This window comes from Bos mutus, chromosome 28, assembly GCF_027580195.1.
Source record: "Bos mutus isolate GX-2022 chromosome 28, NWIPB_WYAK_1.1, whole genome shotgun sequence".
Lineage (NCBI taxonomy): Eukaryota > Metazoa > Chordata > Mammalia > Artiodactyla > Bovidae > Bos > Bos mutus.
The window spans coordinates 20,849,243-21,126,728 of NC_091644.1; the positions used below are offsets into that span (position 1 = coordinate 20,849,243).

The 277,486-nt window shown below is 39.3% G+C and overlaps 6 protein-coding genes across 23 annotated transcripts; 4 read left to right on the plus strand and 2 right to left on the minus strand.

Moving 5' to 3' along the window:
• Nucleotides 1-267: 267 nt before the first annotated feature.
• On the plus strand, nt 268-38,787 carry DNA2 (DNA replication helicase/nuclease 2). Of its 3 annotated transcripts, XM_005907318.3 has the most exons (21): nt 268-420; nt 2,006-2,191; nt 2,923-3,106; nt 4,879-5,024; nt 9,968-10,099; nt 17,105-17,324; nt 20,404-20,521; nt 21,757-21,916; nt 23,320-23,514; nt 25,014-25,244; nt 28,568-28,684; nt 28,766-28,875; nt 29,166-29,275; nt 30,252-30,476; nt 31,643-31,836; nt 31,930-32,019; nt 32,102-32,306; nt 33,841-33,930; nt 34,557-34,739; nt 36,779-36,925; nt 37,532-38,785. In XM_005907318.3, exons 1-21 carry the CDS (start codon nt 347-349, stop codon nt 37,598-37,600), a joined length of 3,186 nt encoding a protein of 1,061 aa, XP_005907380.2. In that variant the 5' UTR covers nt 268-346; the 3' UTR covers nt 37,601-38,785. The 3 variants fall into 3 exon arrangements, with proteins under 3 accessions (XP_005907380.2, XP_070220771.1, XP_070220770.1); XM_070364670.1 differs by lacking the exon at nt 25,014-25,244 and having other exon boundaries at nt 37,532-38,787; XM_070364669.1 differs by lacking the exon at nt 2,006-2,191 and having other exon boundaries at nt 37,532-38,787.
• A 3,215-nt stretch (nt 38,788-42,002) lies between these two features.
• RUFY2 (RUN and FYVE domain containing 2) lies at nt 42,003-86,875 on the plus strand. Of its 6 annotated transcripts, none has more exons than XM_070364657.1 (18): nt 42,003-42,327; nt 44,204-44,377; nt 46,948-47,065; nt 53,904-54,005; nt 55,059-55,182; nt 55,358-55,419; nt 56,257-56,322; nt 56,803-56,872; nt 59,147-59,248; nt 59,523-59,639; nt 60,412-60,579; nt 61,971-62,068; nt 64,471-64,590; nt 72,478-72,607; nt 72,887-72,981; nt 79,727-79,775; nt 84,216-84,293; nt 84,385-86,875. In XM_070364657.1, the coding sequence occupies exons 1-18, from the start codon at nt 42,021-42,023 to the stop codon at nt 84,526-84,528; spliced, it is 2,124 nt and encodes a 707-aa protein (XP_070220758.1). In that variant the 5' UTR covers nt 42,003-42,020; the 3' UTR covers nt 84,529-86,875. The 6 variants fall into 6 exon arrangements, with proteins under 6 accessions (XP_070220758.1, XP_070220759.1, XP_070220762.1 ...); XM_070364658.1 differs by having other exon boundaries at nt 56,806-56,872; XM_070364659.1 differs by lacking the exon at nt 42,003-42,327 and adding an exon at nt 42,404-42,667.
• A 234-nt stretch (nt 86,876-87,109) lies between these two features.
• On the minus strand, nt 87,110-98,084 carry HNRNPH3 (heterogeneous nuclear ribonucleoprotein H3). Of its 6 annotated transcripts, none has more exons than XM_070364662.1 (11): nt 97,884-98,002; nt 97,612-97,735; nt 92,920-93,054; nt 92,255-92,393; nt 91,561-91,745; nt 91,013-91,099; nt 90,627-90,742; nt 89,751-89,886; nt 88,675-88,770; nt 88,500-88,592; nt 87,110-88,322 (listed from the first exon to the last, which is right to left on the minus strand). In XM_070364662.1, the coding sequence occupies exons 3-11, from the start codon at nt 93,029-93,031 to the stop codon at nt 88,246-88,248; spliced, it is 1,041 nt and encodes a 346-aa protein (XP_070220763.1). In that variant the 5' UTR covers nt 93,032-93,054; nt 97,612-97,735; nt 97,884-98,002; the 3' UTR covers nt 87,110-88,245. The 6 variants fall into 6 exon arrangements, with proteins under 6 accessions (XP_070220763.1, XP_070220764.1, XP_005907382.1 ...); XM_070364663.1 differs by having other exon boundaries at nt 97,903-97,920; XM_005907320.2 differs by lacking the exon at nt 97,612-97,735 and having other exon boundaries at nt 97,903-98,084.
• Nucleotides 98,085-98,184: 100 nt separating this feature from the next.
• Nucleotides 98,185-134,960, plus strand: PBLD (phenazine biosynthesis like protein domain containing). Of its 3 annotated transcripts, none has more exons than XM_070364667.1 (10): nt 98,185-98,231; nt 110,125-110,271; nt 120,348-120,447; nt 121,097-121,195; nt 126,231-126,340; nt 126,421-126,450; nt 128,775-128,863; nt 129,127-129,305; nt 130,970-131,032; nt 132,775-134,959. In XM_070364667.1, exons 2-10 carry the CDS (start codon nt 110,188-110,190, stop codon nt 132,885-132,887), a joined length of 867 nt encoding a protein of 288 aa, XP_070220768.1. In that variant the 5' UTR covers nt 98,185-98,231; nt 110,125-110,187; the 3' UTR covers nt 132,888-134,959. The 3 variants fall into 3 exon arrangements, with proteins under 3 accessions (XP_070220768.1, XP_005907384.2, XP_070220769.1); XM_005907322.2 differs by lacking the exon at nt 98,185-98,231 and adding an exon at nt 98,232-98,381; XM_070364668.1 differs by lacking the exons at nt 98,185-98,231; nt 121,097-121,195 and adding an exon at nt 98,232-98,381 and having other exon boundaries at nt 132,775-134,960.
• A 21,444-nt stretch (nt 134,961-156,404) lies between these two features.
• On the plus strand, nt 156,405-157,078 carry ATOH7 (atonal bHLH transcription factor 7). The gene has a single exon (XM_005907323.3). The coding sequence runs from the start codon at nt 156,620-156,622 to the stop codon at nt 157,076-157,078; it is 459 nt and encodes a 152-aa protein (XP_005907385.1). The 5' UTR covers nt 156,405-156,619.
• A 4,154-nt stretch (nt 157,079-161,232) lies between these two features.
• MYPN (myopalladin) lies at nt 161,233-275,955 on the minus strand. 4 transcript variants are annotated; one of them, XM_070364518.1, is made up of 20 exons: nt 259,122-259,182; nt 258,552-258,591; nt 227,051-227,226; nt 223,880-223,931; nt 220,052-220,166; nt 218,783-218,854; nt 210,430-210,571; nt 208,563-208,586; nt 205,580-205,696; nt 204,437-204,806; nt 193,805-194,398; nt 192,907-193,045; nt 183,168-183,389; nt 181,873-182,022; nt 180,779-180,861; nt 179,479-179,605; nt 178,093-178,300; nt 176,250-176,415; nt 172,714-172,847; nt 161,233-169,799 (listed from the first exon to the last, which is right to left on the minus strand). In XM_070364518.1, the coding sequence occupies exons 1-20, from the start codon at nt 259,165-259,167 to the stop codon at nt 169,630-169,632; spliced, it is 3,147 nt and encodes a 1,048-aa protein (XP_070220619.1). In that variant the 5' UTR covers nt 259,168-259,182; the 3' UTR covers nt 161,233-169,629. The 4 variants fall into 4 exon arrangements, with proteins under 4 accessions (XP_070220619.1, XP_005907386.2, XP_070220621.1 ...); XM_005907324.2 differs by lacking the exons at nt 258,552-258,591; nt 259,122-259,182 and adding exons at nt 246,340-247,242; nt 255,885-256,195; XM_070364520.1 differs by lacking the exons at nt 258,552-258,591; nt 259,122-259,182 and adding an exon at nt 275,835-275,955.
• Nucleotides 275,956-277,486: the final 1,531 nt, after the last annotated feature.

Sequence of the window (277,486 nt, forward strand, 5' to 3'; positions counted from 1 at the left end):
CAAATAGTTCATTCATTCTAAGTGCCTGTGTTGGACACACGGGTCTGCGAGTCTAGAGAAAGGGCGGAAGTATTTAGAATGGGCCAGATTACGAAGACTCCCAGTTTTCCAAACCCTAAGGCAAAGGAGCAAAGGCGCCTTCCAGTTCTTGGTTCCCCAGGTGCGACTCTCCACGAGAGGCTCACCTGGCACTGGAGGAGCTGCCTGCGCATGTCTCTTCGGACCGCTGCTGGTCAGCGCATGCGCACGGCACCTCGTGGACTCGCGCTCCTTTTCCCCGCCACTGTTGTTGCCCCGGGGTTCCCCTGATTTTACCCGGCGGTGGTTTGCGATCTCGGCGGCCAGAATGGAGCGAGTGGACGAACTGGAGCTGCTAATGGAGAAGAGTTTCTGGCAGGAGGCTGAGCCACCAGCGGAGCTGTGAGCGGAGCGGGGGGTGGGCCTGGGAGTATAGCGGGAGATTTGAAAAGAAAGGAGCGGAAGAGGCTGCATCCACGCCTCCGCGGACCCGGGCTCCGAGCACAGTGACCGAGCTCACGTCCCGGAGTTCCCGACGAACTTCCGGAGCTGGGGTCCGCTTCGCAGCTTCTCTCTGGGGCCAAGCCCGAGCCAGAGCTTGAATACTTTTCCTCCTCCAGAGGTTCATTCTTAACCTCTTTCCTGAATTTGGGGAGTCTCAGCCACCTTACATGTCTTCAGGAAAGGAAATTGCAACTGCTAGGTCCTTTTCTTGAAGTTTAGGTGAAGAAAGTTATCCAGGGAGAAGTCTGTACTCTCAAGTCGGCTTAAATGATTGGGGAAACTTGACCCGCAAGCGTAGTGTAGAATTTCTGTCAGTAGTAATGATCAGATCAGATCAGAAGCTCAGTCGTGTCCGACTCTTTGCGACCCCATGAATCGCAGCATGCCAGGCCTCCCTGTCCAATACCAACTCCCTGAGTTCACTGAGACTCACGTCCATCGTAGTAATGATAATGAGGCTAATTATTGTTGACGGATCTTTGCGCTTTGGGTTTTGATCAGCAATACCTTTTGGGAGATCCTTAAAGCGTCCCAGCTGATTTTGGGAAATTCATGGCCCGTGGGTACGTGGGGTAGGTGAATGAAGCGGTTACAAGATAATTGTGAAATTGACTTTCCCATTAGAAATAAGAAATTTCTGAGTTATTCTATGAAGAATGGTTAATGTGACAGGTATTAAGCTTGCTTTCTCTACAAAGCATGAGCTAGTTGATCCCCAATGGAATTTTATAGGATTTCCTGCATTAAATAGTAGGTTGGACTAAATGTCTAAGTACTCGCCTAATTGAAATGTTAATATAATAATGAAATTCACTGTAGGACTTGCAACAAACCGCCCATACTACATTTTCCCATAACAGACATCTTTTATGTTCAAAAGGATAGTGTCCTAGACATTTCCTTTTACTTGTACTTTGGGAAGGCTTGCACCAGTGGTAGGAATTTGTTGTTTAAAATTTTTCAATTTATCATTAGCCCTCATAATCATAGATGTCCCAAAGAACTCCTCATAGAGCTTATATTTTGAAAAACTCGTATCATGAACGTTTTAAATGGCATTCCTTCTGGGAAGTGGGGCTTCCCCGGTGGCTCAGAAGGTAAAGCATCTGCCTGTAATGCTGGAGACCTGGGTTCCATCCCTGGGTCGGGAAAATCCCCTGGAAAAGGAAATGGCAACCTACTGTAGTATTCTTGCCTGGAAGATCCCGTGGATGGAGGAGCCTGGTAGGCTACAGTCCATAGGGTCTCAGAGAGTCCGACACAACTGAGCGACTTCACTTTCTGGGAAGTTGTTTTTTTGTTTGTTTTTTTCTGTAATAGGAATTCTGCTATGCCCTTGCTCTCTTAATTTTTACCTCTTTTCGCCAGTGATCATTGTGATAAGCTTTCCAGAAGAAACCTAGAAGGTTTGTGGATAAAGGAGATTGGATGGCTTCTAATTTCATGCTTGTGCTACAGTGGTTCTGTATGTGTTATGCTTTAGATTTCAGAAGAAGAAGGTGGAAGCTTCCTTTTCTAAGATAGTTCTGAGCAGAGGAATGGATAACCGGTACCTGGTATTAGCAGTCGATATTGTACAGAGTGAAGAAGGAAACCATGAAAAGCACCTAATCATCACTGCTTCCCAGTCGCTAGAATATAAAGAACTGTGTATCCTTAGGAATGACTGGTAATTTTTGTGTGACTTTGAGCAATGATGTGGCAGAAGCTTAATGGTACTGTCTTAAAAACTAACATGTGGGCTTGTGTGGATGTTGCAATAATTTAATTGTTAATAAAGAGAATAGATATGAACTCAGATTAAATCTGCAAAAATTGTGCATCTCAGGTCCCTTATTCCAAAACTTGATTTTCATTGTCATTTGAAAATCAAGTACAAGGGGACTTATTACATTACTACTTCCTATTTCCCAGTACTTTCTGGGATTGCAGCTTAAAAACTCATTTAGTTCTCACTAAGGGCAAAATTAGTCATAAGAACATCCTTAGACTCTGAATTTCGCTACTCGAGCAATGTATGGTATGTGAGGGGTGAGGGGGAAATGCAGAGGTGAAGGTCTGACTTTGTCTAGGTTGCAACTTTGATGGTTTGAACTAGATAAATATGATTTTGTTCTTGGTATATTGGGTTTGGCATCATGCCTCAGAACTTACAGAAGCTGTAGACATAAGTTTTACAGAATGAGAGAATCATTAAGAATGAGAGAATTATTATTATAACAACCTCATCGATACTTGGAGCTATATGTTACACTATTAATGATTTGATAGTTTTTGCAGTAGGTGATGGAAGACCCCAAAATTTAGAAATTATTTCTTTACATAAAATACTCGTTTATTTTTAAAGCCCCTTAACATGTTTAAATGTAGGAATCTAAATTTTGTGTACCTTATTTTTAGGTGCTCTGTACCAGTAGAGCCAGGGGACATCATTCATTTGGAAGGAGACTGCATATCCAATACTTGGATAATAGATGAAGATTTTGGATATTTGATTCTATATCCCGACATGCTGATTTCTGGCACAAGCATAGCCAGTAGTATTCGATGCATGAGAAGAGCTGTTCTGAGTGAAACATTCAGGGTGAATAATATTAACAGCCAATGTTTCTACAGGGTCTTAAGAGTTTACAGAGCACTTTTACACTCTTACTTAATCCTCCTAAAATCTTGTGAGTAGATGGTATTAATCAGCTGCATTTTACATTTTACAGACAAGGAACATCAGGCTCAGAGAAGTTAAGTGACTTGTCCAGAGTTACTGTAGCTAGTAGATGGCGAGGCTAGGAGTCAAGGCCAGTACCCTAAGAATCCTTTGAATCTTATTTAACATTTAATAAAATAAGCAATTCTAATAGTAAGATAAATAATTTAAGTGATAAAATTTTTAATTTAATACATCTGGGTATTTCCAAACTTGGCTTCATGTGATTCTCAGTGAAAGTAAATATGACAGTCTCTTTTAAAGATATTATAATGGAAATTTTCAAACATACAAAAAGAGATGGTTATTATAAACTCCCATGTACCCATTTTGTTGTTCTTAAAGACTGTATTTTGCAACTTAAAACTACTTTGCAAATTAAAGCTGAGGATTTAAAAAACATATAAGTACAATATCTTTATCATACCTGATAAAATTACCAGTAATTCCTTAAGTTAATCTAATTCTCAGTTTATCTCTTAATGTCTTTTGTCAAAAATGTTTTTATTCAGTTTGTTAGCATCAGTATGCAAATGAGATCTTTGTATTGTATTTGGTTGATGTATCTCATAGTTTATTTAATCTGTATTCTGCTTTTCACCCACTCCCTTTCAATGCCATTATTTTTTGAAGAACTTGGGTTTTTAATTGTTAAGTTTTTTCTTTCTCTTAGGGTATTCTTTATACAGTTTGTATGTATATAGAAAATAAAATACAGCTAAACAAAAAGAGAAAAAGAAGGAACAATACCTAAGTAGATTTTCTAATAGTCTTAGTTATCACTTATTTGTAGTTTTTTTTTTTTTTTAATTGGTTGTTTTCTTCAGCTGTTGGGGGGGTGGTTACTATTAATTTCTGTTTTAACTGCATATTATAAAGCAGACCTGAATACCTTAATCTTTTAAAACTTTATTTTGAAATAATTTTAGACTCACATAGAACTTAAAAAATTAGGACAGGGAATTCCTCTGTAAGTTAATTTTAAAATTACTGATGGGTGTTTTGGTGAACTTAATCTTGTTTTTTGATAGTTTCAAGGGGAAGATCCAGGCTAATAAAAGAGTTCATTGAAAAATAGTTTTTGAGTGTCAAGAGCTTGTCAAAATCTCTGCTGTAGGGAATTCCCTGGTGGTCCAATGGTTAGGACTCTGCACTTTCACTGCTGGGGCCTGGGTTCAGCCCCGGATTGGGGAACTAGGATCCCACAGCTGGGCAGTGCCACCAAAAAAAAAATCTCTGCTCTGAGTTTATTTTGTGTTTGAGTATTTTACTCACATGAGTTTATAAGCTATGTCTTTATTAACTATTCTATGTGGGTTTATTATAAAGTGAAATTAGAGACAAATTATGTTAAATATTAATATTAGAATATATTGAACTTTTTCCATATAGGTTATTTTTAATTCTTTCAAAATGGAAATACAGTGATTTGAAAAATATCTTACTCATAAAATAATTCAGGTAATTCTAAATTGAAGAAAGTGAAAGCCACCTATAATTTCACTCACCAGAAAAGAATTATTTAATATTTTGGCATTTGTCTCACCAGTGCGCTTTGGCTATGCTAGTTCAATACGTTAGGTAATAAATATAGGATCATGTCCATTGATATGTTGTGAAATAAAATGTTTGTATGACTTTTTTTTTGATAGAGCTCTGATCCAGCCACACGCCAAATGCTGATTGGTACTGTTCTTCATGAAGTATTTCAAAAAGCAGTAAGTGATAGTTTTGCCCCAGAAAAGCTACAAGAACTTGCTTCTCAAACTATTCAAGAAATAAGGCATCTGAAGGAAATGTAAGTAGTTAGGAGAGGAACTCTAGATACAGTTTTGTTATATAACTTCTTCCCTGGCATCTGTAAGATATTTGGCTCTTAGACTATTACATATGTCAGTATAATACTAGAATGCAGATTTCAGGGTTGTCGTATCCCGCCACAATTCTGTGAAGAGCTTCTGAAATTGCAGAACAGGAATTCTTTGGCTAAAAATATCTAAATTTTCTCTGTATGCACAATAGGCCCCATAGCTGCACTCAGAGAATGGGAACTTTTTGTTTTACTTCTAGAAACATTGTGACAGCCTGAAAATTGTCTGGGGTTGAATATCAGATGGACCTCCTTTCAGATTCTAGCTTTGCCAGGTTTATGACTAAACAAGTTACTGAAAGATTCTGAAAAGGGTGATAATACCTGTTTTGCAGACTTTCTGTGACAGTGGAGATAATGTATGGAAACCCACAAATGGCTAATCATTGGCATCTTATGAGTGACTACCTGCAGAGGGACTGGCATATTCTGTCTTTGTTTTCTCCTTCACTTTTATTGCAGTTCATCTTTTTTTCACAGAAGTGTTTTTATTAGTGCTGATTTTGCTTTCCAGACTAGTTGACATAAACCTACTTCTCCTGATTGTAGTTCTATTTATTTCATTGTTTAAATAGGAAAAACGTGTTCCGTAATTCCATACCAATTTACTAATACGTACAACCTATTGTCTCTTTTAAAAAGATTTCTTTATATTTTGGCTGTGGTGGCGTGGCTCTTCGTTGCTGCACTTGGGCTTTCTCTAGTTGCAGTGACTGGGGGCTGCTCTTCATTGCGGTTCACAGGCTTCTCATCGCGGTGGCTTTTCTCTTGTGGAGCACAGGCTGTTGGCGTGCAGGCTTCAGTAGTTGCAGTGCTTGGGCTCAGTTGTTGCGGCTCATGGGCTCCGGAGCTTGCGCTCAGTAGTGGTGCACAGGCTTTGTCGCTCTGTAGCATGTGGGATCTTCCCCGACCAGGGGTCAAACCATTGCACTGCAAGGCAGATTCTCAGCCAGTGGGTCACCAGGGAAGCCCCAACCTATTGTCTTAAAAATGTTTTAAAGAGGACTTCCCTGATGGTCCAGTGGTTTAGAATTCACCTTCCGCTGCAGTGGATGTGGTGGGTTCAATCAATTTTGTCCAATAATGTTCTTTGAAGTGTTTTTTTCCTCTCTAGGACAGGATCCAGTCTGAGAACATTTTTTTTTTTTTTTGAGAACATTTTTTAAGAAAATATTTGTCTATTAATTTATTTGGCTGTGCCAGGTCTTAGTAGTATCATGCAGGATCTTTAACTGTGGCATGTGGGATCTAGTTCCCTCACCAGGGAACAAATCTGGACCCCTTACATGGGGTGTCTTAGCTGTTGGACCGCTAGGGAAGTCCCCTGGTCTGGGTACATTTAAAGTTTTTATATATACTGTCAGATTGGTCTACATAGACCTTGTCCTGTTTCTTTCTTTCATTTTTTCCTGTTTTATTGAGATGTCAGAAAGTGTGTGTTAGTTGCTCAGTCGGGTCTGACTCTTTGTGACCCCATGGACTGTAACCTGCCAGGCTCCTCTGTCCATGGAATTCTCCAGGCAAGAATACTGGAGTGGATTGCCATTTCTTTCTCCAGGGGATCTTTCCGGCTTCAGGGATTGAACCTGGGTCGCCTTCATTGCGGACAGATTCTTTACCATCTGAGCCACCAGGGAAGCCCATTGGGATGTCATTGACATATAATATTGTATTAATTTAAGGTATGAAACATAAAGGTTTAATATGTCTGTATATTTCAAAATTCATTTTGCATTTCTGTAGACAATCTATTGGTCCTTGTTTCCCCCACATCCTCACCTATATCATCTTTTATCCACTGGAAGGTGCCAGATTTTAAGCAGCCATTTTCAAACAAATAGCTTTTGCCTTGTGTGGGCTGATTGTGTTTCTCTAGGTCATTTGGGGCACTTTGCGGGCACCTTGGTGTTAGCAATTGCTCCCTGGTTTGAGATATTTCAGTTTTACCTTCAACCTGAAGTTGGTTTTGTGCTTAGGCCAACCTATCTTGGCAGAGCTAGGGTTGCTAATTCTGTCTTTCCTGCTGAACTGGCTCTCCTAGAGGGACTGATAGGGCTCTGCTCTGTTAGTTCTGGTAAGCCAGAGTTAGCAGAAACCTAGGAAAGAGGGAGCTTATTAAATTTGATAGCCCAAATGTTGCAGAGTTATATGGTAAATTTGCAGTGTTCTGGAGTCTCAGAGTTTGATGGATATGTTATGGTGCTTTCTTTAGAAGGTGAGAAAATGGTAAGGTTTGTCGTTTGAAAGGAATTTGCAGAGTATCGGTGGTTATGCTAGTACCCAGGTGAACTCAGGGCTGCAGGGAGAAAATAATGCCAATAAATTATTAAAACATAGTGTGAAAATGAAAGTCGCTCATTTGTGTCCGACTCTTTGGGACCCCATGGACTGTATGGTCCATGGAATTCTTCAGGCCAGAATACTGGAGTGGGTAGCCTTTCCCTTCTCCAGAGGATCTTCCCAACCCAGGGATCGAACCAGGTCTCCCGCATTGTGGGCAGATTCTTTACCAGCTGAGCTGCAAGGGAAGCCCAAGAATACTGGAGTGGGTAGCCTATCCCTTCTCCAGCGGGTCTTCCTGACCCAGGAATGGAACCGGGGTCTCCTGCACTGCAGGTGGATTCTTTACCAACTGAGCTATGAGGGAAGTCCCGAAACACAGCGTAGAGGGAGCATGAGGGTTAAGAACTTAAATTCCCAAGCTGGAGCTGTGTGTCCTTTGGAAGTAACTGCTGAGCTTCAGTTTCCTCAGTTCTAAAAAGGGATGACGATAGTAGTATCTCATAGAGAGAGAACGAGGGTTGAAAGTGTTCATGTAAAGCACCTAGAATAGTGCCTGGCCTAGAGTCAGTGCTGTATGAGTATTCACTGTTATCATTTTCATATCTTGTTGAATTCTTGTCATATGCCAAGTACTTTACATAGGCTGTTTTACTTGCTCCTCAAACCAATTTGTGTGGTAGTTATCATCTCACCTTATAGATGAAGAAACTGAGGCTTGGTTAACAATGAGTGGCTCAGGGCTTCCCTGGTGGCTCATTGGTAAAGAATCCACTTGCCAGCGCAGGAGACGCAGGTTTGATCCCTGGTCTGGGCAGACGTGCTGCAGTGCAGCTAAGCCTGTGTACCACAGCTATTGAGCTTGCACTCTAGAGTCTGGGATGCGCAACTCCTGAGCCCTTGTGCCGCAGCTGCTGAAGCCTGTGCGCCCTGGAGCCCGTGCTCTGCAGCATGAGAAGCCACCACAAAGAGAAGCCTGCACACTGCAGCTGGATAGCAGCCCCGCTTGCTGCAGCTAGAGAAAAGCTGGCACAGCAGCAGAGATCCAGCACAGCCAAAAATCAATAAATTATTTTAAAAAAGAGAGAAACAGTGACTGGCTCAAAGTTATACATTTAGTAAAGATGTGTAAATAAAGAATTAGGATTCAAACCTAAGTGTGATCTGACACAGAAACACGTGTGCTGTTGATATTCTAGAGTAGTTATTAAGGTTGTGATGCTTAAATATAAAGATGGAGCTGGGAGAACCATCACGGAAGGTGATAGCAATTCTCAGAACTTTTTGCTCTCAGGACCTTGTTAACACTAAAATATTATTGAGGACCCTAAGAGCTTTTGTTTACTAGGGTTATATCTGTAGATAATTACTGTATTAGAAATGAAAGCTGATGCAGTTTTTAAATATTTATTGATTAATTTAAAATAATAACAGCCCATTCCACATTAACATAAATAAGTTTAATGAAAAATAACTATTTTTGAAAAAAATGTAATGAGACAAGTGACATTGTTTTACATTTTGGCAAATGCTTTAATTTTATAACTTAATACTAGACACCTAGTTTCTTATATCTGTTTCTGCATTCTCTATATTGCTATATTGTGTGTGTGTATGTGGACTCAGAAATCTCCACTGTGTACTCAGGAGAGAACAAGAGCAAAAAGGCAAATAATGTTGTAGAATTATTATGACACAGTTTTGACCTTGCAGGCACCCTGAAAAACTGAGACTAGATTCTGTTAGTCTTTCCTGACTTTTGACCCAACAAGTTAATAGTCCTACAGATTGTCCTTTGACCTAGTAAGGCTGATGTTCCATTTCTGTTCCTATGGCCTTTTTTCCTCTTTTACATTTCTACTTTCCATTGCTGGGCTTTAGGACCAACAATTATGGTTTATTTTTTACCCTTGAAGTGTAACTGGGCCCTATTAGACCTGAGATGGTAGGAGTTGGAGCAAATATAAAACTCGATGTCATGTCACTGTTACTTGGATTCTTTTTGTGTATGTGGTAAAATACACGTAGCATTAAAAAATCATAATCTTTTATTTTTTACTTTTGGCCATGTGGCATGCAGGATCTTAGTTCCCCTGCAGTGGAAGCACAGAGTCTTACCGCTGGACCACCAGGGAAATCCCCCAAATCACAGTCTTAACCACTTTTAAGGGTAGAGTTCAGTGTCATTAGTACATTGACGTTGTGTAAACGTTACCATCATCCACATCCAGAACTTTTTTGTCTTTCCAAACTGAAACCTTATATCCATTGAACAACTCCTCACTTCCCCCAGTCCCTGGCAGTCACCATCCTTTCTGTCTCTATGAATTTGACTAGTACAGGTACCTCACGTTAAGTGGTCATACAGTATTTTTTGTTATTGGCTTATTCAGGATAATGGCAAGTTTCATATATGTTGTAACATGTATCAGAATTTCTTTCCTATCCAAGGCTAAATAGCATTCCATTGTATCACATTTAATTGACTTTTTGTCGTTGATGGGTGCTTGGGTTGCTTATATGAATGTTTTTGTCCTTGTTTACTTTTTTCATATTTAAACTTTCATATTTAATTTTTCTTATTTTGATAGGTATCGCCTAAAATTGAATCAAGATGAAATAAAACAAGAAGTAGAGGAGTATCTTCCTTCATTTTCTAAATGGGCTGGAGATTTCATGCATAAACATACTTCAACTGACTTCCCTCAGATGCAGCTCTCTCTGTAAGAAACCCATTTTTGTGTATATAGTGTTTATGTGTTTAGTCCAGGATTTTATTCAAAATGTTGAATTAAAGCTTTTTAGAGGTCAAGTTGAACTTACCAGGTGGCGCAGTGGTAAAGAATCTGCCTGCCAGTGCAGGAGACGCAAGAGATGTGGGTTTGATCCCTGGGTTTGATCCCTGGGTTGGGAAGATCCCCTGGAGTAGGAAATGGCAACCCACTCCAGTATTCTTGCCTGGAAAATTCCATGGACAGAGGAGTCTGGTGGGCTGTAGCCCATGGGGTTGCAAAGAGTCATACACCACTGAGCGCCTGAGCACACACACAGAGATCAAGTCCTGAAAACTAGCCTTTTTGTTTGCTTTTGTTATAAATTGCAGTCCTGAGTATCTTTCTCGGACCAAAAAAAATAATCTAACAAATAGAAAATTCTATTTTCATTTTAGTAAAATTTATAATTTTTGGATGTAGGTATGTTTTTTTTTAATAAAATTTTCAGTTTGTAAATATTTGGGGGTGTTTCTTAATATCACGTGTATTTCTCTGTGTTACTATCATGTATGGACTGTCTCATGTTGATTGCCATGGATTTGTACTTTATGTTTAAATACTGTGTTTAGCCATTCAATACTGTTTGGCTTTTGGTTGGTTTCTTTTTCTTCTTTTCCTGCTTAAAGTAGCATTGGTATAAATTTGTAGGTAGTCCTTTTTTCCTCCCACTGTTTGCCCGTTTGGCAAATATTTATTACAAGCCTAATGGGTGCCAAGTAGTGATCTAGGCACTGGGATCGCAGTAGTGGATAGAAAAAAAAGCTACTGACTTCATGGTGCTTCTGTATTGCTGAACAAGTGAACAGCAAGGTGCCAGATCATGATAAGTGTAATGTAGAATAATGGGGAGGGTAAGAAAAAGGAGTTGAAGGGACATATTTCCGTAGAATGATCATGAAAGGCCTCTAATAAGGTAATGTTGAGCAGGAACCTGAAGAAAATGAAGGAGGGAGCTGTGCAGCTATTTCTATGAAGAGCACTCCAGGCAAAAGCCCTGTGGCTAACGCACCCCTGCCCGTGTGGCTGGAACAGAGTGAGGTGGAAGAGGACAAGCAGCTGTCCGAGAGCCTCTGCAGCCTTGCAGGGCATTGGCTGCCATTCTGATTCCAGGGCCAGATGTGATTTGGCTCCCATGGGAAGCTGTTGCAGGGTTTGCACAGAGGGTTTTGATATCATTTCTTTCTTTCTTTTTTTTTTAATAGGCACTGTTTTATTTTTCTTTAAATAGTCATAACTTCCTTTTACATCAATATTCTTCATCTTTTCTCAATATTCTGGATATTTTATATCATGACATTTTGTGATCTGAACTCGTTTTAAGATTTTGAGTCAGAAATCTTGGGGACAGTGAGTTCTCTGGACCAACATGTTTTCTCAAGTTTTCTGTGGTTCAAAGGACAGACTGAGCCTGGTTGTGAATCCCAGTTTTGCCACAGTTTTGCTGTGTAACTTGAGGCAAGTTCCTTTACCTCGCTTTGCTAGTTTCTATATTGATCTGATTTACTTTTGAAAGGATCAGTCTGGTTGCTCTTTTAAGACTATGTTGTAGGATAGGGCAGAGGTTGTGAGACCAATTTGGAGGTTCTTGAAGGAATCCAAAATAGAGATGGTGGTGGTTTAGACCAGAGTGAGAGTTGTGGAAGTAATGAGTATCACTTGGAGTATAGTCAAGTTTTCAAGGTAGAGGTGATAGATTTTGGTGCAAGGTGATGGATTGGGTGCAGGGTATGAGGGGAACACAAGTCAATGGTGATTCTAGAGGAGAAAACATGATGAGAGTGGGGTCAAGAGAGAATGGTAGAAGAGAATTTGGAATCAGGGAGTGTAGATGACTGTATTGACAGGTTGTCGTATAAAAGGTACGTAGAAATGGAATGTTAGCCAGAGGCTTATGTGGGGTTAAGAGAGTTTTGTTTTTGTTTTAAAGATGGGAGATACAGCACATTATATGCCAATGAGAGGAATTCCATAGAGGGCAACATTATTCTTAGAGCTGTGTCATTGAGTAGAAGAGAGGGAATGAGAGTACACAAGTTGAGGCATGGACCTTATGGAGACAGTTATTTCTGTATATTAAAACCTCAGAACTGGACTGCTTTATCCAAGGTACTTGGAAAATGTACAACCTTTTACATATGGCTAGAATCCTTTGAGAATTTTTTAAGTCATTTTAGAAGGTTACCAGCAATGTTTCAATGTTCTGTGTCTGCTGGTAGGATTTTATTTATTTATATTTAATTATTATAATTATTTATAGTTGAGTGACTTTCAGTGTATTCATCGAGTTGTGCAACCATCACCACAATCAATTTGTCAATAGGAACTTTGATATGTGTTTAAAAAGTTGTGTTCATTTTGGCAGTACCATACAGGAAAATATGAATGATACAGAGAAGATTATCATGGCCCCTATACAAGGATGGGGCTTCCCTTGTGGCTCAGCTGGTAAAGAATCCACCAGCAATGTGGGAGACCTGGGTTTGATCCCTGGGTTGGGAAGATCCCCTGGAGAAGGGAAAGGCTACCAAATCCACTCTTCTGACCTGGAAAATTCCACGGACTGTATAGTCCATGGGGTCACAAAGAGTCAGACATGACTGAACGACTTTCACTTTACTTTACTTTATACAAGGATGACACATAAACCATTCCATATTTTTATAAAGAATGCATATCACTTTGTTTGTATATCTGAGACTAACACATTTTAAATCAACTATACGTCAATTAAACACTTAGTGGTTAAAAAAAAAAACTAAGGCTTATCTTGCTGAATTGGGTGTATTTATCACATTTTTTACTTTTATGTGGTCACAAATTTACAAACCAGGTACTTATCTGGAAAAAAAAGAAAAAACAGCTAGAGTAAATTGGTTAATGTTTCTTGTTTTTATTTTCTTAAAGCATTTATTTATTATTTAATTTTTGGCTGTGCTGGGTCTTTGTTGCTGCGGAGAGCATGTGCCACTCACTGGTTGTGGAGCGTGGGCTTTTAAATTATGATGGCTTCTCTTATGGCTGAGTACAACCACTGGAGCACAGGCTCAATAGTTGTGGTACATGGGCTTAGTTACTCTGGGGCATGTGGGATCTTGCTGGATCAGGGATCGAATCTGTGTCTCCTGCACTGCAAGGCAAATTGTTTACCACTGAACCACCAGGGATGCCCCTCTTGTAGTTCTTAAAAATGAATTGATAAATGCTTTGTTCTTTGTTTCTTTGGAGCAGATTGCTCCTGTCTTGCACAGGGGGTGACTCTTGGTGCATCAGTCTTCATTGTGATAATCTGCTAAGTGTTTATCAAACACGGAGAAGGCACTGGCACCCCACGCCAGTACTCTTGCCTGGAGAATCCCATGGATGGAGGAGCTTGGTAGGCTGCAGTCCATGCAGTTGCTAAGGGTCGGACACGACTGAGCGACTTCCCTTTCACTTTTCATTTTCATGCATTGGAGAAGGAAATGGCAACCCACTCCAGTGTTCTTGCCTGGAGAATCCCAGGGACGGGGGAGCCTGGTGGGCTGCCGTCTATGGGGTCGCACAGAGTCGGACACGACTGAAGTGACTTAGCAGCAGCAGCAGTTTATTAAACAGTCATTCTTTTCCTGGTTCCGTGGCTTTGTTTTGTAGTGTTTCTGTCATTTTGGCCTCTTGATTTTCTGTAATAATTACAAACTTAATTTTGCTTTCCATCGTTCCTCACTATTTCTTCCTAGTTGTTTTACCTTCCCTCCCTACCTTTCTTTCCTTCCATATTAGAGTCATTCCTTTGTTTTTGAGGCATTTGAATTTGCTTGAGATTTAGAATTGTGGTGGATATCCATTTTATGGTTGCTTTAGGTATTAGCTTTTCTGTCACTGTTATTTTAGCATTTTGTTCACACGTTTTTTCTTCTGGCTAATCATTTTTGCAGTGTCAATAAGCTGCCGTTTTCCTTATAGTCTTATTGACTTACTCATTCAGCAAACATGTATTACATGCTCTATCTGTGCCCCAGATCATTCTAGATGTTACAGGGAGACTAAAGCCCTCCAAGAACTCAGTGTATTGGTGGTAGTTGAAAACGTAGAAGTGGAGGGGGGTTTCTGAGAGAGAACAGCAATCTGCAGAAGGCAGCAGAAGAGGCATAGAACCGTGGGAGGTAACCATGTAAGAGGACACAGGGAGAGGACTTCCCCGGTGGTCCAGTGGCTAAGACTCTGAGCTCCTAATGCAGGGGGCCTGGGTTCGATCCCTCGTCAGGGAACTAGATCCCACGTGCTACGACTAAGACCCGGTGAAGCCAGATAAAAATAATAGTAATAAAAAAAAAGGACACAAGGAAAGAGTAGAATTCATCAAAGGAGGCTTAGGGTGGACCCTCGAGGGATTTGGTAGCTTAGAAACAGTGTGTCCTGGAAGTTTAGGAAAGTTTGGGATTCCAAATCATCTTTGATCTGAAAGGGATTTTGTGATTAAGCCTTAGATTTCCAGTAAGGAAACTGAGGTGGTGTGACATGGTTTTCTGTGAAAAAACAGTGGTAGAGCAAAGTCCAGAATAAGGAATTTCTTGATTCCCAGCTTGGTATTCTGATCTCTGTGTCTTGGTATGAGACTCTTTGTTTCAGTTATTTCTGATAGGGTTTCATGTGTCTGTCTATGAAGCAGGCACTTCTCTGTACTTTAATTTGCATCATTTCCCCAGCAGTTTATAGCTAGTCTTAAAAAAAAAAAAAATTCTTTAGGCTTTAGAGCAGAGAACGAGACCCTTAAAAGCTATTTAAAGAGATAACCTTTCTTCTTTATCTTCATGACATTATATTCTCTGCCAGGTGGTTCTCAAAGGAGTTTTACAACATTATGTTGATGAAAAGGAGAGTAGTTACATATAAAGTACTGTCATTTGTTCTACAGATCTAAGTCTAAAACCATATTGCTTCTTTTTCTAGAGGAGTGAATTTTAGTATAGCAACATTAAAAGTTTCATTATCTGTCTTCTATTAAATATATGGGCTTCTCAGGAGGCTGGGTGGTAAAGAAACCACCTGCCAGTGCAGGAGATGTGGGTGCAATCCCTGGGTGAGGAAGACCTCCTGGAGAAGAAAATGACAACCCACTCCAATATTCTTGCCTGGGAAATCCCATGGACAGAGGAACCTGGTGGGTTATAGTCCATAGGGTTGCATATGACATTTGATATTTAATAAAGTTTGTTTTATTTTAGAGACATATATTTAAGTGTGTCATGATCAGATAACTTCTAGTGAGAAAAAAACAGATTGATATTTAAGGAATTTCTGAAAAGTTGTGGCTTCCCCGAATTCTTTGATTGTCCTCTTCTGAGATTGCACAACTATACAAGTTTTCTTGGAGATTATATTTGAAGCATTCTGAAACAGTTTGTAAAAAATTATTGAAGATAGAACTCTTTTTCTTGGAATATTTTCTGATTTATTAAGAAATAGTTGCTTGGGACTTCCCTGGTGATTCAGTGGTTAAGAGTCTTTACTCCCACCGCAGGCAGCATGGGTTTGACCCCTGGCACGCAGAACTAAGATCCCACATGCAGCATGGGACGACCAAAAAGCAAGCAAATAAAAAAACACCTATGAAATTAGTAAAACAAGTCAACTAAATCATGTATTTTGAGAGCAGAATTCTTATACTTTTTAAATCTTGATTTTTATATGATATAAAATGTTTTATTACTAGAAACTTTATCCTTTTCATTTATCCATTTCATTTCCATTAGGTTTAGTATTCAGTTCAGTTCAATCGCTCAGTCGTGTCCGACTCTTTGTGACCCCGTGGACAGCAGCATGCCAGGCCTCCCTGTCCATCACCAATTCCCAGAGTTTATTCAAACTCATGTCCATTTTACTAAATCTAATTCCATTAGACTTAGTATTTTATACAGCTTTGAGTATAAAATAGGATTAATAAAAGATTGCTCTTATCTGGCTTTATTTCTGCAGAATCATTTCCTGCTCTGAAAATGAATAAATGTTAGATAAGAGTACAGGAGGCATTAAAAGTTATTTTCATCTCTTCTGATTCCTTTGACATTCATAAATTCATTTTTTCCCTCCTTCCTGTGCTCTTGCCTTATTTAACAGTTAAGATATTAAAATCAGAACCTCTTTTGTAATACTAAAAAAAATTGGATATTAGTTTTAAATATTGATAGTGGCAGAGGTGTATTCATTTAATGATTAAGTAAAGGATATAATGAGTATAGGAGCACCCAAGCTTCTCCAAGGATTGTCATGGGGATAGTGGGGTAGGGATGATGTGTTGGATGATCAAGCCCCAGATTGCATAGATAATAGGAAAAACAGCTCATCCTTATTCAGTTTAATAGAGTATTACATGAAGACATAGGTCTGTTGTTACCTAGGTACAACTGCATGCAAGCCATTATATATTAATCTGTGTAATAATTGTATATCAAAATATACAAATTGTCATAGTGGCTCCAGCAATCTAAGTAGTAAACTTTTTGCAATGATATTGACCTGAGGAAATAAAGCCCTGAATTAGGAAGATTGTCATAGGAATGAACTGAATGGACAGATGATAAATATTAAGAATATTTAAATTATATGAGTTAGACACTGTAGGATTCAAACTTGACTGTGCATCAGAATCACTTGGAGTTTGTTAAATTGCTGGGTCTCACCTATACAATTTCTGAACAAGTTGGTCTGGAATGGGGCCTGAAAATTTGCATTTATGACAGATTCCCTGGGTGATGCCGATGCTACTCATTCAGGAAGCATGCTTTGGGAATCACTGCCATAAAGCTCTATAGACTCGTTCCCATCCTCACATTCCCTGTGTGCAGTAGAGAGTCAATGCTAGCATAAAAGAAATGAGCAAAGTGTTCTAATTAAATTAAATAAAATATTTTATTATTATTTTTTAAATAAAATATTTTAATTAAATGTTTCTATTTAAATTTTTTTTTTTTTTAGGCCAAGTGATGGTAGTAACAGTAATTCAACATGTAATATTGAAGTTACAAACTCACTGGATATTGAAGAAAGCATTTGGTCCCCTAGGTTTGGATTGAAGGGCAAAATCGATGTTACAGTTGGTGTGAAAATACATCGAGGATGTAAAACGAAATATAAGATAATGCCATTGGAACTTAAAACTGGCAAAGAATCAAATTCTATTGAACACCGTAGTCAGGTATAATAAGAAAATTGTCTGAATGTGTAATATGTTTAAATTTTTTAAATGTTTAAAAAGTAGTCTGCTTTATATATTTTGATTTAGTTCAGGTAATTTTTAATTTAACCCAGTGTTTCCTAAATGTAATTTACCACAGAGTTATTATTTTCATGTAACATCTACATAGGATACTCTTTAGGAAACAGCAGTGTAAATTCATTCATTTTTGACTTTTAATCTGATTAAACTGATTTTTATTTAAATGAAATATAGAACTAACTGAATCTTACCATTATGTTAAATTCACGTTTTTTAAAAATCATCTTCTCTTTGGTAAATATAACAATCTTCTGTTGGCCTTCACAATTGCCTGAAATATTATATTAATTATAGTGAGTTAACAAATCAAAATAATTAACATAAAGTTATGTGTTTTTTTCTAATTATTTCTGATCCCTCTGCCAACCTCCACATTAGCAGTCTATGGTATGTCCTAGATGGCACCTGCCTTCAGTACTCTTGCCTAGAAAATCTCATGGACAGAAGAGCCTGGTAGCCTGCAGTCCATGGGGTTGCTAAGAGTTGGACACGACTGAGCGACTTCACTTTCACTTTTCACTTTCATGCATTGGAGAGGAAATGGCAACCCACTCCAGTGTTCTTGCCTGGAGAATCCCAGGGACGGGGGAGCCTGGTGGGCTGCTGTTTATGGGGTCGCACAGAGTCGAACACGACTGAAGCGACTTAGCAGCAGCAGCAGCAGACACTTTTAAATAAGCAGATAGAAGCTTCCCTGGTGATCCAGTGTTAAGACCCACACTTCAATGCTGGGGCCTTGAGTTCAATACATGGTTGGGGAACTAAGAGCCTACTGAATTGTATAATCAGGGATTAAAGAGATTTTTCTCTTATTAAGTCTTTCTTGTCATTCTTACTTATGTAACAAATACCAAAGGTAGAAAAATTAAATTTCCCCTATTAGAAGACTCAAATATTTCACTTTAGTAAAACAGATATAGCTGAAATTATGAACAAAGACTTGGTTAGATTAAAGCCCTCTTGAGAAAGGAAAATCATGTCACGATACAAGAAAAGTTGTTTTGGAAGTCAAAGGTTTGAAGAAATGTGTTCTATATATAATAGAGGCTGAAAGTTTTCACTTGTTTAAGGACATGTTTGATTGAACTCACTTTTGAATGCTAACAGAAGAGAAATATAAAGGCATTTCAGTGTCTAAAGTGGTCTAGATTCCAAGACCTTTTTTCTAAGGCCACTGCTCTAAATTAAAGTGCCTTCAAGACAAACAATATTATTGTATTTAATTCTGTTTAGTTGGAACTTTTATCTTTGCAAGATGAGAAGTTGCAGGAAGAACTTCTAAGAATATAGTTGTATTTGTTGTATTTTTAAAATGAGAAAATTGATTTGAACAAGGCTCAAACAAATATACTGGTGTGTATATTGCATATTCAGGGTGTAAGAAGCAAGCAGACAGAGAATTATTGTAAATCATTGATATATATATAGGTATTGTGGGTGAGGAAAGATAGATTTCTCATCTTATGGGGTTTGACTTTCTCCACTTTGGTAATGCAGAAAAAGCTTATGTTATAGACTAACTTCATTTAAGGAGGATTTTTATTTTTTAAGTGGGATTATATTCTAAAAATTCATTTCTAAGTTAGAAATTTGGCATTTGAAACGTATTTTCTAAAGGAAAAATATTATATGGAGCTGTGATGTCTAAACCAGCTCACAAAAACCTATTTAACTTGTGAAATAGTTGAATTAAACCTGTGATATAATTGAACTATAATAATGTTGTAAAATTTCATTCCTGCTTCCTTTTATCATTATATGAAGGGAATGTCATTCAGATATTTTTCCCTTTTAATAAATCCCAGAAGCAGAGTCCTCTTCCTTCTGCCTCAGTTCCTGTGTAGGGAAAAATTAACATGGAAGGACCATTAATTTGGATTGACTCTCTTGGTCCACAGCCCCAAGACTCATAAACCTTGTCATTTATGAGTTCATTTTAATTTTTAAAAATTTTATTTGGTTACCTATGCTGTATCTTTGGATACCTATACCATATTCTTGGGCTTCCCTAGTGACTCGGATGGTAAAGAATTCATCTACTGGAAACCTGGGTTCAATCCGTGGGTTGGGAGGATCCCCTGGAAGAGGGCATGGCAAGCCACTCCAGTATTCTTGCCTGGAGAATCCCCTGAAAAGAGGAGCCTGATGGGCTATAGTCCATGTGGTCACAAAGTCCATGGTGGGCTATAGTCCATGGGGATACAACTGAGCACCTAAGCACAGCACGTGCTGTAATAGGCAACACAAGCAGAGTGCCTGTAAGAAGGCCTCCCAAAGCATGTTACATAGGTTTAAATGTTACTGCTAATGTGTTTTCATGAACTAAAGAACTACATCTAACTTGTCTTAGATGGTTTCTCTGAAGAGTGCCACGTAAACCTAATGCACTTAATGCCACCTTCTGTTCTGGAAAAAGCAGTAAACTCTGTAGAGTTAGTCTCGTTTGGTTATCACAGTTACTATGACATAAATAATATGCATTTTATAGTGTTTAATTCATTTACTTATTTTAAACAGGGAAAATAGTGTCTAACGACTGTTAACTTCAAAATGTAAAACATCTCTTAATTTCTCTCTTACGTTTATTGGAAACCTAAACATTTACTATCTAAGAAAAATTCTAAATATTTATTTTTGTCTGTAAAGTGAGAAATATATACTACGTTTGTTTTGTGGAAATTAAATAGTTGGCATTGAATTTATTGTATTACCTGTACTGAATTCAGATCGTGTTATTTTCAAAATGGAAATAATTTAATTGACCTTTTGATTTTGAAATTATAATATGTATTCAGAATTCCCTGGTGGTCCAGTGGGTGGGACTCTGTGGTTTCACTGCCCAGGGCCTGAGTTTGATCCCTGATGGGGGAACTAGGATCCTACGGTCATGAGGTAGGGCCAAAAAAAAAAATTTTTAATATATATTGACTGTAAAACATATATGGAAATATAGAAAAAATTAAAGTTTTACTTGACAAAACGTACTTTGTTTTCACAGCTTGTTCTGTATACACTGCTAAGCCAAGAGAGGAGGGCTGACCCAGAGGCCGGCTTGCTCCTCTACCTAAAGACTGGCCAGATGTACCCTGTGCCTGCCAAACATCTTGATAAAAGAGGTTAAGCTGTTTTCTTTCAATTTTACTTCTCAGGGTTTTGTTTTTTCATTGTTTTTTCCCTTTAACTTTTGCTGACACTCATTTATACCTGACAATCAATCACTGTGCTTGCTAGGCCTAAAACATTTTGTAATTTATAAGTTGTGGTACTTTTCAAAAAAAAAAAGAATTTTGACAGTGTACTATATAATTGAAAACATTATTAACTTTTTTATTATATAAGTTTTTTTGTGTCATATTTTAGATTCCACATATAAGTGATATCATATGGTATTTGTCTTTCTTTCTGACTTACTTCACTTAGTATGATAATCTCTGGGTCCATGTTGCTGCAAATGGCATTATTTAATTCTTTTTTATGGCTGAGTAGTATTTTGTTGTTTATATGTACCACATCTTTATCCATTCCTCTGTCAATGGACATTTAGTTTGGGATTAGCAGATGCAAACTGTTATGTATACGATGGATAAACAATAAGGTCCTATTGAATAGCACAGGGAACTATATTCGATATCCTGTGATAAACCATAATGGAAAAGAGTATGAAAAAAAATATATATGTATAACTGAATCATTTTGCTGTACAGTGGAAATTAGCACAACATTATGAATCAATTATCCCAACAGTATGAATCAATTATCCCTTAATAAAATAAAATTTAAAAAATCTTCCTATACAAAACTTTATTTTAAACTTCCTATCTTATATTTGAGACACTCAGTTCAGTTCAGTCATTCAGTCGTGTCTCACTCTTTGCGACCCTGTGAACCGCAGCACACCAGGCCTCCCTGTCCATCACCAACTCCTCCTGGAGTCCACCCAAACCCATGTCCATTGAGTCGGTGATGCCATCCAACCATCTTATCCTCTGTCGTCCCCTTCTCCTGCCCTCAATCTTTCCCAGCATCAGGGTCTTTTCAAATGAGTCAGCTCTTCCCATTAGGTGGCCAAAGATACCTAATGCACCAAAGGCACCTAATGAGACACTCTAGATAGCTGTATTTTCCCTAGGTTGTTTAAAAACGTTAAAAACTTAATCAAGTGAACCAGAATTGAAAGAAATATACCAAAATGTTAACAGTGGTTATTATTCTGGTGTAGTGGGATACATGAATGTTGCTCCTTCCTTTTTATGTTTTTGAATCTGAAAGTTTTGCTTACATGTAATGGAAAAGATATATAATAAATTTTAATTAATTCTTAGAAAACACCCATCCGTTTTTTCCCCCACAGAATTATTAAGGCTAAGAAATCAGATGGCATTCTCCTTGTTTCACCGTATTAACAAATCTACTGGAGAGAAGACAGAGCTTGCTCCTTTGCCACAAATAATTGAGGAACAGCAAACCTGTAAATACTGTTCACAGATGGGCAACTGTGCTCTCTATAGCAGGTAAACACTGTCTTCTGAAAGTATTAATTCCAGTTAAGTAAGCACTCAACTCAGAATGATTTAACATTTTTGGCTGGTCTGGCATTGATGACTTCATTTTGGTTATTTAAAACGAAGGGAATAGGAAAGAGAAAAAAGCATAGTTAGTTCATATTACATAACAAGCCTATTTCTTTGGAGAAAAATAGAATGCTTTTAAAACTTTTTCCAAAAGTGGATATTTTAATCTTGCGGCATACAGTTTCTGAGGAAATGAAGTAATTGTAGAACTTATAGGATATAGTTAAAGATGTAGTATAGGCATTGTAACTTTTCTTAAATGTTATTTCAAGAAATCTTCCATTTTTTAGTTGATGTTTTAATTTCAAACCTTTTGTAGTTCAAAACTGGGAAATTGATTTTTTTAGACAATATAATCCAGTAGATCTGTCTTGATATAATCCAGTAGATTGTCTTGTTTATACTTGTATATTTTTCTACATATGGCAAGTTTATTAGCTGTCTCATGAGCAGTTATATGTATTTATACCTTCATTGAGCTTCCCTGGTGGCTCAGATGGTAAAGAATCTGTCTGCAGTGCAGGAGACCCAGGTTTGAACCCTGGGTCAGGAAGATCCCCTGGAGAAGGGAATGGCTACCCACTCCAGTGTTCTTACCTGGAGAATCCCAGAGACAGAGGAACCTGGCGGGCTGCAAGTCCATGAGGTCACAAACAGTTGGACACAATTAAGTGACTAACACACGTACATACTATCATAGGCCAGTGAGAGTCTTGGAGGACGCAAGAAAGTGGTTAGATGCAAATTCAGACTAGGAAACAAGATCAAATCAGAACCAAACTTCTAATTCAGCCTGAAAATTCATATAAAGGACTTTTAAAAGTACGGTTGACCCTTAAACAATGCTGGAGTTGGGGGCGCCAGTCCTCTCTGCAGTCGAAAATCTGAGTATATCTCATAGCTGGCTCTCCACATACAACTGCGTGGTGAGCCAGGATTGAATACAAGGTTTGTCCACATTCTTGTATTCAGCCAGTCTTGGATCGTGTAGTGCTATTTACTATTGAAAAAAATCCATGTGTAAGTGGATCCATAGAGTTCAATTCATGTTGTTCAAGAGTCAACTGTATTGGATCAAAAGATCTCTTAATGGCAAAAACCATGAACTTGGGAAATTTGGGACTATAATACAGGCACATTTTTTTGACACCTTGTTTTACTCTCCATGTTTTCTATGCTATCCTATAGCATATTTGCCCCTGAAATGACTTTTTTTAAAAAAGTGGGTGCTGTGGTTGTAAAGTATGATGATTGTCACATATGTGTACTTATTTTAGAAATATCTCATTTCATAGCCAGTGAAATGTTTTATATGCATCTCTGACTTGGAGCTTTATCTTTAGGGCGGTTGAACAACAGATGGAAGACAGTTCAGTCCCGACCAGCATGTGGCCCAAAATAAAAGAAGAAACCCAGCATCTCAAGCCTATACACTTAGAATATTTTAGCCTTTGGTGTCTAATGTTAACCCTGGAGTCTCAATCAAAGGATAATAAAAGAAATTACCAACATATATGGTTAATGCCTGCTTCAGAAATGTAAGTGGTCCATTTAATACAGTAAAACTTAAGTAATGTGGATTAGCCAGTGGGATGAGATTTGTGATTCATAACAAATACAGGTTAAGGACCATGTTAAAGGCATGAAGTTTCATATATTCATGCCAACTCCAGATGGCTGTCAATGAATTTTTTTCTAAGAAGAAAACCATTGTTATTTTTAGTAGATTAAATATACCTCAAGAAATCTTATTTTAAAAATTATTAGTAAAGTTACATCCTTTTTCATCAATGAAAAGAGTGAAAAACTTGAGTATATCATAAGGTGAATTTTAGCATATTGACACAGTAGAAATTAATGAAGTTTTACTGAATATTTTAAATACTACAGTATTTTAAAAGTTTTTTAGTAAGTTTTCATAGAGATTCAAATTCTCTAAAGCATGTCAATATTGTATTTTGTGAGGTCTTTTTTTTTTTTTTACAAGTTAGTTATAAAGTTATAATTTTGTGCATTTTGCATAGTATTTTTTTCAGTAATATTTAGTTGTTTTTGACCCATTCTTTTCTTTTCAGAGTGAATCTTGATAATAATGTGGCTTGAGACCTAAGAACGTTATTTCTTTAATACTAGACTTTAACACAATGTGCCATCACAAGTGAAGAAAGTTGAAGTCATTTTCAATAGACTACATAAGTATAGTAAATATGTCAAATGTGTGCGCCAGCAGACTTCTGCAGTGTAGTATTATAGCAGTGCCCGAGAGACTATAAATGCTTAATGCTGACTTCTGAGACACAGTGGAATTGTCAGTGTGCTTGCCATTGTTTTAGTAAGAATAATTATAAATTCTCTAGTAAATACTTGGTGATGGACAGGGAGGCCTGGCATGCTGCGATTCATGGGGTTGCAAAGAGTCAGACACGATTGAGCGACTGAACTGAACTGATGTTACTGCTTCCTTCACTTCAGGTTCAGAGTTAGATTATTATGATTTGTCTTCTGTAGTGTTAACATGTATCAGAACAGGAGGTGGGGGTGTCAGTCAAGAATCAAAGTGCTGATAAGCATGTTGTTCAGAAATCCTCCCTGTGGGTACAGTGAGGGGGATTCTTCCCCCCTCAAAAAAAGAGGGGAGCTCTCTAGCACCTGCTTAGAGATCTGGTGATGAGAGGTTTTTGTTTTGCTTTTTGCCTTGCCGCGTGGCTTGTGAGGTCTTAGTTCCCTAACCAAGGATCAAACCCATACTCACCACAGCGGGAGTGTGAGTATTAACCACTGGACCACCAGGGGAGTCCCGAGAGATTATTATTTTTTAAATAGTATTTATTTATTTATTTGGCAGCACATGAGACCTTCCGACTTCATTGTGGCATGAGGAATCTTTCGTTGCGGCATGTGGGGTCTAGTGCCCTGACCAGGGATCAAACCCAGGTCCCCTGCATTGGGAGCTTGAAGTCTTTGCCACTGCACCACCAGGGAAGTCCTCCGCGAGCGTATTTTAAAATTAATTTCTCTTTTTCTTTCTCTTTCATAGGGAAGAGAGTGGCAGCTGCATTGGGAGCCTGATTAGAATAGAACATGTAAAAACAGTTTGTGATGGACAGTATTTACATAATTTCCAGCGTAAAAATGGAGCCATACCTATCACAAATCTAATGGCAGGTGACAGAATTATTTTAAGTGGAGAAGAGAGAACATTGTTTGCCTTGTCTAGGGGATACGTGAAGGAGATTAACTCAACAACAGTAACCTGTTCATTAGACAGGTGATGAAATGTTCCCTTTTTGGGTGGGGAGGGTAAAGCTTTATTGATAAGTAAACATATACCATACAGTTCATACATTTAAAGTATACAGTTCAATGGTGCTTAGTATATTCACCCAGCTATGCAGTTAGCACCAAAATCCATTTTAGAGCATTTTCATTGCCCCTGGAAGACTCCCTGTACCCTGTAGTCACTCCCCCAACCCCTGGCAACTACCAGTTCCCTTTCTATATTTATAGATTTGCCTTTTCTGATTCATACACTTAAGTGGTCTTTTGTGACTGGCTTTTTTTACTTAACATACTGTTTCTGAGGTTCATCTTCATATAGTAGCTTGTACCAGTGCTTCATGCCTTTAAAAAAAAATTTAGATAAAATTCACATATCATAAAATTAACCATTAACCATTTTAAACATGCAGTTCAGTGTGTGCGTGCTTAGTCACTTCAGTCGTGTCCGACTCTTTGCAACCCTCTAGATGTAGCATGCCAGGGCCCTCTTAACCATGATGATTCTCCAAGCAAGAATACTCGGGTGGGTTGCCATGCCCTCCTCCAGGGGATCTTCCTAACCCATCGATTGAACCTGAGTCTCTTATGTCTCCTACTTTGGCAGGCAGGTTTTTTACCACTAGTGCCACCTGGGAAGCCTATATAGTTCATTGGCATTTAGCAGTTATCCAACTGCTGAAGTTTTGTTTAGTACATTATGTTCCCTAGTAGTAATGTGGACATGTGTGTGTGGGTGTGTGCTCAGTTGCTAAGTTGTGTCCGACTCTTTGTGACCCCAGGGACTATAGCCCACCAGGCTTCTCTGTCCATGGGATTTTCCATGTAAGAATTCTGAAGTAGGTTGCCATTTCCTTCTCCAGGGTAGCTTCTCAGCCCAGGGACTGAACTCACATCTCCTGCATCTCCTGCATTGGCAGGTGGATTCTTTACCACTGAGCCACCTGGGGAGCCCCATATGGGATGTAATCTTATCTAAATAATTCTCACAACCACATGTGTAGCAGGCGGGACAGATGTCCTGTGTTGGCTGTAACGCTTATTTCTCCTCCTTAGCCCTCTGGGCGCTCACCATTTTGTTCAAATTGCTTTTTTCCATTTATAGTTGTGATATAAAGTATAAATTAACACAAAGTAAATTAATTTAAAGAAAAGTATTAAGTAAATAGTAGAATAGTTGGTATGAAAATTTGTGATAGAAGCTAATATCTATGTTCGTTAATATCCATATTCTCCTCTTCCTGGACCCCCAGCCTTCCTTGCATTTAAGTGCAGGCATGCGTCACATTTCTCAGTGGATGGAGATCAGTAATTGGATCCAGAGAGTAACTGCAGTGGAAATATCCAGGCTTGCTCTCCAGTAATCAGTAATCCTGGTTAAGCAGTAACCAGCCCTAGCCCGGGTTTCATGATATTGGAGTATAAGCTGTGATATTTCTGCTGTTTCTTAGGAGTCCCTTCAGTCAGTCCTGTGAGGTATTTATTTAGTACCTAACATGTGTTAGATACTTTGCAAACTCTTGAAGAATTTGTAGTCTTGTGGGTAACAAATAAATATATATTTGAGTCTAATATGACAAGTGTTGGAATTAATGGGAAACAGGAGAGGCATTTAACCCAGTTTTAGGAGGCTCGGGGAAGGCGAGTGAAAAGGGGTTCTAGATCTTCATCCCGTGGGGGAATGTTAGCCCTGTGAAGCAGTGTGGGATGAGTATACCAGACACAGGGGACGGGGTGTGGGAAGGCCTGATGGTGTGAGGTGGGGGGGTCTGCAAAGTGTAGGTAGTAATTACTTTCTGAAATGTAAAAGATAAAGGAGTTATTGGAGAGGTCAGGTCATAGAAGGGTTTATATACCCTGTTAAGTGAACAAAAGAATGATAATCAGATTTGCATTTTCTCTGTGAATGCACTGTGGAGAATAGAGTTAATCAGAGGCGGCAACACTGAAAGCAGAGGAACCAGGTGCCTGCTATAGTGGCCGAGGCTTGAGGTGATTGAGGGCAAGGTAGTTTTGACAGAGAAGGTCGAATGCCTTTGAGAAGTATTTGGAAAGTAAAATTGTCTGACACTGAGATCCTGATTGGATCTGCAGGGTGGGAGAGGGAAGGATCAAGACAGTCATGTAGATGCAAGAGCCATTACCTAAGGTCAGGTCCACAAGAAGAGGATAAGGCTTCAGCAGGGATAAAGAGTTGTTCAGTTTTGCAAACTTTGACTGCCTGAGTTTTAGCTCAGTGGAAAAATCTTGCTGCTTGCTGGACATTCAAAGCTGAAGCTTGGATGAGAAATGGGGTAGGAGAGGAATGTTAGGTCAGGCCTGGTGATGTAGATTTGGGATTCAGATGGAGGCATGGGACCAGTGGGGAAATGACAAGAAAGAACGGTACAGAGGACCATGGAAGGGACCTCGGGAACATCACAGGTTAGCCTGACAGAGGAGTGGGAGAAGCCTATGGGAAAGAGACATGTACTCCAGGCCTGAGGAGGCAGGGGCCATATGCTCAGGATCCTGCTGGGGGTGGTGAGCCCAGGTTGAAGTTCAAGGAAGGCCAAGTGAGTTGTCAGCAGATGTTGCAGGTTTTGGATTATTAACTGCCTTTATTATTATTATTATTTAATTTATTTATTTGGCTGCTCCAGGTCTTAGATGCAGCAAGCGAGAGTTTTACTTGTGGCATATGAAGTCCTAGTTGTGGCATGTAGGATCTGGTTCTCCAACCAGGGATTGAACCTGAGCCCCCTACAGTGGGAGCTCAGAGTCCCAGCCACTGCCTTTTGCCTTCCCCTTTTCTGTTTGCTCACCAGTCCAGGGCCTTAGCCTGCCTTTGGTTGGCAAGTGTGTATTAGGGGCTGGTAGCCATTTTCATAGTTATTCTGGCCCATTTACTTTTTACTTCTTTTTATTTTTGGTTGCACCGGGGTCTTCATTGCTGTGCGTGGACTTTGTCTGGTTGCGGAGAGTGGGGCTACTCCCTAGTTGCACTGTGTGGGCTTCTCACTGTGGTGGCTTCTCTTGTTTCGGGGCACGGGTTCTAGGTGCAAAGGCTTCAGTAGTTGCGGCATTCGGGCTCAGTAGTGGGAGCTCCCGGGCTCTACAAGTGAACTCGAGAGCACAGTCTCAGTAGTTGTGGCGCATGGGCTTATTTGTTCTGCAATATGTGGAATCTTCCCAGACCAGGGATCAAACCCATGTCCCTTGCACTGGCAGGAAAATTCTTATCTTCTGTATCATCAGACAGCAACGCATTTCTTATACCAACCCCTGACTATGTTAAATGAAAAATATTCACATACATATGTTTTGCTGTTTCAGGAACTTGTCAGGACTCCCAGAATCAACTTTGTTCAGATTGGACCAGGAAGAAAAAAATTGTGATATAGATACCCCATTAGGAAATCTTTCTAAACTGATGGAAAATACTCGTGCCAGGTTTGTAACAATAAATGAATCTGAATATCACTCCATTTTCCTGAGGAATATTATAAAAAGCACTTTTTTTTTGCTTTTCAGCCAAAAACTTCGAGATTTAATTATTGACTTTCGTGAACCACAGTTTATATCCTACCTCAGTTCTGTTCTTCCACATGAGGCAAAGGACACAGTTGCCTGCATTCTGAAAGGTATGTTATAATCAACATGCCTGTGTCCATTAATTTTTCTTGGTTCTATTTATAATGTAATCTGTATGATAGTCCAGTATCTTAATAATTTATTAAGCTTCTAATTATGGTTTTTAGACAGCATCGCTTTAGAAGTAGTTTACATGTGACTTTTAATATCACCATGATATTTCCTTACTTTGAGAAGACTATTGAAGAACAGACTAGAACACAGGCTGCTTTTCTTATAGTTAAGTTGCTCATTGAAAATTCAACACTCTTATTCTTATTATTTTTAAATTTAAATGTAGGTTTGAATAAGCCTCAGAGGCAAGCCATGAAAAAGGTACTTCTTTCAAAAGACTACACCCTCATCGTGGGCATGCCGGGAACAGGAAAAACAACTACAATATGTACTCTTGTAAGAATTACTACTCTTTTGCTTAGAAACTGGGTATTTAAATCCATTTCTCTTCAGTTCAGAGAACGTAATACCGGATGTCAAAAGGGCTGAATTTCAAATCAAAATGTCTTTGTTTCAAACTAAGAATGACATGAGAAATAGAAAAACTAAACTATTATAACTATTACCATACATTACCATACCATTACAACCAGTAGTTGTAATCATCATGTATATACCTTGCATTTAAGATTGTCTAAAATCTCTGTGTTTTTCTTCACTTTAAAAAATGACAAGTTGTACGAGGAGGTTGAAATAGATTCTTTTTTAAAAAAAAATTATTTATATGTTTGGCTGCAACAGAGGTTAGTTGCAGCCTTCAGGATCATTAGTTGTGGCACGTGGGATCTGGTTCTCTGACCAGGGACCGAACTCGGGCCGCCTGCATTGGGAGCACAGAATCTTAGCCACTGGACCGCTAGGGAAGTCCCTGATACAGATTCTTATTGAATTTTTTTTTTCATGTCAGTAAATTTCTGAGCAGTCTTAGAATAATGATGATGATGGCACCACATATTTACTGATTGATACTTTGTGCCAGGCACTAGTTAAAGTTTATATGTACTCAATTTTGTCATGATATAATTAATATATTGGTAACATATCATTGATAACATGATAATAATGCCATGTTACTTTCATAAGACATTTTGGCTTTATAATTTTTTAAAAAGTTACTTTGGGGAATTCCTTGGCAGTCCATTGTTTAGGACTCTATGCTTTCACTGCCAAGGTCCCAGGTTCGATCCCTGGTGGGGGAACTAAGATTCCTCGAGCTGTGCAGTCAGAAAAAAAAAAAGGCAATGAAAAGTTACTTGGCTTGGCTCTTAGATATGCTTCCTGTTGTTTTCTAATTCTTTTTGAAAAATATAAATGTTAAAAATTATCAGGAGCTAAAAGTAATGATCTTTTCCATTCTTTTGTTTATTAATAGGTAAGAATTCTCTATGCCTGTGGTTTTAGTGTTTTGTTAACCAGCTATACACACTCTGCTGTTGACAATATTCTTTTGAAGTTAGCAAAGTTTAAAATTGGATTTTTGCGCTTGGGCCAGATTCAGAAGGTACATCCAGATATCCAAAAATTTACAGAGGAGGAAATTTGCAGATCAAAGTCCATTAAATCTTTAGCTCTTCTAGAAGAACTCTACAACAGTCAAGTAAGTACAATTATTGTATAATCATACTGACAGTAATTTTTGCTGTCAGAATGAGGGGAGAAATGGCACTTTGAGAAATCCAGTTGCATTGACTGAATTTGCAGATTCATTTATATAAACCATAAGACCAGTTTATGAGTTTATAGTTTGCTCTTTGATTCTGAACTGAAACAAGGTTTCTGGTCTATTTTTCAGGGCTCCCATCTTCTAGTTTAAAATATCCTGGTAAAGGAAAACTGTTTCTCTCTACTCACACTTCTGACACTAACTATGTAGAGTTAGTGGAGGCTCCACAAGTTAAGGGCAGTCCCACAAGACTGTCCCCTACTTCAGTTCTGAATTGCAAGTTCAGATCTCCTGTGCCCATTTTGGGAATTCCTATGTCTTCCTCCTTGGGTTCCATAATTTGCTTGAATGACTCACAGAATGCAAGAAAGTCACCTTATTAGCATGAACTCAGGCATGGTTAAAAGGGGCTTATCAGTCTGCCCTTTGGAACTCTGAGGAGATCTAGGAGGCTGAAGCTTTTATCCTACAAATAAGAAATGAGGGACCTAGAAAGGCTTTTTTGCCCAGGAGGGCCCCATAAAGTCCTGCTTGGTTTCATATATCGTATGTGATCTTTTGGGATTGGAATTTTTCACTTAGAATGTTCCAAATGTCTGAAATCTGGGATATGTGAGGCAAAAAGAAAACCCAGGGAACAAACTACTATGCTGTTCCTCATGTCCCAAGCTCTCCAGCTGATTTACCTTTTCTCTACCTTTCAGAGGCTTTATAGTTTTATATATAATGTCTGGGGTTTTTAGTTGTACTTTGTGGGAGGGAAAAGTACTCCATCTTCCCAGAAGTGAAGTCCTAGTTCACATTTAAAAAAAAAAAAAAAATCCTTAACTTACTGCCTCTTGAAATGTTCAGATTTCCATTTTGATAGATCTAAACTTGAGCATTGTTATTGTGTCTGGAAAATTAACTTGATTTTTAAAAATTTATAGAAAAAAAAAGTTTGCATGTTGTAAGTGTTTCTAAATTAAAAAACATTAGGGATTTCTGTTTGGGAGCACAAAGAGCTCTTTTTTGATCTTTTAATTTCAAACATGGGAAAAACAAGGTTTATTTCTTGGACATATTAAATACCTGATCTATTTTTTTTTCTTTGTGTTTAGCTTATAGTTGCAACAACATGTATGGGAATAAACCATCCCATATTTTCTCGTAAAACTTTTGATTTTTGTATAGTGGATGAAGCCTCTCAAATTAGCCAGCCTGTTTGCCTAGGGCCACTTTTTTTTTCACGGAGATTTGTGTTGGTGGGGGACCATCAGCAGCTTCCTCCCCTGGTGTTAAACCGTGAAGCAAGGTAAGTAGACATTAAGGTTTCAGTTTTAAACTAGATACTTGTTTAAGGGATGCTTTCAGTAGACTGATAATCCTGAATTTGATTCGTTGACAGAGCTCTTGGCATGAGTGAAAGCTTATTCAAGAGGCTGGAGCAGAATAAGAATGCAGTTGTACAGTTAACTGTGCAATACAGAATGAACAGGTATTTGTAACAGTGTCAGCTATGAGTGATTTTCATATTTGTTTTCATCACCAAACTAAAATTATTTTTGTAATTCCCTTAGTAAAATTATGTCCTTAAGTAATAAACTGACGTACGAAGGAAAGCTGGAGTGTGGATCAGATAAAGTGGCCAATGCAGTGATAAACCTGCCTAACTTTAAAGATGTAAAGCTGGAACTGGAGTTTTATGCTGATTATTCAGAAAATCCTTGGCTGATTGCAGCATTCGAGCCAAACAATCCTGTCTGTTTTCTTAATACACACAAGGTAAAACACACACACACAAACTAACATTTCCTGCGTTTTTCTCCGTTTGCCCTATCATTTAAATTCCTCCGTTTCAATAGCGATTGCTTCATTACAGCTTATGAGTTAAAGCTAGTCTGCTTCTTGTGCTTTCACACAAAAGAATCTTTTTTTCTACAGATTCACTATCTTTGGGAGGAGGTTTATTCTGGTGATTGATATAGATGTCAAATTGTTTTGAAGTAGGAAAGCTAGAAAGTGAACGCAAGTGTATAATTACATTTCCTAGAAAAGTAATTGGCATTGATACTGTCAAAAGTTTGGGTTTACAAATGGACAGAAGGTAAGATAAACTGATGTTCTTTTCAGGACCTTTAAAAAAAAAATAGACTTTATGTTCCAGAGCAGTTTTAGGCCCACAGCAAAACTGAGCTAAAAGTAACAGAGATTTCCCACGTGTCTCCAGATCCCACATATGCACCTAAAGACCTCTTTACGAATTTATCATTAAAAAATCTGCACAAGGACTTTAAATGACTTGGTTCTTATTTCTAGGAACTAAGAATAAAGTTTTGACTCTGTGTTCCTACAGTTTGTTTTCTATACTGCTTCTCATTATTGATTTGGAAATCTTTACATAAGTTCAACATAAGTTCAAAATATAGGCATCAATTTGATCTATGTATATCATTCTTAATATAATTATATATTTTGTTATTAAGATGGGTGGAGTCAACGGTTATTAAAAATAGGGCCTTACCATTGATGTACCATGCTGGAATTTTCATTGTCTTGGACGTTGCTCTAGTGTTTCAGAATGAAGAATCATTCTCATAAATGACTGCTTTTATATTTTTATGTAATTAAAATTTTTATTTTATTTTTTATTGAGGTATAGTTGATATGACTGCTTTTATAAACCACAACTCTAATCTGTTAGTTAGAAGTTATAATTATTAACCTCACCAGTGATTTTTAGATTCTTTATTTTTGCTACTCACATTTCCTGTCTCTTGGCATCAGGATTCCAAATAAGTTATATTAAAATTAATCAAGGTGATGTAGGGGTGACGTAGGAGCAAAATAATCCTTTAAAATTTTTACTAGGGGTGGTGGAACCTGGGGAACTTTATGGCTCTATTATTTGTATAAAAAGTAACAAGAAAATGGAAAGAACACAGATATTGGAGCCAGATCTAAGTTGAATCTTAGTGCCACGGTGTATTGTAAGGCTTGGGCAGGTTACTTATCTCTTCTGGCCTTTGATGCCTATAAAATGGGGGATAACACAGTAATGTATGTGAAGCTCAGTGTATGGTCGACTTTTGTAGAGATTTTAGTATGAACTTTATGTAGCATGTTTAAGATGGGTTTCCTTCTAAAAGTGACTAATATCATTCATTTTTGTCAATTCTTTTGCATTCAACTTTAAGAGGAAGATATTTTTCATCTGTGCCCATATCTGGTAGTACTGTCTCTGTGGCCACTTGTATACTGACAGTACTCTTTACTTCAGAAATTGTTTCACAAGCAGGATGCATATTTTTCTGTTTAGGTTCCAGCACCAGAACAAGTTGAAAAGGGAGGTGTCAGTAATATAATGGAAGCCAAACTCGTTGTTTTCCTGACGTCAGTTTTTATTAAGGTAACTTAAAATTGAATTTTGAGGGCAAATTAATATTAAGGTTCAGAGTAATAGAATGTTAGAATTCATGGAACTTTAGATCTAGCATTAACTTCTGTTGATTAAGATAAGAGGACTGAAGCCTGAATGTTTTTATTTTGACAACATTTATCTAAGACGGTAATTACTGTATCTAATACAGTAATGGCATTTTGGGTTTCCACTGAGGATAAGTTTCTGTAACATCAGATAATTCTGATTGTGTCAATTTAGTGCAGAAGTCAGTATGATTGGAGATTGGAAACTTCAGTGAAAAGGGAAAGCAGAAAGTAAAATTTATTTCTTTGTACTTTTTTGGTATGGCATCACTGCTCTGGTGGCATACAAACCATTTATATTGCCACGAACTTCTTAAAATTCAGGGAGCAGCGTTTGCAGAAATTATTTCCTCTCAGGAAATGTAGATGTAGCCTTAGAGTAATTCAATATTTATTTCCTCCTTGTAGGAACATGTGTTATACATAGGGACATGTATTATAAACATCAGTTGTCACATTATGTAAACATTTAATAAATTTAGTAAAGTTTAAATAGCAAAAGTCAGGATTTTTTTCATTTTAAATTGTGTTCTTTTCTGTTTAAAACAGGCTGGTTGTAAACCCTCTGATATTGGTATCATTGCACCATACAGGCAGCAGTTAAAGGTCATCAGTGACTTATTGGCACAGTCTTCTGTTGGGATGGTCGAAGTTAATACAGTTGACAGGTACCAAGGAAGAGACAAAAGTATCGTTGTAGTATCTTTTGTTAGAAGCAATGAAGATGGAACTGTGAGTTGATTGTATTTTCTGCTTTGCTTTCTGATTTTTATTTTCTATTTGTTTGGGACATTATTTACCTCTCTTCTTTAAAATTATGTTAAAAAAACCACATAGCATAAAATTTGCCATCATAACTGTCTTTAAGTGTACAATTCACAGGTATGAAGTATATTGACAGTGTGTGCAGCTGACCTCCAGAACCTTTTCATTTTGCAAAACAAATTCTATATCCATGAATAACCACTCCTTAATTCCCTCTCTGTTCATTTCCTGTCAACCACTTTCTATCTCTGTGAATTTGACAGAACTTTATGAATTCATGAATTTTCCACGTAAGTGGTATCATACAGTATTTGTCCTTTTGTAAGTGGCTTATTTCACTTGTCATAATGTCTCAAGGTTCATCCATATTGTAGCATGTAACAGAATTTTCTTTTAAAGTCTGATGGTTATTCCATTGCATGTATATACCACATTTTGTTTATCAGTTCATCCATTAGAGGACATTTGGGTTGCTTCCACCTTTTGGTTATTATGTTTGGCGCATTTTAAACATATAAACTTTCCTAGCTTACTTTCAAATTTGTAGATAATTCCAGGCTGGTTTTTTTTTTGTGCTTTTATCTCTCCTTGACTTATTTTTCTTGACTATGTGATACCTGCATATAGTTTTTAAAATACACAGAGTAAAAAGTCTCCCTTCTTCCCTGTTACTCTTCTACTCAGTTCTTACCCTCACATGTTTGGTTTTTTGGATTGTTTGTTTTTGCTAACCTTCTAGAATTTCTTTAAGCATATGTAAGCACATGAATCAGTATTCATGTTTCCCTCCTTTGGGCACAAAAGGTAATATATACACTATTCTGGACTTTGCCTTTTCCACTTAATAATAGAGCTTGGAGATCTTTACATGTCATTACACAGAAAGAGATTTCATTCTTCTCTTAAAGGTGCAAAGTTTTCCACTGTATATATGAATCGTGGTATATTTAACCACTCCTTTGAGTCCTCTATGAGGTTTTATTACATTTAAAAACAATGCTACAATAAGTGGAGACAACTTCAGTTCTTTATGATACGTATTTAATGTTTGAAAATTTTATTTGTTTTTATTTTTTTGCTGCACTGTAGGGCATGTGGCAGAGAAGGCAATGGCACCCCACTCCAGTACTTTTGCCTAGAAAATCCCATGGACGGAGGAGCCTGGTAGGCTGCAGTCCATGGGGTCGCTAGAGTCAGACACGACTGAGCGACTTCCCTTTCACTTTTCACTTTCATGCATTGGAGAAGGAAATGGCAACCCACTCCAGTGTTCTTGCCTGGAGAATCCCAGGGACGGGGGAGCCTGGTGGGCTGCCGTCTATGGGGTCGCACAGAGTCGGACATGACTGAAGTGACTTAGCAGCAGCAGCAGCAGCAGCAGCAGCAGCAGCAGGGCATGTGGGATCTTAGTTCCCTGACCAGGGATTGAACCTGCGCCCCCTGCATCGGAAGTGCAGAGTCTTAAACCACTGGATTGCCAAGGAAGTCCCTAAAATTTATTTTTTAATATATTTAAAATTTTAAAATACATTTTCATTATACATATTTAATCATTTAAAATTATGGCAAAGATATCATTGTTGTCGTTGCTTAGTCACTAAGTCATCTTTAACTCTTTTTCGACCCTCTGGACTGTAGCCCACCAGGCTCTTCTGTCCATGGGATTTCCCAGGCAAGAATACCGGAGTGGGTTGCCATTTCCTTCTCCAGGGTATCTTCCCAACCTAGGGATCAAACCCATATCTCCTGCACTGACAGGCAGATTCTTTACCATTGACCCACTAGGGAAGCCCCATGGATATCACACCCACAATAAAATACTTGAGGTTGGCATCATGGGCAAGTTTTTTTTTTTTTTTTCCGCAACTGTCTGCACTTTGAATGTGTTGATGAATCTTTTTTGGAATATGTTTTTGAAAGTAGGAAGATGGCTCAATAAAAACTGTTCTTTTTCAGAAAAACCTCAAATAAGAAAACTCAAAGAATGAAAATTATCTTTCTTTCAGCTTGGTGAATTGTTGAAAGATTGGCGACGTCTTAATGTCGCTATAACCAGAGCCAAACATAAGCTGATTCTCCTGGGATGTGTGCCCTCACTAAGCCGTTACCCTCCTTTGGGGAAGCTACTTAATCATCTCAACTCAGAAAAATTAATATCCTTTTCGTTTTATATACGGTCACATTTGATTGTGCTATGTGAGTACTTTATGTATTTGTAGCAATTAAAACTAAGTGTCTTGTGTTTTCCATGGGCATATTTCAAAAGACCTGATTCTACAAAGGAGAGAGAAAACAATTCACAGGAACTAGGTCAATGCAACAAGTGAAATAATGAAGGTGATGGAGAAGAATAGTTTGTGAAATGAGAAAGGGGAACAAAGGGACTTGATTTCTCGCCCCGGAAACAGAGTGCATGTTTCCTAGAACACATCTAGGAAAACTGGTATCCCTTCAGGTTCCTCTCACCTCGATAACCTTAAAAAATATACATCTGGGACAAAGTATTATATTTAAAAATGGAGATTATTTCTTGTCATGTCATAGATAATTTTAAAAATAGATCATCTCTTTAAAAAATTATATGAAGGTCTCACACTAAGACAGGTAAATCATATTGCTTAAGTACATTATTATCCATAGAGTGTCACAAAAATACAAGTTTTCTAGTAGCCTTGTTAAAATTACAGAATGTTAATAATGTCATATGTTTTAATGTAGTTCCACATTGTGTTAAATATATCTTCCTTAATTTATTTTATATCATTGATCTTCCATCAGGAGAACATGAAAGCCTTTGTCATCTATTGGGTGATTTCCAAAGAAAATAAAGCCCTGTTTTCCTTGCTTTTTTCATACCATGATGATCTCCTTTAACTATTGCTTATTATTTATAATTTGGATATGCTATAAAATCAGTGACTGGTTACACTGTGATGATAACTTTTATCCCAAGGGTAAGAAATGATGTAAATATATATACTCATTCAGAGTTCCAGTTTTTGGTTTTATTTATTTTTTTGGTATAACCTTGTTAAACATAACTCTACAACATTTAACATAGAATTTATTTTTTCAGTACAGGTGTACCCAAAACTAAAAAGTCTAAATTTATAGGCATTATACATGTGTCTCTGTAAGACGTAGAGTTTGATACACTTCTACCAGCTTTTAAAGATGGATTAACTTTTCAATCTGAGGTTTAAACTTTTAAGTTTAGATTTTTAAGATTAATTTGATCTTGTAGATTTTTATCCTGTTTTATTTGAAAAACTAGGTAAGAAAATGGATTTGTTTTTGTCATTTAAGCACAATCTTGTGATAATGAAAAGTATGATTCTCTTCTGTATTTTGAGGTCCCTGATCCAAAGGCCATTTTGGTGTTTTTTTCCTGACTTTTGCTTTCTGTTATCAGAGATGTTTTACAAAACTTTATACTTAGTGTTTTAAATTATTACTTATAAATTTATTATTTCCAACTAATTTCCCTTACTCTCCTAGTTATTTCCCCTTCCTCTCCCACTTTTTATTTTCAGTTTTTAGTGTTTTAGAGTAGATTTTGATATTAAAGAAAATAATAATTATTATTCTTTTGGGAAAAAATTTTGCTGAATTGATGACAAAAAAGGTGTATCCCTATTTTCATCTATTTATGTTCATATGCCCCTTTGTTTTGCGGCATTACTCAATTTTCCTTTTTTGTATGAAGATGTTTTATAAAACAGAATTATCTCAAGGTGCTTAGTTACTTATATGGTGACCAATTTTAGTGTATCCAACTTTGGGGGAGGATCTCTCATTCTCTCCAAGTTTGTTTTTTTTTTTTTTTAATGAGAAGTACATTAGAAATTGTTGCCTCTACCACACCTGTTTTTTAAAAAAATATAACTTGATGTTTTTATTAAATAAATTTTTTTTTACTCTAAGATCACACTGTGTCAATGATTAATACTAAATAATAATTAAGTTCAGGGTTGTCCACCATTTTTTCCAGTATTGAGAAGTGAAATATTGACAATGTTCTAAAGCTGAAACCAAGGCGTGCTGACATGCATAGGATGGAGCTGATCACGGAGAGACTATGGATTCGACAGGAAAAACAAGGAAGTTGCAGAGATAAGGCTTAAATTATTGGTTGGTTATCATTAATTTACATAACAGGAATGAATCTAAGATAATTTCAGTTCCTAGAATAAGAAAATTCTTTGGCTTCACTAATGGCTGCTTTACAGATTTGTATGGCCTGCACAGTAAAGCCCAGTGGAAGAAGAACCTAGGGAGGAGTTCCATGTTTATTGTCATTTGGGAATCTGTATTGATTACAAGATTCTAAGCACTTATTTCAAAGAAATAGGACTCATCTTTTATACATAAGATGCTGTGAGTTGGCGGGATTGAGTGAGCTGGAAGTTAAACCCAGACTGGGCCCTCAAATTGTTAATAATGCAGTTTATGCCATCCATGCCAAGGACTAAGGCGGCAATGGCTACCAGTCACTGATGTTATCGGACACTCAACTTTGTGCAGGTCCACGTCAAGAGCACCATTAGCCTAGACAAGGTCTTCCTTATGGTGGCAAGCCAGGTTGTGAGGAAAGGGTAGCCATTCCAGTGTCCCCATTCCTGAATCAGCTCAGAGTTCCTGTCTCCTGAGTTCTCTTGCTGCCTCTTCTGGTTCTCTTCTTTTCTTCTTCATCTCTCACTTTCTAAAGACTGGTCTTTCCCAGAGCTCTGTGTTTGGTCTGGTCCTGTTCTCCCTCCTTGGACAGTCATTGGCTTCAACCATCACCTTTGTGGCTGTTAACCAAATCTGTATACTCAGAACAGACTAATATTCTAGTTTAAAATTGTTCAGTGTAATAAGGTTTAAACATACACCCTAATTCCAAATTCTGTTCAATACAAGGTGACTAGAGTATCTGGCAAATGTGTATTTTGGAGCTTAACATCTCCCTCAAAGAGATATTTCTTAGCTTTAAATAAAGTGAGTCTATTACTGAACAAGATTTGTTTACTACTTGTTACAATGGGGGGAAAGCAATCTAGGAAATAAAACTTTTCCTTTGTTCTCATGGTTTTCTAAAATAAATATATAATCTTAATTTTACTTGCTTTTCTAAATGCACTTAGAATACAAATCCCTCCTTTTGTACTCATCATTTGGAGAGGAGAAAAATGAACATTCATTCATTTCAGTGTTTAACAGCAAGATAATGGAAGGGGTTAGACATGTGAGTTTTAGACTCCTTGAAGCACTGTAAAAATCACAGACAGGAACTTTTTTTGTCTAGCGGTTAAGACTCTATACTTCCAACGCAGGGCATGAGGGTTAAATCCCTGGTTGGGGCACTAAGATCCCACATCCCTCGGGATATGGCCAAAAAGTTAAAAAAAAAATACCCACAGATGTATTTTGAGATTATAAAAATAGAGGCTACTTTTTTATTAGTTCAGCTTATGGTTGTGTCAGTAGTACTGTGACTTTGGGCAAGTTATTTAATCTTTCTGAGGTTAGTTTTATCTGTAAAACAGAAGTAATTCCTTTCTCATGGGGTGGTTCTGAAAATCAAACGAGGCGTTGGCCTAGGAACTGACAGCCAAAGAAATGAAACTTGACATTATCTTTAATCACTTAAAATTCTGGGTGCAATAACAGGCCTAAATATGAAAGGCAAAACTATCATTCTTTTTTAAAATATTTATTTGTTTGCACGGGGTCTTAGTGGCAGCACCCTGGGATCTTTAGTTGTGGCATGCAGAATCTAGTTCCCTGACTGGGGATTGAACCCAGACCCTCTGCATTTGTGAGCTTGGAGTCTTAGTTGCTGGCCCACCAGGGAAGTTCTTGTAATTAGTAAAAGAAAAAAATCTTCATAACTTTGGAATAAGGAGGCTCCTTAAGATACTAAGGCATAAACTATAAATTTACTACAGGAAAATTAAGAATTTATATTTAGTCAAAAGTTGCCATAAGGAGAGAAAAAAAATTAGCCCAAAGTTATTGGCAACACACAACTGACATGAAATTAGTATGTAGAACATTAAGTAACTTGCACAAGTCAATAAAAAGGTAAGTCAATAGTAAAACAGGCACCATTTCTTTGTAAAAATGAAATTCCAAGTAGTAAACATAGAGTTCTCAATGTCATCAGTAATGAGAGAAATAAAAAATCTGCCATGCAATCTACCCACAAGACTGGCCAAAAAAATGAAGAAATCCTCACAATTCTAGGCATTACAATGGACACAGCAATAGAAAAACGACACTGCTGATAGTGTAAATTATGAGAAATTTTGAACACACTTTGGCATGAGTTGGTAAACTTAAAGAAAGGCATACTTGATTTTCAGTAAGTCTATTCTTTTTACATGGCCAAGAGACTCCTGCACGTAGGAACCAGGATGTACGTATAAACTGGAAACTCCTCATGGACATAGATGATGTTGAACACCAGAAACAAGTAATGTTCGTAATGGTATCCCAAAAAGTTTGTGAACAGGAAAAATAAACTACGTTGATTAGGGGCACATACTTATGTGGTGGTAGTAGCATGCAGAAAAGCAAGGAAACGACTCGGAATTCAGGATCACATTTACTTCTAGGGACATGGTGGCTAAAGGCTTCCCCCTACCCTCAAGATGACTCCTATGCTTGCTTGATCTGGTGCTCTTTATCCATCTGTTTATGATTCTTTAAACGTATAAGTATGCTTTATACATTTTTATCTATGTAGGGTTGTTTCACAATAAAAAATTAAAAACCAAAAGAAGTCAAGAAGCATGAGAACTGTACGCTGGCCAATGTGATGAGATAAACATCTCACCATTTCCACAAAACACCAGTCTGTTTCTAACTCGGCCACCATCTTAACAATTGCTGATCTAACTAGGTAACAGCTTACTTTCCGCAAATTGATACAACTTAAAACCTAGTGTCCATGAGGGATTTTTCCTCTCTGAAATGAGAAAACGCAGGTTTTATCTCTGCACCTTTGATTTCTGAGACTGTTCCTCCTTGCTTTTTATAAACCAGTGGACTTACTGGTTAAAATTTGGGCTAAATAGATTTCTGCCTACTGTTAATTGCTTCAGATTTTCTAAATTCTTTTGGTCCCCTACGAGTTACTGAAGCAGGGGCGCGGTCAGGTGTGTTAGATTAAACCCAGCTGGACCTTGCAGATGAAAACCTTTGCACGTGGCTTGCTCGCCTCCCCTTGGAAATGGAACCCTAGTGCTCCGGCGAAGCCCGCAAATGAGAGATCAGAGTCCGCCTTCTGGCGCCACAACCCGAGGTCTCCCTCACGCTCCTTCTTCCGGTCCGGCTGGACGCGGAGAGGCTCAGCGAGGGCGGATTTCTCCGAGGCCGGCTGCAGGCTCTAGAGTCCCCCGCCCGACGCGGGCGCCGCAGAACCACCTGGACGTCCTCCCGCCGCCGGGAGCGCTGTGGGCCGCAGCGGGCCTGGTTGCAGACGCCGTGGCGGCCGCCGCGCGCCCGAAGGGAGCTGCTGGCGGGGCCCAGGGAGTCCCCGCCCGAGACTGTATCGCCACCGCCGCCATGGGTAAGGGGAGCGGGCCGCGAGTGGACGCCCGGCCCTCCGTGCTGGCTGAGGCCGCGGCCAGGGGAGGCGGACTGGCGGTGTGGGCATCGAGGCCTGCGAGTCCAGACTGGGGTCCGAACCTGGGCTTGGGGCTGGGCGGGGGCAGCCGGGGACGCAGGGGCGCCCGGGGTCGCCATGGCAACGCGCGGCCGCCCCTCGTTCCCTCCAGCCTCCGCCCCAGTTCGGGGGCCTAATGGCCAAGGTTTCCCGGCTCGACGGCTTACAAGGAGCCAGCACAGGGCCAGCCGGGGTGCCGCTCCAGGGTCGGGGGAACAATCGGGGACGGGCGATGACTTTTCAGGTTTGGGGGAGGCGGAGGGAAGCGTCTCATGATTTGGCCTGGGTTCCGGACGCCGAGGGCGGGAGAGGGACAGCGATGCGGCGCAGGACCCCGGGTGAGCCCTCTGTGAGGGTGCTGGCGGTGTCCGGAGCCCTTGGGCAGTCTTGCTGTCTAGGAGGAAGGGAGGCAGGGAGGCAGGGAAGGGGTTCTAGGCCCAGGCAAGATGCTGGAACCCGGCATTGGCCGAGTGTGTGGGCCGCAACGCGGTCAGACGCATCCGCGAGCCCGGGCGGGGCGCGGCTCAGGTGTAAACGCTCTTAGGAAGCTGACGGCGCCCACCAGGACCTTCCTCCGAGCATTTAGTTATAAAGGAGCCGTTTGTCTTGATTGTCTCATTATACATTACATATTGTGATGGGCACTGTTAAGAAAAATGAGAATTGCTGCAGACTATGAAATATCGACTGGTTTCGTCTCCGAAAAAGGAGTCATATCACGATGCAGATTGGAAGAAATGATGTCTTGTGAGGAGATTCTCCAAAAGCTAGCTTGGCTATAGTATTTGTGACTGCATTTTTACGTTGCTTAGGATTCAGTGTCAGGCTTCACGCCTAGCTGTCTGTGATCAGAACTAGAATACTAGATCATTAGGAATCCTGGACTATTTATCCAGTGAAGAAAAAACTGACACTTGGTTTACTTGAACTAGGAAATTTGTCAAAAGACTGTGAGACGGTATACGAAAGTGCTTTATTTTTTGCACTTCATTTTGTCATCTGTGTTTGCTGAAAATATTTCTGCCAGCACAACAGTAATGAGAGTATGGGGAGCATCTGAATTTATAAGAAACTGAGGATAAAATTTGTATGGAAGAAAATCTTCTGTGAATTGAAAATATCAGTTAAAATCAATTTTTAAAAATGCATCCATTAACTTGGTATTTAACTGGATCAGCTGTATGGAAGGTCAGGGAACTTTCACGTGAAACTGGATCCTGCTTTTATTTCCTCTGGGGAAATGAGTCCCGGAATACAAAACTACAATTGCAATGAAAAAAGCAAGGTAGAGGGTTAAAATGAGTTAGAGTTGAATGGCTTTTCTTGTATCTCCCTGTTTTATTATTTACCTGTCATGTTTGTTGTGGGTGAAACTGGAATCTTAGAATTTTAACTACTTTTTATTTTATTGCCAGTTTATTCAGAGTACTTTTTTGCCTTTGAATTCATCCTTGACAGTTCCTGCTGTCCGCCTTTGTACCAGACCCTTAAACATTACTCCACACTTAAACTCCACAGAAAAATTGTAAAATGAATACTTGAGAATAGCCAATTAGCAGGATTTTGAGAATAATTCATAAACTTTAACTGGAGTGAGCATTGTCCTATGGTATGCATGAGACATAGAAAGAAAGTTAACTAGGGGTGTAGGTTAGTTAGGAAGACTTGTCCACCAAGGAGAAGCAGACCAGTCTTGGTTTTGTAGGGGAAGAAAATGGTTTGGATATTTTTTGATATCAGGTCTTGCAAGTGATGTTGGACTCCTTTCTTGTGCTTTCAGCTACAAAAGACCCCACAGCTGTAGAGAGAGCAAACTTGTTAAACATGGCTAAACTCAGTATCAAAGGACTCATTGAATCTGCTCTAAGTTTTGGCCGCACTTTGGATTCTGATTATCCCCCCTTGCAGCAGTTCTTCGTTGTTATGGAACATTGTCTGAAACATGGTCTTAAAGGTACTGGAAAATTTTTAAAAAATCAACTTTGGAGCGGCCCCCCTCCCATCTTAAACATCCTTAAAAATGTAATTTTTTTTTTTTGAGGCCATAATTACTGTCACTTTAAAAATGCTGGGTGGGTTGGTTTTTGGAGAAAATACCCTACTGCTTTATGTTTCCTCATGGGTGGTCTTCAGAAAATCCTTAGTGTTTTGTAAAACGTGTATTTGATTTAAATTATTTTCTCAGCATACTCTGAACTTTTTTCCATTTTATTTTTTTTTATTTTTTTCCATTTTAGAACAACTATAGAGTTATTTAGAAAAATTTAAGCTTGATAATGCTGGTATGAACTATTATTACTAGTTTGTGCTCTCTTCCGGAGAAGGCAATGGCACCCCACTCCAGTACTCTTGCCTGGAAAATCCCATGGACGGAGGAGCCTGGTAGGCTCCAGTCCATGGGATTGCTAAGAGTCAGGCACGAGTGAGTGACTTCACTTTCACTTTTCACTTTCATGCATTGGAGAAGGAAATGGCAACCCACTCCAGTATTCTTGCCTGGAGAATCCCAGGGACGGGGGAGCCTGGTGGGCTGCCGTCTATGGGGTCGCACAGAGTCCGACACGACTGAAGCAACTTAGCAGCAGCAGCAGCAGTGCTCTCTTCAACAAATACAATAAAACACTTGATTGTTGAAATATAAACCTCCTTAGTGCATCGGAGAAGGCAACGGCACCCCACTCCAGTACTCTTGCCTGGAGAATCCCATGGATGGAGGAGCCTGGTGGGCTACAGTCCATGGGGTTGCTAAGAGTCGGACACAACTGAGCGACTTCACTTTCACTTTACACTTTCATGCATTGGAGAAGGAAATGGCAACCCACTCCACTGTTCTTGCCTGGAGAATCCCAGGGACAGAGGAGCCTGTTGGGCTGCCGTCTATGCGGTCGCACAGAGTCGGAGACGACTGACGCGACTTAGCAGCAGCAGCAGCAGTGCGTGGAAAACATGTCTAGAAAAATTGTCCTCTGGATTGGGTTATTGTAGAAATGTGAGTACTCCCTGAAAATGATGATAATAGTCAATAATATTTCATAGTATATGTATAATATTTCATAGTATATGTATAATATTTCATAGTATATGTATAGTATTTCATAGTATATGTAGAATATTTCATGCTAATGCTAATGCTAAGTCATTTCAGTCGTGTCCAACTCTGTGTGACCCCATAGACGGCAGCCCACCAGGCTCCGCCATCCCTGGGATTCTCCAGGCAAGAATACTGGAGTGGGTTGCCATTTCCTTCTCCAATGCATGAAAGAGAAAAGTGAAAGTGAAGTCGCTCAATCATGTCCGACTCTTAGCGACCCCATGGACTGCAGCCTACCAGGCTCCCCTGTCCATGGATTTTCCAGGCAAGAGTACTGGAGTGGGGTGCCATTGCCTTCATAGCATATGTATAATATACATAATGTATAATATTTCATTATATATGCATACCATGACTTATTTTACTACTGTCCTCAATGTACACTTAGGTTACTTCCAGTTTTTATTATTAAAATTGTGCTGTAAGGACATCTTTGGATTTATACATTTGTACACGTGTACAAATGCTATGGTTTCATTAGGACTCCTTGGAGTCGAATATCTGGGTCAAAGGATAGAGGCAACTTCTGTCTATAAAGACTTCATTGATCAAACAACAGTGACTGTGTTTCTTTCCCCACATTTTTGCCAACTCTTCATAGTCCCACTCTCTGAGTACTTCTTTTAAAACATAAGGAAGTTGACAATCTTATCTTAGGCCTTGAGTTTAAATTTGTGTTTTGAAAAACTTCCTTTCTATTAAAAAAAAATAGTGACGTAGATCTTTATTTTCCTCCAACTGGCTAAAATTGAATTTGCCAAATGATGGCCCAAGTAGTTACATTTTAAACTCTTTTCTGAATTTATTTTCCTTTACTTCACAAAATATCATGAGGCATATTCTAATAGTCAAATGCGTATTTTTATGAATCATTGTAAAGCGACTTTGTGCTGATTGATTTTTCTTCCCAAAGAAAAATTACCTATCTTGTTGGGTGGTGCGTATCATAAGAGTACTGAATTTACAGGAGATTTGGTCAGTATTAAGAAAGAAACATAGTGATTTCATGGTTTTATATTACCCAAATCTTAGAAACAAATAAAAGGAAAAGTAAAGTTGCAATTTTTTTGTGTTTAAAAGTAAAATAACTATTTGTCTTTGGTTTATTTAATAAATTGGTAAAGATCAACCAACTAGGGCCACCAGTCTTATTTTGGTACTGGTAAAGAATGAGCCTCGTTGTTTTTTACTTTAATTGCCTACTTGCATATTTCTGATGTGGAAGAATGGCCAAGATGCATATTTCTGATAAGGAAAATATCAGAATCCTGAGAAACAGGCTTCTGTTCAGTCGGGCTATATAGTGACAAGAGAGGAAAGGCTGTCTGAAAAACTACGTTACGTTAGAAATGTTGAAACTAAATATTGAACAAGAAGTTACTACAGTTTTGCATGTTTAAGTTGTATGCATTTATTATATTTTCTTTTTAAAGTGAGAAAATCATTTCTAAGTTATAACAAAACTATCTGGGGCCCTTTGGAACTGGTGGAGAAGCTATACCCAGAAGCAGAGGAAATAGGAGCTAGTGTCCGGGATTTACCTGGTCTTAAGTAAGTAATCCTATTACTTGTTCATCCCTAACCGTAGACCTGTATTTACTGTTCCTTAAAAGTACCTCACACTCTAGTTTATTATATTCTCTCTGCCTTATGTAGCCTTCTTGCATTCTCTAATAAAATTCTGTTTACTATTAATCAGTTCAAATTTTATTTCCTTTATGAAATTTTTCTTAGCCCCTTCAATAAGAATTAAGTGCTCTTTCTTTTATATTCTTATCACTGTAATCACTCCTGTGTTGTACCACTTACTTAAATTCTGCATTGCATTGCAGGAAATAGGGAAGTTCTTTTAAGATAGGGTGTATCAATTACGCAGTTCTGTTTCCTGAGTCTAAAGCTAGTTTGCAGTAGTAGGCCATCAGTACTATTTAGGTTAAATCCAGGACAGAGGCTCAGGAGATTTGAATTCACCAATAAGCCATTTATATACCACAAGACTTGGGCAAATTACTTCTCTTGTTGTGAAAATTGGGATCTATAATATCACCTGCCTGATTGACCAGATGAAGGTAGAGTGGGCCCTTAATATCTGTAGGTTCTGCATCTGTGGATTTGACCAACTTTGGATCAAAACTGTTTGAAAAAGAGATTTTCTAGAAAGTTCCAAAAAGCAAAACTTGAATTTGTCACATGTGGGCAATTCTTTACATAGTATTTACATTGTATTAAGTATTATAAATAATCTAGAGATGATTTAGAATGTATGGGAGAATGTGCATAGGTAATACACAAATACTATGCTATTTTATAAGAGGGACTTGAGTATCCATGGATTTGGGTATCCGAGGGGGTCCCAATACTGAGGAGAAACTGTATATGAAATGTCTTAAAAGCTGAATGTTATAGCTAGTAACTCATGAATGTTGAAAAGTTTTTGCAGGTTTTTTGTTGTTAAGCCTGGGTTCTTATGTTCTTCAGGGTATGATTAAGATATAAGAGCTTCCTTTAATTATCTTAATTCTTGTGAAAGAGATAACTTTTTTAGAAAAAATGCTTACCATTTTTTGTCAGATTTATCAGTTTGCTTTCTCTTCAGTTCAGTTCAGTTCAGTCGCTCAGTCGTGTCTGACTCTTTGCAACCCCATGGACTGCAGCACACCAGGCCTCCCTGTCCATCACCAACTCCCGGAGCTTACTCAAACTCATGTCCATTGAGTCGGTGATGCCATCCAACCATCTCATCCTCTGTCGTCTCCTTCTCCTCCCGCCTTCCATCTTTCCCAGCATCAGGGTCTTTTCAAATGAGTCAGCTCTTTGCATCAGGTGGCCAAAGTATTGGAGTTTCAGCTTCAGCATCAGTCCTTCCAATGAATATTCAGGACTGATTTCCTTTAGGATGGACTGGTTGGATCTCCTTGCAGTCCAAGGGACTCTCAAGAATCTTCTCCAACACCACAGTTCAAAACCGTCAATTCTTCGGTGCTCAGCTTTCTTATAGTCCAACTCTCACGTCCATACATGACTACTGGAAAAACCATAGCCTTAATTAGACAGACCTTTGTTGTCAAAGTAATGTCTCTACTTTTTAATAGGTGGGCTTCTCTGGTGGCTCAGACGGTAAAGTGTCTGCCCGCAATGCGGGAGACCCAGGTTCGATTCCTGGGTTGGGAAGATCCCCTGGAGAAGGAAATGGCAGTCCACTCCAGCATTCTTGCCTGGAAAATCCCATGGACGGAGGAGCCTCATAGGCTACAGTCCATAGGGTCTCAGAGTCGGACACGACTGAGCGACTTCACTTTCAGTTTCACTTTCAGGTTGGTCATAACTTTTCTTCCAAGGAGCAAGCTTCTTTTAATTTCATGGCTGCAGTCAGCATCTGCAGTGGTTTTGGAGCCCCCAAAAATCAAGTCAGCCACTGTTTCCGCTGTTTCCCCATCTATTTCCCATGAAGTGATGGGACTGGATGCCATGATCTTAGTTTTCTGAATGTTGAGCTTTAAGCCAACTTTTTCACTCTGCTCTTTCACTTTCATCAAGAGGCTCTTTAGTTCTTCGCTTTCTGCCATAAGGGTGGTGTCATCTGCATATCTGAGGTTATTGTTATTTCTCCCAGCAGTCTTGATTCCACTTGTGCTTCCTCCAGCCCAGCGTTTCTCATGATGTACTCTGCATATAAATTAAATAACCAGGGTGACAGTATACAGCCTTGACGTACTCCTTTTCCTATTTGGAACCAGTTTGTTGTTTCATGTCCAGTTCTAACTGTTGCTTCCTGACCTGCATACAGATTTCTCAAGAGGCAGGTCAGGTGGTCTGGTATTCCCATCTTTTTAAGAATTTTCCACAGTTTGATGTGATCCACAGTCAAAGGCTTTGGCATAGTCAATAAAGCAGAAATAGATGTTTTTCTGGAACTCTCTTCCTTTTTCAATGATCCAGCGGATGTTGGCAATTTGATCTCTGGTTCCTCTGCCTTTTCTAAAACCAGATTGAACATCTGGGAGTTCATGGTTCACATATTGCTGAAGCCTGGCTTGGAGAATTTTGAGCATTACTTTACTAGCATGTGAGATGAGAGCAATTGTGCGGTAGTTTGAGCATTCTTTGGCATTGCCTTTCTTTAGGATTGGAATGAAAACTGACCTTTTCCAGTCCTGTGGCCACTGCTGAGTTTTCCAAATTTGCTGGCATGTTGAGTGCAGCACTTTCACAGCATCATCTTTCAGGATTTGAAATAGCTCCATTGGAATTCCATCACCTCCACTAGCTTTGTTTGTAGTGATGCTTCCTAAGGTCCACTTGACTTCTCATTCTAGGATGTCTGGTTCTAGGTGAGTGATCATACCATACTGATTATCTGGGTCGTGAAGATCTTTTTTGTATAGTTCTGTGTATTTTTGCACCTCTTCGTAATATCTTCTGCTTTTGTATATCCGTACCATTTCTGTCCGTTATTGTGCCATCTTTGCATGCAATGTTCCCTTGGTATTTCCAATTTTCTTGAAGAGATCTCTAGTCTTTCCCATTCTATTGTTTTCCTCCTATTTTCTTGCACTGATCACTGAGGAAGGCTTTCTTATCTCTCCTTGCTATTCTTTGGAACTCTGCATTCAAATGGGTATATCTTTCCTTTTCTCCTTTGCTTTTCACTTCTCTTCTTTTCACGGGTATTTGTAAGGTCCCCTCAGACAGCCATTTTGCTTTTTTGCATTTCTTTTTCTTGGGGATAGTCTTGATCCCTGTCTCCTATACAGTGTCACCAACCTCTGTCCATATTCTTCAGGCACTCTGTCTATCAGATCTAATTCTATGAATCTATTTGTCACTTCCACTGTATAATCGTAAGGGATTTGATTTAGGTCATATCTGAATGGTCTGAAGAGGAACTAAAAAGCCTCTTGATGTAAGTGATAGTGGAGAGTGAAAAAGTTGGCTTAAAGCTCAGCATTCAGAAAACGAAGATCATGGCATCTGGTCCTATCACTTCATGGGAAATAGATGGGGAAACAGTGGAAACAGTGTCAGACTTTATTTTTCTGGGCTCCAAAATCACTGCAGATGATGACTGCAGCCATGAAATTAAAAGACGCTTACTCCTTGGAAGGAAAGTTATGACCAACCTAGATTGCATATTCAAAAGCAGAGACATTACTTTGCCAACAAAGGTTCGTCTAGTCAAGGCTATGGTTTTTCCAGTGGTCATGTATGGATGTGAGAGTTGGACTGTGAAGAAGGCTGAGCACCAAAGAATTGATGCTTTTGAACTGTGGTGTTGGAGAAGACTCTTAAGAGTCCCTTGGACTGCAAGGAGATCCAACCAGTCCATTCTGAAGGAGATCAGCCCTGGGATTTCTTTGGAAGGAATGATGCTAAAGCTGAAACTCCAGTACTTTGGCCACCTCATGCGAAGAGTTGACTCATTGGAAAAGACTCTGATGCTGGGAGGGATTAGGGGCAGGAGGAGAAGGGGATGAAAGAGGATGAGGTGGTTGTATCGCATCACTGACTCGATGGACGTGATTCTGAGTGAACTCTGGGAGTTGGTGATGGACAGGGAGGCCTGCTGTGCTGCAATTCATGGGGTTGCAAAGAGTCGGACACGACTGAGCAACTGATCTGATCTGATCTGAATGGTCTAGTGGTTTTCCCTACTTTCTTTAAGTCTGCTTTCTCTTAGCTTTACGATTTAGGGTTTTGGGAATATGGTAATGTTTTCTGTTGTTACATCATCCAAATGTTTGCAAGTTATACTTGAGTGCTCAAAATAAATGGCAGTGTATCAGGGTAATACGATAACTTTTACATGAATTATCTCATTTAGTGCTTAAATCATTCTTAGAGTAGAGTTTATTAATAATTATATAGATGTGAAAAGTAAAGATCAAAGAAATTATAAGTGGCAGAGCCACAGATTTCCCTGTGGTGCAGTGGATAAGAATCTATCTGACAATACAGGGGACTCAGGTTCTTTCCCTAGTCTGGGAAGATTCCACATGCCATAGAACAGCTAAGCCTGAGTGCCACAACTACTGAGCCTGTGCTCTAGAACCCACTTCTAGAGCCCGGGAGCTGCAGCTACTGAAGTCCGAGTGCCTGGAGCCTGTGCTCCACAGTAAGAGAAGCCACCGCATGGAGAAGCCTGCATACCACAACCAAGAGTAGCCCCTGCTCACCAAAACGAGAGAAAACCCGCCCGAAGCAATGAAGACCCAGCACAGCCTAAGTCAATCAGTCAAGTTATTTTTTAAAAAATGGCAGAGCCAGGATTTAAACCCAGGTTTTAGAATTAAATAGCAAGTGATGTTCACACTTCATATTCCTCTCAGTGGTGTATAAGGTATCACAGTTTTTAACAGGGCTTCCCAGGTGGCCCAATGGTAAAAAAAAAAAAAAAAATGCCTGCCAGTGCAAGAGATGTGGGTTTGACTCCTGGTTTGGAAAGAGCCCACACTCTAGTATTCGTCTATGGAAAATTCCATGGACAGAGGAGCTTGGTGGGCTATAGTCCATGAGATCTCAGAGTCTGACACCCCTGAGTGATTGAGCACAGGCACAGTTTTTAAAGAGGAAAAGGGAATTTAAACTCCAGAAATGGAAGAATTGCTTTTTATTTTAATATGAAAATACATGTTCATGTTGTTTTTAAAAAGCCAGACTCTGCAAAAGTAAAAAGTATTTTCTGGAGAATAGTGTTCATTAAAATGCTAAGCAGAAGAAATATGTTAGCTGTTAGAAGTGACAATTAAGTTTTTTCCCACATTACCTGACAAAAAGTTTTCTGCATAAGAAAATATAAAAGTGTGAGTGATGTATTTCTCTTTAAAAAGTCATTCATACTCTGTAAGTCTTGGTTTTAATTTACTAAATGATAACTTGGATAAGAGAGATATGAGATTTATTTTTTTTTTAGCAGGAGAATACACCCACACTTTTATTTTCAATGAGTTTAAGTCCTTGAGAGGTATAACATCACATGAATTTTGTCTTCAATTGAAACCGTCTGGTGTCCTTTCACAGGCTCTGAAGAGCTCCAGTACCATAGTCCTTCATGTCTCAGCACAGAAAAGGAATTCAAGAGGCAGAGTGATTTATTAGAATAGGACACTTGTGAGTCTTACAAGTGAATGAGAAATACTGTGCCCGAGAACTTATTAGGTTACAGTTTTATAATCAAAGGAAAAGGGGGCAGGGGGGTGAAGACCTTTGTCTTTCTTCAGGAGACATCATGCTTCCATCATTAGTTCCTCCTCCAGGTTCAGCAGGGGAGTTTTCTTAAGTCTATGTCGTCAAGCTAGGTCCACAAATTACCTTTTTTTTTTTTTTTAATGTGTGCAGAGAGCATGTCCTGGGGATCATTAACATACTGAGCTCACCGGGCAGTATGTGAGTCTCACGCCACCGTTGTTTTATTGTTTAGGGGCACGTCTCTTGCTTCTGCTGCATAGTTTTGTGGTTAAGCAAACCTGCTTTCCTGAGTAATCATTAACTTACTGCGGTCTACCATATTTTTTCTATTTACAGTCCCCTAGTATTCTGTCCCTGTTACAGGACCTTAGCAGGACGGTGGCTTCAGAATTTGGCATAGGTCATGCCGCTGTTCCATGAGCATGGATTATCTTCTCCAGCTGGTTTTGTTCAGTTTGCCATGAGGAGATACTGTGGCTTGTGTTTTTTTTTGTTTGTTTGTTTTTTTACCTGGTACACATCAGTACATCTCTTGCCTAGATAGAATTAACTTTCATCTTGAGCACAAACACCTTCAGTTTTAAGAAGAGCTGTGCGCTCCCTCTGGTCTGAGACCCTGCTTATAGCCAGCAAAAATGGCCCTGGGCCACAACCTTTCAGACATATTTGTTGTATTAGTTTTGTTCCCAGCAGGCCTCCATGTTAGAGAGATTTAATGTTCTAAAGGACAACTGGGTTAAAGAAACATTTGAAAAACAGCAAGCAGCCTAATGATTCTAATTAGCAACTAGATACCTTCTTAGCATTGTTATGCTTTTTAAAATTCAGATACAAGGCTAGTTATTTTTTGAGGGCATCATACTGCCTTTACTGATGGATTTTGCATAATCATGTTTAGAGGGGTAAGCCTATTCTGACAAAATATATCTTGTAGAAATATCCTCCCTGTTTAGAGAGTCATTTCTTTAAAGGCATGAAGTGGTACCTAGATGTCCTGTAGGTTCAGGTTTACCTTAGAGACTTAAATAGCTCTTAGGGATTGGTTTGCATGATCAAAGAACTGACTTAAAGCTCTAGAAACAAAGGTAAAACCATGATTAATTGCCTTTTCTCATTATTAATGTGTGTCTCAACAAAGGTAGGAGATGTAGTCTATAATCTTTGGGCAGAGACTGTTTTCTGACCATTTGGTTTTGCTTTTCAGGACCCCCCTGGGTCGTGCAAGAGCGTGGCTTCGATTAGCCCTCATGCAGAAAAAAATGGCTGATTACCTGCGTTGCTTAATTATACAAAGGGATCTCTTGAGGTAATTACCATTAAATCATGTTCATTTTCATTTTTTATTTCATTTATATCCTGTCTTCCAAAAAGGATAGAAGATGTAGTATGAAAAGACACACAAAACACATCGTGATGGCATAAAATAAAAGGAGAAAAATGAGATAGAAAACCACGGTGGGGACATAACATAGATCAAGAACTAGCCTGAAAAATGAATACTGTAAGATTTTTATTGGCCAATAAGGTGGAAATTTGTCATATTTTTAATTTTTAATTTTTTAAGTTACAGTTAATTCTATGAATGGAAATTTGTATTGAAATTTGGGGCTTTAATTGAAGAGGTTTCTTTTTAGATCTTGAATATGCGAACCACTGCTTTGGCTGTATTGTGGGTATTTTTAAACTGTCTATTTAAATGGAAGGACAAATGTTTAAGACAGACTTTCAAAGCAAGGAGACTAGTTTTCAGAAGGAGTGGGCCTATGGCAGCCCCTCCATTCGGCCTTATTCTCTCAGAGTGCCTCTGTGATGTTCTGGAGAATCTGGTCATTTTTTATTTTACTCTTGACTCCAGGCCTCCCCGTCCATTACCAACTCCCAGAGTTCACTCAGACTCACGTCCATCGAGTCAGTGATGCCATCCAGCCATCTCATCCTTTGTCGTCCCCTTCTCCTCCTGCCCCTAATCCCTCCCAGCAACTCTTCGCATGAGGTGGCCAAAGTACTGGAGTTTCAGCTTTAGCATCATTCCTTCCAAAGAAATCCCAGGGCTGATCTCCTTCAGAACGGACTGGTTGGATCTCCTTGCAGTCCAAGGGACTCTCAAGAGTCTTCTCCAACACCACAGTTCAAAAGCATCAATTCTTCAGCGCTCAGCTTTCTTCACAGTCCAACTCTCACATCCATACATGACCACTGGAAAAACCATAGCCTTGACTAGACGGACCGTTTGTGTATAGAAAGGCTAATTTTAAGATACCTCACTTAATATTGGTTCCATGCTTGTTACAAGGTATTGAGATTTTACAAGTTAGTTTTTGAAATAAATTTACAATTTTTATTATTTTAATTTTCACAGTGAATTCTATGAGTATCATGCACTAATGATGGAAGAAGAAGGAGCAGTAATTGTTGGGCTGCTGGTTGGCCTGAATGTGATAGATGCTAATCTGTGTGTAAAGGGAGAGGATTTAGATTCACAAGTAAGTGAAAATGACTGGTGCCAAAGGCACAGTATTTTCATTTTGTACTCTTCCTCTTTGATCCAGGTGTAAACAGTGCTATTAAACACTAAAGAAAAATTAAGGGGGAAAATCAGTTGCATTTTGGAGGTACTTCTAGTATTTCTGCTCTAAGAAATAACTTTATTTATTTCAGGTTGGAGTGATTGATTTTTCAATGTATTTAAAGAATGAAGAAGATATTGGAAATAAAGAAAGGTATGATTTTCTTAAGTTATTTCACATACTGTATTTTAGTCTGAAGTATGACTTTTGGTCATACCATTAGTTCAGAGACTCATTTTATTTATTTATTTATTTTTTGGTTGTGCTTCAAGGCTTATGGGATTTTAGTTCCCCAACCAGGTATCAAACCCAGGCTCTTGGCAGTGGGAATGTAGAATCCTAACCACTGAACTGCCAGGGAATTCCCCAGAGACCCATTTTAATTGTCAGCTCTCATTTATGTGATAAAAGAGATATAAGTTTATTATTCATAAACTTACAAATACTAGTTTAAGACTTGTGTTTAAAATAAACTTATTTGGTCTACTAAAGAGAAAAGATAATTATGTAATATGAGAGGTGCTAATTATTGCTACAATGGCAGTCCATCACAGTATATAAATGTATTAGATTAACATGTTGTATACTTTAAATTTACACTTCATATGTCAAATATATTTCTTAAAAAATAAATGCAAAAAACTTAAAAATATACTAATGGTATTGTTTAATATTAGCATGTAATTTATTTAACAAAGGTTAATAGTTTTTTAGTTTATAGCTTACTGCTATTTGATTATAAAGATTGTTGAATTTTATTTGAAAGGCAAGATAATGTTGGACAGGGAAGCCTGGTATGCTGCAGTCCATGGGATCGCGAAGAATTGGACATAATTGAACAACTTAACTGAACTGAAATGTTTTCCGTTATGGTTTCACAACAGTTTTAGATGATTTAGACCTTTTGTGTATTTCTTGTTTGTTTGTTTTTTTGGCCACCCAGTAGATTCTTTTCCAATTAACTAAAAGCTGCTTTCCCCCCTCCTCTAGGAATGTTCAAATTGCTGCAATATTAGACCAGAAGAATTATGTTGAAGAATTAAATAGACAACTGAAGTAAGTATTATGGACACATAGATACTTAATACATTTTGGATATTGTCTTAAGTTTTTTTTTCCCCTTTTAGGTCATCTTAACCCTATTCCTTTTTTATAAGCATTTGAAAAGGGGTTGAGGGGATAGAGAGTGAATGGAAATTAAGAATACAGAAAATTATTTGAAATAATTGATTTTCAGCAGAAAATGAGAGTTATATTTTTAAATAGAATCTTCAGAGACATTTGAAAATAGAATTTCAGACTTATCACTCTACCTTCGAGCAAAAAGGCTAGGTAGGGTGAAAGTTTATGTCATTTTGGTGATTCAAAAATTAATTTTTCCTACTTTAGAGGACTTCATGTGTAAGTGTGGCAATAAAAAATTCAGACAAGGCAGTTGGTGCATGTCAGTCAACATGATGAGTCCAAGATAACAAATTTTTTCTTGCCTTTGTGAGTTTGTGTGATTCTGAATGAGTTTTTCTTTATCAATTTCAGCAGCACAGTCAGCAGTCTCCATTCAAGAGTTGACTCATTAGAAAAGTCAAATACTAAGCTGATTGAAGAGGTATTGTAACCCAGCCATGGATGATTGTCTTCCAAGGACCTAGTATTGGCGATCTTTTTCCATTTTAAGTATGAATGCGCTAAGCACGTGCACATGTGTGAGCACACACACAAACACATTTTCATCATTATGATGAAATACTTGTAATTGATCATCATAAGTTCTAGAGAAACCACATATTATTCTCGGGCAAGTCCTCAGGTGAATCTGTGAATTATTGAGATACCCAACTTCTAGAAATGAGCTCCCCAATGCAATGCATACAAACTCTTCTATAAATAAACTGTAAATCTCATTTCTCGACTTGGATGACCTATATTTAAATAGTGGAATCACCTATAGTTAGAAATTGCCATTAAAATGATCCTGTCCCCCTTGTTCCCATATTCAGATTACTTTTCCTTACAAGCATCACTCCATGATCATGTCCACCCTTTCTCTAGCCTCCCATGTGTGAAACTCATCTGATGTACTCTGGTTTTCTGCATTGTCAAAGTAGCTGTTTAACGGTCACAAGTCAGAAATGTATCTCAGCTTTTTTGTTTTAACTTTTAAAAAAATGTTCTGGTCATGCCATACATCTTGCAGGATCTCAGTTCCCCGACCAGGGTTCGAGCCAGTGCCACGCAGTGACAGTGCAGAGTCCTAACCACTAGGCAACCAAGGAACTCCCTCACATCTCTCTCTCTCTTTTTTTTAAAATTTATTTATCTTTTAATTGAAGGATATTTGCTTTACAGAATTTTGTTGTTTTCTGTCAAACCTCAACATGAATCAGTCATTGGTATACATATATCCCCTCCCTTAAGAACCTCCCTCCCCATCCCACCCCTCTAGGTTAATACAGAGTCCCTGTTTGAGTTTCCTGAGCCAAAGAGCAAATTCCCATTGGCTATCTATGGGCTTCGCAGGTAGCTCAATGCAGGAGATGCAAGACAGATGTGGGTTTGATTCCTGGGTCAGGAAGATCCCTTGAAGAAGGAAATGGCAACCCACTCCATTATTCTTGCCTGGGAAATCCCTTGGACAGAGGAGCCTGGTGGGCTGCAGTCCATGGGGTCGCAAAGAGTTGGATACAACTGAGCACACACACGCCACGTTGCTTTTGAGATTTAAAAAAAAACAACAAAAACGGCCTAGCCACAGAATTACCACAGGGGCTTCCCTAGTAGCTCAGACAGTAGAGAATCTGCCTGCAATATGGGAGACACAGGTTCGATCCCTTGGTTGGGATTCCCCTGGAGAAGGAAATGGCTACCTACTCTTGCCTGGAAAATTCTACAGACAGAGGAGCCTGGTGGGCTATGTCCATGGGGTCAAAAAGAGTCGGACATGACTGAGTGACTTTCACTTAACCATAGGATTGGTTTCCGTTGTCAGAGTTACTTAGGCTCCAGGAAGAAATATGTATTAGAACTATGAATTCTGTTTTCCATGTTAATTAGAATCCACATTCTTTTAGAACTGACCCACTTGTCCCAAACCAGGAAGCACGTGATTGTTTGCATGAGTTTTCATTGTGGTAGTTTAGGACCATTTGATAGTGTGATAGATTGGGACCATTGGAGAGAGCTGCTCACTAGTTTTGCCTCTTCTTGACCATAGGGGCACTGTGAAGTTCAAATTGCATTTCTGACAAAGTTTTTAGAAATTTATTTGCAAGCCAACATTGGGGATTGGTTTCTGTTTTCCTCTCCTAGAATCCCTTTTTTCCTTTTAGGCTTCAGAGCCAAGTCACTTACTTAGTCATTCGTATTTAATTTCATTCATATTTAACTCTGGTGGTGAGAGCTGTCTTATATTTGTGATGATCACTCAGTGTGCCCATATTTCACAAGGTTGCCCTGTTTGGTTATCATGAATGTCTGTATTACATTTTCAATTATAGCACAACTTTCCTTATAGATGTTGTTGTCTTTGCACAAGTCTTTACAGTCTTATTGTTTAACATATAAACAGTTGTCTTATTGTTTAGCCTATAATTCTTCATATGCTTACTCATGCGCTTTGTATTCAGGACATATTGTAAGTCATATAAACAATATGTTTCAGCTGACATACGATTTGGCTAACAAAAGGAAATAGAAATAGAGTTTCTTTAGTTGGTATCTTGGGATAATAGCATTTTTCTTATGAAAATTTCTGTAGATGTGAGAGACATTTTACAAGTTTTAGAATTTTATCTTCTGTTGTGAATAGCCATGAACATAAACTGTAAAGCGAGTATAAATAAAAATGTTTAAAATCCTTTTTTATTCCTCATTTTATTTTTAGTTAGCGATAGCAAAGAATAATATCATTAAACTCCAAGAAGAAAATCATCAATTACGAAGTGAAAATAAATTGATTTTAATGAAAACACAGCAGCACCTAGAGGTAAGTATAGACTGATTACAAACAGATTGACTTGCATCAGAAATAGCCACTTTGGGGGCTTTTGCATAGACTGGATATTTCTGTGCTGTATTAACTAATAGAAGTGATTATAGAATGGATTTATCAGATGGCACTAGTGGTAAAGAACCCACCTGCCAGTGAAGGAGTCATAAGATAAGAGACTTGGGTTCGATCCCTGGGTTGGGAAGATCCCCTGGGGAAGGCATGGCAACACACTCCATATAGAGTAAAACATTTTATGTTTTTGTCCTAGGTTACCAAAGTAGATGTGGAAACTGAGCTTCAAACATATAAGCATTCCAGGCAAGGGCTAGATGAAATGTATAATGAAGCCAGAAGGCAGCTTCGAGATGAATCTCAGTTAAGACAAGTAGGTTGCATTACAGTTACATTAGCAAAAATGATAATAATTTACCCATAAGCACTGGTTAAAATCTCTATCAGACCTTCCTTGGCGTGAGATAACAATCTCATTCCCTTAATTCCTTCTAACTTTTTAAACTCCCACTGTGTCTTTTATAAGCAGTGTTTTTAAACAGTGTTATAGTCAGTTTGTGAAATAGTGCATTGTGACCAGCATTACAGAAAATAGTGATGTATTCAGATATCAATATCAAAACAGTAAAATCTTATTTAAAGTTAACTTATTTTTTAACCTTTTAGGTTATGAAATATCAGCAGAAAAATACAGGTTTGTAGCTTGATGGATTATAAATACCTGTGTAACCAACCCCGGTCAAAAAGAGAGTCGAGAAACATTTGTCTTAAGATCCTCTGATATAAAATTCTTTAAGAAAAGAAATAAAACTTTGTGAAATGGTGTTTTTGACTTACCTCTGGCCTTATGTGGACTATGTCGTTTCTTTAGGGAAAATTAATACTGAGTTTATGAGGCTTAAAAGTCTATAATTCTTGAGCCAGTAGAATAGTGATAATTAATAGATTTGTAAAATGCTTTCATTTAACAAAATGTGCCTTTGAAAATATAGAACGTTGTTATAGGGCCTAGCTGATTTCGTTTAATGGGGCTTATAACTCAAAAGCAGTAGTCTGCATAGTGATTCTTGGTCTAATTAAACTGTTGTGTATCTGACTTTGACATCCTGAAACAGTGTGTGAGTTGAGGCTGTGTTGAATTGCAGGATGTGGAGAATGAGCTGGCAGTACAAGTTAGTATGAAACATGAGATTGAACTTGCCATGAAGTTGTTGGAGAAAGATATCCATGAGAAACAAGATACTCTGATAGGCCTTCGACAACAACTGGAGGAAGTTAAAGCAATTAACATAGAAACGTATCAGAAGTTGCAGGTAAGGAATATTCTTAAAATCTTGGAATTTCTTGTTATATGAATTAAGAACGAATATTTGTATGAAGGGTTTGATTTTGAAGAGATGAATTCATTGTAATTGTGCCATTTTATTAGTAAAAATCAGTGGCTTTTTTCCTAAATGGAAGCTGAAGAAATGTAATAATGCCAAAGAACAGACAAAAATCACCCGAATTTGTTTCTTGATGTAGACAGGTTAACAGATGAAGATTAAATCTTTTGGGAAAATTTAATCAAAATATGCAAGACATTTTTAAAAATTTCTTTGCACAATATAGTCCTGAGAGAGATTTAATTTTGATTGAAATGCTTCACTGTAATTGTTATGAGTTTTCTGATAAAGTGATGTTGCTGTTAAGTAGACATGTTGCCAAAAGCCTTTTACAATTTAATTTGAAAAAATCAGTGTATTTTCCAAGAGTTTATTCTGGCATCTCTGAAAACATTGAAGGTTGAGGGTTTTTATTCCCTTTATTATTAATGTATCTTTTTCTTGACTGCACTGCATGATTTATGGGATCTTAGTTCCCCAACCAGGAACTGAACCCATGTTCTCAGCAGTGAAAGCTCGGAGTCTTAACCGCTGGACTGCCAGGGAATTCCCCCTTTATTACACTTTAAATGAAGACTAATAGTAGTACTGCTTTAGATCTAGAAGTATTTTATTTTTAATTTATTGTTTTTTAACTGAAGTATAGTTGATCTACTATGTTGTGTTAATTTCTGCTCTATAGCAAAGTGACTCATTTACACATATACATTGTTGTTTATATTCTTTTCCATTATAATTTATCCCAGGATATTGAATATAGTCCCCTGTGCTATGCAGAGGGCTTTGTTGTTTATCCATTCGATGTGTAATAGTTTGCATTTACTAACCCCAGACACCCTGTCCATCTCCTCCACCCACACACATGGCAGTGAAAAGTATGTCCTCTATGTCTGTGAGTCTGTTCCATAGATATGTTCATTTGTGCCATATTTTATATTCTACATGTAAGAGAGAACATGGTATTTGTCTTTCTCTTTCTGACTGACTTCACTTAGTATGATAGTCTCTAGTTGTATCCACGTTGTTGCAAATGGCATTGTTTCATTCTTTTTTTGATGGCCAAGCCGTATTCCACTGTATAAATATACCACATCTTTATCCATTCATCTTTCAGTGGACATTTGGGTTATTTCTATGTTTTGGCTATTGTGAATAGTGCTACTGTGAACTTAGGGGTGCATCTAGGAATATTTTAATCTGTAAATAAAGGCTGGTCGTTTCAAAATAACAATCCCATTGCAAAATGGTATACAAAGCTTATACATATTTGGGTTTAAAAAATTCAAAGCCACTGTAGCTTTTAAGTTTTTTCTAAATAGGGTTCTGAAGATGGTTTGAAGGAAAAAAATGAAATAATTGCCCGACTGGAAGAAAAAACCAGTAAAATTACTGCAGCCATGAGGCAGCTGGAACAAAGGTACAGCATTTCCAATCTTAGTTTCTTTTTTACTTTCTCTGTCCCCCCTTTTCTTTATTCAACTCTGACACCTGCCACAAAGACCATTAGGAAAATTTAGATTAGGACTTTTTTTTTAAAGCCCAGCAGAATTTTGCCTTTTTTTGTTTTGGTTGTTGCATGGAATCAAGTTGCTTTATATTAGCCTGATTCATTTGTCTTTGCCATTTTGCAGACTTTTTAGAAAGGCCTAATATTGGCAATTTTATATGGTTTAATTGTATTACATAGGACAAATACACAAACAAAACCTCGAAAAAGTGAAAAACGAACAAAATCCATGATTGAATTATCCCTGATTGATTTCCATGCGTATAGATCGTCATATCCCTTGTCATTCACCATCTCTTATCTGAAAGCAAGCTTTCTGAGTTGGCAGTTTAGTTGTGTTTCTTTGAGCTAGGCCCCTCAACCCCACCCAAGAAATAATTTTGTTTAAATTGAATTGTTTTATATTGGCATTTTTCACTTTTATTGTTGGAAAATGTAATGTATTTCCATTGACCTGTCATGTTGGTGTCAACATATGTCTTATCATTGCTTTCTTTGAATCTACTTATGAAAAACATAACTATTAATGCTTTATTGACATGAATATTCTTTTATTGACATCCTCTTTCTTCTTTTTTCTTTTTTGTTTTCTTTATCCCCATTTTTACATTTTGGACATCTTTATTACCTTTTTCTGTCTTTGATTTCTGTCCATTCCATTATGAAGTGACAATGATTTGTTAACTCAAACTAGAACAATTGCAATGTCATTGGTGAAATGTGCCAGCAGTGACACTCAGGACCAGTATAAGCTGGTCAAAGATATATCTTTCTGAAAACCACTTGTATTTAAACAGACTGAAAGAGAATCAACATTTTTATAATATATTAAATCGAAAAATAATTTACGCTATTATGTATTCTGAAAGGAACCCTGTACACTTTTTGATCAGCTGCTGTGGTAGTACATTGCCATAAAGCAGAGTGGGTGCACTTGGATTTCCAAAAACACATTCCTCAAACCTTGTGCACAAGGGCTTATTTGAGTATTGACCCTTTGGAGGTCAGAATTTTCAAATGCAGTTTTATCTTTTTAGCTACTTTTTGATGAAAAATATAAAAATTGTTTAATAAGTTATCCTTTGGTTTCACAATGTGTTGGCACAGTTTTTTCCCCCATTGGCCCACTCTTTATTTACTAGCCCCTTTACTGATTTTTGAGTACGTTTTAAAGTAGTTTATAACTCAGATTGGCCGTCATCTTACGCTTTAGCTCCTTGACTTTCCAGTTCCTCTTAGCCCTCTTCTATAATAGCACAACTTCACGGCCTACCTCATTTTGACTTTTTTTTCATTTCTGTACCCTTTGAGAAAAGCTTGGGTATCCCGTCTCCCCGTTTTAATATTTTAGATTTAGAGATAACTTGAATGTTACCCTCTTTTCTTTGAAAGTGGCCTTTATATTTTTGGATTGTGTGAGGGTTGCCCCATGGGCATGGATTTTAAAGAAGAAAAGAGGTAACTTTTTTGGCTAGTTGAACAGAAATTTCTCTTAGATATTCCCTTCAAGGACTTAATGTCCCTTGAATTCTTGGGAGATGTTTTCTTATACAATTAGTGATGTTAAATCTAAGAAATCCTAGATGGCCGTAGGAGACAGGGAGTGGAGCTGAGCACAAGGAGAAGCAATGACATAAATAAAAGGAGAAAAAAAAAATCTACATTTTAAGCTAATTTTAAAAATTCAGTGATGAGGAGCAACAATGATCTCTAGCAAATGTTGCCAACTAGTACTAAATTCTTTTGCATCCTAAAACACATACATATACACACACATAGCATTGGCATACTCTAGGAAGTGCATAAAGATTCTATAGGGAGGACTTGGCTGTAATTTGAAGCAATCGCAGGTCTTTGCTCTTGGCCTTGTAGCACACTTGATTCCTGGCATACACATCCTAACATAATATATAACAATGTGGCTTCTTCACCTAGTGTAGACATAAGTACTGTACTTTTCATGGTTTTGTAAAAAGGCAGTAATGCACGTATTATACTTTGAAAATTAACTCCTTATGCTTTACATAAGTGGTAAAGGCTATATCGCTTTGCATTGTTAATTACGAACAAGAAATAAAGCAAATTTGAAGATAGTATTCTGGGCATATTATGTATTATATTGAAAAAAATCACAAAACAATTTCTAGACATTGTGTGGCTCTTTCACGTTTGAGTTTGTGAGTTTTTCCCCAAACTTTGTTTTCATTTAGAAATGTTTCTATTTCCCCGTTTTTCTTTTATTTGTCTTCTTCACCCTTTTACACCCTAGTTCTAGCCTCAGTTTTACCCAAAGTTGATTTGAATTACACCAGATTGCAGCAAGCAGAGAAGGCGCAAATGGAAATTGAAGATGAGGACAAGAAATATCTACAAGAGTATCAGAGTAAATTCGACAGTCTGCAGAAACAAATCTCCCAAAAGGAGAAACAGCTGTGAGTATTTTACTTGGAAATAAATACTCGTGTTAATATAATTTCCCCCTCTTTTCCTCCACCTTTTTTTGCATGCAATGGAAGAAAACCTGTGTTTTCATTTATTTAACGATGCTGGCTAGATTGTAGAGTTTTCCTTCAAAAAAAAAAAAAAAAACCAAAACAAAACTAGAAAGCACAGTTGTGATAAGACTTATGTTTTTGCTCCCTTTATTGTTTATAGAGTTACTTTCAACCGTCTTGCTATCTTCTTGCTCACGGAGAGTTTTATTCTTTATGGTTGTTCAGCATTAATCTGATGGCCATTATGTTTCTAAATACTGAGTATAATAGACCTTTGTAACTCCATGGAGTTTATATTATCAAAGAACATGATGTTTTCTGAGAATATTTTTATTAGTACTTCATATGATAGATCTACATATTACCAGCTAGGAAAGATGCCAAAAAAACAAGCTGTAGGTGAAGTTTTATCCCATTTTTTATAAAATTAAAACTGCATAGGTGTGTATTTACGTGAAGAAAAGTTTTAAGAATATAGATTCTGGGGACTTCCCTGGCGGTCCAATGATTAAGACTCCATGCTTCCACTGCAGTGAGCTTGGATTTTATCCCAGTCGAGGAACTATGCCACACAAAAAAAAAAAAAAAAAAAAAAAAAGAATACAGATGATGGAAAATGATTATCTCAAGGGAATAATGGCAAATTGACAGTAATGGCAAATTGAGTAAAAGTAAAATTACTTTTTACTTTTTTAGATCAGTACTTTTTTACCCCAAGAAATATGTATCACTTTTATTATTAAAACAGCAATAGAAAATTGTTATACATTATGTTTGAAAAAGTGCAGGTCGCTCAGTCGTGTCCAACTCTTTGTGACCCCATGGACTATGCAGTCCATGTGTAATATCATTAAGCAATATCACTTACCAGGTATGGTCTATTACTTGTTAAGCTACCTTTAAATCCATTGCTTAAAAAACAACTATATTCCAATAAAAATTAATTTAAAAAAATCCATTGGTTGAGGTGTTCTTTTCTATTCTTGATGATTCTGTCTAGTGGTTCTGTCAATTATCAAGAGAGGATTTGTTGAAATATCCCAACTATTATTGTGGATTTGTGTATCTCTACCTTCAGTTCTATCAATTTTGGCCTTTTGTATTCTAGAAATCTGTTTGGTGCCTACACATATAGCATTTCTTTGTCTTCTTGGTGAATTGACCTTTTTATCATTTTATAATGTTCCTTTTTTGTCTCTGGAAATTTTATTTGCTCTGAAATCTACTATATCTCATATTAACATAGCCACTCCTGCTTTCTTCTAACTAATGTTTTCATGTAGTAAACAAAAGATCAATGTTATGTACATCTTCTGTCTTTTTACTTTCAGCCTAATCTGTTTCATTATATTTGAAGTAAGTTTCCTACAGTGCATGTTTTTTATCCATTCTGCCAATCTCTCTCTTAATGATATATTTAGCCCATTTGCATTTAGTGTAATTGTTGATATATTAGAGCTTAAATCTACTGTTTTATTTTTTCCGTTTTCATTCCTGTATTTAATTTTTCCTGCCTTCTCATGGGTTACTTGAACATTATTTAGAATTCCTTTTTGATTTATCTGTAGTATTTTTAATTGTATCTCTTTGTATAGATTTTTAAAAGTGGTTATTCTGGACATTGTATTATGTATTTGCAACTTTTCACTACTGATATCAACATTTTACTACTTTGAGGGAAATGTGGAAGCCTTACTTCCACTTAGACCTTTTTGCACTCTCCTTTTTACAATATAATTTGCTTAAATATTTCCCCTATATAATATTGAGAATCACATCAGACAGTGATATAATTTGTGCTTCAACCATTAAACATAATTTAGAAAACTTTCTATTGTTCTTTCTTCCTTTATGATGCTCCAAGTTTTCCTTTGTGTCTGAAGAAGTTCATTTAGCCATTCTTCTAGGGTAGGTCTGTTGGCAGCAAACTTCCTTAGTTTTCTGTCATCTGAGGTCTTGATTTCAACTTTTTGATTTTGAAGGGTAGTTTCAGAATTCTGAGTTGACAGTTATTTTCTTTCAGGACTTGAAAATATTGTACTGCTTTCTTCTGGTCTTCATAATTTCTGATGAAAAGTAGAATGAATCATTGTTCTTCTAATTACTCTGAAGATTCTGTCTTTGGATTTATGCTATTTCACCTTTGGTCAGCTTCTTCAATTCTTAGGCTTATGTTTGTCAGATTTGGAAAAACTTCAGCCATTATTTCTTCACATATTTTTTTCAGTTCCATCTGCTTTCTCCTTTCCCTTCTGGGACTCTGTTATTGTAAATGTTAGATTTTTTGTTAATGGTCCTACAGGACCCTGACACTATTCTTTTTTTGTTGTTGTTTTTTTTTTTTTTTAGTCTGTTTTCTTTCTGTTGTTCAGATTGGGTAGTCTCTGTTGTTCTGTTTCTTTCTTTCTATTTTATTTTATTTATTTATTTATTTTTGGCTCTGCTGGGTCTTCGTTGCTGTGCAAGCTCCTCTCTCGTTGCCATGCTTGGGCTTCTCGTTGCCGTGGCTTCCCTTGTTGCAGGGCACAGGCCCTGGGGTGTGCAGGCTTCAGGAGCTGTGGCATATGGGCTCCACAGGTGCAGCTCCCGGGTTCTGGAGCACAGGCTCAGCAGCTGGTGGCGCACAAGGCGCAGTTACTTGTGGGATCTCCCCAGATCAGGGATCAAACCCCTGTCTCCTGCATTGGCAGGCACGTTCTTTTCCACTGGGCTACCAGGGAGCCCCTGTTGTTCTGTTGGGAAGTTCATTCTTTCCTCATCTTTTCCTGTCATTCACTGAGATTCATTGCATGTATGTATGTATGAATGAATCCCATTCATTGAGATTATTGTATTTTTCAGTTCTAAGATTTCTATTTGATTCTTTCTTTCTTCCAAAATTGCCTTCTTTCCTTCCAAAACTTCTTATTCATTAATTTGTTTCAAGCATATTCTTTTTTTCCCAGAAGAGAGAAAATATAAACTTTATTTTAAATGATAGTCAGAAGTCTAGGTCACAATCTGGGCAGGAGAGGAAATTTTCAAGTGGAGGAAATTACATTTTGGGAATTTTTTATTTGTTTTGTATTTTATCAAACTACAGTAGACTTAAAATGTGTTTTATGCGTAGAGCAAAGTGATTCAGATATTCATGTATATATATATTTTTGGGATTATTTTCCTTTACAGGTTATTACAAAATAATGAGTATAGTTCACTGTGCTGTACAGTGAGGCTTTGTCGGTTATCTGTTTTATATATAGTAGTGTGTATGTTAATCCCCAAATTTTAATTTACCACCCCCTTCCCATCTTTCCCCTTTAGTAATCATAAGCTTGTTCTCTGTGTCTGTGGGTCTGTTTGTTTTGTATGTAAGTTATTCCCCCCACCCCCCCCCCAAGATTCCACACGTAACTGATACCGTATGATATTTTGTCTTTGTCTGGCTTACCTCACTTAGTATGATAATCTCTAGGTCCATTCATATTGCTGCAAATGGCATTATTTCATTCTTTTTTATGGCTGAGTAATATTCCACTGTATAAATATACTACATTTTCTTTATCCATTTATCTGTGGATGGACATTTAGGTTTCTTTCATGTCTTGGCTATTGTTAAATAATGCTGCAGTGAACACTGGGGTGCATGTATCTTTTTGAATTATGATTTTCTCCAGATATATGCCTATGAGTGGAATTGCAGGATCAGGTGGGGTTTTTTCTAACCCTGTCTTTATTTTTTTTAAGGAATCTCCGTACTGCTCTCCATATTGGTGTCACCAATTTAGATTTCCTCCAACAGGGTAGGAGGGTTCCTTAAGCATATTTTTAATTGGTTATGGGAACATTTTTTATGATGGTTGCTTTAAAATTCTTGTCAGTTAATTCCAGCATCTGAAATTACCTGACATGTTGTCATCTGTTGATTGTTTTTTCTTATCCAGTTGAAATTTTTCCTGGGTCTTGGTCTAACAAGTGTTTTCCAGTTGCATTCTGCACATTTTGGGAGCTATGTTACGAGCCTGGATCTTCCTTAAATTTTATGTTTTAGCATCCTTCACTGAAACCACAGCAGCAGGGGAATGTAGACACTGACCACTGACCCTTCATCCCAAGCAGGGGTAGAAGCCCAGGACTGTTCCTGGATGGGATGGAGAAGGGTGCCTAACTAGTGGGCAGGGGTTGAAATCTGTGCTTTCCACACTTTGACACTGTGGAGCAAGAAAGTGGACCTTGTCACCATGAAGGGGAATGGAAATCCAGGCTGCCCTTTTGGTCTCTGTTGACACCATCCTGGAGGAGAGTGAAAAAGGTACCTCATTGACAGTAAGCACAGGTAGAAATCTGGGCCCTCCACTCGGCCTTTGCCAATTGTTTGTGTGGAGGGTAAGAGATGCCTTGTTACTGATGCATATAGAAGTCCAGGCTCTCCATATGGCTTCCGCTAGCGTCACAGAGGTGGATGCGGAGGGATAGCTCATTACTGTGGGTGGTGGTTAAAGTTCAGGCTCCCCACTTGGCTTTCTCTGATACTACCACAGGTGGATTGGAAGGGGTACCTCATTATTGGCAGGTGAGGGTAGAAATTATGCTCCCCACTTGGCTTTTGCTGACAGTGGTTGGGGTGAGCATGGTTTCTTCCTCTGGTGTTTTTTGGATTAGGGCGTTTATTGTTGAAATAAAGTTTCTATCATGCTAGGCTGCGTATTCCTGGCTGTTTGGCAGGAGAGAGTAGGCTTTCCTAGGGACTTTTTTATCTGTGCCCATTGCTATTTGTGCGTGTGGGATTTTTCAGCACCCAGTCTGGGGTTTTAAGGAAGCAAGAAGAAGCCTCAGGGCACTCATTACCAGTGTTATTACTTGAATCCTGGGGTTCCTAGCTGGTCTACATTCTTCTCTTCCCCCTTTCAGAATATTCTTATATTTGTTTATATATAATGTCTAGGGTTTTTAATTGTGCTTAGTTGGACAGATAGGTAGAAATGTGTTTACTCCACCTTGTCCAGAACCAAATTAAGTTTCTTTTAAATCTACCATGAAAATAACATTTTGAGAAGCTGGTATATAGAATAAGGCTTTAGGCCAGGGAATAAATATTACCTTGATTGGAAACTTGCACCATTTGTACATTGTGAAACTAAAACCTACCTGTTTTTCTACCTGCCTCCCCCCCCGACACAAAAAAAGAAACCACTTAGCAAACATTTTCTTTTAATCTTTAAAGTTTCACAAAAGCACTTTCAGGACTTTCTTGGCCACAGAAATCAAAAGGAACATTTAAGTTGTCAAGTTTATTAATGGTGCCAAGGGTTTTCTTGTTTAATTCCTTGTGCCCTGCCAAAATGGAAAAATGTGAAAATCAAGACTGGGATACTTCGCCAGTCAATAAAAGACAGTCTTGAAACTTTAGTAATCTGTGTTACTGAATTGGTTTTCTAGAGTTTGACAGAAGTATAGGTAAGACAAGTCTGATATTTATTCTTCAGTGCTGCCTTTATTTGATCACTGCCCAAAGGACGACCCAAATAATGCTCCAGGGACCTGGCCCTTCCCAATAGGACTAACCTACACAATAGGAAGCTGGAAATTTCTTGCCTGGAAACTCCCATGGATGGAAGAGCCTGGTAGGCTGCAGTCTGTGGGGTCGCTAAGAGTCGGACACAACTGAGCGACTTCCCTTCCACTTTCCACTTTCATGCATTGGAGAAGGAAAAGGCAACCCACTACAGTGTTCTTGCCTGGAGAATCCCAGGGACGGAGGAGCTTGGTGGGCTGCTGTCTATGGGGTTGCACAGAGTCGGACACGACTGAAGTGACTTAGCAGTAGGCAGCAGCAGAGCTGGGGATAGATATTTGTCCCTGCTGAGACCATGAAAGTAATTTTGTTTCTCATTTGGTGCCATTTTGGTAGAGCATAAACATGTTAACAATTTAGAGATTGTAGAATCCCTGATGGCTGAGAAAAATTGGAACTGTTTCTATAGAAATAGGCAATTGGGACTTTGTCCCAGAAAAACAAGTTCTTTTTTTTTTTTTTAAAAACATATTCCCTTTTTTCACCTAAAATGGAGAAAACTTTTGGTTTCTTAACTCCCCAACCAGGAATTGAACTCACCGCACCCCATGCAGTGGAGTGTTAACCACTAGACCTCCAGGGAATTCCCTGGACATACATTTCCTCTTTATAACATTTTGATGAACATTATTTTTTGGTATGCATAGATATTTTTGCTTTTTAGAAAGAGGAAACATGCTACATACTCTCTAGTATCTTGCTTATTATATCTATTATTGATACATCATGGACATTTTATCATATCAATTACTGTAGGTCTATACCATCGTATCTCAGTTAACCTCAAGGAATCATTTAGCCTGAAAAAAGTGTGCTTTATTGTTTAAATTTGCATATCTTTGATTACTCTTGAGAGCCTTTTGTATTTCTGTTGTGAACTGTCAGTTCCTATCCTCTATTTTTTTCCTCTGTGGTGTTCAGTTTTTTAATATTTATTTGTAAGAACTCTTTATGTATTTATTCTGGGGTCTTTCACATACAGTGAAAATGTTTTCTAAGTTATAGTTTATTTTTAAACTTTGTTCATAGTGTTTTTTATTCATTTAGGCATTTTACAGTAGATTTTTTATTACTTATTTTTTAGACATTGTATAGTTATATTTTCCCTTTTTTTCCTTTATGGTTTCTGCCTTTGGTGATCAACATGTGTTTTGACAATATATGTAAAATAACTTAAAATCAAAATTTTTCTTTTGCTTTCTCACTCAGTTTTTTCTGACTCTGGATGATGAGGCCACTCAATGCACTGTACTTTGCTTACTCAGTGTTAGCAATATATACCTGTCCCTCCATATTCCTTTTAAATCTGTGGTGAAACAGTATTTATCAACATTTTGTAAATTCCATTTTGAAGTATCCTGTCTCTTCAACTTGAATTATAGAATCTCAAATTTGCTTCCCTGAAAATAATTTGGCTATAGATGGAAATGCTAACCATATGAGGAAACAAAAGTAATTTTAACGCAAAAAATTAAAATAATGTAATACTGTGATATTCTCAATATATGATATAATATAATAATTAAAATGTAAAGTACTAGGAACTACAGCATTATTAGTGTACACCTTACCTGATAACAACTGCTTATGAGAAATAATTATTGAAATATTTTGGAGGCCTTCCTAAAACGTGAGAATTTGACTACTTTTGTTTTTCCAGCTAGCACCTGTTGTCTGATTGATGAAATGGTGCTTTCAGATGTGAACTGGCATTTTTCAGACAGTGTGGATTTTCCTCTGGTGTCTCCGTGGTCTTAGATCTGTTCTGTAATGGGTCAGCTTCTAACAGTAATCTTGTTACTGTAATCTTGTCAAGTAGCACTTGACACCAGGATTGAGTTCTCTGTTACTCATGTTAAATTGACTTAATGGTTGCTGTAATTCTTAAATCAGAGCAATACTTTTCATTAGTTTTTTGTAAAAATTTTCTCTTGGCACAGAACGTGGTTCCATTTCTAAGATACAACAAGCCTTAATAGTATGGTGTGCCTTTCCAGGCATTTTTCATGCTTGTCCAGTATTTACGTATGTAGAATTAGTAAATGACAGATCCCAAGAGGTTTTTGTGATTGACAAATTAACTGAGATTTGAGATCTGAAAACCTTGTGCTACTGAACTTGTTTTCTAAAAGGTATTTGTGAAAGAAAATCTTAAGAATTTAATTACAAAGGTGAAAGTAATCAACCAATAAGTTACTCTTAAAAAGAATACATACAACTGTCATGTGAGAAAGAGCACTAAGCTGTCTGCGTATAATTTGTCATTCAAGGGCGCAACTGGAAACCGATCTGAAGATTGAGAAGGAATGGAGACAGACTTTGCGGGAAGATCTTCAAAAGGAGAAAGACACCGTATCTCATCTCAGAAATGAGACCCAACAGATCATTACTCTTAAAAAAGTAAGTAATGGTGGTAAACTTCAAAAATCCTGTCGTGATGAAAGTTACTTGAAAAGACAATCAAGTCATAATTTGCATGTATACGGAGGAAACAAAGTATACTGGTCTTCTTTAAAAATATCATTAAGGGGATTAAATGAATAGAAAATAGTTGATAGGAAATAGACCAGCTATTTTTTATAAAAAGCTGAAGGATACACTCCTATCCTTTAAGGGTATGTATACGATGTGGAGTTTGTTTCTTTTAAATTGCATTTTCTGTCTTTTATTATTTTGAAGGAGTTCCTTAACCTCCAGGATGAAAATCAGCGGTTGAAAAAAATATATCACAAACAGGAGCAAGCTCTTCAAGAACTTGGCAACAAACTTAGCGAGTAATTTCTCTTTTTTCCTTTTACTAAGTAGTCATTGACTTTTATAAAGTTATGAGTGTGCCAAACCAAATAGGCATAAAAGTTTAATATAAAAAAGAAAGATATCAACTTGGAAACAAAGCCAAACAAAAACTTCAAAATTAACAGATAAGGGTGTGGACTGGGGAGAGATTGTGTTAAAAATTATGTTCTAAAATGAACATAGATCTTAGCTCTAGATATTTTCCAGTAGATGAACTCTAAGACTGTTGTTTAATGTCTCCAAATCATATTTTTCTCAGAAGTCAAATTTTCAGAATAGTTGGAGAGATCTTTTTCAGACTGTTCTGAGAAGGAGCCACCATTGTGAAAAGTTGATGTTGTTTGATGCTAGTTGGGGCTTAACTTCATACAGTATGGTTGGTTCTATCACATTCAAGTGTTACTGGGTTCCTATGAGGACAAGAAGGAGAAATGGATTTCTATCTTTCAGAAATGGATTTCTGAATTTTCCTCCTTGTTCCACATTGTCTTTGTTTGGGATTAGCTTCATCTTTGTGCCCTGATTGAACATATTGTTAAATTCCTAGGGTAAACGCTGGAAGGTTTGATTTAGTATTGAATTTAGTATTGAATGTATCACTGTCACATTAGAAAATGAGAAGTGTCATTTTTTTTATAATACAAAAAAGTTAAAGAAAGCTACAGTGACCCATAATTCTATCACCTAAATAAATCCCTTTGATGTTTTATATGGTTAGAAAATTCAAAGAGCATCAAAAGGGAACTTCCCTAGTCATCCAGTGGTCAAGACTCTGCATTTCCATATCAGAGGTGTGGTTTTGATCCCTGGTCAGGAAACTAAGATCCTGTAAGTGACGCAGCCAAAAAAAGAAAAAGGTAAAATGAGGTGAGGTTGGGAGGGGGAAGGTCATGCAGAATAATATGAGACATTTAATTTTGTTGAAAGGGAAATAGTTCAGAAATCGTATTTAAACTTACCATTCAGGATCTGCATTTTCAAGTTATGACTAAATTTTAAAATTAGCATTCATTAATGTCATTCATTGGAATGGGTGAATTTAACTCAGATGCTCATTATATGTCTTGAGAGTCCCTTGGACTGCAAGGAGATCCAACCAGTCCATCCTAAAGGAGATCAGTCCTCGGTGTTCATTGGAGAGACTGATGTTGAAGCTGAAACTCCAATACTTTGGCCACCTCATGCGGAGAGCTGACTCATTTGAAAAGACCCTGATGCTGGGAAAGATTTAGGGCAGGAGGAGAAGGGGATGACAGAGGATGAGATGGTTGGATGGCATCACCAATACAATGGACATGGGTTTGGGTGGACTCCAGGAGTTGGTGATGGACAGGGAGGCCTGGCGTGCTATGGTTCATGGGGTTGCAGAGAGTTGGACACGACTGAGCGACTGAACTGAACTGAACTGAATGTCATTCATTGGAATGGGTGAATTTAACTCAGATGACCATTATATCAACTACTGTGGACAAGAATACCTTTGAAGAAATGGAGTAGCCATCATAGTCAACAAGAGTCTGAAATGCACTACTTGGGTGCAGTCTCAAAAACGACAGAATGATCTCTGTTTGTTTCCAAGGCAAACCATTCAGTATCACACTAATCCAAGTCTATGCCCCGACCAGTAATGTTGAAGAAGCTGAAGTTGAACAGTTCTATGGAGACCTACAAGACCTTCTAGAACTAACACCCCAAAATGATGTCCTTTTCATCATAGGGGACTGGAATGCAAAAGTAGGAAGTCTAGATACCTGGAGTAACAGGCAAATTTGGCCTTGGAGTACAGAATGAAGCAGGGCAAGGGCTAACAGAGCTTTGCCAAGAGAATGCACAGGTCATAGCAAACACCCTCTTCCAACAACACAAGAGGATAGTCTACACATGGACATCACCAGATGGTCAATACCAAAATCAGATTGATTATATTCTTTACAGCCAAATCAGGTTGATTATATTCTTTGCAGCCAAAGATAGAGAAGCTCTATACAGTCAGCAAAAACAAGACCAGGAGCTGACTGTGGATCAGATCATTAACTCTTTATTGCCAAATTCAGACTTAAACTGAAGAAAGTAGGGAAAACCACTAGACCATTCAGGTATGACCTAAATCAAATCCCTTACGATTATACAGTGGAAGTGACAAATAGATTCAAGGGATTAGATCTAATAGACAAAGTGCCTGAACTATGTACAGAGGTTTGTGACATTGTACAGGAGGCAGTGATCAAGACCATCCCCAAGAAAAAGAAATGCAAAAAGGCAAAATGGTTGTCTGAGGAGGCCTTACAAATAACTGAGTAAAGAAGATAAGCAAAAGGCAAAGGAGAAAAGGAAAGATATACCCATTTGAATGCAGAGTTTCAAAGAATAGCAAGGAGAGATAAGAAAGCCATCCTCAGTAATCAAAGAAATAAAGGAAAACAATAGAATGGGAAAGACTAGAGATCTCTTCAAGAAAATTAGAGATACCAAGGGAACATTTCATGCAAATATGGGCACAATAAAGGACAGAAATGCTATGGACCTAACAGAAGCAGAAGATATTAAGAAGAGGTGGCAAGAATACACAGAACTATACAAAAAAGATCTTCATGACCCAGATAACCATGATGATGTGATCACTCACCTAGAGCCAGACAGCCTGGAATGCAAAGTCAAATGGGCCTTAGGAAGCAACACTACGAACAAAGCTAGTGGAGGTGATGGAATTCCAGTGGAGCTATTTCAAATCCTAAAAGATGATGCTGTGCAAGTGCTGCACTCAACATGCCAGCAAATTTGGAAAACTCAACAGTGGCCACAGGACTGGAAAAGGTCAGTTTTCATTCCAATTCCTAAGAAAGGCAATGCCAAAGAATTCTCAAACTACTATACAATTGCAATCATCTCACATGCCAGTAAAGTAATGCTCAAAATTCTCCAAGCCAGACTTCAATAGTACGTGAACCATGAACTTCTAGATATTCAAGCTGGATTTAGAAAAGGCAGAGGAACCAGAGATCAAATTGCCAACATCAGTTGGATCATTGAAAAAGCAAGAGGGTTCCAGAAAAACATCTACTTCTGCTTTGTTGACTATGCCAAAGCCTTTGACTGTGTGGATCACAACAAACTGGAAAATTCTTCAAGAGATAGGAATACCAGACCACCTTACCTGCCTCCTGAAAAATCTGTATTCAGATCAAGAAGCAACAGTTAGAACGGAACATGGAACAACAGACTGGTTCCAAATAGGAAAAGGAGTATGTCAAGGCTGTGTATTGTCACCCTGCTTATTTAACTTATATGCAGAGTACATCATGTGAAATGCTGGGCTGGATGAAGCACAAGCTGGAATCAAGATTGCTGGGAGAAATAATAACCTCAGATATGCAGATGACACCACCCGTATGGCAGAAAGCGAAGAACTAAAGAGCCCCTTGATGAAAGTGAAAGAGGAGAGTGAAGTTGGCTTAAAATTCAACATTCAGAAAACTAAGACCATGGCATCTGGTCCCCATCACTTCATGGCAAATAGATGGGGAAACAATGGAAACAGTGATAGACTTTATTTTTTGGGGGGGGGGCTTAAAAATCACTGCAGATGGTGACTGCAGCCATGAAATTAAAAGACACTCGCTCTTTGGAAGAAAAGCTATGACCAACCTAGACAGCCTATTAAAAAGCAGAGACATTACTTTGGCAACAAAGTCCATCTAGTCAAAGCTATGGTTTTTCCAGTAGTCATGTATGGATATGAGAGTAGGACTATAAAGAAAGCTGAGCACCGAAGAATTGATGCTTTTGAAGTGTGGTGTTGGAGAAGACTCTTGAGAGTCCCTTGGGCTGCAAGGAGATCCAACTATTCAATCCTAAAAGAAATCAGTCCTGAATATTCACTGGAAGGACTGATGCTGAAGCTGAAACTCCAATACTTTGTCCACCTGATGCAAAGAACTGACTCATTTGAAAAGACCCTGATGCTGGGAAAGATTGAAGGCAGGAGGAGAAGGGGACAACAGAGGATGAGATGGTTGGATGGCATCACCGACTCAATGGACATGAGTTTGAGTAAGCTCTGGGAGTTGGTGATGGACAGGGAGGCCTGGTGTGCTGCAGTCCATGGGGTCACAAAGAGTTGGACATGAGTGAGTGACTGAACTGAACTGAATGTCACTGACAGGAGTAAGTATCCCTTTTAGAGTTTACCAACCATGTGACTTAGGGCCATTTATTTAAGCTGTTTAAGCTCATTTTTCCATTTGTAAATTGTAGAGTTATAATATCCCTTTCTCCATTTGTAAATTGGAGAGTTATAAAATACCTCTAGGGTTCTTTTTCTGATTAAAAGAATAAGTATCTGAAAGCATCTAACACAGTACCTTTCCTCATCTCAAGCAGAATATTAGTTTTCTTGTCTGTAAGATGAACAGGATAGATCTGAAAGTTACTTGCCAGTGCTTACATTCTAAACCAGCAATCTAAAATATAAATGATTAATTTGAAAAGTACTTTTGATAATGGCATATTTACTCTTAATTGATTTCTTATTGAAGGATTCTTATAAAGAGAAATTTTGATAGATTTTGAAAAGCTTTAAATGTTAATTATTCAGGACTTCCCTGGCAGCCCAGTGGGTAAGACTTCTTACTTCTAATGCAAGTAGATTGGGTTTGATCCCTGCTTGGGGAACTAAGATCTTGCATGAGCATGGTGCAGGGGAAAAAAAAAAAGTTAATTATTCTGAATAAGTTATAATTGTAGATAAACTGTCTAGTATGAAGATTAAAGCAATAAACCTTAAATATTAATATTTGGAGAAAACTTGGAATGTGAAAATTTAGGATGAAATATTAGAAAAAGAAAAATCTAATCTGTTATGTCATAATTACTGTCAGTTTAAAATGACTGAAAGAGGAAAAAACCAGCTTCTCCCTTATCCTCAACTGAGGCTTAAATTCCAAGAAGAAAAACTTTTAGTTTAAAGAATTACCAGGACTCTTCCAATGTAGTATTCTGTAATGCTATTCTTTCCATATAAAGAAATTTACAGATTTTTTTTCCTTCATAGAGGGATTTCAGGATTGTCTGAGGCTTATGTAATTTATGGATGTTTTCCTATAGTGTCATAATTGATTGTATCACATTTATCACATTCTCATGTTTTATTTTGACCTTTTTCTATGCTTTTTTTCATGCTGTGGTCAAATATTTTCAGAAACTTAAATACATATTCCTAAATGGAATTTAATTAAAATGAATAATACAGACATGTGTTCCCTGCCTCGGACAAGGAAAAGGTGTTCTTTTACGGTGTGTTTATTGGAACTGTAACTGATACTCTCTTTCTTTAGGATAGTTCGGCAATTTGTATCAGGGTAGAAGGGGCAGTATGCTTTTTTAGGGTCCGTATTTGTGAATAAAGGCATTTTAACCAGAAATAAATCAACACCAGTAAGTTTTCATATAGAAAGTATTTCTGTAGTGAACACCATTAAGTAAGCTATTTTTATTCCATATTCAGTTTTTCTGTATATACTATTGTGGCCAAAATTCCCATCAGCGTCAGTTTTCCTTGGGTGCTTTTTGTAGATGTGAGTTCAGCTAAGAAAATTTGATTACTCTGTTAGTATTTTTACCCAGTGTAATTTTACATTTATTATTCCCACTGTAAGAGTTGTTATGAGCCAGATAAAAGACTAACACTGTTTTTAAGTTTTTGAACAAAGAACACTTGTAGGGCAAAGCAAGTTCCTAATGTTCTGCTTCAGACTGTAGTATTTTATGTATGTTTTAATCCAACTATTTCATTTTTAAGTTATCTTAAGAAAAATAATACAAATGTTTTGGTCATTTCAATTTTAATGAATAGTTTTATGGCAAAAAGATTTGAAACATGTTGAAAATTCATCAGTAGGTAATTATGTAAACTGCATACTTTACATTTTTTTTTGTGGTATACCATGTAACCATTTAATATAATGATGTGGCAGATAATAATAAGTTAGTAGCTCTAAGCCTTTCAGAATATATTGTTAAGTCATATGGGGAACTATGTAAATAATTTTTCCATTTGAAATACACATACTCATTGACATGTAGAGATGATCATGTCTGGGTATTGGGATCACAGATAAATATTGCATGTTAACTAACACGTATTTTTAAAAGGTTAAAAAAGTATTATATCTTCCTTAATATAGACACTGTTACTTACCACTCTGTAGCATCTGCTACAGAAAGAGTATTCATAATGGTTAACCTATCAGCTTTTGGGTCTCAGAGGTGAGGATTTAAATCCCGGCTTCCTCAGTTACCATCTTGTGACTTGTTACAAGTGACTAAACCTCTTAAGACCTCACTGTTTTCATCTGTATAAGTGTTTCTGAAGACTAAATGAGACTACACATGCAAAGTTCATAGCATAGTGTCTGGTACCTCAGCTGTTTATTGACAGCTACAATAAATGATATCTATCATTAATAGTCATAACCACATGAAAATTCCAATGTTCTTTCTTTAAAAAAAGCAAATTTTAAATCTCAAGACTATTTTTGCTTTAGGTCATTTAAGAAATACAGGAAACTGTTAAATATAATCCCACTAGCCAAAGAAGATCATTAGAATAATATAGTATATACAGTTTTATATCCTATGAAAATTCAGTACTCTTCTAAGGAATTATTAGATGTTCTGTATTTTAAAATGTGTAGTGAAATTTGAACCAATTTATAATCTTTTTAGATCAAAACTTAAAATTGAATACATGAAAGAAGCCAACAAAGCATTGCAGGTGAGTTTGAAGTATTTTCCTCAAGTAGGAAGGTATGGATATCTGTGAAAGTCTCCAGTAGAAGGTAAGGCTCTGTGTTCTGTTGTTGAATCTTAGGATATATAGAGGCAGAAGCACTGAATGGGGAGCTTGTAAGATGGGGTCCACCTCTTCACTATACCTCTGGAACACATTATTAAAATTCCTCATGTTGGAAATGACCTTGGAAATAGTTTTGTCTACTTTCCTGAAGTTGTGGCATGGTTAGAGTGAAACTGCCTTTGGATTTGATAATCCTTAAATTCCTGAGCCAGTCTGTTACTAGTTTTTGATCTTCAAGTCACATATCACCATGGAGTCTGTTTCCTCTTCTGATTTTGGCTTATGATTTTGCCTAAGGTTGCTTTGAATATTGAGTATGTTAATTGAGTGAAAGTGATTTGGTACAACTGAATACATGGTTCTTACAACAGAGGAGAAAATATAGTCTCTGTGTGAGTACTTCAGTGACAGATGGCTTCTTAACCGCACAAGCTCCCCATTTCCTTTACCAAAGTGTTACATGAAAGTCATTTAAAAAATCAAATTGTACTACATACTACGAAGACTTAAAAAAAAGAAAAAAAGGGAAGCAGTCTTTTGTTTTTCACCTTCTTGTCCCTTATCCATTCCAGCTTTTGCCACCATTAGGGAGCTACTTTTAATTCTTTTTAGTTGTTTCTTCTAGTATTTCCCTATTTCTTAAGTATTATGCAGACCTGTGTATTGCCTCATTAACATGATGGATGAGGAGTTTTGCTAACTCTCCCCCTGGTCTGTCTACTCTTCACTGTTCTTCTCCTGTAGTTAAGTAAAAGTTTTTGTGAAATATATTTACTATATATTCTTTATTATGAGTATTTAAATACTGTTCCTTGCTGGGGCAGGTAGTATTATATATTGCAGTTGTATTTTTTTTCTTGAACAACTTTTCATTTCCTCTAGAGCTAATATTTACCCCCCCTGCCTTTTTTAGTTGTATTTGAGAATCAGAGTTTTCTTATACCTTCAAACACTTCTGCTGCTGCTAAGTCGCTTCAGTCGTGTCCGACTCTGTGCGACCCCACAGACGGCAGCCCACCAGGCTCCCCCGTCCCTGGGATTCTCCAGGCAAGAACACTGGAATGGGTTGCCATTTCCTTCTCCAATGCATGAAAGTGAAAAGTGAAATTGAAGTCGCTCAGTCGTGTCCGACTCTTAGCGACCCCATGGACTGCAGCCCACCAGGGTCCTCCGTCCATGGGATTTTCCAGGCAAGAGTACTAGTGGAATGGGGTACCATTGCCTTCTCCACAAACACTTCTATTAAATGCTTTTTGATAGAAGTTTTTCACATGGTAAAAATGAATTAAGGAATCAGTTCTTTCTTTTTCCATCAGAGTCATACTTATTGAAGTTCTCTGCTTTATTGCTCCTGTCTGGTCTGGTCACTCTTGTCCTGGCATTTTCCTTTGTTGTCATTCATTCTTTCAATGCTTTTTTTTTCGCCCTGCCACACAGCTTGTGGGACTTTTTTATAAATAGTTAGCCAGCTAGGCATCAAACCTGGGTCTTTGGCAGTGAGAGCATGGAATCCTAACCACTTGATCAACATGGAATTCCTACTGGGCAATGCTTCCTTCAATAGCCTCCTAGAAAATGGTGAATGAATAAAAAAAGATTTTATGAATCTGTATGCCTTTATTCTGCTCTCACACTTTTTTAGGAGATACGTAGGGATGTTTGCCCAACTGTCATTTTTTAAGCTCTTTTGTAAAAATTTTTCACTGTGAAATATATATCATATATACAAGAGGACATGTACAGTACAAGTTAAAAATGCTAGCATACTGTTTTAGCTTGTGGTAGAACATGTGTGCTCCCTGATTGCATTCCCTTCCCTACAGTAACAGTCTACTGTTTTTGTTAATCATTATGTTTTTCTAACAGTTTTATTGTTCATATCTAGCCTACATTATCTAGATTTCCATTTTTATGTGTATGAAAATGGATTTATATGACTTTTTTTTTTTTTTTTGGTGCTTATTATTGTCCAGTTGATGGGTCTGTTGTCTTACAATGGGTCTATTTCTTACAATGGGTCTATTGTAAACCAGCTATTGCAGTTTCTTATGTTTTGGATTTTATCTGATTTCTTCTAAATAGTATTTTTTCCTCTATGCCCTTATTTAAGCCTATAAACTGGAAATTAAACCTAAAGTTTCCACCTTCTGTGAGACTTATTTCTGTTACTATATTTTTAATATTCAGCAGGCTCCTATTTGCTCATTTTTCCTTTTTAAAATAACATCTTGTTTTATCTCTGAGGATATTCCATTATAATTTCTTTAATGTTTTCTTTTATTGCTGCCATTCTGTTTCCTCTGAATATTTTCTTCTGTTTATTTGGCTGGAGTACTTCATGCCCAAATCATTCCTCAAATGTTAGAAAATCTCCCAGTTTTGATGAAAGGCACAAAAAATCTTGGAAGCCTGGTGTTTGTTGGTTAGGTGGGTGGGGATGTGTTGTAATAGACAGGGAGGCCTTGACCAAAGAGAAATCTGTCAACTTCCAGTCTGTTGGGTATCTTCTCCCAGTGTTGGTATCTACTTCTCTCTGGAGCAGTTGACTTTGTTCAGAGAAGGATCCTTAATACCGTTTGGAGGATTTAACCTGAGTAGCTGACATTCTGGAATGCCAAGGGCAGAGAAAAATAGCCATTTGTTTGCAGAGCAGTAGCTTGCCCCCTTTAGTTTTGGCTCTGCTTGTAAACAGCTTTGTTTTGTTGAGGAAGCAATTCAGCTCCCTGGATCTCAAGTTTTTTTAATCTGTAAAATGAAAGCTTGAGGGTGCTGTTCTGAGGTCCCTTCTAGCTAATGCACTAGGCTTACCCTACATTGTACAGCTTTTCTCCTTGAGAGGTGCAAGGTAAGTTCATAAGTCTGGAAATAAAGTTGGAAGCTCAACCCTGATGTCAGAACGTTACTTACTTTTGAACCAAATGATGGTGTTTGGAAATCTGCTTCATGTCAGGCTCTCGTCCTTACAAACATAGCTGGGCAGCAAAGTTGCTTGCACTATGTGACTTTGGGACATTTGGCAAATCACTTTGCTTTTTATGGTGTTCCAAGTTAGACTGAATTATCTTCAAGGCCTCATCTTGCTTTAAAAAAAATAATTCCATGATTCAAATCATGTGATTCTGCTGGTCAGTCTCTGTATCTGATGGGAGCTGTCTAGGGTTTTTTTTGTTTTTATATCTTCACTTCTTACAATCCTGTGTTCTAAGAAGCCTTAAGAGTGCCTGAAGTGCAGTAACCCAATACCATTTGTCTTACCTCTGCTATAAGACTGTGAAATTAACCTTGCAGTCTTGATCCCTGAATGCTTACTCTCTCTTCATCTTAGTTTCTTCCAAGAATTATGCTGTCAGGTAGAAGACGCTTTCAAGAAAACTCAGGCTTTTGAGAATGTCTGTGGGTTTTTCCGCTTGTAAGATTTTTCTCTCGTTAGCTGGTGTAGGTCCTATTATGCTCGCTCCCTCTTCCAAGTTAGAATCAGATATACTTAAGTTAAGAGTCAGATATACTTGGTTCTGTGGAAGCAGCAGCAGCAGTGTAGCTTAGTCTGGGCTGTTTCCAAAAGGGACATGTGATGAGATTAATCAGAAATACAGGACTTCTTTCAAACTTAGGTCTTCTCATTATAAAATGGGAACCACCTAACAAAGTTGCTTTCATAGGGGGAAAAATGCTTTTCCTAGCCAAGATCTTGGTTGGTTAAGAATGAGTCAAGTTAGTTAGAAATTTTAGGTATCGAGTTAATTTCTACCTGTTTAATTAAGACTACTTACATTTGCTATAAAAGTTTACAGAGTATCTGTTAAATTTGTGAGTTACAGAAGGGAAATTTATAGCACTGTAGAACTGAATTTAAGGTGAAGTCTTACCTAAAGAACTCAATCATTTGATTTACAAATTCTCTTCAAATTTTGTGGATTAGTTGTGTATCATACATACATAATGCCAAACTCATGTATTTCACAGTGAAAACTTATCTTTAAGTGTTTTTGGACTAGACATTAAGATTCTTTCGTTACTATCCATAGTGGATTTTTGTTAAAAACATTTGTCATGAAATGTTCTAGTATTCAGTTGTAAAGAGTAAAATGAACCATCATCCAGTTTCACTATTTATCAATACATGGTCAATCTTGCTTATTTATATAAGCATGTCCCTTTTTCCTCACCCAGATTATTTTGAAGGAAATTCCACATTTGTTTCATCTACAACTGTTTCAATAAATCTGTCAAAAAAAAAAGGAGGACTGATTTTTGGTTTATCTGTATGCATATTCCTATAAAATGCTCTTGGTCAGAAATGTTTTCATGTATCTTTTAGTACTAATTTGAGCATTAATAATTATATTTTTCCTCTATCAGGGACTGGTTTGGTTGAAAGACAAAGAAGCAACACATTGTAAACTTTGTGAAAAGGAATTCTCACTGTCTAAGAGAAAGGTAAGGGAGAACAGGAAGTGAGTCCAAAAGTTTTGGTGCAAATATGGCTAATTTTACTCATTTTTTTCCCTCTGATTTTTCCATTTAATAGCACCACTGTAGAAATTGTGGGGAAATTTTCTGTAATGCCTGTTCTGACAACGAACTGCCTTTGCCTTCTTCACCGAAGCCAGTACGGGTTTGTGATTCCTGTCACGCATTGCTAATTCAAAGATGCTCATCTAACTTGCCATAATATTCCAGAACTAATGTATGAAAAGTACCTACAATGAATGATGAATGTTACATATGAACGTGTGTACAATGTATTCAGACAGCCCTTAAGCAGCTTTCAGACAGCATCTGTACCAGTTTTACTTTCACATATTCAACTCACAGGAACTCTTAATGTATGAGATTTCCTTTGCCATTTTTATTCAAATAACAGGGCATGCTTTAAAGTAACTTTAGCCTAATTCCTGACTGTAGTTATCATGTAACTCTTTTCTTAATGCCATGGAGAGGCCAGAGAGCATAGCCTACATGTTTGCCTTATTTTGTAAACTGAAGTCGCTCAGTCGTGTCCGACGCTTTGCAACCCTCAGACACAACTGAGCGACTGCACTTTACAAAATAAGGCAAACATGTAGGCTATGCTCTCTGGCCTCTCCATGGCATTAAGAAAAGAGTTACATGATAACTACAGTCAGGAATTAGGCTAAGGTTACTTTAAAGCATGCCCTGTTATTTTTGAATAAAAATGGCAAAGGAAATCTCAAATTATACATTAAGAATTCCTGTGAGTTGAATATGTGAAAGTAAAACTGGTACAGATGCTGTCTGAGTAGTTATTATGTAACTCTTTTCTTAGTGCCATGGAGAGGCCAGAGAGCATAGCCTACATGTTTGCCTTATTTTGCAAAGGCCTTCTGAAAAATAGTTTCAGATTATTCTTCTCCAGATTGTCAAATTGATATTTGATGGTGCCTGTAATTTTTTCTTAATGCACTTTAAAGACTCACAGTTCCGAGAACGACTGGAAATGCACATTTTAGTATTACTATTTCAACAGGTTTTTCATTACCTTGGTAAAGTGTCAACCGTATTTATCTGCTTCCCCTCCTCTGCCCATTTTGCATTAGAAAATGCCTTCCTTCTCTATAGTCAATGTGGTATTTTGCTGAACTTTCAGATATAGTGGTTGAAAGAGGTATTACTTTGTCTCCAAATATTTTGAAAAGTTATATCCATTTCTTAGGGGGGACTCACACCTTTAACAGTCAAAACATAGGAACTGCTCTGGCAGTCTAGTAAAGACTTCACACTTGCACTGCAGGGGGGCACAGGATGGATCCCTGGATTAAGATCCTGCATACCACATGGGCATGGCCAAAAAAATGTCAAAACATAAATTTTCCTAGAAAAAAATGTAATAGCCAGGATTATAGGCTCCTGATTTTCCCTTAGCATTTAAGGAGAAATCTAAAATACAGTTAAACTTTGCCTTTGATTATGACAGGTTTGAGTAAAAAAAGTTCTGTATTACCTTTCCAGCCCAGTAACTTTTAGGAAGCATTACACTGTGGCAGTCTACTACAGTAGAGTAAAATACCATTTATTAGCACCTCCAAGCCAGGACCTAGAGCCCTGCCATTACATATATACTTGAACTATTTCAAGCATAAAGTCAGTAAACACTAATCCCTGTTAATAGTTTATAGCATACCAAGAATTTAATTAATCTTTAAAACTACCCTTGTATAATTAACCGTTTCCACAGCATCACCACTTGGGGTTCTCCTTTTTTAAGTCTTAAGTCATGCACTTTTGAGTTTGTACCTTTTAAACATGCCATTATTGGTATCCACATTACTCCTAAGAGCACTACTAAATAAAGCATGGCTACTCCCTCCCCACTAAGATAGCACTGCTTATTCTACAGGATCGTTATCCTGAGTACATACTTCTGTTGAGGTTTAAAATTAATTTTCTAAGTTGCCCAAGTATGAAACCACTGTTTTACTTTCAGATTTCTTTTCCATAATCCAGTTTTTAGTCTTCAATCAGAATGGACATACAGATTTATAGGTGGTCTTTAATGCTCTGATAGGAGTATTTGAAACATGAATTATATTCTTTGAACTGTTTTGTACTGATGGGATGGGTTAACATTTTTATGACGAGAATAAGCAAAAATGAAAAATTTCAAGTGCTGTTTTTTATTATTGTGCTTAAACTTTAAAATGTGATTCTCTTAAATACCAACCCTGGTTTCATTCAACAAATAAACCATGATTTTTAGTCCCAATTTAAATTCTTCACCATTCATGTTATTGCCATTGATTTGGGTCTTTTGCAGGCAGGCTTTTTCTAAGAAAATACTGAAACTTGCTCCATTTTGACTTGTATCTAAAAACCATAATCTAATTTTGGATTTCATGTAATAGAACTGTGTATTTTGTGCACTTTGTGTACTGTTACACCCTCATCTAGTAGTAACCTAATGCTATCATGGTGCCAAGGAATTGTGATTGTTAATTCTCATATTCACACTTCTCTAAAATGTGAATTTTATATGACAAATAAAACACCTGAAAAATTAAGCCTGTTTTAGAAAAGTGGTGTGAGCCTAGTAATTAAGGGAGTGAGTACAGGCAGTAAGATGAATCATTGCTCCAGTTGATAGGTTCCACTTATGCTACCAAGCTGCCTTCTTTAACAGCAGCAGCAATTATTCCTTTGTCACTTTGTCTAATATTCAATTAGGTATAGTACCTTCTACCAATTTGGTTTCTAATCATTAACTGACAACAAAGCATTCTAGGACAGACGCCATACTCATCTCCCATACTGATATTTATTACATTAATAACATTTCTAGCAAAAACAAGTAACAAGTTCAATAACTGAATTCACATTGACAGGTTTCATTTTGATCCATTAGCCAATTTGGAAGAAAAGCCATATTGATCAAAGGGATTAAAAATAAAGCACCTTTTTTCCTTGCTACATAAAATTATTAAATACAATGGCTCTAAAACTCGAAACAAATTAGATGCAGAATCCAATCTCAACACTCTCAAGACACAGACTTGTGTCTTACATTTTTAAAAAGTAGTTATCTATACAGTTATTTTAAAAGCCATATGCTTTAACTATTTGGCTGGAAACGGAATACACCTGTGAGAATTATACTCCACGGTAAATACCTTTGTACTTGTAGTGAATCTCTTGTCACCGAGAACCTTAACCTAATCTAAGACATTTTGAGAACTTACAACTATCACTTTTGGGAAACATTTTTTTGGTACTTCAGTCAAGTGCTGAGGGGATTTCTTCTAAAGTCTAGAGCTAGAATCTAAACTTCCAACACTTCCATCTGCAGGTAACACAATTATGAATATACATTAAGTCCAGATACCTCCTGGATTTTTAACATTTCAGAGCTATGCCAGATAAATGTCTGAAAATATAGAATTAGCCAATTTATACTCCTGAAGTTACCTAAACTCATCTTTAGGTTTTATATTTACAGTGTTGTCCAGGAGAAATTAAAGAGTAACACTAATTATTCTCCAAGCTCTATTCCAGATGTCTGCTTATTAAGACTTGTAGTTTATGCAGAGGTGAACCATTGTCCTCTTAAGATTAAACTCGCCGTGTAGAGCTAATAGTAAAATACATCAACCCAAATCTTATGAAAGCAGCACATCCTCAGGAGTAACTATATAAAAAGTATCAACATCAGTGGTTTGAATATAAAAATTTATTTTTTTAAGTCAAAGTATGCAACAAATAAAACCTACAGAAAACAGATTTTCCCATCACAATCTGTTGCTTTACCAAATAATATTTTGAAAACACATTCCTTCAGTCATTATAAAGTTCTTAAAATACAAAAGAAAGTAATTCTGTAAGAAAGTCTAGTAGACCAGATGCTGTTGTCAGGACTTTTGTATGTGTGGTTATGCTTTTAGTACATCCCACGCCATCCACCTCCACTCATGCCACCTTGCCCATAATAACCGCCACTGCCTCCACCACCACGGCCTTAGGAAAAAAGACATTAAGAACCGTTTAGTAGAGGATACAAATACATAAGTTATTAAAAAATATAAACAATACTGTAAATCAACTATACTTCAATTAAAAAAAAGGAACAATATATGAACTTTAAACTGCACCGCATATGGGGACTCAAACTGAACCAGAGTAAAAGACACTCACCGTAACCACCCAAGCCATCAGGAGTACCATATCCTCCACTGTAATTGTTCCCCATTCCCATTCTTCCAACAGATCCATAGCCTCCCTGATTATCTTTAAAAAAAAAAAAAAAAAAAGTTTGAGATTGACTTGCTAAGTGTCTAACTCGGCTTAATATTTAAAAAGCTTTACATACCCATTCCATCTCTGCCGTAGCCTCCCATTCCAGAACCTCCCATTCCAGAGCCGCCTCCAGGAGTTGAATTCAAGAAAAGTTCGATGTATCGATGTTCTTTTGAGTAACAGGTGAAAAAAGAATGTTGAATAAAATTTATAAATAAGTGCAGAAAGATTGACTAACATTAATGTGAAAAAGAATGCTTGCAAATTCCTAGTGGAGTGACGATACAACTAAAATCTAAGGTTCGTTTAAACTGTTCAAGCTTGAACTAGTTACAAGTGTTTTACGCTTCAGTTTCCTTATCTATAAAAGGGCTGACTCATTATTTTAGAACCTGCTGGTATACATCTTAAAAATAATTTCAGAACTTCCCTGGTGGTTCAGTGGTTAAGAATCTGCCTGCCAATGCAGGGGACACAGTTTCAATCCCTGGTTTGGGAAGATTCCACATGCTGCAGAACTAAGCCCATGTGCCGCAGCTACTAAGCCTGCACTCAAGAGCTACAACTACTGAGGCCCAAGCACCCGCGCGCCTGTGCTCTGCAACAAGAGAAGCCACCATAAGAAGCCCACACACTGCAACTAGAGAGTAGCCCCTGCTTGCCACAGCTAAGAGCCCTTGCACAGCAACAAAGACCCAGTGTGCCCATTAAAAAAAAAAAATTTCCCTTGATATATATGTATTCCAGGCCCATTCATAGAACTGAATTAGCACCTTGAGGGTAGCATACAGGGCAACTTATTTTTATTAAGTATCAAGTGATTGATGTGTGCTCAAATTTGGGAATCACTAGTGGAGATTAATGGCTTAAAAACAAATTTGATGACATGGAGAAATAACTCACCCAAGTTATCAATGTTTCCAAATGGCATAAAAACTTAAGTGCAACAAACATTTTCCCTGTTTAGTAACTTAAGCTCTAATAATCGGTGAAGTATAAAGAGCCTGAGTTAAACTCTTCAATAGAGAGCCCCATCAGAAAGCCAAGTCTGAGCTTATTAGCAGCCACATGGTTTCAGGTCCCAGACCACTAAGCTCCTAGAACCTCTTACATTTGAGGAATCACAAATGAGAGGGTTATACTACTTACGCATGTTATTTTTATCTTTAGACATGGCAGCTACTGCATCTTCATGTGTCACAAACTCTACATCTGCTTCTCCTGTTGCTCTGCCATCAGCTCCAATATCAATATGTACTCGGATTGGATTTAGTGGTGAGAAGAACTAAAGAAAACACTTATTTTACTTTTTAGATTACTGAAAGACAATTACCATGCACATTGGTTTTAAGTCTATTAAAACAAATGCAAAGTGATCTTTAAAAATAACCCAGGTGATATTAAAAAGTATTTTAAGCTAGAGAAGGGTTTACACTCTAAGGAAAGAAGTCTCATTTTCCTGACTACACTCAGAGAGAAAAGCAAGCTTCCTCGGCCCACTCCCAAGAAAGGTATTTCAAAATTGTTTGAATTAAGTGACCCGAGAGACTGACATGCAGAGAAATTGGGTATTATGAATCAGAACAGAGTCTGATAAACCTACCAACTGTATATGCATAGGTCCCAAAATATATCATTTAATTCTAACTGCAAGTTAATCAGATTTAAGTCACCCCCCAAAGCACCTGAAAATTAGTCCAGTTGGCTCCCAGTAAGATCAATGGCAAAATTTTTCTTTAAGGGCTAGATGATAAATACCCTCAGCTTTGTAGGCCATTGGGGTCTCAACAAATAATGAGTGATTGACTTGGCCCCAAGGGCTGAAATTTGCTTATTTTCTAACCAATTTGTAATGAAGCAGTTTCAAATCAGTAATAGCAGCCATCTACTACCATTATTTTTAGTTCCTCATTTCTAATCACAGTCTGGGAAAGCCAAACCAAACCACTAGAACTGACTTGTTACATAGAATACTCAAATTAGACACTATGATTATATATAAAACCACTTACTAAAATTACTCACATTAGCAATATCATTTTCAGTTGCACGAAAAGGCAGTCCTCTCATATGTACAAAATGACCACCATGAAAACCCGAACTTGCATCACCAGCTCCACCATAACCATGTCCTCCCATACCTAAAAAATAAAATTTCCAAAGATTATTTCTTTCCTATACACACCTTTCCCTGTTTACACACTTTTCACCGGCATCCCAAGTAATCCTAACACTTAAGTTTTTCTAAATATCATATGGAAATTTTTCTGTAAGTATATATCTATATAAAGCCCTATGTAGGAATACACTGAAATATGCCTGAGTTGATTTTTGTATACAAGTCACCTATACTAAGTGCATGTAAAGCAAATACTAAAATTCACCTAAAAATCACCATCTTTAATACTTACCTCTTCCATCTCTCATTCTGTCATCAAAGCCATCATTTCCATAGCCATAATTATTATAGCCACCATAGTCATCAAAACCTCCATAACCTGTGTAATTTAAGGAGAAATACACGAATAAGCTTTCAAGAGATAAACTTTTATTATCTAGTTTATAAAAATGTATCTTCTGACAAGCACTATGGTTAACTTATATTGTTACAAGTTTGCAACCCCTCCAACCAAGTTTGCAACACCCATTTTAGTGTATATTAAAAAAGCAGTTAACACTTGTATGAAAAGCACACATTTAGACATAAAAATTTTTATCCTGATGCCAAACAGAAAAGGTCAAAACATGGCAATCTCTTAAAAATTTTTGTGTAGGTAAACTAGGTGCCAATACACGCATCAATCAAGTCCCATAGCTGCCCATGGGAATCCACATTTGTATGAACAGATTTATTAAACCTAGTAGGTACTGAAATTACTGCCATTTCTGTATTTCTTGACAAAGTGTCAGGAACATTAAGAAAATGACAACAGAACCTTTGTTCATTAGATACACATACCACCATCATATCCATCACCTCCTCGTCGCATTCTGTCATACATACTTCCACGCCCAGCTCCATAATAACCCCCTCTTCCTCCTATTGGTCTATCATATGGTCCTGGTCGCTGGCCCAGCAATCTTCTTGGTGGATCATAAAATCCTTTGATTTCACTCCTGCTACTTCTGAAGATCTCAATATACCTATTTGAAAATGGTTTAAGGTACAGGTTTCAGCATAAATGTATTAGAGTAAATAAAATACTGGGCAAAATGCAGTAAGTTTTTCTACATCTAGATATAACCCAATTAAAATTGCCTAAATACACCAAAAGTTAACATTCTTTTATACCTACAAACTTAAATAATTAATATTTAAGTTTTAAAAAACAAATTAAGTCATTTGAAAACAATTCACAAAATACAAGTTCTTTTTGTTTAGTATATAATAGATGTTTAGAGAAAATAGTTGATTATACAAAAACATTTATCAACATCCTACAGAAAAATGGAAACAATCTAATTTTAATTTAAGCAAACTATTAGCATTAATTCCCCACCCAAATCTGTAGTTTCCAAGTTAAATTTAGATAATTATCAATTCTTTTAAACTACCCCAGAAAAATGTTACTGTTACCCCCCCATTAAAGCAATAGTGACCCACAACCCCCAAAAATAAAAATTTAACACCATCCCAAACTCTCCATCCCCACCTGTGCCCTATTCTTTCCTTGTGTTTCCCCAGAGCATTTTCTGCTATCTCCTTTGAAGCAAACTGCACGAAGGCCTCCCCTGTGCTTCTCCCCTGGTAGTCCATCGTCAATGTTATCCCATTTGGCACGATTTCCAACCCTTTAACCCAAGGACAAATAACCCCATCAAGGGGAACAGTGTTAAAGGCTGAAACATTCCCATCTGAATCAAATATTTAAAACAAGTCTAAACAAAACAAAACAAAAAAAAAGCTTAGTTTCCCCATCACCCCATAATACAAAGGAAGATCTTTTCAAATATTACTGGATCATATAATTTGTTTTTTTGCGACCAATGTCGTTTAAAATTACATACACACTCACAAAAGGCCACCTAATATTACATGGAAAAAAATAAAATTTAACTATGCTCCATATGCTAATTCATGATTCATTTCATCATACATAATTACTTTCAATTATGTTCATTGCACATTAGTTAGGTTTTACATATTTACACATTCTGTATTGAATATTAACTGGAGCACATTTCATAACTTAATACATTAACCCAGATACACTCAAATCAAAAAGTCCCCCAAACAAATGGGTTTTACAAATTAAAAACTGAGTAATAGAAATATAAAATTAAAATACTACTAAACTTTGACTAATACTAGAGGTACCTTGAAAGAACTGAACTATTTCCTCTTTGCTGCAACCAAATGGCAGTCCACGAAGTCGTACTGTCCCATCACTAGCGTCATTTGGACCATTATGTTTCATAACCCAATCCATCTCAATACCGTTTGATTTAAATGCTATAAAAAATAAACAAGCACACAAAGCAGTCAATCAAAATACACTCTTGCCAGAGGTACTGAAGAACCAACTCTCAGTGGTGCACAACAGCAAATGTAACATATGGTTATACAATGGTACAATACCTTTCTCTTACAGGGCAGACAAGACTGGGTAAAGGCAGTGAAACCTAACCCATCCCCCAATCCTGAATTTCTAAGTATTAAAATGTTGTAATTTTAAGAAAACTTCATAATTCTACCATCAGTGTTCAAACTCTACTTTTTTGACCCTGTCCATCTTAATGTCAACTCTAATCTTTTCATGTCTCAAATGTTCCTTAACATTTTCCAAGTTTTATTATTCACGTGAAATAGTTACACAAATTCTTCAAAAAACAAAAAAACACAAAACCTCCGAAGTTGTATATAGTACCACCATCCATTCACAGTAAGAGCCTAAGTCAGAAGTACAATGAATACTCCTATTGATGTTGGACAAATGGTACTAAAGTCTAACCTTAACAGATGCACTGTAATTCTGAACATACCAAATTGTTTTCGAAGGGGGAAAAAAGTCCTGTTAACTATAAAACTGATTTAAACACTCCCCAAAAGCAAGTTTTAAAATTACTGACTTAATTAGGCCGAGTTTTAAAACTAAGATAAAAGGGCACCCAAAAACAGCTTTTTAAAGCCATCTGTTTGGCAATTATTGAAGATAGTGTATTAAAAACCACTTCACTCACTACTTGAGTTTTTTGTGTTTTTTTTTTAATTAATGCAATCACATTCAAAAAGTTAGGGTACAAGCAGCCCTCCTTCCCCCCTCAAAAGAACTCATCCACCAAATTCCCATCCTGAGACAATCACCCTTTCTTTTTACAATTCCCAAACATTTTCAAGAGGTTAATGCAGAAGTCCTTCAGCTGCAGAAACTTACCAGATCTTATAAATTTCTCTATGCAGCTGTAGGAATCCTACTCACCTGAATATTTCAAACCTTTCCCTCACCACCTCCTCCCCTGTAAACAAAACAATTTGTTCACTTGATTCCTTTAAGCTTGAGGATATTTCATATAAGCAGTATTCATTAATACTTAATTTCACACGATCTAATTATTAACCCAACTGTTTGGGGTAGCATCTGCAAAGAGGAAAAATTTCCCCCTAGAACCCATGCATTTAAAATAAGCTAATGCAGAAATTATCCAAATGTGGCTATTCAGCAAATTCCTCTGTATATGAATCACCTTTGTACTTGTTTGCTTTGCACATGTGTGCTTAGTCCGACTCTGCCTTTTTTCGCTATCTTAAGTGACAGTCTAGACACAGATGTTCAAGATTTTATCTGACATTACAACTAACTCTTATGCACGAGAGTAACTGGGAAGAACTTTTAAGACAAAGGAAACTCTTGGCTTGAATCCCTAGTCTGTCACTCACTGCTACTTAATTTATTAATAAGCAAACTACTTAACCTCTGCATTCAACTGTAAAATGTAGCAGTCATACTTATACTTCACTGGACTCAGAAGAATCCATGCTTAGTCTGCAACACAGTAATCATTTAATGGTGGCAACTGTTACTGGATTCTAAGGGGCCTTGTAAAACTAATGAGATAAGCTACAAACAAAATAACTAAACCTTAAAGGATTGGAACCTATCCTGAATCCTGAAAGGAAATAAGGACTGTTACAAGTTTTTTTCAAAGTCAACAGAGGCTTAAATTTTCAAGCACCTTTAGGAATTGTCTAAAGCAGAGAGAGGGGGAAAAAAAGGAGGGTCTCTGGAAAGGTTTACTTGGATACATAAACAGCTAGACAATTTAATCAGCTAGTCCCCCTGAAAGTAGGCTTTGGGAAAAGGAGACATTTTGGAGATCTTGATAATTTTCTTAAGGGGAAAACAAAAACAAAAAAGAACGCAGCAACCCAAGACATAACCGTTTTCTATAAAGGGGAATTTAGCAACAGAAGTGGAAAAAATGCAAAGGATCTAACCCCCATTTGTTAACCTCCCAATGAAAAACTTAAGACCTTTGCAAAGTCAATCTAATTTGTTGTGAAAAGATCTTAGAAGTGGTGGCTTTATATCATTTAGAACATTTTTCCCCCCAGTGTAAAGGTACTGTTTCATGAACAAATTCCTTCCCTCCCAAAGAGGGAAACTGACTTATCTTTACTATAAATATTATTAGCACTTTGCAAGAAACACTAGCAAGGAAACTAGTTTTGATGTTTGGATCAGCCTGTACCAATGAGATCTATATAAAACAAATAGTCTATTAAAAAAAAAAAAACCAAACTGTTAATACAATTTAAATTGGGCTAAGTTAAACAGATTCGGAAGACGAACTATTTTATAAGCCAACTCTCCATCCCACGTGTGTGAAGAGTACCCAATAAAGCCTCACTATTATCTCCTCAAAAGTTTTGAACCTAGGATTCTATTTAGAAAACAAAACCAAGATGGATTCTTAACTCATTAAAATAGAGTATTTGTTCTTATACATTAATAAAGCTGTCTCAGAAACTACCTAAATAAGCATTTACTACTTATTCAGGATAATCCATCTCAACCTTTCTTTGCAACAGGGTCTAATGGCTAATGTCCAGGGGCTAATTTTTTTTAAAGAATTCCTAGTGTTAGAATACCAGCTGCTGGAATACTAGGATAATCTTGGTCAGTTCTATATGAGATTTAAAATATAATTTCCTAAACATTATGCTACATGAAGGATGCCAGTCACAAGACCACATATTGTATGATTTTAAGTGGGTGAAACTTATGGTATATGAACTGTATCCCAAAGCTGTTAAGAAAAGGCAACCAACAAAGGCAAGAGACAAAATTCCTTTGTAACACAGAGGCATATACCATCTTCATAAATATAATACACAAAATAAGGATTTGATGCATTAGTAACTTTCTAAACGGTAGCCCAACTGCTGCTAAATAATGACAAGGAACCTCAAAATTTGGTCAAGAAATGATAAAATACTTAACACGGAAATTTTTCATCATTCCGCTTTCATTGTGCTTGCTCCTTAATTTTAAAAACAAATAAGAGACACCACTACTACCTAAAGTGAAGCCTCTAAAATGATTGGGTTCTTTTCTAGAACAATTTACCAGCCACTGCAGTTCAGTCACTTGTTTACCAAAATAAGAACACCATAAGAACAGTTATTAAAAATATTAGGGCAATTAGGTGGATTTCCAAATTACCATGCAGATGAAAAAGAGGGCAAGAAAAAAAGTTTCTAGGGTAATTCAATCAGGGAAGCTGTTACATCACATACTATTGATAATTTATAGGAAACTGGGCTGTCTTTTCAAAGTCCACGAGAAGCACAGAAAATCTTCAGCAATACGAACTGTATTTTTCCAAAAGCTGTAAAAATAGCCATGCCTACACCTTTTGTACGGCTTCAATGAAAATTACAGACACAATTCTCCAATGTTCTAAGGACTAAAACCATCGCAACATCACATGACTGAACTTGCTGTTTGTCTTTCTGTTGAGCAGGCTTATTTTCTTGGTCAAAATGTTACTACAATGCTACATACCAAATAGAAAACAGGCTTAGCTACCAAAACAAAATATACCCTAACTGTGTTTTTAAGTGTTTTGTTTCCATGGCCTTACAATCTTTGCACAAAATACAATCCTTGGAGACTTAATTCCTATACACAGTTTTGCCATCACTGGTGGTGTTTTAACAACTGTTTCCCCCAAATAAAGCTCCTATTTAATTCTAACCCAGTATTTGCCAAACTACACAAAACCATTACCCCATCCCACCCCCGCTCAAAGGTTCAGAATGCCTATTTTCATAGTTCATCTATTTGAAATAAGCCCATTTCAAATTCCTGTTTGATAAATCACTCGCTTTTCTGCTTACAAAACAATTACCCACAGTCTTTCAATAAGTTTAAGATAAGCATGGGAAGGCGGGGAGGGGGGGAACCCTTTGGAAAATGAGTACGTACTCTTTTCGAAGTTCCAAATGTGGAATATAAGGGCCGGCTAAGCGTCCTTTATTCCGCCCCGGAGACTTTTCGTTTATCTAGCTGCTCTAGAGACCGGAGAGCTAGGGAGAGTACGCCACTTCCTAGCCTGGCAGCCAAGCTTGGCTTAAAAACCTTCGCCACCGGGCGGCGGAATTACAAAGGAGGCCGTCTGCCTCCTTTGTCCTGGATTTAGGAGTTGAGCGCCTTCGTCGCCATTGGCTTTCCTCCCCCAGCTCCAGCCTCTCTCATCTTGGGAATCTGCGTCAGAAGTCGCTCGCAGTCCCGCCGGCCCAGGTAGCCCAGCAGAGACTGCGGAGGAAGGGAGGCCTCGGTGGAAGGCCAGGCCCATCCGGCGCCATTTCCATCGGGAGCGCGCCCGACGGCCCAGATCCTCCCCACACCCAAGTGCCCAGCCTTTCCCTGCTCGCTTCCTTCCCACCCTCATCCCTTCCGCGAAGCTTTAACCACCCACCGGCCTCCTAAATCAGTGTTCTGAAACTGAGGTGCAAAAAGCAGAAAGAGGAGAAGGGCGGGAAGCCGAGGGCGCCGCGCTGCCGTACCCAAAATGGCGGAGGCCAAACCAGCAGGGAATGGAGGGGAAATGCTGGATGACCCCCACTTCGGGGCTCGGCTTCATCCACTGAATTCCACCTGAGTTAATCCTCCTTCCGACAGGCCGCCTTCCTGGAAGTGGGAGATCGCCTGGGAGGCGCAGCCTGGCTGCCTCCAAGTGGCGACCTCTACACTTCCCCCACTCCGCCGCCCCACCCCCTCCCAGTGGCTCTTCCGTCCTTCTCCCGACTCCGCTCTCGAAACTACCAGCCCAACCTACCCCCTTTTACTTCAGATACCCTGTCGGGCGACAGTAGCGCCGACTCCGGTGCTCGCGGGGTCTGGCTGTGAGGAAGTAGAAGTCGCCCGCCTCGGGTAGAGCTCCCACAACGGTTCTTCCAACCGTCTCCAGCGGTGGCAACCGCTAAGGGAGCTGCGCAGCAGACCTACTGGCTTGGGGGGATGGGAGAGAGCGAGCGAGGAGAAGTGGGTGGAGCGAGAGCTAGGGAGTCCGGCCGGCCCCGCTCTCGCGAGACAAAAGAGTTGTTCTCGCGAGACAGGAGAGTCGGTCTCTCCTTGGGGCCGACGGCAAGAAGTGCGCTTGCGCGTTGGTCGGATAAATAGTTGGGTGAGAGGCGGATAGAAGATGGGGTTAGTCAACTTAGAGAAAGAGGTCGCAAACTCCACCTTTCCTGCTTACTATATACCCATCAAGTTCTCGGAGCAAACCCTTCTGCTCTCTCGAGGAGGATGTGAAGTGGCAGTAATAGGCCTATCCGTGCGTATTGTAGGAACCCGTGGTGTCCGGATGTGGAAAAGTTCTCTGATGCTCCACCGCATCACGAACAAGTTCCTGATGCGGCAGAGCATTAGAGAACAAGTTCTGTAGAGGCTCCGCCCTTACCCAGCGTCACCTGGGTGGAAGGGGCCTCACGTGGTTCGGCTGCCAAAAGTGGGGAGGGCTTTTTTTGTCCACCATGTTTGCGTTATGCAGTAAAAAGAGTAGGGCTTCTCCGCTGGCAAAATACGAAAGTGACCACCCAGGCCCTGATTTGCGCTGGGCCTCTTCCCCTGGCCTTGGCGCTGACGGCGCAGCCACCCTAAAGAGTGCCTCTTTAGGGGCGGGGTGTGTTAGTTCCTGAAGTTTCCCTGCAAATCTCTCCTCGCTTCCTCTTATCCTTTGCATTTTCTCTTGGTTTTATTCTCTCCCACTTTGTAATTTCAGTTACCTATATACCGCTTGCGTCGCCCGACTTTGAGTTGTTTTCCAAATAGTGCTTTGCATTCTTCAAAAATGCCTGTACAAGTGACAGCTAATAATTTTTGGTTGTGCTGGGTCTCATACCACTAAGGTTCCTAGTGACAGCTTTTTTTTGGGAAAAAATAAAGCCGAATTTCTGTAAGAAGAGTGGAGGGCAGTTCTAGTACCGAGATCAGCGCAAGTTAAAGACCAAACGAAAGAACGAGATCAGTGAAAGTTAACTTGCAAACAAGGAACGTATATCAAATGCGGGGGAGAGACGGAAATGAGTGTGAGTAAAGCAGATGTTCCTGTAGGTTGGAAATGTGGACAAAACTAGGTTTTAGGCTTTAAATATTAAGTCAGAGACTTTGTACAGACACTGGGAAGCCCGTCGAGGGTGGGGTGATCGGGCGCAAAGAGTATTAGCAGTAGACAAGCTAGAATAATTTTTCCTCCCTGAGTATGCAGTCTGTAGTGTGGAGAAAGAAGGCCAGTTACCGTCATACAATGGAAACTTCCATTTCGTGGCTCCAATACATCCGCAAACCTGCTTAAGACAAGTGGGGGGGAAGTAAGAATTGGCTGGGTCATAATGTCCTACTGCCTTTTGTGAGACTCCGTCAAAATAACCCTCAGAGAAATGGAGAAGGGAAAATGTAGTCTTCATTACAAGAGAGAGAAAAGCAAAACGGATAGTGTAATAACGATAGCTCACGATTATTGAGAGCTTGCTTGAGCTAGGTGCTGTGCTCAATTCACTGACTCTTTATAACCCTAAAAATAATATCCCCATTTTACAGATGATACGCCTAAGTTCTAGAGAAATTTAAAAAGATACCCAAGATCACACGCCTAGTGACAGAAGCTAGGATTGAAACCCAAATGGTTTTACCCCAGGGACTAGGGTCTTAAAAGCACTATGGACCTACCTGGGGATGTATTAAGGGAACAAAATAGATTTAGGCAAATTGAGGTTAGTTCCCCTAAATAACTCTGCAGTTACCATCATCTCTGGAGACCTTCAGTTAACCGTTTATTGGCTGGAGACTTGAACTGGCCTGAAACTTGGTATCACTGGGGGTGGGGGAGGTTTCTTTTCTCTTTTGTCCTAATGATTGCTGTATTAGTAAAGACTCCAAGGTCCTACTTCAGATGGAATTCTTCTCTGGATTCAAATTACATCATTATCCTTTCTGACTTTCAACCTGATTTGGTAAATGGAATTCTGTAATCCCTTTTACCCCTTGCCTGAATTCAATTTGTTTACCGCCTGACTGAGTTTGGCATTTTCTCCACATATTTTTTATGGCTATGGGTCAAAATCCTAAAATCGTTCTAATGACTTTTCATCACCAAACTGCAGTGTTTTTTGGGGGGTTTTTTTTGGCTACAATTTGTTTGTATTGGGCACTCTCCTGTTTGCCAACGTGAATGCTTAGGAAGGACTTGAAATTAGCAGATACATTCCTTTGTGCCTTTTTATATTACAGCAAGTAGGATGTTTTGAGTTTTTTAAAAAATACATTATATAGGGATAAACAATTTTTATTTGGCTTCCTATTTTGTGCATACTCAGTTGCTCAGTCGTGTCCAACTCTTTGGGATTCCATGGACTGTAGCCTGCCAGGCTTCTCTGTCCATGGAATTTTCCAGGCAAGAAGACTGGAGTGGATTGCCATTTCCTACTCCAGAGGATTTTCCTGACCCAGAGATTGAACCTGAATTCTTACATCTCCTGTGTTGGCAGGTGGATTCTTTAAAACTCAATGCTTTTCGCAAAAGAAAAAGTGTCTATCAACTATTCCCATCTGCAAGTTGAGTCCTTTAAGGCTTGGTGAAATTGGCTCACCACTGCTTCAGTGGTCCCTACAGAATTGTTTCCAGAGCAGTCTCTGTGGAATTGTTTCCATAGAGATGGTTAGAACTAAGAACTCCCAGCTGCATTGGGGTGTGTTTGTTTTTTGTTTTTTTCCTCTTTGTCTTCCTTTCCATCATTTCAGTGCTTTCCTATTATCAGAGGGACCCTGGAGAGGATCTTGTTAGAGGCCAAAATGAGAGAAAAGATGAAAAAGGAGAAGGAAATAGAAGTACCCACAACTCCCAGAGGAAAACAAGACACAGACATGTGATCATGACTACACCACCAGGAAGAGAACAGGAAAATTCCATGCAGAGCTTGAAAAAAGAAAGAAATTGAAGAGATTGCACTCTTCTGGGGGAGGGAAGACACATTAACTAAAAATTGTCTAAAATAGTTGTTCACATACCCCTACCGTGTTGTGAAATAACATAAAAACAGGATTATAATCTTTGTCTATAGGAAAAGCAAATAAACTAAAAACAACAAACCCACAAATAAGTTTCTAGGAGTGTTTCTAAATGCTTTCTGAGCACTAAATCTGTTGTACTAAGGTTTTGTGAAATGCTTCTTCTTTGATTTATATCATATTAATATATCTACTGTCTTTAGAAAGCAGTGATCTTCTCCATAATAATTCAAAATTATTTCTCAAGACAAAGCTTAATTACACAGTTGACATTCTTGATATTTTGTTTGTTTGTTTCTTCAAATCACCTTAGTGTTTATTCTGGGATGAGGGAAACCAAGAGGTCTCACCCAATTTGAGTAATCATACACTAAGTAAACAAATTGGGAAAAGGCGTCTAGCACACTGTCTCTACTTTTTGAAAATGATTAAAAAAGGTTGAATATTATTTCTGTTCCAGTGGATTGCTGGGAAGAACAGGGAAAACAGCCACAAAAGATAGCTACTTAAGGAATTTAAATCAAATTGTTATACAGAGTCGGACACGACTGAAGTGACTTAGCAGCAGCATACTGCTTTTACTATTCCATAAGCACATTGATAACTTAGAGAACATAGTACAGATATCAGACCATTCCCTCCCTTTCCCCACACATGATTTTAAACTTCTGAGTAGTAGTTAAAAGTACATGTTTTCATTATATACATATCAATACATATGCCTCTTAGTGTACAAATAACTGGTTATATTGGGGGTGAAGGCACTTTAACTAATTTTCACCACAGTCTAGCAAAGTTATTCGGAGAAGGCAATGGCACCCCACCCCAGTACTTTTGCCTAGAAAATCCCATGGACGGAGGAGCCTGGTAGGCTGCAGTCCATGGGGTCCCTAGAGTCGGACACGACTGAGGGACTTCACTCACTTTTCACTTTCATGCATTGGAGGAGGAAGTGGCAACCCACTCCAGTGTTCTTGCCTGGAGAATCCCAGGGACAGGGGAGCCTGGTGGGCTGCTGTCTATGGGGTCGCACAGAGTTGGACACGACTGAAGCAACTTAGCAGCAGCAGCAAAGTTATTATTTGTTGAACCAATAAATAGAAGAATCAGAAGATAAAGTAATGCTCCAAACTTTACAAAGAAATTCAATGACAGAATTGTCTTCATGACCAGGGAGTCAGATAGGCCTAGGTTCTAACCCTAAGATTTCACACTTACGTACAGCTGTTTGATTCTGAGGCAATTAACTTTCCTGAAACTCAGTTTTTGTTGCTGTTTGTTTGTGGCCACATCAAGATATGACCTGCGGGATCGCAGTTTCTTGACCAGGGATTGAACCTATCCATGAAAAGGAAATGGCAACCCACTCCAGTATTCTTGCCTAGAGAATCCCATGAAGAGAGGAGCCTGGTGGGCTACCGTTCATGGAGTCACAAAGAGTCAGACACGACTGAGTGATTAAGCAAAAAAAAAAAAAAAATGCACCCTACATTGGGAGTTTTGAGTCTTAATCACTGGGCTGCCAAAGAAGTCCCCTGAATCTTAGTTTCTTAGTGTCTAAAATGAGTTGTTATATAGAGATTAGTAGGTGAGATAATTCCAGTTCTGTCCTGTTTCTTGTCTGTTATGTCATTAATGTGGTCCTACCTGTAAAACTTACTTCAATAGTGAATTTAGTAGAAAGATTTTGGAAAGTACAATGTCCTAAGCACTGTGTTGCATGGGAGGGAGGGGCAAAAATTATTCCAGGGCAATCTGTAAAATCAGATGAGTACCAAGAATCATCTGTAGACAGACTGAGTGATATTTCACATGTAAATGGGCTTCCCTGGTGGCTCAGCTGGTAAAGAATCCACCTGCAGTGTGGGAGACCTGGGTTCAATTCCTGGGTTGGGAAGATCCCCTGGAGAAGGGAAAAGCTACCCACTCCACTATTCTGGCCTAGAGAGGTCCATGGACTGTATAGTTCATGGTGTCACAAAGAGTCGGACATGACTGAGTGACTTTCACTCACTCACATGTAAATACTGCTGTTTTCCAACACAGGCAGATGTGATTGCTATTAACAAAGTAGAAATTGATTTGAGGGCATTAGTAAAATCTAGCATTTCAGCATATGTTTCAGTCTACAGAAAATGGCCGACTCTGCTCCTAATGCAGGGGGTCCAGGTTCAATCCCTTGTCAGGGTACTAGATCCTACATGCTGCAATAAGAGTTCACATGCTGTAACTAAAGATCCTGCATGCTGCAACTAAAAAGGAAAAAGGCCCTGCACGCCCAACTAAGCACAACCTAATTAATTTAAAGCAGATAGTATGGAGAGTTCCTGTGTATCCCTTGCTGAGTTGCCTCTATTATTAACATCTTGCATTTACTATGATGTGTTTGTTACAACTAATGAACCTAGCTTGGTTCATTATTATTAACTACACACTTTATATGGGATTTCTTTGGAAGGAATGATGCTGAAGCTGAAACTCCAGTACTTTGGCCACCTCATGCGAAGAGTTGACTCATTGGAAAAGACTGATGCTGGGAGGGATTGGGAGCAGGAGGAGAAGGGGATGACAGAGGATGAGATGGCTGGATGGCATCACTGACTCAATGGATGTGAGTCTGAGTGAACTCCGGGAGTTGGTGATGGACAGGGAGGCCTGGCATGCTGCGATTCATGCGGTCTCAAAGAGTCAGACATGACTGAATGACTGAACTGAACTGAACTGAACACACTTTATATGGGGTTCACTAGTTTTTCCCTAACATCCTTCTGTTCCAGGATCCCATCCTGGATACTACATTAATTAGTCATCATTCTCCTTAGCATTCTCTGTTCCTTTGAGGAATACTCTTCAATTGGGATATCTCTCATGTTTTTGCCATGATTAAATAGGAGTAATGGGTTCTCATGAGGAAGACCACCAAAGTAAAGTGCCATTTTCATCGCATTGTATCCAAGGTAGATGCTGTCAACCTGGCTTATCACTGATGGTGTTACCCTTAATCAAACCTGCCTGAGGCAGTACTTGCCAGATTTCTCCACTGTGAAGTTACTTTTTATCCTCTTATGCTCTACTCTTTGGAAAAGACTCTGATGCTGGGAGGGATTGGGGGCAGGAGGAGAAGGGGACAACAGAGGACGAGATGGCTGGATGGCATCACTGACTCAATGGACGTGAGTTTGAGTGAACTTCAGGAGTTGGTGATGGACAGGGAGGCCTGGCGCTGCCATTCATGGGGTCGCAAAGAGTCGGACACGACTGAGCGACTGAACTGGACTGAACTGATGCTCTACTCTTTTGGAAAAAAGTCACTGAGTACAGCTTACACTCAAGGGGTATTTAAGCTCCATCTCCTGGAAGGGAGAGTAGCTAGATAAATTATTTGAAATTATTCTAGGGACTTCCCTGGTGGCCCAGTGGTTAAAAATCCGCCTTGCAGTACAGGGGACATGGGTTCAATCCCTGGTCAGGGAACTAAGATCCCAAATGCCACAGGGCGACTAAGTCTGCGAGCTGCAACCACTGAATGTGCTGAATGTGCAGGCGTAACAGTCCACGCTCCAAGATGAGAGGCTGGCGTCATGAGAGGCCCACACACTGCAATGAAGAGGAGCCCCTACTTGTCACAACTAGACAAAGCCCAAGACCAACAACAAAGACCCATTGTAGCCAAAAATAAATAAGAACTTAAGTTAAAAATAATTCTATGAGCTTTTCCTTTCATTCATTCTTTCATCTTTATATATATGTCAGTATAGACCCACAGATACTAATTTTATACTTTTGGTTATAATCTACATAACTTATTTTGTTGTTCAAATTGTTCTTTCTTAGGCCACTGGGAGCACTTTCAGGTTGGCTTCTGTATCCCTTTGACATACCCCTAGTCTATTTATTTATTTGCTGACTTGTGGGATCCTAGTTCTTTGACCTGGGATCAAACCCATTCTCCCTGCAGTGAAAGTACAGTGTCCCAACCCCCATTGGACTGCCAGGGAAGCCCCCTTATTCTTTTTATTTTTTTGAGACTGTCTTACTTTCTTCTATTAAAAGATGCTGAAGGCTTATCTGGTATTTTCTTTACCTTTGCCCTAGAAGTGACCATTTCTCCAGGGAACCCAGTTCCTTTTATTATTGGGGAATGTTATTTAATTTCCACATTCCTCAAATTTCCATTTCCTCTTGTTATTCTAATCTTATTCCATTGTGATTGAAAGACACACTTTGTATGATTCCAAGCCTTTATATTTATTGAGACTTGTTTTATGGCCTAACATATGATCTATTCTGGAAAATGCTCCATGTGCACTTGAAAAGGACATGCTGTTTACTGCTATTGGACTCCTAGATCTAGAAAACAAATTAGAGGTGGTTACCAGTGGGTAAAGGAAGTGGGGAGGGCCAATAATTTGGTTGATAAATGGTAGGTCATGATGATAAGAACTGTAAGCTTCAACAGAAAAGTGAAGTTTCTGAAACTATGTTTGAACGTAAATGTAGTTGAGGAAATCAGAATTAGTCTAAAAATATTTTTAACAAAGGCAGTGTTGCAGAGCTTCTATTAAGTCCAGGAAACATGAGTAAAACTAAACACAAAGTAGTTGAGTGCCATGAAACTAATTTAAAAATAGAATTTCCTCCAAATTTTTATTTAAAACTTATTTTATAATTTGACTTCCTTTCTATAGTTATTTTCTTTTTTTCCAACAAGTAAGGTGCATAGTATTCATGTACACTTTGAATGCCAGTCAGTGTTCTGTTACAAAGTATTTACATTTTTAAAGAACTAAGTTGGCATTTATTAGTGAGTAGCATTGTTTTGTGGAGAAGGCAATGGCACCCCACTCCAGTACTCTTGCCTGGAAAATCCCATGGATGGAGGAGACTGGTAGGCTGCAGTCCATGGGATCGTGAAGAGTCAGACACGACTGAGCGACTTCACTTTCACTTTTTACGTTCATGCATTGGAGAAGGAAATGGCAACCCACTCCAGTGTTCTTGCCTGGAGAATCCCAGGGACGGGGGAGCCTGGTGGGCTGCTGTCTATGGGGTCGCACAGAGTTGGACACGACTGAAGCGACTTAGCAGCAGCAGTAGCATTGTTTTGAGGCAGCAGTCATAAGCAAAAGCCAAGTGGGTTTTTTTATATTAACAGCTACAGAATACAGAAGTCAACTTTATGTTGTCTGTAGCACAGGAGACTGTAAACAAGCTAAGACTATTATAGAGGGACAAATAAACATCAATGTTCCCAGGCACACCCATGGGCAGGTTTAATGACAAAACTATTTGAACAAGGGAGGTTTATGATTTCCCTACATTCACATGATAAATGGAACCAAGAATGGAACTTAGAATTCAGAAAGATGTCTACTGTGTCCTCAGAAACTAACTTGATGGAACTGCAGGGAATATAGTGAGACAGGGGATTGTCAAATGGGATTTTTTTTTCTGTATTGCTAAGTCACTTCAGTCTTGTCCGACTCTGTGCGACCCCACGGACGGCAGCCCACCAGGCTCCCCCATCCCTGGGATTCTCCAGGCAAGAACACTGGAGTGGGTTGCCATTTCCTTCTCCAATGCATGAAAGTGAAAAGTGAAAGTGAAGTCGCTCAGTCATGTCTGACTCTTAGCGACCGCATGGACTGCAGCCCACCAGGCTCCTCTGTCCATGGGATTTTCCAGGCAAGAGTACTGGAGTGGGGTGCCACTGTTGTTTATTAAAAGGTTCTATTCATACACTAAATTGATGATTAAAAACTAAAAAAGTTTTAAAACATATGTGAATAGTTTAGAAATCATATGAATTTAGATTTATGAGGTACCCTCTGGGAGTAATTGACTTCTATTTAAACAGCTTATTTGCTTGCCATTATTAAGGGGCATATAAAGCCATACTAGGGATCCTAATGGAATGTAAGTGAAATTAGAGAAGGATAAATTAAATTCTTTGGATCATTTGAAAAACACCCTGCTGGATAGTGCACAGAGCTCTGCCTGAAAGCTGCAGCTCAGGACCAGCCATTGGATTGACCAGGATGCCAAAATTTGTGCAAGCTCATTTACTGGGTAAAGAAAGGCAAGTTGCTTAAACTTTACCTGCCTCAAATTTTCTCTCAGCAATTCAGGAGGAAGTTAAGCCTGCCCTTTTCTTTTCTTCTTTTGGAAAGATATACCCATCTTCTTGGGGCTTCCCACATGGCACTAGTGGTAAAGAACCTGCCTGCCAATGCAGAAGACATGAGAGACTCAGGTTTGATCCCGAGTGGGAAATATCCCTTGGAGGAGGGCATGGCAATCCATTCCAGTATCCTTGCCTGGAGAAGCAGAGCCTGGTGGGCTACAGTCCATGGGATTGCAGAGTTGGGCATGACTGAAGCAGCTTAGCAGTCATATACTCATGTTCTTGGATTAAAAGAAGATCTTCAAAATGGTTTTACAACTCAAGGTAGTCCACAGATCCAACACAATTCCCATCAAATAAGTCTGCATTTTTCTTATAGAAATGAAACCGAAATTAATTTTAAGGAGAGAGAGAGAAAAAAGAGAGACATCTTCAAAAACAAACTAGATTAGACTCTCAGAGTAGAGGCATATGGCTCATTCATGAGACTCTCTCCTCTCCCTGGTACCTAGCTTTGGAGTTGGCCTGCCACATAGTAGCTGTTGAACTGAATTTTGAATTTCTTTCTTTCTTTTTTAACATTTAAAAAATTTTATATTGGAGCATAGTTGATTAACAATGTTGTGTTAGTTTCAAGTGTACGGCAAAGTGATTCAGTTATACATATACATATATTTATTCTTTTTCAGATTGTTTTCCCATTTAGGTTATTACAGAATACTTTTATCTATTTATTTATTTATGGCTGAGCTGAGTCTTCCTTGCTGTATAAGGGCTTTCTCTAGTTACGGAGAGTGGGGGCTACTCTCTAGCTGCAGTGTGATGGCTTCTCGTTGCGGTGGCTTCTCTTGTGGAGCCCAGGCTCTAGAGTGTGCAGGCTTCAGTAGCGGCAGTGTGTGTAGACTCAGTAGTTGTAGCCCATGAGCTTATTAGTTGCATCTTGGCGTGTGGGATCTTCCCAGACCAGGGATCAAATCGGCATCCTCTGCTTTGCAAGGCAGATTCCTAACCACTGGCCCACCAGGAAAGCCTGTATTATGGAATATTGAGCAGTGTTCTCTGTGCTGTACAGTAGGTCCTTGTAGGTTATCTATTTAAAAAAAATTTTTTTTAAGTTTAATTGGAGGATAACTGCTTTACAATCTTGTGTTGGTTTCTGCTGTACAACCATATTAATCAGCTATAAGTCTACATATATCTGCTCCTTCATGAACATTGACTCCAGCAGATCTCGATAGCCTCATCTCTGCAATCTCCTTTCCTCTTGCATATCTATTTCTATATCAAATTGCTTGGCCTGGGATTAATCTATGCACTCTACCCAAGATGCCTTTCCCACCTTACGGAACCGCTGGATATTTGTGTGTGTGTGTGTGTGTATTTTTGGACTCACTCAAATGTCATCTCTGGATGACAGCTCTGGGAGCTCATTTCTGGAGCTCCCTCTGTCTCCTGGGAAGAGTTATTGCTCTCTCCTTGTGTTCCTAAGCATTTTATATATATCTTTTCCTTTTGTATTTTATATTTTATAATTTCTACATTGGTCTCCTCACTGGCTAGAATTCCTTGCTAAAAATTATGATTAAAAACTGTATCTTAAATATTAATACTATTATTTCTAGGAGGTCAAAAAGTGCAGACTTACCCAAGTTTCTTGAAAGGGCTCCAAAGGCACAAACTTGTAGCTATAAAATAAATTAGTTCTTGGAATGTCATGTGCAGCATTGTGACCATAGTTAATAATAATGTACTGAATATTTGAAAGTTGCTAAGAGACTAGATCTTCAAACTTCCACCACATGGAGAAAAAAAAAAAAACCCTTTTTTTGTAACTATGTTTGGTGATAGATTAACTAGACTTTTTGTGGTAGGTCATTTCCTAATATATACGAATATTGGATCATTATATTGTAAACCTGAAAGTAATATATCAGTTATACCTAAAAAAAAGGCAGAAAAAAGTAGGCAATTTGGCAAGAAAGTTAAGCAAAACCCTTGTATAATAAACAAAAAGAAAAGAAAAAGAAAACAACTCTGTAGGTCTGGGAGCTGCCTAGCCATTGTTTATCTTCATCTCCTTGAGAACAAGAGATAGGTGTTAGGATGGGTTAATTTCTTTTATATTTAAGCAAAACACCCCATAGTTTGCTGAGTTTTTAAAAAATTCTATAACTTTGAGAGAGAGGAATTCTTCCCTACCTATGACAAAATCCATGCTTTCTAGTAAAAGCAAAGGAAATACCCAGAATGTGAACAGTTTATCTCCACAGCATGAAGATACAGAAGATTCTTCACACCCCCCACACCATTTTTCTGTATTTTATAGGTTTTCAGTAAAGAGAAAGTATTATTCTTATAATAAAAAGCTTAATTTTAACCTCTATATCATGAGCTCAAAAAGTCTCCAATTGCAGATTTATAAAATAACACAAAATTAAAACATGAGGTTCCTTTGACTATGTTAAGTCCAAAAAAAATTATTGCTGATTTGCATGGTTATGATTCATTTTTTGATTTTCCAAGTTTTTTATGATGGGCATTTTTTATATAGTTAGAAAAAATGCATCATTTTAAAAGGGCACTAATATTCATTGGTAAACTATCAGCAACATATATGCTCTTTGGAAGTTTTGCATACTTCACTAACAACATAGTTTATGCTAGTTTTGGCTACTCTAAGAATATAACTATGTTAAGTATATGTACACTATGAAAAGAAAATATTCTATTTATCCAGTATTTTAAAGCAAATTCAATCTAGAGGCTTAAAATAAATCAAAGGATTACTTATCTTTAAATGCAGGTGTATTAGAATTGACTTTGTACTTGGAAATGTTAGTTGTTTCTTTGCATCAAGTAAAACATTAACTTTTTGATTTTTTTGCAGCAATAAAAGGGAAAGCAGTCTACAAACAGTTTTGAGAGTTTGCAGAAACAGCTTACAAAGAAAATGAAGCTCCCTATTTTCATAGCAGATGCATTCACAACAAAAGCATTTCGTGGGAATCCGGCTGCTGTTTGCCTCCTAGAAAATGTAAGTAGTATTTTGCTTTGAAGTACAGTGCCTGAAATCCTAGATGCTTGTAGAACCAAGTTTTTCTTAAAAAAAAAAAAAGAAAAGAAAAAAATCAGACCCACTTGTTCGCTTACCTTCCTGGGTTGTGTTCTCTGTCAAATGGTATCAACAATGTTCATGTCTGCAAGTTGATTTTAACCAAATTATATGATAAGACTGCTTATATCTAGATGGATGGGCATGTCTAGAAAATTAAGATTTATGTAAAGAAGAACTAGAGCCAATTAAAAAAAAATACCAAAAACAGGAGTAGGTGGCACTTCCCTGGTGGTTTACTGGTTAAGACTTCCACCGCAGGGGGCACAGATTCTATCCCTAGACCAAAAAAAAAAAAGAAAGCTCATCCATTGTAGCCACTGGATTTTCATTTAGTTAGCACCAAATGTGGAAGACAATGAAATTAGATGAGTTTTATGTGACTGAATATGGCTGATACTACATTTAGCATAAAAGATTCTAGTTGTGTATTTTTAACCTTACCTATAGTTCAGACAATTAGAAATTCTTTTCTGGACCAAAAAGATGAGACATTTTGCAAGGAATTAAGTAATTTACTAGGAAGATAGAAAGGAATTAAGCTCTAACATAGTGAGAACTCAGTTTACTGAAAATCTCAATTTAAAAATGGCTCTTTGAGGACTTCCCTGGTGGTCCAGTGATTAAGACTCCAGCTTTCACTGTAGGGGACATGGGTTCAGTCACTAGTTGGGGCAGTTCCACATGCTACATGGTGCAATGAGGGGGGGGAAAAGGCTCTCTGGTTAGATAAGTATTAACAGAATAGTTAAATATTCCTTGACCTTAGCTGCTTTGTGTTGTTACCTGGGTAGTAGGAAACAAGTCAATGTACCCTTCCACTCAGAGCAGTTAGTATTAGAGCAGAGTGTCTGAGAATTATGTCAACTACGCAGTGAGCAGTTGATGATCTTGAGTAAGTCTTATTAAGTTGGGGCCTTCCAGGGCAGTAAACATCAAGCTGGTTGCAGATTAAAATCACCTGAGGTGGTTTAAAAATTCCTGTGCCTGACCAGTCACAACAGAATCTCTGGGGGGTGAGACCCAAGCAGCACTGGGTTTTAAAGCTTCCCAGGTGACTCTAGTGTAAATCAACATGGAGAATAGCTGCGGTTTTACTGAGACCGGTGAATGTTGTTAATAGAGTCCTGACATATTTTATTTTCTCCCTCAAATAAAGCAGCAATATGGTAATCAAAGTCCCCATCTTACCTTAACAATGCATTCATTATGCAGCCCTGTGGCTGGCATTTTCCAACCACACAGTGCAGAAAGTAATAACATTAATAGACTTTATCAAGTAACATAAGAACTTCGGAGTAATAGTGAGAGAATAGCTAACAGCCGGATTCTAAATCCTGAACTTCCTTTAGAAGCAATATGACACACACAGCTTCACATCAAGGGCTTGTGGAATTGACTAAATCTACTTGTCAAAAGTCTTAGTGTAAAAAAAAAAAAAAGCCTTAGTGTATTTATCCCATATTCCCATGTAATATTCTAGAAGAGTTTTGAAAAAAGTTTTAAGTGATTTATGCACTCAATTTTTACCAGGAATTAATATTATTCCTCAATGTATTCCTTCTCACCTCTAGTACATTCACTAAACTCCAGACTTAGGATTTCTCTCTCTCTTTCACTATTAAAATATATTTTGCATGTTATTTATTTATTTGGAAAAACTAGGAAATATAAATTTAAACAAAAAGCTTAGCATAGTTCAAAGCAATATGCTTCAGTATGAAAGGAAGAAAAGGAAGTCTGCGATCAGGGATGCTCTCTAGCGTCTCTCAGTTCATTTCTGTGCCTTAGACCTGTGAGATGAGGCTGGTTTAATACCTGGTCCAGGACAACTGAATAGGTATTTAAAGATTGGTTTGCTAGTTTTCTATTCTGTAGACTTGAGGATCTCCTTTCCTGAAGGTTAACTTAGCACTTTCTCCAGTGCATAATCAATAAACATTAAAATGAAATGAAAGGAGAAAGTGTTGTTCCGCCCTTTGAATTTTTTTACCCACAGCTAGAGACAGCGGGCACTTGAAGCACCTAGAAAGAACACAAGTGAACTCAGGAAATATCAGAGACAGATAAGGACTAAGCCTTATAATGCTGACCACAACTCAGTAGGCATGTAGCCTGTCATTATGTATTCTACAAATGTTTGTTGACACCTGCTGTGGGCCAGGCTCTAGGGTAGGGACGGGAGGTACCGAGACCAATAAGTTTGCCTGTCCTTGAGGTGCTCAGAGTCTAGCAGGGGAAATAGACGCATAAACCTGATCATTTTCCCATAGTCACCACAGAGGCCGAAAGACCAGGTACTAGGTTCCCTGGGGACCAGAGCATGGAGCAACTTGCATTTTTATGGGTGAGAAAATACTTCAGATTTTAAGTTCAGGGTTTCAAAGGAACATTCTTTTTCATTTTGTTTTGTTTAAAATTATTTAAAATTTGACTGAGATGATACTATGAAAAACTTGGTAGACAGACTAAAGACTAGATAATTGTACTTTGAACTTTTAAAATACTTGATAAGAGACTGCTGGAAGAAAAGGAAAACTTTCTGGGTAACAACATTCCCAGAACTTCTACAATATTCTCAAGTGTTTTGTCATGGCCCTTCTAGATAAGTCTATTTTTCAAATCTTCACTTGAGGAACACTGTGAAAGAGAAGTGAAAGTGTTAGTGGCTCAGTCATGTCTGACTCTTTGCGACCCCATGAACTATAGCCTTCCAGGCTCCTCTGTCCATGAAATTCTCCATGCAAGAATACTGAAGTGGGTAGTCATTCCCTTCTCCAGGGTATCTTCGAATCCAGGGATCAAACCCAGGTCTCCTGCATTGAAGGCAGATTCTTTACTGTCTGAGCCACCAGGGAAGCCCTAGACAAGTCAATTTTTTAAATCTTCACATGAGGAACACTGTGTATTAGGTGAAAGCAAAAACAGATTAAGGGCTAAATGTAAGTAATATGAAACAGATATTTGAAAAAAATATTTAAAACTTTAAAAGCTGATGGCTGTTCTCCGATGCCTGACAATTTTACAGTAACGACTATATGTGGTGGTTTAGTCGCTAAGCGTCTGACTCTTGCAACTCTGTAGCCTGCCAGGCTCCTTTGTCCATGGGATTCTACAGGCAAGAATACTGGAGTGAGTTTTCACTTAGACATAGAAAGTGTATAAAAACAATATTTTAAAAAATGAAATAGATACATTACAATGACAGCTGTGTTAAAAGCTATAGGAATTCCTGATCAGCTATTCGAATAGGTTATTGGGCTGTGGTAGTGATAAGAGGTGGTTTATTGTCCTGTAAACCTGCTTTACTAGTTAGTGAAAATAACATACCAACAAAAGTAAGGAGCCCATATTTATTCTCCCTCATATTCTAACAAAACCTTAAGATTGTGTGTGTGTGTGTGTGTGCTTTTAGGGCAGAGCTTCTCAAATGTGTAATTAACCTTTTGGACTGGGAAGTTCTTTATTGTGTGAGGTGTCATGCCTGTTATAAAATGTTTTTCAGGTCCTGGGCTTTGACCCACTAAATGACAGTAGTCTTCCCCTACTCCCTGAGCCATGACAATCAAAAATTGCCCCCAGTTGAGAACCATTGTTTCAAAAGATACCTTGTCTAAAGAGAGGTTTATTCTGGAGTTTTCCTGTTTAAATTATCCATAAAAACAACTTCAAGGCCCAGTGTATACATTTATTCCATTTCAGCTGGCATTTCCTGGCTATCTACCATGAGAGGGACACTGCTAGGATCAAATGGGATGCTCATAGATGTGCATTTTTATTCTTTTAAACACTAATAATCATTTCCAGTGACAGCAAGGAGGATTGGCTTCACACTTTTAAGTAGGAAAGCTTAGTTTTAGTTCCTAAATTACTTGCTTTTCTGGTTTTCCTGGGTAAAGTTAGGTATAACCAAAAGCCACTTTTATAGCTTGGTAGGTTATGTATTTAAATGAAAAAAGGTGTAAGCAATCCTGAGTTCAATCCATGCTTTAACTCACATGCAGTGGCCATTTCCACACTTGGCATCCTTTCTTAGAGAGGATTACTGACTCAGTGTGACCAGACTAGGTCAGAGACTCCTGGGGTTTCTAGAGAGTTGCAACCTTGTATCTCAGTTTTATGCTCAGAAGAAGGATGCAGAGTGCAGAGAAGATTCTTCCAGGACACTGAAGCATTTTTCTTTGCCAAATATTTGAAGGAAGAGAGCAATGCAAAGGAAGAGGAAATGCTAGTGTGGTAATCTCTGCTTCCCAAGTACCCTAACTGACTTTTGGAACAAAACTCTTAGCTGGGGGCAGTGATTTCAGGCACGTTCAGCCAGACACATACTGTGTTAATTGGTTTTCATATTGGTTTTCATATTTCATTTCACCCTCACAACCACTTTATGAGTAGGTTTTATTATTAATCCCCATTTTACAGAGGAGAAGACAGAGGCAGAGAAAGGTTAAGCAGTTTATCTAAGTGGCTGACTTCAGAATCCCACCCCACGTCTGCCTGACTGCAGGGTCCATGCCTTTAACCCACTATATTCACTACTGGTGCTTCCCAGGTGGCACAGTGGTAAAGAATCTGCCTGCCAATGCAGAAGACGCAAGAGACGCAGGTTTGATCCCTGGGTCAGGAAGATCTTCTGGAGGAGGAAATGGCAACCCACTCTAGTGTTCTCGCCTGGAAAATTCTATGGTCAGAAGAACCTGGCAGGCTACAGTCCATGGGGTCACAAAGAGTGAGACATGACTGAGCTTGCACACGCACTCACTACTGGAATATTCACTACTAGATACTCTCCCACAGTGCCCCTTCCCAGTTGGTAACATGCATCAGCCTTATAATTCACTCAACGCCTGTCTTCCTCACTTCCGGACATTCTATGAGATCTTAATCTATTCTGACTTGTTCCAACATCCAGGGCCTGGCACACGGGAGACACTAAATATCTGTTGAGTGAAAGTGGAGATAGTATAATCAATTGTATTATGCAGAATCTTCTTCTAGGGGTTCTAGTAGAAGAAGCCAACAGGTATTTATTTATTGATTTTCTTAGTTTATTTTATTATTTGTGTCTTTATTGCTGTAAGCAGACTTTCTCTAGTCGTAGCGAGCTGGGGCTGGCTACTCTCTAGTTATGGTACCTGGGCTTTTCATTGAGGTGGCTTCTCTTGTTGCAGAGCACAGGCTCTAGGTACAAGGGCTTCAGTTGTTGTCGTTTACTTGCTCTGTGGCGTGTAGAATCTTTCTGGACCAGAGATCGAACCTGTGTTCCGGGCATTGGCAGGTGAATTCTTATCCACTGTGCCACTGGGGAAGTCTTGGCCAACGATTATGGATCTTTTGTTTTCACTCATGGTGTGGAATGGGCAGGGCATGCAATGCAAGTATGTGCTTTAGGTTCTATGATGGAGCTGGAGAGACAAGGCATATAAGATCCATTGTTGTTCAGTCGCTAAGTTATATCTGACTCTGCATCCCCATGAACTGCAGCATGCCAGGCTTCTCTGTCCTTCAGTCTCTCCCAGAGCTTGCTCAAACTCATCTCCATTGAGTCGATGATGCTATCTAACCATCTCATCCTCTGTCATCTCCTTCTCCTCCTGCCCTCAGTCTTTCCCAGCGTCAGGGTCTTTTCCAACAAGTCAGCTCTTCACATCAGGTGACCAAAGTATTTAGGAACAACTGAAGATGACTGGCAGCTTGAGTGCTGCATTGTATGGATATAACTTTGCAATCAGAAACCCAGTGTCTCAGAAGGAATCTCCTGTTTCTTCCTGAATGATTTAGAACTTTCTACATCCAAGTGCTTTTCCTTTGCTAGAAAGAAAGCAGAGGGACAAATGAACAGACAGAGAGCGAGACTGTCCTGTTTAGGCTGTCATATTTCTAAACTGCCACAAGGTGGGAGTATTTTAAAACTTTACTGTGATTTTCTAATTATTAATCTTTTGCGAGCTGTATGGTTGATAGAACATCAGTGTCCCAACACAGTGCATTGCAACTCAGAAAAACAAACATGGCTCTCTTTTTACTGCTGGAAACTTGACTCTTGTGAGATTGGCAAAGAGAAATGGATATTAAAGCAAGAGAATTAACAGTTATTGGTTCAGCTTGTAACTATTGTGTGTTACATTTGAAAATAAGCTTATAGTGTAAAATGGAAACATTTTATATTTTTGGTTCCAATACAAAACTTCAGTATTGTTAATGAATGTAGTCTCATTCTTTTTTTTTCCCCTAAAGCTCTCTAAGTTGAAGCAATGTTAATCTTCTCATGATTCACCATTATTTTGCTCTTTGGTTCCAGTGTAGAAATTCAGCCACTTGGTGGTGCATACTGAGGGCTGCGACTATCACATTTTTTATTGTCTCTGGCACCTCCGGCAAATAGCAGATGTATTTTCAGTGTCCTGGGACAGAAATTCAAATTGTAGCTGGTGAAATATACCAAACCAGAGAGGATTAGAGAGCTGATGGTCAGTGGAGTGTGTGTTTTAACTGGTGTGCAAAAAAGCCCATTTGCAAAGGAATCTACTACCAAAAGATGGTAATCTTAGCTAAAATGTGAAACTCTTTAATACTTTTAGAAACTCTGGTCCTAAAGGTCGAGGGAAGCAATAGGCAAAGAAAGGAAGGACAAAGATAGGAAGTTTGGCCAAATCAGATAGAGGAAGGACTGGCAAGCACTCAGGTTCCTGCAGTCAAGGAGACAAATCCATGTTTTTCTTCATCAGCCCTTCAGTTACCTTTGAAACTGATGATTGCAGACTCAGCCCTAGGAAATTAAATGGCTCCCAGTTTCATTAAGGTGTTATATGCATGGGCAGGTAGGCCAGTTTCCATGGAGAACATTCTACAAACCATGGAAAAGCAACTTGAGCTCACTTCTGAACATTGTCTTGTTGGCCCCAGCAGCACTCAATCTCCTCTACTCAGGTAGGACTTCTCACTCCCTAGCCCCACAGGTGTCCACAGGTGTGACATGTGCTCATTCCACTTCATTCCTACCATCCTAATTCTCCTTACTTCAACTTGCAGAATCCTAGAGAATCAAAGATATAACGGGAGGAGAGCAAAGTGCAGTCAAGTGACTTGCCCAAGAAGCATCTCTAATTCAAAACTTTTGCCCAGTACCCCAATGTTTTTCCTGTCCAGCTCACCCAAATCTGACCTTTTGCTAGGTCCGGCTCAAGTCCTCACCTTTAAAGTCCTAGGGAACTTAATGTTAAAATCCATATATCTCAGTTACATACTCTTTGGTGTGGCCTACTGCTGCTTTCTGTATCTGTCTTGACTCCTCAGCTGACAGGCTAAGGCTCTTGAACCCAGGGCCAACTCTTATACATCAGGGCTCCCCAATCGTTAATGTGCACACAGATCATCTGGTTTCTGTTTAAGGTGAAGATTCTGATTCAGAAGGTCTGGGGTGGGGCTTGAGACTCTACATTTCTGACAAATTCCCTTGAAAGTGGTGCTGATGCTGCTGGCTCAGCGCAGCATGGGTAATTGATTGATGGCTCCTTTTCCTCAGAAATGTTGCAGGAGTCCATTTTATCTGATAGAAATTGGTTTTTCTGCCTGTAGCATGTTGAAGGGATAATAATGGTTTCTTTGTTATGGGGAGGTAGTACAGTATGTCAAGTTAAAGCACTGACTTTGAGCCACTCAAAGTAAAAAGGTAACATTTTTCAAGTACTTAATTATGTGTTGGGCACTCTGATGAGTGCTTTATACGCATTATTGGATTAAATCTTTTGAAAGAAAAATGGTAAGTAAAAAACAAACAAAAACTCATTGTGTTCTGTTTGGGTTTTCAGAAAATAAGTATCAATTTCTTAAGTGATTTCTCTTTCTGTAGGGCTACAGAGTTTCTACAGATTCTGAATACAGTGCTCTTTTAAGAAAAGCTTATGGAGAAGGAAATGGCAACCCACTCCAGTGTTCTTGCCTGGAGAATCCCATGGATGGAGAAGCCTGGTAGGCTTCCGTCTATGGGGTCGCACAGAGTCGGACACGACTGAAGCAACTTAGCAGCAGCAGCAGCAGCCCTGGAATAAAAGCTATGACCAACCTAGATAGCATATTAAAAAGCAGAGACATTACTTTGCCAACAAAGGTCCATCTAGTCAAAGCTATGGTTTTCCCAGTAGTCATGTATAGATGTGAAAGTTGGACTATAAAGAAAGATGATCGCCGAACAATTGATGTTTTGAGCTTTGGTGTTGGAAAAGACTCTTGAGAGTCCCTTGGACAACAAGAAGACCAACCAGTCAATCATAAAGGAAATCAGTCCTGAATATTCATTGCAAGGACCGATGTTGAAGCTGAAACTCCAATACTTTGGCCACCTGATGCAAAGAACTGACTCTTTGGAAAAGACCCTGCTTCTGGGAAAGATTGAAGGCAGGAGAAGAAGGGGAAGACAGAGGATGAGATGGTTGGAAGGCATCACTGACATAATGGACATGAGTTTCAGTATGCTCTGGGAGTTGGTGATGCACAGGGAAGCCTGTCGTGCTGCAGTCCATGGGGTTGCAAAGAGTCGGACACAAATGAGTGAATGAACTGAACTGACACTGTAGAGATGGAACATACTGTGTAAATATACAAAATAAAAGCAAAAGGCTGTATTATGATTAAAAAAAAAGAAAGAAAAGCTTAGTAAGTCTCCTGTGAGGATTTTTACATCAGCTGATAGTTAAGAAGTTATGACTAATTTTTCGTAACTGCTGTTTTGTGTCTTATATGCCTTTTCTCAATACACAAACTTCAATAGGTAAACATCTTTGTAATGTTGTATGAGTACACGGAAAAAGAGTTCGAGTCAACTAAAAGACAAGGATGTTTAACTTGACGTAACTCAGATAAGTAAATTCTGAACATATTAGAATAAAGTTTCAATTCTTATTTCTGGGTTTCAGAAGCTCAAGAACAATAAGTTTGGCAAAGGCAAAAATGCATTTATCTTATCTTGAGATTTCTCTTTTTATAATTAGTTTTTATTGGAATATAATTAATATCTTGAGATTTCTTTAGAATTCAGAATATAAGTAGTGAGCATCTTGTTGATTAAAAAAATTGATTTTCATTCTCAAAAAGAAAATATATGCTTCAACCCATTTTTTTCCTTGAGTTAAGAGGAATGTGTGTATGTGTATATGCATGTATATTTGTTAGGATATTACACAAACTTTTTGTGTTTAATTTTTTTTATCTGTAAGTGGATAAAAATATCTATGTTGAGTGTTTTAAAAATGCAAATTAAATGAATACTGAATTCTCTCAGCAAATGTTTATTGAGCTCCTACCATACCAGGATAAATACAAGCATTGCTCTAAACCAGGACAAAACAAAGTAGCACAGTGGTGCTCTCATAGAACTCTGAGTCAGAGGTTGGGGGTACAGCCAGTAAAGGGGCATAGTAGATAATTTCAGGTGGTGTAAGGACTGGGAAGGAGACAGCAGTCTGGAAGGCTTCCTGGAGGAGGTGATCTCTGACTTGAGCCTGACTCATTAAAGGGAGTGTAACATGCATAAATGAGGTCAGGGTGGTCCAGTCTGCTCAGAGTGGGCACCTAACATCTCTTCATCCAACAGAATGACAGACTGTGGAGTTTCTGTTTGTAACAATTGTTTTTAGAAGAGAGCACGATCTCTCTGATAGACTAGATAGTAATCTGACAAAGGATAGCCCAGGCCGGTAGGTTTTTCAGAATCTGCTCTAGCTTCCACAGCTCTTCACATGGTGCTACATGCATGGATTTCTGAAAAACAATCTTTATAAAAGTGCCTTAAATTTCTTCGTGATTATTTACTTTAAAAGTATATGACTTTTAAAAAAAAATAAAAGTATATGACTTTTTAAAATTCTTTTTACATTAAAAATTTTAAAGTATATAACTTTTAATATTAATAAACTTTTTTTCTTACTAGTGGTAGTTGCTGTTCAAGGAAGTCTGATTTGTGTTTCTGGAATCTCACTAACCTTTTGCTTCTAATTTAGAAACTGGATGAAGACTTGCATCAAAAAATTGCAAAGGAGATGAACCTCTCTGAAACAGCTTTTATCCGAAAGCTACACCCAAATGACAACTTTACACAAAGTAAATACACTTTTTTCTTTTCTTTTAAAACAATTCCTGAATGGTACCAGAAACTGTTTTTCCAGTGGGGGAATAATATTTAAGAAAAATGTCCATTTATTCTTTGCATGCAGATAAGGAAGGTGGGGGAGCTTCTAATTTGATTTTCAGTTCATCTAAGGGAGCAGATGCTGATGAATTTGAATGTTTCAGATCCAGATCTAGCATTGCAGAGCCCTAAAAGTCTTGCTTCGGAGAAGGCAATGGCACCCCACTCCAGTACTCTTGCCTGGAAAATCCCATGGATGGAGGAGCCTGGTGGGCTGCAGTCCATGTGGTCGCTAAGAGTCAGACATGACTGAGCGACTTCACTTTCACGCATTGGAGAAGGAAATGACAACCCACTCCAGTGTTCTTGCCTGGAGAATCCCAGGGACAGGGTAGCCTGGTGGGCTGCCGTCTATGGGGTCGCACAGAGTTGGACACGACTGAAGTGACTTAGCAGCAGCAGCAGCAGCAGCAGCAACAGAGGTCTTGCCTAGACTTTGCTCCTCCTTTTCACAACACGTTTCAGTGATTAATTACGCTAATGCAATGTTTAGAAAATGAAAACTTTCAACCCCTTTGTATGGAAATGATCTTGTCTCTCTTTGGTTTTTCCCCTCTGAAGGTTCCTGCTTTGGATTAAGATGGTTTACACCACAGAGTGAGGTTCCTCTCTGTGGCCACGCTACCCTGGCTTCTGCAGCTGTGCTGTTTCACAAAATAAGTAATATGATTTCTTTTATGAACTTATCAGTTAGTAAATAGAAATATTTTTAAAAACTCTCGTACATTTTTTCCTGTGAACCAAAGTGACTGGTATAAAGACTGCAAAGTTTATTTCACATGATTTATTATGTAGAAACAAAAACAGCAACCTTCAAGAACACTTTGATTTTTCAGGCATGTTGAATAGCCATAGTTGCTGTTCTCTGAAATGCCATTTTCTTTTGTTTATAGTTTATTTTATTGATTTACTTTTGGTTGCGCTGGGTCTCTGTTGCTGTGCACGGGCTTTCTCTAGTTGCGGCCCGCGGGGGCTACTCTGGTTGCGGTGCATGGGCTTCTCCTGGTGGCAGCTTCTCTTGTTTCGGAGCACAGGCTCCAGCAGTTGTGGGATGCGGTCTTAATTCCTCTATGGCATCCTCCCTCCCAGACCAAGGATTGGACGCATGTCCCCTGCATTGGCAAGTGGATTTTTATCCACTGTATCACTAGGGAAGTCCTACCATTTTCTTTTAAATAGGAGCTCTCTGGTCTCTGTGACCAACACAGGAGGACGGCTTGTAAGGCAGAATAGGTATTTAACATGACATAATACTGGGGAACTAAAAGACATACTTTTCCCCAAATGTGTCCCCATGCACACTGAAATTCATTTCACAATAGAAGCTTCTTTATCCTGAATTTTAAATATTCATGAGGTAAACTATATACATTTACCCTGTGAAGAAAGGATGCAGTACTTTAATCCTACCAGTTCCCATCTCATCTACACTTGGTGTAATAAAGATCAGGGCTTTGTGGGAACAGGGCAGAGGGGAGATGCCTGGAAGTGTCCTCAAAGTAGAGACAGAAGCAGCCATGAAAAAGTGTAGACAACAGAAAGTCAAACAAGGAAGTAACCAGGATGATATGACAGAGGGGTAACTGGGGGAGTGGGGGATTTGAAAAAGAAGTTCTTTTTGGAGTTACTTCAGTTCAGTTCAGTCGCTTAGTCATGTCCGACTATTTGTGACCCCATGGACTGCAGCACACCAGGCTTCCCTGTCCATCACCAACTCCTGGAGCATACTCAAACTCAAGTCCATTGAGTTGGTGATGCCATCCAACCATCTTATCCTCTGTCGTCCCCTTCTCCTCCCGCCTGCAATCTTTTCCAGCATCAGGGTCTTTTCCAGGGAGTCAGTTCTTTGCATCAGGTGGCCAAAGTAATGGAGCTTTGGCTTCAGCATCAGTCCTTCCAATGAATAATCAGGACTGACTTCCTTTAGGATGGACTGGTTGGATCTCCTTGCTGCCCAAGGGACTCTCAAGAGTCTTCCCCAACATCATAGTTCAAAAGCATCAATTCTTCCGTGCTCAGCTTTCTTTGTAGTCCTACTCTCACAGCCATACATGACTACTGGAAAAACCATAGCCTTGACCAGATGGACTTTGTCACCAAAGTAATCTCTCTGCTTTTCAATAGGCTGTCTAGGTTGGTCATAGCTTTTCTTCCAAGGAGCAAGTGTCTTTTAATTTCATAGCTGCAGTCACCATCTGCAGTGATTTGGGAGTCCAAAAAAAATAAAGTTTGTCACTGTTTCTACTGTTTCCCCATCTATTTGAAATGAAGTGATGGGACCGGATGCCATGATCTTCGTTTTCTGAATGTTGAGTTTTAAGCCAAATTTTTCACTCTCCTCTTTCACTTTCATCAAGAAGCTCTTTAGTCCTTCTTCGCTTTCTGCCATAAGAGTGGTGTCATATGTGTATCTGAGGTTATTGATATTTCTCCCAGCAATCTTGATTCCAGCTTGTGCTTCATCCAGCCTGGCATTTCTCCTGATATACTCTGCATATAAGTTCAATAAGCAGGGTGACAATATACAGCCTTGACTTCCCAATTTGGAACCAGTCTGTTGTTCCTTGTTTGGTTCTAACTGATGCTTCTTGACCTGCATACAGATTTCTCAGGAGGCAGGTCAGGTGGTCTGGTATTCCCATCTCTTAAATAATTTTCCACATTTTGTTGTGATCCACACAGTCAAAAGCTTTGGCATAGTCAATAAAGCAGAAGCACATGTTTTTCTGGAACTCTCTTGCTTTTTTGATGATCCAGTGGATGTTGGCAATTTGATCTCTGGTTCCTCTGACTTTTCTAAATCCAGCTTAAACATCTGGAAGTTCATGGTTCATGTACTGGTGAAGCCTGGCTTGAAGAAGTTTGAGCATTACTTTGCTAGCGTGTGAGATGTGTGCAGTTGTGTGGTCATTTGAACATTGTTTGGCATTGCCATCCTTTGGGATTGGAATGAAAACTGACCTTTTCCAGTCCTGTGGCTACCACTGAGTTTTCCAAATTTGTTGGCATATTGAGTGCAGCACTTCCACAGCATCATCTTTTAGGATTTGGAAGCCTTCCCTGGTGGCTCAGACGGTAAATTGTCTGCCTGCAATGCGGAGACCCGGGATTGATCCCCCAGTCAGGAAGATCCCCTGGAGAAGGAAATGGCAACCCACTCCAGCACCCTTGCTTGGAAAATCCCATGAACGGAGGAGCCTGATAGGCTACAGTCCATGGGGTCACAAAGAGCTGGACACGACTGAGCGACTTCTTTCTTTCATATGTAGAGTCTTCTCTTGTGTTGTTGAAGAGGTGCTTGCTATGACTAGTGTGTTCTTGGCAAAGCTCTGTTAGTCTTTGCCCTGTTTCATTTTGTACTCCAAAGCCAAATTTGCCTATTACTCCAGGTATCTCTTGACTTCCTACTTTTGCATTCCAGTTCCCTATGATGAAAAGGACATCTTTTTTGGGTGTTAGTTCTGGAGGTCTTGTTGGTCTTCATAGAACTGTTCAGCTTCAGCTTCTTTAGCATTACTGGTCGGAGCATAGACTGGGATTACTGTGATATTGAATGGTTTGCCTTGGAAATGAACAGAGATCATTCTGTCATTTTTGAGATTGCACCCAAGTACTGCATTTCAGACTCTTTTGTTGACTGTGAGGACTACTCCTTTTCTTCTAAGGGATTCTTGTCCACAGTAGTAGATATAATGGTCATCTGAATTAAATTCCCTCATCCAGTCCCTTTTAGTTCACTGATTCCTAAAATGTTGATGTTCACGCTTGCTGTCTCCTATTTGACCACTTCCAATTTACCTTGATTCATGGACCTAACATTCCAGGTTCCTATGCAATATTTGTTCTTTACAGCATTGGACTTTACTTCCATCACCAGTCACATCCACAACTGGTCATTGTTTTCACTTTGACTCTGTCTCTTCATTCTTTCTGGAGTTATTTCTCCACTCTTCTCCAGTAGCATATTGGGCACCTACCAACCTGGGGAGTTCATCTTTCAGTGTCCTATCTTTTTGCCTTTTCATACTGTTCATGGGGTTCTCAAGGCAAGAATACTGAAGTGGTTTGCCTTTGCCTTCTCTAGGACCATGTTTTGTCAGAACTCTCCACCGTGACCCATCTGTCTTGGGTGGTCCTACATGGTGTGGCTCATAGTTTCATTGAGTTAGACAGGGCTGTGGTCCATGTGATTAGTTTGATTAGTTTCCTGTAATTGGGAGTTACTTAGATGGGGGTAATAAGTGAAGGTCTTATAGGCCACGTTTGCCCTGGAAGCAGTCTCATTGGCATGCTGGGAGGACTAGGGGCAGTATTCTTAGGATTAGCATTGTTAGTGGAGTAAAGAAAGAAGAATTTTTTCTGCTCCCCAACCCACCATGTCCCTTGTACCAGAAAGCAGAATTTAAATTTTTTTTTTAAGTTTTTAATTTTTTAAATTAATTAATTAATTATTTTTTAGAATTAAAAAATTTTTTTGAATGACTTAGCTTATTTTTGACTGTGCTGGGTCTTCGTTGCTTTGTGTGGGCTTTCTCTAGTTGTGGTAAGCGGGAGCTCCTCTCTAGTTGCAGTGCACAGGCTTCTCATTTGGGGGCTTTTCTTGTTGTGGAGCACAGGCTCTAGAGCACATGGGCTTCAGTAGTTGCCGCTCTCAGGCTTAGGTGCCCTACAGTGACATGTGGGTTCTTCCTGGACCAGGGGTTGAACCCACGTCACCTGCACTGGCAGGCAGACTCTTAACCTCTGGACCACCAGGGAAGTCCAAGAAAGCAGAACTGAACACCATGTGAAGTTGAACCGCAGAGTAGTAGCAACAAAGAAAGTCCTGATAGTCTTGCACAGGGTAGGCCTGAGGTTAGATGAGAAAATGCTTTGTAAATAATGATGTCTTACACCAGTTGTAATGAGAAGACTAAAACTTTGAATTTCAGAATATAAATTTTATTCTGTGAAAGCTAATCAGCAATGTGACATTTCCTCACCTTTGAGATATGTTCACAGAAATAATAGGGAAAAGAGTTAAGTCATAAATCTTTGTTTTCACTAAAAATGTTATCCCCTCTGAGATAAGTGGCCCAAGTTGTATCAGTAATATGAAGGGATATTGTATCAGGGTTTGTGATCTAATCTTTAAATCAATATTTTATATATAGTTTGGCTTGTTTACAGTAAAATTGATTTGTTCATATCAGACTGTTGTATAAAACCTGTATGTTCTATTTGTCATCCTTTTGGCATAAGTTAAACTAGTAGTTTATAACTCTATAAACTCTATTGTAGGAGTATATAAAAATATAAAAATCTACATTAAAAAACATTATAGCAACCCTATAAGCTGTGTTTAATTATTTACCATTTTATTGGTAAAATGAAATTAGTATAAGTTTAATTACTACCCTGTTTTATTGATGAGGAAATTGAGGTTTAAGGAGATTAAATAATTTTTTCAAGAGCACAGCATGATGTCAAGACCAATCAGTTATGTTCTTGGTTCTCAAGTTAGAATCCAGTGAGAGTTTTCTCCACTAAGACCCCAGTAACCCAAACCTGGGACCGCTTTACTGGAATGAATGACACTGCCAGAGAATCTTTTAAAAGTGATCAAAAGAGACATGCAACCATATAACAAAGTTTATTTTTCTATTTCTTGATTCCTTTCAAACATTTAACAAAATAAAATTCTTTTTTTGGCCAGAAAATGTGAATAGCACTCTAACCTTTGTCACTATGAGTGGGGAACTGAAGGCCAGAAAAGAAGAGGATGGTATCGTCCTGGACCTGCCTCTTTATCCAGCCCATCCCCAGGTCAGCTTTTTAAAATTATTGCCACACACTGTATACAATGTGCCTGTTTTACAATGATTTTGTCTTTTTTCCTGATCTAGAAATTGCACGAAGTGGAGGACCTGATAAAGGTTCGTGAAAGAGTCAAACTTGAGCCGTGGGATTTGATCATCTGTAATTGTTTGAACAAAGATTTGTTGTATTTGATCTCAAATATAGACCTTCTACCAATGTAAGTGTTCTAGTTTAAGCTTGGGTGAATACTGCATGGTGCCTTTCAGGTTTGAATTTTAATATTGAATCTATTTGGTGAAAAGATTGACCAGTTTTCCCTAACTCTTCATTATCTGATTAGCCCCCATGGAAAGATGGGGGAGGGGAGAGTGCCATGTGGCAGGCTGAGAGTGAAAGAAAAGAATGGAAACAGCCTGGCAGCAGTCTGTGTCCTGATCTCTTCAGTGGAGAATAAGGCTGAGATGACGGGGCTGTGCTTTGATGCAAGAGAGCAGAAAAGCAAGGGTACTGCAATAGAGAAGACAAGATATATATAGCAGCCTCCTCAAAGGGTCTGTGTGGGGATGGGGCTTTATGATAAGGATGATGATGATGATAAAGAATATTTTTGAGAGTCTGTTCTGTGCAGTACCATGCATTTTAATGCATTATTTCATTTAATTCTCACTGTCACCCAGGGCAGTAGGCACTACAGTTGTCTTGTGGAGATTCTAGAAGGCCAGAGCAGCCCTGGATAGCCAGGTGCTTAGGTTTTAGAGCAGAAAGGGCCCAGGTCAGGACCAGGCCAAGGGTGCCATGAGAAAAAATTATTCTGGGAAATGGCCTGTTACAGGTAGTAATGGGTATTTCTTAGTGAATTTTCAAATACAGCATTTGTTATCTCTTTAGTGTTTTGCTTTAAGTTTTCAAAGAATATAAGCAAGTATCATGGATTCTACTTTTACACTCAGCTTCACCTATGGCTTCGGTTTTGGGAGACAAGCCAAATTCATAAATGAATTGCTTTAAGCATATTGGCAAAAAAACAGAAAATCTTTACAGTGGTAGACCTTGTTCATGATAGAAAGAACTTAACCTGCTCTCTCTAAGCCTCAGGGTCAGCATTTGTAAAATGGGAATGATGAAAAGTATTTATCGTGAGTATTGTCATTTTGGGCTTCCCAGGCGACTCAGTGGTAAAGAATCTGCCTGCCAATGCAGGAGACACAGAAGATAAGGGTTCGATTCCTGGGCTGGGAAGATCCCCCTGGAGTAGGAAATGGCAACCCACTCCAATATTCTTGACTGGGAAATCCCTGGACAGAGGAGCCTGACGGGCTGCATTCTTTGGGGTCGCAGAGTTGGATACAACTGAGCATGCATGCATTGTCATTTTTGTTCCTAGAAACTGTCAATAAGATTCTCAGTTGAGAATTAAACTTTCAAATTGACATAAGAATCCATGCAGAGAAGGGTTGGATGACCCTTCAGAGAGATTTGGAGGCCTGGAGAGCAGATGGGATTGGGCTGTAGGAGTCACCATATCTAGAGGGGGGACATTGGTCAGCAGTGGTCACAGAGGCAGACCTTCCAGGCACTACCCTCAGTAGTCTTGGCCATGGAACCTAGAGCTTCTAAGCCCCTAAAGAAGATTGCTGCTGCTGCTGCTGCTAAGTCACTTCAGTCATGTTCAACTCTGTGCGACCCCATAGACGGCAGCCCACCAGGCTCCCCTGTCCCTGGGATTCTCCAGGCAAGAACACTGGAGTGGGTTGCCATTTCCTTCTCCAATGCATGGAAATGAAAAGTGAAAGTGAGGTCGCTCAGTCGTGTCTGACTCTTAGCGACCGCATGGACTGTAGCCCACCAGGCTCCTCCATCCATGGGATTCTCCAGGCAAGAGTACTGGAGTGGGTTGCCATTTCCTTCTCCAAGGGATCTTCCCGACCCGGGGATCGAACCTGGGTCTCCCGCGTTACAGGCAGATGCTTTTACTGTCTGAGCCACCAGGGAATCCCATTCCTCTAAGAAGCAGGCATAAAGCCCCACCTCTACAGTTAGTAGACAGTAGTGATTCAGAGCTTTGACTCCAGGGCTCCTCAGTCCTGGGTCAAAGTGTGTGTATGTGAGAGAGAGATTCTGGGCCTCCCTGAATCTTTTTATCTGTGGGGAAAATACCCAATTGAAGGAGTTGTGTGTCGAGTCTCATAGTAACATATATGAACAAGGCCTGTCTTTGGCTCTCAGAGGCTAAACTTAACCCCTATTAAGGTCCAAGTGCTCCTGAACACCATGAAATTGGCCTTCTTTGAGAAATACCTTGAATCCTAAAACTGACCTGAAACTCTTGAGACTGGAGATGTTGGGTGTGCCTGGCACAAAGCAGATGTTTGTGAGAGATTGTTCTCCAAGGACTTGACCCAAGACACACTTCTGAGGAAGTTTTGGTCTGTCTCCATAGACTGCCATTGGTGACACGTTGGTTCAAGATGTTCGCTATTCCCCAGATACCAAAAAGCTCCTGGTCCGGCTCAGTGATACTTACAACAGGTAAATGAGGTTTTTGACTTTGTCAGTACTGTGGGGGAGGGCACCAGATTCATAGCTCTGGCTTGATCTGGCTGTGCCATGTTCAGTCGAACCATGATCTACACTGCCAGAGTGTTCTGTTCCTGGGCAGGAAGGTTGTAGTTGCTCTTCCTCGCTTACTGCTGAGCCACTGGACAAGCTGCAGCCTGGCCTGCTTTATGGAGTCTGGGGAATGGGTAGTCTGTGGAATGGGTTTGTCCTAATCCATCCTGTTTATGAACAAGGTCATTTCTGGAGAGCCTGACAGTGAATACAGAGAATTTGCTGCAAGTGGAAACCACAGGGAAGGTGAAAGGACTCATTCTCACCCTCAAGGGGGAGCCTGGTGGGCAGACTCAAGCATTTGACTTTTACTCCAGATATTTTGCTCCGTGGTACGGTGTGGCTGAAGACCCCGTAACAGGTACTTTTTGCCTTGAATCCTGAGGAAAGCTAAACAGTGGAGGAGGAGGAGAACCGCTGTTTAAGTGCCCTCCACAGTGAGCTTTCGGGTTGTTTGGGTTTTGAGCTGCCTTTGTTTCCCTATCTCCCCTCCCCATCCCTTCACTGAAGTCTCTTGTGAAAAACACAGTGTTAATGAGGCAATATATAGCAAGGTTAAATTTTAGCATCAGACAGGCTGGGTTTGCGTCCTAGCTTCCTAGCTGTTGACCTTGGGTAAATGATTTAACTTTTCACAGCTTTTGTTCCCTGTCTATGAAATATGGATAATACCTCATAGGTTGTGTAAACACAATGCATGTTAAACACAAAACATAATGAGCACAGTGCCTGGCACATGGTAAGTGGCCAATAGCTGTTAGGTATTTTAACAACTAACGATAAAACTGGCTCCTTGAGCCAACACTTCTAGAGCTACCTGTTGCAAAATCCAGTGGCCAATGTCCACTATATTCCCAAAGTCCTTTGTGCTTTTCAGTGGCCAGCCTGTGTGATCATTGACCAAGATTTGGTCTTTGAAGGACCAAGTCCTGGACTGCAGGTGGGAAACAGGGACAGGAATAGCGTTTTTCTTCCTCCCCTCCTCCTTTGCCGCACCTGCTCACTAAGTGAGTGGAATGGGTTCAGCAACATAGGAATTCAGGATCTTCCACAAGCCAGAAGCAGAGAGTTGAAATAAAAAGTTGGCAAGAATGTGATGCTTCCTACTTTCATCCTTCTTGATAAAAGTGGGCTGAGCAGCAAAAGGCGGGGAATGCTTTTTGGAGGAAGCTGATGGATAAGAAGTTATGAGTGGATTTACACATGCGTGGCTGCTTCCCAAAGATTTTAATTATCACAGAGGGAATGTTTTTCCCCCCTGGAATTATGCTTTTCTAGAGTGGGAAAGCTTTTTGGACAGTGATGGCCAACAGTCTTGGTTTGCTTGAGACTGAAGGACTTCTCAGAGTAGGGATCTTCAGTGATGAAACCAGGGCAGCCTCAGGCATCCTGGGATGCCTGGGCACCCTGTCCCATAGTATTTAGTACATTTTTCTGAAGGAGAAACCTTTTTCAAACCATCCTTTCCTCTCCCAAATACTTGCCTGTCAGTTATTACTTAGCAGTTTGTTCCTTCATTTTAGTATTTATTCTCTGATCTACACCTAGGGCACAATCCTGTGAAAAAATATCTCACTAAAACAAAGCTCTTTTGGCACCAAAAACTGGGAATGTTGTCTTCATGGAAATTTTGGTCTTTTGTCAGAGTTCCCACCCTTCTTTGCGTGTGCGTCTTAGGAGGAAGGATATGTTTTTCCTTGATAGATGTAGACAGATTTACGTGAAAGCCTTAATTCTCCTACCATGGACTGACAAGGAATTGATAGACAAGAATTAAAGCCTGCAGTTTAATTCAGCCTTCAGAAAGTGTAAGATGCAGCAGATATGTCTTTTGAAGGAGCTTATCCATAAATTCTATGTCTTCCTTTCTATTCCCATTCATAATTCCACTTTGCAGAAGTCATGGCCAACATAATGAGTAAGTTGTCTAAGGTTCAAACTGGATAGTTGATCCTTTATGAATGTAGCAGAGTTGCTCGTGTTTTCTTTGGGATTGTTGTAACATAACTTTTCACTTCTTTTAAGGGTCTGCACATACTGTTCTCAGTAGCTACTGGTCTGAGCAACTGGGGAAGAAAGACTTGCACGGTAGGACAGTTCTTTTTCAAATTTAAAAAAAAATTGCTAAACTTTAAGCTAGTATTCCTTTTCATATATGCTATCCACTTGAAGATGTAATAAAATGTTAACTATCAAACAAAAATGTTAACTATTACCCACATGAAAACTAAAGGTTTTGAATTCCTTCACCCTGAATCTTCTGCTCAACATCCGCCCCCCCAAACATTTTCCACCTCTGTTTCTCCCAAAGCACAGACACACTTCTAATACAGTTAAGTGCCAAGTAAGTATTTGCTGAATAAAGTTAACTAGGTGTGTAATTTTGGCCCAGAAAGGTTCTTTATAATGTGATGAGTTGAGATTGGATGATTACCAGGGTCCCATTATGGGATTAAATAAAACAAATTGCTTTGGAACCAAGTCTCCTAGTGATTAATACATTGCTCAGGACAGAGACAATAGATGGTAGCCAGTGGAGGTTACACAGCTAGTACCACATGCAGAACAGGCTACACAATCGAAGTAGAATTTTGACCTTAGTGGACAGAAGTTCTTACTTAGTGGGATGGTTAAGCATCTGTGACCCTGATTTGGGGATAGCAGGGTGGCTGTTCTCTTTCCATTGTGAGCCTAATTACTTCCCTAAGCTCAAGAAGCCTGAGGCTGTACCTCACGTTTGCTTGACAAGTGTGGTTGATTGCTATCCACAATGAGTAGGGAACTCCTTTTGTCCTTTTCAGACCTCGAGAAAGACGGGGCCTTCTCTAAAGGGCCCAAGAGCACCCCCTCTTTATCTTTTTAGCCTTTTAGTCCTAGGCTCTATCTTTTCACTTGTGCTTGCTTACTCCTAGACCTAGATGGAGCCAGGGAGGAAGCTACGGTTAGGGTGTGTCTGGGGCGTTACAGGAAGTAATAGAGGAAGTGGCTCAGGAAGGGAAGATGTAGAGCTGTGTGCTTTGTGTATCAAATTGCGTTTGTGGCCTCAGTCCTCAGGAGAACGGTGTGGGCTAGGCAATATTATGAACAGATGAAGGAACACATTGTTTAAAAAATTAGTTAATAGGTTTTTATTGACAGTGTTGATTTATTACATTAAATAAGTTTCTCATGTATATTGTATTTCTGCTTCTATACATCCTACAGTGTGCTCACTATCAAAAATTTATTTTCTATCCTTTACCACGGAGAAGGCAATGGCACCCCACTCCAGTACTCTTGCCTGGAAAATCCCATGGATGGAGGAGCCTGGTAGGCTTCAGTCCATGGGGTCACTAAGAGTCAGACACGACTGAGCGACTTCCCTTTGGGGTCACTAAGAGTCAGACACGACTGAGCGACTTCCCGTTCACTTTTCACTTTCATGCATTGGAGAAGGAAATGGCAACCCACTCCAGTGTTCTTGCCTGGAGAATCCCAGGGGCGGTGGAGCCTGGTGGGCTGCCGTCTATGGGGTCGCACAGAGTTGGACACTACTGAAGCGACTTAGCAGCAGCAGCAGCAGCATCCTTCATCATGCAATTGATCTCCTTTAGGCGTTTTGATCCCGCACATATCAGCCTGCCCCTCCCCTTCTGGTAACCACTCTCTGTTCTCTGTGTCTATGTGTTTGGTTTGTTCATTTATTTTGTTTTCATTTGTTTGAAAGAATGTATTCTTTAAACTGACCTGGGAGGATTCTAGAGCTTATAATAATCAGTCTTTCACTATGTCTTATTAATTAAAGGGGTGAAAATTATCTTGATTTGTGACTTGTTTTATGTTTTCTTCAGCCTTTCAGTGTTCCAACCGGGGAGGAGAACTGACAATTTCCCTGCGTTCTGATGGACGAGTTGACATCAAGGGAGGCGCGGCTCTTGTTTTAGAGGGCACACTGACAGCCTAGACTGCTTGCACTGCAGTGATGCAATCTTGAATTACTGAGTATTTTCTGCATAAAAAGAAATGTAAGAGACTGCTTTGAATAAGATTGCATTGTAGTCCACTTAATCCTCACCTGAGAAACAGAACAAGGAAGACAAATTAAGGGATTTAATAATGCTTCCTGATGAATTAACTAAAGGAGTTTTGGTTCTACCTGTGAACATATTCGAAGTAACCCATATCAAAGAATAATGTTGTCACCTTTAATTATGACCACCAATCACAGAATGAGGAACACATTTATGAAGAGTAAGATTAAATCATTTAAACTCAGATGTGAATACCTGATAGATTGTTTTGCAGCCATCGAAAAGACCCAATAGCTATGTGGAAATATAGAAAAATAGTTCATAGTATAATACTAAGAAAGAAAATTATAGTGGACTATTAAATGTTAGCAATGTTATGCTATGTCTGTGGAGAGTAGGAATTTATATGGACAAGAATGGATCATGAAGATAGAAAAGTAAAAACAGTTTATGTGTGAATGTTAAGGGTGGAGTAATTTTAATGTACCTAAAAAATTATTTCCTTTATTGGAACATGCTTACGTTTAATACCTAAAAATCAGGACGTGTAGCTAAATAACTAAAACGCCCAGAAATTTTTTAAATGAGTGATAATGAGTGATAGAGTGATAATAAAATTAAACATGGAAAGTAATGTGATATCCTGCCTCTTTCCAAGTTCTTTTCAGGGTGGGAATCCCCCTTACTGTCACTCCCATGTATTCTGCAAATTAGGTGCCCAGCTGGTATCTGAATTCTCACCCTGTGGGTCAGATTTGCTGCTTAGCAATCTGATGTGGTTGGTAAAAAACAATTTGCTGTCTCCTGTGTGTAAGACACTGGACTAGAAATTGGCAGGGTAGAGAGCTGGGGGACAGGATGCAAAGGAGATTAGATGGGGAGCTTGTAGGACTCTCAAGCGACTCTAACTGGGGAGACCAGGCTCATCCTTTCATGAAAAGATAATGAGCACTTGTACTGGTCTGTGATTAGGGTCTGCCATATGCAGACCCTGAGTGCTATGGCGTAGTCAGGGGAGTGTTAAAAAACAGGGTTTTGAAAGATGGGCATGAGCAAAGCTTCAGAGATGAATGAATGTACATGGCCTCTAGGTTTTGTCTAGAGTTTCTATATCTTGAAAGTAGTTACATTCTATAGGTGCGGAGATACAAAGGAAAGTAGTTATTAAACTAACAATCTAGTTGAAGAGACAAGACATAAGGACAGAGAAACACAAGGACAGATAAATAATATTGAAAACTATTCTTTTTCTTTTTTGAAAACTAGTCTTAATTTTTTTTTCTTTTTCTATAGAAAAGACAGGAATCACAGCAATTGTGAGTCATCCCCAGTGTATGAGAAAGGGAGAACTATGGTTCTTCAGGTATGGTTTCCCAGACAAGTAGCATTTGCATTACTTGGGAGCTTGTTAGAAAAGCAAATTCTCAGGCCCTATCTCAGACCCACTGAATCAGAAGCTCTGGAGATGGAGACCAGAAATCTATTTTTTAACAAGCTCTCCGGGCAATCCAGGTGTACATTTACATTTGAGAACCTCTAATATTCATGGTAATGAGTGATAGAGTGGTAATAAAATTAAACACAGAAAGTAAGGTAATATCCTGCCTCTTTCCAAGTTCTTTTTGGGGTGGGAATTCCCCTTGCTGTTGCTCCCATGTATTCTGCAATATCCTAGTATTCAGCCATTGTCTTCTTCCCTCTCAAGTGACAATTGCCTCTGTAGCTCAATAACTTTTATTCTCTATTGGTTTTTTTTTTTTTTTTTGGCTGCACCTAGTGGCTTACTGGGGTCTTAGCTCCCCAGCCAGGGATTTAACCCAGGCCTTTGGCAGTGAAAAGTGCAGAATCCTAACCACTGGGCTGCCAGAAAAGTCCCAATAACTTCTAAATGTGCATTATCTCAAAATCTCCCTGACCACACCAATATACTTGCTGCTTAATGTAGTTTTGGAGGGGCTGTTGTTGTTGTTGTTTTTTTCCCTCATAGCTTCCAGTTCTGTTCAGCTAGAAAAATTAGCTGTGCTCAGGTGGGAGCTGTTCAGTAATGTGTTGGTAATATAGAGATTAGTTAATCAGCCATGATTTATTAATGATGAATTAATTATACCTGATTATGCAGTTCTGCTAGCTAAATGGAGCTTTAAAGGAGTTATTTTATTAATCATCATGGTGCTAATTGCAGACACTTACAGAAGTATCACTAATTAAACATGCAACCATGTGCAGAACAAGTTGAGCTGCTGAGACCTGCAATAATAAGAAATCCTGACTTTTAGGGGAGCCAAAACAAATTTTATTTTATGCAATATTAGGGATTTGGCTTGGCAATGTTAATCATTCACTGCAAATTAATATTGTAATTTTTCTCAGCAGGAATTGATCCTTATATCAAAAAATATAAAGCACTCTGCATGCATGTGTGCTAAGTCACTTCAGTTGTGTCTGATCCTATGGACTATAGCCTGCTAGACTCCTCTGTCCATGGGATTCTCCAAGCAAGAATACTGGAATGGCTTGTCATGCCCTTCTCATATAGCACTCTAGTGAGATTCTAATAAAGGGAAAGGTTGTTCAATCCTATATTCTTTTTATTTATTTGTTTTATTTTTTGACTGTGGTGGATCTTTGTTGGCTTTCTCTAGTTGCGGTGAGTGGGGGCTACATTTCATTGCAGTGTGTGGGGTTCTTACTGTGGTGGCTTCTCTTGTGGAGCATAGGCTCTAGGCACACAGGTTCAGTAGTTGAAGTGCTTGGGCTTAGTTGCTCTGCAGCGTGTGAGATCTCCCTGGACCAGAGGTCGAACTGATGTCCCCTGCATTGCAGGGCATATTCTTAACCCCTGGGCCACCAGGGAAGCCCCTATATTCTGTTTTATACATATGCAGGATGGTCTTTGCTGAATAGAAACCTTTGATTGATGGGATGTGACTCACAGCAGAGAAAGTCAAAACCACAAACCAGCCCTTTGTATCAGAGAGCATCAGGTGAGTTCAAGACTGTGACCTCCTGGAGATCAAGAACACCTGTGTATTCAATCACAATAAGAGGATTCACAGCCTTGTACTATTGGAGCAGAGAAAGGAATGAGACTGTCCAGTTGAAAGGGCATGTGGTAAACTGAAAGTGAAAGTCCCTCAGTCCTGTTCGATTCTTTGTGACCCCGTGGACTATACAGTCCATGGAATTCTCTAGGCCAGAATACTGGAGTGGCTAGCCTTTCCCTTCTCCAGGGGATCTTCCCAACCCAGGGATCAAACCCAGGTCTCCCACATTGCAGGCGGATTCTTTACCAGCTGATCCACAAGGTAAACTGAAGGGTAGATGAATAATGGGAAAAGCATTTTCAATTTTTGGCTCAAGATGAATGAAAGCCACTTCCTGACTTTTTTTTATTATGATTAATTGGAGTTATGCAGCATCCAGGACTTCCCAGGTGGCACAGTTGGTAAAGGACCTGCCTGCCAGTGGAGGAGGACGCAAGAGATGTGGGTTCAATCACTAGGTCAGGAAGATCCACTGGAGTAGGAAATGGCAACCCCACTCTAGTATTCTTGCCTGGAGAATTTCATGGACAGAGGAGCCTGGCAGGCTACGTTCTATAGGGATGTAGAGAGTCAGACATGACTGAGCACACACTGCCAGCGCCATGCAGCATCCAAACACCAACCTTCAACGTTGTCTTAGCGCCATAGTTGGAAAATTCGCATTGTGAGTAGCCAAGGAGGTGGTGGCCAACTTCCTCCAAGGAAGCCAAAGAGGTCAGGTGTGACCTCTCCCTGTACACAGAGGGCAGGCATGCTACTGGGGCTCAGTCAAATCAGAAACTATCTCCTGGGAGTTTGGATCCTGAACAAGGGAAGCAGTACTGTAGAGGCAGTGGCTAGAGGCCTATACTATAAAGGTCCACACTATAGCTCATTCTCAAGCAAGTTCTTTCTTTTCTTTTCTTACCTTTTTTTTTTTTTTCAGTGGTGGGTCTTGGTTGTGGCCTGTGGATCTTAGTTCCCTGACCAGGGATTGAACCTGGGCCCCCTGCATTGGGAATGCAGAGTCTTAGCCACTGGACCCCAGGGAGCCCCTCTAGCTTATTCTTTCTAACATTATTCCAAAGTGTAGCTGTTTTACCGTTTACTCAGTCCCCTCAGTCTCCTGCTGAAGACCTTTATTTCCAGATTTTTTACCATTAGAAGCTGTCCTGCAGAGAGCAGCTTTATTTAATTTTCTGTGTCCTGGTACTTTTATTTCTTTACAATAGGTTTGAGAGAGAGGGATTTCTGATTTAAAAAATATGTGTATTTTTTATTTCAGTAGCTATTGTCAGATAGCTTTCCAAAAGAGTCTGTAGCTGTTCATGTTGCCAGGGCACTGTGTCCTTTTCACCGCAACCCACTAGCAGAATTTTGCTAACTGGGTAAGTGATAGCTTATTATTACTTAATTTGCATTTACTTTTTGACATTAACTTGCCATTTGTATTTTCTCTTCTCTGAATTCTCTATTCATATATTTTTCCCACTTTCAGTTGCATTTTGTTACCAGTTTGCAAAGATCTGTCACAGGTATGGAAATATTTTCCCTGATGTTTTGATATATATTAAGGCAGTCATTATTTTCCATATTTTGTAGATGAGAAAATAAATGCTCAGAAAAGAAACTGACTTGCTTAAGTGTACTCAGCTAGTATAATGATTAGATCTGGATTTAAAACCAGGATGTGATTACAAACCAAGTGCCCTCACTGTACTTCAAAGAATATCCTAGAGGGTTCCTCTGGTTACTATCCTGTAGAATAAGTTACCCCCAAATTTAGAGGTATGGAACAGTCACTGGTTATGCTTAGAGATTCTGTCAGGAATTTGCACAGGACATCATGAGGAAGCTTTGTTTCTACTCCACATGCTGTCAGAGTGGTTCAGAGGCAGGGCTGAGATCAGCGGAGGTTTGTTTACATACATTGGGAGCTTTAGTTGGGAACGCTAAAACAACTGAGAACTGGAACAGTTAGGCTTCCTTAAACACTTTTTTTTTTTTTGGCCACGCTGCTTCCAGGATTTCAATTCCATGACCAGAAACTGAACCTGGGCTCCTTGCAGTGTAAGCATGGAATTCTAATCACTGGACTGCCAGGGAAGTCCCTCAAAATTAACTACTTTTTTAAAATTTATTTTTTATTTTATTGGCCACATGGCACGTGGGATCCTAGTTCCCCAACAGCAGATTGAACCTGCACCTCCTGCATTGGAAGCGCAGAGTCTTAACCCCTGGACCACCAGGGAAGTCTTGAACACCTTAATCTATATATAGTCTCTCCACATGATGTTTCCGGCATGGCAAGTTTAGGGTAGCTGGACTTGCTCTGTATAGGCTTGGCTCCCAAGGCCCAGAGAGAGCCCGGGGAAGCTGTGTCACCTATTGTGACTCTACCAGGAAGTCACATGGATTTACTTTTGCCACGTTCTATTGGTTGAGGCATTTACAAAGGTCTGTCCAGGCTCACAGGGCAGGAACACAAATCCTATCTCTTGATGGAAGATTATTCATGCCACATTGAAATAAGAGCACATGAGAAGGGATATATTTGACTATAGTTGTCTTTAGAAAAATATCTATCACAAGAGTGTTTTGAGGAATTTCCCACATCCTTGGGAAACTGGGAACAAAAAGGGTTAGCAGGAATAAGAAGGCAATGGCACCCCACTCCAGTACTCTTGCCTGGAAAATCCCATGGATGGAGGAGCCTGGTGGGCTGTAGTCCATGGGGTCGCTAAGAGTCGGACACGACTGGGCGACTTCACTTTCACTTTTTACTTTCATGCATTGGAGAAGGAAATGGTAACCCACTTCAGTGTATTTGCTTGGAGAATCCTAGGGACAGGGAAGCCTGGTGGGCTGCCGTCTATGGGGTCGCACAGAGTCGAACACGACTGAAGCGACTTAGCAGCAGCAGCAGCAGGTGGCTTATAAACAACAAACATTTATTTCTTATAGTTCTGGAAGGTGGGAGTCCATGATCAAGATGCTGGCAGATTTGATGTCTGGTGAGAGCCTGCTTCCTGGTTCATAGATGGCATTCTTCTTCTTGTGTCCTCACATGGTGGAAGGGGCAAGGGATCTCTCTGGGGGTCTCTTAATAAGGACCCTAATCTGATTAGTGAGGGCTCCACCCTCACGACCTAAACACTGACTAAAGGCCCCACCTCTAAGTACCATCACACTGGGGACTCAGTTTCAACATATGAATTTTGGGACACACTTTCAGTCTGTGGCAGCCCTTTTGGGTCAAAGCCTTGTAGTTACTCTTCCCTGATGCTGCCCAATGCTTCTGGAAAGGCCAGAGTGGCTATTGTTAGGGATGAGTGGTTTATGACTTTGTGCAAGAGCCAGTCGAGGTGATCACAATGCCTTTGAGCCAGGTTATTTTAAGTTACAATAGACAGTATGTGAAGTTCATCAACCAACTGGAGGCTCTTCCTAGCTAAAACCACGATTTCAGCAAAAAAGAAAAGAAGAGGTAAGTTAAAAGTGAACACCTGTTCTTCTAAAATTGCTCTATTGCAGGTACTAGCCCTAGAGAGTTGGCAGATGGTTTTGTGTTTCTAAGCCTGACCTTAGCAGCCCTTCATCAATCTTGAGCTGATTGATTCTCAAGAAAGAGGAGACTCTGGTTTCCCAGGGTACCCAAGACACCTTTGCTGTAGTTACTACCTGAAGACCAATTAATTAGGCCACACTGGTTCTCTCTAGTTTTCCTAACAAAACTAGGAAATCCTGACACAGCCTGGCTGGGGAGGCTTTTTAATTGCTCATTAATTATTGTCACTCTAGACATGGATATTCCTAAAAGAAAAAAGCATCATTTTGCCCTGGGGAAGAAGACTGGTGATTTCCTAGGCCTGCAGCTATTAATATCTTGCATTGTGATTCCGGTTTCCAAGGGGCCCCCTTTTTTAAAAAACCTCCACGCATAGAAATGAAACTACAAACTGCTGCTCCCATCGAATTTTTTAAAAAAATATTTATTATTTATTTACGGCTGCACTGGGTCTTCGTTGCTGTGTGCAGGCTTTCTCTAATTGCGACAAGTGGGGGCTATTCTCTAGTTGCAGGGCATGGGCTTCTCACTGCAGTGGCTTCTCTTGTTGCAGAGCATGGGCTCTAGGGCACTTGGGCTTCAATATGGTGCACAAGCTTAGTTGCTCTGTGGTGGCATGTGGAATCTTCCTGGACCAAGTGTCGAACCCGTGTCCCCTGCATCAGTGGGTGAATTCTTAACCATAGGTCCATCCCATTGCTGACCCTGGGAGTTTGTCAAACATGAGAGAATTTGTCCCTTGACTATCAGGCACTTTTTATTTTTTAAATTTAAGAGTATTTACTTGAGTTATTTTAAAGTCAATGCGATTGTATTTTTTTTCTTTTATGAGGGTATAGTCAGGTCACCCAGACCACTTATGATGGCTTATCTCTTGCTCTCTGTACACCCCCTGCTCGACCAGTGCCCCCTTCACCTGCATCTGCTCTCATGATTGACCTTCCTACATACTTGACCCAGATCCCAGCTAGTGATTGTTCTAACCTTTAGATCAGAACTTTTCCACCTGCTAGCTTCTCAAGAGGGCCATGAGGGCTGTGCTCTTCTGCTAGTTTCCCCAGTAACCAATGAACCAACCTGACCTCAATTCCCTGGCCCTCTCCCCAGGAGCCAAGACTGCTGCCATCTTGTCCAACACCAGTCGCACAGAGTGGGGTTTCACTCCAGGACCTTAATTCAGACATGTAAGATCCCCCCATCCACCAAACCATTGATGTCTCTGCTGCTGACTCCAGGCTTTCTTGAAGCTGGGCCAGTACAGGGCTTGCAAGCCTGCAGGGTGCAGCCCAACAATGATGTAGAATTAATTCATAATCAACTCTCAGTTATCATCTAGATGGACATCTGGAGGTCTCACTCTTCTCACCCTCTCAGCCAGTTTCCCCTCTTCTGTCTCTCAATTGGATCTATTTCTCTCCTGGTCTCTTCTCAGTCCTTGTTCATCCTTCCATAACTTAGCTACATACGGAAACCAAAACCTAAGCCCGTGAATGCCTAACTGGGGAGGGTAAAAGTGGGTTGTGGCAATGTGTTTAATGTGAGAAGAAGTAATGTTAAGAGTCGTGTTAAAGGATTAGGTACTCTATGACTGTTCTCCTTTCAGAGAATAACCATAAGTTGACTTTTGCTACTAAGAACTTCCTCCTCATGATAGATGTTATTTCTTCGTAGCATTAAAAGATACACTGGGGCGTATCTTTAAAATTTAAGAGTTTATCTGAGCAAAGTGAAAGAAAGTGAAAGTATCAGTTACTCAGTTGTGTCCGACTCTTTCTGACTCCATGGACTATAACCCATCAGGCTCCTCTGTCCATGGCATTCCCCAGGCAAGAATACTAGAGTGGGTAGCCATTCCCTTCCCCAAGGAATTTTCTTGACCCAGGGCTCAAACCAGGGTCTCCTGCATTGCAGGCAGATTCTTTACTATCTGAACCACCAGGGAAGTCCCATTTGAGCAAAAATCTCTTCCAATCTGACAGTGCCAAATCAGAAGTGGTTAGGAGCATTTCCCTGACAGGGACTAGGGCCAAGGCTTTACTATCAAGAAGACGCTAAAGCAGAGCAAGGAAATTATTTAATTGGCTACAGCTCAGGCATTGTATGGGAAAGTCAAGTTGGCTGTTTGGGATTGGTTGTCCTTAGGTTTTGATTTCCTACCCTGGCAGCGTCCATGGACTTAGCTTTTGGTTTGCTTATGTAGCTAAGACATGAAAACCACCTGAGTCTAAGGGCCTCCTCCTTTAATTAATGTAACAGTAATATACACATTAATTTTTTTATTATTATAGACAATTTCAAGCATGCACAAAAGCGCAGACAATAGTTACTGCCTTGGCCTTCTTCCCTGCTGCTCCCCACCCTTTGCACCCACTATGCAGCTTCAACATTTATCACGACCAATTCTGTTTCATAAATGTTCCCCAAACCCAGGAGTTCTGTGCTCCATATTTGGGGTCACCTGAAACTGTGTTTCCTCAGCTGAACATGCCTAGGAGGCAACCCTGGATGTGGCAGACTCCTGCCAGTCTGCATCTTCCACTCTGTCCTGTGGACTGAGGCTTGAGAACATCTCAAGTGTCACATTCTATTATACATGATGGGGAAATTCGAGGCGTCCTGGTGGTGGGCTGGACAAAAGGACAGCTGTGCTGGGCTGCCCACAAATTAGGGCATCTTTGGAGGCTGTTCGCCAATTCCCAATTAATTTTTAGGAGAGCTTTAATTATGCCATCAACAGTCCTCACTTAAACAATCACAAGGCACTCAGGCTGGGGGAGAAATGAGTAACTGACTAGATTTGCATAACCATTTACCCTAATTAGAATGTCAAAAGTTGGTGGCAAAGAGGCCAAGTTGTGCTGTGACTTAGTATCATTTTAATTTAGTCCAATTTCCTATGATTACAACTGTCTTCCTCTTTGCATCTCAGGTCCTCTTTCCTTCTAAACGATTTTTGGCAAAAACAGAATGGAAAACAGAACAACTAATAATAACTTGCTTGAGGGCTGAACTCCTGAAAAACTCTAAATGGTTTCTTTCCTTAATCCAAACCATGATTTTAGTTTTCATCTAAACTTATAATTGCATAAACATTTAGATTTAGGTAATTTAGGCAGACCTTAGCTTCGAATCCAGAAGCCTCCTCTTTGTGTGTGTGTGTGTGTGTAAGGTGGTAGAATCTTCTTCAGGTTGTCCCATGAGAAAAAATATTATGTTTGAATAGTTACTTTTATTCCAATGTTTTAACACAAGGGTTGGTATATAATAATAATGATTGCAAGATGTGCTTATTAATAGGCAATATTATTTTAAATACTGTATAAAGCTTCTATGATACACCTTATGAGCTATAAAATTTGAAAACTACAAAGTCAGCGGAGACTACAGAATGCCAGGTCTCAGGCATAGAACCACCCTGACCCATTAGAGACTGCTTAGGCACGCATCAGTGGTTTCTAGGTCCTGGCTATTTTTCCGCCCTCATTCTCTTTTAGCAGCAGGAGGCCACCTATTTAATTAGTTGGGGGTGGGAGCGTCTGTAATCTCTTGGGGGCAGCTTTAGCCCCAGAGTTGGATAAGAGGGTGAATCCATCCCAGGGCGTGGCTGGCCTCTCCCCTGCAACATATGGGGAGCCCACCATGCCTTCAGCCCAAGTTCCAGCAGCAAGTAGGAGTAGGGGGGCCTTCCCTGCTGGGAACACACCCTGCAAAGCCAAGGGCAGGTGGCGTCACTAGTAGAGTTCAAGCAATTCTTAGACCAAACAGCATCTGGCAAACTGTGCCAATTGGAAATCAATGTCCCTCCCTGGGCGGGTTTAATTTTATGGCTGTTTGCACAAACTTACAGCTCCTAATAGGTAGGGCAGAGCTCAGAGCATCCTCCCAGGGTTGTTCCGATGGAGTCTGATGTCTTCACTGCCCATCGATAAGCTAAATTAAAGTCTGTTTACTAGAGGCTAGTTTGGAGCCTGGCTATCAGGCCACTATTTATTCCAAGGCCTGGAGGTTCCTGTGACAGGAAGGGGGATGGACCCCTTCAGGACTCAAGAGTGGGCTCTTGTCTAACACTCTGAAATGAATTGTCAGAGGAGATACATGTGCTGACAAAGCAAGAGACTTTATTGGAAAGGGCACTGGGCAGAGAGCAGCAGGTTAAGGGAATACAGGAGAACTAATTCAGTATGTGGCTCACAGTCTCAGGTTTTATGGGAATTCGATTCGCTTACAGGTTGTCTTTGGCCAATCCTCTTTCTTGGCCCGTAGTCTGACTCGGGATCCTTCCTTCTTGCACGTGCATCTCTCAGCCAAGATCGATTCCAGTGAGAAAGACTCCGGGAGGTTGATCGTCTCCTCTGTCTTTTCGTCCCTCCTAAATTCTCCTGGTTAGTTTGCTAAGCAGCACCACGTTCCTTATTGGGACCTCCTGTTAGGACACAACTCAGGCAAGTGGGCTGGGCCAAGGTGCTTGGTTTCGATGCAATTTGAGAAAGCCCATGTGCTCAATGAAGACCCAGCACAGCCAAAAATAAATAATTATTAAGGAAACAGATAGTATGTTAAAAGTTTTTAGTATAGTGTCTGGCACATGGATGTAATTTTACTCCATCTTGGGTATTAAAAATGACAATAAGGATAATAATGACAATTCTGGCCAGATATGAACAGCATGCCTGTGTGCATGCTAAGTCACTTCAGTAGTGTCTGACTCTTTATGACCCTGTGGGCTGTAGCTCACCAAGCTCCTCTGTCCGTGGGATTCTCCAGACAAGAATACTAGAGTGGGTTGCCATGTCCTCCTCGAGATCTTCCCAACTCAGGGATCAAACCCGAGTCTCCGGTGTTGCGCACAGATTCTTTACCACTAGTGCCACCCGGGAAGCCCATAAACAAGATAGACATGTTAAAATAGTCAGGAACAGAAGACTTGAGTGAGCAGTGCTGGTTTTAAAATCTTGAATTTTAACATTTTACCATTGAACTCCACCGTCTTAAAGTTATATGTAAATTCTTTAACTTGCTCATTTCTCTCTTGTTCTGACTCATTAGTCCTTATTTTTTCAAAAAGAGAGATAAAGATCCAAGCACAATGCTATATTTTGGTTCACCCTGAAATGTATGGGTTGTTGCTTTAGAAACATTTTATGCCAATCCTCACTCCTGCTAGAACCAGCACTCCAGGGAACCCAGCAACAGCCATGGCGACGACTTCTGTTGTGTTTCTCATGTGGATCATCCTCAGGAGAGATTTGGATAATCAAGATCAGATGCTGACTCATGTGGGAGAAAAACGTTTGTGTAGCTGAGGATGCAGTTACTTTCTTCAGGGCTGGACACTCTGATGGTGTAAGAGCCTGCCTGGCCATATGAACCCTAAGCTCTGCTCTCCTGCATCAGAGCCAGTTTTATTACAATAGACAAAAAGGGCACAGGGGCGAGAAGCCCTGCTTCTGAGTGAGGCTGGGTGAGGAGAACAGGGGAGGAAGGGCCAGTTCTCCCTGATGAATAGAGAGCAGTGGTTGGCAGAGAACCGTATAATGGCCAGAATCAAAATTTCCATGAGACGCCTGATTCCTTTTTTCCTTCATCTACAGTTTCCTCTGGATCTGCATTATTGGGGGCAGGATGAAAGGGTCACTCTTTATCTAACAGACACAAACTGCAGTGGCTTCTAGCTCACAACCAGTCTCCAAGGGACCATGTTCGTGTCCATCGAAGCAGGACTCGAACATGATGGTGAGGAGAGACAGGAACACACTGTCAAAACTCGTAGACATGCCCGACGAGTTGGTCAGTTCAATTCTCTCTCCCGGGTATTTGAAAACTTGACTGTAATAGACAAGTGAGTTGGAGCAGAGTCATCTCATGATAATGCTCCAGGGCCAAAAGCAGCGGCAGCTAAGGTCCCAGGTCACTTTCATTTGCATCCTGCCAGAGAAAGGGTTGTCTAAGCTTTCTTTGATTTAAGCAGGCTTTTTGTTTTGTTTTGGCTATACCTCGTGGGCATGTGGAATCTTAGGTCCCCAACCAGGGATCAAACCTGAGCTGGCAGTGGAAGCTCAGAATCTTAACCACTGGATGGCCAGAGAAGTCCTGCTTCGTTTGATTTAGTGAGCTGCTCCTCATATCAGCTCATACATCCTTTTTGCTTAAAGACTGGTTCCTTTTTTTTTTTTTTCTGCTGCAAGAACCTTAAGTGGTCTTTCCTACTGAAAACTTGAAAAAAAAAAGAAAAAGCAGAGAGGGATGAGTTTTGTACAGTAAGGCTGTGATGTTTTCAAATGGTTTAATCCAAAATCTTTGGGTTCTTCAACCTTGAGAATATCATCATAACATAAAATATCCCCCATGAAAGGCATTTTCAGCCACAAGAGCTATAAGGTTGCATGGAGATGTGCATGCCAGGTGGTCAGCCAGCTGGACCTACTCCTTGGCTAAGTGATTTACATCTACGTCTAGTAACTTGGGATTTAAATTTGTGCCTACACAAAATGACTAAGTGCACTTTCTTAAGAATAGGTGACACTGGAGTGTTAATTTTTCAAGTGCTAAAATGTCTCTGAAAAAAGGTCCCTGGCTCATCTAAGCTGCACAAACTTGTACATTTGTGCTAAGTACATTAAAAAAAAATGAATTATAACATTACCTTCAGTGATTAATTGAAATAACCTCAGCTGTGTGAATCATCTAGTGAAGCAAGCCATGGGTTTCTTACAGTTATTACTAGAAATGGCTTCTTCCATGGGTTGCATGCCTCTGATCCACATTTGGACACTAATTCAGGCTAGGAGGGGCTTTCCAGGTGGCACAGTTGGTAAAGAATAGGGCTGCCAATGCAGGAGACACAAGGGACATGCGTTCAATCCCTGTGTCAGGAAGATCCCCTGGAGTAGAAAATAGCAACCCACTCCAGTATTCTTGTGTGGAAAATCCCATAGACAGAGGAGCTTAGCAAGCTATAGTCCATGGGGTGGCAAAGAGTTGGACACAACTGAGCACACACACACACACACACACACACACTCAGACTAGGAAGGCTCTGGTCTCATCTTCTGAAAAAGGCTTCCTCTGAGGATCCACATGTCAGTTTGGGTCCATTTATCAGTGACAACTTTGAAGCTGGCCAAAATCCCTGAGCATGAGATCAGAGCCCCTTTTCTAGCCTCCTCAAATAGGGAGGTTTCCATAGGATGTCACCGAGGGGTGGGTAATTTTGTAACAGAGCTAAAGATATGAGACCTTGTTAGGACCAGTTCAATTTCTCTTCTTTTCTGGCCATAGAGTGCATGACCAGCCTCCTCCCAAAGAGCTTCTCTTGGCACAACCCATCCTCACTTCTGCAGGAGCCTCTCAGATCATCAGTGGTCTTACTTTAGCTTATTAGACGTCACATAATTTACCAAAACCTCCACCAACTTTTTGCAGTTTTCATGTTTCCATGTCATAAGTTAGCACTCACAGCCTTCTCTCATGGAGCTTCCTGGTTGAGGACTCCAATGCCTTGCATTTGTCTGTCTCCCACTCTTCCTCTCCTCCCCACACAGTAGATAAAGGGCCTGGGATCAGACCATGGGGAAGCAGCTAGGTCTGTCTCTAGGCAGGTCTTGGATAAAACCAGAAAAGGATGGAATTAGCTTATGGGAACTCAGCAGCAGACATGGTAGTTTGATTGAACTGGGTCACCTCCTTGACTCCAGAGCAGTGATGCTACCCACCATCATCTGAAGACACACACTGCTACTGTTATGAATTATGTCCCCACTTCTTTCTCTTTTTTCTTTTTATAAAAAGATAGCAATAAAACCAGTTTTAAATATTCATGAATGTAGAGATTTTTTTAATGTCGTCAGTTCTTTCTAGGGCCTACAACAGTACCTTGCACATAGTAAGTACAATAAATACATGTTGAATAAATGAATGAAAATTAGTTTGAAACGATGGAATAAGTTGGTATATGGTTGCCAGATGAATAGAAAAAAGTATGTATCATTATGGCTACCAATGTTGGACTCCACTTAAAGCCTAGGGATCTAGGGTACAGATGTCTGGTCAGCGAGGCATGATATCATTTTGCTCCCGACTTGGGATGTCAGAAGCAGGCAGGGAAGCAGGACTCGAACATGATGGTGAGGAGAGACAGGAACATACTGCCAAAATTCAAGGACCCAGGGGTCTGAACATTTAGAATAACTTGTGCAGCCAAGGTCCTGAAATTGCACAAGGAAACAAAAAATCGGCACCAACTGGAATCAACAGAAATTCGCTTCCCCCGGGGCAGGGAGCCAGCATTAGCGGCTGGTCTGGGCCAGAAGGGCTTCTGAGCTCTAACTCTGTGCTGACTCAGGTACTGCCTGAAAGCTGGGTTGCAGTGAGAGCCACCCTTTGGGGGAGTAAGCCACCTGCTCACTGTGAAACAGCAGATACCACGATTTCAGAGCAGAAACAAAAGCAGCAGGCCTGTGGTCCCTGCCTTTGGACGGCACTGCTGCTGCTGCTGCTAAGTCGCTTCAGTCGTGTCCGACTCTGTGCGACCCCATAGACAGCAGCCCACCAGGCTCCTCCGTCCATGGGATTTGGACGGCACAGTTTCCCCCAAAAGAGTCCTATTAGCAGGAGGAAAAAGGGCTGTGATGCGAGGGGGAAAGTGTCTATTCTCCCTTTGTGTGTGGGGTCCTTCCATACACCTTTTCCTCCTCCCTTTTTCTCCTTGTTTCCTTCAACCAGTATTTATTGAGCATCTATAATATGCTAGACACAATTCATTAAATACTGAGATACAACTAGGAACAGAAGAGAGGAAGCCCCTGAATTCCAGGAATTTCCAAACAAACAACTAAGGACATACAACATGGATAGAACAGGAGCTGGATGATCCAATGGAGCCAGCCAGGGAAGGTCTGGGACAGTGGCATTTGTGAATGCGGGAGCAACCCGTGAAGAAGCCCCAAGGTGTGGGTGAGTGGGCAGTGGAGGAGGAGCAGCCTTTTGAGGGGCAGCAGTAAGAAGTGATGTCAGAGAGGTGTGGCCACCAGCTGAAATCCTTATCTCCAGAGCACAGTGGCATCTCCCTGCTCTGAGCTCCTAATGGTACTAATTGTGTACTACCCCATGCCTAAAAGGATGAGCCCAATTTTCCCACTCACATGTTCCTATCAGTAAAAATAAAACCATTGGTGTGGTCTTTCCAAGTGACTCAGTGGTAAAGAATCCGTCTGCCAATGCAGGAGACAAAGGTTCAATTTCTGGGTCAGGAAGAGCCCCTGGAAATGGCAACCCACTCCAGTATTCTTGCCTGGAAAATTCCATGGACAGAGGAGCCTGGTGGGCTACAGTCCACGGGGTTGCAGAGTCAGACGTGACTGAGTGACTGAGCATGCACCTACACACGGGCTTCCCTGGTGGCTCAGTGGTAAAGAATCTGCCCGACAATGCAGGAGAGAAGGGTTTGATCCCTGATCTGGAAAGATCCTGCCTGCCTCTGAGCAACTAAGCCTGTGTCCCACAACTACTGAGCCTGTGCTCTAGAGCCCATGCTCTGCAACGTGAGAAGCCTGTGCACGGCGACTAGAGAGTGACCCCTGCCTGCCACAACTAGACAAGAGCCTGAGCAGCAGTGAAGACCCAGCACAGCTAAAAATAAATAAAGTAATTAATTAAAAAATCAGTACATACTCATGTATAAATATATGTATTTATATTTGTACTCTATAAAACATACCTGGAGATAGAAATGAAAAGAATGACATAAAATGAGGGTCAACAAAATTTCTAATCATTTCCTCTAACTCTAATGGACTATCCTGTGCCCTTCTTGGGGAGCAGGACTCTGGTTTACTACTCAGTGTAGTTTCATTTCTTTTTTTTTTTTAAAAGTATTTTTATTTATTTAGGTTGCACCACACAGCATGTGGGATCTTAGTTCCCAGACCAGGGATCAAACCTGTGCCCCCTGCAGTGGAAGCACAGGGTCTTAACCACTGAACCACCAGGGAAGTCCCTCTTTTCATTTCTTTTTAATATTTGTTTTTGTTTATTTGGCTGCAACAGGTCTTAGTTGTGCTGCACAGGTTCTTGCTTGTGGCGAGCAGGCTTCTCTCTAGTTATGGCTTGAAGGCTCTTGAGCCGCAGGCTTAACAGTTGCAGCTGGCAGGCTTAGCTGCCCCTTAGCATATGGGATCTTAATTCCCCGACCAGGGACGGAACTTGTGTCCCCTGCTCTGCAAGATGAATTCTTAACCACTTAACAGAGAAGTCCCTCAGGATAGTTTCTTGATGTGCATTGGATCTCCACAAGTAGATGTACATTCCTTTAGGCTGAACACTACCTTTTTCTTAATGTTGCGTGGTACAGGGCTGAACAGATGAAAATAGTAATTACTGTCCAAGAGTCAAAAGCTCTAATTCTGGTGGACACACAGTGGGGCACCGGCCTGGAGGGTCTCCAACGGGAAGGAGGGATAGGTCCCATGGCCTCTCTGTGGTCAGAGGAAAGATTTCTTGTATTAGTCAAGATTCACCTAGGAAAGTAGAGCCACTGTGTTAGGGAAGAAGAAATTTATTGTAAGGATGAGGCCTTACACAACTGGGGAAGGAGCTAGGGATGTAAAAGTCCAAAAAGGATTGTTGGAGGATGAGAGAACAGTCGTTAAGCAGCCTGGCTGGGCTGAATGAGTCAGAGCTTGCAAGGGAGTCTGGAAGCCAAGTGCCTCTAGCTGCTGGAGTAAGACCAGGTGGGAGCACTGATGCAGAAGTCAGTTCTCCGTGGCCACCGTCTCTGAGTTCACGTGAAGCATCTGATTGTAGGCCTGAGGCTGCTCTTGGTCAGCAGATCAGGAGATCTTGCTGGCGATCAGGAGGGAGCACTGGATACACAATGAGGAAGAGCAAAGACAAGAGCGAGGTGCTGGAATCTACCGGTACCTTTGTGTCTATCTCTCACAGCCTTTGACCTACAGTGATCTTCAGAGCATGGTGGCTTCACTTCTGCCTCCCAAAGCTCATACAGATTCACTTTTGCCTAACTCAAACCCAGAATCACACAGGGAAAGGCATTATGAGAAACATAGCTTCCTGGCCAAGTTTAACACAGAACAGTCCAGCACATCCCTGAAACTGATTCTCTGGGTTCTGCATCTGCATTCATGAAAAGAAGCATCATGATTATTGATTTGTCTTCTCAAATACCTCAGTGCGAGGAAGGGAAGGACCTGGGGAAGTGAATGCAAATATTTTGTGTTTGTCATATCAGTCGTATCCGACTCTTTGTGACCACATGGACTGTAGCCTGCCAGGTTCCTCCGTCCATGGAATTTCTCGGGCAAGAATACTGCGTTGCCATTTCCTTCTCCAGGGCATCTTCCCAACCCAGCAATGGAATCTGAATCTCCTGCATCTCCTACATTGGCAGGTGGTGGATTCTTTATCACTGTGCCGCCACCTGGGAAGGCTGAATGCAAATATTTCAGTCACTGGAAAGGTGGAGCATCTCCTGAAAGTTAACACTTTAAAATATGTGTCTGTCAGTGAGAGACTGAGCCTCAAACTACAATGAAACCACAAAATCTGCTACCTAGTAAGGCCTGGGGAGCATTTTTTTGGCTTCTGTCTGTGATATTCAAACTTAGCTGGCTCCAATGTGAAAGGCAGAAGGAACTCCTTTGAATTTACCTTCTTCTCCTTGTCCCTGATCACTCTGTGGGTCAAGCACTGAAGATCAGGGAAATAAAGCAAAGATGAGAGAAGGAGAGGTAGCTGGTCTGCATCCTGGATAACTGCAAGAAGTGATTTTATTTATCTAAACAAGCATCTATATCGCATTAAATTGTATGCCAGGCATAGGTCTAAGCACATTACAAAGGGTAACTAACTCAATTGTCATATCAATTCTGTAAGATCTTTCTATTATTAACCTTCCTTACAGACAAGGTTGTTGTTGAAGCCTGGTGGGCTACAATCCATGGGGCCACAAAAGAGTCAGACACAATTTAGTGACTAAACAACAGCAACAACACAGATAAGGTAAAAGGCTTAGAGAGGTTAGGTAAATTGTTCAAGATCACACAGTTGGAATTCACGTCATGCTTAATTGTAGCTTTATGTGTAAAGGGTTAAAAAATTATTCACTGAAATCAAAAGCTGTAGAAAGTGATTAGTTCATTTTTGTTATCACTTGTAAAAACTATCCAGAATATGTAGTATTAGCTGTCATTTAAAGAGTGACCTTTTTTAAAAAAAATATTTACTTATTGGAGCATAATTGCTTTACAGTGTTGTGTTAGTTTCTGCTGTACACAATGTGAATCAGCTATGTGTATACACATATCCTCTCCCTCTTGAGTCTCGCTCCCACTCTGCCTCCCAAAAGAGTGACTTTCTTAGGGACCAGGCAGAGTTCTTTATTTCATAAGACTTGATTTAATACTCACTGCTGCCCTGTAAGGTACGTATTATGATTCTACTTTGTACTTGGAGAAATCAGAGAAGTGATTTGTGTGAGAGCACATAGTTGAAAGGAGATCCAGGATTCTAAATTGACTTCAAAGAAGCTAAGAGGAGGCTAAGATCCATCATCCAGAGTCCAAACCCTATAAGTCATTCAGCTCCTGGCGACTAGAAACTAAGTCAGGGTCCCAAGCCAGAATTCTCAAACAGTGTGTAAAGTAACTGAGGGTTGGAGAATCAGCTGGTGATTTAGTGAACCTGTATTTTCTGAAGGTAAATGATCATTTCTGGAGTCTAGGACAGAGCATCCCATTTTTTTTTTTTTCAATCTCTCTTTTGGCCGCATGATTTGTCTCTGCCCCTTCTTAGTTTCTGCCCTCCATGAGAAACCTGGGTTTTCTCATCCCTGGATCTTTCAGAGACAAAGGACAGAGATGTAAATCGTTGCCTCTCCTTTCCTTTCTCTAAACATATAAATCCTTTTGCAGGCTTCCCCCACCCCGCCCTTGGTAATTACATAGCACTTTATAAAATAACAAGAATTTTGAAGACCTTGCACTTCTGATCTTTTTTTGAAATATAAGTGGACCTCAACTTCACCATCCGTTTAAGCCTTTGCTGGCTCATCTCTGAAGTTTTTCAGGGCCTCAAAGTCCCCCAGTTGCTACTCTCTCCAGAAGGAAGCCCTGTTCCTCATTTTCCTTATTTTGTTTGCAAATTCAGAATGAAAAAGTGTTCTTCTCTCTTCCTTTTAATTGCATGTCTCTTTGGAGAGTGTTTATTTAAAAAATTAACACATAATTTTGGGTAATAAAAGAATGTTTATCCTTTAACCTATTCTATCCATTTTATACAATAATTTCTAATCATTGATCTTTTACTTTTAAAACAATGTTTCTCCTAGCTTTCTACTCCTACTGGTATAAGCTCTTCCTATCATCCCCTCTGTCTCATCTCCATCTGCCAGTTTTGATTTCTGGCCAACTCTAGACATATAGTAACTGCCAATTCACTTGGTAAGATCATGCCCTCAGTATAGAAACACAATAGATATTAGTCTGACAGGCATGTTCTTTTGGCTTAAATGGCTAAGGATGTGTTTTTTGATAAGAAAGAATCAATTGTGGATTTAAAATGTGGATCTAGTGTGTGATCTTTACAAAGTAAGGAAATGTAAATTATTTGTCAGAGTCATTTTCACCAGGAATGCACTCATTCTGATTAGCATCTATCTAACTATCATTTAAGTAACTTTTGTTCAGCCATTCAGCCTGGGTTGCTTATTACTTGCTATTTTCTAGGCACTGTGCTAGATACCAGTGTTATGAAATAAATGACACCATCCTTTAAGCACAAAATTTCTAATTCTATTCCTGAAACTTTTACTAGTGACTGCTGACTTTGGGAAAGCATTAGTGGATTTCAACTGCCCCAATATAAGCTGAGGAGCTTGTACTAAGTGATTCTAGTTTTAAAACCTCTGAAATCAGTGGCTACAGGAGATGTGACTTCTTGTTTTAATTCAGTCGTTAAGTTGCTCAGCATCTTTGCACCTATTGTTTAGTGTCTGGATTTCAGTCCTCTATAAAATAAATGGAAGGTATTAGAGGAGGTTTGAAAACGTGTATTCTGAGGAACTTTGTTAACAGAACTTTGTAGAAAAAAGGGTTCTGTGTTCAAGAAGGTTTAGGAAACTCTGGAGTCAGAAAGTTTCTTTGCTCCAGCGCTGCTCAGAAATTTTAGTATAGCAATTTTGCTTTATGACTCTCTAAGTAGGTTATGGCAAATGTGTTTCCCAAATTTACTGACAGCAGAATTCTTTTTCCCCAGAAGCATCTTTGTAGTACTAATAAATTGTCCTTCAAAATACATTTGAGAAATAAATGACTGTATACTTTCTACTGCCCTTTGTTGCAGCAATGCTATTATTGGATCAATTTCACGTCACGTATCTGTTAGTTTATATTCCAGCATAGCTGAGCTGTGTGCATGCTGCCAGACTTCCTTTTTCTCTTCAAGTTGTGTTTACAATTCTCTTGGTGCACAGGCAATTATATCACCAACCCTGAATACATGGCCTGCAAAATCATACATCTCATTAACGTTTTGGTCAGTAGTGTCCAAAACAGTGTTTTTTAAGGGAAAAGTTCCTAAGAGTAGCATAGAGGAGGCTCCTTGGGGGAAGGATGAGATAAATGAACATGAGAAATAATAGCATTAGTCAGGCTGATTTCCATGAAAACTCTGAGAATTGTATTCGACATTTTGATGACTAAACACAGTCTTTCCTGTCATAGGAGTGCTATTCCTGACCAAGACTGTTAAGAATCAGAGTAATAGAGCTGAGTGGCTCCATGCAAAAGTCTGTGTTCAACATCTGTCATGTTGCAGATCATTAATGTTCAATTGAATTCTATTGTCTTCATGTTACTCAGCTTCATTTCATTGTCATTGCTTCAGCTGGGGATTAATCAACTATTTATGGGAAGACAGGACTTGGAGTCAGGGCAGTCACAAAGGGGTTTTAGTCTCAAGCAATGGTAAGAGAAGACACAGTTAAAAGACTCCTGATTTGTGGGAACTTGTTAATAATTTGATTAAACAAAAATAAATGAGAATAATGCCAACATAATCCATATCTCAAAAGGAGAAAGAACATACTTGGTCTTCCTAAAGAATTCAGAAATGATTCTGGCTTGAATCTATTTGAAACTGGTTTATTTGCCACTTGACTCTTCCTTAAGAGCTAGAAAGAAGCTGAGATAAGAGAATCAAGTTAGCAATTTCTCTACAAATCAGCTCCTCATTAGCAAGAGTGGAAATCATGTTTCATTATTGTTTCTGAGGACAATTGATACAACTGAAACAGGGAAGTAGTATGAGATACTTACAACTTTATGAGGTGGGGGAAAAAGTCTTCCATTAGGAATTATTTTTTAAAACTTCACAAATCAGATTCCCTGGTGTTCCAGTGGTTAAGACTCTGCGCTTCCACTGCAGAGGGCATGGGTTTGATCCCTGGTCCATCCCTGGTTGGGGAACTAAGATCCCACATGCCACACGGCATGGGCAAAAAAAAAAAAAAAAACACTTCACAAACTACTTAGATGTTTTCATTTTGCATATATATGTGCATCATGATTAGTTTTATTAGATTTAAAAGTCAAATGAAATAATTATCATCTCAATATACATCCCCCAAAAATTTATAAACCCGTGTTGGGGGAATGTGCTATAAATTCTGAATTTGCCTAAGTATCCAAACTCATGCAATCCAATTATATAGTAAAATAATATACATTTTTACATATATGTTAATCTGTTTTTTAAACCATTTTTGATTGAAGTATAGTTAATTTATAATGTGTTAATTTTACGTGTGCTGCAAAGTAATTCAGTTCATATATATTTGTATATATACATTCTTTTTCAGATTCTTTTCCACTTAGATTATTCTAAGTTCCCTGTGCTATACAGTAGGTCCTTGTTATTTGTCTGTTTTATATATAATAGTGTGTATATGTTAATTCCAAACTCCTAATTTATCACCCTCCACATCCCCTTTGGTAACCACAAGTTTGTTTTCTGTGTCTGTGAGCACACCAATATCTTTTGATATGCTATACTAAATTATTCTTCAGAAAACAGCCAAATTATTTGCACAGTAAAATTCCATGTCTGAAATAATGTTATGACCTGCTGTCTGTCCCAACTTAGTTAATAACTAAAATAAAATGAGAATATATTCAGTCAGCATTGTGAGAAATTGCCACACATCTTGACAAAGCAAAAATTTCTATCACTGAACGTCTATATATCTTACAAATCCAAGACCAACATATTCACACAAAACCAACCTAATCACCAAAGTGATTTCTAATCATTTAAAAACTATGGTTCAATTTTTTGATCTGTAAGCTGCACACTGATATGGAAAAAGATGAACCAAATTCTCCCCCACCCCCACCCTGTTATTCTTTTGGGCACAGACCGGCCACTCCAGATGGTGTGTTAGTTAATGCTGGACATAGCTTTGGAGAAACTTCCAACAGACGAAGCCGGTGATGTCAGGATTTTGCTGTGCGTCGTCCCCCTTCCCCCCTGCGGTTCCCAGGGTAGGAAGGTGCTGAGATGGAAGCCGAGGGACGCCCGCCCACCTGCCACCACCTGTTCCCTCCTTCAGCCTTCTGCTATAAATTCTCCTCCTTCAAAGATTGATCCAGCACTCTCCCACAGCTACTGCGGAAGAAGCGCTCCTTTCCTATCTGAGCTTCGGAAAAGATTTTGTCTTCCAGAAGTCTCCGGTTTTCCCAGAGACCTTTCTCGAACCAGCCACACCAATTCTGCTGCAGGAAAGTTCCCTTCTCTTTTGCAACTTAACACTGGGAAAATGACTTTCTCTTTTACCTCTCAATTTCCTCTAAATTTTGGCAAGTGAAGAGACATCTATCTGGTTATCCAATAGGACACAAGGCGGAACCCCGCACTCCCCACTGCAAACTTCCATTCCACGTAGTTGCTTTGTGTATGACTTATTTGCTAGGAAGAGCCAAATTGCAGAGCGGGTTCATACAGCAGCCACGCACAACTCTTGAAAGGACCCGAGAGCTCGGCGCCTCCCTCCTGCCGGCGGGGAATGAAGTCCTGCAAGCCCTGCAACACGGCGGCGGGAGCGCGTGCCGCGCCCCCTTGCGCGGGTGGAGCCGAGTGCGCGGGCACGTGCGCCGGGGCCGGGCGACTGGAGAGCGCGGCGCGCAGGCGCCTAGCGGCAAACGCGCGCGAGCGCCGCCGCATGCAGGGGCTCAACACGGCCTTCGACCGCTTGCGCAGGGTGGTGCCCCAGTGGGGCCAGGATAAAAAGTTGTCCAAGTACGAGACCCTGCAGATGGCGCTAAGCTACATCATGGCTCTGACCCGCATCCTGGCCGAGGCTGAACGATTCGGCTCGGAACGGGACTGGGTCAGTCTCCACTGTGAGCACTTCGGCCGAGACCACTACCTTCCGTTTGCGGGCGCGAAGCTGCCGGCAGAGACCGAGCCCTACGGCCAAAGGCTCTTCGGCTTCCAGCCTGAGCCCTTCCAGATGGCCAGTTAGGTCGCGCGGCCCGGTCGGAATGAGACGCCCAGTGATCTGCGCTGTGGAGCCGTAGCCTTCCCCACTCGGCGGCATAGGATGGACACATTCTTAGAATAAAATTAGGAAATTTCCAGGTTACTTTTCGCATCTCTAGTCCTAGGGACGCAATGCTTTTATTGCTTTACTTTTTTCCTCCCTATTATGTTGTAGATTTCATTAATGCATCTTGGAATAGTTTTGATTGATTCCCCCCTTTCTGGGCGACTTTGAGGGAAAACAATGTAAGAAAAAATAGAATTGGGTTATACTTTAGGTTTAGTCCTCACTTCCTTAACCTTAGTAAGTCTGTCCTGTTAGGATGAAGTTACAGTATCTCTTACCTGTGTATGCTTAATACAGAGCTGCCTTCCTGTCTTGTAAATGCGTTTATGCTTAGTGTACTGTGTGTGCATGCATGAAGTAGACTTTCTTTTTTTCTTTGGTAGAATACATGGGTGTGAGTGCTCTGTATTTTTAAAAATTGTGTATACATTATTGTAATATACATTTTGTAAAATAGAATTAAAAACTTGGGTTTGCTTTTCATGCGAGGTGCCCTGCTAGTTTTCTGATGGTGCTAAAGGCCTATTTGTTTGGGGGGTGGTGACATTGAGTGCTTATCTGAGTAAAGATGTATTTAAATCTAACCCCAGCAATTGGCAAAGTGCTGATTTGTAATCATCAAAAAAAAGACAAGCTGATGAGTGTGCAAGTAATTAATTTGAAAGTTTTCTCTATCAACTTGGAAATATATTTTTCATGGTTTTTAAAACGATTGAATTAATTGAAATAATATTCAACTTTTAAACAGCTAGATACACAGTTCCTTAATCTTTTATTTTCCTTATTAAGCCAGTTGCTAACTACTAATTCCTTACAAGTACTCAAATATATATATTTGCTCATATATGTATTGAATATATGTATATTTGGCTTTTGGAAGTGATTTGCTTTTAATCAGTACCAGTTGGGCAATAAGGGCTTCACTACCACCAAGGCTAATCAAAAAAGCAGTAATAATAATACAGTAATATAATAAAAAGCAGTGGTATTGGTTTGAATTACTTTTATAAGTTTGCTTAAGCATTGGATGAATAAGCCAAGCCTTTAATGTAAAGAATGACTTGGTCAACAGATCGCATGTTTTTCGGTGACTGTCTTACTAATAATTGGAAAAAGCAAGACTCTTAAGCCATCTGTGCCTTTGGAACTTGTCGCAAGTTAACAAAACAATGACATTTCCCAAACCCTTTTTATAATATTATGGATTCCAACACCTAATATCAGGCATAGCCACCATTTGCAATTTTTATAGAGTCTTCTTTAAAATTTTGTTAGTTATCCCTGATTATCAGATTCCTTTTGGTTTATAATGAGTGGCAGTATCTTTCCCAGGCCATCATCTAAAATTGACAAAATCACAAGTGTATTGCTAGAAATTCTGACAGTCTAATGCTGCATTTCCCTTTCCTTCTTATCTAATTTTTTTTTGGCTGTGTGCTTCCTTGTGGGACTTTAATCCCCTGAACAGGGATGGACCCTGTGCCCCCTGCAGTGGAAGCTGAGAGTCTAAGCCACTGGACACCAGAGAAGTTTTTCCCCTACCTTCTGATACCTGTAAACAAGAAACTAAGGTGTGCTCAGGATTTTGCTTCCTCAGTGCAAATTAGAGAATAAAATGTTTAACCTCTTGACTTCAACAGCTCTTAGAAGACACAGTAGTCCCAGAAGACAACAGATCTAGAAGGGATTATGTTCAGACCTCTTTCTGGTCATACTCCGCTCTGCAGTGAGTACTTGGGCTCTGGCAAGATTCAGAGCATCTCCCATCCTATTTGAGCACAGTAGTCTACTTATTTAGACTTACATTGCTTCATTAGGAGCCCCAGGGAGTTTATGGAGTTTGTAGAATGAATAAAATCAGCGCTAAAATAAAATAGGTTAATCAGAGAAAGTCTCACAGATGTATTAAGATTGTTAGTCCTTTTGTTAAGTAGGGTGCACGTTCCTCTCTCTGGACTATAAATACCTTGCAAAAGAGAACTGTACTTTTCATTTTATCTCTGTGGCTTCTAGCACAGAGATAAACATGCAATAAGTATTTCTTTTTTGGTTGTTAACAGGAAATGAAATCAAATGATTTAATTAAAATGTGATTTTAATCCTATGCCTCTTTTCCCCATCCCCATTCCCCGAAAAGAGTAGGAATCTGTTAACTATTATGCTTTAGTGGCTCATTTCTGTTGGAAATCTCTGGAAGCAACTTAGATCTTAGCAAATTCCTAAGATTTCCTAGTACTTGATGTACTTTTTTTTTTTTTCCTGAAAGACAGTTGAAGGAAGAGTAAATGGGTCTCAGTGATCAAATGCAATCTTTGGTAAAACTCTTCAAACTGTATGTTGAGGAAGCTGTTGTGGCTTATGGATTAGGAGCTTGGATAAAACAAATTAAAATATTTTTGAACTTAAAGTTCATATATTATTATACATAATAGAATTTAAATTACCAAGCAACCTAAAAGTTGCTTTTGTTGTTTAGTCGCTAAGTTGTGTCTGACTTTTTTGTGATCTCATGGGCTGTAGCCCACCAGGCTCCTCTGTCCATGGAATTTCCCAGGCAAGAATTCTGGAGTGGGTTGCCATTTCCTCTTCCAGGGGATCTTCTCAACCCAGGGACTGAATCTGTGTCTCCTGAACTGACAGGCCGGAGAAGGCGATGGCACCCCACTCCAGTACTCTTGCCTGGAAAACCCCATGGACGGAGGAGCCTGGTGGGCTGCCATGGGGTCGCACAGAGTCGGACACGACTGAAGTGACTTAGCAGCAGCAGCAGCAGAACTGACAGGCGGATTCTTTACCACTGAGCCACCAGGGATGTCCTAGTTGCTGCAATATACTATATTGTCTCACCTTTGAAAATCTATGTTCTTTGTAGTTTGATAACAGAACATATTGAAATTTAAAAATATTCTTTAATCCATGACCCCTTTCCTCAATAAATCACCATACATTATCAAGCCTCTATTTATACCCTGGCTTACCGAGCATCATCTTTGTCCTTGAGTAGGCAGTCAAGAACATACATGTACTAATCAGTAAGTAGCCCTAAACAGGGTTTAGCTGAATGCTTCAATGATATGAAGTATCAATGATATGTGCCATAAGAGCTCCTAAGAGAGACATTAAATAATAAAAGAAGACCCACTCCCAGGCATCGTTTGAATTCCTTTAGTTATTTTATGTGGGCTTTCCCTAGGAGCTAGCTACAAGTTGAGGCCAGACACCAGGGTCAGAAGTCTTGAAGAACCATATACAAATGAACAGGGCTATCAAGATGGGGAGGGCCATCCAAGCTAGTGGTTCTCAGCCCAGCCTGCTCAGTAGAATCACGTGGGGAATCTTGAAAAATATACCAATTCTCAGGCCCCCAGTTCAAGAACTGAGTTAATTGTTCTGAGGTGAGGCCTAGATATTTTTTTTCAGTATTCTCCCAGTGAGTCTAACTGGCTAATGGGGTTGAGAATTGCTTAATTAAACAATATGTACTATGACACCATTAAACTCATTACTCAAAACTGATTATATTGATGTAGCATTCTTTGTATTTATAGATCTTAAGAAGGATTAGGCTTTCTTAACATCTAGCTACAGCCAATTTCCTAATGAGGTGACCTTTATATTAATGAAGGTCTAAAATTTCCGCTGGATATGAGCCAGATGGGATGTCTTTGGGTTGTGGCTGCAGGATTCAACAGTTAAAGCTCAGCTCACTTAATTTTGGTCTTATAGTAAAAGCAAAGTGTTGTTTTGGACTCATTTTGGCTCTGCTCTCTGGTTAGGTTTCACTAAAGATATCCCTTTTTGCTACCTGTGGGTAAAAGAAATTTCAAAGCACATAATTACATGACCAGCCTTTTCACATGTATACCCATTCCCTTCTCTGGTCATGAATATACTAGATGGTGCAGGCTTAATGAGTGTTTTATTGAATGAACACAGGACTTTTGGATTGCTATTTCAAACTGGCAGTGAGTCCCCCAAAATACTCAAAAAAAAACTACTGAGAGGAAGAACTTATCCATCTCACATACGAAGACTGGAACCAAAGCACAACCCAAAACAAACCCAGTAACTAACTGAGAATAAATAAAATTTTATTTAATGAATAAAGAAACAGTCCATCACATTCTCTAAATTGGTTTTTAAAACATCCAGTTTGAATTAAATACTGGTACCATCCAGGTTGAATGAAATACTGGTTTTTAATTTTTCTTTGTTTTCTAATTGCAAAGTTTCCAAGCAAAACACAATCCTCTCAAATCTTCAAGAAAGCACAACTAGAAAACAGCAATGGGTGGCATGGAGATGATGTGGCCTACCCAGATAGAGTACCGTATACTTCTGGACAAAGACAGTGAATGCTCACAAACATTTTGGCTTAAGTGAACACTGGTTTTCAGTTCCAAAGAATACCCAACATGCATGATGCAGAGGAAAGGAATAAAAGCCAAGATCCATTCATTGCTTTCTAGTAATAGAGGCAAAATATACAGTTTATATAGTTCACACGTTTCAAAATGTTTACTATAATAGTTTTTCCATTAGGATTTCAATAACCAAAAAAGTACTTTAGAAATTAAGTTGACTCAAGCTTCCTGAGATGGAAGCATAGCATGTTTGTGAGCCTTCTGGGGCCTGGTGTATTTTTAGGTTAGAAGAAGTCATCATACAGGAAGAGAAAGGAAAAGATAAGATGTGTGTCACTTGACCATGATTGAATTGTTAGCTGTGTGTGTGTGTGTGTGTGTGAGTATTTGTGCGCGCGCACACTCCCATAGAGTACATCCTTTGTCAGTCCTCATGGTTACAATGAATCATGAGGGTTGTTTGGGGCTTGATGGAGCTAAGAATTTGAAAACAGAGACCAAAGGTTATGCTCATTTTTGAGGGTCCTTATCTATCTGTTATCCTCAGGTCGATTCATTTAACATAAGGCCAATGACGTGCCAGTATGGAACGTTTCTTCATTAGAGCCTAGAACAGTATAACAGAGTTTTCCTGAACTCCTTGAGCCAGAAAGGAATACAGGAACTCTCTTACTATTTCTCCGTGCACTGCGGAGCCATTATTTCCACTAGCTTCAGTCATAGATGCAGGAGTCAGAGTTCCTTAGGTTGTGTTGAAATTAATTTCCCTTGAATCTGCCTATAGAAAGCAGCTGGGATATTTCTTGAATTTATTTGATTTTTCTCCAGATTTTTTTTCAACTGCATAGAATCTTGGAAGAGGCAGTTCCCCCATAGTGTATGTAGTACCCTTCTAAGGAAACGACATGGTGGGATAGGGAAGAAATGTGAACTTTTAAAACAAATCAACTACTTACTTTGGAGAAAAATATTCTTACCATTTTATCTGGAATGAAGAAACCCCTGCTATCACTTTTTAAAAGGGTCTGTGCAGTAAACTCTTCATAAATATTTATTTATTTATCTTACCCTTCATCCTGGGAAAGCCTCGAATGTTTTATTTTACAAATAAAGAAACAAAATCCAGAGTTATAGAAAAGTTAGAAAACATGTCTGAAATTTACCTGAATGCTTAAAAAGCCCTTGGAATTCCCCTGAGAATTCCTAGAAATAAGGCGCTCTCTGGATGCTATTAAATATTTTACAGATTTTTATCTTGACAAGAAGGTAATGAGAGAGGAGAGTAGGTCATGAAAAATGCTAAAGCTTGGAAAAAATAAGTGAAATTTAATCAGAAAAGATACAGTATCTCTAAAAACAATACTAAGTAAAAGTTAATTTACTAGTGTGCATTAAAAAAAAATACAGTTGCGCTGAAATTATTTCATTGGAATTATTTCGGGACTTTAACTCTCCTTAAAATACACAGTAAAATCGTTTATACTGTGTGCACATACATTTAGTAATCTTTTGGTAGTGACTGCTATGGGCAGTACTAGAACATATTTCACTGGATTCTTACACCACTAATTGTGGAGAAATTACAAGAATCAGCCTCCAGTTTGCAGGTAACTCAATGAATCTGTGTAGAAATATCAAGTTCTTTGGAATTTTGGAACATCAAACAATTCTTTCTTACCATACTATGTGAAATCATTCATGTTTCTTAGTGGGTACTAAAGTACTTCTTATTGTAAGAAAACTATACTTATAACTCCATTAATTTCCAGTTGAAACTGGTCAAACCACCCCCCGAACCCCATCTTTCACATCTTTAAGTCTCATTTTAATGTGTCTCTATTTTCAATTAGGAGGTAGAATGAAGTTTTATCTTAGAGAGTAAAAAACATTCTATGAGAGATTTATTGGGTTTGCTGGATGTTTTAGGAAGATTAAAACCCAGTCACCTTTCTGTTCCTCTAGGGATATCTGACCAGGTTATAGCATATGTGGTAATTTTTTCAATTTGAATAATTTATGACTTCCCTGGTGGCTCAGACAGTAAAGCGTCTGCCTGCAATGCGGGAGACCGGTGTTCAATTCCTGGGTTGAGAAGATCCCCTGGAGAAGGAAATGGCAATCCACTCCAGCACTCTTGCCTGGAAAATCCCATGGACAGAGGATCCTGATAGGCTACAGTCCATGGGGTCGCAAAGAATTTGAATAATTTATACAATTGAATAACTTAAAAATCACTTTTAAGTATTGAATATTTGTATATTAAAAAATCAGCTTAATCATTAAAAAACAATTGATAAACCTGGAAACTAGCACTGTTTTCTGCATTTTAAAGAAAAATGTTTATGTATTTCAACCTTCAAATATTTATTGTCAAATAATGTTGAAATATTTTAATTTTTATTAGTAGGGGAACATTTTCTACTCACTTGTATGTTAAATCTTCTAGCAAATTAGCGAATATGCCTCTACAGTACAGCCATTTTCTTTATGCTTACTCTCAGCATTTATGGCACAATTCTCAGAGGATTGAAAAGTGAGTTCTTTCTCTATTTCTTGCAATTTCAAGGCTATTGCGTTTGAAGTGGCCATTATTTACATATTAACAAAAAAACATCATGTTTATGGTTTTACAACACCAAGTATGCTAACTAATGTAATTAGACAGAAAAAAGAGGCAAACATATTTTTAACAAATACGCATTTTTTTTGCATCGCACAGATTTTTAAAAAACATGGTAGTAGCAACTTTTTTTTTTTAGCATACTGATGACCACTGCATTGTCAAAGTTTAGAAGATGCTAGGCATTCTTCCAGCAATGCTTCAGTAATTAACTTTCTGAAATATTGATCCACTTAAAACAAGGCAAGGCAATTAGTGGTGAAAAGGACTTCGACAAGCTCTATTGCAATCTAAGTAACTGTTCATCTTCCTGGTGAGGCACACTGATTTTCAACTCGACCATCATTGGAAATGCTTTGAGTCCAGGTTACCTGGGAAGAGACCTTGAATAAAGGTCATTATGAGTAAATTTGCCTTTGAGTTTACCACCAAATTATACATAGCCCACATACTCACAGACTCAGGCCAGGATCTCAGTTTCAAAGGTTTTTTGGGAGTTTTGTGGGGAGGAAGAGGACGGGAGGAGTCTGATCAACCAGAATAATTTGGGTGTCGGATTCAGTTTTTAAGACCTCCCCTCCCAACCTGATTTTTTCCCTTTTGCCTGCATTTCTATTAATATCAGAAGTTGATGGGAGTAAGAAAGCAACTGCTTTTAAAGGTGCAGCACCGCCATGAATTTAAAAGGCCCTCAGGCATTCAAGATTTGTTCAGTTTGGACTGGTTTCTTTTGAACACCAAGCCAAGATACATGGGGGCAGCAATTAGGTCATTGCGGAGCACGAAGCATGCTGGGAAAGGGGAAAGGAGGGGTGGGTTACAGCCTAGGGTATTACAGAACAGGGGACACAGGGCGTCTTGGAGAAAAACACAGAATGGGGGATAGATGTAGAAGGGACCATAGACAGTGTAGCTTGGACGTATCATGAACACAAAAATGGAGGAGGAAGTCGTCTTTTTTTGTTAGTTGCTTGGCAGTTCAGGTTTAATGGTGTGTTTTCTTTCTCCGTTATCCTTCTCATCCCCATTTCCATGACTCACCAAGTTAGGAAAAGTCCTTCACTTGTTTGGTTAGAAGGGAGCTTACGGGATCGGCATAGCTTTTTGAAGAAAGGGCCAGAAGAATTGTCCCAACTTTCCCTCTTTCCCTGGTCCATTTTTGCAGATTTAGGGCTTCATGAATGCTACATGTCCAACGAGTGTAGTGCAAGACAGTAGGGTCTAATGAGGCCAAAGTGCATGTTTATTTCTGCTTTCCAGGCAGGCATTACACGTGCAAAAGGGAGGAAGTGCATTCTTCACTGACACCAACACCATAGCCTATGCTATTTGCATCCCTTCCGACCTTCTAGGGTAAGTTCTGTGATCAAGCCATGATAATAAAATGACTCTTCTCAATCTCACTTGCTCACTGGAATCACCTGGGAAGCTTTAAACATACTGATTCCAATGCCAGAACCCCAGAACTTATGACTTACTGATTGGGGTTGTGGCTTGGATATTGGGATTTATTTTTTCAAATATTTATTTATTTGACTGCACTGGGTATTAGTTGAGGCTTGTGGGATCTAGTTCCCTGACCAGGGATCAAACCCCTGCTGCTTGCATTGGGAGCTCAGAGTCTTAGCCACTGGATCTCCAGGGAAGGACATTTTGGGATTTTTAAAAGCTCCCCAGGAGATTCTAATATGCAGTCAAAGTTAAGAACCACTGCTGTAGACTGACTTCATTTTATATAGAAACCTACTGACTTGCATAGAAATTTAAAGTTCAATTTAGATCAATAAATATTTATTAAGTGCCTACTCTGTATAAGGCAACATTTTGCCATGGCAAACTTTTGACACAGTCCATACCAACAAGTAGCTAAAATCTAGTGCAGGCGAGACTGACAGGCAGGTATATAGAAGCTGTGTTTTATACAAAGTTCTATACAAACTAATCTCTTTTTCCAGACTCAAGAAATTTGCTATAAGATTTCAAATAAAGTCAACTGTATTTTTCTGGGGTGGTTGGGGGGACACCAGGAAAATATTTCATAGAGGCAGTAAAGTAGCCTTTGAGATGGCCTTTAAGCAATAGGTAAGATTTTCATCGGGATTGGGGAGAAAGCGTTCCAGGTGGAGGCAGAAAAGAGCCATATGGGTGGAAAGCAGGGGCCTGTGTTAATTTTACTGGTGCACTGGGTGTGTTTTCTGAGTAATGGATGAAAAGCTTTGGGATCATATTGGAGCAAGGCTTGAATTGCATGGGCAGAACAGCTGGCCTGGGTTGGCTCCAGGGAATCTCTTGGGGTCCAAAAATTAGAGGAATGTTATGAATGAAGCAGTGCATGCTAAGTTGTGTCCAACTCTTGTGACCCCATGGGATGCGGCCTACCAGACTCCTCTGTCCATGGGATTTCCCAGGCAAGAATACTGGCAGGGGTTGCCATTCCCTTCTCCAGGGGATCTTCCTGACTCAGGGATCGAACCTGTGTCTCCTGCATTGGCTGTTAGATTCTTTACCGCTGAGCCACCTGGGAAGCCCAGATAAAACAGTACTTTAGGAAGAATGGTCTGATGCTGAGATCAGGGCTAGACTTGAGTGGGGATAAAAAGCAGGACTAGAGGCAGGAAGACCAGTTAGAAGTCTCTTATTATGGTTAAAGTCAGAAGTATTGAGGGAAATTAAGAAAGTAATGAAAGCCTGAGCTGGGAACCACAAGGGGGATGAAAGGAAGGCCTGAATATAAAAGAAATAAGAGTTAGAGTTAATATGATTTGTCAATTGATCAGATAGAAGAAACAAAAAATGATTTAAATACTCCATTTGGATTACTAGGACTGTGATGGTGCCCCTAATAGAAATAATTAAACTAGGATGATGAATGGTTTATAAAAGGGAAGACCATGAATCTGATTTTGGATATGTTGAGTCCAAACTTACTCAGCAGAACTGAAATTTCTTATATAAGTATTCCTTATTGTAACTGAATTCCAGTAGAATTTGGATTTGTTCAACACAGTAGTTCTTAACAAAGGGGATCCTGCCTCCTAGATAACAAGGCAATATCTGAGGACATTTTCGGTGGCCACAACTTGGGGAGTGGCTGCTCTACTACTGACATCCAGTGGGTAGAGGCCACGGATGCTGCTAAACATCCTACAGTGAGCAGAGGATTCCCCAACAACAACTAATTATCTGGCCCTAAGTGTCAACAGTGTCGAGGTTGAGAAACTTTGCTGTAACATAATCCAAAAGTTAAAATTCGAGGAATTTTAAAGCTTGTTATAGTTTAGGCTCAACAGTGCCATCTAGTGGTTAAATAGAATATTTATCCTAAAATCTTGAGAAAGCTAAGACATATACCCAGAAATGAAGAATATATCCTCTTATGGGAGAACTGTCTAGAGTTTACATTAATAGATGTGATGAGGAGGTTGGGTGTCCAATTGTGGAGAAGCAATCCTGAACTTATAAAGTTCTCTTTGGTCATAAAGAAATTTGATAATAGAAGCCAATATGGAAACAATGTATTCTAAGATGCATTCTGTATGAAATGCATTCTATATCATTGCAGTTGCCTATACCTTTACTATTGTTCCCACATACATAAGAAAGGGAGAAAAATCTAATAATTCTGCTAAATAACTGGCTGAAATCTTTATTTCTTAAGAATTAACCTATGGTATTTATTTAGAAATTAAGATTGAAAATAATTAGATGATTTTTAGAGTCATGAAAAATGTAGGATGAAGAGCACTAGAAAATTCCGTTTGACAAAAGGATTTTTGCTCCAAAGAGCAGAACTTGACATGCCTTTTATCTTACCTTTCCCGCTAGATTCTAAGCTTTCTGCAGGCAGGTACTGTGTCTTATCATATTTGTGTATGGCCCACAATCTCTAGCATAGCATTTTATACAGAGTAGACACACAAAATATTTTTTGAGTGAATGAATTTATTTTTATACTGGAAATCTTTGCCTTAAAGTGAAGGAAATTTCAAGCCTTTCTAAGCAATTACTATTTGTTCACTTGAGTAAGATGCCAGCTGAGGGTGTCTGGCTCAGAGAACACCAAAGACTTGGGCACAGGGAGTTGCTAACAGATACTCCAAATCATTTCCCTAGTGAATCTGGAGCAGACTGTGCCATGACGACCATCCCTAGGGCAATGTTTTGACTGGTTCATGCATTGTAGATTTCTCTAATGTAAAATTCATTCATTCAATGAATATTTATCAAAGATCTATTTTGTGCTAAGCAATCTTCTAGGCACTGGGCTATCACAGTGAATGTAAGTCTAAATATTCCTTAAGTGGAGAGGCAAATTCTGAATTGGTGAGTTAGAATAAAGAGGCACATTCCTTTTCCTTCCCACTTCTTCAGTTAGCATAGTATTTTCTGAATAGAAAATGCAATTTGACTAATGATTTCAAAGCAGTTCACAACTATTAAAGACCTCTCCTTCCACAACCACTGCTTTGCTCGGGGAAATGAAACAACAAAAACCATTCTCTCATCACCTCCTCTCCTTGTTTGCATTTTTTCCTTTCTCATTGCTTCATAGATGTGCAGACTTTGGGGGATGAGGGGAGAAACAGGAGAGTCATTATTCTATGGGCAGATGATGATGATGCCTGTATAGTTTTGCAAGTGGCAACTGAAGCTAGTAGTTTTAAAAGTGACCCCGCAGAAGATTTCCTTCTGGTTGGTTTATTAACAACACTTTAGTTATAGAATCTATGTATATATTCAGAGAGAAAAACCACTCACCATCATATTCAAAAGAAAATGGTGCAGGCAGGCTGGTGGGTCCCTATTTTGGCTATAGAATAAGTGCACTGTGCAATATTGAGCATTCAGTGATTTTTTTTTTTTTTTGGTATCTCAGGCACATTTTGGCACTTTATCATGTGGCTCAATATACCCAGGATAAGCACATCAAAAGTGCTTCTCTACGTATGTGAGTTGTATAGCACAGTCTCCTAGTGCTAAGTAGAAGCTGATTTAATGAATCCAAAACTTCTGCTATGAATGCAATCAGTGAAAGGTGATGGACACCACCTCCCCCCGACCCCCTTGCCTTTTCCCTTTGCATTGTTTGGTGAGTTAGGATACCTAAGGTCACTACTGTCTAACTCCTTTCAGCCCAAGCATCTGGCCCCTCATTGCTCTTAGGAGGGCCTGAACACCCCTAACACAGCAGAGGGCAGAGGAGCATGCTAACTTTTTCCCAAAGCAGTGGACAGCATCTGCGTTATATCTTTGGTTCATCCATATTATCTTCTCATTTTGTTGGAATCTTAAAAGGTACAGCCCTCCATCTCTCCCAGGAGAGATGCAGGAGTCCCCAGCTGACTTACTCAAAGCTCTCCTTGCCACAAGTCCGGCAGCATGGAAACTTACTCAAATCCAGTTGATTGGAAACCACCTTATCTGGTTTGTCCTCCTTCCCCCTCCACAGTCTGCCCCCTTACACAGCAGGCATCCAGACATTCTTAAAGTTCATCACTCTCCACTACACTCCGAGAAGAGCAGGAATACACCATCGTGCTTTCCATGGAGGAGAAAGCAGAGAAAATGTCAAGTCCTTTACTGGTGAGGGATCCATAGCGACTGCCACTGGGCCGGACGGTCATGGGTGGTGGGATCTGGTGATGCCACTGAGCTGGAAAATGGACCAAATCATGTGTTACAATCAAAAGAATACAGTCTAGCAGGTACACAGCAGGGGTGCGCTCTGTCCTCATGCCAGCACTTTGTGTGGGATCTTGGTAAATCATTGAAATATATGAATAGCGGGGTCTGAAATGCCTCATTTGTAAAAAAAGGAAAAAAAAATCAATAAAATCTCTCCTGTCCTGCTAGGAATAGGGAAATTGGGCTCGTGATCTTTTGATTTTGTAATACCAACCCCCATGATTCTAATCCAGCAAAATCTGGGACTATAAGAAGGAAGAGTGGGTGATGAGTGTGATATCTCAAAATTATCTCCTGACCTAACATCACTGACCTAGCATGGAGTCTAGAGGGGCTGGGGTCGGGTGTGGGTGTAGAGAGAGTTGTAGGCTCTCAAGGGAGGGCTCCTCAGAAGGAGGAGATGAGATATCTGTGGAAATGGAAGACAAAAGATGAATCCAGACCTCTGACGAGTACTTACTGCTAATCCTAATCACCCTTACTTACCTACCTACTGCCCTAATCATGTTCTAGTTAGTTATAGCCAGAAGACCGAAGAGTAACATATGCAATCAACCAGGGTTGGGGGACAAAAGAGAACGTGTTAGAATTTCCATGTTCACTAAACACTGTCCAAGGGGGATCCTGGTTGCTTAGTCCTGGGCGTTGCCTCTGACTGAGAAATTACCAAGCAGCCCTCTCATCAGGTTTCCAAGAACCTGGTGGTGGCGAACAAGGAGCACCAGGTGGGAAACATTGATGCTCTGGGTCCTGGGGAATCATGGATGCATGTAGCATTCCCAGTTATAAATGGGCTCTTTGTTGATTTCATTATTTCCAATTAGTTTTTCAGGGTCTAAATGCCTCTAAGTGAACTGATTAAAATCAAATTTGGAAAGCTACAAAACAGGACAAAACTTAATAGCGATTCCACAAGAGAGCAGGTAAGTGAAGCAACTGTGAACTAGTCAAGTCCCTCGCCGCGGCCCCTCTGCCTCTTAGCTTTTCCTCAGCTCTCTCGGCATCTTAACCTGACAGGAGCTACTCTTAGAAGCCCTCCTTTGCGGGCGAGGAGGGATGCCTACTGTCCCGGTTCCTCGGGCAGGTAGGAAGTGGTTGTGGGGGGCGAAGTGGATTGATCTCAGCCTTAGTCTTCTATCCCTTCGCCCACTCCCAGATCTGTGGAATCAGGACCAGAGTCTGGGAGATGTGAGCCGGGATGAACTGAAGTGGGGGCTCCGTCACGGAAGAGCAGGATCTGGACAAGTGTCATCGGTTTCAGGGCTTATTGGTAGCAGTTTCTTGGTTGGAGACTTGTTTCCTTCCGACATGGTGAAGTAGGTAAAATGGTTAAGGCATTAGCTTAGATTAAGAAGCATATCAGTGGCTTCTCTTTCTCCGGACCCTTCCAGGGGAAAGTACATTAGAGTCAACTTCCTTCACAATTGAATTTCAAGTCGACAGATTAGAGAGAATAACCAGAAAGCTATGTATTTCCTCTAAATATTAGATTGAGGGAAAATGGCAGGCCAGGACTCCTATGTGCTGTCAAAAAAAGGGGAATGCATCTGGTGTGTACCTGTAAGTAGCAGGGGCCTCAGGTTCTATGCATAGTTACTTTTTCTTTCTTATTCTGGTTCATCATGTTAAATCAGTAAGGAATATTAACCCAACCAATTAGTTTTTTTTTTTTTTTAAAAAGGATTACTCTTTTGGATTAAGAAATATTTCTTTAAAATGCCAGTTAATGTCAAAATTATAGAGGAGAATAGTAGAGTACACAAATACATTAGTAAAGATTAATTTGTTAAATATTTAGAAACATGACTCGAAGGAATGATGTAAAAAATCTGAATTTACTTTCCAGCTGTGGTCACTTAACCTCTCTGAGTCTCTGTGTTTCTTTGGCATTTAAAGGAGGGTAACAACAATTACAGTAATCTCATGGGTTTGGGACTATCTAAGGGTGAAAGTTGGAGAAGGCAGTGGCACCCCACTCCAGTACTCTTGCCTGGAAAATCCCATGGATGGAGGAGCCTGGTAGGCTGCAGTCCATGGGGTTGCTAAGAGTCAGACATGACTGAGCGACTTCCCCTTCACTTTTCACTTTCATGCATTGGAGAAGGAAATGGCAACCCACTCCAGTGTTCTTGCCTGGAGAGTCCCAGGGACGGGGGAGCCTGGTGGGCTGCCGTCTCTGGGGTCGCACAGAGTCGGACACGACTGAAGCGACTTAGCAAGGGTGAAAGTTTCCCTTGTGGCTCAGCTGGTAAGGAATCCACCTGCAATGTGGGAGACCTGGGTTCCATCCCTGGATTGGGAAGATACCCTGGAGAAGGGAAAGGCTACCCACTCCAGTATTCTGGCCTGGAGAATTCCATGGGCTGTATAGTCCACGGGCTTGCAAAGACTTGGACCTGTTGAGCGATTATCACTTTCAGGACAGCTCTCTGTTATTAATCTGGTTGTGAGATGAGAGTTAATAAATATTTGTGGAAGAATTAACAAATGAATAGGGTCTGGAAAATTCTGCCATGTGGAGTTATGACTGGGGAATTACAGGCATGGGGAGGGCTTCCTGTGGGTGACCCATGGCAGCAAGGGGATGGCATGAAGATGCTGGGTGATCATAAGTACAAGCCCATGTATGCTCTGAAGTAGCTGTATTAGAAGTACGGAAAAAAACTTCGTCTGGAAGAAGGTTAACCTTATAGTGAAATGGAAAAGTGTACAAAAGCCCTGAGGTGAGTAGAATAAAATGACTTAAAAAATCAATATCTTAAGCACTAAAATAAAAACCAATTAATTCATTTATGAAAACATATTACACTGATCCTAAAAGAAAAAAAAAAAAAGATTTTTAAGCTGCCTATCACATAGGTCAACCGATGCCTTATACCTACCGTATATATCCAGCCTGGCAGTGCAGGACACGATGCCCGCTTCGTTCTTGGCTGACAGTGTGTACCATCCAGCATCTGATTTCTTGGCTGGCTGAATGAGGAGGCAGACATACCCAGTTGTGTCCTGGTGCATGCTGGAGAAAAGAAAGAGTATATTGCATTGTATCTGGAGAGAGTTCAGGGTTCCCAGAAACTCATTTTTATATATAGTAGTTAATCCTAAGATCCTAGTTTATCCCTCCCCTTACCCTTTCCCTTCAGTAACGATAAGTTTTTCCTATGTCTGTGATCTTTTTCTATTTTGTAAATAAGTTCACATATAATTTTTTTTAGATTCCACATGTAAATAATATCATATAACATTTCTTTGTTTGACTTACTTCATCTAGTATGGTAATCTCTAGGCCCATCCATGTTACTACAGATGGCATTATTTCATTCTTTTTATGTCTGAGTAATATCCCACTGTATGTAGATGTATGTATGTATCTATATCTATATATGGACACTTAGGTTGCTGCCACGTCTTGGCTTTTGTAGGTAGTGCTGCAGTGTTTCAAATGAGTTTTCATCTTTTCTGGATAAATGCCCAGGAGTGGGATTGCTGGATCATATGGTAACTCTGCTTTTGATGTTTAAAGGCACCTCCCTGCTGTTCTCCCTAGTGGTTCCTCCATGGTGGTTGCACCAATTTACATCGCCACCAACAGTGTAGGAGGGTTCCCTTTTCTCCACATCCTCTCTAGCATTTATAATTTGTAGACTCTTTTTGGCTGGGTACCTTGTGGCATGCAGAACTTCCCTGACCTGGAATCAAACGTGTGCCCCGTGCAGTGGAAACACAAAGTCTTAACCACTAGACCACCAGAAAAGTCCCTATTATTTGTAGACTTTTTGATGATGGCCTTTCTGACTGGTGAGAGATGATAGGTATAGGTACCTCATTGTAGTTTTGATCTGCATTTCTTTCATACTTAGCAATGTTGAACATCTTTTCATGTGGCTGATGGCTATTTGGATATGTTTTTTGGAGAAATGTTCATGTAGGTCTTCTGCCTGGGTTTTGGTTCAGTTGTTTGTTTGTTTTGATATTGAGCTGTATGAGCTGCTTGCATATTTTGGAAATTAGGCCTTTATTGGTTATGTTGTTTGCAAATATTTTCTCTCGTTCTGTGGATTGTCTTTTTGTTTTGTGATAGCTTTCTTTGTTGTGCAAAAGCTTATAAGTTTGATTAGGTCCTATTTGTTTATATTTGCTTTTATTTTGTTGCCTTGGGAGACTGACCTAAGAAAACATTGCTATGATTTATGTCAGAGAATGCTTAGCCTATGTTCTCTTAAGGGAATTTTATGGTGTCATGTTTTATATTTAAGTCTTTAATTCATTTTAAATTGATTTTTGTGTATGGTGTGAGGGAGTGTTCTAACTTCATTGGTTTACGGGCAGCTGTCCAGCTTTCCCAACACTTGCTGAAGAGACTGTCTTTTCTGCACTGTATATTGTTGCCTCCTTGATCAAAGATTAATTTACTCTAGGTGTGTGGGTTTCTGGGTTCTCTATTCTGTTCCATTGATCCATGTCTGTCTGTTTTTGTGCCAGAACCACTCAAGGATATCCAAAAGCATGGGATATCTTTCCATTTCTTTGAAGCATCTTCCTTTATCAATGTTCTGAGCATATGAGTCCTTGACTTCCTTGGTCAGGTTTATTCCTCAGTATTTTATTTTGATGTGATTTTAAAAGGGATTTTAAAAAACTTTCTGATATTTCTTTGTTAGTGTAAAGAAATGCAACATATTTCTCTGTGTTAGTTTTGTATCTTGCTGCTTTGCTGAATTCATTCATCAGTTCTTTTGCAGGGGGAGGATTTTTTTTTTAAGGTTTATATTTTGTATTGGGGCTTCCCTGGTGGCTCAGTTGGCTCAGGCTTGATACCTGAGTTGGGAAGATCCCCTGGAGAAGAAAATGGCAACCCACTCCAGTATTCTTGCCTGGAAAATCCCATGGACAGAGGAGCCTGGCAGGCTACAGTCTGTGGGGTTGCAAGAGTCAGACACGACTTAGTGACTAAATCATCACCAGAGCCAGTTAACAGACAACACTGTGATAATTTCAGGTGAACAACAAAGGGACTCAGCCCCTCCAAACTTGCCTCCTGTCCAAGCTGCCACGTAACACTGAGCAGAGTTTCTTGTGCTATATAGTAGGACCTTGTTGGTTATATGTTTAAAATATATGATTCATTAGTTCTAATAGTTTTCTGTGTAGTCCTTAGGGTGGAGGGAGTGTTTCTTAATATAACCAACTAGGCATGGCAGCATTTGACTTAGTTCAGTTCAGGAGGAAATCTGCATGTCCTTTCCTTCTGTTTTCTCTATATCTGTAGTTCTCAACCTTGACTGCGTAGTGCCATCCTGCATAATTATACCAGAATTTCAGGCTGGGTGTAACATGTTTTGATAATTTACACTGAAGGGTTAACTCAAGTATATTCTCTGTTCTTGCTTATGTATTACCAGAGGAAAATTCTGACCTTTTTATACTTAGACTTTTTAGATGCCAAGATTCTGTAAAAGCCAATATCCTTTAGGACAAATTTAGTTTACTGTGAAGAAATAATTCTCAGTAATAATAATTTCTCAGTGGCAGTTTCTGTGCACAAGCTGACCTTGTGGCATAAAAACAAAATGGCAAAGAATTAAGGATGGTTAGGGGAAATTGGGGAACCTAGTGGTTCAGATGGTAAAGAATCTGCCTGCAATGTGGGAGACCTGGGTTTGATCCCTGGGTTGGCAAGATCCCTGGAGAAGGGAAAGGCTACCCACTCCAGTATTCTGGCCTGGAGAATTCCATGGACAGAGGAACCTGGCAGGTTACAGTCCATGGGGCCGCAAAGTGTCAGACACGACTGAACGACTTTCACGTCACTTCACCTCAGGGGAAATTAAACAAGGCATCCATTTAGAGAAACTGGATCCTTAAATTTACTTAAAAAATAGGCATGTAGTGACAGATGGAAAAGGAGTATTGCCATAATGTTTTTTTTTTTTTTTTTTTTTTTTTGCCTTATTTTATTTTCACTTTTTACAGTCAAAAGTTTTTGTCTGGGTACTAATATGACTCATGACATGACACATGACAAAAAGACAAATGACCAAAACATGCAAGATCTTTATAAATCCCTCAAACCTTTTCAAGCTTAAAAATTAAGGTTTTAGAGACTTTCCTGGTGGTCCAGTGATTAAAACTCTGCATGTTGACTGCAGGGGGTGTGGGTTTAATTCCTGGTCAGAGAACTAAGATCCTGCATGCCATGCAGTGCAATAATAATAATAATAATAAAGTTTTAAAATGGTGGGACATTGTACAATGGACGAACCCTCAGCAATAAAAAGGAATAAATTCTTGATAAGCACAGTTACATGGATAAAGCAAATGCATTATGCAAGTGGAAGGAGCCAGATTCAAAAGGCTGAAGACTTATTTGGGCGGCCTGATGAGCTTTGCTGAACTTGACCAAGTGTGGAGGCTGTACCTGATCCTCTCTCTGGTGAAAGGGATGGTCTCGTTGTCTTTCTTCCAGTAGAACACAGGCGGAGGCATGCCTATCACCCGGCACTCCAGTCTCACGGGGTGGCCTTCTGGAACACCACTGTTCTGCAGTTTCTCCAGGATTACAGGTGCCTTCTTTACTTCTTTGGCTGAATGAGAGAAGAGCCATGCTAGTTTGAATAGTAAGTGCCTTGGGCTCCATGCCTCAAATTCAGGACAGTTCTGGAACCTGAGGGAGCACCCACCCACCTTTTCTCTTCTTTAGAACACTTTTCAAGCTTCTTAGTGAAGATCACTGCCTTGATAAAAGCTCCAAAAATGATTTTAAAAAGAAATGAGAAAATTGCCTCTGCCTATCTTAAAAAAATTTTTTTTAATTTTATTTTTTCTGCCTATCTTTTGAGAGAGAACGCTCAAGGATTTGGGTAACACATGTGGGATGCAAATGGTAGGTGTGGAATTAAGGGAGTTTCTTTTATTGCTCAGTAGTAAATGCTGAGAAATGATATATTTTATGTACTAAATATATTTTGTTTTCTTTTTTAGAGGAGGTTATTTTGTAGAAGGTATATTGATTTTCCCTCAATATTTTACCTTGAGAAATTTTATTGCTCCATAAAAATTGAAAGAAGTATATTATTTAAAAAAAATTATGTTTCATAAGGAGGCATTTTTATTTTCCCCAGCAGAATCAGTTAAGACAAAAACACCTCCTATCTCAGGGTTCCAGAGGCCATACTTTAGCAAAACAGTGGGAAAAAAGTAAAAGCTGCAACCAGTGTATCCTTGCAGAATGAGCTTTTCCTACTCTGTTGGGAGAGGGGATTGAGAGTGGAAAAAAAGAAGATAATACAGAGGAAACAGCTACTAGCCTAGAGAGAAGGTTAACATTCTGATGCCGTCCTGATTTATTTCAGGGGCCATGCAAGGGAGGTAGCAGGAGAAAGTTCAATGGAAGAATTCATTCATTCTGAAAGCTAATTCTAGCTGGACTAACACCCCAAGGGGCTGACACCTCCCAGGGGATGATGACTGTAGGCATTAGTGTTTGCTGACATCATCTTGTAAGGTAAGGATTCATTTGTTTAGTTATTGATTGAATGCCTTCCATGTTCCAGGCACTGAGTCAGACATCAGAAATGCACAGAAGAACAAGCTTCTGTGGCCTCAGAGGCTCATAGTCTCTTCAGGGAGGCAAAGAGAAAATAGTTACACAGAAGCCATGAGTGCTATAAGAGTGTCTCCTTTCCTGAGTGCTGTGGACATAGAGGAGGATGTGCCTGGTAGGTCCGCTGTGCCTTTGTGGTAGCATATGAAATAAGTCTTAGAGAATGAGTAGGAGGTTGCTAGGCAAAGAAGGGCATTCCATGTAAAGGGACCATTAATACAAAGGCATAGAAGCTTGGGGTAGGGGGAGACCCTGGAGTGATGAACTGTAGGGCAAGTGACCTGAATTTCAGTTCAGTTCAGTTACTCAGTCGTGTCCTACTCTTTGCGACCCCATGAATTGCAGCACGCCAGGCCTCCCTGTCCATCACCAACTCCTGGAGTGATAGTCAAATAATTAGTAATTAATTGATTGATTAATTATTACAATGACTATCATTTATTGCAAGCATGATATACACAAGGTACCGCATTTTGTTTTTGGCTTACTGATATGTTTTCAAGAGCAATGTATGGAACATGGCCCTTACTACACAGAAGGGGAAACTGAGATGAGGCTCGGTGTGGCAAAGGACAAAGGAATTATGTCAGAGGCTCTGCATATTTGGGCAGTAGCTTTGGAGGGAGTCATGTTTAGGGGTTCCAGCAGCAAGCCTTACCTACTACAGTGAGCTCCAAGCTAAAGGAATTCTGCCCAGTTTTGTTGGTAGCAATGCAGGTGTAGGTCCCCGCGTCGCGTTGAGTGAGCGGGTCAATGAGCAGAGAGTGGACTCCGGTCTCCCTGACCAGCATCTTGTGGGAGGTGTCGGGGAGGACAGGCTGGCCATTGAGCAGCCACGTCAGCTCCGGGGGCGGTAAGCCACTCACCTAATAAACAAAAGGACAGCTGAGGCAAATGACAGACTGATGATAGGCAGATTTATTTGGTGGCTGACTTCTTCATCCTGATCTGGCACCACATAGATAGTGAGGGAATGTTAGTGGTGAGAAACCTCTCCATAAGGGCATCAGGACAAGAGGGATCTGGATGGATGGGCGTGTGAATTTAAACTGTATAGTATTTGGACCCCAGTTTGGGTAATGATTATATACTAGATTAAAATGAATAAGAATTAAAAAGCTAAATAGATAAAATAGGCCTGTAGTGTCAGTTTCAGAGATAATATATTGCTTACATACCTAACGACCAAGAGGTGGCCAAGAAAGGGGCAGACATTAAACCAGTGTTCTCAAAGCTGGCTGTGTGTCATCATCACATGGGAATATTTGAAAATCCTGATGCCCATTTACTATATTAAATCAGAATCTTTAGGGAGTGGACCCAGGATGGGTTTCTTTTAGGATTTAGGGTGGAAGAAATTAACAGTCCATCCCAAATATTATTTAGGTAACTAATTTGAGGGCAAGATCCACCTAGAGGAGTGGATTCTATAAATATTTAACCTTAAACCTTTACTAATTTGCATCTTAATCTCCATAGCATTCTGCAGCGTCAGGGCAGAAGGAGAACTTAAGTTTCTGTTCATACTGAGTACTATCCATGCTGTTCAACTGAACCTATTTTCAAGTGGAAAAGTTAGAATATATTATAGACTAGTTAAAGGTGATGGATGTTAGCTAGTATTAGAAACCAGCTTCTGTTTTCATAAACTGCTTTGGAGCCAGTGACTAGAATTTTTTCAAAGGCTGTACCTCATAGCAGTTCATTTCAAGGATGTAAAAATCATCCTTATGTCTTTATGGTAATAAAGACTTTTCAGGTACCATACGGAAGATGTCTGAACTACATCACCTCTTTGGTTGTCTTTTACAAACATAGAGTTAACTTGATACGATACTTTCATCTGATATTAAATGCTCCAAAAGAACCTTATGAGTGGAAAAAAGTGGTCTCTTTCTCTCTTTGTTCCTCAGTCCCCTTTCACCAAAAAAAAAAAAGCCCCCCAAACCAACTATAAAACAAATACAAACAAAAATAGGTGCATACAAACAAATAAATACAAAATATGAACAGGTCTGGCGCCAAAGATGGTGCTGGAGGCTACCTTACAGTCCAGGCGACAGAGGCGCCCCTCATGAGCCACCATATCCCCAGGAGCCTGCAGGAAATGTGGTCGGAAAAAGCGTTCCTGTAGGGGCTCTTTGTCTCTTTCTTGCACTCGGGACCTTCCTCTAAAACAGCAAGCACGTTCAGGCATTAAACAGTAGAAACCAATTCATAAACATATAACGTATAGGTATTTAGGCATGGCTATAGGGCTTGGAGAAAGATTTCTTTGGGGGGTGGGGGTAAGGGTTGCTGAACCATAAAGAAATAATAAGTAATAGCGCGGAGCTGGTGTGAAAAAAGAAAGTATTAAGTATCTCACCACTGTAGGATTATCTTGTGAGATCTGTAATTAAATAAGCAGGCTTTAGCTTTTTTCTCTGTGAAGTCATTCTGGGTTTCTGGGTTAAGTGACTCAGCTCCCCTTGCCTTGGGTTTGGCCAGTTGTTCAAAAGTTTCAAAATAAACAAATAAATCAGTATTCAATCTGAACCTCAATGAGAGCCAAAAGAGAAGTCCTGTTTTATTACTCAGAGCAAGGCAGCTGCGGTCCCTGTGTCTCTGAGTAATAAAATGTAACCCGGCTTATAAATTCTGCCAGACCATTAAAGATGATCATGAACCTAAATTGATTAAGACTGACCAACAGTAACAGCTGTTCTTGAAGAAGGGAAAAAAAAACTGAAGAAGAAGGTATAGTTGTAACGGTAGTGAAATACTGCATCTGAAACGTAGGTCACTATTTTTGTTTCTTTGGTAAGTCTAATTTAATTCATCCATGTCAGCACCTATGAAATGCTTTGCTAAGACTTTGTGGCACCATACGACTCAAGAGAAAGCCAGGCTGTCTCTTCTTAACATTAATAAAGTCAGAGAGGAGGAAAGTTAGTTGCTATGTTGGAGACAATTGTTATGTTGGAGATAATGACAACAACAAAAATCTTTTATTAGTATATATATACTCATTAACAGTTTCTGTTTTTTAAGGAAAAGGTAACTTAGTTCAGTCTGATTTATATATTATATGCACAGGTGCTAGGGATGGTTACAAATTTTGAACATTAAAAATGTGCTGTGAACCAATACTTCTCCAATTTAATACACTTGTGAATCACCTGGGGATCTTAGTAAAATGTACATTCTGATCAGTAGGTCTGGGTGGGGCTTGGAATTATGCACTTGCAACAAGCTCCCAAGTGATGCCAATATTTCAGTTTATAGGCCCCATACTTCAGTGCTCATTGCAGCAGGTACATGCTTGGGAGGGGCTGGAGAAGTGAGGTTCTCACTGTCTTTACCTGTGAGACTGACCAGCAGCTGTTAGTCGACTTCGGATGGGCAAACCTTGTACCATCAAGTGGCCAGAACAACTGATTCTCCCCTGAGAAACAGAAAATGAAGGAAATTAAAATAAAAAGAACTCCCTACTTTTTCAATATACATACGTTTCTCTGGACCAAAATTTTATTAGCTTTTGGCCATTACGAGTTTTTTGGAGGGGGGATAAAAACAATATAACTCTTTAAATTGCTGTTAACATTTCAGGGGAAAGGATTTTTAAGCATATTGTGATGCCTTTCATTTTGAAGCTGAAAATGAACAGACACAAATGTAAAAAAATTGAGTTCTTATGCACTTAATATTATTTGCAGGCCCATGCAGAGATCATGGCCAAGTGTTTTTATGCTTTCCTCAATAGAGATTATCTTCAAAACTAACATTTTAATAGGAGTTGGTGAGAATAGAAATCATAGTTCTGTACCTCCTAGTCTCATAGTAGTTGGAAATATTTATTCTGCCATATTTTTTTTCAGTTTTATACTTATTTATTTATTTATTGGAGTATAATCACTTTACAATGTTGTATTAGTTTCTGCTATACAACAATGTGAATCAGCTATATGTATACATATTCTGCTAAGGGGGATTTTAAGTCCTGATCTCTTCAGAAAAGGAAAGTGAAATATTATGACTTTCCAACTTTTACCAAAAAAAGAAGAAAAAATTTTATGAGTGAGGGCTATTCACAAGTAATTTGCTTATTCTCTAAAGAACTAAAAATAGCAAATCATTCTTTGATAGATTGATTTATTGACTCTTCAAGAGAGTCAATGAGTTGATAAACACAAGATGTACTCTAGAGGCTGAGGCATATAGTTAGTGAATAGATGGTACTAATGTCCTCTTCAAAGGCTGAAGAGTGGAATGACCCATCAATGGCTGACTAGTCGTGTAAATTGTGATCCTGTGCTCCAGTTACACACAGTCTCAGCGCTCCTCATTCATTTTCCTCAGCAGTCCTTAGTAACTTGCACTTCTCAAGGTTTATTCACAATGATATCAACTGCTCCTTCCTCAGAATGCAGCACAGCGTGGAACCCTGAGTCTCCACCTGGGGGTTGGCTGCCATGATGGTATAGTTGCCGTCGTCGTCACTGGAGGTGGAGTTAATGTGCAGAGAGCATGTCCCGTCTCCTTCACGCTTCATTTTGAAGTGCTCATTTCTCTTTGAAATCTGCTTCCCGTCTTTGAACCAGTAAACCTGAAATGAACAATAGACAAGGAGACTATGCACACTTCTGTACATCTTTAGAGGATCCTGATATAAGGAGTAGGATAAGGCCTGAATGGATTGCCATCTCTACAACTAGTAACCCATCCTTTACAAAACAGAGAAAAATTATCAGATGTATTACAATGACAGTATAATATGCTCCTCCACTTGTACGTATAGAATATTTAAGTAAAAAACTACAAATAATTTAGGATGGAGAGAAAGCTTTTGATTATTTTTATTGTACTTTATAATTAAAAAGCCACCCTAAGGGCCAGGCAGGTCTTCAGAGGCAAAATAATGAAAACTGGAATAGCTCGAAACTTTTCCTGCTAGAAGTCCCAGATCTCAGGGCCTAGAATAGCTGACCTTACTTGAAAGGATAGTATGGTGTGTTATACCAAGTGGAATGAGGCCAGGATTCACTTGCTGAATTCCTCATCTGACTAAAATTTAAGTCTACATGGTTTTCATGTTAAGTTCTGCATGTATCAAGGGGAATCTCTGAAAGACAGGTGAGTTAAAGTACGGTAGCAGTTGACCTTCTCTGCATTTCCTGGTTACCAAACCATACACGCTAATGCCATGTTAATGTTTGTGAAAGCAGAGTGAAGAGATTCCCTGCTGTAGACATTCCGGGTGTAAATCCTCTCTCAGCTGACTGCCAGAAAATCTGGTGACTCATAAAATTTTTCACCAGCCAGTGATAACGATATGACATTTTCTGCATTTACCAACCTAATAGTAATGATACAAATATAGCTCGCTTTGTTTAACAGGTTGGCTGTGGATATTCAGTAGATAATAAATAGAAAAAAAAAGTATCAGATTGGTGAATTTGATGGTTGAGAGGATCAACAACCCCAAAGAGAGGATTGTGACTAAGAAAATTTATTTTCAACTTTTGCAAAAATTTTAACATGCCCATAAGTAATCTGATTTGTTTTCTGCCTACTTAATGATTCTATTCCTGACTGTATCTTTTTAGTCAGATTATCTGGCCTTTGTTAATTTTCTGGTATTGGTTTGTATTCTCTGTATGGATATTTCACTAGAGTCGGATAAGGCTTTCTTGAGGGCACTGAGTCTACAGATTTGTACTGTTGGTTGACTGGCTGTTCATCTTCCCCTACCTTTGGGACAGGTATCCCAACAATTTTGCAGGTGAATGTCACTGGAGAGCCTTCGGTGACCCGGAAGTGCTTGAGTCTTTTGTCAAAGATGGGAGCTATACACTTGCCCGTGGGGATCTCATCATGTTGGATTTCATCGTCTGATTCATCAACAGGGGTGCGTTCCAAGCGAAACTCTATTTCATTCATCAGCCTCTGCTCAAAGCTTGAGATTTTGTACTCCTGTCAAAATGGCAAACATGTTTTAATGTCAGTTTCTGTGGGTGAGGAAGAACGTGTTCATCAGTATAATTTGAGGATGAAACTTTTTAAGATTCAAATGTTAGGTTCATATCATGGAACCTCCATAAACTAGGCACGTTCCATTTCCACTTCCTCACGATGGAGCACTGAAGGAGATTTGGGTCTCTACTGCAATCCCAAAATGTCCTGATTCCTCACCTTCATCATGGAGTCCCAGTAGAATCTTGTAGGGAATGGAATGAAGATGGAATGTAATTTCCATAGCTACTAAAAGTGTCCATCTTGATATACAGAACTATCTGTATGGTGTTTTGGCAAAATTATTCTGAACTGCATTCTAGTACTTGCCTGCATCACCAACTTCCTGTCTCTACTGGGTTTTGCCATCAGAAAACCTGTCTTCATAACTCTCCTTTGACCCCATGCTTGCCTTCACAGTATCTCTGCAGCCCTCACAACAAAACTATTTGAGATAATTTTCTCTCTTATAGCCTCATTCCCTTGTCACCTTTTCTTTCACTAACACACTCCAGTTAAGTTTGTGTTCTCACAGTTCTCCTGACATTGCTGCTGTCAGGGTCTTCTTATTTGCCAAATCCAGTTGTCACTTATCTGTTCTTGCCTTACCTGACTTCTGAGCAGCATTAACACAGATGACTACTTTCTCCATTAAAAAAAAAAAAATTATTTATTTGGCTGTGCCAGGTCTTAGTTGCAGCAGGCAGGATCTTTAATCTTCGTTGTGGTATGTGGGAGCTAGTTCCTTGACCAGGGATCGAACCCGGCCCCCTAACCTCTGGACTACCAAAGAAGTCCTTACTTTCTCCTTTGTAAAACATTTTTTTGTTGTTGTTGATTTCCATGACACTGTATTGGTTTTCCTTCCCTTTCTCTAGCTGTTCCTTATCAGTTTCCTCTGCTAGCTCTTCCTTCTCTGTCCTGGATTGTCTCATCCAGTCCCACAGCTTTACCTGCCTCCTGTGTGCTGATGACTCCACATCCATGTCTCTCAGTCTGGTTTCTCTCCAGAACTCATATACCCAATCATCTACTCTATAGCGTGAAAGTCATAAACCCATCAATTTATTCTGTGTCATGGCTTGGGTACCTCATGGACACTTGAAACGTAGCCGGGTGCAAACGATACACACTTGGTTTCTGTTCCCCAGAGAATATACTCCTACCCTGCTCGTTTCCATTTTAGGAACCGGCACCAGTATTCATCCACTTGGTTAAGTAGTTAAACTGGTGTTTCTCACATTAGCTATGGTGAAAACCAAATTTTAAAAATGGGTATTTTTCAACCTGTTCTTCTTGTAAAATAAAAATGAATTACTAGAAAAGTGAAATATTAAAAGCATGCAAGATTATGTTTGATAGACATAAAATTTCTCTGTCAAATGCTATAGAAATTTCTTATTGGTTACTTTCAATTTCCATAGTTATCTCAAGGTGGAGAGATGACAGCTTGCAAATTGGCATAGGTTTCAGACCATGCTTTGAGTGCACCAAGTTAACTTAAATCTAGAACTTATCCTGGATTCTTGTCGTTCCCTCTCCTGCCCTGTTCTATCAAGCTTAAATGTCACCTCCGTAAAACAGCCTTCCCAGGCATTTCATCTAAAGTAACTCCCTATTGTAATTCTCTACAGAGCATTTCTTGCCATCCAGTATTATTCTTTTTAAAAAACTTTTGAAAGATTTATTTTTATTTATTGATTTGGCTGTACCAGGTCTTAGTTGTGGCACGTGGGTTCTAGTTCCCTGACCAGGGATCAGAACCTGGGCCCCCCGATTGGGATCACAGCGTCTTAGTCACTGGACCGCCAGGGAAGTCCCTCCAGTATTATTCTTGCTTGTTTGTTTATTGGTTAAATGATTGACTCTCTCTAAGCATGTTAGTGTCAAAAGAGCAGAATTCTTGTTTGTCTTGCTTCCCACAATGTCAACAGTACATATAATAGTGAGTGCGTGTCTCATGGCAGGGGCTCCTTGAGTACCCAAAGGATGGAAGAATACATGAGTGACCTGGAGGCTGTCATTTGTTCCTGTACCACTGTATCTCTGAGGAATCCAGAGCCAGGTGCCTGGGGTGAGGGTGAGACCTTTGGTTACACTTGTGACTCTAGTTAACCATAATTTTATGATTCAGGTAGGTTCCCTGCAGATGATACTAGCATGCCCCTGAAGTGAATTTGGGAGCACCAGGCTGATTTGCATCTGCCCTATTCATAGGCAGAATAATTGAGTTCAGGACTCATGAGATGTAATCTCAAGCTATCAAATCACATCACTCATGTCTTCTAGTTATTGTTTTATATATATCACTGCCTGAATTTGTGTAGAATTGGCACTTAGGAAACACAGAAACCAAATATTTCTTGGTTTTAATTTCTCAGAACCAATTTTAAATCTTTCTTCTCAGCCTCATCTTAGACTGGGTAAACAAAATAAATCTACAGCAGCTCTTTCAGAGTAGGAAAAAATTATGACTCTCCAGTTAAGTGTATTCATTTTTCATCAGATAACTCAAACCAATTAAAGTAAAAGATTGTTCACTTCTAATTTGAAACCTAATTTAGTTTAAAAGTATTATGACTATTTTCTACATTTGGGGAGTTTTTTTTATAGTTAATACTTAAAACTTCCAGCTATCTACCTATTAGTTTGAACCATATGAAATTGCCATTTTTTGAGGATTAAAAGTGGTAGAATATCAGCAATTTCAAATTATTCTCCCTAATACTATACAATGAACATATTTTCCATAAATACCTTAACTAATCTTACAAATTTGAAATATTTCCTATTCTTCACAATTTAAAAATCCCACAAGGAGTTCATTTTTCATCTTTGTTGAATTGCATTCATGCTCCCAAATAGGTATTATTTTTCCTTTTAACAGATATGTTTGTTTTTTGGATGCTTAGGAATAAAACCAGTGAGTTATTTTATTCCCTTACTATGTGAGGTTGGTACTAAGTTGTTTTATTATTTTAAAAATAATAGTCAGATGAATGATTCTCATAGTTTGCAAACCTCACATGAGATCCTGGAGTTCAGGATAACCCAGGCTTTTTGTGAGGGTGGCAAGAGGTCTCAGGTTCTATGGCAGCTCATCTTGTTTTGTTTAAGTCCCCAGATGCCCAATCCATTCCATACCACCTGTAGCCACTATTTTAGTGGAGTCCTTGATCCAAGCTAAAGAACCTTCTCTGCAGCTTCTCCTACTGCATAATGAGTGAGGGCTGGTCAGTTCCTGGCTTTCTATATTGAAAGTATGAACTAATTTTTCCAAACAAGTATTATTGTGCATGGTGGTAAGTGTTGATTATGTGTATACTTCAGGGACAAATAGGTGATAGATAAGGCTTTTAGTACTTGCCTGAGAATATAAAAACTGCATTGTCTCCATGCATTCCAATCTTTAGGAACTTGATTTTACCCAGTTGGGACCTGATTTTATGGAATTTTTAATGTTTGAATTGATTTAACCAAAGGAACCATGGAAACAACATAATGAAAATATGCACATTTTGTTTTGCTATAAAAGTACACTTATTGGTTATATATTTACTATTTTACCAGTGCTACAAATTGGGAGGTAATGAAAACAGATCACTCAGTGAGTTATCTAAATATACTATTTGTTACTTTGTACTGAGGATACAGTTGTAACCAGATCTTAACTGTAAGTTTCTCCTGAGGTAACAGAAATTTCAAAGCAGGTGTTCAAGGACAGGTTAGATAATTGAGATTCTTCATCAGAAATACAAAACAGTCAGGAAGGAGAAGATCCAGTGAGATGACTTTGGAGAGAGCTAATAATGTTTGTCTCATACCTCCAGTCCCAGAGTACCTGCGTTTCACCTCCAGGCTATTGAGGGAGATTAAATAGACCCATCTGTAGCACTTACTGTTCCTCCAGTGGGTGGTATCTGACTCCTGCCTAAGGAATCTAGGGTGAGAAACAAGGTGGGTTATTGTTGATGGGCAAGTGATGGCTGCTTTCAGTGGCCCGCACTCCTGCATGGTGTCAGGTCAGAGGACTGTGATGATTCCTGTCATGCACATGTGGACCGCTATGAGAGAAAGCCAGCATGGGCTCAGCTTTTGTCCCCCTGTGGCTGGGAAAGGAAGAAGTCAGGAACAGCAGTTAGTGAAATGGGGGATGGAGGGAGCAAAAAAGAGAGAAGTTGGCCATACTTCCTTCCTAGTTTTAGATGTCCCCATTTGTAGGGGGGTCCCTGGGTGTGGGGTGTTTGTGTGTGGGGTCTTATTCTTGAATAAGGATTAGGGTGTTAGTTACTACAGGAATTGGACATTGCATGTTTCTGGATCAAGATTGTATTTTGCAACAAAGAAAACATAGAACCTTATGTGAACTAAAAGTGGTCAAAATAGTTTTGCCATTACCTCATATTTGAGGTGGCCAGGAGCAGGAGAAGGATTAGCCCCACTGAATAAATTTAAAAGGAGAAAGGGAGAAAAAATAAAATTGCATTTAAGATACAATTGTTTAAGGTGCCAGTTATATGATGTATGAGTCACAGATGCACAACCAAATAAGAATACTGTAGGTCAAGGCATTTCTATGAAAGATTTCATAAAATATGTGGGGAGTTGATTCTTAGGGAAAAGAAAACTATGCAACTGTGTGGCAGGAGTATGTGGCCTGTTTCTACAGCAGCATATCTTTACAACTGGGATGTTTACAAAGATGCATACCATGTCCAAAGCAGGAATTGGTGTAGGGGTTTTTTTTTTTTTGAGGAGAGGAGGGGTGCTTTGCTCCTGAGAGGTGGTTATCCCAGGAATAACTACTCCTCTTATACATAAATCAAGGTTGTCATTCCAAATTGTGACCGATGAGATTCAGGTTTTCTAAGGACATTTGCAAATAAGCAATATGTTTAAGTTAAGTTTGAATGTGCTTTCTGCAGTGTTCTGCACAAAGGTTGTGCTACTGACGCACTGTGGGTGGCTGTGCACTTTGAATTTCCAGGACTGGATTTGTGCTGTGGTCTCCATTTTCCCTTGCCCTGTCCCCTCTGTGAGAAGAAGCAGGAGTTTCTGTGAAGGCTGCTTGTAGGTGATGTCTGTGCTCAAAGGAGAGAATATTTTTCTGTGTAAATCTGGTCTGTGTGGCCAGCAAGTCAATGACATATGGCCCATCCTTTCCAGGCTTATGTTAAAGACCTTAAATGGAAATGAATTGCACAGAATTTCAGTTGCTCTATGAAAGAAAATGAAAAGCCAAAATATTACTTCAGAAGAATATGCCACTTGAAAATATAGGTTCTTTTTTTTTTTTTTCTTTAAAGATAATCCTCTTTAGGCTGATAGTTTGACAACTTGAGGCATTTGGTTTCTGGGACACATCTACAGAAATTTCCTTCAAATTGTCAGAGTGGTGGAGAGTACTTTCCTTCTGCTGAGAACCACAGTGTCATGACATACTCTAATCAGATATGTCATTGCCAAGGTTCCGGATTTCCAAAACATGGGGCATGATCTGACACTCAGTGCCCTGAGCTGGGTTCTGAGTCTGGGCTTCGGGGCAAATAACCAAGTAGGATCAAACCAGCTGGAAGAGCCTGCTCAAAGGGCTCCCAACCAACTCTGGGTACAGTGTGTGCTAAAGGAAGTTGTGTGCGTTAGAGAAGGCATTCTCCTTTGTTCCTGGGACAGCCCACAGTATGGGCAGCAGATCAAAGATTCCTAGATAAACTTTAACATACACAGAGGATGTCTTCTTTTACCATGTATCTAATACTACATGCCACCTTCAGTAGAAATAACCAGGCTTCATAGCCCCCCGCCCTATCCTTACTGCCAGATTCTTAGAATACTATAATAGGCACTGGTGGTACAGCATTCTATAAAACAGACTCTCCTGTGGAGGAGGCAGACCTCCTTTTAAAGTATTTAAAAATACTTTAAATCCAAATTTTGTCTTTAAGAATAAATAATCACTAAATGATTCACAGATTTACCTTTAAAGCTTCAGTTAATGCCAGAGCTTTGCTTAATTTTGCTATTTTTTAAAGTTTTCATCTCTTTAGTCAGTTGATTTGGAGAAGGCAATGGCACCCCACTCCAGTACCCTTGCCTGGAAAATCCCATGGATGGAGGAGCCTGGTAGGCTGCAGTCCATGGTGTTGCTAAGAGTCAGACATGACTGAGTGACTTCACTTTCACTTTTCACTTTCATGCATTGGAGAAGGAAATGGCAACCCACTCCAGTGTTCTTGCCTGGAGAATCCCAGGGATGGGGGAGCCTAGTGGGCTGCTGTCTATGGGGTCACACAGAGTCGGATACGACTGAAGCGACTTAGAGCAGCAGCAGCAGTCAGTTGATTAAAATAGATTATTATCATGGTGATAGTATCTATAATTAGGTATAATCAGAATCCCTGTAGTCAAGTGAGATATTTTCTATAGAGATGCAACAAATCCAAAATTTTCTCCTTGGTCAAAAGTTTCATTATCCTATCTGAAACTAATATAAATCCCAGAGTTGTGACTTAATTCAACAGATATTCCCTGGGCACCTCCTCTGGGCCAGACACAGCAGGGGTGCAGCAATGAGCAAGACCCTCCTCCCCCGACTCCAGCTCTCAGGGAGCTTGTGACTAGTACATCCTGGGTGAACCCACAGCAGATGACATGGGACACTTCATTGTTCCATCACTCAGGGTCCTACCATGCCCACGGTGAAAAATGTAAGGCCAGTGACACATGGTACTTTTATTAGAAAAGAAATAGATGGCAAGATTATTTATTTGCACTCAAGGGAGAATTTTCATGAAGAATTCATGGTAAGAGATGAAAGAGGTAAGATTTAAATAGAAGAAATGACTAAGGCGCTTAGAGAAGAAGGAGATTAGAGGAAAAAAAGGCAGAGCAAGAATTAGGTATTTTTTCCTCCTTGTCATACAGGAGAGTATCTGGGAGCCACACTTTTAAAAGTTTTCATTTGAAAAATGGGAGGGAGGATCAGAATAAAGAGATGGGGAGGTTTCCAGAGAAATGAGGTCAAGGATGAAAGTTGAAATAAGACATTAAATGTCTAAAGCTAATGTGGGAGTAAAAAAATAGATCATCTATATTCCCATGTACCTAGAATGCAGGTATAGACAGCTGTCAATACTCATGTTTCTTTATGATTCTTTTCCACTTTTTCTAAACAGATTTTCTTCTTAACTTCATCAGTGGGCCACAGCACATTTAAACAGTTCTTCATGACTTTTCCCCTATTGTTTCCCAAGACAGCAGTGAACAAAACAGTATTGTAATATGGCCTCAAAACTTCCTCAGATCAACATCTACCAACCTAATGCAAGCATTCCATCTCAGATAGCTCCTTAGTTTCCTGAATTGCATTATGTAGCTTGGCTTTCATTTCATTTCATTGGCACAGAATGCTGTGTAAGATCAATTCTGTAATTAACATACTGTAGTAACTCTAAGAATAATAATCGTCAGAAGAACACTGACATGTGTCACAGTTTTCAGATGGGAAGGCTTGAGATACTTTTTGAGACTCCAAGTTCCTGCTGTTAGCCTTGAATTTAATTCATGATGGAGGCTTAATAGAGTTCTACTGGATTTATAGCACTCTACTCATGGAAATTCATGTTTACATGTACTCACAGTTCATATTAGAGAAAAACCCTACTTTCCCTTTAGTTGGGCAATGGATTAGCATGAATCTCCCTACAGAGTAACCATAAAGGTAAAACCAGACAGACCCTGTGCTGACTTGGTATCGTTTTTACAGGGTTCTAATCGCTCCCTGTCTGAGTTGTAAAAGACAGTCTGAACACAGCTCTGATTTCAGTGATACTTAGAAGGATTAACAACCACAACTGTGATGACAGTATTATAGGAAAACAAATCTGTGCTAGACAGAGCAACGTTTATGGGGTTTGGAGGTAATTGTCGTAAACTGCAGAAGACTGCAGAGGTTCAGGGAAAATGTGTGAATGTCTTGGAAACCAGGCCTCTGGTTCCTGTTCTACCACTGACCTGACAGGTTGACAACTGTGCCTCAGTGTCTCTATCTAGAAGATGGAAAAGAAGCATAGTTGCCTTGGTATTTGCCTCCCAGATATGTATGAATCTGATGAAATGATATATGAAAAGTGTACTTGATTATGGCAAGCTTAAATATTTCCAATTGCTTCAAGTCAATAATTTAAAGTCAATTTTAAAAAACATTTTAAAGCATTATTTTGAGCATTTTAAAAAAGGTATTACTTGATGTGAACCATTTTTAAAGTCTTTATTGAATTTGTTGCAATATTGCCTGTTTCATGTTTTGGTTTCTTGGCCCTGAGGCATGTGAATCTCCCCTACCAGGGATTGAACTCACACCCCCTGCATTGGAAGGCAAAGTCTTAACCATTGGACCACCAGGGAAGTTCCAGTTTTGAGTACTGTAGACACTATATTCAAAAGAATGCACTCAGTAAGAATTTCCCAACATATAATACACTAGTAAAATACTGTGTATCAGTGGCTCCACTGGAAGTAAGATTTAAAAACATGAAGGAAAGCAGCATATGGTCAGGGGAGTGTCAGATCTTGTTTCCAGGGTCACTTATATCACAGACTGCACAATATTTGACATACAGTTTTCACTAAAATTTTATGTTCTATTTGAAAATCAATTTTAATCAGTTCCTACCTGAGGAAATAAACCAAGAGTTAAATTATTAAAATATATATCTGCATTTAAAAAATAACCACCGTACAGAAAGCAAAGATAAATGGCTCAGGACTTCCCTGGTGATCTAGTGGTTTAAACTCCATGCTTCCACTATAGGGGGCATGGGTTTGATCCTTGATCAGGGAACTAAGATCCTGCATGCTATGTGGCACAGACGAAAAAGAAAAACTAGTTCAAATAAAATAGTGTTTCTTTCATATAATGCTTGCATATGACTTTCCTTTTTCTCCTTCAGGGTAAACTAGAAAGCAGGGGGTTGTACAGGTTGAACCACAGGATATTGGCTAATGGCTGTTTCACACAAACTTTAACCTAATGTAAAGATTGAGAGGAACTGGTGAGCAATCCCCAGGCACATTAGGGTTGAAGGAATCAGATAAGAGACAGCTTGGAACTCCAGAGTTCCTTCAAGTCCAGATCACCTCAAGGCTCAGATATTGAAATGTCTCAAAGATGTGATGGTGTTTGCCAATACTGAGCAGAGGATTGCTGGAATGGAAAGCAGACTATCTAGTCCCTCTCAACCGACTCTATTCTAGGTAAACACATGTAAACAAGTAAACTGAATTAGCTATTGGGCTAATGAAGAACTGTGGGTCCATGTGGACAAATTTCCTGCACAAACCATGGTCAGTCTGGACTCTGCCTTCCAAAGCTGCAGTGTCAGTTTCACTGAGGTCAGGTGACCTAAGGACTGAATTAAGCAAACTTACATTCCTTACAATGAAATTCCAATAAATCATCTGAACCCAACAGTCTTACCTGCTGGTTTGATCTGACATCACTGAAATTCATCTTTTTTCCCAAGTCTAGAATCACCGCATTCTTAGTTTCACGGATGTAATCATCACTCACTGGGTGGGAAGACTTTGTATTTTTCTTCATTAGTCCCTGGGATGGCCTGTAAAATTAATTCACCCCTAAGTCACTCATGAAAAGCCCTGGTCAGGGTACAAAGGCCTAGGAATCAGAGTGGTTGGAATGACAACCATACACCAGGAGTCATCAAGCACTTATGTAGGGCATCTTGTGTGCAAAAGTTGAGCGCTGAGCAAAGAATCTGCGTATAGAGGTGTTTTCAGTATTTAAATTATAAAAATATATTTAAAATGCCTGCATGCTAAGTCACTTCATTCATGTCTGATTCTTTGTGACCCCATAGACTGTAGCCCCCCAGGCTCTTCTGTCCATGGGATTCTCCAGGCAGGAATACTGGAGTGGGTTGCCATGCCCTCTTCCAGGGGATCTTCCCAACTTGGGTCTCCTGCATTCACGTGGATTCTTTACCATCTGAGCCACCAGGGAAGCCCATATTTAAAATAATCACGTACTTTTGTCCTAAGGTGTTCAATATCCATTTTGTCTATGAGATAGGATTATAAAGGATAAATGATAGTGATAAGTGACAGGCCTATCCTAGACTAAGCTATTCTTATGCAGACCCCTTCTTAAATGACATCTTTTACATCAAGAAACCTCAATGAGGGACCTCCCTGGTGGTCCACTTGTTAAGACATAACCTTCCAATTCAGGAGGTGGGGGTTCAATCCCTGGTCAGAGAGCTAAGGTCCCACATGCCTTTTGGCCAAAAACCCAAAACATAAAACAGAAGCAGTGTTGTAACCAATTTAATAAAGACTCAAATTTCAGAGATACTTACATGGATGGTGCGCTTTTAGGCAGCCCCATGGCATTGGTGGGTGGGATGGCAGGGAGAGAAGGCAGAACGGAGCTGAGGAAAGCCACTGGGTTCTGAATCCGGCCAGTGGGAGAGACAGGAGCTGGGGACACACAGCGGGGCTGAAACTGGTTTCCGCTGGAGATGGAAAACGTGAGTGGCAGTTGTGCTGGCTCTGTTGGAGCTGGAGTGGGGAGCGGCTCATTTTGGATGGAGGCCCCTCCTAGAGATTTGGTTTGAGCCAAGGGGTGAGTAACTAAGAGGCTTTCTTTGCTCACTGTCCTCTGCATGGCTTGAGGAGTGCTGCTCAGGGTGAACACTGGAGAGCTGGAAGGGGACACGGAGGCCACAGTGGTACTTGTAGAGGGGAAGAAGTGCTTTGGCCGGGCCAAGCTGAATGTCTGTGATGGAGGGGCCTTCGCATGCTTGCTGGACACCGTCACTGCCGGAACAGTAGTGGAGTTCAAAACACTCATGTTGAAAGGAAATTCCTTAGGAGATGAAGGAGATGGGTTTTGCAAATGGTGTTGTTCCAGTAAAACTTGGTTGTGAAGCTGTTGTAGCTGACTGGAGTCACTGCACACAAAACAAGAGTCGGGGGAGAGAAGAGAAACTGTCACCATCGCCTCACCCATCAGAAAGTGTCCAGACAGGCTCTTTATTGTTGGGTTGGTCAAAAAGTTCTTTCAGAAATCAGAATGAACTTTTTGGTCAACCCAGTATCTGCTAAAAATGCACAGCCAGAGCGGCCAGCAATCAGCCAATCAGTTTCTTGTGAGCTCTCTCCTTCTTTCCAGATCTGTTTGATTGCCAGGAAGAAGGGAAAGGCCACCACAATGCACAACTCCATGAGGCATCATTTATTGACATTTTGTGCTTTGTATTGTGACCCTGGTGTTGGGCAACACAGCAGCCCCATTTTAGAATGTTTATAAATTAGGAAGAAGAAATAGAAACAATGGCCCTCTTGTTGGGAATGCTTAAAGTTCCAAGATGAGTAGATAGTATCTGGGTTAGGGGTAGGTAGGCCATGAAATTAAAAGACGCTCCTTGGAAGGAAAGTTATGACCAACCTAGACAGCATATTAAAAAGCAGAAAAATAAATAAATAAATAAAAAGCAGAGACATTACTTTACCAACAAAGGTCCGTCTAGTCAAAGCTATGGTTTTTCTGGTAGTCACATATGGATGTGAGAGTTGGACTACAAAGAAAGCTGAGCGCCGAAGAATTGATGCTTCTGAACTGTGATGCTGGAGAAGACTCTTGAGAGTCCCTTGGACTGCAAGGAGATCCAACCAGTCCATCCTAAAGGAAATCAGTCCTGAATGTTCATTGGAGGGACTGATGCTGAAGCTGAAACTCCAATACTTTGGCTACCTGATGGGAAGAACTGACTCATTTGAAAAGACCCTGATGCTGGGAAAGATTGAAGGCGGGAGGAGAAGGGGACGACAGAGGATGAGATGGCTGGATGACATCATCGAGTCAATGGACGTGAGTTTGAGTAAATTCTGGGAGTTGGTGATGGACAGGGAGGCCTAGTGTGCTGCAGTCCATGGGGTTGCAAAGACTCAGACATGACTCAGTGACTGAACTGAACTGAACTAGGGTTAGGGTTAGGGTTGGGCTCCTGGACAGAAGGTGTTGAGCTACACACTGATGTTAGTTACTAACACTAAAGAGGACTGAATTCCCCACAAAATGTGCTGGATTCATCACTCTGCCTCATTTTAGAGCAAACCTTAGCAAAGCAGCTGGATATGTCTTGGTGTTTCTCATCCTCTTCTAACAACAAAGCTTTATAGATAAGGTAACCATATGTTTCGATGCATTCTAGACCATCCTCCTTTATGCCTGTTTTCCTGCCATAATTACTACTGGTGCTCTTTTGCTCTCAAAAATGTCATGGTTTCAATGCTAGATTATATGGTCACCATAATTATAAATGTTGCCTTAGACTTGGCTTGTGCCTAAAAAAAGGAAGATGATCAAGCTGGGAGCACTTTCTCTATTTAAAGAAATCTGACTCACAGAATCGTATGATTTGCCTTAAGTCCCACAGTCTAATACTTTCTCTTAAAATAGTTAATTATTTTTTAATAAATAAAATGGAAAATGTCTAAATACTATGCTGCTGCTGCTGCTGCTAAGTCACTTCAGTCGTGTCCGACTCTGTGCGACCCCATAGACGGCAGCCTACCAGGCTTCTCTGTCCCTGGGATTCTCCAGGCAAGAACACTGGAGTGGGTTGCCATTTCCTTCTCCAATGCAGGAAAGTGAAAAGTGAGAGTGAAGTCGCTCAGTTGTGTCTGACTTTTAGCGACCCCATGGACTGCAGCCAACCAGGCTCCTCCATCCATGGGATTTTCCATCCATCCAAGAGCACTGGAGTGGGGTGCCATCGCCTTCTCCACTAAATACTATATATGCATCAAATTGTCAGGGCTGTCAAGTTTTGCTGTTTAGGAGACTCTCCTCTTGAGAAAATAACCATAGGAGGAGCCACAAGTGAGCCCACAGTGCTTCAACCACCATGGTTTTATGTTCTCTGAAAGTATACCTGGAACATAGAAGATGATCTGCTGAACATGAGATCTATTCTACATTTTCATACCATTGGGAAAGTCAACACCAACAATATCAAGTCAGGGGCTTCTCTGGAGGCTCAGTGATAAAGAATCCTGCTGATGCAGGACACATGGATTCGATCTCTGATCTGGGAGGATTCCATATGCTGTGGAGCAACTGAACTCGTGGGCAACAACTATTGAGCCTGTGCTCTGGACCCTGGAGCCACAACTGCTGTAGCCTGTGTGTCCTAGAGCCAGTGCTCTGCAACAACAACAAAAGCCCCACCCCCCACCCCTCCTGCAATGAGAAGCCTGTGCAGGGCAACTAGAGAAAAGCCTGCACAGTAGCGAAGACCCAGTACAATAAAAACTAAATAATAAATGAAACTATATATTTTTTAAAAAAGATTGAGTCAGAAGGCTCTCCAAACCTTGATTTAAAAAAATCATTGGAGTTTAAGGCAGTTTTCCTTCCCTTCGTTGACATTTTTGATACACAATATATGGAAGAGTAACTTCACAAAGTAGAGACCAATCTCTGCTTTCATTAAAATACTTTCTCCTGTCAAATGCTACATACTGTATGATCCTTTGTTAAACTATGAAAACTCTCATCTTGGATTAAACTAAGAATTTAGAAGTACTAGCCCCACTTGGCAGAGTAACTTTCTTCCCCCCTTTTAGAAATTAGTATTTAAGCTGAGAGAATAAAGTAAAATTAATTAAACCTTTTCATTTTATTTAGCAATCAAGAGAAGTAGAAGTATCTTTCTTAGATACCCTTAGAAAAATGTACACAATTAACATTATTTCTGCTGGTGTTAACTTTCCCAATGGCATGAGAATATAAGACCTTTACACTGTTAATGGATCTCATATTTGGCAGGTCCCATTCTGTGAATCTATAGCATAAAGACAATGTTGTGTGATTTTTAGGACAGGTTTGTATTGTATTCTTGAGTAAATTTTAATCTGATGATGATGCAGAAATATTTTCTTGTGGTTTGGAAGTAGAAAAAGTAGTATATGAAAACTAAGTGATCTTAGAAAGCTGGGGATGAAAAAAAGGGGCCAGGAAGTCACTTGATATTGATTCTGATTTTCTTTTAGTTCCCATTGAATGAAAACCAAGAACTAGCTTTTAACTTTAAGTCAGACTTTAAATAGCATCTTGGCCCTTATAATTTAATGCAGTATATTGGAGGGTCACAAACCTTAAACATAATGATATATGAGATACAGCATCAAATTGTTTTGATTATCTAAGATTCTGGAAGAATTCATTTGAGAATAATGTGTCTTTTTGATTGATAGGCTTCCCTGATGGCTCAGATGATGAATCTGCTGCAATGCAGGAGACCTGGGTTTGATCCCTGGGTCAGGAAGGTCCCCTGGAGAAGGGAATTGCAACCCACTCCAGTATTTTTGCCTGGAGACTCCCATGGACAGTGGAGCCTGGCGGGCTACAGTCCATGGTGTCACAAAGAGTTGGACATGACTTTTTTTCTCCAAATGTTACTAAGCTCTATCTTGTTTCAGAAGGGATTTAAAACACCTGTTTCAATTTGCTTATTCATTACAACAGGGCAAGGTGTCAATTCTAGTAGTCCACAAACTTTTATTGAATCTTCTGTATGTTTACTTTGCTAGGTGCTATAGGATATACAAATATGCCTCAGATAGTATGAACTATTCAGGGCTTAAAAAAATCTTTCTATATATGCATGTAACACAAATAACGAGTGGTTATTTACATACGACATATTTGTTGTTGTCATTCAATTCAGTTATAGAATTTACTATTTAATAATGATACACATTGCAGTGAAAGAAGAAAGGAAAAGTTAATTACAAAGCATACAAAACCCTAAACCTTTCTAATTCAAAATAACAGCCTATCATAAATTGCTGTACGCTCAGCTGTTCACATCTTGTTGCTGTGAGGATTTCTGAAATCAGGGTTATACCCAAGCTTTCTTTCTGTAGATTATCAACACTCTCGGGTTATCTGAAAATATCTTTTCTCTTGTCACAACTTAGTTAAAGCATAATGCTCAAAAATATGGCCTCAGCAGAAAGATTTAATCCTAATCCTGGCTCTGCCACTGATTATGTGTGTGGTTTGGTGTGGTTTCTAGGTTTTTTCGACCCCGATTTCTTCATAAGTAAAATAGGAGTAAGTAATTTCTCTTCACATTGTTGTGAGAATTGGTAGATGAATCACCTAAATCAATTGAGTGATCAACAAATTGTGGCTATTATATTTTTCAGTTTCTGAACTACAGATGCCAATTTTAAGATTTGTAAGAATGAACATGGGTTTCAAAAATGTTAAGGTTGCTTCTTATTGTGGTTCTGGAATATGAAAGAATTTCTTAGGGATTTTAAGTGGTTGAGATAAAATGTCAAGGCTTCATGATAAGCACTGTAGAACAAACTTGGGCTATTGTATCAAGTACCTTTGAAAGCAGTTTTGGCGACAACAGTTGGGGCGGTGTGCTCTGGAGCCAGCTCTCATTGGCTCTGGAGAGGAGATTGTGCACACCTCATCCCAATTCCCAGTTCAACGATCTTTCTTTAGTAACTTGAAATCATCCCTGGTGGGAGGAAATTGGCAAGTGCTGCAAGTCAGGGCTTCCCTGCCTCTGTTGGTAATTAAAACATTTGCCAGTGCACCACTGATTAAGATAACTAATTCTGGGTAAATGTGTCCTTGCAATCAGATTTAGCTGTGGTTTTAGCAGTGGTAATCATGCTGGCTGTGCAGGGAGCATAAAAGGCAAAGAAACCTCACTAATTTAGGCACCACTGGCTAGAGAGTCAATTGGCCTGGGAAAGGATCCAGGCATAGTTTTTAAGTGTAGGTGAATTGTTCTTAAACTTCAGCGAGCTTCAGAATCCTCTGTTGGGCTTGTTAAAAAGATAGAAATCTGGGTCCCACGCCCAGGGCTTCTGGTTCAGTAGGTCTTAGTGGAATACTAGAGCTTGTATTAGTTCTATCAGGCCCCAAGGGGATGCCAGTGCTTTGAACAGCAGGCCTCTAGGTGATTCTTGCCTGCATCCAAGACTGAGAACCGCTGCTCTAGAGAAACACTTGTCCCCAAAGCATACGTTTTCCCAGTACATTCTCATTTTGTCTCTGACATTTTATCCACTTTAAATGTTTATTCTTGTTTTTCTGGCCATGGAGGAATGTGTGTATGGGGCTGGGTGGGGTGACAATGGGTTGTAAGTCAGGTTCACCAACTTTTACACTCGTAGTTTCCAACTGGCTGTACCTAAGAATAATCTGTGGAGAGATTATGATTCAGCTGGGGTGCAAGGCATAAATATTTTTCAGAAGCTCTACATTTTATTCTAGGGTGTAGCCAGGATGAAGAATCACTTCTTTAGATAGCTTAATATTCAAGTTGAAAATTTCAAAGTCTAAATTATCTAGGTTTTGATGATAGTGTTTAAAAATGACAGTTTCCCTTTGCAGTTTTAAGATCTATAAGAATTCTATTTTCTATATGAATGGCAAATTGAAGAACAAGCAGAAAATGGTATCCTCAAGATTACTGAGTCAATATGTTTTAATGTAAAAACCTAAAAGATTAACATCAATAAGGTTAAAACCAGTAAGAAAGTGTGTAAGCATGTGGATTCACAAAGGGAGTATGTGTGTGTATGAGAGAGAGAGAGGGAGGAAGGAAAAACGGAGGAAGCGGGGAGCATCCGCATGCATATTCTTGTCTCTAATACGAAATTTAAGGAAGGCAAGACATATTAAAGAATTATATAGTGCTGAGGACTGGATTTTTAGAAGGTGTCACTACATAACTTAGTAGAATTTGTATATTCATTGAAAATTTCATGTGGTAGCTACTGCTGGCTGACTACTTAATTCTCCCCTTTGTAAAGGGACTTGATTTTACCCATGGAGCCAACTTGTGCAGCTAAAGACTACACTTCCCAGCTTCCTTTGTTAGTATGCCATGTGACTAAGTTCTGGCCAGTGAAATATAAGCAGGTGATTTGGAGTGAGTCCTTAGAAGACTCCTTTAAAAGACAGTAATATCACGACTTCTACCCATTTGTTCTTTCTGCTGCTTGAAACGCAGACGTGATGACTAGACCACTGTCTAGTCAAGTACCCTCTTGGACCATGAGAGTACTTGGAGAAGAAGCCAGTGCTAAAATGGCAGAGCAGAAGATAAAAGACTGGGTTCTTAATGACTATAGAGCCCTGATAACAGCCCCAGCAGCCCCTCTAATTCCTTTATTTCATAGAAAAATAAACCCTCATGTATTTAACTCACTGTTACTTTGGACTTTCTGCAACATGAAGGTAAATCTAATAGTAAGTGGAGGCTCTACAAAATGGCAAATGGATTGTCTGGGGTTACCTGTTCCCACAACTCGCTTCTCTGGGAATTGCCTTCACACACAGTTGTGATTTGATCCGTTTGGCTCTTCTTCCCTGTAAACCTAAATCCTCTGCACCTGACAAGGATGGGCTGATTGGTATTTGGAATGGAGCTACTGAGAACGATGTAGTTAGCAGTGAAAACAAAGTGAAAGTGAAAGTCCCTCAGTGGTGTCCGACTCTTTGCGACCCCATGGACTATAGAGTCCATGGAATTCTCCAGGCCAGAATACTGGAGTGGGTAGCCTTTCCGTTCTCCAGGGGATCTTCCCAACGCCCCAGGATCGAACCCAGGTCTCCTGCATTGCAGGCAGATTCTTTACTAGCTGAGCCACAGGGAAGCCCAGTTAACAGTGGAACTGGACACAAATTGTGATAGGACATGTCATTATGGGCCGGATATGAGTTGATGAGGCTTCCAAGACAGAAGAGTGGAGAGGATATGCAAAGAGGAAGCAAGGGGGTGCTCAGGACGGAGCATGAACAGCAGATAGAAGCCGGACTGACCATACATGTGATCCTAGCTCCTAATGAGAGAGTCAGTCCCTAGGCAGGTTGATAACAAGTCTGGGGTCCCTGAGGAAGAGAGAGAGGGATCTGGGGCTCTTGAGGAGGAGATAGATATCTGGAATTCTCAAGGAGGAAAAAAGGACAAATGTCTTTTTTTTTTCTCTACATTCCTTAGTTTTAGTCTCATAAAATATTTGTTTCTTTAAGCCCAGAATTGATGATTACACAACAAAGAACTCAGTTTAAACTCTGTACTAAGGATTATATAACAACAATGTATCCTGTTTGAGGACAGTTTCTCTTTGAAAACCTTCTGACTAATCCTGTTATTTTAGAATGTTTATTATGGGAGTGGGTCTGGTAAGATCTTTCTATTGTTAGTTCTAATCCTGTCATCTTCAAAAGTAAATTGTGGGAGTGGGCCTAGTAAGATCTTTACAACTTTGAGAAATTCTTTTGATTTACTATAATGACCAGTTGAAAAAGTATATAACTCCCTTGCTAACACTAGCGAAGGGGGCACTCTCCATCCCCCTTCTGATATCTATGTCAGAAGCTTTCTCTGTCCCTTTTCACTTTACTAAAACTCTGCTACACGAAAGCTCTTGAGTGATCAAGCCTGGTCCCTGGTCCCAAAGCTAAATCTTCTTCGGAGATCACAAATCCAACATTGTTCACCGTAAGCTATCACTGACTCCCTACTCTCCTTCTCTGTGCAGGGCCTGGCTGTGTTTTGTTTCCCATTCCTCCTTATATCCCTACAATAACCTCTTCCCTTCTTTTTACTTCAAGTAATTCCTCTTTCCTGTGACTGGCAGAACTTTGAGGGGACAGAAGTTTAATTTATATGCAGAGTACATCATGAGAAACACTGGGCTGGATGAAGCACAAGCTGGAATCAAGATTACAGGGAGAAATATCAATAACCTCAGATATGCAGATGACACCACCCTTTCACACAGAAAGTGAAGAACCACTAAAGAACCTCTTGATGAAAGCAAAAGAGGAGAGTACAAAAAGTTGGCTTAAAGCTCAACATTCAGAATACTAAGATCATGGCATCTAGTCCCATCACTTCATGGCAAATAGATGGGGAAACAGTGGAAACAGTGACAGACTTTATTTTTGGGGGCCCCAAAATCACTGAAGATGGTGACTGCAGCCATAAAATTAAAAGACACTTGCTCCTTGGAAGAAAAGCTATGACCAACCTAGACAATCTATTAAAAAGCAGAGATATTACTTTGCCAACAAATGTCCATCTAGTCAAAGCTATGGTTTCTCCAGTAGTCATGTATGGATGTGAGAGTTGAACTGTAAAGAAAGCTGAGCACCGAAGAATTGATGCTTTTGAACTGTGGTGTTGGAGAAGACTCTTGAGGGTCCCTTGGACTGCAAGGAGATCCAACCAGTCCATCCTAAAGGAAATCAATCCTGAATGTTCATTGGAGGGACTGATGCTGAAGCTGAAACTCCAATACTTTGGCTACCTGATGGGAAGAACGGACTCATTTGAAAAGACCCTGATGCTGGGAAAGATTGAAGGCAGGAGGAGAAGGGGACAATAGAGGATGAGATGGTTGGATGGCATCACCAACTCAATGGACTTGAGTTTGAGTAAATTCTAGGAGTTTGTGATGGACAGGGAGGCCTGGTGTGCTGCAGTCCATGGGGTCACAAAGAGTCAGACAAGACAGAGTGACTAAACTGAAGTATTTCTGGGTGTAACTTGTATGTTTTGTAACATTTAATTTTATGCCCAGAATTTGTGTGGTAGGGAGAAAAATATAAAACTAAGCAACATGAGCTGCTTCCAGTGAGTACCTTGTGGTCAGCACCAAGGAACACATGATGGGAGTCCTATTACTGTAGATTTCATTGTTGATATTTAAAGGTCTATGTACTTATCAATGTAACTTTTATGACTTTGATGTGTGGATCAAACAGAACATAATAGTACTGTCACGTTCAATGTTTGCTTTACTGTGGATGCACGTTAAATATTGCAACAGGACGCTGATGGAAGCTCTGAAGAGGGTTTGGGCCACAAGTGCATCAGATCCAGAGGTGCCTGAATTTTTATGACTTCTTTCATCCCATTACATTTATGTGAAGCCTACTGTGATTGCCACAGCATATCTAGCCATACCAAGGAACTATCTGAAAAACAGTTGATATCTTTTCTATAATGAGTATAAAAACTTAAGCTGAAGTAGAAACAGGAAATAGAGAGATGAAATTATAGGCTGTAAAGATTATTAGACCTAAGAAAGGGCTTTGTAAGAAGCGTATAGAGGTGGGAGGAAGGTTCAGGTGGGCGGCACCTAGGATCTGTGTATATCTATGGCTGATTCATATTGATGTATGGCAGAAACCAACACAAAAATTATAAAGCAATTATCCTTCAATTAAAAAAAATTAATTGAAAAAACAGACCAATAGACACAAAGATATTTATAACATCCCAGAAGTGGCGAATTTGGGTTTTAAAATCCAGCCAGTTTTAGTACAGGGGACTATATTCAATATTTTGTAATAACTTACAAGAAAAAAGAATCTGAAAAGGAATACATATGTATAACTAAATCACTTTGCTGTCCATCAGAAACTAGCACAACATTGTAAGTCAACTATATCCTCATTTTTTTAAAAAAGGAAAAAATTCAGGTGCAAAAAATACTGAAGGATGTGGAGGGACTCCCCGGACACTACAGAGGTTAAGACTGTGCTTCCACTTTAGGGGACACAGTTCGATCTTTGGTTGGGGAATTAAGATTGTGCAAGCTGCTCAGTGCAGCCAAAAAGTAAAATGGCTCAAGAAGCTGAGTCAAAAAAATTTATTAAAACAGAAAAGTGCAGAAGTGCTTCACCTGAAGCCGCCTAGTATAGAAGAAACATTTTTTGGAGCCAGTTTAGATGCAGCATTTCTTGGAAGTAGGATATGAATAGTAAGGGGTGGTAGTGAGAGCACGTTTGCACTGATGTGAGGACATATGACTTGCAAAGCACTTAATGTGTGTCCTCTCATTTCATAATCCTCCTTTTCAGCTTCTTCATTTTTAAGAAGGGCAGACTCAGAGCAGGTCACAGGCACTCTTGGTTATCCATTCTCATTTTTACTTACAGTTTGGGTTTGGCCAGAACTGGAGGGGGCTCTTTGACGGGTGAGGAAGGCTCAGAGATTTTTGCTGACTGTCCATTGAATCTCTCCTGGAAGGAATCTGGCCTGGTCTGCTGGGTGGTCACCATGCCACCCTCAGAGGATTCTTCGCTTCCTTTGTCATCTTCAGGCAGGTTGAAGTGCACACGGAGCCCGATCCTCGAGCTGGACCGGGGCTCGTTGTGGTTCACCAGCACCCCTTCCAGTTTGGGTTTAGGGGGTTGTTCCACAGGAGGCTCTGGGTTGGGTGGGGATGGCTGTTGCTCAGTAAGAGCCAGGTTGGTGGTGGAGTTGGCTGAGTGAAGAGACCCATTGTTTCTGAGATCTTCATTTCCTGAAAGGATGATAACAGGACGTGAGCCATTAGCCATACTCAACAAGACTGAGAAAGGACTGTACACCTGAGTTGGGGCCGGAATCCAACTTAGGCGAATGTGCTAATGAGAGATGCTTGTCAAAAACAGAAAACACAATCTGAGGCATTAATGAATGGTAAGGATACCGGGGGGGGGGACTCAAAAAAATCTAAGTAGCATTTTGGAAAGAATTTTAGAAGTCTATGTAAGACCAAGGAGATGTTTTTTAGGGAATATCATAAATAACAGCAGGATAAATGAGATGGTGGTGATAAATGCGATAAGAAATTAGAAATTGAATTCTGTTCAGAAACACTTTCCTCAATAATTCAAAAAAATTTTAGGAGAGCTACACTAGCTTCATATAAAAAGCAGTAAGAAAGGGTAAAGTATACTCTTCATACTCATATTCAAAATCTTAGTCTAAACCAATGGTCCCCAACCTGTTTGGCACCAGCGACTGGTTTTGTGGAAGGCAATTTTTCCATGCACTGGGGTTGGGGAGGTTGGTTTCAGGATGATTCATTCAAGTGCATTACATTTATTATGCCGCTGCTGATCTGACAGGAGGTGGAACTCAAACAGTAAAGTGAGATGGGGAGCAGCTGTAAATACAGAGGAAGTTTCACTTGCTCACCTGCCACTCACCTCCTGCTGCATGGCCTAGTTCCTAACAGGCCATGGACTGGTACTGATCTGGTGGTTAGGGAATCCCTGGTCTAGACGGTTATGGCATTGAAAGAATCCTTACCTCTCACATCTAGCTGTGCAATGCTTGACACTGTGCCGTATTTGTTGCTTGCAGTACATGTGAAGCACCCAGAGTCTTCTGCAAATACCTCAGCAATGACCAAAGTACAGATCTCCTCTAAAGTCAATAAAGCAGAGATGGTTACTGACTTTTTATGGAAATGGAATTATGGAATTTTCTGATATTAGATAGTGATTCTATAAAAGTCAATAGAAGAAGAGAATTACATCGTTTGAAAATAATTAGTCCAATTATTTGATTGAATTGACTGGTTAGCAGACCAAATGAGCCAAAGGATGTAAAATGAATAACTCCATGCAGACACTCAGCAAGAGAATTTAATAATAATATAATCAGATTATGAATTCATAAATATGTTTTTATGTCATCAGTCCAGAAAACAAAAGTAGAACCAAGAAACAATAAGCTTAAAATCACAAAAACAAAGGATTTAAAGCAAAAGGAGGCTATGGCTGATTCATGCTGATGTATAGCAGAAACCAACACAATATTGTAAAGCAATTATCCTTCAATTAAAATTAAATAAATTTTTTTAAAAAGCAAAAGGAGTTCTGTGTGAACTAAAAGGACTGAAAAAATGATTTTTAAGCCCAGATCTCACTATTTCCATGGAGAACTATTTTCTTCTTTTTTGGTGACCTATTCTGTGGGGAACTTTTGTCCTGAGGTAATTTTAAATGAAGGCCATAATTTAAAACTGGACAGTAATATTTTGCTTAGCTACTGGTAATTAGCTGGTAGAGCAACTTAGAATTCTGGGTGAAAGAAAAGCACCTTTTCTTTTGTGATACTATGGTAATTCTTATAAGATTACTCCAATACAGAGCATGAACCCCCTTTGAGTAACTGCTGAAGCGATTCCCAGATAGAATCATATGATTACAGCCTTAAGTTATTATAGTTAGGTGTTCCTTGGCAACTAATGAAGAGAGATATAAGATGGTAACATAAACCTCCAGTTATCACTTAGTGGAACTGACATTAAAAACAAAATTAACAAAAGCAGAGTTGTATTAGAAACTTGGCATCTCAGTGTTTCATGATAACTGGATTGAATTAGCTGGATAACTTCTAGGAAAACCGGACAGGAGGCCATGGCAGACAGTGTTGGGTACCTGCTCAGTTAACTCTTCATCTTCCTTACTCCTTATTAATAGAATCCTGGCTTTGTCCACCCTCCTTGAAGTGATCATAGGCTTCAAGGCAGACTGGCCTCTCTCAGCCTTGGTTGGTGAATCATGATTGGTCATGCTAACCAGTCATGCTAACTCTGTTCTTGCTTAGGTGGTGGCATGTGACACACAATTTTGATCAATAAGATATTAGGGGAAGTCTCCTGAGGAGTTTCTGGGAAAGTTTTCTTTGCTCTTTAAAAGGAATAATAGAGAGCATTATTCCCTATTTTTGCCTCTGGACGTTGTCATCTGCATGTAATACCCAGAACTGTGGCTGCTGTCTTAGGTATATGAGTAGAACCAGCTTAAGAGGATACTCTGAAGGTGACAGAATGAGGGAGGAAAAAAAGCTTGGTCCTTGATGATCTGAGATGCAAAATTAAGCAGTCTCAAGACTGCCATTTCTTAGGGCATTTTACAATGTGACAAGATAGATTTTTCTTGTTGCTTAAGCCACGTTTGGTTAGGTTTTCTTTGCTTGCTGCCCAAAGAATCTTAAATGATGGAGAGGCGAAGTTTGGTTTTTGGTACCTCTCTGTCCTTTTTCTGAGGCTTATGCTTCCTTCTCTCTGTTCCCCTTCCCAAACATTTGCTCTCTCAGCTTTCAGGAACCTGCATTCAGAAAATGATCTGATAAATTTATTCAGCTACACTATACCTGCCTGATAAAATATTCTGTCTCCAAAGGGTATTTGCATTATACAAGGTGGAAGGAAGAACTCTCTGGACATGAAATTTTAGGTTGTGGAGCTTGAGCTTAGTTTTGGGCATGGACCTCTTTAGGGTAACTCTGAAATTATTTTGTGTATGAGACTACCTAGTGAAAAAGCTTGTTCTGGTTGAAAGTATCAAAAGACTGAAATATATTCAAGGGGAAAAATGTTTCTCCACTGCAAGCAATGCTAGAGTAAGACCACTGTGGTCTTTACTGTATCCCCAAGGGCCTACTTACTGCATAATCCAAGGTTATGCAACATGGATTATTGTTGTTCAGTTGCTAAGTCATGTCTGATTCTTTGCGACCACGTGGACTGCAGCACACCAGGCTCCCCTGTCCTTCACTGTCTCCTGGAGTTTGCTCAGATTTATGTCCATTGAGTTGGTGATGCTATCTAACCACCTCATGCTCTGCCACCCTCTTCTGTTCAGTGTCTGTATTGGGAATGCTTTTCCATTCAGTTTTTGGGAGAAAGAATTATAATGAAATTCCAAACCATGATTCTTACCCATGGACACAAATACAATCTTATATTTCAGGGTGATCACAGAGAGGACATTCAGATGTTTACGCTGTGGTTTGTGAATGACTTGTATTTTCTAGAGGTAAGAGCTTCTATGTCATCTTAATATCCTCCCAACCTCATCTAATAACACCACTAACATTGTATTGATTCTGAATTGATTCTGTGAATTTCAAAATATGATGCATAACTTTTGAGAAACATAGGCTGTAGAATTGGAATTGCTCTAGCATCATGGAAATTGCTCAGCCCAGTTGAAGGAAATCATAAGTAGGAAAATATTCCTAAGAATATTCCTAAGAGGGAAAATATTCCTAAGAAACATTCCTCAACAACCCAGAACTAACTGTATTCACAATAGGTATTGAATATATATTTCAAATTTGTACATGCTCCTCATTTCCTTCTCCTACAGTAATAGCTAGAGTTGGCTTCGATCTTCTTTCTAAAACTTTTTTTTTCTTGACACCAGTATAACTGCAATATGTTTTATTACATATTTCAAATCACTGATCACATAAAAATGAAAGTTAAAATGATCTTTACCTGGCTCTGCCATAGATCGAGGTTCTAAAAGGAAAAAAAATTAAAAGATTCTGAGCATTCATTTTACTGAGAGGTGATATTTTCATCAGAAGCTTCCCAATGAATTTCACAATTTTTTTCTGCATACTCATGAGCAATTTGACAAAGCTAATCTGTAAATGTTAAGCACCGATGACCTTGATGGGGATAGGATATTTATCATAGAAGAGCAGCAAGAGAGAACTACTGCTTAAATGATGTGGCTGCATCTTGGGACATACCTGGGTTCCACCTGAGACATGCAAACCTTAGGTTGGGAAAAGTTACTGAATTAGCTGGTACTCAGGATGATTTATTTTTATTGTTTTCATTCAGCCTGACCTGAAAAATTTTGTGAAGACTGAGAGATCCTTCTTGGCTTTGGGCTATCACATCTTGATATAATGTAGAATATACCTCCTGCCCTAAGGTTTCTAATGTTAAGAGCCTCAGGATAGATGACAGATTCCTCAAGAGCAGTTTTTATTTTAAAATTCTTTGGCATTTCTGAAAGTGCCTGATTGGTACTTAAAACAGGTGCTCAACTAATGTTTATGGAATTGCAGTCATGCAGAACAGTCTTTACCACTGATAAAACTAGTGAGGGTTTTTCTTTCTTTTCTCAGCTTAAATGATGTTCAGAATATTATTGTTCCTGCTGCTGCTGTTAAACCTGATAGTAATTTGATTCATATATCTAATCTATTTTGTGACAGGAAAAAATGAACAAATTTCAGCATATTTATGACTGAAATGTGTCAAGCTGAAAGCACTGTATGACAAGAAAAGAAGAATTAACCACTTGGATACACACACACACATACATATATGTTTATTACAATAAAAAATAAAACCCAAATAAATAACGAACAAATGATATGAATAGGTAATTTTAAAAATAAATTTAAAGACCTAATAAATATGAAAAAGAAGTTCCTTCCCACATCTAATTAGTGAAGTGCAGATCAAAACAAGTGTTCTCATTTTGGACCTAGAAAATTAGTGAAGATTAAAAAATATTTAATATCCATTGTTAGTGAAGGTATTAAGACAAAGGAATTTCCCATGTATTTCTGGTTGTAGTAGAATATAACTGGAACAGCATGTGTCCCAGTTTGGCTGGGACAGATATCTATCTGGTTTATTCTGGGATCTCTGTATAATGATTAAGAGTACCCTCTTTTACTCTCCAAAATTAGATGATCAATTATATGATCATTGTAAATTCAGTTCAACCTTTTTGGAGGGTACTTTGGTAATTTATATTAAAGGCTTAAAAATTGTGAATTTACAGTAAAAATTCTAGTTCTCAAATTTATTCATAGATATTCTCTGTTAACATGCTTTGAGATATAGTTTATGATAGTAAAAATTTTTGGACATTCTACATTTTCAACAATAGGTGATTAAGTAAATATGAAATTGAATTGATTTATTTTTAAAGGTAAAAAAGATCTGTATTAATATGGAAAAATATGAAATGTTGAGTGAAAAATCAATTTACAAAAAATGATTTATTTTTACTTAAAAAACATGCATGTTCAAGAGGGAGGGGACATATATCTGGACTTATGTCTGGTTCATTTTGATGTCTGACAGAAAAGAACAAAATTCTGTAAGCAATTTTTCTTCAATTAAAAAATAAGTAAATTTAAAAAAATGCATGGAAAAAGTTTTGGAGAATGTACACCAAAATATTAACACGGCTTAGTTTGATGGATTATGATTATAAGTGATTTTTGTTTTATTCTTTTTTTAATTACATTTTAATTAGCTGTTGTTATAAAAATAATGTACACAATAAATTTATAAAAATTATTTTAAAAATTATTTTAAAGCATTGACTTACTTTTCTGTAAAATTCTAAAATCTGGAGAATCTTCTATCAAGGTCCCTTCTCTATACCACTCAACTTTAGGAGATGGGGCTCCTTTTACTCTGCATTCAAAGACAACTAGCTGACCCTCAGAGGCTGATAAATTTTGTAACATCTGTAATGAGAAGAATATTGTTAGAACCAAAAAGTATCTATTTTTGGAATCTACTTCCAGTGCTGAGTTTTCCAAAAAGGCACTATTGCTTCCATGTTTGGGTTTTCTTCAAATCTTGTACATTTTCAGCAGCTTCAATTCGGTGGATCTACATCAAATCTATTTTTAAAGATATACGCATCTGTGCCCATAGGATACTTTTTCCTCACTATCTTCTTCCTTCTCTGTTGTAGTGCCAGACAAATACTAGGCAAAATGTTTTGAGGGTTTGCAAAAATACTAATTTTCAGTAAAGTCATTCTGCTTCCTTTGAGAAAATGCCCAAGTAGAGTTTGGTTTTCAGAAATAATAACAATTAAAAAAATCTGCAGTGAGTATATACTAGGTGTATTCAGCATGAAAGTAATGTATTTGGGGGGGCTTCCCTGGTGGCTCGGTGATAGAAGAATCTGCCTGGCAGTGCAGAAGGCCTGGGTTCAATCCCTGGTCTGGGACGATCCCACATGCTGCAAAGCAACTAAGCCCGAGCACCGCAGCTATTGAGCCTGTTCTCCACAGCCCGGGAGCCACAACTGCAGAACCTGCTCTCTACAGCCCGGGAGCCACACTGCAGAACCTGCTCTCCACAGCCCGGGAGCCACAACTGCAGAACCTGCTCTCTACAGCCCGGGAGCCACACTGCAGAACCTGCTCTCTACAGCCCGGGAGCCACAACTGCAGAACCTGCTCTCTACAGCCCGGGAGCCACAACTGCAGAACCTGCTCTCTACAGCCCGGGAGCCACAACTGCAGAACCTGCTCTCTACAGCCCGGGAGCCACAACTGCAGGACCTGCTCTCTACAGCCCGGGAGCCACAACTACTGAAGCCCCAGTGTTCTGGAGTCCGTGCTCCGAAACAAGAGAAGCCACTACAAAAAGAAGCCCCTGCACCGCAACCAGAGAGTAGCTGTCACTTGCCATAATTGGAGAAAAGCCTGAACAGCAATAAAGACCCAGGGCAGCCAAAAAATAAATAAATAAAACCTTTTTAAAAAAGAAAGTAATGTATTTTTCCACATAAGAATGTTCCATGAGGTGGGAAATCTTTGTGGCTCAATGCTGACTATTTTCTTGGCTTGCTTGTCAACTTTCTGTAGACCTGGAAATTGATGTTTGTTTTGCTATTTTGTTTTCTGTATGTGTTCTTTACAGTATAGCCTCAGAGTCTGTTGAGGGATATATAGAATGGCAATCTCTATATAATCATAATTGCATGTGAAGTTTTGGGTCATGGTAAAATATGTCATAATTTTGTGAAGGCATCGTTAAATGCTCTTCCAAACTTCCACAAAAAAATAAGTTTACAAAAATCACTTTCAACTGTAAAATATCAGTCTATTCTGTAACAGACTCTATGGGAGAATAGAACTCACATTTTCCTTTCATAACTTGTCTTTCACTCATCGTGCTTTGTGAGCTTAAAGTCACACATTCATTTGTGTTATTGGTACTTCATTTGATTGTGAAAAGCTCTGTTGGCATGTGTGTGGGCATATTTTTACCATAGACTAAAAGATTACAAATATGGGAAAGGTTATGATTATCTTCCTCTACAAGCTCTATTAGCAATAAATAATTCAGGCTTTCCTATTATTACAATTTTGGGGTCTGCATTTAGGTATTGGCTCTTGCTTCAGAAGGGGGTGGGAGACTTGGATTTGATCCTTGGGTCAGGAAGATCCCCTGGAGTAGGAAATGGCAACCTACCCCAGTATTCTTGCCTGGAGAATTCCATGGACAGAGAAGCCTGGCGGGCTGCGGTACCTGGGATTGCAAAGGGCTGGACACTTTCACTTTACACTGAGCAACTTTCACTTACATTTCACTTTGGAGAAGGATGGGCCAGTAGTCTTTTTCGCTTTTGTCATTCACTCTGATAAATATTTTATGATTGTTTACAGCTCTTGTCTTAACAATATATGGTATTTTGTGCATGGACCCATCATATTCACAACATCTGTCTAAGGAATAACAGGGTGAGGAGAACTACATGGCTTTAGCTACCATAGGAGATTTTTACCTGAGAAGGGTGTGTAAGTTGATATTGTGACTGCCAGGGGGCGCCACAGACAAAAGTTAGTGGGTTTGGTGGTGGGTTTTTTTTTTTTTTTTTTTTTTTGCATTCCCAAATTTGTTTGCTGAAGGAGTTCAGGATGGAATTTGCAGAGTGGTTTCTGAAGTAATGAGGAACCATTTGATTAAAAACCTGGTTTTTCCTTGTCTACTCGCAAACAGTGGCTTCTAGTGACAAGAATGTTCTCAATAAGTAGGGAACATCAATGAGTTTTGGGTGCTCCCGGTAAGCTGGTGAATATGCCCTTCACTTTGATATCTGAGCCAATTTTGTGCGAAAATGATAGTTTGGGAGTCTATCGAAAACTTTAATGGCAATCAGACATCTCCCTGGGATTCATACATAATGAAGTCTCTTTCTTCTTGAGGCAAAATAAATTAAAAAAAAAAAAAGCAAACAAAAAAAAAAAAAAAAAAAAAAAAGTGGCAGCTGCAGAAGGGATTGAATAAAAAAAGCGTGGCACATTTAAAGAATGAATGTAAGCAGAATGAGGTCGATCTGTTCATTCTGACCTGACTTGCAGTTCGGATATACGAACCAAGTCTCAATCTGGCAGCGCTGTGTGTACGTGCTAAGTTGGTTCAGTCGTGTCAGACTCTGTGATGCTGTGGACTGTAGCCCACCAGGCTCTTCTGTCCATGGGCTTCTCCAGGCAAGAGTACTGGAGTGGGTTGCCATTTCCTGCTCCAGAGAATCTTCCTGACCCAGGGATTGAACCTTTCTTTCTTATGTCTCCTAAACTGGCAGGAGGGTTCTTTACCACTAGGGCCACCTGGGAAGCCCCAGTCCTGTTTGCAGAAGGACCTCCTTGAGAGAATATGTTACTCATAGTTGAGACCACTGTTAGCTTGTTGTAAGTACTCACTTGACATTGAAAGCCGAGACCTGTGTTCTATTGGAGACAATAGCCAAGACACTTGAATTACTACAGTTACAGAACATGCCTGTTAAGTGTCTGTGATATGAGATGGAGGCTTGTTCCGGTGTAACACATCATCAATACTCAGTAAAGGAGTGGCCATGGGTCATCTTACAAGCCACTTAGAAAAGGTTGTTGAAGGTCATGATTTGAAGGACAATGATAGTTGTTACTGCTAAAAGCTGTGCTTTTCTACAAAAGTCTCATGACAAGAAATCGGTTCACATCACTGTCCAAATCAGTTACACCGTTTGCACGTTTTGTAAATGGGGCCATGTTCAACACAGCAGTAGGTCTTAGGCTGTTACTAACGGCACATTGTATAAGACTTGATCATACTTACCTTGACTTCACTGAAGATGAATAAGACGTGAAACATTTCCCAACAAGCAAAGATTAAGTTAGTCTTAACTAGGAATTACCGATTTGAATTAAAGTCCCTATAATGAAAAGTCTACAACCTGCTGAGGTAAACAGTATCCAAAGTGCACATCTGTCTGTGTGTCATCACCGTACTGATCATCCAGGAAGACGTTCTTTGTGTGGTAAGTTGACAACACAACCCTAAGAAGCATGTCTTCCACAGCCATTTGCTATTGGATTTTTTTTTTCTCTGTTCCTGCTAAAGACACTCTGAAGCCACAAAGTGAGGAAAGCAGCAACTCCTTCTTAGCTGAAATGGAAGTGATTCACCACAGAATAAATATTATTGGGTGCCTGCTTTGTACCAAGTGCTGTGTGCAGGTGCTGTAAATGTGACTTGAAAGGACACAGTTCCTGCTCAGTAGATCCCACAGATATAGTGCAAGGACATCCTTGAGAAAAGGCGTCTCCCTTACTGGTTGAAAAGATGTCAGCTACAAGGTTCATATCGTCACTTTATTCTCTTTGTTAATTCTAGTGGCTGCTTTTGCACTTTGGGAGATGCTGGAAATGAATGCTGTCATGCCTTAGGCTGGAGTTGGATCAGAGCAGTTTTTACTGATAAAGAACCCTTTTTGCTCCAAGATAGTCACAAGTGTCCAGGGCAACAGTTGAGCCAGAGAAGTCTCTGGAATTGTCAGGTTGGGGAGAGGGGCCCATGTAGTCTTTAGCAGTCTAGAGCCAACCACCAGCCCAGTTATTTCAGGGCTTCCTGCCTCTGCTATTATATAATGAAGTGCCGTTCTTCAAATTTTCACTTCCCCTGCCCCCTTGCACTCTTCAAATTACTGCTGAAGCAGCTGGAGCCAGTGCTGCTGCAGCCTTGAAAGCCCGCCTGAGCAGCTGCTGTTGGAGTGGGCGCAGTGATAGGAGTAAGATTCTAATTTGATCATCTATCTCCCTTCATGTTCAAGGAGTGTGAGCACTGTTTTCCCCCCATAAACAGAGTGAAAGCGTTTTTGATACAATATAGAGGATGGAGGATAGTCTATTTCGTAAAGTATTTAAAAATATAGGTATCCTTCATAAGAGCTTATTTACAAAACAGAGACAGACTCACAGACTTGGAGAAAGAACGTTATGGTTACCAGGGGGAAAGAATGAGGGAAAGGGATAGTTAAGGAGTTTGGGATTGACATGTACATGCTGCTGTATTTAAAATGGGTAACCAACAAGGACCTATTGTACAGCACAGGGACCTTTACTCAGTGTTATGTGACAGCCTGGATGGAGGGGAGTTTGGGGAAGAATGGATACATGTATATATGTGGCTGAGTCCCTTTGCTGTCCACCTGAAACTATCACAACATTGCTAATCAGCTATGAAAAGTGAAAGTGAAAGTCGCTCAGTTGTGTCCGACTCTTTGTGACCCCATAGACTATACAGTCCATGGACTCCAGGCCAGAATACTGGAGTGGGTAGCCTTTGCCTTCTCCAAGGGGTCTTCCCAATCCAGGGATCGAACCCAGGTCTTCCGCATTGCGGGCGGCTTCTTTACCAACTGAGCCACAAGGGAAGCCCATACTATATTCAGCTATACTCCAATATAAAATAAAAAGGTTAAAAAAAAAGTTATCCTCTATAAGTAGAGCAATGAACTAGCATATGGGACCCCACACTTCTTTCAAATTCTACCACTGTTTTGCTGGGCAATCCTCCTTTTCATTTTAACCTTCTCTAAAGAGAAGATAATACCAGTACTTCCCCATCACCAAAGGAGGTAGAAGGGGTTAAATAAAACTTTGCCCTCAAATTGCTTGCCATTCCCTTCTTCAGGGGATCTTCCCAACCCAGAGATTGAACCCAAGTCTTCTGAATTGCAGGCAGATGCTCTACTGTTTGAGCCACCAGGGAAGACCCTTTTAAAAATGGCTTCTTGCCATTATTGGCAGAGAAATGCTTTGTTGGGCAGTATAGAAGTGAATCATAGGGACTGGAATGCCAGAAGTTCCTAAAGAAGTAAATAGAACAAGGAAAAACCCAAGCAAACATATGCCAGTGATCGGTTATCACGGCTCACGCCACATGGTTACCATCATCAGTGGCTCTGATTCAGAAATTTTCTAATGACACTGGCAGTGACGATGACCTCAGTTCTGCCCTCACTCATGGAAACTAACGCAAGCACACTGTTGCTGATAAGTCCCTCTGGAATCTGAGCCACAGGCTATGCTAGAGCCCTACATCTGAACAACCCTGATCCCATTTATGGAGACAAAAGCACACTTTCCGAGGACTGATAAAGCCTCACCAAAGTTTGAATCTCTGTATTAGAGATTGCTTTCCCACCATGGAGCTAACATTTTTGGAGATTTATCTGATAAACAGCATACACTGATGACTAATTCACTTTCTCATTTTTATTTATCAAAGCATATATATCATCTGCAAATCAGAGCATATAATTAGAGGGAGGTAATCAGTTACCACACAAAAACAGCTAACTTGTGACTAACCAGTCCATGAAAATTAAATGTAAAGAATAGTTTTTAAAGTCTTACTAGGCTTTTGGGAATAATAAAGATAGTTTTGGACCTATTATAATCATGGTGGACTCCTATCTAGATATTAGAGAGAAGCTTCAAGGTGCTTGGGGAGAGACAGAAAAGTAAACCTTTTTATTATTGTGCTAAATGTTATATCAGAGATATGTACCAGATGATATAGATGCAGAGAAGACAGCACCCCCAAAGGATCTGAAAGTGTGGAGGGAGGTAAGGACACATCTCTGCTGTTTGGTTGGGCAGATGGTGGTGAGGAGAAGAGTGGGAGGAGACTTCAGTTTGGGACAGAATAAATTATTCTGTGATTTCGTTACCTTTGAAGAATCAGCCCTACCTGACAAAGGTAGTGTTATGACAAATCGGCACGACAAAGTGTTCAGATTTCTCAGCATTTAAAGGTCTGTTTTAAGGCTAGGTGACTTAGCAGTGAACTAAGACGAATAGCCTGGTAGGCTACAGTCCATGGGGTCGCAGAGAGTCGGACACGACTGAGCGACTTCAGTTTCACTTTCACTTTCAAGACAAATAGAGGTAGCTGTGTTAGCTGTATTACACACACACACACACACACACACACACACACAGGTCCACTTAAAAATCTTCAGTAAAGTCTGCTGCTGCTGCGGCTAAGTCGCTTCAGTCGTGTCCGACTCTGTGCGACCCCATAGACGGCAGCCCACCAGGCTTCCCTGTCCCTGGGATTCTCCAGGCAAGAACACTGGAGTGGGTTGCCATTTCCTTCTCTAATGCATGAAAGTGAAAAGTGAAAGTGAAGTCGCTCAGTTGTGTCCGACTCTTAGTGACCCCATGGACTGAAGCCCATCAGGCTCCTCCATCTATGGGATCCTCCAGGCAAAAGTACTGGAGTGGGGTGCCATTGCCTTCTCTGTCATTAAAGTCTGGTAGTCACCAAATCAGAACACATTGCTTTCCTACTGCTAGTCTTTGAAAATAGCAAAACTTAAATTCTGAAAGCAGGTTACAGGAAACATCTGAAAAATCAAGATGCATCTTGTTTCACATAAGAATGTTTGCCTACCTGATACGGTCATGGATAAACATGTCTCACTCAGACTCTGCTTAATTTTGGAAAACCATCTTGGATGAGCTAATACGGTAGAACTTCTCTTAAAACTGATGTTTCTGTGGAAGTTGTGAATTTAGCTCCTCTTTAGGATCAGTACTTATTGGAAAAGACACCTTTTTTTTTTTTTTTTACATTTTTCTCTAATTCATGATTTTTCAACCCCAGGATTAACTGGCATTTTGGACTGAATAATTCTTTGTTGCAGAAGGCTGTCATCTTGTGTATTACAGAAAGTTTAGCAGTATCTCTGGATGCCAACTCCTGTTGTGAAAATCAAAAAGTGTCTCCAGACATTGTTAAATGTCCTTTGAGGAGCAAAATTAACTCTGATCGAGAACCATTGCTCTAAAACATACTTCTGAGAGGATAAGATCTCTTTGGGTTTAAGTTTGGTATTCATATAAAGAACAAATTATAAATCCATAATTTATAAACTCCATTCATGTAGTCTTCATGATACCAAAACAAATTCAGTGTGACTCAGTTTTTCACCTTTGAATTTACTGTCCTGGGCAACATATAAACAAAGTATGTTATATAATAGAAAGAACAACAGACAGAAATGAGAGAACTTGTTTCTAGTCCTGATTCTACCAAGGTCTGTGACATTGGATACATTGTTTAATCTCTCTGCCTACCCTTTTTTTTTTTTTTTTTTTCATTTGTAAAGAAAGTTCCTGAGTAAAATTTCCAGTTCTAAAGACAAAGATTATGAGACTCAGAATTTGATGCCGCTACAATAGTTGACACTATGGATTAGAAAAAGAATGCTCTTTGTCCTTGAGTGACAAAGTCTATATTAAGCCTTCTGAGAGCATGTAACTGCATCTCCTTGAGCACCAAAGACATCCAGAGAAAACTGTGGAGTGCTTAGAAACCTTAACACCTGACCCGTCGGTGTGGCTACCGTGTTTAAAGCAATAGGCCATAGAGATCAGTGCGGTGAATGGGGATGGGGATGACCTCTACTTTATTACACAAACTGTTATTAGACATCTCCGACTTCAGGAGGCATGGTAACAACTACCACAAAAACCCAAACCCTATAGTGTATTTATAAGAGAACAAAATTCTGAGATAAAATCAGTGAATCTTGGATCCTGCAGCTTTGGGTATTGTGTTGTGTTTAAAGCCATGGCAGAAAGAAGTAACATTTTGATTACCTTTGTAAACACAGGAGCTGCAATGATAGGTTTTCCATCCAATCCTTGCAGATAATTTGTAGGGCTCTGACACTGTTAGAAGGGAACCAACAATAGATTCATCGTCACTAGAATTATCAGGTAGGTAGGTAGATAGATGATAGATACGTATAACAAGCTAAAGAATTTGGTGTATGAAATTAATCTAAAACCAAAGACTGACATTTTCTATGTCATGATTCACAGACACCAAGTTTTATGCTGAACTGGTTGTATTACTATTTCTTCCTACATCACAGTGGCTGTAAATACATGCCACCCGTCACCAGCCCCTTACATAAGAGCTAAGTAATGAAACTTAACCCCTTGTAGAGGTTCCATAGACTCTTGAGGCTTCACAGATCACAGTTTGAAAACTACTGGATTAGAACTAAAATATGACCCCTCTGCGTTACTAACTGGGTCAGAGAAGTATGCTGAAGAAAATTAAAAAAAAATTTTTTAAGGTTTTAGATCTTTATATACATCACTATTTATATTTAAATATACAACAACACATTACAAGTATTTTATATTAATATGATTTCATATTTTAATGTATATGCATTGCTGTTCAGTCACTAAGTTGTGTCTGACTCTTTGTGACTCCATGGACTGCAGCACACCAGGCTTCCCTGTCCTTCACTATCTCCTGGAGTTTGCAAAGATATGCATATAGATATGCAAAGAAAATGCCTGAAACTGATAGAAAGTATTAACAGGAGGTACCTCTGAAGAGTGGGAGCAGAGAAGTAGAATGTTGATTAAGTTTTTACTTAGTATGCTTTTTGTATTTTTTAAACGTTTTTACAATAAGCATGTACTATCATCATCATCATAATCAACCTGAAGGATGAAAGACTTTAAGTTTTCTGAAAGTTATTTTAATGGTTACTCTATCTTAGAAAAACTGAGGTTCAAGAGAGTCCTGGGCCAGTGGGAGAGCTGGCAGCTCATTGTATATGTAATCCATGCCCTTCAAAAGCTGGAATATCAGAGACTAATTTGTAGAGTTTCTTTTCCTATGAAACTTGCCTATGAAGTTACAGAACATGTTCCCAAAGCCAGGGGAACTACTGATATCATATACCGGCAGTACAAAGTGATTATCATGACTATAGAAGTGTGTCGCCCAAGGTCATTATGAAGTTGCACCAGAGGAGAACACGATCGTGCCATACAAGAGGATCATGGTCACAGTGCCTGCTTGACACAGTTCATGGCACTTGTGTTTCACTTAGACTCTTGTACCTGCTGGATGGTTGACACCCTGGGCTGGACCACCACATGCTGGGTTTGGGGTACTGCTGAAGGAATGGCTGCAGAAGTAGTGGGAGGCGATGACACCTCATTTGGCTTCTGGATTCTGAGAAACGATTAAAATACAGATTATAAAACAGACCTATCATTCTTGTGAAAATTCTTTCAGCAAAGCTTTCAGCACTGCTTACAAAACTTTTTGTTCAACATTATCGCACAAACGTTTATTGAGGGCTTCTCTGCTGTACACTCTGTTAGGCAATGTAAACAGGAAGATGATAAGACGCCAGTTCTGTCCTTGAGTTCACTGCCGTTCGCAGAGCTGGGGACTCAAACGTGTTCATTGCTGAGATTCAAGACAAGGGCTATGACAGTGCACGTGCAAAAACTTTTTTGAGGTTTGTTTTGTTGTTGCTCTCTGTGTTTGTCTTCCCCCTCCCATTCCAAGGAGGAGGCCAGGCTTTGTACATTTTTGCTTCTGGGATTTTGATGTGGCAAACAGCAGAAATCGCCCAAGACAACGAGCTCTTCATGTTTACACAAATTAAATTAATGAGATTGTTTGAAGGGCAGGGGAGCCAGAAAGTATTCTTGAGAAGTCTGCAGAGGGGAGATTATTTCAGTTTTGTTGTGGGAGAGAGAGAGGTCTGGGTATCTTGCCAGAGAACCTAACAAGAGAGAGAACCTGAGTCCAGACAGAATGGCAATCCTTTGATTAAAGGCTCCCAGTCTTGCTAACCATATCAGTCCCTAAGCATGTCAGGACTTGAAGGGACCTTGAGATCTGGGACATAGGCTTCTCACCCTAATCTGTGGGGGTAGATGACCGATGTCAGGATAGGCTCCTCTTTTGTCTGTATGTTACCTCTCTTTGCCTTAGCTTCCACATATATAAAATGAGGAAATAATAATTCTTACCTCACAGGGTAAAATAAGGTAATTCATGTAAGATGCTTAGTGTGTGTGTTAGTTGCTCAGTTGTGTCCGACCCTTTGTGACCCCATGGACTGTATAGCCTGCCAGGCTCCTCTGTCTATGGGATTTCCCAGGCAAGAACACTAGAGTGGGCTGCTGTTCCCTTCTCCATGGTATCTTCCCGACCCAGGGATTGAACCTGGGTCTCCTGCATTGCAGGCAGATTCTTTACCATCTGAGTCACCAGAGAAGATGCTTAGAGCAATGTTTAATACCACACTATATATCTATATCTATGTCTGTGTCTGTATCTGTCTATATCTCAGGAATCTTTGCTCATTGTTGGAGGCAAAACTGAAAGTGAAACTGCAAGTCGTGTCCGACTCTTTGTGACCCTGTAGACTGTACAGTCCATGGAATTCTCCAGGCCAGAATCCTGGAGTGGGTAGCCTTTCCCTTCTCCAGGGGATCTTCCCAACCCAGGGATTGAATCCAGGTCTCCCGCATTGCAGGTGCATTCTTTACCAGCTGAGCCACAAGAGAAGCTTTGGCAGCAAAAGGGACACCCAATAATGACTGAATATTTTCCCAGAGGCAGGTAGAGTGGGGTCTCAGAAGCAGAATCATTTTATGGTGTAGAGGCTATTAGTTTTCCTGAAGCATCCATTTTCTTCTTCTACAATAACAGAATCCCTGATTTCTTTCCATGGCTACTCCAAAAAAAGATTGCATTTCCCAACCCTCCTTGATGCTAACTGTGGCCACATTCTGGTCATGGGAAATGAAGGATAGTGCTGTATGTAATTTAAGAGAGATGACCTTAAAAAAGAGGTTGGGTATGTCCTTTATTCCTTTCAATCTTAGACTGAGAAGATGAGGCTGCATCTTGGAAGGAGGCAGAAAGCTGGAAGCAGACTGGAGTCCAGTGCAAGGTGGAGCTGTTTTACCAGCCAAATTCATATTTTTTATGTAAAGGAGAAAAATATTTGTCTTATTTAAGTTACTTTTATTTGGGGTCTCTATTTATACCCAACTGGAGCTAAATCCTAACTACCACAAGTAGATTTAAAGAAAATGAACAAGTGAGATATTTCTTATTTAAGTTTGTATGTCAAATTCATACCCATTAGGCTTGCAAGCCGTGTTATGAGAGCCTTGAGGAACGAGTGATGTGCAGTGGAGAAGGAGCTTATTATGTGACTTGACTGGGTTTTGGAGGATAAATAAGAGTTTGCCAGGCAGAAGTGATAGAGCAATCTTAGCAAAGTGAACAGAATGAAATGGCAGCTGTGTAGAGAGCCTGAGGTGGGAGAATGGTTGAGGAGGGGCAGGAAAGCCTGACTGATACTCTAGTGAATAAAGTTTTGTATGCCCGTATTGAGATTTTTTTTTAATGTTTTTGCTTGTTTTGTTTGATTTTTATTTTCCAATAGACAATACTTTTTTAAGTCAAGAAAATGATAAGCTCAGAATGATCTTTTAACTGGGTAGTTTGGAAACTATAAAAGAGAGAAAAAGATTGGAGCACCTATAAAGAGGTGATTGGCATAACGGGAGAGGAATGAAGAAAAAAGTGAACTGAAGCCATGGGAATGACAAGGAAGAAGGTTAAAGGGAGAAATAATTTACTCTGGTTATAAGTTTTCATATGTGAACAAAAGCTAAAAGCAGTTTGCCATTCCAAAGTAGACATGTGTGTGTTAGTTGCTTAGTCATGTCCGACTCTGTGACCCCATGGACTGTAGCCCACCAGGCTCCTCTGTCCACGGGATTCTCCATGCAAGAATACTGGAGTGGATAGCCATTTCCTTCTCCAGAGGATCTTCCCGACCCAGGGACTGAACCTGGATCTCCTACTTTGCAGGCAGATTCTTTAGCATCTGAGTCACGAGGGAAGCCTAAGATAGGCATACTCCCTACCCCCACCGCCACTCCCCAGTTTGAAGAATAAGTCATGATTTCTACCCTTAAGGAGCTTGCCCTCTGTGGAAGAGGATAGAATATGCAAATTCAGTTAACAACTCCTTACTCTTTCAGACATTGCCTATGTTTCAGAAAGTCTCAAGAGACGGCTGTTTCTAGTTCCTATGCTTTCTGTCCACAATTTCCTCTGCCTGAAACACCCTTTCCTCTCTTGTTTGGGAATCTCCACCTACTGTTCTTTTAAGAGCCAGCTTAGGGTCCCCAGCTCTGTGACACCTTTCCTGATCTCCTTCCCTCCCCAAGCAATAAGGGGTCCTTTGTGTCAAATCCTTAAACCCTGCACATGGGTCTGTCATAGTCTATTATACTTTATTACTCTTAATGTCTATATACATGGTGTACATTTTTTGCTATATTTGCTATATGTATATTTCTTTCTACTAGGCTGTGAGCTTCTTGAAGGCAGGAAGCATCTGATTTTTCTTAGTATCCAGTGTATCTGGTGAAGCACTTGATACAGTGCTCCTCTATAGGTACAGAGTAGCCTATAGAGCTATAGGTACAGCTTAGCCAACGGTTGTGGAAAGTAATGTAACTTTGTTCAGTACCCAATACTTTAGCAAAAAGGTTATGACTTGCCCAGATAACTTATACATATATTTTTGGTTCACCAGATTGTGTGTTATTTTGAGTACTATTCTTTAGTCAGAAAACATGATTTTTTTTGGACCACTGAGTTATTTGTTCTTATTCTTTAGATATAAGTATGATGGTGTTTTATAGGTGATATTTCATTTTTAAAACATTGGGAACACTAATCTTTTAAGCAACAACAAGCAAAGAAATAGCTTTTTACCCAAAGTCACTCATTTTTTTTTTTCTGATGTCATACCCTGCAGCCCCACTCTTCAAGTTCTACTAAACAATTAGCAGTTTTCTCAGGACCTGAGGATGCTAAATAAGATAGAAAATTGGAATTACCGATTCATTTCGTCCTTGTTAGGGTCCCCTTCTGAGTCTGAAGAAGAAACCCCTGGAAAAATAAAAACAAGTCATGTAATTGTAAAGATAATTTCTTAAACCAGCTTCTAGGCATTTGAAGATTTATGGAAGTTTAGACCTAGAAATAAACTCAGTGATTCCCTGAACTAACACCCATTTTACAGATAAGAAACTATACCCTAAGTAGTTGAAGTGCTTGCTCAGGTCACATGCCTAGTTAGTGACAGAATTCAAATTAACTGGTCCGGGGATTTCCCTGGCAGTCTAGTGGTTAAGATGCTGTGATTCCATTGCAGTTAGGCACCAGTTCAATCCCTGGTCAGGGAACTAAGATCCCACATGCCATGAGATGTGGCCAAAAAATAAAAGAAAAACAAATTAACTGGCCCAAATTCTGTGGGTTCTTTTATATAAAACACCTGCTGACACCTTTAGCTTAACAGAGCAGTGTTTGCAGACATTCTGTATTGTCCATAAATCCTCTTGCTCTTGGCCTACACAGATTAAATAAAAGAAGGGATTACATTAGATTCCAAACATTGTAGGTGTAGGTGGATGCCCTTCCGTCCAGTACTAATATTAACAAGTCACTCTTCATCTTGGGAGATGGGAATATTTGAAGCTCTGCTGCCAAAAATTTTTAAAAATCAGCAATTGAATCTCAGCACTGCTAGCAGAGCTTTGATCCCTGATTTGTTTCTTAATATAGTGAATTCTAGGAAGATATCACAAAACTAAATCTGGAGGTATTTATGTACTCCAAAAATTTGAGGATGAAAAAATATAACATCTATTTATGTATTATTCGTTTTTAGTATCATTATTCATATATCTATTCAATAAGTGAAGTGAGGTGAAGTGAAGTCGCTCAGTTGTGTCTGACTCTTTGCGACCCCATGGACTGTAGCCTACCAGGCTCCATCCATGAGATTTTCCAGGCAAGAATACTGGAATGGGTTGCCATTTCCTTCTCCAATCTATTCAATAAAAGTTTATTAAATAACCACTATGTACCTGGTACTACATAAGATATTAGAGATATAAAGAAGAATGAGACAGTTCTAACCTTAATATCATAAGAATACAATATTTAAGTGCTAAAAGCAAGGCATGCATAAGGTATAATAGATGATAAAAGTACTGAAGAGTGGCTCCCAGGAAAAACACAGACGATGAGAGGAAACAGGATCAAAAACTTAGGTTGATATATAAGGTACATAAATTGATTCCTCCCTAAAATTAGTCATATAAGTTTGGTACTGATATTAATGCCTTTCCAAGGCTCCGAGATGGTCTTCCTGCTTCTATGTTTGACTCCTTTTGGTATATTTTCAGCTGGGAGCCAGAGTGACCCTGTTAAAAACTAAGTCAGATCATATTACAACTCTGCCTGGAATCCTTCAGAGCCTCCTATCTCAGAGGAAAAGCCAGGTCCTTGCAGTGACCCGTGAGGACCTACGTGATCTTCTCACTGCCTCCTCCCACCTCCACCCCATCCTGAACTTCTGACCTGCTCATCTCTGTACCTAAGACATGCACACTCCCTCTTCTGAGCCACTGCGCTGGCTGATTTCACTCCCTAGAGTATTCTTCCTTTGAATATCCCTGTGACTCACTCCCTCACTTCCTTCAGGTTTTCATTTATATGTCACACGGTAAGTTCGGTCTTGTACTGCAATCTGTACACACACGCGCACACACACAGGCATGTGTGCATTCACATACTTCCTATCCCTTCTACTTCCTGTCATAGTGCTCATATATACTGTAAGATAACAGAAAACATAAATTTTTCTCTCTGCCCCTGATTCCTGGCACAGAGCTCCTAAAACCCGTATAATCCCCTAAGTGATGAGCACTTAAGAGCATCTCTTGCTCTAATATTTGTCTTTAACCCTGTCTCTGACTCAGGGCTTCTAAAACTCTAATAAATTCCTAAGTGATGAGAGCACTGGGAGCATCTTCGTTCCAATGAGGTGACTTTGGGTGGCTTCTGGATGGGGGCTGGTCACCCAGAAGACCAAGCTGTGATTGTATGTGTGTGTGCTAAGCTGTGTTATGTCCGCCTCTCTGTGATCCTGTGGACTGTAACCCAGCAGGTTCGTCTGTCCAAAGGATTCTCCAGGCAAGAATACCAGAGTGGGTTGCCATGCCCTCTTCCAGGAGATCTTTCCAACCCAGGGATTGAACCAATGTCTCTTTTATCTTCTGCACTGGCAGACGGGTTCTTTACCATTGGCACCACCTGGAAATCCCTACGGTGATTAGAAGCTTGGAATTTTCAATTCTACCACATCGTACTCCAGAGAAGGGAGGAGGGCCGGAAATGGAGTTAAGAGTTGATCATGCCTGTGTGAGAACACCTCCTTAAAGTCCCAGTAGTGTGGGGTTTGGAGAACTTCCAGGTTGATGAACACAAGCACACTAGGAGGACCGCACATGGCGACTTCCCGGTGGCAGAACCCCTGTGCTCAGAAGCCTCCCACACCTCTCCCTGTGTATCACTTCACCTGGTTGATCACGTGTATCCTTTATCACACCCTATAGTAAACTGGCAAACATAAATAAGTGTTTCCCTGAGTTCTGTGAGCAACTCTAACAAATTAATTGAACCTGAAAAGGGGGTTGTGAGAACCTCCGATTTGTAGCCAAGTCAGACAGATGTTGTGGGTGACCTGGGCACCTACTCCCTGTGATTGGCATCTGAAGTGGGGTAGGAGCAGTCCTGTGGGACTGAGCTCTTAACTTGTTGGATCTGACCTTATCTCCAGGTAGATGGGTCAGAACTGAGTTAAATTGTAGGAAACCAAATTGGTGCCATGAAAAATTGTTTGTTGGTGTGAGAACCATCTCCCTTATCATACACACACACACACACACACATTGAATTTGTATTAGAACTATTTCATGTATCTCACATAAGTATATATTTTGTTTATCTCATTTATTTTCTCTCCTATGACAGTGTTATTGCCATCTGTCCATGAACCTGGGGATTTTTGTCTCTTTGTCTCACTGCTGTTTTCCTCACTGAAGAGTGTGTGGTAGAGAAAGCCCTTAATAAATATTTATTATGTATGTATTTAACTTATTTATTATAACTATATATCTTATTAGTAAGTACCATGCTCCAAGAGTATTTTGCTTTACCTTCTATGTAAATCTCAGCAGAAGTTGAATCTGTCCCATAGATGTTAGAAGCAAAGCAGGAATAACGTCCAGTGTCCTCTTCAAAGGCTTCAGCAATGGTCAGTGAGTGCAGATTTCCTGCCTGGATGATGTGAATGTCTGGGGAATTTTCAAGCTCCTTGCCTTCACAGTACCACCTGCAAGGAAGAATATCGGCATGATTGAAATGTGAGAAGTAATAACATAAATGGCTCCAGATGTTCCCTAAAAAGAAAATTGCGGCAAACTTGGAGTCAAAACATTAAACGACCCAGTATTATGGTATAATTTGGTTGTAACAATGAGAAGAGCTGGCAGGATTCAAGTCACGGTGACATTATATTCAGGAAATTAGAAAGCAGCTCCTATTAAGAATGATACAACCAAAAGAAGATGAAGAGATTTCGAACACTGCCAACCACGGAGAGCAGGGTCTTTGATGTGGAACTTCACCTACAGCATTCTATAGTATGCATTCAGTAAGTGCTACTTTAGCTTATTTGGAAGGAATCTAAGGAATATTAAAGGTTTGTGAAGTTAAAGTTGAACACTCATTCCCTACTACAAAATTGCATCAGACCTAGCTAAATGAAAGTTATTTTGATTGGTTACTTGAATCATCAGATAAGGGGGCTGGCTCGTATTTTCCTAGGAGTGACCCAACTCTGGCAAATAACCTAAGTTAAATGTATTTCTATATGTTAAGGTATTTTATTGTGATGTATATACTTGAGGTTAGAAATTTTTATTATGAAAGTTTTTCACCAGAAGTTTGGACTACTACTACTACAAGTCGCGTCAGTCGTGTCCGACTCTGTGCGACCCCATGGACTGCAGCCTACCAAGCTTCTTCTTTTTTTTTTATTTGCTATTTTACAACTTTTAATTCACAACTTTACAATGGCATATTTTCTTGTTTGCTGGTATAACTTTAGTAGTTCAAGAAAGTCCATGGGATTCTCCAGGCAAGAACACTGGAGTGGGTTGCCATTTCCTTCTCCAATGCATGAAAGTCGAAAATGAAAGTGAAGTTGCTCAGTCGTGTCCGACTCTTAGCGACTCCATGGACTGCAGCCTACCAGGCTCCTCCATCCATGGGATTTTCTGGGCAACAGTACTGGAGTGAGGTGCCATTGCTGAGTAATGCATAAAATAATGTTTAAAATGTGAAGGTACATAATAAGAGGAAAAGACATTAAAATCACATGGAGATAGGGGTTTCACTGGTGGCTCAGTGATAATGAATCCACCAGCCAATGCAGGAGACAGGGGTTCCATCCCTGGTCCAGGAAGATCCCACATGCCATTGGGTTATTAAAGTCTGTGTGCCACAACTACTGAGCCTGTGTTCTAGAACCCAGGAGCCCCAACTATTTTGAGCCCACATGCCGCAGCTGCTGAAGTCTGAATGCTCTAAAGCCTGTGCTCTGCAGCAAAAGAAGCCACCAAAATGAGTAGCCTCCACTCACCACAACTAGAGAAAAGCCTCCATAGCAATGAAGATGCAGCACAGTCAAATAATAAATAAACTACATGGAAATATCATTGTTCATGATATTGATTGGCAAAAGCCTGAAAGTTTAACCACTCCCCATACACTGCTAGTAGGAATGCAAAATGGGTTGTATACAACCCCTATGAAAATATGGCAGTGTCTACCAAATTTACAGATTACATTTATCCTTTGACTCAACAGTCCCACTTGTGGAATCTATCATACAGTTACACTTGTTGTTTATTCGCAAAGTCGTATCCAACTCTTTTGTGACCCCATGGACTGTAGCCTGTCAGGCTCCCCTGTCCATGGCATTTCCTGGGCAAGAATACTGAAGTGCGTTTCCATTTCCTTCTCCAGGGCCTCTTCCTGACCCAGGGTTCAAACCTGTGTCTTCTGTATTGGCAGGCCGATTCTTTACCACTGAGCCACCAAAAAAGCCTACAGATACACTTGCATACATACAAAATGACAAATGTGTAGGTTACTTATTTAAATAGCATAAGGTTGGAAACGACCCAAGTGTCTATCACTAGGGGACTGATGAAACTCTGGAACAGCCTCGTAATAGAGCGCTATGCAGCTCTAGAAAGAGAATGGAAAAGATCACTATGTACTCATATGGAAAGAACCTGAAGATACATAGTTAAGAATTTAACAGTAAGGTATGAAATAGTACATGGAGAGGGTTAGCTTTTGTATAAGAATTGTGGGTTGTTATGCATTGAATTATTCCCCCACCGAAAGATATGTTGAAGTCCTAAGTACTTGGGAATATGGCCTTATTTGGAAATAAGGTCTTTGCAGATAAAATCAAGTTATGAAGAAGTTATTAGCATGGCCCTAATCCAATATGAGTGGAGTTCTTCAAGAAGAGAACAACTTCAAGTGAGGACAGTGACATACAGGGAGAATGACATGATAACACAGGTAGAAACTGGAGTGATGCAGCTGCAAGTCAAGGAACGCCAAGGAACGCCAAGGAACGCCAAGGAACGCCAAGGAACGCCGCCACCAGAAGCTAGAAAAGACTAGGAAGGAGTCCACTTGGAATCTCAGATGGAGCACGGCCCTGCTGATGTTTTGATTCCAGACGCCTAGCCTCTAGAGCTGTGAGACAGTACATTTCTGCTGTGAAAGCCATCCAGTTTGTGGTGCTCTGTTACAGTAGCACAAGGATGTCAACCCAGGGGCAAAAAATCAGATATAGCCATGTTGTTTGCATATACATAAAGAAAACTAAAAGAATAAAGTGAAAATCAAAGTGGCTTCCTATTGGGGTGAGGGGAAATAAGATGAATGAAGACAAATGTGAGATGTCTCACTGTACCCCTTTTATAATTGTTTCCATATTTAAGTAATAATTATTAATCAGCATCATCATAAGAAGTAATTGGGGAGGAGGCATTACCATTATTCAATGGCAAGAATGAAGGAGTCCTGGCAATTGCTAATCTTTCTTGTAATTTCAGATCTAACCATTCAATGCCTGAACCTTTCCCTCCCACTGTTTGTAAAGCAAGATTCTAAAGCACGTTTAAGAAAACTCACCTATTCAATGACTTCCCAAGAGATAAACTTTCCTCTGCTGTTCAATAAATACATCATATTCACCTCTACATTCAAGCCTCTATTCATGTTTGTCTCTTTCTGAGATTCTCTTCCTCACCTTTCAGCTACTGTAAATATAACTCATCCATTAGTTTGGCTCAGATATCACCTCCTATGCAAAGCACCTTTTACCATCAATTCTCAGTGATTGTTACCTTACCTTTTTTTTTTTTTGTCACTTTACTTTTTTATAAAAAACCTATATTATGTCATGCAAGTCTTGATTATACACTGTCTTTGATTATTCTTAGCCATGAAATTAAAAGACACTTACTCCTTGGAAGGAAAGTTATGACCAACCTAGATAGCATATTCAAAAGCAGAGACATTACTTTGCCAACAAAGGTTCGTCTAGTCAAGACTATGGTTTTTCCTGTGGTCATGTATGGATGTGAGAGTTGGACTGTGAAGAAGGCTGAGCACCGAAGAATTGATGCTTTTGAACTGTGGTGTTGGAGAAGACTCTTGAGAGTCCCTTGGACTGCAAGGAGATCCAACCAGTCCATTCTGAAGGAGATCAGCCCTGGGATTTCTTTGGAAGGAATGATGCTGAAGCTGAAACTCCAGTACTTTGGCCACCTCATGTGAAGAGTTGACTCATTGGAAAAGACTCTGATGCTGGGAGGGATTGGAGGCAGGAGGAGAAGGGGACGCCAGAGGATGAGATGGCTGGATGGCATCACTGACTTGATGGACGTGAGTCTGAGTGAACTCCGGGAGTTGGTGATGGACAGGGAGGCCTGGTGTGCTGCGATTCATGGGGTCGCAAAGAGTCAGACACGACTGAGCGACTGATCTGATCTGATCTGATCTTGATTATTCTTGATTTGGGAGAATTTGTCTCACCAGTTTCACTAAATTTTAAGCTCCTTTGTGTGTAGAGATGGTACCTGACAAGCTCGGACAGTTTTCTATACATTCTCTCTTTTGGCCATTGTCTCATCCCTTAGTTTCAATTAACACTTCTACTTGGGATAATATCCAAACCTGCCTTCTTTTACTTCTGGATCTCCTCTCCCATCATTCTCCCTTCACTATGTTGCAACCACACTGGTCTTTTTCCTATTCTCTGAACATATTAAACTACTCTCCATATTAGGATATTTGTACTTCCTAAAATCCTTATCCCCCAGTCTTTGTAAAAACAGGCCCTTCTCATCAGTCAGGCCTCAGTTCAAATGTCATCTTCTCTTCCTAATGTAGCTTCTTTATCCTCAGACACCATCACATTATTCTCTTGTGTTATCCTCACAGCACTTATTATCATCTGAAATTATCTTACATACTTGCTTATTTTGTTATCGTTTGCTTCTCCTACTAAGCTGTAAAGTCCATTAGAGGATCTTATCAGTCTTATGAATATAATCCCACACCTATGACAACATCTTAGCACATAGTAGTAGGTATGCAGAAAATACGTGTTGCATTAGTTGAAAGAACAAATGATGGAAATAATTGATCATTAATATTTTGTGAGTACTTTATTTGCTTTCATTAAATCCTATGCCAGTGTTTGCTCTGTTGTGGCAGCAGAGGTGCATGCAGCTGCTGAAATGGGTCCCTAAGTCTCCCAGAGCATCAGTCTCAGCAAGACCCCATGGAACTTGTAGGAGCACACCCTCAGAGTATGTGTAGTTGTAAATACAAATAGTGAGCATCCAGACAAACATTTCCACTGACAATGACCCTAACATGAGAATAAAGGAGATTTTTAAAGGGATTTAAAAAAATCACAAGGACCAAAAGAATGAGGAGGGAGACAAGAGCAGACCTGAGGCCTCAATCACTTTTGAAAGGTGGAAAGCAGAATGAGAAGCCAGGAGAGTTGAAAAATCTGAATACCAGGTGCCTGCTTGGGGATGTCATTGAGAAGAAGGCAATTTGTGCAGTAGAACCCCAGAAAGTTACAGGATTTGAAGATGCAAGTTTGGTGGAAACACTAAGAATAGGGGAGGAGATACAGAGCTTAAAATAGGGTCACTGATTTCAGGTTGAAAAAATGAGTATTTATATTCCCACAGCAGGCCGCATCCTTTCCTCTGAGCAGTTAAGAGATGCCCTAGGATGAAGGCTGAGTTGTTGGCTGCATGAGCAGCTGCTCCATATTGGAGCAAGAGGAAAAGGGGCTTCAGGCAGAGTTTCTCCAGGGAAAAAACAAATGGGCTTGGTGGCTTAACTGCATGGAACAGACTATTTATTAATAGGACATGTTTTACAAAGGTATTGGAAAACTGAGACAAATTGTGACAAGACCAGAGAGCCAAGCACATAAAAACAATAGTCATCAACTCCAGGTGAAAAAAGTTGTACAGGCAAGAAAACAGTCACTTCTCCCTATTGGATTTGGCAGAAAATGATACTTACATAGTGACAAGAAGTTATACATTAAAAATTTTTAAAACAACAGTGTGATATGAGGCAATGAAGGAAGGAACAACAGAAGTTCTGGTTTGGTGAAGGGGTGCTAACCCACCATCTTCTGGAACAGGAAGTCAAGAAAAAATAGCATTAACATACCAAGCAATTGTGGTTTATAAGCATATTACAGTGGTTCTTTTCACTTTCTATGAAGACAAAACTATTTTCATATAATACTAAGATACTATTTGCCTTTTCACTGTGTTGATATTTACACTGATGGTGCAAAAGCCACAATGGGTAAAATTGTTGGTGCTTTAGCAGCATAAAGCTGATGAGTGGTCACTGTGTTTTCCATTGTCACACTTGCAGTTTAAAAAAAAAATCCAGGTTCACTTAAAAATGTCATTGATTAAGCAGTAAAAGCCATCTCAACCTTGAGTCCACATCTTTTTAGCATTCTGAGTGGTGAAATGGGAGGTATCACACAGCATTTCTACTGAATATGGAAGAGCAACCGTGAGCTTCCTCATGTTCAAGCTGGTTTTAGAAAAGGCAGAGGAACCAGAGATCAAATTGCCAACATCCGCTGGATCATGGAAAAAGCAAGAGAGTTCCAGAAAAACATCTATTTCTGCTTTATTGACTATGCCAAAGCCTTTGACTGTGTGGATCACAAGAAACTGTGGAAAATTCTGAAAGAGATGGGAATACCAGACCACCTGATCTGCCTCTTGAGAAATTTGTATGCAGGTCAGGAAGCAACAGTTAGAACTGGACATGGAACAACAGACTGGTTCCAAATAGGAAAAGGAGTACGTCAAGGCTGTATATTGTCACCCTGTTTATTTAACTTATATGCAGAGTACATCATGAGAAATCCTCGACTGGAAGAAACACAAGCTGGAATCCAGATTGCCAGGAGAAATATCAATAACCTCAGATATGCAGATGACACCACCCTTGTGGCAGAAAGTGAAGAGGAACTCAAAAGCCTCTTGATGAAAGTGAAAGTGGAGAGTGAAAAAGTTGGCTTAAAGCTCAACATTCAGAAAACGAAGATCATGGCATCCGGTCCCATCACTTCATGGGAAATAGATGGGGAAACAGTGGAAACAGTGTCAGACTTCATTTTTCTGGGCTCCAAAATCACTACAGATGGTGACTGCAGCCATGAAATTAAAAGACGCTTATTCCTTGGAAGGAAAGTTATGACCAACCTAGATAGCATATTCAAAAGCAGAGACATTACTTTGCCAACAAAGGTCCATCTAGTTAAGGCTATGGTTTTTCCTATGGTCATGTATGGATGTGAGAGTTGGACTGTGAAGAAGGCTGAGCACCGAAGAATTGATGCTTTTGAACTGTGGTGTTGGAAAAGACTCTTGAGAGTCCCTTGGACTGCAAGGAGATCCAACCAGTCCATTCTGAAGGAGATCAGCCCTGGGATTTCTTTGGAGGGAATGATGCTGAAGCTGAAACTCCAGTACTTTGGCCACCTCATGCAAAGAGTTGACTCATTGGAAAAGACTCTGATGCTGGGAGGGATTGGGGGCAGGAGGAGAAGGGGACGCCAGAGGATGAGATGGCTGGATGGCATCACTGACTTGATGGACGTGAGTCTGGGTGAACTCCGGGAGTTGGTGATGGACAGGGAGGCCTGGTGTGCTGTGATTCATGGGGTCGCAAAGAGTCGGACACAACTGAGCGACTGATCTGATCTGAGAGGAGCCTAGTGGGCTGCCTTCTATGGGGTCGGACACGACTGAAGCGACTTAGCAGTAGCAGCAGCAGGCACCTAATGCATGAAACAATATCTTGAAAGAACAGCTGACAAATTATGGTTATTTAGATTTGGGTATTTGGCAGACATTTTCTCAAAAAATGAAGGAGGTAAGCCTGTTCTTTCAAGCAAAAATAACTGATAACATTTGTTGTCAAGGAAAAAAACTGGAACTTTTAAGGAAAAATTAGAGTTTTGGAAAGCTTGTATCTCCCACAGTGAGTTTAGGACTTCCCAATACACAAAGAGATTTTTGGTGAAATCAGTGATGATATTAACAAATATGATTTAAAAATATATAATAAAATGTGTCAAAATTTGGAAGACTTTGTTTTCCAAATGACCAATGCATGATGTTATCCATTCAAAGTTCAAGACAGACAAAGGGTTTTATTATAGCAGGGTACAAAAGTTCATTGGTATGGTTTCAGATTTCATACTGCAACTAACCTTTAAGAAACTACTCCTAGTTGAATTTTCATGTAATATCAAGTTAGAATAGCCACATTATCTGAAAAGTCTATTAAAATATCCCTCCTGTTTCTAACTACATACGTGTACAATGCCATATTTAAAAAATTAACTTCAACCCAAACATATCACAACAAACCAAATGCAGAAGCAAATATGAGAATCCAATTGTTCTCTATTAAGCCTGACTTTAAAAGAGATTTGCAAAAAACATAAAACAATGCCACTCTTGTAACTCAAAATCTGAGGGGAAATACGGTTATTTTTTCATAAAATTATTTATGTGAGCATGTTTATCATAGTTTTTTCTTATTCACTTCAAAATAACAGTTTAAAATATTTCTCAATTTTAACTTATGATAATCATGGATATAATTCACATAGATAAAACCTCTTTTGGGTCTCAATAACTTTCAGATTGTAAAGGGGTCCTGAGAACAAAAAGTTTGAGAACCACTGGCATATTGTTTAGAAATTCATAGACGAATAAATAGAAAACTGCCAAAGGAGTCGAAAGTGGTCTTTTTTCAAAAAAATATTATTTGACTTTTTAAGCAATATACCTTTATTCATTTGAGAAGGCAAATATGAATAACTATTTCAAACAGATATACAAATACCTTCCCTTATATAAACGTTACAAGGTTGTGTTGTTTCTTTAGATAACGTTTCTCTTCTTTACCAAAATGAGAGTGGAAACATCTGTGAGCAATTGGACAGCCTGAAGGTGATAAGTGGAGTGATTCAAATGCCCAAACTCTCCGTCAGAAGCATTTTTGTCTTTACTCAGATGCCCAGGATGGCTTCAGCCAGCCCCAAAGGACAGCCAGTAATCGTCGTCACCCCTACTTTAACACCATGACCCACTCAGAAATAATGCACTGGTCAGGCTACCTTCTGAGAAACATATTAAAATGTACCCAGCGACGCTGAAGACGTTTGAGGGTCAGGAGGAAACATGCTCTCCTCCAACGTCTATCTATGTTAGGGAATGCTTTCATATAAGTACCCTGCCCGGCTGCATGTTTTTAGAACTCCAAATCTTCATGACACTTAGAGAGTAGCAGTGGGTGCCAGGCGTGATTCATGGCTCAGCGGAACTGAGTCAGTGATCTGGGGAAATGGGACAAATCCAAATGATAAAGAAGGATCCATCTTTAATGCACTAAGGACAGCTTGCCAGACCTGGTCATTTGGGTAGTTACCAAGCCTGGAAATGAAGACACTGAAGAGACACATGTTTCGGATTTATCTGGCCTTTTAAGCTGCAGATCACCATTCGGCTCTTAGGGTACTGTTTTGTCTAAAATATGGTGTGGCTCAATATCATGACTCATTGTTTTAGCACATTATCAACTCCTAAACATAATTTGAATGTGTTTTTCTGACTTACCAGTAATAATGCTCTTTAAAAGAATGATTACTCAGACTCTTCCTTTAACCCTGCCCTAGCCTTTCCAGTGTCCCTGTCATACCTCTTATTACTCCCTCTTCTAATACCCTGTTTGTTTACTTCACAGAACCTACATATCACTTATAATTATAAGCTTACTTATTGGTTTGTTTGTTTAATATCTCTCCCCCTTACTGGACAATAAACACCACAGGGCAGAGATTATCACACATGTTTGGTTTACCACTTGTTTATCTGGTTCCTTGCCCAGGGTATGACACATCAGAGCTGTTCCCAAAAATGTTTGTTGTATAGATGTTAAATGAATGAATTCAAATTAGGATTATTATAGCCTTAAGTCTGTTTTATTTTCATTTTTCAAGAAGGCTTGGGGACTAGATGCCTGATCTATTTTTATCTACTTATTTATGGCTGTGCTGGGTCTTCACTAAGGATGCCTGATGTCTTGGGTAAAGAGTGTAAGGTCTCAAACAGCTAAATGGTAGTTTACTTTTGGGGTTGGCCAAAAAGTTCATTTAAGTTTTTCCATAAGATGTTATAGAAAAACTGGATTCCATTTTTTGGCCAAGCCAATTCTTAATGACATCTTCACTCTCTCCATGCATCACTTCATATAGAAAGTGCAACTGGAGTACATTGGACAGTAAAATAACAGTAGATACTTTTTACCAGGACTCAAAGTTATGTCAGATTTTGTAAAACAATTAAATGTTTTGTATGTCCTGTTTGACCACTACCGAGGTAACAAACTTAAGTCTTCATGTCCATTGGCTATGTTTCACACATGGCAGTATGGAGGTACAAGTTGGGAGGGTATGTCTATGCTTTAAATTTTATTAACATTTATTGAGTTCTTCGAGGTGGAACATCTATTTCTGCTTTATTGACTATGCCAAAGCCTTTGACTGTGTGGATCACAATAAACTGTGGGAAATTCTAAAAGAGATGGGAATACCAGACCACCTGATCTGCCTCTTGAGAAATTTGTATGCAGGTCAGGAAGCAACAGTTAGAACTGGACATGGAACAACAGACTGGTTCCAAATAGGAAAAGGAGTACGTCAAGGCTGTATATTGTCACCCTGCTTATTTAACTTATATGTAGAGTATATCATGAGAAACGCTGGACTGGAAGAAACACAAGCTGGAATCCAGATTGCCAGGAGAAATATCAATAACCTCAGATATGCAGATGACACCACCCTTGTGGCAGAAAGTGAAGAGGAACTCAAAAGCTTCTTGATGAAAGTGAAAGTGGAGAGTGAAAAAGTTGGCTTAAAGCTCAACATTCAGAAAACGAAGATCATGGCATCCGTCCCATCACTTCATGGGAAATAGATGGGGAAACAGTGGAAACAGTGTCAGACTTTATTTTTCTGGGCTCCAAAATCACTACAGATGGTGACTGCAGCCGTGAAATTAAAAGACGCTTACTCCTTGGAAGGAAAGTTATGACCAACCTAGATAGCATATTCAAAAGCAGAGACATTACTTTGCCAACAAAGGTCCGCCTAGTCAAGACTATGGTTTTTCCTGTGGTCATGTATGGATGTGAGAGTTGGACTGTGAAGAAGGCTGAGCACCGAAGAATTGATGCTTTTGAACTGTGGTGTTGGAGAAGACTCTTGAGAGTCCCTTGGACTGCAAGGAGATCCAACCATTCCATTCTGAAGGAGATCAGCCCTGGGATTTCTTTGGAAGGAATGATGCTAAAGCTGAAACTCCAGTACTTTGGCTACCTCATGCGAAAAGTTGACTCATTGGAAAAGACTCTGATGCTGGGAGGGATTGGGGGCAGGAAGAGAAGGGGACGACAGAGGATGAGATGGCTGGATGGCATCACTGACTCGATGGACGTGAGTCTGGGTGAACTCCGGGAGTTGGTGATGGACAGGGAGGCCTGATGTGCTGTGATTCATGGGGTCGCAAAGAGCTGGACACGACTGAGTGACTGAACTGAACTGAACTGAACTCGAGGTGGAAAATTCTTGGTAAACTAGGCACAAGCTATAAAAACTAAAAACCATGAAGAAGACTTTGATACTAAAGTTAAAAATATCTAATTATCAAATGATACCTTAAATAAAAAGACAAATCAAACTGAGAGAGAATATTTTCATAACACATAATGTCATCTAGTTAGTCTCCTAATCTTATTTTTAAAATTCTTACAGATCAGTAAGAAAATAACAAACTGATAGAAAAAGCGAGTGACAGATGTAAACAGGCCCTTCATAGAAAATGAACCCTAAATGTTCAATAAACATATTTTTGAAATTTTCAACCTCATTAGTAACTGTGGAAATGAAAATTTAAATCACAACAAAAAACCTTCATACTCATCAGATACCATACCCATCAGATCTGCAAAATTAAAAGGTCTGATAAATCCATGTTGGCAATGATGTAGAACTACCAGAACTCTTATATAACATTGGTGGGAATGTAAATTGAAACAATTCCTTTGGAAAATAATTTGGTGTAATTATAAAGTGAAATTGTATACACTCTGCCAGCAGTTCCATACCTAAACATACTCATGCACCAGGAGAATATACTAGACCATTTATAATAACATTGTTCATATTAGGGAAAAAGCTGATAGCCACCCAAATGTACATTAATAATACTGTTCTCTAGCCTTACAGTAAAATATTGTATAGTAATGAAAATGAATGAACTAGAGTTACACACAACATCATGGATATACTTTTTAGAAAAAAATTCAAGTACCAGAATAATACATACATTATGATTCTACTCACATAAACACATTACAACATGTAAAATTTACTATTTTTTAAAAACTTTATTATGCATGCATGCATGCTAAGTCACTTCAGCTGTGTCTGACTCTGTGATCCTATGGACCCTGTCAGGCTCCTCTGTCCATGGGATTCTCCAGGCAAGAATACTGGAGTGGATTGCCATGCCCTCCTCCAGCAGGTCTTCCCAACCCAGGGATTGAACTTGCATCTCTTAGTTCTCCTGCATTGGCAGGTAGAACCCAAAACTTTATTATGGGAACTTAAAAACTTCCACAAAGTAGAAAGACTATATAATGAACCCCTACGTGCATATCACTTAGCTTCAACAAATTATCAACAGATAGCAAATGTGTTTTTTATATATTCTACTGTGTCCCACCTTGACTTATTTTAATGTAAATATAGGCTTTTCGGTCCCTGATGCTGGGAAAGATTGAGGGCAGAAGAAGAGGCCTCAGAAGATGAGATGGCTGGATGGCATCACTGATGCAATGGATGTGAACTTGGGCAAACTTCGGGAGATGGTGAGAGGCAGGGAGGCCTGGCGTGCTGCAGTCCTTGGGGTTGCAAAGAGTTGGACATGACTGGGTGACTGAACAACAACAATAACAATGTAGGATTTTCTGTCATTCCACCAGTAAATACTTCTGTTCCAGTATTGGTTAGGAACATAAGGATATGTTGTTAAACTGAAGAAAAACTGTTAAGGAAAATTTAAAGAGAAAACACAAGATTTGGGCTATTGGTTACCTCTAAGGGGAGAAGGAAGGGACAGGATCAGGAAGACACTCAACTTAAAAATAATACTAATGTGGGCATATAGATAGATGTGCCATTACTCTTATACTGTATCTGTACTTCTAGATATTCTTCAGTATTTATTTAAAAATGCACTTCTAAAGCAATTCAGAAAGTTCAGTCTGGTGATCCTTGTCCATTTTGGGAGTAGAGATGAGGAGGTTGGGAGATTGATTAGAGAAGGTCAGTGGCCACATGACAGGGCCTTCTACGGAATTCCTTGGAGATCTTCTATTGTAGCCCCTGGAGTTGGTGGCAGCACAGAGGCTTCACCCAACTCTTGCCTTGGAAACTTTCAAAGTGAAATGATATTTAGCATTGCCCAAGAGGGAAGAGGGCTTCTCTGGTGGCTCAGATAGTAAAGAATCTGCCCACAATGTGGGAGACGTGGGTTCGATCCCTGGGTCAGGAAGATCCCCTGGAGAAAGGCGTGGCAACCCACTCCAGTATTCTTGCCTGGAGAATCCCTAAGGACAGAGGAACCTGGCGGGCTACAGTCTATGGGGTCACAAAGAGCCAGACACAACTGAGAAAGTAAGCACAGCACAAGAGGGAAGAGCAAGAGGAGAGGGTTGCCCTGGAAGCAGCCTACATTGCCGAAGTTTGCGAGGGCAGAGGTGCGGTTTTCCCAGGGGCCAAATGGATACCACACAAGGTAGCTTGGTTTTCTGTCTGACGACGGATCCTACCTCAAAGAATGACCAGCTCGGGTGAGGTGACATCAACAGAAAGAGGCTGTGAGGAGTGTACTGAGGAGTGGGACTGAGAATCAGGTGTTACAACCTTAAGTAGAGATTGCAACATCTGGGTTAAGGAATAGAATCAAGGGCCGGTCCCCCTGGGTGAGGAGGTCTCCAAAGAGACTGCAAAAGTTCTTAGCACAGAAACAAACAGCAGTTTGGTTAAAACACAAATGTCCGGGCCTGCCCTTTAGAGAGCTTAATTCAGTAGGTCTGACATAGAAGCTGCAAATTTGCACATCCACCAAGATTCCAAGTGATGCTGACCTGTTGGTCCAGGGACCCACTTTGAGTAGCTTGTTCTGGGAGGCTTTTGAAATCTAGTCTCTATCCCTGTTCTCTGAACTTACCCCAAACCATTTCCTCCTTACTCTTCATATTCTGGTGGCATTAGTTCCTTCAGTTCCGTAAAGTCAATCATTGTCTCACTGCCTCATGTACGTTATTTCTTCACCCGGCAACAGTTTTCTGTAAACCCCGCTTTGCTAGGCTAACCTCTCATCATCTTTCCTGTCTCAGCTTTAATACTTTTAGGGAAACCTTCCCTAGTCCATTCACAAGGTTTAGTCCCTTTGCTATATGCGCCCTCCTTTATAATATTTACCACAATTATGATAATGTAATACTGTGGGGTTTTTGCCTGTGATCTTTACTAGACCCTAAGATACAGGACTCCCCTGGTGGCTCAGACGGTAAAGCATCTGTCTATAATGAGGGAGACCTGGGTTCAATCCCTGGGTTGGGAAGATCCCCTGGAGAAGGAAATGGCAATCCACTCCAGTACTATTGCCTGGAAAATCCCAAGGACAGAGGAGCCTGGTAGGCTGCAGTCCATGGGGTCGCAAAGAGTTGGACACAATTGAGCGACTTCACTTTTCTTTCAAGATACATGAAGGCAGGGGATTTTCCTTGTTCACTGCTATAATCTTATTGGCTCTAGGAGTACATGGCACATAACAGACACTTCACATTTGTTGTGTGAATGAGTAAATGAAGGTATCTAGATTGTCCCAAAAGGTAGAAGAAAAAGCCCCTAAATAATGTAGCATTTAAAAATACTTATATAATATTTTACATTACATATCATATATAATTATTTATACTATTTTATATAATTTAAAATATCCTTTGTTTTTATAACTAATTTATTTCCTTTTTATTCCTCAGCATGGCACTCATAGGCAAATGTCCAGAAGTAGCAATAGCAAAACTTAACAGCCAAATCAGACATCAGCATCTATAAAAGGTAAGTTTTTACTGCTTCAGAGGGCTATGTACAAGCAAACATACTTAGTGTGACCCAGCTGTACATTCCTGGGAAAAGAATTTCGAGTCAGGATACAAAAAGGGATCATGGCCATTTGCTGTGAATTCCTGCAGACTCTTTCATCTGTGGGTAACGCATGAGTGTATTTCAGCTCCTCCAATGAAGCTATGTCCAAAATTAACAAGCTATCAAAAACAGCTAGCTTTAATGATACAGGATCCTACCCTTACAAAACAATTTCTTCCCAGTCAACTTGGAAATCAACAAATATAGGCCAAAAGCGTTTTTCAGTTTGCTAAACTAGAATTATAGAAACATGGGTAAAATATGGAGAACACACCGAGGCACATACATACAAGGTTAGACCTCAGTGGCCAGGTATATGCGTTATATTTTCTTGCAAAAATAGAAAAAAGGATACTTTTCTTTTGGGCTGTACTGTTTTCCTTTATGGCAAACCAAAGCACCTCATTCTTGTAATGCATTTTTAAAGGCATTCTTTCAATCAAAATCTGTGCTCTTGGGTTCTATGGAGATGCTTTAGGAGTTTCAGCGGTGAGCAAGCAGGCAGGACTGCATGCTTCCTCCACCCCAATCCTCTTCAATCCCAGAAACACTAATCTCATCTTTAAGAAATCTGTGTGTGCGTGTGTGTGTGTGTGTGTATGTGTGTGTAAAGTATGTACTGGGGTAACGTAACATATTCATTGTGAGGAGAAAAGTGGGAGGAGGAATTACTGCCAAAAGAAGGTTGGAAAAAACCGTGCCCCAGCCTAGCATAACTGGATGTGAGTTCCAATGTTACCTGTATTTATAGTTCCTTTGTAACGCCAGAGATACTGCATCCAAATCTCCCAGTGTCCAGGGCATTCCTTGGAATGTCTCCAGTTCCACTACCCCCTCGTTTGCCCTTCAGTCCTACGTTTCTGGCTATCTATTGGATAGGGTCCCTCCATCTCCTCAGACTCAAATCATCCACCTCCTCCAGTTTCTCAGACCTTGACAGTGACCCCAGGGTTCTCTGAGGTGCCCAGCTTCAAATTTGTGGAATCAGTCTTTTACTCATGTCCTTCCTATCTAGTCAGTCACCAAGTTCAGCTTGGTTTCATTTCTTCTAAATATTGCTCCCTCACAGCTTTTCTGTGCTTTCCCACAGCCCCTACCCCAGTCTGATATCAGAGTGTCTGATGCCTGGAATACCTTTCACAGCCTCCAAAGTGCCCTTGGGGCTCTATTTGTTTGGGGTCTAACTCATTCATCCAGACCTATTCTACTTAAATTCTCCCTTTTATCTTAGTATGTCCTTATACACAACCTTAAATGCTTTCCACTTGATTTTGAAACCAAGTCGGAACTATTCTACTTTGCTTTCAAGGCTTTTCGAAATCATCTGGCTCCACTCTTGTCCAGTTAGGTCAGTCTCTTCACTGTCATCTAAAAATATTACTCCGCCAGCATCTGTACTTTTATATAAACATATTGAGTTGACCTGGCCTAAAAGGACCCGTCCCTCTGCCTACTTCTTCTGTCTTTTCTCTTATCTTTCCTCACCTGTTATCCCATGTTCCTCACATAGCCAAGTATCTGCAGTTCCCTGAAAACATTTGTCTCTGGGCCTTTCCACCTGCTTTCCTCTTCCACCTTAAGTTTTCTCAACTGAAGTGGCACCTCCAGCATTAACACTTCCTTCATCCTGCCCTTCAGGCCAAATATCAATCTTCCTTTGAGCTGCCATTGCATTCCATGCATACTTCTGTTACAGCCCTTATTACACAGTATTGCAATGTTTTGATCATATGTCTGTCTGACTGCTCTATTAGACTGTGAGCTACCCTCTTAGAATAGTTTTACCCTTGGTTTCAAAACAAGGTCCCTGACCTCCAGTAGCTCCCAATTGTTTTGTACTCTCAATGAGTCACTTTAGTAACTCAGTAGGTATTTGTTGAATGAATAAATGATTTACATTTCTACTTAAATTTCTTCTTTCTTCAAGGTTCAGCTAAAATTCCCTTATGTCTCTGAAGTCTTCTTTGACCTATCTAGTCCTCCAGCCCTTCATTGTCCTATAAAAATTAGGGTGAATTCTTTATTATCATTTTTATTGTAATATAGTATATTTACATGTAATGTTAGTTTTAGGTGTACAGCAAAGTGAATCAGTTTATCTATATCTATATATATCTCCACTCTTTTTTTTAGATTCTCTTTCCATATAAGCCGTTACAGAGTATTCAGTAGAGTTAGGATGATTTCTTTAATTTAGGTTGCAAGTTCCTTGAGAGCAGGGACACATGTTTATATTGCCTCTGTCATTGTATTGGTCACAGTGCTGAGTTTAGAGTAAAAGCTAGGTACGTATACTTGGTTTCTGATTAGAGTTATATACATTTATATGTAGGAAAATAATTTTCATTGAATATTCAAAGTAATATTCCTTGAATATTCATTGGAAGGACTGATGCTGAAGCTCCAATACTTTGGCCACCTGATGCAAAGAGCTGACTCATTGGAAAAGACCTTCATGCTGAGAAAAATTGAAGTCAAAATGAGGAGGGGATGGCAGAGGATGAGATGGATAGATAGCATCACTGACTCAATGGACATGAGTTTGAACAGTGAAGGACAGGGAAGCCTGGCATGCTGCAGTCCATGGGGTTGCAAAGAGTTGGACACAACTTAGCGACTGAACAACAACATCAAAAACAATCTATTTAGACAATCCTAAGTTTTTTCTTAATATTAATATGATTACTGTGATGAATTCAGAAAATACTTAGTGAATACATATTAATTTCCTGCCATCAAACCAGTGGCTGGGATATAGGCATGAATGCTATCACTAAAGAAATTCTTTCCAGGTAAAAATGAGTATTGCTGCATGGTAGTTGTGTATATTTCTTTCACTCTTAAATTTGTAAATATTTAATTGGTTGACTAAGTTGTTTCTGAGTAACCACCATATTACTTTGTTTTTGGGGGGAATGAGTATTTTGTAATTCTCCTGAGTGATTTTTCTCACAAGAGCCCCAAGTCTTTTTTGTGTTTGGGATTGTCATGATTAAGAATGGGGAGGATGAGTCTTGAGTGACCTGGTCTAATTTTTTTGAAAGGGTCCAATCTATGTCCAGAAACTAGTGGAATGGATAGAACTAGTCTAAGTAAGCCGTATCTGTGCCATAACTTGAGTGCTCACCAGCTTACTTAGACTGACCAGATGCCACTGAGTAGTATCCATCATGGTGCTATGATGACATCTTGCCAGCATCACTGACCAGAGTCCCAGGGAGTGTCATCAGGTATGCGTAGAGAAGGGTAGACACTTCCCTTTGTTATGCTGTTCCAACCCTTTGCCACGTCTTAGGCCAATTGTCTCACTCCTGATTGAAATCTAAGTCGAGTTTCTTGTTTTCCTGTTTCTTTATCCATTAGTATACTCATAATCTAGCGACTAATGTATTATGCATGACTACTATAGGCTAGGAGCTATGCCTGGTGCTCGAGACACTCCTTTCCTCAAGGAGCTCAGTTGTTTAACTAGATAGTAACATGTATATGCCATTGTAGAAATAGTATTGAGTATTGCCTTATGTTGACTCTGAAAAGCAGAATTCAATATATAAATTTGCTTTTAGACTAGAATTCCTTTAATCAATAAGCGTACATAATTTAAAATATTATTATTAATACAAGTGCTATTACTGCCCTATAATATTATTTTGCAAAAAAGATGACGCCCTGCTTACATACCTAGAATAAATCAAAAAGTATATAATAAATACTTGTAAAATAAACTTTAAATTGATCTTTACCAATTTTATTGTATCTTTATCCTATCACACTTTTTCTATTATTCGGCTTTTTTTTAAATTAAAAACTACCATAGGTATTTGTTGAGTATAGATCATAAAGACTTTTTTTTAAGCTATAGGCTGTAGGCCTGTGCTAATACCATGGTCATTAGCCACATGTGGACACTTGGAATGTGGCCAGTGCAACTGAGGAACTGAATTCTTAATTTTATTTAACCTTAATTAATTTAAATGTAAAAGCTGATACTCAATTCAGTTCTGATAGACCTTTCAAATATGTTTGGAACAATTTGGATCTTACAGTGTAGTTTTTCAACTGTATATTTTATGAACTCTAAATGCACATTAAGTATTTCCTAGAAAAATTTAGCATCCATACTGAGATGTGCTGTCAGTGCAAAATTCACATTAGATTTTGAAGCCCTAGTGTGACAAAAGGAATATAAAATGTCTTATTAATAATTTTCATATTGATTACATGTTGAAATGGTAGTTTTTTTTAATATATTGGTTGAATAATATAGTTTTAAAAATCAATTTCACCCCAAGTTATTTTATTTTTTAAAAATGTGACTATTAGAAAATTTTACATTGCACATGTGTCTAATATTATACTTCCGTTGGACAGTTTGCTTTAAACTCTGTTTTTCTCAAAGGGAGCATATAATCTTTGAAACCACATACTTGAAAGATAAAATTAGAAGGATCACAATAGATGGAAAGTAATTACCAAGCATTACTAATGGGACATTTTTACCTTACTTGAGGTGGTGGAATTCCTACCACTATGCAATCCAACTGTACTCTGGTTCCTTCTGGAACTTCTCTGCTCCGTAACTTTTGTGTGAACCGGGGAGGTTGCCCCAGAGGTTCTTCATAGTACAAAGAAGAAGGAGAGGACCCTGGGGTGGTGTCTCCACTGGCCGCCTCACCAGCAGCCTGCTCAGCTTCACGCCTCTTAGCTTCCTGCTGTTCCAGCGCATGGTTCACTTCATTATCCCTGGTATCTGCAGGGATAGGTATGGGAACTGAAGATCTTTCTCTTCTTTCTGATAAATCAGGGAAACTGGAGCTGTTTTCCTGCATAACTTGGTTTTGCGATTCCAGTTTACTCTTGTGGTTTTTGCAGGCACGAGGTCTAATCCTTTTGGAGCTATGGGCTTTGAAAAGGGATGAGAGCTCTTCGATGAAATCGGCAGCCTTATTTAAGAATACTTTTTTGGACTGGGCTTCAGAACTGTACTGTGGCCTTTTTGTCTCCTGGAGGCTCTCTTTAGAGTTGGTAGGGCTTTGAGAGTTATCCTGGCAGAAGTTAGAGTCAAAACTTGATATAGATGAGTGTTTCGTCTGATCAGAAGAAAAACGTTTTCTAGCTTGAGCTTCATCTGCTTTCTCCAGAGGGTCATAATTGATTGCCAATCTTGCCAGATTGACACTTTCATCTAACTCTTCTTGGCTCAGAAAGGCTGAAAGATCTGGAAGGTCATCTTGGCCTCCTCCACCTTCAGCAGCTCCAGAAGAACCCCCAAAATGGAAAGGGTTGGAGGAAGGCTCTGCTCGACTCCTCTCATTATTTCCCCGATGCCTAGTTTCAGCCAAATAGCTTTCTCTCAGAAGCTGAGATATGGAAGTAGAAGCTTCTAGGCTGTCGTCTTGCATGCTGTCACAAAATAGCAATAATGACAAAATGTTTAGATTATTTCTACAGAATAATAGGTCTGTGTTGATTATAGCATGATAGATACTTAAGAACTTAAACCTTAAAATTAAAATTACCTAATTTTGATAACTTTCACAAAGTTTAAAGACTTCTCAAATTGTAAAATGGAGAGGAACTGAATGAGGTTTCCCCGAAACTGGAAATAAAAGCATGGGTGATTATCACTTTATTAAATTAATCTTTAAATATGAGTTCAATGTTGAAAGCTATGCTATAACTATGGAGACATTAAATATAGTTTCTAAGCACAATTTTGATAATATCTATAAAGGGCTTTTAGTTTTAGAGGAGTTTCTCATATACAGAGATTTTCTCTCCATTCTTTCCCCTTCCCCCTGAATGTAATAAAATAACAGAAATTAAGAGATTTTGATAAAATAATCTTGTAACTGAAAAATAAAAACTTGATCTAGCTCATGAAAATAAATAATGCTTTTATGACTAGAAACTAATTGTTTAAATTCAATATTGTTTGTAGGCTCAATCTGCTCTTGAAAACTGTAGTGATTTAGCTTTTTCAAATCAGGTATAATTAATTAATTTCTATAAAAGTGTGAGTACACCTAGGTTTAAAAAAAAAATCTCTTAAATTAACATTGGTGAAGAGGAGATATGGAAGACAGGGAAGTGGGGTTCAATACAGGACACTTTTTACTGTATACCATTTTCTCACTTTTAAATCATAATTATATGAATATCTTATAATCAATTATATAGTCGCATAAGTTATATGAATATATTTATTCAAAAAATAAATAATTTGTAAAGTCTTATAAAAATAGTATGGTAACTTTCATTCAGTATAGTAACTTTAGCTCAGTCCCCTGGACTAGAAGTTTGGGTGATGCAAACCACTGTCGTATTATTGTCACATCCATTTTATTCACTCAGACATTTACTAGAGGGCTAGCAAGCTTGTGACCCTTAGGCTGTTACTCCTCTCTTTCCCCCTTTAGAGATGTAGCCAACTAATTACAGTATTCTTCCCACTGACCTTCACTTTTTTAAGTCTCCATTCCCTCAGCCACCACCAGCCAATCAGAGCTGGTAATGGAGATGAAGGCTGTTTGCCATTCTTGGCTACTGTGTGCCTTGTGCTGGAAAGGTGGAGAGGAAAGTAATATCCTGAATATTTTCGGGCTTTAACATTCTATGACAAATTTTATTTCAGTTAATTTCTCTTCCTTCTTTTGTATGACAGCCTCACTTATAAGTAAAAATATTTGTAATACCACAATGTATCACAAGTAGGGCTTCCTAGGGACTGCCCTACTTCTCATACTTTTAGAATGCTACTTAAAACTAACTTCTAAATTGACAAGGTAGGCAATCACCTTGAGAGGACAATTAGAGATGGCTGAAAGGATGACCTACAGCAAAATATTTTTCCGTCTGCTAACCACAGGCTGAGATTGACACCACTGGAGCCACTTGTTTGGGTAAAGTTTATTGTGCCTCAAAAAAAGATTGATTGAGGGACTTCCCTGGTGGTCCAGCAGCTAAGATTCCATGCTCCCAATGCAGGGGACCCGGGTTTGATCCCTGGTCAAGGAACTAGATCCCACATGCTGCAGCCAAGAGCCGGCACAGTCAAATAAATGAATATGTACTTTAAAAAAGATTAACTGAAAATGCAGAGGGGTTGGATGGGTGTGAAGATTTATCTACAAAGATATTCATCATAGTATGGATGATAATATTAAAAGAGTGGAACCATGTCCAATAAAAATTAGTTAAATTATGATATACTCATTAAATAGAACTATATGACTGTATTAAATTTTGAAGAACCCTGAAGGATATACAAAATAGTACATAATAATGTAATTGAGAGCCCAGCAGAAAATTTGTCACTTTGTACATTTACTTTGTAGAGGAACAGTTAAAGATATTAAAATAAGGTGCAAAATGCTATTTGAAAAATATGATTAATATACTGATTGAAAATCCTTTCCATTTGTAAATCAACTGTCCCATTAACCTAGTTTGAGTTTATGTATATATTTAAATGTGAGAAGAAAAATTAAGTGATTTATAAATCAGGATGTCCCCTCTATTAGTTGGACATTACTGTATATTGTGTTTTATTTATTTATTATTTTTTTTGTGTAATAAAGTTTTATTAAAGTATAAAGGAGATAGAAAAAGCTTCTGACATAGGCATCAGAAGGGGGCAGAAAGAGTACCTTGTATATTGTGTTTTAATGTGACTTTGTCTTTAATTGTTTAGTTTAAGATGGCTTTTATCTTGGGGCAACATGGAGTGAGCATTGGGTTTGGAATCAGATAAATCTGTTTTCATATTCTGGCTTCATCTCTTAGGAGTTGTGTGACTTTGAGAAAATTACCTAACTTCTCATCTGTGAAACATGGATAATATCTATTTCCCAGGGGAGTGAGGATTAATAACATTATGAATGCAAATCTCTTAACAGGGCCAACCACTATAGTGAGAGCTCAACTGATGTTAGTAAAAAGATAATATTTAGGTAAAAGGTGATGTTAGTGTTGAAGAACTTCCAGAAAGTTTATATTTATGGTGCAAATACAGAATAAAATACTCATATAAGTAATTACTGCTCTCTACAAATATTTTTTTTCTTTTTTTAAAGAAAAGGAGCCAATTGAGGTATAAATGTGTACCTGTTCTGATGCTTAGTCATGAGAAATTATTTTAACAAAAATTCCAGGTGTTCAAAATTAAGGATTTCTTTAATGTTTGAATGTAGCATTTGTTAACACTTTGGTTCAAAGCCTAATCCTGACAGTTCCTAGCTGTATAAACTTAAGAAAATTACTTAACCTCTATAAGCCTCAGTTTGCTTGTTTGTAAACAGGGATAATAATGTAGCCATCTCATAGGCTGAAGGGTTATTAAATGTGCTTGGCATTTAGTAAACAGTCAATATAGGGTAGATACTATTATTTATTATTATTTAACAACTGTGGCCACATACCATGATAAGAAATGGAAGTAGAACTAGTGACATGACTTGATGCAAGGACACATTTTGAAGAGAAATCGAACTCTAATTTTAGCATATCTATACTCCATTGAAATAGTCTTATGAACAAACTATGCTCCCTGCAGATCTTTGTACATATCTTTGCTCAGGCTGCTCCCTCTCTTCATGTATTTTTGCTATCTTATTGGCCCAAGTCCTGTACAGTCTTTAGCTCTTACCTGACACTTGGCCCTGGAATTTCTTCTTTTTCCTGAATTGGGTCCCTGTCCAATATGCTCCCCAAATTCACTGTCTTAACCCTCAAACGCAGCCCTTATTTCAGTATATATTTGCCTATTTACTATTACCTCACTTTGTTTTGTATACCATCATCTCTGTGCACGCACAGCATATAGAAGGTAATCAAAAAGTATCTGTTGAATTATTTTGTTCATTAGAACTTCCTACTAAATCTATTGTTTTTAAGTTGCAGGCTAAAGTAAGACAGATACATAGAAATATTTACAGAGGAAATTTATAGACACAAAGAAAAAATATAAACTGGTAAAAGTAGTAGGAAATTCAAAGTAACTTTCAAATAAAAATGTATTTATGGTGGATAAAATAACTAGAATTATGCGTTTTTTTCATACCAGAAGTATCAAAGAACACCTGATTGTAATTAAAAAAACTGGGTTTGAATCTCAAGTCCAACACTAAATAATTTTGCTTCTTGAGCAAGTCATTTAATGCATCTGAATCTCAATTATCCTCATCTATCAAATGGGGTAATAACAATTTCATCTCAGTTAGTTCTTAGGTGGAAATGCATATATAAATTGCTAAACTGATAGATACTACCTAAAATAGGAAATATGAACATATATTACTTTCTGTTTCAAGCATTAATTTAAAAACTATCTGTATAAAATTTATACTTTTAAAAAACTAAGAGCTATTATGGATAACCCCGCTTGCATTTATTCATCCAATAAATATTAATTGAGCATTTACTATGTGCCAGGCACTGTTCTAGGCCCCGAGGATTCATCAGTGAACAAAAGACAAAGTCCTTGCCCTCATGGAGCTGACATTCTAGTGGAGAATATATAAATGTTAAGAAGAAAAATAAAGTAGGGCAAGGGAATAGAGAATGATGGGGTAGAGAAGAAGACGTGCTATTTAGGCTAGGGATATCAGGCAAAGCTTCTCATGCAGTGGAGACGTTAGCCATGTGACCATCTGGGAGGAAGAATATTCCTGACTGAGGAAGCAGTAAGTGTCAAGGCCAGGGAAGGTGAATGTTTGGTGTGTTTGAGTCAAGCCCGGTGTTCCAGGAGGTGAGTGAAAAAGAAGAGTAGAGGGCTAGGGCATGTGAAGGCTTTCAGACCGTAGGAAAGACTTTGAGTTTTATTAAACATGTGAATGGGAAACCATCTAAAGTTTTTTGAAGCAGACAACATGGTTTTGAAAAAGTTCAACTGTGGCTGCTATGCAAAGAATGCAAGAAATGATGCTAGTTGGGATCAATGAGTGGTATCAGTGGGAGGTAGCGAGAAATGGCCAGATTTGAGGTATCTTTTGAAAATAGAGCTAGTATGATCTGCTGATGGATTGAAAGTGGAATACAAGAGAAAGAGCAGAGTCAAGAGTGATTCTAGTATTTGTAACCTAAACAACTAGGTGAATGGTGGCATTATTTACTGGGATGAGGCAGAAGCAGGTTTTAAGAAGTGTTCTCTTAGACATTTCATTTGACAGATGTCAAAGTTCTCTTAGACATTTCAAGTGGTGTGTTCACAGTGCTAAACATTGGACATTGCTTCCTTCTTTCTGCTGCTTATAAAATTGAAACAGATATTCTGCCATTTTCAAAATAAGAATCAGTAAATATCCTTGGAAACAGATTATGGTTTTGATGAAATGGTCTTAGGTTTGAAATGAGGCAATTAATGTGGCATCAAGACCAACTTCAGTAAATCATGTAAATTAATTTAGCCACATAGAATGCTTACTGAATGTTCTTCACTTTATTTTGCTAAATATCTCTATTTTTTTTCCCCTATGAATTTTCCTGAAAAAGAGTTCTCACCTCAGGACTTGCTTAAAATTTAAGAGTCTGGTTTATAAAAACAAAACTTAATGCTGATACCTTTGGACATATTTCTCAAGTCTTATTAACACAACAATATTCTTCTGTAGGTTCTAAGACTACCTTATCATTAGAAATATCATGAGTTATTAACTCATCTTTTGGTTGTAATATGGATGTTTTGCAAAATGTTATATGAAGTAATTTAAATTCAAACATGATTACTGAAGTTTTCTGGCTATGAAGTATGAAGTATTCTTAGGTATTAAGTGAAAAAGCAAATCTGGTGCTAAAAGAAAGAAAGAAAGTGAAGTCGCTCAGTCGTGTCCGACTCTTTGCGACCCCGTGGACTGTAGCCTACCAGGCTCCTCCGTCCATGGGATTCTCCAGGCAAGAGTACTGGAGTGGGTTGCCATTTCCTTCTCCAGGGGATCTTCCCAACCCAGAGATCGAACCCAGGTCTCCCACATTGCAGGCAGACGCTTTACCCTCTAGATCAACACAAAGACAACCTAATATGTAATAGTTAACTTTGCCTAGAACAGGAAAAGATAGATGTCTTTAAGTAACTCATAACTCACCTCTAAATGGAGGATGAACAGAATTACCCTGCTTACTTCATAGGGTTTGTGAAAGAACTTTATTTTTTTTTAAAGTTATTTTTTAATTTTTGTTTTAAAAGTCTGTATTGACTTTGTTACAATATTGCTTCTGTTTTATGTTTTGTGTTTTTTTGGCCACAAGGCATGTGGGATCTGAGCTCCCTGACCAGGAACTGAACCCACACTCACTGTGTTGGAAGGCGAAATCTTAACCACTGGACTACCAGGGAATTCTCTGTGAAAGAACTTTAGACATGTAGAACACTATACAAAATTAAGGTAATCCTTTGCACTAGTATAAAGGATGCTGGAACCAGAGCCCAAAGTTAGTATTTAATCTGAAATATTGAAAAAAAGTAGTGTAGAAGTAAAGTCTATGACCCATGAAAAGGTTAATGGAAGCCAAGTAAGAAGCCTTCAGGATTCTAGGGTGACTACCAAACCCTTCACAAAAATGAAGTTTTATTTCACTCTCAATTCACCATTCATGATGAACTTAGTTCTTATACAGGAAGTCCCAAATAAGAAAACTTTGTCAATTCTCATTAACTCAAAGATTCATTTTAAGTAAGAAAAATAAGAAAAAAATTTAAACATTTTCAACTTTCTTCATTCTCCTAATACTCGTGTCAATTTCCCTTAGGTGGTTAAGGATTTGAAAAGTGATAACTTCCTTAACTGACATATTCGCTAGATTGGGAAAGGAACAAGTACCCCAAATAGGTTTGTGATCTCAAGATCTAGTTGGAATTCAAGCCCTTGGTGGGAAGGCTCTGCTGGGCCCATCCCAGACTGTGGGGTGCACTGTGACTCTAAGTAGAGGTCTATGTAACACATAGTCTGTACAGAGCTTGTCAAGGTGACTCTAATTATACATGAGCTCTAAGAGCTCTTCAGTAATTGCAGGTAAACAGTCACACCAACTTTTGTGCCCACCAAAAATGTAGCTGCTAAACACATGTTCCTAAATTACTCAACAGACCATTTTGTCGGTGCCTGGGTTGCTCCCTTTAAGCAAAAGCACAGTGCCATAGCAGTTCTAAAGCTCTCTGTTAGCTGTAAAGCACCATAGAAATTTAAGAAAATATCTCTGTGGTGTTTGATCCTTCTGTATCTCTTAAGAGAGGGAAAAAGTTAAAAAAAATCTTTTCATTTTTTGTCTTGTTATAGGCAATAACACCATCCAATAAGCAATGCCTTTGTCAAATCTCAATGTCAGTGAAGGAAACTAATTATTCTGGGGTTGGCAGTCTCATTCATTTTATATTTTCAGGTTAATGAGCTGAGTTCATTACTCCTATTGCGTATATGAGTTAACTGTTAAAAAAATCTAGCTGTCACCTTTTCATATATTAACTTTAGTCCATTAAAGATCTTTCACAGTGAAACCCAATTTACCTGCAGTCTCATTTCTTCAAAAGTAAATTTGAAAATTCAGCTCTATAAATTCCCAAATCTAGTCAGGGTACAAACTCATTCAATTTCTTGTGTCTGTGAATTGTGGTTCTGAGTCTGTTCTGCTGAATATGTGCCTTTGTAAGCACCTTGAGCTGGAAAGTGTATTCTGTTATACAATAGATGTATTAGAGTCTGGAATAGAGTCTTATTCAAAATTATAGACATATAGAACACTAGGGGTTTGATACATTGTCTCAAGTTCCAATAGCATTAGCCATATTCTATAAGTGGGAATAGAGACAAACCTCCAGAATTTGGATAATGTCCAACTGTTTGTTTCATAGTCCATTATTATAAGATTCTGTAATGTTTATAATTTTGTCTCCTGACAAAGTTAGTGTGCATATATTTCAGATTTCATGAGATGGTCTTGATTTGAAATAGTTTACATATTGTCAAATTGTGTATCAGATAGCTTATATTAATTTTTGTTTAAAAATATGTTTATTATAGCTTTAAGTCTGGATATTCTAGTTTTGTAGAAAAGGATTATATGTATTTTATGTGAAGTTAAGAGTTATTATTAAGGAGAGGCTGAAAAGTTATAACAAATTTTTAATTTAGACCTTGTAGAATTCATTTTATCATTACCAGTATGAAAGTAGTTGAATCATAATTTTTTGAGAAAGGAAACTGGTTATCTGTTTTATTTCTATCAAATAGATTGATGCTAGTATCTTTAACAAGTATGAGTAAAAGAAAAAATCTGTTGATAAGATAGTAAAATTTCTTAGCACTCTTACTGTAATGTTCACTTTTGGGAAATGGAAATACAGATTTACTCATGTTCTCTTTTTCTTTGCTTATATGATCATTAAAAAAATAATTCAAGTTGTGCATCTAATTACTGCTAATAGTGCAATGTACCAGGCCAAACACTTGCCACTGACTGTCAAGCGTCTTTCTGCTGCAGCTGAAAAGGGAGGGAGGGAGGGAGAGAGAGAGAGAGAGAAAGGAGAGAAAGAAAGAGCAATGTCCTTTGAGCAAGACTTTCTGCAGCTGTTGTGTACATTAATCCAGGGAGCAGATCTCCCAGCACTAAATATAGCAAGCATATCCTTTTACATGATAAAAAAATGTTAAATGAAAGTCTTTAACTATGGAGTCATATTATTTTAGGTTTGATTTCCATTAAAAAGGAAATAGGCATTGCACACATATTCTCCATATAAACACCATTATTTTAATAAAAGAATGTATGGAAAATGCCAATGATACACACATGTCATGACTTCCTCTGTTGAGATATTTTCCCTTAGGACCTGAGTAGGCTGTGATCTCTGAGGGTCTCATCAACCCCCCTGTAAAATCTGACCATGTAGAAAACTTTATTTTTCATGTAATTTTGTGTCCCATCATACATAATTAGGAAGTTAGCCTCGGTTTCATTCCACACAACAGAAATTAGGTCTCCGAAATCCCCCCTTTCCCATTGTCAGTTTCTTGTTATCAAAACACACTCGAGAACTTAAATCTGGATATTACCTTTCTTTTTTCAGTTGACCCAGATGAGGATGTCCAACCCAGGCACTCCACTGTGATGATAATTATCCAAGGAGAATGCTTAGATGAAAGCCCAGGAGAAAAAGAAAATTCTTCACGCCCTTGGAAATAGAGAGTAGCCGTCCATAGAGAGTGAGGAGTTAACCTTAGTTTCAGTGAAGATGGCTGTTAGAAGCTGGACAACCTGTCACCACCGGAGCCAGAGCATTTGTCAGCTCACAGGTCCCAAGTTATTTTGAGCTGTATAAACCATGTGCCTGTGAAACATTCCACCTGATTGGATAGGAGAACACTGAGCAAAGGGATTCCACGGCAGGACAGCACCTATGGGCGGTGGGGGTCAGTCAGTTTTCCCACCTATAGGATTTCACTTACAGCTTAGAGGCCCAAGTTGTTTATTGATTTATGTTTAGAATTAATACTGGATTCATGATAGCACATTCAAAGAAAACGGCATTATTTTTGAAATATTTCAAAATTCTTAATTTTTATGAGAATTAATCTTAATTCATGGGAAATTTACTCTCATTTAATCACTGATCCATTTTAGGAAATTTGGCTGTGAAAAGCCAGCATGAAGGTGAGCTCTAACATCTTAAAGCTGAGAGATCTTTTTTTGTTGTTTGTCCAAAAGCTTAGCAAAAGCAGACGATAACTAACATTAAAAGTTGGTAGCTAGAGATCACAGAAAAAATGGAGAGGAAAAAGCCATCAGTCTGAGAATAAACCTGGTAACAAATTAGTTTGAACAAACTTTTTCAGAAAAAAAAGATAATCAGGTACTGTTTAAAAGTCTAAATTACTGTATAATGTAATATATTACAACTTCTGTTCATTTGTTACTATCCTGGAATCATTTTTTTTGTATATTATTTTGAAAAGGTCTATGCCCGATTTCTTCTTTCACAAGTATTACTGAACGAGAAAAAGAATCCTTAACCAAACCAACATCTGCTGAAAAACCCACTTTGTCAAGGATAGGCTCTTTGATAGGATTTCGTACTTGTTCAGAATATGAATTTGGAAAAAAAATTTAGCCCCATTATTTCAATCTCTGTGGAAGCCTGGGTCTTGAAAATTCAGATAAATGCAATTAACTGTTTCTTAAAAAGGTCATTCTTAGATTTGGGTAGCATAAAATACATTGGTTTAAACCTACTTTTCTTAAATCACCAACTACTTGCAGAATTTCTTCCTGTTCATTCATTCAGCAAATATTTATCTAATTAATGATATACCTAGTACCTGGTACCTACTACCTACTACCTACTAGGTACCAGGTACTGGGTATAAAGCAGTGCTCAGTTGTGTCCGACTCTTTGCGACCCCATGGACTGTAGCCTCCCAGGCTCCTCTGTCCATGGAAAATATACCGATTCTTGACCTCATGGTATTTACTAAGAGATTTTGGTTTTTCTTTTTTTACCTTTTTCAGTCACCTTGAGACTCTATAATATATTGAATAGACTTAAAATTTGTTTACTATGATCAAATCAGAAGCTTCACTACACCTTTTGTTAAAGAACCTTGAAATTACATGGACAGAATAAAAAAGAGTATTGAGAAAAACTTTAAAATAATCCAGGTCAAAAGAACAGTTACTGAGGAGGGAAGAAGGCACAAGAAGAACTGAGTTATGTGGATAGATTATTTTCATTACTGCATTAATCTAAATCGTCAATATACAGGGTTGTTTGCTCTCTTACCTAGTCCTGTTCTGAAATTAACCTACTTAATTGTATTTCTGCATTTTCTATTTATGTAGATGCCCCAAATATTTCTTTTTATTTAAAGAGGATTTTCTCCCCATTTATCCCATTCAGATCTTGAGGCATAATCAGTATAAGGACTACTAAGTCTTGAGTAGGGACAGGGAAAAATAGAACCTCTGTTTCATTTAGCACATAGATGTGCTACAGTTTGATCTTCCAAAGGGAAATGTTCACACACACTGCAAGTGAATACATTTCGACTTCCTTGCAAACTGTTCCATTATAAGCCTGATATCCTACCTTTTACCCAGGTATATGGAACACTGAGGTGGGAGGAGACCCATACTGAAAGATAAAATAGAGTTGGTTGGGCAGTGAAATTAGGAATTAATAGGAAGAAGTAAAATCCATTTTTAAAAAAAGTTACAAAAAAAAGAGACAAAGAATTTCTGAATAACACTAATATTTCTCCTCTCATTTTTACTGTAACATTTCGAATACAGATACTGTAAAATTTTTTTGAGCTCTTTGGGGGAAAAAGATGCATATAAATACTTTATATTATACCTTGCATACAATCCATGAACCTTGTATTCTAGATTCTAGTTTTTAAAAATTGGTTTCTGCTCGCAAGTAATATAATATAACTTGCATATCATCTTATATTACACCACAAACCTACTAGTTGAGATTTTAACAGAGTTTACTGGGACAAAGAATAATTCTTAAAGCTTAAAAAAATATATCTAAATCCAATACAGTTAAAAACAAAATTCATAAGTGTCAGGTAAATACAAGGTTACATGTCTTAAGCCTTACCCACAAAGTTGAGTGGCCCATCTAACACATGTGTTTATTGTGGTTTGAACATGATCCTGTGCTTGCCTTCAGCTGTTTTCTGAATTCAGTCACTCAGTTATAGAAACAATTTACTCACATTGGGGTGATCCACAGGAATGTCCAAGAATCTGGAAGATCTATGATAGAGGAAGTCTTCACTTGGAGAATAAGTGTGTAAGAATCTGTGCTAGCAGATTCATATAAAATTTTTGTGTTTGCTATTTTTCCAAATTGCTATAGATTTTTATCCTTTAAAAGAAATTTCTCACATATTCCAAACTTTCAATGAGTTTTGCTTAAAGTTCATAGACTTATATTGAGGTGTGTATCAGATGAAATGACAACAACCGTCTATATCTTATTTTTAAAGAACAGAGACATACATTACTTTCTAATCTTTGCTAATGAGAAAAACACAATAGAGATAAGTTCTTGACCATCCAAAACAATGTATGTATGGTAGATTATAGAGGGTCTTATACAAACATGATACAATGTAATTGAGAGCTACAGTTAAATCCTAAGAAATGTCTTTTTCGTCTCAATAGTACTGAAAACATTTGCTTAAAACTAAAACTAAAAAAAGAATTTAAAAAGCTGTAAGTTCAAAACCTTTCTAGTTTTACAAACTAAAAGCATTTAAAAAAACTATAAACAGAATACTTACTATCCTGAAAAGTAAATTTGATTACCTGTCCCAGGAGAAGGACCATTCCTATATCAATCAACCAGGATCATCCAAAGCCCAAATCTCACTGCCTAACTTGAGTCAGCCACAAAAGTAGCATGAAGGAAATGTGATACTGCCCTGCCAGAGTAATGAAGAGTATTTACAGGGTTCCGTGGCAGATCTTGGGACAGTCATTTAGAACAGATTGCTCTTTCGGATCGACTTTAATAACTCAGTCTGCACGGTGTTCTTAGCCTGGATTGAGGGTGGGGGTGGATAATGACTAAGATGACTAAGGAAATACACTTTCTTGATTTCTTCTTAGATGAATAGGATAATAATGATAACATTTAAAAGAACAGAATGTAAGGAATGCACAAAATATCCATGAGCAGGATGCATGTGACATGTGTAAACATCTTTACTTGATTCAAAACTGAAAGTATGGTTGACAGTTTAATTAAAGTAAATATGGGGAAATAATCAATTATTGTAATACTTAAATGTGTGCCCAATGTGGGGGTAGTTTAAAGCCTTACTATATGGTTTCCATGAAAGCACAGTAAGTCTTCCTTTACTCATGCTTTTGATATGGAGAACTTATCAACATTTATACTTTTAAGGAAGTATTATTTCCATGAAGAAAATCTGTTCCTAGGGTTTTTTTTATTTTAAAAAGAGGATCTATGACTAACATTAAGTTATTTAAGAAATCCAAGACAATTAGTATCAGGCATGTAATCCTGAGGTCTACAATTGATTCCTACTGGTCCCTACATTGATGTAATGCTTATATCAATGCACATAGAAGCTTATCATTTCAGTAGAATTAAGTTAACATTCCTTAACTGTTTGCTAGGCACTATGCTAGGCACTATGCTCTTTATGGACATTGTGCTTTTTAAAAATTAATTTTTATTAAAGTATAGTTGCTTTTGGATATTGCGCTTTATTTTACATATTCCTTCAACAATCTCTGAAGTAGGTACTATTAGAATTCTCATTTTATGTTTAAGAACCTGGGGCTTAGAAAGAAGTTAAAAACTTGCTTAGGGTCACACAAGGGGTGAGTGACTGAGCCAGGATTCAACCTAAGACTAACTGTGCTCTTAACTACTGCACATATTTAAAAGTTCACATTTCTGTGGTACTTGCAAACATTTTTTTAAAGGGTAAAAGTGAGCATAAGACCTACTCTTCCTTAAGGAAACACATAGAGTTTTGTTTATAATTTTTCTAACAGAAACCAATGCTAAATTCTTTTGTATGACTAAACAAACAAGCAAAAAGAGAAAAAAACAGAAAGAAAAAAGAGCAAATGCTTTCAGAAACATTCTGTCTGCAATATTTTAGCTGAGAACATGAATTGATACATAGACCAAAACATGAGGCATTAATGCTGAAAGATAGGACATTGGAAGTCAGTCTGAATGCTTTGACAGACCTAATTTTTTTCTATTTACGATAATCATTTTGCTCAGACAATTTAAAAGCTTTGTTCTTTTGAAGGTAAGTTTAAATGCTTTGTGTTGTTTCTCAGCACATCAACATGGGTCGGTAATTTTTTTTTTACAAATTAAGGGTAGAAAAATAACAGTTGAAATATTTTCTCTTTGTAACAGTATCATAGAATATCTTAAATGCCAGTGTGCTAGGCTCTGGGGGATTCCACTCAAGATTCTATTTTTGGGCAGTTTGGACATCTCAGAAAGCTGAAACCAGAGTTCACTGTTCTTATGCATGACCTGAATAATTGCACTAACACTAGTTACCTGAAGGAAAGGAAATGGGAATGAACTTTTCATCCTAGTGTACTCTGACAGGAGCAGCCTTTATCTCTTAATTCAACATTCACAACAACCCTGAAAAGGTATTGTTATTTGCATGTTATAAGAAGGAAGTGTGTCGTTAGTCGAGCTCAGTCGTGTCTGACTCTTTGTGACCCCATGGACTATAGTCCGCCGGGCTCCTCTGTCCATGGAATTCTCCAGGCAGGAGTACTGGAGTGTGTAGCCATTCCCTTCTCCAGGGGATCTTCCTGACCCAGGGATCTAATCCTCCCACATTGCAGGCAGATTCTTTACTGTCTGAGCCACCAGGGACACCCATGAGGAAACTAATACTTAAAGGAGTTTAGCTTTACCAAAGTTACCCAACCGGTGAGCTACGCAGCTGGTTGAACTCAAACCTAGGCCTCTTAGTTTTAAATGTATTCTTTTTTCATTGGCCTCCATTGCCTTCTAATGAAGAGTAATTATACAGGCTAGTTAAAAAATCAGAAATCACCCAAAGAAGGAAACTTGCTATTGTTTTCATATGTATCGATGGAAAAGGATTATTAAAGTTATCACTTTGATTTTAGGGACTTGGTGTTTATTTAACAGAATCTAGAAGAGAACAGAAAAATAGCATATGACTAAGACTTGGACTGTTCACAAAGACGACTCAATAAAATTGGTTGACTAAAATAGCAAGGACTAATACACATTTCTGAGAAGTTATCTGATTACATGAAGTCTATCAAAATGAATTTGTATTTTATATCCCTATTCAAGTTCACGTTTTTATTTGCATAAATGGACTTACTCATTTGGTGTGTCTTGTGTTAACAAACTTCCTATCAAATAAAGGCAGTGTACTTTAATAGAGGAAGACCTGGAAAACCTTTTTTATTTTGCCTCTTCACCCAATTGTTTTTCATTCCAAGCTGAGAATGGATTAGTTAAAACCTAGTCTAATCAAGAGGTCTCCCATTAATATCCTTGAAATCCTCTTCTTTCATCTTCTAACCCAGACAATAAACTTTAATTAAAAATATGGGTGAGGGAAGTCCCTGGTGATCTAGTGGTTAGGACTTGGCACTTTCATAGCCATGGGCCTGGATTTGATCCCTGGTCAAGTAACTAAGATCCTGTAAGCCACATGGTACAGTAAAAAAAAAAAAAAAATGTGGGTGATAATGTCAATAAAAGGAATAAACAAATATATAATGTCAAAGGGGAATTAAACACAAAAATTTACCCCAGAGTAAACTGAGCTGGGAGTAAATCTTTTTGTAGTCAGCCCACTGGCCAGACAGTATTCTGTAAATTTCAACTTGGAATAAGAAATATCTTAGTATAATCAGAAATGTGATCATCTTGATCCTGTAAAATATTAATAGTCTTTCTGGTCTGATCTGCCACTCTTCTACACAAATCCTTGTCTCCAAAAATTTCAGGAATATTTCCTTGGTTTATCTTTCCTTCTTGCCTTTATCTTTTCTTCTTTCCTTCTTTCTTATCTTTCCTTCCAAATATTATGTAATTAAACAACTAGTGATTATAACATTTCTTATATTGCTGAATTATACTGAGTTTTCATTTATGCATTTATGCTTTATTTATTTAACTAGACCAGCCCTTGAGAATTGAAGCCATAAAAAATTTTTATGTAGGCCACACAATTTCAATCTCAAGGCATGGCACAAAATAGTCACTTAAAAAATATTTGTCTATAGCATGCTATAAAAATAATGTATTAATTGTTGAGTTGTCCTAAATTATTTACACAATTCAATAAATATTTAATGAATGTTTATTGTATGCCAGAAAAGATTGAATGACCAAACTCTCAGCAACATTAACTGATTTGGTTGTCAAAAACAATTACATTAGTTTAACACAGAAATATTATTAAGCATCAATTCAAATGAGAAAAGGAGCTAAAAATATTTGGATGCTCTTTGTGTACCAGTCATTGAGTAAGGAACTATATGTGATTTGGCTTAGTGGATGCTCACATTCCTGAGCTAATTGATATGGGCGACTTTTGCTTTTGGAAAAGGATTGGGGCTGTTGACAACTCCCACCTTGCCCTAGAGTTCTTCTATAGGTGCGCCATAAGAGGCACTGTCATACTTTTGCATCCTCCTGAACTGGCTTACCACTATTTTTCCTGCCCACCTTGGAACAACCTTTGTTTTACATCAGGTCTTTACTTTCTGTCCAGTCCTTTAGAATCAAACTCTTTTCTGCTTCTGTAGACTTCTCCTTTCTGTTTTGAACTTTAAAACCCTACTACTCATAGATAAGAGGCAATTTTGTCCATTCTTATGCCCTGTTTTTTGAGATTCCAGCTCAAGTCACAGACTGAGTTGCCTGTGATATAGAGTACAACACATTTAAAACACACATTTATTCTCTAACATAGATCAAGATTTCAACTATTTGTGACTGACTGCAAATTAGACTTATTAAAATGCAGATAAACCAGAATGGATTACTCAGCTTTCTGAGTGATTCTAGCTGACCCAGCCCAGTGACCACACAAAAGCTTAATCATTCATATTTAATACATAATTTAATGCAACAACCTATTCTAAAGGAGATCAGCCCTGGGATTTCTTTGGAAGGAATGATGCTAAAGCTGAAACTCCAGTCCTTTGGCCACCTCATGCGAGAGTTGACTCATTGGAAAAGACTCTGATGCTGGGAGGGATTGGGGGCAGGAGGAGAAGGGGATGACAGAGGATGAGATGGCTGGATGGCATCACCAACTCGATGGACGTGAGTTTGAATGAACTTCGGGAGATGGTGATGGACAGGGAGGCCTGGCGTGCTGCAATTTATGGGGTCGCAAAGAGTTGGACGCGACTGAGTGACTGAACTGAATGCAACAACCCAGGAAGTATGAATCATTATCTCCATTTTATGGAGAATGAAACTGAAAAAATTGTACACTACTGTGGGTTTTGCAAATTCAAGGATCTGAAAAAGTCTCAAGAGGTATACTTTGAGATTGTCCAAGGTGTTCTATATCATCATCCTCTTTTTATAGAGGAGGAAAACGAAGATCTGGAGAAGGCAATGGCACCCCACTCCAGTACTCTTGCCTGGAAAATCCCATGGGCAGAGGAACCTGGTAGGCTGAAGTCCATGGGGTCGCTGAGTCAGACACGACTGAGCGACTTCACTTTCCCTTTTCAGTTTCATGCATTGGAGAAGGCAATGACAACCCACTCCAGTGTTCTTGCCTGGAGAATCCCAGGGACGGGGGAGCCTGGTGGGCTGCCGTCTATGGGGTCGCACAGAGTCGGACACGACTGAAGCGACTTAGCAGCAGCAGCAAGCCGAAGATTGGAGTAAAAATTTACTCAAGGCCCCTCAGAGCTGTGATTCACACCTAAGTCTCTGTGTGCTAAGTCCTTCAGTCATGTCCAGCTCTTTGTGACCCTATGGACTGTAGCCTGCCAGGCTCTTCTGTCCATGGGATTCTCCAGGCAAGGATACTGGAGTGGGTTGCCATTTCCTTCTCCAGGGGATCTTCCCCAACTAGGGATCGAACTAGTGTCTCTTAAGTCTCCTGCATTGGCAGGCGGGTTCTTTACCACTAGTGCCACCCTGGTCAGAGAAATACATTGAGCACTTCCTTGATGGTACAGTGGATAAGAATCCACCTGCCAACGCAGATGACTTGGTTTTGATTCCTGGTCTAGGAAGATCCCACGTGCCTGTGAGCCACAACTACTGAGCCTGAGTGCCTAGAGCCTGTGCTCCGCAACAAGAGAAGCCGCCACAATGAGAAACCCCTACTCTCTGCAACTAGAGAAAGCTTGCACATAGCAATGAAGACCCAGTGCAACCAAAAATTTTACAAAAAGAAAAGAAATCGAAGTAACCATAAATAAACAATTCTCTTGGTACATCTCTATCTGCAAATTACTAGACATAGTGAAATTAGGCACAAGAGACTGTATCTTAAGGAGATGTTTAGCTACCATTTTATCTTTTTGAAGTTATTTACAATCATGCTTTGGTTATTATGTTCTAATAACTACATAAAACAACACCACTTTTTGTGAAGTTCGTCTTTATTATGATTATTTTGTATATTGGAAAATGAAACACTAGAATTGGAAAATGAAACACTAGAATGGGCTGCTGCTGCTGCTGCTGCTGCTAAGTTGCTTCAGTCGTGTCGGACTCTGTGCGACCCCATAGACAGCAGCCCACCAGGCTCCCCCGTCCCTGGGATTCTCCAGGCAAGAACACTGGAGTGGGTTGCCATTTCCTTCTCCAACGCATGAAAGTGAAAAGTGAAAGTGAAGTTGCTCAGTCGTGTCCGACTTTTCGAGACCCCATGGACTGAAGCCCACCAGTCTCCTCCATCCATGGGATTTTCCAGGCAAGAGTACTGGAGTGTGGTGCCATTGCCTTCTCCGATTAGAATGGGCATGTAGATGTAAATCTGCAGTAAAACCCAGATCGCTAAGTTTACATTATTAATTTAGTTTAACAAGAGCTTTTGGGGGGGAAATACCCCAAAGTTTATCTTTTAGCAAAACTGAGAGCAATAAATATGTGTTAAATGAGTCTTCGAACATGCTTGTAATAACTGAGTATGGATGGTGACTGAAAGAAGCATAAAAAGTGATTCTTTTCTATTTTTAGCTGGTGATTATGGCAAACAATATTTTACTGTCTTAAAACTTTCTGTGAGAACCAGATTAATTTCTTTTATTCATTAAAATAATCAAATTGCTCATGAACTTTATTTTTAAGTTCATTTATCTCAGTATACTTAAATGTTCCTTCCTAGCTACTATGCGAAGTCTCATGAAATGGAGCCTCAGATTAAAAAAAAAAATTCTTATCTGCTTTTTAATTTTGCATGAAGAGTAGGTGGAAGAACTCAATTACTATGTTAACAAAAAGAGGCAGCTGGATTGCCTATTTGGTGATCATTCACTATGTTTATATTGGGATGGAGTAGTAGATAGGCTTTTATTTGACTTAATTCTCTCTATTAATTTAGAAACATTAAGGTCAGAGGATGCTTCCAAGTTCAGGTAATGTTTCGCTCAAACAATAACAACAAAAAATAGGTGAACATTAAAACATTGTAAAATCCAGGTCCTTTTTATTTTTTTCTTGGTTGCATCTCACAACATGTGGGATATATTAATTCCCCAACCAGGGATCCAATCCGTGCCCCCTGCCTTGGAAGTGAGGAATCTTAACTACTGGACTGCCAGGAAAGTCCAAATCAAGGTCTTCAAGTATCTTAAAATCAGAATAAGGAATGCATGTGAATCAAATTTAAGAGCGATCCATTGCCTCTTTTCAGAAACAAAGAATAAAAATAACTAGCACAGAAAAGTGAGCAGTTTTTAAACTGAGACATTGATATGTGCCCTGTTTGATTTGAACATAGAATGTTTAAACTTTGATCAGTGGTATGGTAAGATGTTAAAAGAAGTCAAATAAATGCTATAATTAGGCAGAGAGATTGTATTTAGAGCTAGATTCTACCTCCACTTATTATCTGAGAAGCCGTAGGCAAGTTATTTAAGTTCTTTGTGCCTCAGTTTCCTTATCTCTAAAAATGAGGGATATAATAGTACTAATCTCATGGGATTGCTGTGAGAGTTAGGTAAAGACTCTTAGAAGAATACCTGGCTTCTAGCAAGTGGCTAGTAAATGTCAGCTATCATTATTACCATTCTTATCATAAAAAGATGTATTTTAAGTAAACATCTTTTAATCTGGCTTGTGAAGTCACAGGGAGTGAAGTGTACACAATTGGGCTGAGCTGTGAACTCTAAGGAAAGGCCAAAGGCTGAATGGGCCACCGAGACTGATGACTCAGACACAGCCACAGTTCAGGTTTCCAGACTGATTCAGTCCTTGGCTTCTGTCCTGACGCTGAACAACAAGAATGCCAATTAGTGCCAAGAGTGATGAGCTTTTTTTTGAACATGGGTGTTATTCATTTAGAGATTCAAATCAGATCACTTACATCTTGTATAGGACACCAATAGTGATCAACCAAGTTCAGGTTTAAACCGATGACATGGAGGTAAATGCTTTCCATCTAGTTACTGTGCTCCTGAACCATTTGCTTCTGAATTCTAAATTCTCAACTCAGCTACTGCCAAGGGGCTAAACATAGCTAAAGGGTTTAAATTATAATTTGATCTGACAACCCAGGTATCAAACAAGCCTTCTTTAGCCAGATAAGTAGAGTGGTGACAAATATCAGAGCAGTATATCCACTCTGTGGTATGTGCTTTATGACAGGAAATAATTGAATTTATTGGTAAATATTTTATTTTTTATCAGATCTAGGAAAGGATATTAGCATAAGATTAGTATAAAACTTTAAGTTGACAAAACTATTGTTAAGGTCAAGTGATTTAGAGAGGAGAAATCTAGGGAAGTGAGGGACATTTTAGTATTCCCATGATCCTGAATAGTCTAATAGACTAATTTTGAATGTATATAAACACCACATGAAATAAAATAAAGAAGACTTTTTTTTTTTAAGTCGCTTCAGTCGTGTCCGACTCTGTGCGATCCCATAGGTGGCAGCCCACCAGGCTCCCCCGTCCCTGGGATTCCCAGGCAAGAACACTGGAGAGGGTTGCCATTTCCTTCTCCATTATGCTGCTAATGATAAGGATGATGAACTGGGGTAGATGTCAAATACAAAGAGCAATGATGTTTTTAATACTTTTATTTAAATGATCTTTTCTACTAACACTACATTTGAAAAGTGTTTTATTATTTTTATTAGCTATTTCTCATCAGAGTCCTGTCAGTAGATCTGCTTTAATACTCACATTTTATATGTGAGGAAGCTGACATAAAGAATAATTAACTAGCTAGAGTTACATAGCATGTCAATAACTAAAAAAAAAAAACAAACCAAAAAACAACCTGAATATTGTGTTTTTATTTGAATAGATCACTATTTATTGTATTTATCTTTAAGTTTTAGTGAACTGTGTCCACATACATAGGATAATATGATTTAAGAATTACTAGAAATATTAGTTGATTTGTATATATCATCTTTTACCCATCTGTGGATCAACTTCATACCAATAAATGACCTGTCTTAGCATAATTCTATTCTATTTTGACATTGTGAGAAAAGGTCTTAATCAAAAATTTATTTTGAACTTTGATCTCCAGGTTCCTATTCTTTTTCAAAAATATTATTTATTTTTAATTGCAATGACCATACAGTTCTGTAGCATTAAGTTCATTCATGTTGTGCAACCATCACCACCATCTCCAGAACCATCTCCAGAACTTTTTTTCATTTTGCAAAACTGAAACTTTGCACTAATTAAATAATAACTCCCCATCCCCCTTTACCTCCAGACCCTGGCAACCACCATTCTACTTCCTGTCCTTATGAAGTTGATTATTTAACAGTTCAATAGGGAAACTATTTAATAGGGAAACCTATTATGAACATTCAAACTTGTTTTGTGTTCTTAAAGGAAGCTTGGGGGGAAATTCCTTAAATTGTTCATTTCTGATTAGTCTTGGAAGTAAGATTTGAGAAGGTTCCTGCCTTGAGGGTCTATGTTAAGCTTGTTCTAGGTATTCTGAGTTTGTAGAGTTGTGAACTGGCTGGTGTGTCAGAAGTGAGGCGGGGAACAGGCGGGGCATTGGTCCAAAGAGTGTCCAAACCGTGACAAGTCTCCTAGAATTCCTTGCCACGAATGCCATCAACTGGGACATTGGGCAGCACTCTGCCCTAGGGACCCAAGAGCCTCAAGGTCAAGCGCCAAGCCTACCCTCTTGATGGTTCAAGAGGACTGAAGCGTCCCGCTCCAGCCAGCCCGCCTGTCACAGATGACCATCACAGGGCTGGAGCCAAGGGTGCAACTGGATGTGGCAGGTAGGTCCGAGAATTTCTTGGTTGACACAGGGGCTACCTACTCTGTCTTGACCTCCTACTCCGGAGTCTTCTCCTACCAAACCTGTACCATTTTGGGTGCTACAGGAAAAGCAATTACTAAAAGATTCACCCAAGCACTTCTTTGTTGCTGGGATGGACAAATATTTTCCCACCAGTTTCTGGTGGTCCCTGAGTGTCCTACCCCCTTATTGGGAAGATATGTACTCACTAAACTGGGGACCACCCTTGTGATGGGAAGTTTTTCAGCCCCTAGAGCTCTACAGCTCCTGGTTACTACTGAAGAACCCATTACACCTTCAATAGAGAGGGACCAAAAACTATGGGCAGACAAAATTAACCCCGAGGTGTGGGACCAGGGGATTCCTGGACGAGCCCACCAAGCTGAACCAGTCATCATTGTCCTCCAAGATCCCACTCGGTTTCCTAATCGGAAACAATATCCTCTCAAAAGAGAGGCTCGGGAGGGACTACAGCCTTTAATAAATAAATTCCTTGCTTGTGGGCTATTGATCCCCACCAGTTCGCCATGTAACACCCCAATCTTTTCAGTAAAGAAAAAAGACGGAACCTGGCGACTGGTTCAACATCTCCAGATCATAAATGAAGCTGTAGTCCCCCTCCATCCCACAGTACCCAATCCCTATGTAATCTTGGGAGAAATCCCACCCAATGTCAAGCGGTTTAGTCTTGGATCTCAAAGATGCATTTTTTTTGCATACCACTGGCTAAAGAATCCCAATACCTTTCTGCCTTTGAGTGGGAAGCCCCAGGAGAAAAACACCAACAGATGACTTGGACAGTATTACCTCAGGGGTTCAGAGATAGCCCCCACCTGTTTGGACAGGCCCTTAGCCAGGACCTCCTAGATCTGGACCTGGGACCTAATGGGGAAATATTACAATATGTAGATGACCTACTAATCTGCTCTCCAGATGAGAAAAGTGCCCAACAACATGCAATTCAGGTTCTAAACTTCTTGGCAGAAAGGGGATATAAAGTCTCCCGTGCTAAGGCACAGATGGTCGAGACAAAGGTCACTTACCTGAGAGTTCAGATTACACACGGGTCCAGGAGGCTGTCCTCTGATCGGGTACAAGGAATCCTCCAGTTGCCCTCCCCCACGACTCGAAAACAATTGTGAGCTTTCCTGGGGCTAACTGGTTATTGTAGAATCTGGATACCCAACTATGGTCTAATTGCCCAGCCCTTATATGAAAGCTTAAAGGGACGAAATGATTCAATCCCACTGATGTGGGGAGCTCCTCAAAAGAAGGCAGAGGCTACACTAAAACAGGCCTTAACTCAGGCACCTGCCTTGAGGTTGCCAGACCCAGAAAAAGCATTCCAACTTTATGTCCATGAAAGGGAGGGAATAGCCTTGGAAGTGTTAACTCAAAGGTTGGGATCTAAGCCCCAGCCTGTAGCTTACTTATCTAAGAGGCTCGATCCAACTACCCGAGGTTGGCCCCCCTGTCTTCGAAATCTTGCAGCTATTGCAATCGTGATAGAAGATGCTTTAAAACTCTCCTTTGGGGGCAAACTAACTATTTTTTACCAGCCACCAAGTAAAACAACTCCTAAATGGGAGAGGCCATTTATGGATGTCTGATCAAAGAATCCTCAGATATCAAGTAATGCTGATGGGAAATCCAGGCCTCACTATATCCCCTTGTGAGGTTCTTAACCCAGCCACCCTCCTCCCTACCTCCAAGGGCTCTCTCCCCTTTTACTCTTGTCTAGAAATCTTGGACCACTGGACAAAACCCCAAGAGGGATTGTCGGAAGATCTTCTGACCAATCCTGAGGAAATCTGGTACACTGATGGAAGCAGCTTTGTCTTGGATGGAAAAAGAAGAGCTGGGTCAACCAGCTACAACATGCAGTGCCAGTTCAACAAAGATATAAAACTACAGCTGACCACGGAAAATATCACACACCCTTGGACACCGCTATAAGGACTCTGAGGATTGAGACTAGCAAGAAGGGGAGGCCCAATACCCCTCGCCGTCTCAGTTCAGCAGGAAGTAGCCAGAAAGACCTCGACGCCCCTATTCCCAAAGAATTGGGCCTCCCATCTCTTGAGGGGGGAATGTTAGGTAGGTAGAATAGGGAAAAGGAGTCCAAAATGGCAGTGGCTAAAAGACAAGGAAGGTCAAAGGAAGGTCCGAAGACCAGAGTGAAGACTTCAGGCAGAACAAACAGCACTCCTGGCTAAACCCAATTTGCATAGGGCAGGCCCAGGTGGAGGAAAAAACATATAAAAGGAGGAGCCAAAGCGCTATCTCACAGACTCTCTCCCGCGTGCGTGTGCTCTTTTCTTTCTTTCTCTCTCTCTCTCTCACTCTCTCTCTCCTGCTATCTTCTAAATAAAATGGAGCTGTAACACTGATTTGCCTAAGAGCTGTAGCACGGTTTGTCCAAGACCCGAGAGCTGTGACGCGCCAAGGGCTTTAATGTCCGTCGCTCCAAATCTTTGTTGTGACGAGACAAAGAACCCAGGAACATACACTCACGTGACACAGTTCTGTAGCATTAAGTTCATTCATGTTGTGCAACCATCACCACCATCTCCAGAATCATCTCCAGAACTTTTTTCATTTTGCAAAACTGAAAATTTGCACTAATTAAATAATAACTCCCCATCCCCCTTTACCTCCAGACCCTGGCAACCACCATTCTACTTCCTGTCCCTATGAAGTTGATTATTTAACAGTTCAATAGGGAAACTACTTAATAGGGAAACCTATTATGAACATTCAAACTTGTTTTGTGTTCTTAAAGGAAGCTTGGGGGGAAATTCCTTAAATTGTTCATTTCTGATTAGTCTTGGAAGTAAGATTTGAGAAGGTTCCTGCCTTGAGGGTCTATGTTAAGCTTGTTCTAGGTACTCTGAGTTTGTAGAGTTGTGAAATGGCTGGTGTGTCAGAAGTGAGGCGGGGGCCTCCATTCTGCAATCTGACTTATGGTTGGTTCTCCAACCATGCCAGTGCCCAAGATACTTCTGCACACTATGGCAAGAAAGAGTTATTTGCATGTACTGAGTTTCATGTCTCATGTCTTACATCTTTACACAGTTACAACCACCTATGTTTTTTTTCTTTCATTTGTTTTCTTTGTAAATTCTAATGAACAGGACTTAGTAAGATTATTTTAGGGCAGCATAATTTACATATCACAAAGGAAATTTTATTTGTGATAAAATACTGCTGGCTATATTTCTATAGCGTAGTTTTGTAAAGATGTTTAAGTCATTTTATAATACTGCTGAAACTCCAATACTTTGGCCATCTGATGTGAAGAGCCGACTCATTGGAAAAGACCCAGATGCTGGGAAAGATTGAGGGCAGGAGGAGAAGGGGGCAACAGAGGATGAGACGATTGGGTGGCATCACCAACTTAATGGTCATGAGTTTGAGCCAACTGTGGGAGATAGTGAAGGACAGGAAGCCTGGCGTGCTGTAGTCCACGGAGTTGCAAAGAGTTGCACATGCCTTAGTTACTGAACAACAAAAATAATACTTAAGAGCAAATACAGTGAACCCAAGCAAAGATGAAAGCATTGGTTTCCAAGTCCTACTGTGACTTTTTTCCCCTTTGAGGTTTTTAATTAAAGAGTAAAATTTTAACTAGTTTAAAAAAAATTAGTTCAATGAGAGAGAATTGGTTCAGTTCTGAGACTTTGAAGCCCATACTTGTATATACCTCTTTAAAATACTCATTTTTAAAGAGCAATAACATTTGTATAAGATTTTAAAAAACCCAAAATAGTCTTCAAAATAGTATTTGTAATATGACCCTGGTTTTTTTTTTTTTTTTTTAATTCTGGAGTACAGTATTCTAAAATGTCAATTGGTTATAACTAGGTGGTAGAACTGTGGAAGATTTTTTTCTCATATTTTTCTTAGCTGTACTTAAAAAAAAAAAAAAACCTTCTAATAAGGGTGTATGATATTTACAAAAAGAAAAAAAACTGTAAAAATTGCCCACAAGGCACACACACACACAAAAGCATCAAGGCCATCAGTAGAAAAAAGAAGTATAATTTGACTGTAGCCTAACTGATAGTATCTACCTACCTACCTATCTATCAAATGTATGTGTGTATATAAATATTTATATCTATATCTCAGAAGATGCCCTGGAAGAGGGCATGGCAACCCACTCCAGTATTCTTGCTTGGAGAATCCCATGGACAGAGGAGCCTGGTGGGCTACAGTCCATAGGATCCCAGAGAGTTGGACACAGCTGAAAGGACTAGCACATATCTATATCTGCATCTATATCTGAAGAGATAATTGGAATGACAAGTAGGAAAGGGAAGTCAAAGAGGAAAGAATCAGCAATGTTCATCCAAGAGAGCCTTTTCTGCTCCTGATGGTGGTGTTGGCAACTCAAAACAATACTGCCAGGTGCCATGATCAATTACTTACCTTGGTGCAACAGCATTCTCATGCAACAGCATTCTAATTTCAATTGAATTTTTTTAAATAGACTTCTTTTAAATAAGTTGATAGAAGAATATGACATTTAGTTTGCTCTGAAGTCATCTTCTCATTGTAAATTAACAAATTGGAATTTTGGATGCCACAGCATTCTAATTTCAATTGCGTTTTTTTTTTTTTTTAATAGACTTCTTTTAAATAATAAGTTAATAGGAAAATATGACATTTAGTTTGCTCTCAAGTCATTTTTCTCACTGTAAATTAACAAATTGGAATTTTGGATGCTGCATTACTTGGGAGTTTGGTTAATGTAAATAACCTTGCAAAAGGACTGGATCACTATAAGAATTTCTGAAAAACAAATTAAGTTTCTGATCTTGGATACCTGAGGACCAGACAATGGAACCTGGTGATTTCATCAAGGTAATTACAAGCAGCAAGATCTAATGATAGTCAACCAACTGAACCTCCCTAAGAAGGAGTCCTATAATCCAATGTGTGACCTTTAGTATGAAATACACAAAAGGCAAGTGTATCTTGGAGATCCTGCCATAAGATATTTCCACAATACGAACGATGGGGACGGCATTTTAGCTATGATCCAGCCTATCTTTCTTGGGCTGGAGTTGTAGATAAATTGAGGACCAAAGAAAGTAAGTCAGTTATTTAAGATTGCAGTTGATATCAGCTCAGACTTGAAATTATAATTGGTGCCTCCTAGTCCAGCAAATAAAGCTATTTTCCATAGCCTTTATGAAATAATATCACAGCTGTAAAATGCACACATACCTGACTATACCTGCCTTTCCTATTTTAAAAGGTATTTATTGAGTAACTAGTATGTTCAAAGTAGTCTGCTAAGTTTTCTTCAAATCTGCTCTATATGTTTTATAATATGAGTAAATGTTTAACACCGGGAGTAGGATAGAGGAAAAAATATGATTGTTTACCAAGAATCTAATATCTGCCAGGCACCGTTCACCTGACATCTTATTTTCATTTATTATATGATTAAATTCTTTTCAATAATGACAATTTTTATTTAATAATAATCTTGGATATAGCCTGATACAGTGAAGTACATTCATTTAGGGTATCACTAGAGAACTAAAACAGAAGAGGTTCTTTTCTCTCTTGCTATACACCGAGCTCCCCAGCTGCCCCCAAAATAGCTCACAAAAGACCACTATGCCTGATCCCATTTATATGAAATATGCAGAATAGGCAAATCTGCAGAAACAGTAAATTTGTGGTTGCCTAGGGTTGTGGGTAAGGGGAGTGTTGGAAGAAAAGAGGAGGTGACAGCTGTTGAGTATGGGTTTTGTTGGAGAAGACGATAAAGTATCCTAAATTGATTGTGGAAATGGTTGTACAAGTCTGTAGATATGGTAAAAACCACTGAATTGTATACTTAAAATAGATGAATTGTATGGTATGTGAATTATATCTCAAGATAGCTGTAATTATTTTTAAAGTTCTGCATTTCTGCTGTCCCTTCAGATCAATCCTGAGATACCCTCTTAAGAGAATGGAGGGTTTTACAATTAATGAGTAGTAAGAGTCCCTTGGACTGCAAGGTGATCCAACCAGTCCATTCTAAAGCAGATCAGTCCTGGTCGTTCATTGGAAGGACTGATGTTGAAGCTGAAACTCCAATACTTTGGCCACCTGATGCAAAGAGCTGACTCATTTGAAAAGACCCTGATGCTGGGAAAGATTGAGGGCAGGAAGAGAAGGGGACGACAGAGGATGAGATCGTTGGATGGCATCACCAACTCGATGGACATGGGTTTGGGTGGACTCCAGGAGTTGGTGATGGACAGGGAGGGCTGGCGTGCTGCGGTTCATGGGGTTGCAAAGAGTCAGACACGACTGAGCGACTGAACTGACTGAACTGAACTTCAAAAAAATAGATAATGTAAAAATGAATTCCAGCACAGAAAATGGGAACTTACAGAAAATATGATGAGTGATAGATAAATACTATAATTGGGAATAATTTACATGACATAAAGTAAATCACTGATCTAGTTCTTTGTGAAACAACAACACAGAAAATCTTGGCCTCCTCCAGGATTCTGTTGTCTGTCTTTGACCAATTCAACAACTCTGTACTTCACCTATGATCAAAGAACACTGTTGCCCACCGAGTCCTATTTTGGTATCTCTAATCTTTCCTTTTTGGCTCTGCTCTTATCCAGTCTTTAAATGTCACTTGGGAATACTCTTTCCTTATTGTTCTTCCACCTGGTTTTACAAATTTCCTAGGACAGGCTCCTCCCTTTATTCCAACAAGGTAGGAGGTAAGGAAAAAAAAAAACCAGCAACAAGGTTAGAAAAAAAACAGCACCTACATACCCCAGAAAGCCCTAATTCAACAAAGTAAAAAGGGGTGGTTCAGATGAACAGCTTGGATGAGGATGGATACAAGAATAGGTTTATCGCTCTCTTAATCGTTAGATTCCTGGAGGTATCTCTTTACTAGGTGATATTAAATCGTTCAATTTCTGCCCATTCCCTTAAGAAATCACTTGCTTTACCTCCCAAAGTGAGTTCTGAAGAAGCACCTTACCTGGCACAAACTTTCGTGGATCTCTACAGGCTAAAGAGGGTTCCACTGGGGCTCCTGGTCCTTCACCTCACTTGTTGAGTGCAGGGAAATCTGCTGTGGCTTTCCCTCCGTGGGCTTGCCCATCCTGCTAATTTTAGGCTGCTTCCTCATGCGGCTGCCTTGGGTATCAGAGCATGTGGCTCCCCTCAGAGGAGCTATTTTCTCCTCCAAGTCTCATTTGTTTGTTACAACTTCTCTCTCTTCTCCTCCCCAACCCAACTCTGTATAACTGAGCTATTTTTTAGCAGTCAGTAAAATATCTTCCAGAATTATACTTACTCTAATCTGAATTTACCTGAATTCTAGGGACTAAGGAAAACTTCTTATGTTAGATTTTAGTGGTACTTCCTAGTAGCCAGATTTCCACATCATGTTTATCTAACAAACATTCACTAAGTTTCTACTGTGAATAAGGTATTAAGTCACAGGGATACAGTGATGAGCAAAGCATGTCTGTATTTCATTTATGTAATTTTGATAACAGATCTATCAAACTTCCACTGTATTCCATGATCTCTGTTAAGATGTGAGAATAAAAACTTAATAAAGCAGAGTCCCTGTCCTCAAGAGCTAATAAGATGTTTCAATATATAGACAGATTCAAAGAGGAGGGCTTATAAATTCCTTAGTTTTTATATAATGAATAAAAATTATGTCTTCATATATATTATAGGTATAATCGAACAAATTGTTCATTAACTAAGAATAAATATACAAATGCAGTGGACAAAATGGATATGCTAAACATTATCTCAAGTTTCTCCTTTCTATATCACTAGCATTTTCTATATCCCTCTGAGTAACTTTCCTGGTGGCCGACGGTAAAGAATCGGCCTGCAACGTGGGAGAACTCGGTTCAATCCCTGGGTTGGAAAGTTTCCCTGGAGAAGGGAATGGCAACCCACTCCAGTATTCTTGCCTGGAGAATTCCATGAACATAGGAGCCTGGTGGACTATAGCCCATGGGATTGGAAAGAGCTGGACACTGCTGAGCGACTATCAAGTCACAAGTCAAGTCTGAGCATCTGGCTACTTTGCGGAGCCAGAGAGATTGAAGAACCTGGAGAAACCATTTTAGGCAATCAAGGCATAGATGATGCTTATCAATATAATAAGACACACCTAAATACATGCAACTTAAGATTTTATTCTATTTGAACAGAATGAGAATGAACATATCCATCATTTATTTATATATGTAGATAATTGGCCCTGTAGAAGTTCATGGTCTTTACATGTTATCTATATGAACATAACTAAGCTCCCCATATTTGGAAAGAGGTCCTTAGCACGTTGTTGGGTAAAAATAGTTTACAAAGGTCCAAGATCCTCTGGGGTAACATACCAACTTCTATGTCTGTGCAACACACTTAAGAGGATGAAAAAATATCACAGTGATGTTCAATAAAAATTATCAGTGTCTATCTCCTGAGGTGGTATTTCTGATATTTTCTTCTTTATATTTTACCAAATTGTTTAAATTATTAACAATAATCATTAATATTTTAAAATCTATTTTAATTTTTTCTTATTTAAAAAATTTTATTTTTAATTGAAAGATAATTGCTTTATAGTATTGTGTTGGTATCTGCCATACATCAACATGAATCAGC

What these genes read in the sequence shown, in the direction of transcription:
- RUFY2 (XM_070364657.1), top strand. Translation starts at nt 42,021, where the DNA reads ATGAGAGATCAGAGTCCGCCTTCTGGCGCCACAACCCGAGGTCTCCCT. An exon ending in GATATTGGAAATAAAGAAAG is followed by an intron (nt 55,420 to 56,256) that starts GTATGATTTTCT and finishes CCCCTCCTCTAG; the next exon opens with GAATGTTCAAATTGCTGCAA. An exon ending in ATACTAAGCTGATTGAAGAG is followed by an intron (nt 56,873 to 59,146) that starts GTATTGTAACCC and finishes TTTTATTTTTAG; the next exon opens with TTAGCGATAGCAAAGAATAA.
- DNA2 (XM_005907318.3), top strand. Translation starts at nt 347, where the DNA reads ATGGAGCGAGTGGACGAACTGGAGCTGCTAATGGAGAAGAGTTTCTGG. An exon ending in CCTCAGATGCAGCTCTCTCT is followed by an intron (nt 10,100 to 17,104) that starts GTAAGAAACCCA and finishes TTTTTTTTTTAG; the next exon opens with GCCAAGTGATGGTAGTAACA. An exon ending in GTGCAATACAGAATGAACAG is followed by an intron (nt 32,020 to 32,101) that starts GTATTTGTAACA and finishes TAATTCCCTTAG; the next exon opens with TAAAATTATGTCCTTAAGTA.
- MYPN (XM_005907324.2), bottom strand. Translation starts at nt 247,241, where the DNA reads ATGCAAGACGACAGCCTAGAAGCTTCTACTTCCATATCTCAGCTTCTG. An exon ending in TGCTGAGATTTACATAGAAG is followed by an intron (nt 223,932 to 227,050) that starts GTAAAGCAAAAT and finishes TTATTTTTCCAG; the next exon opens with GGGTTTCTTCTTCAGACTCA. An exon ending in TCTGTCGCCTGGACTGTAAG is followed by an intron (nt 178,301 to 179,478) that starts GTAGCCTCCAGC and finishes TTTGTTTATTAG; the next exon opens with GTGAGTGGCTTACCGCCCCC.
- ATOH7 (XM_005907323.3), top strand. Translation starts at nt 156,620, where the DNA reads ATGAAGTCCTGCAAGCCCTGCAACACGGCGGCGGGAGCGCGTGCCGCG.
- PBLD (XM_070364667.1), top strand. Translation starts at nt 110,188, where the DNA reads ATGAAGCTCCCTATTTTCATAGCAGATGCATTCACAACAAAAGCATTT. An exon ending in TTTATCCAGCCCATCCCCAG is followed by an intron (nt 126,341 to 126,420) that starts GTCAGCTTTTTA and finishes TTCCTGATCTAG; the next exon opens with AAATTGCACGAAGTGGAGGA. An exon ending in GGCTGAAGACCCCGTAACAG is followed by an intron (nt 129,306 to 130,969) that starts GTACTTTTTGCC and finishes ACTTCTTTTAAG; the next exon opens with GGTCTGCACATACTGTTCTC.
- HNRNPH3 (XM_005907320.2), bottom strand. Translation starts at nt 93,031, where the DNA reads ATGGATTGGGTTATGAAACATAATGGTCCAAATGACGCTAGTGATGGG. An exon ending in AATAGTTCAGTTCTTTCAAG is followed by an intron (nt 92,394 to 92,919) that starts GTACCTCTAGTA and finishes CTTGGGTTAAAG; the next exon opens with GGTTGGAAATCGTGCCAAAT. An exon ending in AGGTGATGGATATGATGGTG is followed by an intron (nt 91,100 to 91,560) that starts GTATGTGTATCT and finishes TAAATTACACAG; the next exon opens with GTTATGGAGGTTTTGATGAC.